This window comes from Apus apus, chromosome 2 (genome assembly GCF_020740795.1).
Source record: "Apus apus isolate bApuApu2 chromosome 2, bApuApu2.pri.cur, whole genome shotgun sequence".
Classification (NCBI taxonomy): domain Eukaryota; kingdom Metazoa; phylum Chordata; class Aves; order Apodiformes; family Apodidae; genus Apus; species Apus apus.
This window is the reverse complement of record NC_067283.1, coordinates 26,840,639-27,128,996: the sequence shown is the minus strand read 5'-3', so window position 1 is coordinate 27,128,996 and position 288,358 is coordinate 26,840,639. Positions and strand designations below refer to the sequence as shown.

The 288,358-nt window shown below is 37.7% G+C and overlaps 1 protein-coding gene across 2 annotated transcripts; it reads right to left on the bottom strand.

The window, feature by feature from the left end:
• Positions 1-141,273: 141,273 nt before the first annotated feature.
• On the bottom strand, positions 141,274-282,835 carry NXPH1 (neurexophilin 1). Of its 2 annotated transcripts, none has more exons than XM_051612386.1 (3): positions 282,736-282,835; positions 281,879-282,040; positions 141,274-143,218 (listed from the first exon to the last, which is right to left on the bottom strand). In XM_051612386.1, exons 2-3 carry the CDS (start codon positions 281,930-281,932, stop codon positions 142,460-142,462), a joined length of 813 nt encoding a protein of 270 aa, XP_051468346.1. In that variant the 5' UTR covers positions 281,933-282,040; positions 282,736-282,835; the 3' UTR covers positions 141,274-142,459. The 2 variants fall into 2 exon arrangements, with proteins under 2 accessions (XP_051468346.1, XP_051468345.1); XM_051612385.1 differs by lacking the exon at positions 282,736-282,835 and adding an exon at positions 275,493-275,730 and having other exon boundaries at positions 281,879-281,918.
• Between the last annotated feature and the right edge of the window lie 5,523 nt (positions 282,836-288,358).

The following is a 288,358-nucleotide window of genomic DNA, read 5'->3' as shown; positions in this document are numbered from 1 at the left end:
ATTAAGTTGATATGATTTTGATATTATTCCTTTTGATATTCCCTCAAGATACATATTTCTTGAAACAAGGTAGCTGCCACATTTCTCATACTGACATTGGTCAGATCCCACTCTTCTCTGTTTCCTGCTACGTTATTTCTCAAGTAATCATGTTAAACATGCAAGTATTTATAGATACAAATATAAATGTAAGTTCTCAGAAAGGGCTCCTTGGTGAACTTATTTGTAGAACCGTCTGGCTTTTCAAAAGTGCTTGTATTAAATGCCAGTTTCAAAGAACTGAGCATTTAATAGGACAAAGTTCAGAGGATTTAGATGCATACATTTTTCATGTAAATAATCTACTATAGATATTTTTACTTTGTTTGCATAGTTTGATCTCCAGAAAAAAAAAAAAAAAAGAAAAAGGAAAAAAAAAATATAAAAAGAGGAAGTTATATCACCTATTGTTAGTTAATCTGTCCACATGCATTTCATAAGGAAGACATTTTTCCTGCTGCAATCGTCCCCTGCAATACATGTGGCCTCTTCTCCCTAGTGACTAGCGATAGGACAAGAGGAAATGGGGTCAAGTTGCACCAGGGGAGCTTCAGATTGGATGTTAGGAAAAATTTATTCACAGAAACAATGGTGAGGCATTGGAACAGAATATCCAGGGAGGTGGTAGAGGCACTGTTCCTGGATGTGTTCAAAAAACGGGTAGACATCGTTTTTTTGGGAGATGGCTTAGTGGTTAGGGTTTGTAGGGCAGACAGTTTGATTTAGTGATCTTGAAGGTCTTTTCCAACCTGGATGATTCTGTGATTCTGTGCTTTCTTTAGTATTCCCAGATACTCTAAAATTACAGTACTATTTAACCCTTCCTCTGAAGCTACCCTTTCACCGTCAATTTAGGAGACATTTAGATGACCATATGGTGCTACAGATCAAAACTTGACTCCTTTAAGTAAGTGAGAAAGGGAAATATGCTAGCTTGGTGCTGTTTGCAACTGATGTTCAACAGTAACTGAAGTTCACAGGAGTGGTGTCTTGTTTATTTCCTTCTATGATTTCTACAAAAAATGGTCCAAGTGAAATGCTCTTCTTCTTTGGCACATTGCTCGTTCATATATTTCATTTCAGCAGAATAAAGCTAGTAACATAAAGGTTGTATAAATAGCCGGTATTCTTGAGTTTCAGAACCAAAAAAAACCCAACCCAACAAAAAAAAATCACTTCACCTTAGATTTAATTTTAATTCGTATTTATGAAACAGCCATCTTCCTCACCTAGAACATTTGAGTCAATAAAATTTCCTTCAGTAAAAAACCCCTTCATTTTCAGCAACAATAAAAAATAACTGAATGGATACACCACTGCAATCCTGAGGCATCAGAAGACTCATGGAAGAAGACTAGGTTCTATTCTGTGTGACTGAGATATTTTCCTTCCATATCTAAAACAATCCTGCTACCAGTGGTAGTAATTCCTGGTGAGATGCAAATTAACCCAGAAAACCTGGATGCAAATATCATACCTAGGAAAACAAAATTTTAATCCAGATCTTCAAGATAAAACAACAGCGCTGGCTTCTTTTTTTTTTTTTTTTTTTTTTTTAATGTACTTTCAAATAAAATGCATAAATCTATTTAAATAAGGTTATTTGATTAAAAAAGGTAATCTTGACTTCTCTCTTGGTAGAAAATGGCACATTCTCTTTGGCTGGCATAACATCTTTCTAATCTCGTAAGAATTCAATGTTTTGAAAGCAAAGGTCATCCCAGAAATTTAATACCTGACTAGAAAAGATCTCTTCATCAGTTTTTCCTCCTTTGATCATTTAATTGTCTGTATTCTCATAAATATGCCTAAAGAAAAACAGAATGGATCAGTCAAGCTCAATTTAGGTTTTTGGCCAAGATCTGAGCAATTAAAAGCATGTGTGCTATTTATAACACCTTCTGATACTAGCATTTGCCAGTTTAGAAAGTCCGTGTCTTCTCATTTCAGATAATGAAAAAGCCCCTGTGCAGTTCTGTGCATCTGCTTGAATTAGATGACTTAGTTATTTCTACCTGCATGCACACTGGAAGGATCACAGAACAAATCTTGGTCTAGTAGACTGTAGTTAAGGAAATTAAGCATACATCCTCCTCTATTAGCAGTAATCTGCTTAGAAGTCTCTCTGGCTGCCTCATGCTATACCGTAGATAAGCTAAGTAAAAGTAGGATCTGTTCTTACTCATTCCCATCTTTGGCCATCAAGTAAATGGCTACTCATTCCACATTGTGTTAGCTACAAAACTGAAATGTATTATATTAAAAACCTGTGTGCATATTGCTTTAATAACTACTTTCAAGTAAGGAAAGAAAACATAGTTTCATGCACAGCTTTTTATGACCTTTTAATATACACTGTGAGAACATAGCCTTTAGTTACAATGATAAGCAGAATTTCCATCCTGATAGAGTTCAGAGGATAGAGTTATACCTACTTTGTTTTGTTTTATTACTGATACGGAAGATGCACACCATCAATGATACTTGAGTTCCACTTGAGGTATTCCATTTCTACATCTGGCATTATAATAAACCTGTTTTGAGGAAAAAAAAAAAAAAAAAAAAAAAAAGTGTCAGCAATGTGTAATAGTCATCTTAAAGATTTCCTAAGCTGTACCACCACATCAGCACTATATCAGCCTTCGCTTTATCCCCTTTTTTCCAGATTCCATATTGTCTCTGAATATTATTTTTTAATCTTATAAACACCTAAATACCTCTACTTCACAAGTCCATGGGTTAGCAGTTGACCTCATTCGAACATCAAGCAGCTCAGAAGTGTTCATATGCATTCATTTTTTCTGAATCAAAATCGTAACTTGACATACTACATAGCAGACACCTTTCTTCTAATACTGCCATCTGTTGCAACCATTTCTACAAGTGATGAAAGAACAGTTTGTTATCATCCTGCATTTGTTTCCACTTGAGAAGCATAGACTGTTGTTTATCACCCCCCAACTAAAAGAAAAAAATAAAAAGCTTGCCTATTATTTTATTACTGTATCAAATCTACTTTTTCAAACATGAGGATGGCTGTTTTGTCTGTGTCTCCAAGTACAGTGCTCAAAAGGAAGCATTCACTCCTTTCTACAAATTATCTTCTTTCTAATTGTGCACATCAGAAGTATCTGGTCCTAGAAAGTAATGTGGAGACTTTTTAAAATTGAGCTGTCCAGAAAGGATCTTTGGTGTAATTCTGTATATATGTTTTTCACATGTATTTATTTAATTACCCATTTATTTAACAATTCTATGCATAAGAAGTATATAACTTAATGTATATACCTTCAAACCTAGTTATTCATATGGGGCTTTGGAATTGAATGAGAATTTGAGGACAGGTGTGTAAACTTCTGAAGAGGAAACTTTTGTTTTCACTTCACCTTGATAGCATAAGGACAATATTATTTTTTTTTATTTCAATAAGCACAGATATGCCTCTCTTTCAGGATTTGTCTGTTTGTGGAAAAGACAGACTGCTTTTTGCAGTTGCATAATTCCCACAGAAATTTGAGTACCTTGGTTTTTATTTCTCACTATGACAGGATTTCTGTTGACTAGTAAGCATCAAGAAAATACAAGTTGCAGATGTGTGATGGGAAAGGGGGAGTAGGTAACATTAATCACAGTAATTTTCCTCTCACTTTGGATTTTGGTAAAATCACTGTCAGTTCCTCAGCATCTTTCCTGTATTTATGAGGTGGGGTTAAAATTGTTAGTCAATTAGAGACATATAAGGGCAAGAGAAAATTGCCAAAATGTTCTTTGCCACACTTCATATTTTTAAAACATGTCTTTTATACCAAACAAGGTATTACTTCCTGAGAAAATGCAGGGAACATTGCTAGATATATAACAGTCTTGCCAAAAGAGTAAGTAATCTTTGCTCGTCCTAAGACTATGTAATAAGATTCGTTTCCTTTTTATTTGTCTATATTTGAATTAAGGTAATTTCAATTATTTTTCTATGCCTGGAAAAATTTCCAATAAAACCAAATAATTCTAATTAATAAATATTTTTTGTGTTAGTTATATCTGAAATACTTAGACAAAAAAAAAACTACAAAAACACAACAAAACAAAAACACACACAAAAAAAACCAAACCAAAAAAGCAATACAATTACAAAAATAATTAAATCCCTTAATTACATACCATCAGAACAAACTGTCCTGCCATTGATTTATAAAAAGTTAAACTAATAGCATCAAAAAAGAAGAAAACATCCTTTGTAAGGGACCAGCCTGTAATGTGTCTTAAGCAAAAGACAAGAGCAAGTAACATCAATTTGATTCTGTTGTAGAGAGAAGAGTTCAAAAGACGACTCACAAACATTGAATCTCACCCTATACAAATAAATAATTAAACAAACAAACAAATAAATAAAAAAACCCACAAACTCAAGAGAACTCCCCTCCCTATCATGCTTCAGGAATCAGACACCAAATCCAATTTCTTTTGCTCAGGTGAGTAGTTTCTCACTTGAGTGGTAGGTCAGTTTAGGACAAGTAGACTTGCAATTCAAAGGAATTGAATCTAAAATGGATGTAATTGGGTAGTAAGGGTAGTTAATGACTCAGGATAGCAAATTACTTATTTTGCTAATGAAATTCCAATGGCTGACTTTATGGCAGTTGTGTTAGTCTGTCCATTTATTTGATGAAATCTGCAAATCATTATGCAGAAGAGAGCTGGTTGAAAATAAACACCAGACTGATTCAAGCACTTAAAAAAAAAAAAAAAAAGAGACCAAAAAAAAAGGACAAACAAACAAAAAAACCACTTCTGAAAACTTTGGGGTTTGTTTTACTCTATCTAAAGCAGAGTATTAGAATTAAACTGTGTGTACCAGCTTTATTCCTCTCCTATTACAGAGACTTTAGAGTATGTAATGTAGGAAGATAAATAAACATTTTTGCAACCTCCTGTTCCTAAAGTACAAGTCCTAGACCAAAATATCTCAAACACCAGACAAAGATATTGCTTTTCCTCACTACTTCGCTTTTTTATTAGCAATCACGTCACAACTAAAACATGTGATCATACAATTCATAACCTAGATTCAGGGTTAGAGTTTTGATTTCTAAGAGGTAGACCAAGTGCTTAGACTTTAATACTGAAGCCAGGACATCCATTTCTGGATGAGTGCTCCAGTGAATAAGTTATCGTTGAAAAGGCGGGCAGCAGCACCGGTCCAGGAGCAGTGTCAATGTTCCTGAACTATAATTCCTATTGAAAACCATACCATTATGCAAAAAGAAAAAAAGTGTGTTGAGACACTGGAGAGTCTGTAAGTTCAGATATTAGGGGCATCACCCAGCTTTTATGCTTGTAGTGCGGATTACCCTTTAACAGGCAATGACCAATCTGCATTCAACAGACAGCTGGTAGGGAACTGATGTCGTAAGACATTTGGAATTAATATTACAATTGTGAGGACATTATAGTTGCAGTTTCGGTATAGCTTGGTAACAAGGTTGTGCTTGCAGACATAAGCGACACAGTTACTCACTAGTTTCCTGTGTGATCTAGGAATCCATTGGACTGATTTGAGGAAAACAGGCTAACCTGAATCAAAGTGGCTGACCTCATTCCTAGTCGAATTCACAACAAAGTATTTGGCCAATTTTTACAATACTCCAGGTGAGAGTTTCAGACAGACCCAGAGCTTCCCTCAGGCAGCTTCTGTAGGCAGCAACTGTAGTTCTACTGCTGGGCACTATTTTCATGTTTAAATATAATTATTAATGTCCTGAGTGGAGACATTGGACATTCCAGAAACTCCTCCAGACAGTTTGAGCCATAAACTGACTAAACTGTACATGAAGAATTTACTTTTAATAAGTCAGCAGGAACTTCCCCTGAAGATGAAGAATTTATCACATAGGACAACCCTTTGCACATATCTAGGATAGTTAGGAGATAGTTTGTACATTGTTTAGGTGAATCAATAGCAATGGATTGTGCATGTGCTGGTGTGATCACCTGGGACCACAGGCCAGTTTGGGGCAAGAATTCAGAAAAAAAAGTTATCCAGGGAGTCTCAGTATATCACAAAATCATCAGTTGGAAGGGACCTCTAGAGATCATTTAGTCCAAGCCCCCTGCTAAAGCAGGATCCTCTAGAGCACATTACACAGGTCTGCAGCCAGGTGGGTCTTGAGTGTCTCCAGAGAAGGAGACTCCACAACCACTCGGGGCAGCCTGTTCGAGTGCTTCGTCACCCTCATGGTAAAGAAATTTTCCCTCATGTTCAGATGCAACTTCCTGTATTCTGGCTGTATTACCCCTTGCCTGTCACTGAGCATTACTGGAAAGAGTCTGGCTCTATCCTCCTTACACCCACCCTTCAGATACTTATAGCATTGATAAGGTCTCCTCTGTCTCTCCTCTCCAGGTTAAACAATCCCAGTTCTCTCAATCTTTCTTCATAAGAGAGATGCTCCAGTCCCTTAATCATCTTTGTTGCCCTCCACTGGACTCTCTCCAGCAGTTCCTTTTTTCTCTTGAACTGGGGAGTCCAGAATTGAATACAGTATTCCAGATGTGGCCTTACTAGGGCAGAACAGAGGGGGAGGACCACCTCCCTCGACCTAGTGGCCAAATTCTTCCTAATGCACCCCAGGATACCATTGGCCTTCTTGGCCACAAGGGCACATTGCTGACTCATGGTTAACTTACTGTCTACCAGGACTCCAAGATCCTTCTTCTTAGAGCTGCTTTCCAACAGGTCAGCCCCTAACCTATACTAATGCATGAGGTTGTTCCACCCCAGGTGCAGGACCTTACATTTGCCCTTGTTGAACCTCATCAGGTTCCTCTCTGCCCAACTCTCCAGCCTCTCCAGGTCATGCTGGAATCCAAATGTCTGTCAATGTCACAGTGAAGACAGTGATTAGCACTCTCAGGACAGCCCCTAACCATCATGTTCAAAAGATTCACGTCTCCATGTGAGCATTATCCTAGGCGAGAGATGTCAATAACCTAACATTTTAGCAAACACTTTCAGCCAATGGTAATTCAAACATTTTTAATTACAATAAAGAGAAAAAGTAGAGGACTAAGGCTCTAAGTATTTAACAAGTAGACAGGCACATTTTATATTACTCATAAATAAGTCAGAAGTTTTTTTCTTTTCATATGCATTCACAGCTGCTCCAGCGAGTAATTTTAAATAGTCACATGACTGTGTGCAGATATTAGACTTAACAAAGACTTAGAGGCTCTTTTTCTGTGAGGGTTTTATTTCAGGAACAGTATTTATGGTTTCTTATTTCAACTTGGATGCAACAAAGAAAACAGAAATGAAACAAAGAGACTAAATTTTTATGCCTTGCTAGTTTAGTCTCCTGAAGTGAAAAATGGCTCTTGAGTCAGACAATATTCCAAGCTTTCAGTACTGGCTTTTAGATTATTGCTAAGTGGGAAAAAATAATTTAACTAGAGGTATACACTTAAAAGGAAATTTGGTATTTCAGCTGTCTGTTACAGAGGTTTCTAGTATTATAAACTGCTGCAATCAACTGACTAAGCAGATGTGAAAATACAACCATATTATAATTATGGAGAGGGGCCTGCTACAGTGACCTCTGTAAATTTAGTAACAGCCCAGGGAACCTTAAGCTTGAAGTGTAATGTTCATCCCAAAATAATTCAGTAGCAGCCCATGAAGAATGGTGTGGTTTTGGCCTGGTTTTGCCCCAAGATCCTAAATACTTCTCCCTCAGTGGCTGTCCTAACTGTCCCCTACTGATGCACTAAAAGCATACAGAATGTGTCGGTTTAGATGTCTCTACCTGCCTAAGACTCTCTGCAAGGCTTTCTAGTCTACTGCTCTTTCTTTTCATAGATTTTCTAGCTTTCACTCTTTTTATATAAACCAAAGGTATTTCCTTTGATTTTTGACACTAACGTGATTAATTACATTGCACAATCTGTTTGGTGCCTGTTTCTGTATATGCTAGGATACCACATCCCAGAACACCACACAGCCACTTGTGCTATTGGCCATTTTGGGTCCAAACCAGCAAAACCCAACTAGTTCCTTCCAGTCTCACAAATGGGCCTACAAACAATGCTTCTGTGCACAGAGGGATGAGAGTTTTGTTATTACTGAAGGGCAAGTATATAGTTTCAATTTAAAGTCTCCCAATACTGCTTGTCACTAGGTATATTATAATTTACTATGAGATTTCCTTGCAAATGGAGAACTTTATTTACAGTTCAATATGGCAAGATTACTCAGACCTAGAAGAGTCTTGTAACTGGATATTAACAAGTACTTTCTGCTTACCAATGAGGGCAATACCCATTGTCTTCATCTGCCACTGTTCCTGGACACCTCCTGGGAAAATATTAATACACTTTTCCAAAGAAGTAAAGGGACCAAGAGTCCAGACGGTGTATATACTTTGGTTTCCATTCTGACAATAAAAACATGAGCACTAAACCAACAAAGAAACACACACTTTAGAATTTCTAGTTGTGACACTCACCTTAAATACCCTACCCAATCTGTTGCTTATCTTATATCACTAGTCACATGATATTTACTGCTAATTTCTCTTTGTTTGAATCTCAGAATAACCAGGAGCTTTTAACACTGCCATATGACTATCTCAAGGGTGAATTGTACTGCAGATAGTTATTAGCTTGAGAGATTACAATGCCACCATAAACACAGATTTGCTTGCATGAATGTTTGCAGTGTGTGAATAATATATGTTGTGAATCAAAGTGAATGTGATGTTTTTCTTCAAAGTAACATTTGCAAACACTTTCAGCATTATTTATTCAACTTTCCCTATAACAGCTGGTAAATGTTGACTTGTTAACATGAAACTACTGTAAATATTGAATCTGTCTCAGCTTCTTTAATGGTTTAAATTTGCAAGGTAATGAGTCAAGTTGCATGGTTAACCTGATAATTTGGTCTTGATCTTAAATTTTCTTTTCTTATTTTTCTCTTGAAGATGCTATTACTGAGAATGAAGCTGTTCTAAAGCAGTGGCACTACTTGTCTCAGTATTTGCTGCCATGTTTTATGTTCTCTGTCCCTCTAAAGAAAAAAAAAACAACCAAAACTAAATTAAAAAGTGTTTAATAAGAATAAAAATTTCATCACTTCTCTTTTGGTACATTCATTTTCTGTATTTCTGGTCTTTAAGAAAATAAATGTTTCCTGAACGAGCTTTATGGTAGTGTTTGTCTGCAAATTGCCAAGAATATTGTTTTTAAAAGAGATTCTAGTTTCTTCTCTATAACAAAAAGTTGGTTAAGTGTTATCCAGTCTTCTTTCCTGGCAGCTGCAGCTGACCAATAAGGTGTCCTTCCATCCTCCCCTACTCCTGCACACACAAACAGGCCAGTATGTCTGAATTTGTTACTGAGGTATTACTGACGACATGGGCTACATAAAATAATTTTTGTGCTCTCTCTTACTGTTATGTTTTTCCCTAAATTCTCCTTTGAGAATACATGATTTAACCCCCAACCTACCTAGCACCTCATGATTTGTACTCACGCCTCACTTTTTGATTATGCTAATTTCACTGATAGCATCAGCACAATAATTAATAGCAGGTTTTGTCAATTTTCTGCTTGACAAAATCCTCCGCAAGCCTTACCTACATCTTACCACATTGCACAGGATTACGTTTCTTTCCTTCTCCTTTTAACTTCCTTTCACTTTTCATGTCTGTATGTGCATATCTTGAGCTTTATTTCCAACGGCACCTACTTTCTTCATGTTAAAGTGAAATAAAAGGAGTTTTCAGGGCTCCAAGGTTTCTGCTTTCTCATTTTCAGTGCTTTCACATTACCAGCAAATCCTTCTCAAAACAAATTAAGGATACCCTGAAATAGTTTGCTTTTCAGCTGCACCTGGAAACAGCCAGTGCACAAGAGGTTAAACAAAGCTATTGACAATTTCAATTTACAACTGGCAATAGAGAAATCATTAATAGAGAAAAACAGGAAATATCCACAGCAAGACCGCCATTATCTAACAATTTATTTGCTTTCAAAATATATTAAAATCATGCAGATCTTAGCAGGACTGTCTGTAGCACAACACTTACCTGCCTCCTGGCAACACAGTTACAAAGGCGAAGTGTGTCTCATTCCACTTGTGATTTTATAACGAGATGTGAGCCTACATTAAAGAGTAACATGTTTGTTTTCTGAGTGAAATTCCCCAGATATTCCAGGATGCCAGGCAGCCTTTCTCTCTGTCTGTTCTATTGTTAGCAGGTTTCATAAATCTAACTCAAATGCAGCTGAATCTTTTCCACTGCAAAGCATCAGGTTTTGAAGCTAGGCAGACATCCCATGTATAAAATGGTTAATTATGCTGTGGCTTTCAAAGGCAATCTTAGTCTAAATAATTTGCTGCTCTGTGAGAGAAGGGTCACCTATACACCATAACTACAAAGGGAAGAAGGCATTTCTGCTGTCTGTTCTGTCTCCATTTTGAGTGCAGGCTGCCTGCTGATTATTCTGCATTCACTTCTCTAAAAAGCTTATTAATGTGGTCTAGAGGGAGACTGTCAGAAATGGCAGACTGAATCAAGGGATTTTCCTTCAACATCCAAATGACATGCTGCAGCAAGAGAATTAAACAGATGACTAACCAGTGCCCTTTTGTCTGCAGATGAAGATGGGATTGCCAACTTGTAAACCAGCGACTGACATTTGGGTGGATTAAATCGTCTTGTTATTGTGCTGCCAGTTTCTAATCACTGGTGCTTTCTTGATCTCAAGTATCTCAGCTGAAAGTCCTCTCAGTTCTCTGAGACTTGTTTGCTGAAACCCTCAGAAGCTTTTGCTGTAAACATTTATCCATAGAGAAGTACTGCTCTGACACTGGCTGAGGAGAATAGTTGGCTTCTAGGTATTTAATTAAAACATTAAGCAGAAAAAGCTTTAGTGTCAACACTCACAAGTGCTTTACTATAGCTGTGGGTTGTTATAATTGAGTTTTCCTGCAAATGTTTTTTTATCCCACTTCCTTCTCTAAGAGCTGGAATAGCTTGAGGTTCGCTTTGCCTCACGCTGTTAGTTGTGGCTTTGAGACTGTGCCCCATGCTGTCATTCTCTGGATTCTTTCAATCTGGTTGTTAGCTTTAATTTCTAAAATGAAGATGGGATGGCAACAAGGGGCTCTAATGAAAAGTGGGGGGGAAAAAGTCATTTGTTAAACAGCACTAAGGATTCTTACATACAACAGCATATAATGTGGTCAAGCTGCTTGTTTTCTGATTTTGTAAACTATGAGGTGTTTTTTTACCTTGGAATTAATATTAAAAGGAAGAACACACTATTCAGAAACAAAAGGTAGCAACTATAGAAGTTCTGTCCAGGTTTCTGTTCATCACCATGCTGGTGTTCGTAATTTTTAAAAAATGTAGACTGCATTATTCCATTAACACTGTCAGTAGAATTTGCATTTACAAAGCAGAGGGCTTACACAATTATTTGTTGGAAGTCAGTTCCTCAAGTTAGAACTTACAAGAGTCCTGCTTTACACAAAATAAAAGAAACCTGTACCTGCTAGCTTGGAACTAATAGAAAAGTATCAGGTAATGCCCCTTCACAGCACTTCACTGAATGAGATCCGTAAAAAAACATGCTTTTCTTTCAACTCTCTGGGAAATCTCACTTCTACTACCTCAAAAGTTCCATGCTTATTACATCTTCAACATAATGAGTCAAATAAGAAGCTATTGTCCCCCGAAGAAGGCAGGCAGGTAAAGATTTCGGGTACCATATTAAGTCATGGAAGCAAATTTTCCTAGGAAAGAAAAATCCGCAAACTGCCTTTTCCAGATTGCCTCTGGCATTTTGAACGCAGAAGCATAGAAAATGCTAGCTACCTAAATGACAGAAGATTTGTAAAGACACATTTTGAGTCCTCTACATCTGTAGTTATTACTGGTTTATATTTTAAACCTCACTTGCCTTTGATAAACAGGTGTTAAAGGGAGCAGTTCTGGTAGGGTATATTTTAATATAGTCATCTACCTGCTTACAGGCCTCTTAAAAGTGATTTATAGTATTTTTCCCCACTTTGCATGCCTCACTTAGAAAGGAAGTTCAGGTTTAGGCTAGTAAAAAGCTGCTTGTGTTGAGGAGAGGTCTAGAGCTCTTGGTTCCTTAAGCCTTGGCCTTTCCTTCCCATCTGTCAGCCTGTGATGGAGAGCTGCACTCAAGCAGCTCAGGCACTACAGTTAGTAACAAATATTCCTTGCTCCTGCCAGGTGATTTTCCCCTCCGGTTCTTGACACAGGGAGGCAAAGGGTTTGTTCTTCTTTCCAAAGTACCTACAAATGCCCTGGAACACAGAGAATTGGTCTACTAAGCAAAGCAGGGTTGTTTTATAGACATGGCGAGAATGAGCTTGACTCTAGCTCAATTCCATGTGACCCTGAACACTTCGCCATTTCGCTGCAGTTGCAAGGGTTGACAAATATAAGAAGAGCAACAACTCTGCTACACCCACCTAAGCTGAGAGGTTACCCCTATCCTGCTGTACAGTCATAACATCTACCATTCAAAATCAATAGCAGTGAATACTTTTTTCTTGCTACTCTATTAACAGTGGGAATAACCATACTGTTTCCCCAGAAGCCCATTTGCATACCTATGCAAGCAACATTGCAGATATTTCTTGAACCTTTTAAGTAAGCTTTTGAAGTATTATTAGGAGATGAAAGAGTCACATGAAAAGCTTAAACAAGAGCTAGTAGTACTGCTTCAATCTGTAGAAAAAGAAAACTAGATGCTAATATAGGAATAGCTTGAGAGAAAAATCTCAGAAACCTTTGAAAAGTTTTCTTTAGAAGGTGAAAAAATCTCAATATAAACAAGCTTAATTGTAAAAGCCATATTCATTCTATTTAATTCTTATTTTTCTCCTCTATGTACACACACACATGCACACAGACTTTATGTATATGTTGCATTTTCCACAAAACTCATATCCTTTTGTGCATCAAGGTATGACCTAGCTTATTAAGACTACAATAGCTGAAGAAACATTTGTTTCTCCCTTCCTGCATGTTCCAAGAAGCATTGATTTATTTTTTTTTTCAAAGATCTCAGAGGAAAAATACATAATATTTTAGCTGAAGACTGCTTTTTGACTTTTTAATTTTTGTTGTTACTGACATGTTCATATATTTTTTAGCAAAAGCAAAAGTATTTCACCTGAGTGTTATTTACTAAAAAATTTCTCCAAGAAACACATGAAGAAAAAATTCTGAACAAACTCCATTCATATTACCAAAAAAATGTGCTATTTATTTTGTTATTTATGCATTAAAATAACTAGAAGTAACAATGCATCAAGTATTCTTAACATATTTTTTTTAAAATATATAAATTAAAAAATTTTGAGAAGGTGAATTATTGTTTGATGAAAAGTTTTGAACTTACACACCAGTGACTAGTTTAATTAGGAAAGACACTTTAATTAGGAAGAATATTGTTTTGATGTCGTGTTGTCACAGTTGTCATTACAAGGTCCTGCCTAAACTGTGGAAAAGCTTTTAAAAATCTGTTAAAAGAAATGGATGCAATCTCTTTAAAATCTGTGTTAGTAAACTGGGGAAGTCATTAGTATACAGCTGTAACCCTAAGAGTGGAGACTTGAAAGAACTGTTTATTTTCTGCCTTGCAGCTGTGTGTAAAACCCACTGAGAGAAACTTGTTACCAATTACTGGTTTAGAGGATTCAAGTAAAGACAGCAGGTACCAAGAGAGTAAAACTGTCTAGCTCACAAATAACTATACAACACTGAAATTCCTTAAGAGCAGCTGTTAAAGGAAAGGAGAGAAAATATAACTGCTGAGGAAAGGAAGTACAGCAAAGAAAAGCAAAATGTAGTGATAAAAAAAAAAAAAAAAAGAGTTAGTGGAGACAGGGAAGGAAAGTTTTGCACCCCAAGCTTCCAGTGACAAAGATCAGATTGATCGTGCTGTCCAATAAACTAATATATTTCAGTGTCTGAGTACTTGTAATATCCAATAGGAAAGTCAGTTCTATACTACATAACATACATTGAAGAAGACAGTGCGAAAGGAAAGGACAGTTTATAAGTGTAAAGGAAAACATAACATGAGTCGTTGCGAGTGAGAAATTAATCTCTGACTTCTGAAATACTTTCATAGAATCATAGAATCGTTAAGGTTGGAAGGCACTTTAAAGATCATCACATTCCAACTTCACTGCTATGAGCAAGGACACCTCCCACTAGGCCAGGCTGCACAAAGCCTCATCCAACCTGCCTTTGAACACCTCCACGAGGGGGCACCCACAACCTTCCTGGGCAACCTATTCCAGCACTTTACTACCCTCATGGTGAAGTCCAGCTCATTGTGCATTATGTTTCGGTAACGTTTTTCATCAGACAAGCTCAAAGTGCTGAACAAATATAAATCCTGTAATACCCCTTGGAAAAAAAAAAAAAAAAAAAAAGAGCCGGTGGGAAAGGTGGCTTTTTGGTATTTCTGCCTGATCCAAACTTAGACAAGGAAAGAAGTTTAAAGATAAAGCCTAATTCATAGAGGTCCTAAGGAGAAAGTATGAAGAATTAGAACTAATAAAAATCTTAATATTCTCTAAGGTAGGTACTAGAATGTCCCTTCTTCAGTTTAGAATTTCTGAATTTCTTAAAGTAGAATCTGCAAAGGACAGTTATACACTTTACTTTGCCTTACATTGTATAAGAAAATTACTTACATCAAAAGAATGATCCCCAAAACCTGCACATTGAGCAGTAAGCTTCCTAGAGGAAACAGTAAGTGCATGATTTAAAAATACAGCCAACTATGCCTTGCCTAATAACCTGGCTGTGGTGGGACAATCTGACATGTATGTCCACGAACTAAGGAAAGAACCCTGAGTTTCCTAATCCTGATTTCCTAATGTCTGTACATCTGTGCTATTCACTGGGCTGGTATATAGTGAAAAAACTCAGACTGTGATTGGCACAGTCAAGACAAAGGAGACAACTGAGAGGCGTGTCAGATACACTCATAACACATTAAATCAGAATTTAATCAGACCCTTCAAATGAGATAGGCAAACATGGGGTATGATATTAAAGCACAATGCTACAGTAATGGTTCTGGACATGGCAAAGGGCTTCAAAACACAAACAGTTTCTAAAATCTTGTGTCTACTGAAGTCAGCAGCTAGGTATTCTCAGTCAAAACCAGCTGAAGGAAACGGAAAAAACACCCCTCCTTTTGGCAGCTTGCATCAAGTCCATGAAATGAAAATGTGACACACTACTAAGCATTTGTGTTCCTACCAGTACAGCACAGTATTAATCGCGTGTTTTTCTAGAGCATTTATTTTTTTTTAACTCATAAGTAAAAATTGAAAGTTATTTTAATATATAATCCATTGAGAGCAAAAATTAGGCAATTACAGATTGCAAAATGAAAGTTCTCATTGCACGTGCTATTTAAATATGGGTCACTGGTTACGGTATATCTAAGCACACACACTTTGTCTTAACATGAGCTAATACTAATCTGACAGAGGAATATTACACCTGATTGTGCATTGTAATGATTGTGAGAGTAATTGAGTTGTTTTCAATTTTAAAGCAGTTTTGTCAAGATGGCTGTTGCTTACTCTAAATGTTTTTAGCATGTTTTTCTTTAAAGTGACAATTGTGACTACATTGGTTTTAAATGCACACTAAAATTCTAGTGAAAATTCCTTGTTTACTTGAGAGAAGCAGCTTAAATGTTTAATGACATTAGCTCCTTGCAAACGGCATTCATTTCCTGTATATGCAAATTTTCTTAATGTGAAACCCCCATAACAGGTAGAATGTAGAAAGTTAATGAAGCCATGTAATTACAATCACTATAGTGACTGCAGTCCCTGGAGAACAATAATGTGATAATATACATGGGTTTTGACTTTCTTTGGAAACAACAGCTTATAATTTGAAAATAGATAGTAAAATATTTTCATTATCTTCTGCTGTCTCCTAAGGCAAATGGCAGGTACAAATAGATTATGCTTTTATTAACTTCAAAAATGGGAGATAATGCAATTAGGCAACATTTAATTGTTTTTCATTTTCCACAGCTGGCACTGGACTAGGTTTAAACCCTTCTTCCAGCCACAGTGTAAAGCCAGGGTCAATCTGATTTCAGCCTGGAAATCTTATTTTTTTTCTATCTTCTGTTATGTTTCTCTTCTGTTATGTTTATCTTATGTTTGTTTTGTAACACTGGAAATGACCAAGTATATGTCATTAAGCACTTTAAAGTACATAAAAAAAAAGAAATAAAAAACTAATTAGAAGATTTGAGTGTCATTTAAAGACAAGATTTCAAAAGATCTGTTCTGAATTTTGAAGATTTCAGTGCAATTTTAAAAGTCTTTTGGCAAATATTTGAAAAATAAATAAATAAATAAATAAATAAATAAAAAATGCTATTCCTACAGGCTTGTCGTGGTTCCTTGTCTCTCCTGTCTGGCTCGCCAATAATGTGGTTGTGGTTTGGGCCCAACACGACAACAAAGGAAAGCCACATGGCCTCACTCAATTCCCCCCCACCCAGACACACACACACACACACTCTGGGATGAGGACAAAACTCATGGCTCAAGACAAAGGACAAGGAGGGCTCTTCACTGATTAAGGTCCTGGGCAAAACAGACTCAACTTGTGGAAAAAAAAAAATATTAATTTCACACTAATCAAACACACACAGGACACAAACACAAAGAGCAGGGCTTTCATATGTTATCCCACCCCTCCCTTCTTCCCAGGCCCAAATCTCTGTTCCCAGTTTCTCTCCCTCCTTCCCCCCAGAGGCACAGAGGGACAGGGGATGGGGTTTAGAGTCAGTTCACAGGCTGGTGGTTCCTGCTGCTCGTTCCTCCTCGGGCAGCAAGATTCCTTACAATCCTTCCCTGCTTCCCCACAGGGTCACTCCCATGAGAGAGAGTCCTCCACCAGCCTCTCCTTCATGAGTCTTTCCCACGAGGTCCGGAGCTGCTCCAGCCTGGGCTTCCCTGAGAGTCACGAGCAGGAACAGCCAACACCCCTTGCCCCAAGGTCTTCCAAAGCTGTGCAATCAGAGTCCATTGGCAGCAAATCCACTGGCCTCAAAATCCAAGTCCAGTGGCCAAGTTCACCCTTTCCGGTGCCTTCAGGGAATGTGCCACCCATTCAGCCCCCTCATGAGTGCAGGGGGACAGCCTGCCATCTCACTATGGGTTGCAAGGAAACTTCTGCTAGGGGATCTTCTTCCCCTTCTTCCTCACCAACCACTGGCAACATTCTGCATCTCCAGCTCAGCTCTTCTCCTTACAGTGCTCTTCTGCTCAGGTGTTATATCAGTTATTTCATATGTTAATCACAGAGATGCATCTATTGTCCCTCTAGTGGCTCCTTGGCTGGGTTTGGAGCAGGGGGAGCTTCTCAGCTTCTTACCGGAGCCACTCGTGGGGCCCCTCCCCCACTAACAAAAAACCCACCAAACCAAACCAGAAATCATGTCTCTGGCAGCTCTGGGCAAATCCAAACTGGATGACAGGGAATCTTTCTACTGTCTCACCTCTTACCCAAGAGAAGCAGCTAACTGAGGAACCTGGTCATCTGAGATCTCTGAAGGGTGAGCAAAAAGAAATAAATGATGCAAACTGTCTACTGGCAATATGCAAAATTTATCTTAAAAGTGCCTGATTTTTCCATTGAGTGGACCTTTAACTTAGACATCTCAGATAGATAGCCGACTTTGCTAGGATCCTTATTTATTTATTTTCCTTTTGCAACTAATTCACCCCAATGCTGTGGAGAAACCACAAGATTTACTTGCCTGTATTCATTTTCTGCTATCAAGCAGGCTTGTTTCTCAGCATGGAAATTTTATTATATTTGGCTATTACAGAAGATGCACTTTTAAACGGAGAATATACTTTTCTCTGTCACAGAGTGGACAACTCTTCCTTAAGTCATGAAATGCTTTCTTTAACAAAAATCACACAGCAGTATGATAGTACTAAAGGTTCCTGCAAAATATTCCCATTTCTCACAATGTAATTTTGTGACAAGTAGCACAGAAGTTCTTATGACAAATTTATGATTTGGCACGTACCCTTCCTACTTTACTCCATGTACAGATTACCTGCTGTTGAAAGTGTTCTAATAAAAATATTCACTTTATTCTATCAGCAGTGAGTTATCTCTTTGGGTTTTCTTTTTTCTGACATTCACATTTAAAATAGTGCCAAGCAAGCTGGGCTAGATTTTCTCAAAGTAGATCAAGCAGCTATAAATGACATGGGTCACTGTCAGCTTGGCTGTCATGCAGTGCCCCACGAGTAAGAAACAGCAGTTCAAGTCATATTAGCAACAGTAGTAGCTGGAATTGCAGGCTGATGTAACATGGTCAGCTCATCTTAATGATGAGGCTACAAATACTGAATGACAGCTAGAGCAGCCACACATTTTCCATTAATATTAAAACTGAGAGCTGTGAAATTGTGTGCTGCTCATTGTATTTTGACTGTCACTGGGCTGAGCACTATGACGTGTTCTGGGTGCAAGTCTCCCAGTTATGCACATCCAAGACCAATGGAAAGTTTGTCACCATTCCAATCCAGACGACAAGCCCAGGTTTCCTCCACAAAACCAACCTTGAAAGAGATGCTGCTATATAGCCAAGTCACTGTCGATTAATATAGAGACAGGACTTGTACAGGTTATACCTCAGAGGCCTGGAATTGTTGCTGGTTCAACAGCAGTGCAAACTGGACAGCTGGTTTCTTGAAGCTTCTATGTCAAACTCAGCCACATTCAGCATTTTGCAAGAAAAGCATTGATTGAATTACATTTGCATAAAATGTTAACACAATTGTTGTGAAGTACAAAATATGTCAGTAAAAATCCTTGTCTGTTCCTAAACACTTCAGACTCAGGGAAATAACTATATTCCCTAGATAAACTAATTGTTGTGAATTCTTCATCCACCTTAATTTATCACCCACCTCGTTGTGAGGATTAATTAATGTCAGGAAAGCAATTATGAAGATGAAAAGTGCTCTAAATATTTAGAAAATATACATATCTGTTCTGAATAGGAAATGAATTACATTGAAATGCCATCTCAGAATTACTCTAGTTTCATATGTATTCCAGCTTTTTGTGAACTATGGCTAGTTTTTTCTACTAGAGTTGCTCTTCATATATCTTAATTAGTGTACAGATCCCTAATGGTACTATTGTGACAGGATTTCGGTTGATTCTGGACTCCTGAACTTCTTTGGGAACTCAAGGTTAGGTTTACAGGTATTAATGGGCTTCAGACCATCTCTGGGTTTGATGCACAGCCAGTGACTGTGAATAAAAGGAAGCAAAGGCTCTGGTGTGCAGAACCAAATCACACTTTTTTGAGAAAGAACTTTAGAGAGAAGATGCAAGTTTATAATGAGTGCCTATGTACTCTTTCTTAAACATAGTTTTTGACAGCGGTTTACTTCACACTGCTACTAATATTCTGAATTAAATTAATTTGAAAGGTAAAGGCATGCACTCCGAGCAAAGGTGTTATGTGCTGAAGAATTCTTTTGAGAGGACTTCCTACACTGAATTTTTTTCCAGGTGTCCTCTATATTTAGAGATAATATTGTGCTTCTTTGTTCTTTTGTTGAAGAGAGAGAACAAAAATAGACAAACTGTTTCCAGCAATTAGCAGACTAAAAACCTGCAACAATTTATCTTAAGCTATTCAGAAATCTGAATTTGCATAAAGATAGCATCAAATTCTATTGCAGGTGTTGTTTCTAAAAACTGAGCAGTTCCATATTCCAAAGCTGTATCTCAGAGGAAAGCGTACTTACCAGACAATCCATGACTTCTAACATGATTATGACCAAATTGTATTTATAACAGTTCCCAAGTATATAAAAAAATACCCCTCACCTAGCCATGACAGGTGAAACCAAAGTCCCCTGAAGGTATCAGAGGCATTCCCATGAATATTAGTGGGATTTAGATTTGGATTTTTGTGAATGTATTTTTTGTTACCTTTCACATCTATTCATGCACGCTACACTGTATGCCTGGAAAATATATAGTGATTCATCAGTACATAGTAATGTATGCATCATTCATTATGTTAAAATGGGAAAGCAAGGTCTCTGTGTTTGCATAATTAGGAGGTAGCCACAATTTAGAAATGTGTCATTTCAGATTTGCAATGATATACCCTTGCATCTCCACAGCAAGAGAGAATGCAGATTTACCTTGACCTTTGAAACACATTTTAATTACATGTAAAGATAATACACGTTATGCTAACTTTTTCAACCCCTATAGACAGATCTACATGAGGTTTGGATTTCACTTTGGAGACTGGCACCAAAAAGTTAGGTAGCATCAGACTTTAATGACATCACATCTTGTGTTTGGCTATCCATCTGAAACCTGCAAAAGAGTCAAAATAGCAGTGTGAAAATCAGAAAAAAGAGTCAAGAGCAAAAAAGACAAAATGGTATCTATCTAAATCTAAACCACCTATGAAAATTTTCTTAAAATTGTATGGACTTAGTTTGCAATTATATGAGGATGGTATGTCCCATGCTAAGAATCTTACAAAAAGGAAATATAACAAAAGATAACATTTGTGGCAGAGCATTTTTTGGTCAATACAGTCAGAAATACATGTTTTATTTCAGCAGTTTATTATTTTAAAATACAATCTGCAGAATACAAGTGATTGTCTACATCATTACTCTCCAATTTCACATGGTTATGGGACAGATAGAAGGCAAAGTCTGTTTGCAGTACCTTGACTCAACAGTAACACAATGGACTCTTATCTGTGAGTAATGCTGGTAGGAATGAAATTGTGAACTCCCTCAGTACAGACAATTATTAAAAAATATCTTTAGTATTTTGCTACTTCCATGGAATGGTTCCTGTTTTATATGTAGAGTAAACAAGCTAAGGATTGAGACCTTGTGCAACCTGATCTAGTGGGAGGTGTCCCTGCTCACAGTAGGGAGGGTGGAACCTGGTGATCTTTAAGGTCCTTTTCAACCTTAAACATTCTATGATTCTAGGATTCTAAGATAACCATTGAAAACTAACATTCTATTTACTAAAAGAGGGTTAATATCCAGTGAGTTTCTACATTTTTTCTGTGTTTTTAAAACATGGGGTTTTTTAACCAGTTTATTGCCTTTTTTTAAGTGAAAGAAAACTGGGGAATGTCACATTGGAAAAGGATGGAGAATAATCCTGAGTTTTATTCTGTTTTAAGGAAGTGAGTATTAGTTTATGTTAATCTATATACAGTGCATGACAAATCATATGCTAGATATTCAGACAACCTGGTAATATTCTCCTAGAACTGCAGTATAGACAGTAAGCTCATATCTCAGCAGTCCTCATTTTCTGTGCTAGGCTTAAATGGATTCCAGTGGGCAGTGAAGGGTTTACTGTTTCCAGATGCTCTTTCTGCTTTGTCCTTGGGCAGCTCACTTAAATTTTTTTCTCTTCAGGCTTTTATTTTGTGGACTGACCCTAGTAATTTTTCCTTCTTAGGAAACATCTGAAGCTTCGTAACTAGTGTTTGAACAATATTTCAAGAAATGAGTGCTGTCAGTATTGACGGAGCAACAAATTTAATAATAATAAACACATGACTGGTAATCTGAGTTTTTCAGTTGTGTGAAGCAAATTAAAGGATTCTAGTCACCAGATTTTTATTTCCTAATTGTTCCTGAAAAGATTCAACTTGCGCACTTAAAGCAAATATTTTAGCTGACAATTTTTTTTTTTTTTTCCTGAAATAATAAAGTTACACTAAGTCTCCATAACAAGAAAGTATATAACAAAAATTTATACGTGCTGAGCTGGCTATGTTTTGTAAATTTTAATCTGTATTTCCAGTGGTCTGTGTTAATAAATGCAGAAGAATGTTAAGAGTGCTGCCTGTACAAGTACTCCTGTACATTAGATATACCTTGGTGGGAAAAAATTACGAAGAGCAAAGGATAACAAAATATAGTATGCTGATAATATGCTAGAAAATTGCATTTATATATTAAGTGTAACATGAAACTTCAGGAATGTTTAGAGCAGCCAGTGTGAACTTTCACAGCAAGATTTAATAAAATTGCAAAATAAGAATATACAAACTACTGGAAGAGTCATTACTTTCATTAAGTATATTACAGTGAATAAATTAACCTAAAGCAATAAAACCTGAGCAGCAGATATATGTAAGTCATTTACATCTCATAGTGGACTCATTTGGTGTAAGAAAGAGTGAATATATTATGGTAGAGGTTTCATTAGCACTTGCATTTCAATTGACTTAGAAGCACACTATAAGAATACAAAAGCAATAAATATCATCTATAAACAAGAATACTGTAAAAAGCTTTTTTTTTTAAACAAGATGTTCTGTGCCATTACACTTTAATAGTCGTCTTGCATTTTCAGTAAGTAAAAAAAAAAAAAAAAAAAAAAAAAGCTAAAGAATCCTGTAATGGTGGTCAATGAAATCAATGTTCATACTTTATATGACTGTATTACATAGCTCTGCGTTAACCCTATAGATGTGTTGTCATGTGATGAGACAAGCTGAAGATCTTAGAGAACAGATTTTACTATATTCTGTTAAAGTCACAGTAAAATGTACCTTTCAGAGAAATTTTACCCCTGTTTGCTAAGCATTTTACACAGTTTAACTGAAATAGCCCAGGGAGACAAAATTGTTTTTGAACACTGTTATTCACTGACACCAAGAGACATTTTAGCATGTTTTCATTATCATTTTGTTAGTACCATGGAAAAAGAGTATGGGAAGTCTCTTGATCTCATTCTCTACAGGACAAGAAGACTAAAAAGATTTGCTGACACCTGGCCAGGTGGCTGAACTCTTACACACTGTCATTTCTAGGAATAAAATTCAATATAGACTGAGCTATCGGTTTGAATGACTTGTATCTTATCCTGCATCAAAGATGACTGAGGAACCAGGATTACACTCTGCCTGTGGCTGATGCTTATCACCTGTGTTCTATTGCTCTTTCTATGACTATGCCTGGCATTCTATGCATCACAACAATGCATGATGGACTGTTTCTAAATCAGAAATATACATGGTGCCATAACAAAGAAACACAAAACCCCAACGAGTGGCTAACCAGTTCAATTACTGCACAAATATCTTTACCTTTTCATACTAACAAAAAAAGGCATTAAAACATCTGTTGCAAGTCAAAACAGTCATCCTTTTAGCCCAGGAGATAGTAACAATTGCTAAAGATGAAGTGTGTAAAAAAAGTGTAATAACCTCAGTACGATAATTCCTTAGATATACCCATCCACTTTCCCGACATTATAAGTAAGAGTATCTTTGTTGCTACTTGTAATACTCCCTGATTGGTCCTTATTTCCCTTTAATACATTTATTCTTGTTACATCCAAACAGCCTTCTGTAAAGTATTAAAAGTTTAATGAAGTATTTCATTACAAGTATTCTGTTAAATACCCTTCCCCATCATCTCTCTTTTCCAAGCTGATTTCTAATCTGTTTTATCACTCCTTATACCAAAATCATCCATTAAGTATTCAGGTTTGGCTTCCCTGTAACCTATCAAATCCAATTATATTGGTCCTCAGAGGGGATCGACTGAAATGGTGCATAATATTCACAGTAGTAGTTCAACACTAATTTTCTTGTATATAAAAACTCCTGTTCCATTCTCTGTGATTTTATTTATAAACTCTAAATATATATAATTCTTTCATATATAATTGGAGGAACAATCCAGACATACTTAAGATTTCTTTAGCAACAAAGAAGGTAACAGTCAACCATCATTTTTGTTTTGCCTTGTAATTGTTCACATCTGTCTTCTCAATTCAATTTGATTTTTGCTAGCCACAACTTCTGCTTGTACGTTTTGTAAACTCCTGCACTTTTTTATAATCCACCATGGCATTGGATCTGAGACAGACAGAGCTAGACAGACAGACAAGCATACACACTTGCACACACATACACATTCTTGACTGAAAGAGAATAAGTACTGTGATCTTAGACAAAATACATGCTCTCCGTGTTTATTTTATTTTTTGACTGGTTTTGGGTGTTATTTTTTAATTGTGTGACATGTTGTCACAATGTCATCTGAATTTCAGGATAAAGGGACTGAAACTGTAAAAAAATCACTTCAAAGACTTGTCTTATAGACTCAGTTGTTAAGAGTTTTGAAATGTAGATATTTTATTTAGCACTGTACATGATTTTGAAAGAAACTTTGTCAGACAGCATAAACCAGAGCACTTGAGCATAGCATTAAGAAAGTTATTGCAGAACATCATACCTTACTTACCTTTTTGTAAACTGATGCTACTATTCTTAAGGGATAAACTTTAAGTGCTTATAATGATATTATTCCGTTCCAATCAAAAACTAGGTACTGTCGACCACTGTCTTTCAGGCAATCAGATGCCACTTAAGGAGTCGATAAGGAAAAATATACACCTTTCCTCTTAGAGAAAAGATAGACACACCAAATTTGTCATGGACATACAGCTTTTACTTTTACTTGTCTGCTGAAAGTTATTCTAATTTATCAAAGCTCCTGTTTTTGAAACATGTTACCTACAGAGTGAAATTGTAATTAGCAGCTTGGCAGTGCTCTACTTTTACAAACGTGTATGCCTGAAAGAAAAATATATGTACAGTATATATGCTTTCTGTGGAAAAGAAAGCAGGATATATTCCGCAGAATCATAGAATGGTTTGGGTTGGAAGAGACCATGATGGCTATCTGTGCTGAATGAAGAAGATAAGCTTGGTAAAAAAAAAATCCTTCATTGATTTTAATAAGGGTCATTTTCAGAGTGTGTAGAGTCTCAGAATTAAGCATAGCCATGACAATATCAAAAGATCATTCACAGTAGGACCCAAAGAACTTCTTACCATAGATGGTCAGCATGTTCTCATGCATTTCCCCACAACATTTCACACTCTGGTCCACTTACAAATACCACTTTTTCCTGCAATAAAACTGCCTGCTGCTCAGTGTGAGGGCAACTGTCTCTACCCACTCTATCTAAGGAAGATTTGTGGGCTCAGTTTAAACGCAGGATGACAGATTCAGTATATCTACTATTCATGGGTGCCAGTTAATGAAAAAATGTGTTACAACAGATGTAGTCATGGATATTATTCATAGATACATGAGTATAGTTCCTATTTCTTCCTACTTACTGTAGAGGGAAATATGATTTAGCAGTCCCAGATGGTAAACAGTCAAAATCACTGATAAGTCTCATAAGCTTACACTCTGTTGTACTGTTATATCTACCACACTTGACGCCACAAAATTAAGTTGGAACACAGATCTACAGCTACGTCACTTAGAAAAATCTTCAGATATTTGTGCATTTGGGGTTTTTTGGGTTGGTTTTGGTTTGCGATTTTTAACATTGGACCATTAGAACAGATTAAAAAACTAGTAACATTTAGGGAAAATTTTGGGTAGTTCTCTGTTTCACCTCATCTATCCATACCTGCATTGTTACATCTCCAGACATCTAGACTTTTGTCTGTTTCACTCCCTTTCCAGCAGAGGTAAAAGAAATTAATTTAAAAACATACAGTTATTATAAAATTATTATTCTCTAGGACTAGTTTTTTATAGCTCCAAAGTATTTTAAAATTTTAAGTGTATATAGGCATATCTCCATCTACTATGGTGTATAATATACAAATACATAGAGTGAGAGAATGATAACTGCATCCCTTTTACCAATAGATTTGAGAAAGATCTGATGGTCTGGTGTCAGTCCAGATACCACGTAACCACCCAGTCATACTCTCTCAGCTCTAGTGTGTGCTGAAAATTCTTCAATTAAAAAGGAAGTACAGAAAATGGATAACATGATCTGGTAGAGATAAGGGTAATCAGCCTGTAAGTCATTCATCCTGAAACTAAGAACCAGCCCAGGGATAATAGGGAAAGGTCATTAAACTGTGAATGTGTAAGTGAAGTCAATTGAAGAGCATTTGGCAACTTAAATTCACGGAAAAGTCTCTTTGATTTGTCATAGAAGACAAAGGCAAGAATCCTAGCTAGTAAATCCATGGATGGGAAGGATATGTATTTTATTTCATACATCCCATCAGTTGTTAAATACTTATGAGTGTTGTCTAGGTTTACCTCTGCTAGAATTAGAAAGTATGATATGATGAAATGAGATATCAAGCTTCCAGAAAGTGAAAATAAACTGCAAAGCTGTAACTCAGCTTTAAATCAGTTAATGAGACTCCTTCTAAATTCAATAAATGGGCTCATATAAAGTACAGATTTAAATTAAATTAAATTTAGAAAACTATTTTCTTTGCATTCATGATTTCTCCTCCTCATACAAAATAGGGGAGTCCACAAAGTGTAATAACTGTTAAAATCCGAAAGCTCTCGTTTATTTTAATTTCTTGGGCAGTCTGGGGCACGTACTTTCCAGAATGAGAAAGCTGAATTATCATCTGGCCTGGGTCTCATCATCTGGGGTGACTCAATGTCTTATGAGTTCTGCAGAGGATGGATACAAAAGCCAGATCCACAGCGTAAAGAGACTCCAGTTCTTCCATTGTTTTACACTGTGACATAAGAATCAAATTTATCAGCCTTTTTTACTATTTTTTACATAGTTTTACTCTGTTGTTACATTACACTATGTCTCACTTTCTGTTGGCCAGGGTAGCCAAAGCCTATGTAGTTTGGATGTTTCATGTTTTTTAGTAAATAAAATAACTTCTTCATCTACCTTATAAATTTATTCTCATCTTGTGTGTTCAAGAGTTAATTTCAAAAAGCTTTTGCAGATACTACATCTAGTAGTCAGGGGTTTATGATTGTCATCAAACAATTTCACAACTAAGATGCAAGGAAGGCATGCCATGAATTTTGAATCAAATAGCAGAGATAAATCAAGTGGTAAAAAATATCAACTGAAAATCTTCAGCTGAAAATCATCCAGCCTTGGTGGATCTGGTATTAGAGCTGCATATGCTTTTCTCAAAATATTAGAGTATTTTTATTAACAAGGCAAGTATAAAACCATATCTATTTTTAAATGTACACTATAATTAAACACTGGTTATTTTTTTCCATTACAAGCTAAGTATTTGGGATAAAGTTTATGGAAGTCATTTTCAAGGAGGCTTGGTTTCTCCCTAAAATAAATTCATATTCATTTATGGATTCACTATTTGTGTTATTTACTGTGCTGCATTTTTGACTGTTTCACTTTCCATGCTTCAGCCGATTCAAAATGCAAATTAAAAGCAGGAAAAAGATTATAAACTTTCAAAAAGAAGATTTTGATAGATTTTGAATGAATTGAAACCTGCTGGACCTCCTATTGATGGTAAAATTTTTGCCTTGGATTTGATTTCCGCTGGCTTCTTAAGACAACAAGTTTGCTTTTGCAAAAGTTTTATCTAATCTTGTCAGTAAGATTCCTATTTATAGAGAATATTAATGCAATGTTATCTCATGAAAAGTATTACATTATAAATATTTATATATTTCTCATAGCCTAGCATAATTTTACTGATCAAAACACATGGTAGAAAACAGATTTCTGACTCAGTGATACAGAATGTCTTAAGACAGAACCCTTTGAAAGACTCCCATTAACTTCAGGAGAGTCCTTTAAAAGATTCAGTACATATTTTTTACCTTCATGTCTGCTGTCAGTAAATATGTACTAAACTTGAAAAGCCATCTAAAGAGCAACCAGATATACTGCCTGGATCAAAGGAACACATTTCACCCTGCAACCAGTTCCACAGAACCCTTCTATTTCCCCATGAACTGTTGGGACTAGAGAACATCATTTTTTTGTGCCTTGTACTACTCTTCATTTTTTGTGACTTTGCCCATCGAGTAGGTGCTTTTAAAAGTCTCCAGAGCAGAAGTCTCAAGTCACTTACCTGACTGAAGATAGCATGTACACTGGACAAATACCTGGTGTTCCTAGCCTTCTGGTAGGCTTTTATCTGAAGCCCAGGTGGCTTCATAGGGGAGGAATAACAACATAAGTATGAAGCTGGGAAATTTGCTTTGTCTGAGTTCCCTCCCAGGTGACACAGCTATCAGTGCACCCTTATGAACTTTCTTCCCCTGTCTGATCCTGCAACCCACACTGGACGGTGGGAGCTGGATGAGGCAGTTACCCATTATAAGAATCTTACAGTCAGTGCATGAGATGTAACCAGCTTTCATTGGACTGAGTTAGATACTAAGGGATATTTTGAAATGCTTTTTATTGCTCGGACTTCAGAGACTGAAAAACAGGACATTTTTTTCAAGACTGTTGTTTCCCTCCTTACAGAAATACTGGAAATCTACTGCTACTGCTACTGCTGTCTTTTCAATGGCCTGCTGCAATTTGCTATTTGTGACAAAGTTCAATAAATAGAAAGTGTAAAGTGCATCGGAATTATGTTTAAGGATCCTCTTCATCTGCAGAAGACCTTATTAGCTGTATTGCACATTTAGCTCCAAGGGTTCTGATTATAATCAATAACTAATCAGAAAGTAACTTACACAAATGAAGCCCTGAATAATATACAACTGAGTCATAACTTCCCTGAGAACATAAATACTAACCCTGTTATTGAAAAAATATGCAGTTAGCACTTTTTTCTCTTTTTATTTTGGCATCTATTTCAGAAACAAATTTTAGAAGAGAATTTTCAGCAGCAGCCTCTGCTTTCAAGAGCTCTGTATCTACAGTAGTGAATCCACTTTAATCAGAAAAGTTGGATGAGCGCCCTGTCAAAGGCAGGGTGCAGGGAGAATATGTGGATGGAGCTGATTGGAATGGAGGATCCAGGGGTAGAAAGCCCTTCTTAATAGGCAACCTCTCTGAAGTGGACAAAAACAAAGCAGAAATCCATCTGCAAAACATGCAAACTAACAGTTGTCTCAGCTCTGCAACATAACTCAAATGCTGCGGTAGAAATTGAGGTGAATAGTTATTTATGGATATCCAGGGATGAAAGCTTTGACTATAAAGAAAAACCCACAGACACTCCAGTGAGGTAAGTACCAACAGTGTAATAAGATTTAATGTGACCATCAAAAGAGAAATAAAATGGAAAACTTTTTGATCACACTTTCTATAGTGAGGACAAACGGCAGGAGTGACCTTTACTGCTAATGCCAAAACATTGAGCCAAATTTACTCCTGGTGTGGCAGTGCTGAATTCCAGTAAATTATACGAGGGATGACCTTGGTCCATTCTGTTTATGCATCTTAGCTATAAGCACCCGAGAGTAGCCAGAGTGTATTGTGTTTGAAGCAATACATTTAACAATCCAGAGGTGAATTAAAAAAAAAAAAACAACAAAAAAACAACACAAAACTGCCAATTTTACTGACAACTGAATTCAACTATAGTTTAACTGAAATGGCAACAATAAACTGGAATTAATTCATGCTCAGAAAATGGCTTCACTGCCCACCCAAAACATAATAGCAAGAATCAAGCATTTCACTACCGGAAAACAAAGCAAACCAGAATCTTTCTCATTTCTTATGAGTAAAACCCTAGTACCTAACTGAAAGCTGCCTTCTTTATGTTTGTAACTCTTCCATGAACAGTTTTTATACCATCTATTGGCAATGTGCTAGCATTAGGCAATACTATTTATAAAAAGACAAATGAGTAGTATTAGGACCTTTTTTAACAGTCCTGGGATATTCTGGGCTTCCCAGCTAACTCTAGGAAGTGAAATAATCAACATAGAAGACTACTTTATATGAGCTGAGGCTTAAAGTTATGTGCATGATATCCACCCTGCACAGTCAGAAGAGTCTGCATTGCACATGCAGCAACACTGGACTGCAAAGGTTTTGTTAATCCACTATGTCAGAGCTGCCATGCACATTCTGCTTACTCTGTACTAGGTCTGAAACATCCAAACCTAGCTTACAGTCAGCTTCAGGTCTCCTTTTTAATTTGGAGTCATTAAAAACAGTCTAATCAATACCCAGAACAAAAAGCAATTAAACATCAGCCAATTAAAAAAAAAAAAAATCAAATTATTCAAAGTGTCATTCTTTTCCCCTTACAATAGGAGAAACATTAACCCTCAAATAATGGAAAAATCCTCTTTTTTAATTGCTACTTATCTTTTTTTTTTTCATTGCACTTTCAGTTGGATACATCTTTTTGCTCACCATTCTGATTTTACAGAGCTTCTGTGAGATTTTATGTTGTTATGTTTCACCTACATACAGAGCAGGAGCAACTCCTTGTATGAAGTTGGGGAGCCATCACAAAAGGAAGTAATGTCAGTCCCTCGAGATTCCCTAAAGTCTTCTGTGTTGTCATCAGTCTGTGCCTCTTACATGGCACAGAGCTTTTGTGTTTTATCAACAGCCATTATGGTAGGAGAAATGAAAAGCTGCAGTCATTCACCAAAATATCAAGAAAGCAAAGAAGGATTAGCTCGTGTGCTTCAAACTAATAATAAAGTCATGGCAGCACTGCACGTCTGGTAACTACTCAGCCATTCTTCCTTTACATTGACCCAAAAAATCAAAGGGTGTCTGCAAGAGACAACAGGAGAAGAGACTGTACTTTGCATAAGTATGCAACAGAGATTTACAGGGTTATTCCCAGGCTGAGTTGTTTCACCAAAGACAGATAATTGCTTCAGTAATAGCAGCATATGACTTGGGGCAGCACCAAATTAAAAACAAAATAGCTACAGTCATGGACAGAGTTGATCAGAATATCACATTTTCATTTTAGAAAAGGTTCCAACTTTTCAAACAAAACTTTCACTTCCAGTGAGAATGAAAACTTAGTTTGATGGCTTTCTATTCAAAGTGAACAGATTATTATTTCTTTTAATTCAGAGAAAAATTTTCTGTTTTATTTTTTCCTCAAAACAAAAAGCCTGGGCCACTGAATGGGCCACGATCTCTGATTCTTCAGCAGTTAAAATAGTCTCCGGGTGTTGTGGGAATTCTGTGGGGAGTCATGGGACGTAGCAGCAGCTCACAGTACTCTCACCCAGAAAGACCTGCTGGGACCTCAATAGTAGGGCAAAGTGCTGGACAGCAGCTCAAACCACTGCTCTCTGGGACTCAGCGTCTACAAAGCAGAAGTCAGAGAGCCTGGAGGCCCCAAACACCCCTGTCTCAAACTGCCCAAAATTCCCAGTCCTTTATTCAGCAGGTCTCAGGTTCTTGTTCTGTAGGCACTAAGACATGAAAGGCAGCCTACCCAGTAAGGCCACTCCAACCCTGCATGCTGGATGCCACTGGGAACAGGAAAATCAGGAAATAAACCTGCAGGATACTGCCAAGATTGGCCTATGTCTCACTGAGATTTCATTAAATATATACTGTCTTACTTCAGAAGAGGACTTTTTCAATGTTTCATTAGAGAAAAATCCAGTAAGTGTGTCAAATCACTGATAGCAAAGGAATGTATTCCTCAGAAATCTGCCTTGATCCAATTTGGGTAAAAGAAATCCCCAATAGGGCTGTTTTTTTAACAAAGTTCAAGCTTAGTAGTGTTCATTACACTTATGGCACTGGATCCTTTGGTCCCATTATCTTATGCAGGTGCCTCCTCCTCATCTAAGAAACACCCCAGAGTAAAATAACAGTTCTGTATTTATCCTACCCTTGTTACACTATTATAATTCTTAAAAGATTAAGAAGAAATAGTATATCCATAATTTGTACAACCAGAAGAGAGGGATTATGAGCTTCTAAACACCTTTGGTTTATATTTTCATTGAAAAGATTTTTTTTTAACTATCTCTAGTGCTCTGGTTTTCATTCACAGCACACCAGTCTCAGCCTGTGATCCTACTTCTTGCACATCATGATGCGAAGTCTTGTCACCAACTGAACAGCACACAGATCAAAAGAATCCTCAAGAAACAGCACATGTGAGGAATTGTGTGAAGCAGATGTATGTAATAGAATGGAAAATTGGTATTTCTGAAAGTGTTTTTCTGGATACTGAGTTTACTGAGATGTAAATCACAGAAGCTTTGGAAAGGACAACACAAACTCTGTTCCCTACTGTTTTATTTAATTTCACAGAGATATGTATCTGAAAAACCTCAGTAGGTTATTAGACTTTCTAGTGAGAATGTAACAAAGATGCATTGGAGTTGATTACAATAGCAATGTCTATGATAAAAGCAAACATCCACCAATAAAGAGGTCAAAACTAATTATAAAGAAAAAATCAAATCTTTTAATGTTTTTTATCTTTTCAAACAAGAACAAGGATTAAAAAGCTACCAAGTAGAATAGCAAAACAAGGTTGAATAATACAAAATGCCCCATTCAGCTCAGGAAGGAGTTAACACTGAAAGCTGGAGGCAATGATATTATTGTTAATTTTTCTCTTGTTAACTGGTTCAGTCACTGTTCCATTGTCAAATGCTTCTCACTGATAATATCAGTATTTCATAAATACTAACACTGCTTCAATACTAATAGAACAATACTAATACTGTCTCATTTTAAAAAACTCTCTGCCACTTCTCTTTTTTGTCATATACCCCAATATTTGCCCCACAATAAATTCTGTCTCTTGGAACATGGAGTCAGCCCTGGCCTTCACAGTTTCTAGGCTAAGCTTATCTAGCACTGGGACAAAAAATTAGTTATGTCGAAAACTGAAAATGTAAGTCACAGAGTCAAGTTAATTGGCTGCTGCAAGACAAATACAGCAAGACTACTTTTTTGCATGTTTTCATATTTAAATCTTCAGAGCCATCCAATGTGAAATTAAAAGAAGTTATCAACAAATGTTAAGGTGCTGGAAAAAATTAACACATAATAGAGGAGTCATGTCAATGGCCATAAGGTTTTCTTTATACTCTATTCCCAAATGGTTCATACTCTTATTTTCTTCATACTCTATTCAAATGGTTTCTGAAACATTTAGAACCATGATTTGGATTAGAGCTTCTCTTGCCTCAAAAATCACATGATTAATGTTTATACTTGAATTTTTCAGTGGGGCAATTTCAGTCAATTACATGGGAACCAAAAGTTTCATATAAAAAAAAAAGAACTCCCATAAAAGGAGGTCTAATAAAGGATGGTACTATGCAGAGTTTCTCACCTAAAGGATTAAGAATATGCTGTCCACTCCTGCGAATTGGTAAAGGAGGAAAAGTCACCTTCAGAACAGTGATTAGCAAAGAATTAGAGAGACGCATGATAAGAAAATAGAAAGGATGTTAAACAATTACTTAAGCGCAGCCTGTACAAATGAAATCAATGAACTTTTACCTACATCAGAAATTAGATTTACCAGGACAGAGAAGAAATTCCAAAGTATCTTGATAACTGACTTAATGATTATTAAAAGGGATGAAACTGCACAAGGCTAACATTCTAAGATCAGGGTGTATACATTCAAGTCCAAGACCACTAAAAGAGCTAGAAAACAAATTAGAGTAATTTAGTGGATATTTTTATGAGTTTGTTAAGCCTGAGAGAAAACATTAAAGGCTGGAACACATCCAAACCATTACTTAAAGAAAACTGGCAATACACTAGGAATTTTCTCATATCTTAGCCCTAGACAAATATATTGGAACAGATCACGTAAAATAACTTCAGTTTATGTAATTTCATTTCATAAGGAAGTCTAAGTATTCAGTGTGGTAAGAAACAGGAAAATGTGCCCTCCTGAGGGAGCTACTCCCTGCTGATACGTGGGGCTACAAATAGCTTGTCCTATCAATGACCAGTCAGCAGCATTTTCAGCATCTCTACCTAGCAAACTACAGAAATCTGAACTAGATATTCACAGGCTTACTCAGACAAGCAGAAGCAGAGTGGCTGCAACTGCATAGAGTTCAGTTGAAGCGAAGCCTAATCTACTGAAAACCTGCCTGAGAAGGATAATTCAGCCTCTGTGGTGCTCCCTGCTACAATGCCTAGACAGCTCCCAGTGCCATGCTAATTAACTCTGAAATGGCTCTCTAGAGGTATCTCTAAAATACATTTTTCAGGAGCAGTATACCAGTAGTAATATGCAAAAACACTTTGCTAAATAAAAGTGGACATACACAGTCACTGGATATAGTCTTGTACTTCTGCTAATGAGCATCCTAAAAAAAGGACAACTCATACATCTTTCCTGGTGTGAATTCCAGCTAGACATTAAAGCAAGTTTAAAAAAAGACTTTAGGTAAAACATTACCATGTTTAAAATTAATATGCATGCCAAGAGATTAATTTGTTACGAGCAATGTCACTGTATGTAGACAGAAACACACAATTTTTCCTATATATTCTGCTTTTTTCACTTGTGAAAGTCAAGAGAAATCTGCAGACAAATTTTCTATAGCAATGCCTGTTATACTTGTAGATGGTTTTTTCCCTAGTGAAATACAGTCTGTTACCACAGATTAGAAACAGCAAACAGGAATGATATAAAATGGACTAGAAACCTATGGAAGACTGGCTCTACAATTGATGCGACAGAGTAGAGATTAAACTTGAAAGCCATTTTCTACTCCAGTGCCCAAAATACAAAAAGCAGAAGAAGGATACTTCCTCAAAATATTGGAAGCAATATGAGCTCTCATACAAAGGAGAAAAGAGGTGTAGGAGAATTAAACTTAGTTTTAGGAAAATTACATATGGCAGAAAAAAATCTGAAATACGTGGCAAGCAGCTGTGTTTGGAATAAATACTCATTCCAAATATATGTGCTAAAGACTAGTACATTTCTTCTTGAAACATATCTTACTCATGCTGATTTATTTGCTGGTTTGCTGCTTGTTCTGTTTAGCCATGTCAAGTACCTAGGCATGGAAATAAAATGCATTGTGATAATGGTGATACTATTGTAAATAAATTACTTTAAAGACATTAAAAATTAATCTTTAATCAAAGCAAAATACCTGACCATGTGTAATGCTAATGCTTTCTATATCTACATGTTTAAGTGATTTCCTGAGTTTTCTTGAGTGATTATCAAGTGTTCCCTGATTTTGCAGATTCTTAACCTTTTTTTCTGAATTTTGCTGCTAAACTTCACACAAATATAAAGTATTACAGAAAAAAATTTGAGGAAGTTTTATTTGCAAATAATTGATATGAGCTATCGAAAGATTCGGGCTCTGTCAAAGTGAGACTGGAATATAAATACTATATTTAGGTTTTGATTATTGAATACTTACATTACACAGAACTCATTGTGTAAAATATATTTGGTTAGGCAGCTAGATTAAGTAGACAAAAACACCTTACTTTCTGTACATGTATAGTAATTGAACTATTTTAAACGAGAAAAATATAATTTAACATATTCTGGCATATATGAACACACAGGAAATTAAATATGAAGTCTCTAATGATGTGAAAAAGATGGTATTAATTGGAAGAAGGGACAAGAACCCATGCAGAAGGGGCTAGGGGAACAAAGCTAGGTTATTTTTTGTCCTGTATAAGGTCTAGTATAGTTGATTTTTCAAGATAGTCTGCCCATGAAGAAGAACAATAACTAATGAGGATGGATGTATCAGCTAAGTGTATTAGAAATGGCTGCAGCAAGAAAAGAATTGTGATGCATGTGGAGGATTCTTTTTTTGTTCAGCTCCCTCTTATATGACTGGCTTTGTAAATGGGGAAAAGTGCTGTGTGTCTACATTTTAAATTTGCTAAAATCACATTACAGCAACAAATGTTGACCAGATTTAAATACTTCTAGTTTAAGTTTCAGTTTTAGTTTTAGTTTTTATATATTGGGTTTTTTGCAAAGGAAATATTTAAAATGTCATTCCATTAATACTGGCAGAGAATAAATCCTTTAGAAGAGTGAATTAGGTTTAGATGTGATGAAGATGAGCTAACAAAGATAAGAAAATTATTTTATAAAGGAAAAGATTTACTTACAAAGTGATTTAGGCAGCGGTGTTAGGGACATTGATGGTCTAAGTGTACGTGTTGCTATGAGTAAGAGATGAGAAAAAGTAATCCGTATAAGAAAATAATATAATTGTGTCCTTTGGAGAAAGCAAAAAATACTGTTTTAATATTGAGTGTTCTCAGTGCTGTTTCTATGCACTCAACAACAAAAAAGAATATACATTTTGGCACCTGTTACAGGTGTTCAGTTAAAAATAAACATCCTGAAGAAGCTTGCATTTTTATCTGGGAAGAGCAAAATTGAACAGGATTGGAAAGCTAACCATTTCTAAGTGTTTCAGGGCAGCAGAAAGAGGTTTATCATTTAGAGGGTTTCTCATTTAGAAAATTTGTTTATTCGGTTTAATGATGTAAACAAACCTTCCTGTTGGAAAGAAAATGCAAAAAGGGTAAATACATGAAATAAGAGTTATATAGATTGCTATACTCTTAAATAACAGGAAATAAAATCTATCTATATATTATTACATTCAAATACTAGAAGAATAGGCTTTTATAAAAGCAGCTTAGAACCTGAAAAGTATTTATCTCCTGAAACTATGTAGCCAGACTGCTAGTCTGTCAATCACTTCTGGAGGGAATGAGAGGGCACATCTCCTTGGATAAAGGTACCTGCTGCAGCAGAGCCCTGCACACATGAAAGGACTGAACAGGGGTTGATCTGTACCTCCAGGAACCACCTTGAGCTAGTGATTATGCATGTGGCTACAAAAATTACAATAAAGACATCAATTCAGAAGAAACACTGGGTGCCATTGTGGCACAAACACATCTCTGTGCCATAAGTCATTCCCTGCCAATCCCTTTTGTTGTACTTTGCTGGTGGCCAGCTTTGGCAGTAAATGGGCTACAGTATATATGCCATCTCAGTTGTTCATGCTGTCACATGCAGAGGGTGAAGAAAAGCTTTTTTCATATATTCTCAGGTTTTCATCACCCACTCTGTGATGAAGTTTTGCATCTACTCACTGCTAAACCCAGGCCAAAGATTCAAACAGTTTGTAGAAAGGCCAAAGGCAATAGAAAGAAGTGTAAAATTTAGTGCATGAGAATATTACCCAAATACTAGTGTGGCATTCAGGGTAACTTTTAAAAGATCCAGAGTAATTAATTTCACAGATAACTTGTAGTTCTGATTTTTATATAAGTGGTTCTTTTTTGTCATTGACCTTCAAAACTGAAGAAGAAAAGATCTTAATAGATAGGGTTTTAATATAGGCTATGCTAGGCAAATAGGTAACTTTTCAGATCAAAGTGTGGTAAGGTTTTTTTTGTCACAAGGCTGTCTGTTTGCAATAAAAGATGTTATATGTTTGCAAACAATTCTAAGTTTCAAGATGGCATCTCCTATCATGGAGAACCAGGCTCTCTCTACATTCTAGTTCACCACGTAGCTTGAACACTCAGTTTCCTTTTGAGCCACGAGTCCCAACCTCTGCATTGCTGGATAATAAGCATATTTAATAGACTTTGTCAATGTCAGTTAATTAATTCAAAACCATTGAAGGTTACATCCATAAGTGAGAACAAAACTGGATCAAACTATTGAAAGTATAAAAACAAATTGTACTTGCTGTTATCAGACTGGAATGCCACCAAAACTAGCCTTTGTCTATGTGCTTCTCAGTGTAAAAAGATTAAACAACTCTCCTGCAGTCCTAGAGGAAGTTTTGAATCATGCTCTAGCAGTTACAGATTGCCTTGTGTAATTATAAATACAGTATGTTCTAGACAATTGTAATTATGGTTTTAAGGCACAGCCCCAAATCTTTCTTTCCTTCACTCTTTAAATCTGATGCTTTTCTAAAATAAACTACACAGCATAATTAGATTTTAAGTCCACAATCATCATCAAATCACCTCAAATACCTTAGAATGGCAGATGTGGCTGCTCCATGCAATCACTTAATAGCTTATGAAGCTTCTCTTACCCATAGGTCAACACTCACCTGTGTCTTCAGTTACTGTTTGCAAGATAATACAGTATTTTCTTAAAATCATACAATTGTTTGTGTTGGAAAGGACCATAAAGATCACCTCTTTCTAGCTCCCCTGCCATGGGCAGGAACACCTTCCACTAGATCATTTTCACTGCTAAAGGCCTCAATAACAAAGTTAGCTTTATATAAACGTATCATCTGACAGCAAACTCTGCTTAGCCACAAGAAGTGTTTAAGTGGAGCCTGACATAACCAGCTCTATCAAAACCAGTGTTAATAGCCACATAAATGAATTACATTAAAAAATTCAACTAGAAATATTCTTTTAGGCTAAAACCTTAAAGTTCAGCTGTTCTAAGGGCTATTCTAAGGACTTCCACTCTTGTATCTAAACAATATTATTAATATAAAAATTGGTCTTGATATAGTTATAATCAAAATTGTTGATACATATAAAACTTGATTAAAACAGGGTGACAAAACTAATGTGACAGTGAAGGGTGTAATATAACTTTTTAAATTTCAGAGGTCCTCATGATCGAAGAGATTACAAAAATGCAAACTTTCAGCACCTGGATTTTGTCATTCAACACTGTCAAAGAAGCTAAGTTATACTTGTTCAGTCTATGATGCACAGGAATCATTTTTGCATTCAGAATACTATTAGTGCTGAGTCAATGTATTTAGTGCAAAAGAACTCTACTTATTCATTTTGAAGTGCTGTAGAAAAAGAAACTATGATACTATACTTAGAAAGATAAATGCATAGCAAAAAATGGAAGGGAAGGCTCAAATGCACAACTACTCATGTTTGCTTATTTGGTTGGTTTGGTTGGTTTTATTGTTTGTTTTTAATGGCTAGGGTTGGAAGGGACCTAAAAGATCCCCTAGTTCCAATCCCGGCATAGTCAGGGACACTTTTCCACTAGACCAGGTTGCTCAAAGCCCCACCCAACCTGGCCTTGAACACTTCCAGGGAGGGGGCATCCACAACCACCCTGGACAGCCTGTTCCAGTGTCTCACCACCTTTACACTAAAAAATTTATTCCTAATCTACCCTCTTCCATCTTAAAACCATTATCCCTCATCCTATCACTACACACCCTGGTAAAAAGTCCCTCCCTGGCTTTTCTGCAGGCCCCTTCAGGTACCGGGAGGAGATTTTCTAGAGATTTAAACCTGGAGTTTCATGAGAAAGCTATTCCAGTAACCTTATCTACTGCTTTCATGTGCCTATCCTAAATACATCAGAGTCTTTTTATTCCAGAGAATTTTCAGGAAACAAGAACAGATCAGCATCTTTGCTAAAGGCCAGAGTATACATAATCCCTGTGGGAAAATCAGAGGTACAAAAAAAGTGCCAATTTCCACCCACGCTTTGTAATAGATTACTGTTTTCATCATCTGATGTGTGTTGGCATTGCATTGTTTGTTTACCAGTGATAGAGCAGAGTGAACACAGTTTTTATATCTCATTAGCAAAATAAAACACTGTCCTTAGACCTTATGTATCCAAATGGATTGATCACTAATGTACGATTCAGAGACACCTTACCTTTTGTAGTTTGGTATTTTGTGCTGTGCTTAGGCATCAGAGTGATAGTTGATTTGTAACAGACCAAAATTAATAGCTCATCTTAATCACATTTTGTTTCGTTACCATTTCTTTTAATGCAACATCTCACTTCAAGACTCCTGTATTTACAGTTAGTAACTGTTATTCTCACATATTCAAAATTACTATATGTATCATAGAATCATAGAATGGTTTGGGCATGAAGGGACTTTAAAGATCATCTCGTTCCAAACCCCTGCATGGGCAGGGACACCTTCCACCCGACCAGGTTGCTGAAAGCCCCATCTAACCTGGCCTTGAACACTTCCAGGAAGGGGGCGTTCACAGCTTCCCTGGACAACCTTTTCCACTGCCTCACCAGCCTCACAGTAAAGAATTTCATCACAATATCTAATCTAAATCTTCCCTCTTTCAGCTTCAAACTTTTCTCCCCTTGCCTTATCACTACATGTCCTTCTAAAAAGTCCCTCTCCATCTTTTTTGTACACCTCCTTCAGGTACTGGAAAGCCTAAGTTCTCCCTGAAGCCTTCTCTTCATCCAGCTGGACAACCCCAGCTCTCTCAGTCTATCTTCATAGAGGAGCTGCTCCAGCTCTCAGATCATTGTCATGGCCCTAATGTACATTTAATGCCTGAAAATAACAGCCATCATAAGTTATCGGCATTTAAGAGATGCCATCATAAAAACATCTCTGTGAAAAAGGTGACAAGTTTTAGTCTGTTTAACTGAAGATTTTAAATTTTTCTGTCCCATTTCTCAGTTCCTTTATCCTTGTACAATTATTTTCCTTCAAACTTAACACTGTTCTCGGCAACTATTTCCCCTCCTAAATCATCCTCCTTCACAACATGTACTTGAGCTTTACATGAGGACAAAGGATGAGACTGAAATCTGCCTATGATCAAAACCTGAGACATTTGGAATCATAAGAGTTTTCCATATATGATGCAGTGACTGATTGTCTCTGCTTCTTTCACCATTGAATTAATCTCCTGCTTTTCTTTCTGACTCAAGGTCTGTCTTGATCTGGCTGGAAACAACCCTGAAAAATATTTTCTTGGTTTATTTTTTGTCAGAACTTTATCACATCAGCCCAATAGCATGGGCCTGGATAACAAAATACCTGTTCTCAAATTACAAGTTACCTAATGAAAAGAGCTGGCCCAGAACACATCACCTTTGTTTCCAAGGAAGCCACATGAACCGTGATCTTCAAAATTAGTCAAGACTATGGAAAATTTTGAGTCCAATCCTTCAATTAATAATAATGACAGAAAGGGATAAAAGAAAGGAGAAAAAAAAATCAGGAGATCAGCTTCCATAAGTTACAATACAGAAGACACATATACTTCTTTCTGTATTTTCTGTTAAGGTACTATTAATCTTGTGTTTTGGACAGAGACCATTTATTCTATATATTCTTTAAAGTGTTTAGCACAATGAAGCTTCATTTCTTTTTGTTCTAGGCCATCACTGCTATAAACTGAATTAATTAAAATAATATGTGAATAGTAGTCAAGAACGTAAAATATGTGGGTTTTTTTTGTTTTGGTTTGGTTCATCCTCACTAGTCCATTCTTTATGGCCATTATCTGCAAGTAATTTTTCTCATAAAGGAACGGCCTACAGTTGAAAATTATTTGGATGCCAATTGTGAAAAATTAATTCATAGTCTATAATTATGATGATAATGACACCATCAGTAATCATAAATCATTATTATGAATGCATGATCTCTGATTATTGAAGCACTGGGCTTTTGTTTAGTACCCAGTAATATTTTAGGACCTACACTGCAAAATGAAAGCACTGGCAAAGTAAACTTCACTGCTGTTAGGCTGCTAATTTACAGCATAATATTTCTTAAAATATTGTAGTTAGTTGTTTATCTGTTTTCCTATTAAAGTATAGTCAAACAGGCTGCTTGTGAATAATTCACTCTAAATTATTCAAATGTGATAGCATCATACATTCTAAGACAGAACTAATTACAAGAATGGACTGGAGTTTTCTATAATCTGGAATATTGTTTTTTAATCTAATTCTGCCTCTGAGATAATTACTCAGAATCAATCACTGTCAGGATTATAGCAATAATCAGATTGGAGTTAGAAGCTGTTGATAATATCTCAGAGTCCAATTTCTTCCTACGATAAGGAGATCAAATAAATTCAGCAACTGAGAATTACATTAGGATTATTCTAAATATAGTTTGTGTGCATCATTTCACTTGTTTTTCATTATTTATTTGTCTTGGGTTTATGTTAACTTTATTTTGAATAAATATATCCACATCAAACTTTAGACAGCTTTCTAAAAACAAACCCAACAAGTCTCAATTTACCTTAACAATGTCTTTCACTGCAAGAACTAGTTTTCTTTCCACTTCAAGTACCGATTTAAGATTCAAATGGAAGACAACAAAATGGGTCCTGAATGTTTCCCTTTGAGTCCTGAAAGAAAAAAAAAACAATAAATTTGTCTGTTCAACCAATGTTTTGCATATATTTGATAATCCACTGTTATAGAAGCTGTAACACCTTTATATTTAGTTATTTTCATTTAAAAACAGCAATTACTGTTCTGTCTCCAAGTGATATAAAAAACATTGTATTCAGCTTTGAATTTACACAAAAGGGAAGATTTGGACTGTATTTTCCAATGAGAATGACAATTTAAGTATATATTTGGAAGTCTAATCTTTTCAGGAGAAAAATAATTAAACCTTTTAAATAGAATTGTATTAATGACATCACCTTACTGAAACAGGCTTCAAAATCAGCTTCACTTCTTTTTCTCTATTTTATTGATAATTACTTGCATTTGTTTACTGGATTTAGAAGTTATTTCTTCAATCACGTTGTATATTCTTTCAATTATTTTTTATCTTCCGTTACCCTATTCTCATACAAGACTTAAATTAGCAGCTCACTGCTGCATTAAATATGGTCTTGAGAAATCAAAAAGGTACATGGCCAATTGCAAACCTGCTTGAATATTACTGGTTTATTTATTTGTCTGGGTACATTATTATTGGCAATTTTGCCAGCCTTTACCTAACTGAGTCATTACTATATATCTCCTATGCCTACTATATTATATATCTCCTCAGCAAATATAGCATGGTGTTTTCCTTCCACATAGGAAAGAGAAGATTAAAAAAAAAAAAAAAATGACTGGGAAGGAAAAGAGAAAACAAACAAAATACATAGATGTTTCAAGCAAGAGAAAAGTGATTAGAATATGTAGTAGCAGCTAAGAAGTTGATAAATGTGAGACATAAAGATCAATTTTAGTAAAATGCTAAAAGATGTCTGTCAAATACAGAAGCTAATAGACTCTGTGTTGTGCCAATACTTGCAACCCTCTATACAGTTGGTAGTACGTGTGGTAGCACCATTATGCACTTGAAAATCTTGCCAGGCATTTGTCTCCCTTTTCTGAATTGTAATACTTTAAAAATCCTGTCTGGTATCTTAATACACTACTGGAAAATTTTACCTTCAGGAAGTCATGGAAAATTGCAAAATTATTTGGTCCATATGGTAGCCCTACACTCTATTAAATTCTGCTGACTGATTTCCATCCACTCAGTGTATTTTAAAACTGAATGTTAACATATTTATGTAAGTAACTTTTATCAACCTAATTAAAGATACTAATTTGTCCTGGTTTCCATTTATTCAAAAGAAAGCATTGTATTTCTGTCAAACAAAATATTTTATTCATCTTAAAATGACCTTTTCCATTTTTATTGTCCAGAAAAAATGTTGCACTCATTACAGTACCTACAAGTGACTTCTCCCATACATGCCAGCAAAAAAAATATGTAATGACATATGTAAATGAATATATAAATATTACTATTATTATTACCCTGACTTTAATTTATACTGTAAGATTCTGGAGCAATTCCTATTCCACTGTATGCCATTCTTACACTGTTAAGGAACATTGAAGTGGAAATAAATTACATTACATTCACCTCATTTTGATGCTACGTTATATGGGCAGAGACACTTAAAGGGAGAAATAGAGCTTCAATATAAAGAGATTTTGACTTTTAATATCTTCCTAGTTATAAACCCTAGATCTATTTGAAAGTCTGAGATTATGGAAAGTGAGAAGATAGAATAACTTAGACAAAAATTGTTAGACTTTGAGCTTTCTAGCTTGTCTTATGGCATTCATTAATTATTAGATCATATCACATTTATGAGAGAAATTTCATATCCCATATAAAACCATTACACATCTTTTCTCAAGGCAAGAAGACTTTCACAGACAGAAAGCCGAATGAATACACAAACAGTAGATGAATTCTGAGGGTTCTTTTTAAAAAGTATGTTTCTAACGATGGCAAATGTAAAACCTCCAAAATTAAATGGGAAAATATTATGAGGCTGAAGACCAGTATTTATGTTATGGACAATACTCAAACTACCCGAGAGAAACTGTGTTTAACTCTAATTTCTCTGATGGCTAGTGTAAGCTACATGCAAACCAAATTCCCAGCTGAAATCAATGTGAATTTTGCTGTAAGCATCATGAGAACAAGAAACTGTGATGTTTCTTTTATCTTTTTTTTTTCAAAATTGGAAGTACTTGGTTTTCTTTTTCACTTTGTATGTAAACAAGGATTACTGGTAAAAGTCCCCCAATGCATACAATTTATTTTTCAGGCAGGCTATAACCGGGACTTTTCCTCTGGGCCTGGGCGAGATCATTCTGGCTGGCATGAGCCACACTGATCAAGAACAGAAGCAGAACCAGAAGACTCAGGTGCTTGTCCTGCTGCATCATGACAGCAGCAGTTCCAAGTGTTACAGCTCTGGCAGCTGTTTTAATATATTTTTTTTCAAAAAGCTTTGTGGGGTTTTTTCCATTAAAAATCATGTTCTGATCTTCCAGATCCAGAGGCCAGACTTCAGGAAGCTTACTCATATGTATGAAGCATTCAGAAAGGAGTTTAAAATCTCCTAAATTGAGTGGGTTGAAGAAAAATCAACAACACACAATGTGCATGGGCAGTTAGCAATACTGAGGTAGCATGTGAAAGAGAAATATATTCCCTTCTCCCTGCAGTGCTAACCCCCTGTTACCCTACCGTATCCACTCAAGGCACAGGCCATCTGAAGTCACTGGAACATAGAAGGTTCTGATGACACTGTCACAATGAATTGTCAAACCCAGTTTCACATGCTTTGTGCAAGGGTAAACTGATGCCTTAACTCGTCCCTGTGTCATCTTGATCTGCCTTTCTTCCCCCACTAACAACACCAGGGAGCCTTCAGCAGCAGATATGCAGCCTAGTTGTGAGTCTGCATCTGCTGTGGCTGTACGCCAGGGTCTGAACCCTGACCAGTCAGCGCTTTTTACCTGGAGTGAGCTCCATTCCCTGAAACTCCAACTCCCTTGGTAGCTGGCAATCACCTCAGGGTGACTGCAGTCTCCCGGAGTGTGCTGTGAAGCAGCATGCTATCAGGAGGCTGTATTAGCCTTCCTATGCTGCGCACTCACAGGCTTCTTACAAACCAGAAAAGGAGGGCAAAGAACTATCAGAGCCTGGTTTAACCTCGTTTTCTGTCCCAGGAGGTTTACTGAAGTACACCTGGGAAGGCAGAGAGGCAAAAACTACTGCTTGGCTCGGTGGGTCTAATTGCCTGCCCCAGGGAGTAAGGTTGAAACAGGAAGACAAAAGTTACTCAGTTCCCACATGCCAAGTTTAAGTGTCATCATCTTGTGCCTTAATGCTCAGAAAATCGGCATTGCTACTGAGCAAAAACAGAAATTCATCACATATTTAAAGCAACAGCAGCCAAAATGTCAGTTTCCAAGTTAAAAGATGTTTCCTTATTCTTTTTTTTAAACATGTCACCCCAACCATTTTTTATAACTCAGATGACACTGAAGAGGTTTTATATCAGTTCAACTGAAATAAACAACTCTCTGATGACGCCGTACATTTGAAATATAGCTTTATCTTATGAAGCCAGAGTGAAGTTGGAGCTATATCCAAACTAGGAGCATTTTGAAGATAAGAGGATGAGATATATCAAATACGTATATGGATATACATTCTGAGAATTTGCCAAGTAGATATTAATGAGGCAAGTATTTCTCTTCTCCTTGCCTTTAAAAATGTTATGTATGCCCTCCAAGTTACAGGAAACACTGTAGTTATCTAACTATGATGACTACCATCCCACAAATCACAGCCCAGGGCCCAGTTTCTGCAGTGGGTAGTACTTAATCAGGCAGATGCTTTTGCTGACATCACGTGTTGCTCAGAATGTGTGGGGTTGGTTACACATGGCTAAGTACAAATTACAAAGATGGGAGGGAAAGTACTGGTTCCACAATTACTGTTCCCTTAGAGCATTCATTTACTCCTTGAGTAGCAGAGCAGGTCAAACAGAATTTCTCTTAAATAATTTGGTCTAGTTATCTCCCCAAATTGGGGTAAAATAAAAAAAAATGGCAAATTACTACTGCTATAAGTATCCCAAAATATATTCACCTCAAACAAATTCTATTTCAGTAAGGCTCTAACATTCTCATTGAGTTCATCTTTTCATTTTCTGTTATACTGTAGCTGACATTAGAAAAAAAATCACAGCAGAACTGTCAAGTAATAAACAACTATAATTGCTCTGGCTACATTAAAACAATACATTTTAATTATTTTCTGAAAAAAAAAAAAAAAGATAATTAAATTGATGCAGAGGTGTTGATTTTATTGAATACATGAATTGTTTCCCAATGTAAAGTTGTTCCAGTTGAGGACTTTCTTTCAGTTGTTAAAAAAAAACACTCCCTGGAAACAAAAGTACTACTATCTGTGTAGCTACTCCTAGTCCAAAGTACGGGTTATATTTCAAATCTTGGTGATATGGTCTTAACTTATTATAGGTTAAAATGCAAATAATTCCTTAGAACTGACAATTTTAAAATGTGTAACACAGCAGCTCTGCCATTTACCTATATTTGTATCTGATTTTCAGTATTGATAACAATAACTGAACACCGGAAGCACTGGGTGGCTGGAGTGCGTAAAGGAACTTTGCAACAGGTCAACACTGCACATGCAGCACAGTGCAAAAGGTGCTGCACACCTAAGGGAGTATCAGAATAACCAGTAAGTTTACACAGCCAACGTGTTTTCACACTGTCACATTTCAGGGAAAAAAACCCTTTCGGTCAATTATTAATTTGAGCACAGGATCACTGCTTGTGGGCCCAGGCTGGCTAGCATTTCATTTCCAAAGCAAGGGTGTCTCTGCTCTTCACTCATCATAATTCCTTTTCTGGGGTCTGCATGGTCATGGTGTAGATATGTCCTCTGCCAATTAATTTCCCTTTGATTTTGGATACCTGAGTTGTTGCTACCCAGGAACTCAAAAGCCAGTCAGGCTTGGCAATCTGCACATTTGTGATTGACACTTTCTTACTTTAATCTTCTGCATGTAGGAATGAAACCAACTTTTCAAAGATGCTGGAGGCTCTGAATGCAGTGGACCATCTGTGCAAGCCATGAAAGTTGCCAGCAACAGAGTACCCCTCCTGTGCTCTGGTTTTTAAAGCTCCCTGGGGAATAGCAGCTGAGATTCAGTGTCTCAAAGCAGTCTGCGAATCAAAAGAAATGCAATGCCCAATGGTGTGATGTCAAATCCCTCAGGCTTTGGTGTTAGGTAGAATGAAGATTATGGTGATGGTCACAATACACTAATGAGGACTATGATGCTGTAGGCTAAGTAAGTTACCTAGAATTCCTTAATTAGAGATATCCAAGGCATACAACCAGCTTGTCTTGTCTAATTTACTTTCTGATAGTTAATATGTGGGTATTTATCCTTCTAAGACCCTGTCCCTAACCTTACTGACACTCTTGAAAATACATATTAAGTTTAATCTTAGCTCAAAATCATTTTATGTCCACATTTTTACCAGCCTGGTCCTTCCTTCTTACAACAAAAGTTTAACATTTGCAGATTAAACTAAAATGTCTTTCAACTTTCAGTCAATTTGGGTGTAAATCTCATATTTTTAAATAAAACATTCTTTGGAACTCGTGAATCTCAGAGCTTGAGAAAAAATATGATGCATTTGTAACTGTTCTGGTTTGGTTTGGTGGGTTTTTTGGTAGCAGGGGAGGGGGCCCACGAGGGACTCCAGTAAGAAGCTGAGAAGCTCCCCCTGCTCCAGACCCAACCACGGAGCTATTAGAGGCACAATAGATGCACCTCTGTGATTAACATACAGAAGAACTGATATAACATCTGAGCAGAGGAGCACTTAAAGAAGAAGAGCTGTTCTGGAGAAGAGCTGTGCTGAGGAAGGAGAGCAGTGCTGGTGGTTGGTGGGGAAGAAGGTGCCCTAGCAGAAGTTTCACTGCAACCCATGGCAAGATGGCAGGTTGTCCCCCTGCACTCGTGGAGGAACGTGGTGGAACATTTCCTGAAGGCACCAGGAGAGGTGAACTTGGCCAGTGGACTTGGATTTTGTGGCCAGAGCATTTGCTGCCAGTGAACTCTGCACAGCTTTGGAAGACCCCGGTGCCAGGGGAGTTGGCTGTTCCTGAAGCAGCCCATGACTCTGTGAGAAGCCCAGGCTGGAGCAGCAGACAAGTTGAGTCTGTTTTGCCTGGGACCTTAATAGGTGAAGAACCCTCCTTGTCCTTTGTCTCAACCCATGAGCTTTGTCCTCCTCATCCCAGAGTGTGTGTGTGTTTCTGGGTGGGGGCAGTCGAGTGAGGCCATGTGGCTGTTCCTTTGTTGTTGTGTTGGGCCCAAACCATGACATTAACATCCTAAATTTGTAGTTTTTCATGGATGGCATGTAAACCAAAGAAATCCAGGAGTTCTGGCATAATTTTACTGGGACAAGAGAAAACTCAAATTTAAATTAGCAGATGTAATTCTAAGTGTATCAAAGCCAAATAAAATGTTCTTATGACCCCCTGCAAAGCAAAAATACTAAGCTTCACATCATTTTAAAGCAACACAGTTTGCTGTAAAGACAACCACAGTTAATACTTTCAAATTTCCAAAACCCATATTACCATATGTTCCAAGATATATTCATTCTCTCCAAATAGTTTTACACTTTCAAAGGACATGGGAGGATATTTTCCACTAAGTAATGGCAAAACTATACTGTTTCTGCCAGATGAAAGAAACATATTCTGAGGAATATAAGAAAAAAAAAAAAAAAAAAAAAGGCCTAACAAATAAGCCTATATGAACCTCTTTGTGTTTCCATGTTGTTGTTTGGTTTTTTTTTTGTCAGTAATAACTCAGATCTCACTGTCACTGTAGTATCATTAGCAAAACTTCCATTTGCATCAGTAAAAATATGGCCACTCTCCTTCTGTTAGCAAATGCTATACTGAATCTCAGTGTCAGTATGACAGGCAATATTGTGGGTATCTACCACTTTCCACTCAGAATCTGTTTACTTTATTGACAGGATACAGCCTTGGGTATTATCGCAAGGGTTTTTGTCACTATGGAGGTTTGTGTAAAAGCCTTTCATTTGGCAGTGTCAGCTCTAATAGGGGAAATGAGTGATCAGCACATCTGACAGAAGTCTCTTCTTCGAAATTGCATTGTACTAAAAGTGTCAGGTTCAAACACTGTGACAACCTCTTCCCTTATGCACTGAATTGCAAATAAGGACTCCCATGATTATGCAAGTGTAGTCAAACTTCTATGTTTAAACAGAAGTATTAAGCTTATATTTTTTTCACATTCCAAATACATGCACAACAAGACACCATAATACAAATTAAAGTTGCAGACCTGGAACAAGCTCTGCTGAGAGGAACCTCTCTGATTTCAGTTATGTCCTCATGAATCCCCTGATCAGAATTCAATGTTTGATCTATAGTTTAACAGATCACAATTGTTTCTTCCTCTTTTTTGTTGGGGACAATGTTAATATGAGGGAAAATTCTGTCTGCTCCCTTCCCTCTTTGTTTTTCCTCTAGAAAACATTAATCATAGTTGAATGTCTAAAAATACTGATTTTGTATTTATGCAATCTTTTATTTCTATATTGTCAAAATATATCTGTCATGTTATCACGTATCAGACAATTGAGATACAAACCTCTAATGCCTGATTATTAGCAGTGGGACTTAGATGACCTTAGCTGTTAATATTTAAAATTTGGATACACAAACCTTCCAGTTACCTCTGAATTACTCCTATATTATTTATGTTTCTCCAGACCACTATATGTCAAAGTGCTTCGGAACTGTCAAGGTGCAAGACTCAAAATTATTCCTTAATGGTACTGACAGGCTAAGCATTCCTAACCTATATCCTCTAATGTACATGTATACTGAAGAATCTTGTTCTCTGCATGATCATCTCAACTTTATCCTATCTAGCTTACTTACCGTGCTATCTTTTAAAATATCTTTTAAGTTTGTGCTTCTAAAAATACTCTTTGAAATCTCTTGTACTTATAAATTGCCAGTACTCTAGCAATTACAAATGCAGTTCAGGACTGGAACGGATACTGGCAATTTCATAGTTCCCTCTCATGGTGTTCACTTGAGCTGTTTGACATTCTGTCTTGCCCTATCAAAAACAGTCATGCAAAAGGATGATCTGGCATCACCACAACAGTTCCCCTTATCCTTCTCTTTCCCCTTCCAAGTAAGTGCCAGATCGTGCTACTCTTTTTTTTTTTTTTTCATTCAAGCAACTAATCTCTGTTTTGAAGTTTTGTTAACCCGTGTATCTGATTCCCAGTGAAGAATATTGTGCCTGTAACTGAAGAGGATGAAGGGCATGCAGCAACAAAGAAGTGGAAATAAGTCATTAAAAAAAAAAAAAAAAAAAAAAAAGACAATTCATGCAGATATTCAGACACATCCATATCTTAATGGAGTTGTTAATTAGAATTGTAGTTTTTTTCTTATATCTCCTATTCAGAGATTATATGATGGAATGACTTTTGAGGACAGCTTTGAAATAGGAACAAGAAATGCCTTCACATCATTTTATCTGGGTTTTGTTGGGGTCTTTTTTTTTTGTTGTTAAAACAACTAGTATATTGGGTTGAATAAAAAAATTTTCAGTAAACCAAGACTAATGAAAAAATGCCACTAAAAAAAGCTTGCTTTGTACATAAAAATAATTCCTGTCATATTACAAATACTTTCCATGAATTCACCAGCTTCATTAAGTTTGGAAGCAATTTAGATTCCTTCACTGCTTTGTAATCCTTTCCAAATCTTCTTTTTTTTTTTTTATTAGAAAACTATTTATAATTTCTAGTTTAAATATATACATTTCTATCCGTTTTTTTTTCTGTAAGTACTGTCCTTCAGTATTTATGCCTTTGCTTTTATTCCCTGAATGTATTTAGGAAAAATACTTCAGTCTTTCTCAGCTTTTATTTTGCCAGGCTGAACAAACCAATTCCCTTTAATCTCTTTATATATGATAAGTCTATTTCCTCTAGTTATACAAGTAGTCTTCCTATGCTCCTATTCCAGTCTCAGTGGATTTTGTAAGTTTGTTTTAAATAAAGATTGCTTAACACAGTATTAGTGTATTCTAACTTTACTCCTACTAATATCTTTTAAAGCAACTATACAGGGCTATATTTCATTTTATATACTGGAAAGGTGCCATGTTTCTCCACAGTTGATGCTTAACCACCGTTTTGCTCATTTAAGTTTGTTTTTCTTGCATCACAGTAAATTGATGAACCACTTTTGTTTAAAACAAATCTTAGGTTGTCTGATCTATCTCATTGCTATTATTCCATCCCTTGAAGATATATCATATGATAATCTCGTCTTTCCCCAAACTGGTAGTAAGGCTTGGATTGGTATCACCTCTACTGTTTTACATCATCAAGCCCATGAAAGAAAATATTAAAGAGGCTATAAAAACAACAGCACTCAAGGAAACTAACAAGTGATCGATTCTCTTTCTTTCTTTTTAGTGTCAATGAATTATAATGTCTCCCTTAGCAAGCTTTTTATTCACCATACAATAAACTGCATGCATCCCATTATCTCCATCTCAATGATTACTTTGTAGGCATTGAATCCAATGCTTTTTCTTAAACACAGATATGTAAAGTTCCTGAATTTACCATTTTTTAAATAAATCTGTCCACTTAAAGGGGATTAAGTTAATTCTATAGACATTACCTTTCCTTAAACCATTGTAAATTCTGCTTTACTTTACATTTATTCCTGCATCCTTCATATAGCATTCTCAGACTCCAATGAGCATGTATTTCCTGGACTACCTCCCTGTCACACTCCCTTTTTTAAAAGTAGATACTGTGGTTGGTATTTAATTTGTAGCTTTCAATGTCCTAAATTCAAGCCCTTACCAATAAAGTAACTGAAATCATTGTTACTGGATTTGAAAAGTAATTGTTTATTATTTCAAAAAGTGGTTACATTTTAACCAATTAGTAGCCCAAGTACTGTTTTCATCACAGATTTGGCAGTGTGCCATTTCATAAATGCCATTTCATACAACTACCCAGATACACAATGCTGTCCAGATCAAAACTATAAATAAAATCTTCGTTTACTCTCTGGTTCACACACTTTCTTTGCTTTATTTGCATCCTTGGTATTTGGAATGTGTTGCACAGGCCTTATCTTTTTTTTTTTTCTTTTTTTTTTTTTTTAATGGCTGAAAGCTCTCCTATTCTTTTTATTTTCCTTTACAAGGTGAAGAACTCTGTTTTTAGCTATTTTCATTCTATTCCTTAATTCCCTTAATTTCAAGAATAAGCTTTTTTGTTCACGATTCTTTTTCCCACTTGTTGGCTGGACCTTTCATCTGAATACCTGTGTGAATTGTTTGTTCTTTATTCATTATTTAACCTTTGTCAGTTTGCTGTCTTCTGTCTGAGATAAAAACTAGAAAATATGTGCATTTGCTTAAAGTACAGTACAGTAAAGTAAAGTAAGTTATGGACATCCTCCATATTAAAATTACTTGAATCGTCTCCTCAGTAAATCACATTAACAAGTTTCTTCCATTTCTCAGGCTTTGCTTTCTTACAGATTTACTTTTCTGAAATTTATATTTTAAGAAGTACTGAAGCAGGTCAGAATTGTTCACTCCCAATTTTTTTTTTTTCCATGATCTGTTCTCAGTAAGATCTATACCCCCATTAATTAAAAAAACTTAATTGAGTAATTGCAATTTTGAACCTCAGTGAGGATTTTGTAGAAGAATTTGCTGTGTCTTCACTAAATATTTGAGTCTATGACAGGAAGAAAGAAGGATAGGATTGTGGGGGGGGGGGGGAAGTGTGAAAGATTTAGAAATGTGGACAGGACAATGGAGGAGAGGAGAGGAGAGGAGAGGAGAGGAGAGGAGAGGAGAGGAGAGGAGAGGACAGGACAGGACAGGACAGGACAGGACAGGACAGGACAGGACAGGACAGGACAGGAGAGGACAGGACAGGACAGGAGAGGAGAGGAGAGGAGAGGACAGGAGAAGAAGAAAGAATTCAGACTAATACAATTAGATGGGGACAAAATAGCAGAAACCATAAATTTTCCAGGGAGAAAGAAACCTAGACAGTCAAGACAGGAATTATAGTGGAAAGCAATTTAGACAGCAGTATGAAATACTGCAGCAAAAGCAAGCCAGTGCAATTTCAGTCTGTCTATACATTGATATCATAACATAATGCAGCATGCTATCATCTGGAAAAAGGAAAAGTAACTCAAGAGTTTAAGGATGTTTCTATTGTGCACCTTATATGAGGGAAAGCGATTGTATCTTATACTACAACCATCACAGAATCTTCTTCCTAACTATATCTGGGAAATAGCAGGCTCAGAATGCATTCAATTGTCTAAATGCTCACTTTGGTGATATATTATTTTTAGATGCACAATATGGATTCCATGCTGGCTGCAATATTTCTGGCTGCATTAGTCACAACTGGGGAAACTGAAGAAGAGTGTAGTGCAGAGGTTCAGTCCTTATTAAAATTTCTATTAAAACACTAAAACAAATTACAAGCATTTCTCTCCCTGGACCTCTAAATTCAGCCCAGGAAGGCATTGTCTACCTTAGACCTACAGACAGTGTAAATACTTCAGCATTAGATCAACACATTCCAGCTCTGCTATACAAAATTCAGCCTAATTTCAGTATACGCAAATCAGTTCTCCTTCCTGTTTCCTCAGATTCCACAGTGTTACCACCTGTGCTGACCTTTTTCGATATCTCATCACTACTCAGCCCTCCCCACCACAACCTGTTGCCTTAACTAATCAGGCAGTAAAAAGTAAGCACAGTTTCTGTAGAGTTTCAAAGTGTTTATTGTTACCATGTAGCAAAAATCTAGTCTTTTTGGATGCACAAGGCAATGAGGTTTAACACTTTAATGATTACTAAAAAGAGCTGACAGTGCTGAACACAGAATCCTTAGTGTTCCCTAAGAAAGCAATGTAATGCTGTGTAACCCCAAAATCCTCCTCTCAGCTTCTCAGATGTTTTCCGTTTTCCTCTGAATGACTATTGCTCCTTTGCTGGCCGCAGAATGCCTCAGCAGTTTGTTAGCTGAACAACCTAAGACAGCAAATGTGGCATATAGAGTGACTTTGAAGCAGAACACTAAGACCACTTATCAGCTATTTGTAAATCATTCTGTAAATACCCGCCACTTGTTTCATTTGCATGTTCTCATTTTCAAGTAAGCCTGTGCTTGAGAGGCCATTTCAGTAGGGAAATCCTTAGAGCTCTGATCCAAGTTACATGTGCAATGTAAGCATATCCCAGAGCAGCAAAGAGTGAGATACTGTGCTGCCCTAGCCACTGCAGTGCTGAGCCCTTCTCAATGAGATCTCGTGGTGTACTGTGCTAGACATGAAATCTTTTATGAAATAGACAGGAAAATTGCAATTTGGCTGTCAACCTTTTATGACAGTGGTAGTACACACAAGATCTAGGAAAAAAATACATTTTGCATCAATGTACAGCTAGAAGAAGTGCTTTGGGTTTCATAATTTAGTGGATTCAACTGGCCTTTCTTGAGATCTGAAGAAGGTATTTTGAGTTTGTTTTAAATTATGGATGAGAATGTGAATGGGCCTTTTATTTTAGATAACAGAAATTATAGGGTGTATCTATTTGCTGGTCCTCATTTGCAAATCCTGAACTAATTCCTGAGCCCATGTATTCTTACTTTTGGAATGGAGATCTTTTGTATCAGTTATCTGCCTATGAATTTAGTTCTATACATAGGCAGCTAAGGCACCATATTTCTCTGTTCTATATCTCCCTCCCCTATCATTTGTGTCATCAGCCAATTTTAGTCATTTTGCAAAATGTATTTTATTTCAGTAACTATCTTCCTGCAGCTACGCCCTACATGTTCAGTTTCCAGATCAGTCTTGAGTGGGATATCTTGTGAATTCTAATATCTGAAGCCATATTTTTATCTACACACAAACTCTGCTTCTAAATTCATATCAAAGTCAATCTTAGACCCACCTGTTTTAAGGATTAATTTTCAAAGGCCGTACTCGCATTTATAGTTTCAGTTCACATATTACTGAAGGATTTGATATACAGAGAGATACAAAGGTTTAGTAACTTAAATCATCATCTGACCTGTACTTCAGTTTTGATTCCCACATCTACTATGTCTATAATCTTTAAAGCAAACATGGATTACAGCAAGCTTGGATGAAAATTGATATTATAGAGTATATTGTCAGCGGAACTATTTCACCAGCTCATTGGATTTTCAAGAAGTCTGACAGCTTTAAAGACATCCCTGTTTGTCTTAATCTAAAGTCAACAGAATTTTACCTCAGAAATTAATATTTATAACCCTTTGTCTAAGTAAAATCATAAACTGAGTAAGAACTTTTATTTTCCTGTGCTTTGAATCAACTCCATTTATTATACAACAAGTAGTTTTCATGAAGGTGGTCACTTTCCCTTAATTTCTAGGAAATGTATTCTTTACCCTGCTAGGAAACTGAAGTATTACCAGACAGCACATTCTTTGTGTTCCTTATATTCCTATACAAAGCCATGTGAATTTGTGTAGAGATTGTATTTTACCTTCTGTACCTACAAGATGGAAACAATTAACATTTTCCTGCTAATTATGAAGTTTGCAATATTGAATCAATTAACGCTTCAGCAAGCTCTGTGATCTTAATCTAAAGCACAGCTTTGAGAGGCAATTGAAAGTGTAAGTACTTTAACGTGCATTTCCTATAATGACTGTGATGAAAGTGATTACACTCTCCTCCTGATGGTGCAGGACTCAGAGCCTTCTTCTGTTTTCACTGCCAAATCTGAAAGCTAAATGAATACCTAAACATTTAGAGTGGCCTGCAGGTAGGAGGCTTGTCTGTGTTCTTCCTGCTGAACAGCGTTCAAGTTCTGCAGGTTACAATGGATTGGAAGCTTAGTGAGACAAAAACTGTAGCATTGTTTTTAGAATAAATTCTGCTACCAAAGAGATGAAGTAATTTACTCTGGTTGGTAGAAAAGCCAGAAATATTGCATATAGTAAGGGCTCTGAATCTGATTCTTTGTTTCCTAGACTATTCAGCACCAAAAGAAATTATTCTGGGAAGAATATAGCTATTCACATAAGCTACATTCAGCTGTTAGCAATGTAATAATATGAGTAAAAGAACAGAAGTAATTGCTTTTGAAATATATTTCATAGTAAAGTTTAGAAAGTCATTAAATCATCCTCTGTTATTTTATAATTTTGTTTCTAAAGACTTAGAAACATTAGGAGATTAGAATAAATTATTAATTTCAAACTCACTTTCACTCTCCGATAGCTATTAAGTGATGATTTGCACCCACTCTTAAATCAGAAATTGTATCTTTAGAAACTGCCCATACTTAAAGCTCTGCTTTGGACATATTTATTGTTTTCAGGATTTGTGTACTTTTTATACTCCTGTAGTGAAGCAACATATTGCCTTAATTAAAATAAGTCACATGAGTTTATGAATCTCTGGTTGGAATTTGTCAAATAGTGATTAAGGTGTAATAGAAAGATGCAATCATAGCTACCAGAAATTCAGTAGTTGTCTCACAGTGAGAATCTCTTGACCTTACAACTCATTTACTCTTCAGCTTGGCCTAGTAATCTCCAAAAGGAAATGATGTGGAACACATGAAGATTCAGGTCAGAACCCCGTTAGAATCGGTGTGAAAGAGTAAAAGATTATTAGGACACTCAATAAATTATGACTGAAAATTATTTCAAGGGACAATTCTGCTAGGATGCAAAAGGAGCAAGGATAAAAAATATTAAATAATATGTTTTTATTCCACTGAAACCGTATCAAGCCTGATGTATATTGACATTATTCAAAATGTCTACTTAGGAAAACACTGATTTCCTGTTATATTATAAATATTTCTGTTTTGTGAAGCTTCTTGCTGTTTCTGATAATGGATGCCAAAAAACATAAACAGTTCTATTACATATTTGTAGCTTTTTTCTTATTTGTTTCATTTCTTACACTGATAAAGTCTTGTAGGAACAATCTGCAAAAGTATTTGGAAAATTAACAGTCAGGTTGTTTCATTACAAGCAAAGTCTCTCTCAAAACACCATAAATCTCCCTTTGTTCTCACATTCAGATACTGTGCTCATTAACAGTCCTCTTTACTGAATGAGTACCAATACTTGGAAGTTTGTATCTAAATTGGAGGCAGAACAAGATGTCCAAAAAGTTTTTTCAGTCCAAAATCATAGCTGCTAATAGCTAAAGAAGCTATGCTTTTTAGCAAGCTGCAGTGGGGTGTTTTTCTTTCTGTAAGTTTGCTAATGCTTCTTGCCTGGGAGTGGTTAAATATCGTTTAGCATCATCCTTTTGTTATTTTCCCACTGCTCAGCTTCTGCGTTGAGTCCAGACCTTACCTAAACTCTCTCAGATGGGAAGTGATGTCCCACACAGACATATCATATCTGTCTTACTGCCATCCCAAACCTCTAACCTTGATGGTGAGCTCCTTGCTTCCCCTCCAGGTTTCTCACAACCTCTCTACTAGACGAAGAATACCTATTCTGCTTACATTGACTGTTATAATCTAGCCATGGTCTATCAATCTCTTTCTCTAAGTACTGATTAGTGACAGCCCACCCTCTTCAATGTCAAGATCTCAATCTTCCCCAAGGGGCTGAAAGGCCACTAAAAATTTCAACTGATGATTATACTTTTACTTGGTGAGTATCTCAAACTGACAGCCTATCTATACAAAAAGGGACTTTCAGTGGCTTGTTGGCTTCATGATGTTCCTAAAGACTAGAAATGTGGCTGTCTTATCCAACATCAACAAAGAAGATAATTTATAACAGAAAGCGTCCCTTCTTTTTTGAAGACATTTTCTGATAAGAAACACTTTCTGGAAAACATAGTGCACACTTATTCAAGTGAGTAAGTAAATGTGAATATAAGGGAAGTGAACCTAAGCAGGCATGTAAACACCTGGCAATATCTTATCAAAAGACAAGGTCTCCATAAAATGAAGCAGAAAAATAGTAAGCAGTAGGTGGGAAAAAATACTTCCGTTTTATAATAAAAATAGGACTTGTCAGAAAAGTGTGTTCTTTCAGACAGTAGTAAATATGTGATTTTGATATTGCTACCAAGTACTTAACACAGTGAGAAAGGAGAAAAATTCTCAACTAACAAGAACTAGAACTTTTCAATGCATAGTTTCAAAAATGTATTCTGGGATGAGTTAGTAGATTATATTCTTACATGTCTAGTGAAACACATATCACCTTGGGAAGCCAGTAAAATGCCTGCATCAACGTTTGTACTTGGTGCAATCCTTAAAAATAATATCATTACATCAAATTGTCATTAAGAATTCTTTCTCAAACTACTTGCAGGAAACCATCAGGTGGCAACTAAAAATGCAGCTCTTCATCATTACCTGAGGTTGTATAATATTCTGTTCATCTGTCTTCAGACCTAGCTTCCTGGTGGCCTCAAAGGGCAGACAACTTAGAGTCGATGAAAGGAATGCATTTATCACCTTGTGCAGCTTACACCTGCTTGCTACCCAAAATTGTAAAACAGCTGCAAGCGACTTTAAAGTGCATAGATCTGTTCATAATGTCATACTCTGCTATGAAATTTATTCCAGATCTTCTCCTTTGCCCTCAGCCTAGCAACATGTACAGTCTCTGAATGCTGCAAAGAGATAAATCTGATATTTTACTCTTGAAATTCTAAGGCACCTACCAGCACAGTGACTGGGAGCAACTTGTATTATAACTTGGAGCTGGAGTCCAACTGATATGAGCGTTGGAGTGCATAAGCAGCAGAAGAAAATCAAAGTAATAAAGTTAAAAAGGCTGGTGACAGAAGTGAGAAAGTTTTTCTATTATAATAATGTACATATTTATGTACATTATGTACTCTGTCTCATTCTTGCTTTAGTCACAAAACAGTAGCTGTGTATCAAATGAATAAGAAACTTCTTGTAGCCAGTGTGTCAGCTTCACTGGGTTTATTATTTTCTTTTTTATATCTGCTTCATTAATTTGTTTTATATGACCTGTGAAACTTCTGGGAACATATTTTGCTGCTACATAAGTTATGTGGACAGTAATTATAAGAGGATATTCATCCTGCAGCTGAATATGTGTACATGTTATAATTCGCTCTTTCAGATACCAATAGCTAATTACAAAATGCCCATAGTTCTTGAATGTTGTAGCTGGACTAGCTTTGCAGCTTCCATTGTTAGTGGCACTCACAGATGCTTATGTTGCAGTGAGTTCCCCGGGCCTTGCTCAAAAGAACATGCTTGCCTTACTTGCATCGTGTACATTGAGTATTTGGATATGTAAACTACTGGTTAGAAGAATTAAATGAACCTTTATGACCAGACTCTTCCATTTATATCAGAAAAAGTAAAGCAGATGCATGGAACAGAGTCTTTTGATGCATTCAGGAGCTAATCTTTCTTCTTTTACTCTGTGGCGCTTAGCTCTGTAGAGTGCCCTCTGCTTGGAGAAAGACATTTCCTAGGTACTCAAATGGGAAGCTAAGGTATGTTAAGGAAAACTTAATTTTGTTCATCAAAATATATCTGTGTTCTAAATCCCACTGCAAACATGAATTTCAAGGACTTTTTGTCCTTGGTGGTGCATAACCAGGATGAATTATTCTTGGATGACAGAGTAGCTCAAATTATTAGGCTATTCAAAAACATTTGGAAAAACACTTCAGTTCTGTCACCCTCACATGGCCAAGCATACAGCAAATTTTTATGTCAGTTCCACGTTGGCAATTGCATATATACCGTTTGTTTAAAAAAGCTACAGGGGATTTGAGCATCAAGGTACCTGTAGATATGACTGCAAAATCTGCAATCATAAATAAATTCTTTCATCAATGTAATCCATTAATTAGGCTTAGAAGCAGGGAATTACAAGCTATCAAAGCTTCTAAGCATCTCCATGCTATTAACCACTTGCAAGTATTGGAGAAATAGTAAGTGTGGGTATAAAACACTTTACTCATAGTAATTGTAAATGCTTAGAATTGAGTACTTATTCTCCTCTATTTAGTAGCAGCTCAGAGCACGTAGGATCCATGCTGCTATAATATTTTGCACAGAAAAAACTTATAGTGTAGAAGTTATCGAAAGATCTATCCAATGGAAATTAATGCTTTCTTCTGTTATCAGTAATTTCTGCAAAACAAGTTATCTGCTTCTGACCAAATGCTCAGAATTTACATGACTCTTCTTTCTTTAAATTACTCTTTTTCTTTAAATCTTTTTCATCTGATGGCTGGATGAACATGAGTGCTTTTTATTCCTAAAAATATTTCCCTTTGTTTTGCAAAGTAATGGAGCTACCATAGTGATTTACATTAAAACTGGGATTCAATTCTCTTGATTACAGTTGACTAAACTTTCTGATATCTAATTTAAACCAGTTATCTGGATATTGTGTACTCATTGAAGAGGCAAGTACCTCCAAACAACAGTTCATCCAGATCTCGTGAAATAATTGTTCTCTGGAGATGTGTGTTCCTTGCCATTGACTAGAGAAGGAGCCAAGATTACATAGACCCTTAGATTTTAGAAAACTTAATTTCAATGGGAGAAGCCCCATACAAGTGGAATGACATCAGCATGTAGCTTTCCTGCTGCAAACTTCAGATCTTTCTCTTTTGTCTTTATGTGCTGCCCAGAGCATGGTCAGCTTTTCTTTATCCTGGTTCTTTCTACAATTTCCCTCTCTTGGCTTGACTCCTTGTGAGGTATTTCCCCTGCACTACCAGCCTTGATGACTGTTCCATTAATATTTTTCCCTTGAGGAGGAAATACTGCGTATTTTGAAATAAAGTTAAGTGGTTTTAGTTTTTGTGTTTGTTTTTCAGGGGAGTAAAGAAATTTGGGGGGGTTGGTCGTTTTTTGTTATCTTGAAACAGGTATTTCCTTATATTCTGAACTCATTTATCAAGAAAAAAGTAGGAATTCTTGTCAATTATCTGTTGATTAAAATGACAATGGATACTTAAAGCTCAGTGAAATAAACCAATTGTCTTTCATTCATGTTTTTTCAGTTCCAATCTATTACGACCAAGGATATTACTTATCACCATAAGAATTTTGCTGTAAAAATAAAGTAATAGCAAATGTAAAATTAACACTGTCAAATATATTAGAAATGCTGAAGAAACACCAGAACTTGAATTTAACTTTTCATTAAAGATAATTAAGTTTTGCAAGTTGCCTTGTAATGAATAGGAAGCAGACTACTATTTTACCAAAGAACTAGAATCTGTACACTAATTGTATCAAACAACAAATATTTAATATTAGAAAAATTAAACATGGAATTAACTGCAAGTGTAACTTGAAAAAGGATACAGTATTTTTTTTTTAAATTAAAAATTCACCTGATCTCACATCCAATTAATCATGCAAGTCTATATTATTTATGAGTTGGGCATAACCATAGTTTTCAAAAAAGAGTTTATATACAGTGTATTAAGTATTTTCTTGATTGTCATATCCGATTAGAGTGCCTTTTTGGTGGTGGTGGTGTTTTTCTCCTTAACCTAATACGTGCACTGAGATGTGTTAAAAAATAATTGAGAACTTACATGAAAGAGAAAAGATTAATATTTTGTCCAAAGCGTTGGAAGCAAGCCACTAGTGTATTAGAACACATCTCAGAGCAATTTACTCCATTTGCAGATTAGCTTTCTGACAAATACTCCTTTAAATATATAATTTTAAAAATTAATGTGTAGTAGTCTGAAAAATAGTTACAACATATTCCTATCTTCCAGCCAACTCTATTTATCCGTAACAGAGAAGACTGTTCAAATTAGTTTGAATTTGATTTTGTTCTGGTAAGTCTAAACTCTGAAGATGTTCTTCTTCATGGTGAGTGGAATTTGAGTTCTCTGTTTTTCAGCACCTTTTCAAAAAATACTTGGAGGTGGGACTGGGACTTAAGCTTAAAGTACAGAAAGTGTTGTTCCACACTAGAAGGTTTGATAAACAGGTATATTATCTCAGGGACACCATTGGAATTACAGTGCTTCCAGGAAGTTTTTGCTCTTAATTCTCAGTACTCCTCTAGGTACTCCAGCGTAGCTTACCCACCTCTTCTAGCCAGCTTCACCCAAGGTGTGTAAAGTTGCAAAGGAACAAAGTAATTTCCCATTTTCTTCAAGCATCCTTGAACAGCAGCGTTATGGTTGTCCTCAGATCCTTACAGTGCTACGTAAGGTGCCTTATAAACTAACTTAGGTAGAGGGACCATAGATAAATCTAATGCTTTGTATTCTTAAACGGTTCTAGCTCTCAGTGTTCTGCAGGTGTTTGCTACTATGTATCTGAGTATATTCAGTTGTCTGGATTTCATACTGAACATTCTGTAGTCCCTATCATATGAAAATTATACTATATTACATATGAGTATGTAGTATATGTTTACATGATACATAATGTTTAATATATATTATATAATACATTAATATTCTGAGCCTTGTCTTATACCAAGTGTTAATCTATTTGGCCCTGATGATAAAAGTGTGCCTCAAGTGAAAATATTTCTTTCTAATTTTTATATGTTACATGTAATGAACATGCCCATTACAATTTAATGGGATTTGAGCTTTTTAAGTGCTGGTACAAGACCACATGTAAAACAGTCTGTGATATAAGCTATTGCTTCATAAATGCACTAGAAATGTACTGAGAAATTCAAAACAAAGAAATAAAAATTAATATCTGTATTCTTTAAAGCTCTTGTTGAAAATTCCATTTTGTGTAAATATTTTGCCAATTAGATTTCACTTACTATAAGTTTCATTACATAAATAATGGGAGAAGACATTTTAATCTGCATCACATATTTCCTACAAAATCAGACCATATTCCAACTTATATCTCTTTAATAAATGTGAATTATCAGTAAAAATTAAAATATGAAGCATTAGAAATAAATGTTGTGTATGTTTTTCTCAAACTGTTCACCAGAAAATCCAGACTTTTCAAAACTCCTACTTGAGCACAGCCTTCTACAGGTCTTTTAGCAAGTCATCCAGCTTTCAGCTGAACTACTAACTTTGAAAGCCTGTTTGCTTTCATGTTGATGTATGAGACATACGAACAACAGCAAGAGCAAATATAAACTTCTGACAACAGTCTTCTTCTCCTAACCCATTATTCTGGGGAAAAAGCCATCATCTTCTTCAGTGCATTCTACACAATGCTATATAGACTAGGCAATCTGCCAACATCTCCAGTCTTTGTAACATTATGTCAGTTTGAAAAAAATCAATTTAAAAGAGAACACCTCCATCAATGATGGTGTCAAGCTACTTAACCAAAATACCAAACTATTTAAAAATTTGGAACATACCCCAAAGCTGAATTTAAAGACTGGAAAAACAAAAGGAGGAGGTGGTGAGGAGGGAATGTTATAATTTCCATACTGTTCCTTCCAGTCTGACTTTCCTCTGAGCAGGGCAATGGGAAATACAGTAATTTCAAAGCCGCAGACTCTCCCACTTAAATTATTTTCCTTCCAAAGAAGCAAAGTGACATCCATCAGCATGTGCCACAAATTCCAGGAGCTAACAATCATTAAGAAGCATTAGTGCTTGGTGTGATGTAAGAAAAATATTTTAATAAGTAACTCAGGTATGCTCACCCCAAAAAGCAGACAAGTTATTAAATTAGTGTAGCTAGACCAAAAATTCATTTAAAGATATTTATGGAAAAATAATGTTTTGCTGATTAGGCCTACTTGTTCATCCAGATCTTGACATAAGGATAACTATGAGCACAATTTTGTGCTTCCAATTGTTTTATATTTTTTATTCTTAATTTCTGTGTTTGCTTATACTATTTATAAGAGCTTTTCCATGTGCGGTCTCACATAACAGAGAGGCAAAGACACATTTATGTCTCTCCATAAGTGTATGTGTTTACATCAAAAAGTCTTGTGTCTACATTTTCACTGTGGTATGGCAGGCAGTTCCTCTAAAACATGATTGTGTCATCAAAGACAAGAGGATTTCACGGCATTTTCATGTAGGCAGTTTTCAGTTTATGGTCTATTTATGAGCTTCATTGTACTTTGACACCAAGAATAGTTAGCAACCAGATGTCCACTTGGTGAATCTGAAATCTCTGGATGTGTCAGTGAACAGTCCAAAATCCAGACTCTACAGGTCAAGTCTACTAATGCCCACTGCTATGGCTTCCAAGGTGTTTTGAGATAAGGACTTTTTAAAATAATGCTGATAGTAAAGCAGTAGATGGCATGCCCAGAGAGGTTGTGAAATCTCTATCTTTGGAGAATTTGAAAACTTGGCCATATAAGCTATCCCTATTTTGTGCAGTGTTCAGTAAGTCACAGTCCTCTGCAGGACTCTCCACTCCCCACTAAGTGGATCATCCAACCCAAATGTCTCTATGACTCAAGAGAAAGCACAAGAGTTTGAGTAGTGCCTGTTACTTCTCACATTGATAAAGTGGCAGCTAAGGGTCACTCTGGACATTCACCTCCAGAGGGACTGTGGGAGGCTAAGCTGTCATGTCTTTCCATCAGACAATACTGTGGACCTGTCATGCATTCATTTCTGTGTTGTTTCACTCTCAGAACTTCTGATTCCTCAGATCCACATCATAATCCTTTCTTACCTCTCACCTTCTGTCCTGCTTTCCTGTTGTTCCTTTCCTTCTTCTGTGTTGACCTATGGATTCACAATGAAATCAAAGCATAGTAACCTAAGATGATCTTACAGCTTGACATCTCATTAAAGGAAACAGCAAAAAGGTATGGTGCCAAGGCAGTAACCATCTTCTGTGCTATTATTAGACTCCCCTACTCAACAGGCTGCCCAAAGTATGGCATCCCACCTTTCAAATCAAAGGGAGATCTAGAGGTGAGAGCTAACAAAGCTCCATGTTCCAAACTATCCATTGTCTATGAACACACAAGTATGAAGAATGAACCCATTGCTGTCTCCAGCAGCTTGAGGACACTCCAGAACCACTTGCTAAAGTGAGGCAGCACTTTGACTTCTTTAGGGTGTAGCACACTGAGGTTGTTGATTCCTTACATAGGGTTGTTGCAAACTCACAATATATTTGAATCTTTATATATTTGTTACTATTCTTATCCCTCTGATATTCATTCATTTTGAGAGAAAAATGAACATGACAATGCAATGTGAGAATTTTTCAAAGAAATATATTTTAAATAACACAAACTCCAATTACAACTCCCACTCACTATAAGCTTAACTAAAACTCCCACTGACTTAGTAGTTTTGATTGAGTAAGTACTTAATTGGCCTGGTGTCAGTAAACTCACAAATGCAAAAAAATTAATAAGAAATAGCAAAGTGCCAAAGAAATTATTTTAGGATGCTCAGTTCCAAAATGTCGGTTCTGAAAGGTTGTGTTTCCCAGCCCTGAAAAATACTGATTCAGGCATGCTTCTGGGTTAACTCCTAGTTCAAGATGAAGCAAAGGCTGTACTGAGGTGTATATGTAAACAAACACTTGAAACAATATAAATAAAAATAATTATAAGAAATATGAACATTAACAAGGTTATTTTAATCCTGTAATTTGAGGACCCTTCTCAAGCAAGACTTTAATATGTCCATTGCATTACTGAAAGGACAAACACATGAGGTCATGTGAAGAAAAGAGGAAAGAAATATAATAGGATTTAGACAGAAAATATACTTCAATCCATTCAAAACACATTACTGAAAACATTACCTATGAGACAAATGTAAAAGTCTTTCTGACTGTTAACTGGGCTGTGTAAACCTTAAGAGATATCTAGCTCTTCTAATGACAGATGAGTCAAACACAATGGTTTGGTTTTGGCAACAATGCACTAATTGAAACTTACTCATCTGAAGAATGCCTTCCCAGGATGTCCTAGCTGCAGTTTTGAGAAAAATCCAATAGTGCACTTTCTCTTTCAGCAATCAAGATGGTGAAAACGTCATTAATACAGAGTTATAAGGTAGTCCTAAAAGCCTGGCTTAAAATAAGGCTATGAGTTTACTGAAGGATTATGAGGTTGTGGAAATGCCTTTGTGATTACAGAAGGTGTTCAGGACCTGGGTGTAACACTTCACACCTAATGCAGAAGTCACACCAAGATGTATCAGGCAGGAGGAGTGCTCTGTCCTCTACCCAGTGTTGCTCTGTGGTGCCACATGGGGCTGTGGTGTGTGAGTTCACGTGTATGCAAAAAGACAGGAAAAAAATAAAAATATTAAAATTGGCTACATAGTTCCTATCAACTTAGACAATGTTGCATGAAGAAGCTAAGAGCTAAAAGGAGATGAATGTGTAGCATAGGTGAGTTCATTATTGCATGCATTTGTTGGGCCTGAAGGACTGGAGCCCAATTGATGTATCCTCCTGAAATATCTGTGAGGTAAGAAGCATTATTGTCCCCGTTTCTGAGCAGGGAATTGAAGCACTGGAGGTTAAGTGACCTGCCCAACGTGATACAGGTAGTCGGGAATAAATCCTAGTCTTCTGACACCAATTCAGTGCATTAGTAAACCTCTCAGTTACAGTTGCTATAAGAAAACAAGTCTGATCCCTTGTAAAAGTTACCTAGACCTTCAAATGTGTAATCCTGCTTGAATGCATAATATCTGCTTCATTGGCTGGAGAACTGAAAGCCAGCTTTCCATATGTATAACACAGTAACACTGCTCACAACCATTCTGGATAGTACTGACATTCTGCTATTGCTGCCCTGTGTGGCCACAGTAATGTCATGTCAGAATCAGCAGAGATGGAAAGTTATTGATTCTTCTTGTATCAAAATATTAAATAATGGTTTGGAAATTTCATGTGTGTACAACAGATTGTATTTGTACATATACCAAACCTTGTACTTAGTTTTTTTAAAATATTCTGAAATAACTACTTATTGCACCTTGAAATACTGTCTTAATTTATCAATGATGAAAGCTTGCACATTGGTCTGAAGTTCTAGCAGGTCACAGATAAGACAACAAGAAGCAAAAAAAATATTCAGCTTTACATAACTAAAATGTAAGTATTATCATTACCAGTTTCAGGGCACTAGTTAGTTATTGCTAAAATATGCTAATGTGAAACTCTGTTATTCAGGTTTGAAGTACACAATTGCCTGAGCAGACAATGCTCAAAATTCATTCAGATCATGCTAGCAGACACCACAAAAGTATTAATGGAGGTAAAATCAACAGAAGTAGAATTTGCAAAGCATACCCAGAAAAGAAATACCAACTAGATAAGATTCAGCTAATACAAATGGGTCAGTTCACACATTTTGAAAGCAGTGACAAAAGGGCAAAAGACCACAAATATGAAAAGACTTTAAAGTCTTTAAACTCAGGTTTAATGTTCACATATAGTATTCAGTGGTAGTGTTAGTTATTTGATCTCTAAGCTTTGCTAAATGGTTCAAATTTAACCAGGTAGGTTAGATCTTCAGTGGTTCAGAAAGGTTAACTCTGCAGTATACTGTGACAGGATATTTTACCACATATTAATGAACTCTCACTGTGTGCTTCCTCTTTTATCTAGCATTTTCATTTTAAATCCCAAAAGTTTCTTTGTTTTTCCTTTATCTTCTCTCTGATTTACTCTGGATTTTTCCCCCAGTCTCAGGTAGTGCTTTAAAACTCCTGTTTTGTCTCCTAGCACATGTCAAAGCATCTTTACTTGTCCTTCCTCCACAATTTATTAATTCAGATAAAATATTGGAAATTCACACAGTACAAAAGCTTTTCTCATTATCAATATGGGCTGCAAGGGTCTAGATGCTTTTTATTCTGTACCATTTTTTCTGCTCTTACACTTAATCTCAACACCCATTTTGTCCCAGAGCTCACCACCAAAAGCTGAGTCCTTTTTGTGTCCTTTTTACCAATGCTTCCTCCTCATACCTTGTCATCAAAGTCACAATTGAACAAAGATGACCAGTCCCAGCTTCTCCAGTGTGCCCATGACCACCTCATTACAAGCAGAAACCAATAAACCTTGAAGATTCAGTTGTGGCTTTATCTTCTCTGGAAGGATCAGTCACCTTGCCCAGAACTGCTCATATATAATGAAAACAGATCAGATACATGAAAAGGGGAAATGAAGTAAAGAGAATATAAAGCAAGGAAAAATTAAGGCTAAATAAACAGTAAAAATAATGATGTTTTGGATGCCAACAAAGGCTAACATGAAAAATATAAAAGTTGTATTTAACTATGCATGTAAAAAAATTTGAAATTCAATAGCAATTGAAATTTACCTGAAGTTTGTCTGGAAAGTTTTAATTGTGATCTATTTCTCTAGCAGTGACACCAAGGGGTGTAATACCTACCTTTTTTTGGTTACATTTTTAGAATTCCCTTTAAGGATTTCTTATAAAACCAAACCTTTGGAATAATAGAAATCTCTACCCTGGACCATGCTAGAAAACCTAAGTGCTGGAAATATCTTGGATGGATAGAGAGCAAAAGAAATGACATCATGTAAGAATGTAGTGTTGTAACATGCAGATAATCAGCATCAGCAGAAGGAACATATTAGCCATCTTCATTGAAAACCTCACTAAAAGTACCCCCAGTCTGAAATTAAGATGTTAAATACCATTCTTGCAATATGCAGATCAATATGATTTGCAAAGTGATGAAGGACTCGTTTCTGTGGGACAGATAATTCCGAAGAATCCCAGCATTTCATTTAATAAGGTATTTTAATGGTCAATTACATTTTTGTCAGGTCCCACTCTAATGAAACTTACCCTGGGCACATGACAGCTTTAGGTACAGGCAAGCAAGCATGTAATAAGGACAAGGAGGTGGCCAGGAGATCGTAAAACTGAGGGAGAATGACAGACCAGCTTTGCAGGATTCAGTGCAACAGCCACAACTCTTGACTTAGCCTGATCTTCTCAGCAGCATTTTCCCTGAGTATGATGACCATAAAAAGTCCAAGTCCTGTTCACAGGAGGCCAGTGATGACCTGTTGGCCCTGCATCTCCCTATTCCCACAGCTGGGAGCGTGACCATAAAGACAGGTATGCACTTGCTGCATGGAAGGCTGCAATGTCCCTTCCCTCCTGGGTACCCTGCTTGCAGGCAGGCTTTAGCTGGGCTGCATGAGGCAAAGGCTGCAGCTGTTCCCTCTAAAATAAAAACTACTATGTTTTATTCCCTCCAAACCCAAAAATGATACTTAATTCTGTGAAAATGAGAGTATTACTTTTTTTTTACTTTTTTTGTTGTTTTTTTTTAAAGCAATGCAAAGTGATGCCTGGATTTTGGAGCAGTTGTGTATTTATGCAAAGTAAAGTGTGGCACAGAAACATGACTTATTAGCACATACTTGCACACTCTTTAGCATACTGCTGCCCGTATAGGTTTGTATTTCTCTTGTCTGCCCAAATTGGAAGTGCTTCAAGGCAAAGGGTGACTGCATATCTTTATACTGTGCCTGTACCAGCATCAGCATTTAACAGTACAAATATTTCTAAGGAAAAATAGTAGGAGTTTTGAATATTAAGCTTTTCCACAAAAGGGAAATATCAAAATGCATTGAAAAATTTGGGACAGGAAATCATTATCTGAAGATCAAGTAGGTTGGCATTAGCCTTTTAATGACAAACTTCTTATCTTGTATTCTGCTGAGACGTAATTCTTCTGGAATGTGTTTAAAGGAAGAGTAGAATTGTTTTGCCACTGGAAACAGAAAATTTTCAGAGACTAGGATTAACGAATTTAAACTAAAGGAATTACATTCCTGTGAGAAGTGACTGAAAAATAACAAACAAAATACTCTGCTGTGATATGTTATCTTGCACCCCACCTGAGGAGAAACAAGAACAGGAATGCAACAGTTGAACAACTGATTTTTTTTCTGTGGAAAGAGAGATGGTTATCAAGAGCAACTGCTTGAAAACAACAGGTTGAATTTTTTTCAACAGCCATTCTTCCTGGAGAAAATACTATTTTTTCCTAAAATGAAACTTTTAAAATTAACACAGCAGGAATTAAATTTGCATTGGAAAATTTCTTTAGGTACATGCTGTATTTTTATCACAACAAAAGAAAAGAGGCCTGTGTCATTTGCCTGACTCAGATGAGGACATTTTTTACATCCCAACTGAGTATCCCAGCTATGGAAAGAGGATCTATCACACCATTTCTTTTGCACTGTGACATTCTGCATAAATAAACCATTCAGCCAGCTACTTAAAGACTGACCCAGTGTTTATTGTATTCCCTTGGGAAGGAAGAAACAGAGCAAGAAACTCTGTTATCAGTTATCCATTGTGATATGGCTCAAATAAGACAGCTTGGAAGAAGACACTTCATTCTGGCAGCTACTGCTCATAACTAGTCAGTAGGAAAGTCCTTGATTATCTTGCTCCATCTAAAACTATATGCCAAAGGAAGTAGAGCATTGTAATAGACAGGTTTCCATTCTAGCACACTGCTTTGATCAATATAAAGGCTAGAGAAGCTCATATGGAAAATAAGAGAGAAAGTTTTAGGTAGACCTGTTTATTGATGACATTGATGGATTTTTCACCAATGATTGTTTTTTAAATCAAGATATAGTCCAAGTTCAGGCAGTTATTGTTCAGGGAAATTTCATGGCCAAGCCTGTCAGGAGGGCTGAGGACAATTATTTCCCTGGGCCCTGTAAGCTCAGAATTTATGAAGACAATACAGCACAAGAAGGTAAGTCAGCAGACAAGGACAATTAAGTATTTGTTTTTAGCTTTGTGTGAGGGACCTACTGAGCTTATTGCAGTGCTATATTCTTTGATCTGAAAGACACAGGAAAAGCATTCAGACAGTGGACAAAATTCCTTCAAGTCTGAGGATTAATTTATTAGTCTGAAGGACCATATGAGATTATGGATGGAAAGGGATCCTATGGGTCTCCACAGCAGAAATCAATTATTTTCTTCCAGTGCTGTTTGCTCTTTTGGCAGCCAGAGCTGTGATAAAAAAGTACTACTCATCTGTGAAGTTCCCTTCTAACCTGAGTATTCTTCTTGTATTCAATTGTCTTTGAGACACCAAATTCACTAGTATTTCAACCAGATTTCATAGTACTGAAGAACAGCAGAGGGCATGAAATTCTTATTCTAGACGTCTGCCATCTAGCTTGTCTACAACAGACTTACTGTCTGGACTCTGTTATAGTCTTGGAGAGATAATCAATACAGTTAATGGAGTTTAAAGAAAATTCATCTGACCAAATTTAGGACAAGACGAAGTGCTCCCTAGATGCCATTGACTATATTGGCTCTATGTCCATTGACTATAATGGATCTTACACAATTAATTTAAACATGTGCAGATGCATTACATATAACCATAGTAAGATGAATCGTAACCAAAGCCTCTCCATTATGTGGATAATGAGAACGCCCACAGTTACATTACACAGTGTATATTGTATGTCTGCAGAAGAACTTTTTTTGTTTAAATTACTTTGTTTCACCTGAAATTGAACTGAAGCCCTCAGCCTTCATCATGGCTAAGAATTTGAGAGCAACCAAACGTGCTGCTAATAATACCATTCCTTGTGTGACATGGCATTAAAGAACAGCTGTATCTTAGCAGTGCTACACTGGCAGATCATCTACATTTGAGCAGATTACTGATTTTGATATGTGTGTGAATATTTATATATATGCATCCCTGGAAATCAAACTGTACTTTTTTCTGCCTATAATAATTTACTCAAACCATTAATACAAGGGATAAGTGGACTTCAGTCCTGAAATTTTCAAATATTGACTGTCCTACCTTAAATTGATTGGAAAGGAGAACATAGTATCTTCAGTATCACACTATTACTTGCCTTAGATCTTAAAATGTGCATAGCTGTGTGTGACATAGTGACTTTAACATTAATTTGAATCACAGTAGAAAAATCTAAATACCAAATACAGAGAAATAAAAATACTATGGATGTTTCAGAATGAGCTATAAACCACAAGGTTTTAAAGAATGTTAGAAGGTTCAAAGATTTTTGTACTCATAAAGTATATGCAAATGTTCACTGTGACCCAAAAAAAAATTTTTAAAAATTATTATCTTTTTTTACCCTGAAACCATGTTTGGCTCAACCTTATCTCATTACAAACTTTGTGCTGAAATCATATCTGCCAGATGGAATTATTATTGTAGGCCCAAGGAGCATGGATTAGTTCCTTCAGGTGAAATGTTTTCAGCCAGGATGTATCAGTAGTGGTCTCCTGTTACCTTTAGAGTTTGTTTAAAAGAGACCAATAGTTTGTTTAAAAATACAGCTATAGAGTTCAGACTACTTGCAATACTTTAACTAATAGGAATGTAGCTTCCAATGACCAGCTGGGACATTCTATTTTATGCTTCCTATCTGAATCAATAACAAGTGAGTAATTAGTGAGTTTTTTCTTGGAAGTTCAGTAATACTGAACAACTCTTTTCTAGAGCATTATAGGTTTCATGGATACTTTAGATTTGGTATTACAATTAAATTACTTTGGTTTCATTATTGTTAATATTTATTTAAGTTTCATTATTGCTAATATTTGTTTAAGTTCCTGATTTTAAATCATTCTATTCCCTTCTGTATGTATATTATTTACTGGTAAAAGTAAGCAATGGGACATTGTTTCTCCAAATCTATCAGATAACCTTCAATTCATGTATGAAATGGCAGCAAGGGCATTATTTGTAGTTTTGCAGCTGAACACGTGGAACTTGCAGACCATTAGGTATATAATTTTGAAAAGGGATTCATGTCATTCTGAGGATATTGTTATCCACAAGAAGAAATGCATTTGGTCAGTATGCAAACAAGAAGAAAAAGAGTAAAAAAACTCTGTCTGAGCTTTCAAAACCACAGGGAGCTAAAAAAGGCATATCAAGCTATTAAAAATAAGCATTATACATAAATATAGACCTTAAGAATTTTTTCCTCTTTGACGTCAAATGATACAAAACCACGCTGGGCCAAAGTGGATTACATTGGCTGCCCTGAGGAGTGAAATTACAGGAAAGAGCAAGCAAGTAAGTAAGTAAACAAATAAATAAATAAATAAGGTAAAAATGGGAGTTAGGGAGAAAAGAAGAGCTTCCAAAAAGCCTTGTATGATCCACAGCTACAGTCCTGTTACCTCAAGCTTACTCTCTTGCACTTGAGCTTCTGCCCAAAGACATGAACACTGAAAACAGCTCCATGCAAATATAAGGAAAGACTGAATACATTTTTCTGGATGTCGTGTGGGAGCCATGCCAGAGAGCTGAGCATGTTAGCTTTTAACTAAAAGTTATCAAACCCCTGTTTGTGCAAAGTAGATGTTTCAGTATGACAGCAGGGCAGCAGAATACTTATTGAAAGTATAGCCACCCTGAGTGTCTCTTCCAAGATTTGGACTTTCAAGCAGTATTTGGAAAGAGCTGTTTATCAGCAAGCACCCAATTTAAGTCAGCAAAATTACATATTTTTTGTCAATTACCTGGTTCTCGGACAGAACAATAGTGCTCAGAGACAACCTTTACAGATTCCCTCCCTTTTACCTCAAACAGAGAGACCCTGTAACTTGACCTGGACTGAAACCACAAATTAAATTTAACTGTCAAGAGGGTATGCAAACACTTCTAGGTAAAAGATGCTGAGTTTCAGTGGACCTCCAGAGGATGAAAAACTGACCACAGTTAATTCCTTCAGGTCTTGTAACGAATTATAGCCTATATTAGGTACAGGAATTATGACCTTTCTGACCATAATCATTACTATAAAGGTGTATCAGCATCTTAAGTATTGCAGCTCCACTAGATAATACTGTGCTGCTACCCACAGACTTATTCATTTAATATAGATATAACCTCAACATTTCAGAAATAGTAAAATAGACTTGCAGATGTTCTTTATTTGCTCTTTTTTTTTTTTCCAAGTTGTCTGTCTTTGTGTGTTTACGCACTCTGCTGATACTCAGTTTCATTCATCAAGCTTTATGAGCAACACAAAGTAACCAGAAGTGATAGTCAGCAAACAACAGGGAAATGTTTTCCAAGCAGGAGGAACAGAGAAAGTGTTTGTGATCATCTGTTTGACCTGTCCCAGTGACCCTGTTGAGCACAGCACAAAACTTCATGAAAGAAAATACTTGTTTAAAAAGGTCTCTGATTCCCAGGATGCTGTAACAAAAATTATACATTGTTGTGGTTTTTTTTACAATAAGCCTCTTTAGGATGTTAGCCATATCCAAGGCATAAAGTCTAGTCTTGGATGCTACCAGCGCTTTGTACTGATCTTAAGTAGTACAGTCATTTTATTGCCTTGCAGACCCTACCTAGAAAAATTTGTTTTTCAGCACAGTCACACAACTTTGAGTCGGCTTAGCATATGGGCCCACATTTAGGTTAACTATGTTTCTTTAATACTAACATTACATATTACAAACATTACAAATACTAACATATTACCTTAACAAGAAGTGCTGTGCCTTTCTAAATGTTAACTCTCTGAAGTTGTAAACACCAAAATAATCAACTCTATCTGCAGATTAGAATAGTGGTATTATATCACAGTAACCCTTCTGCTTTGATGTACAGCTTTGTTATCCAGCAATAACAATCACCCTAGTAGGGAAGACAGTAACAGTAGATCTTCTGATGCACACAGATTTCAGCCACAATCTCTAAGTTTTAGCAAAAAGATCAACCCTTAATTCTCTGAAGCCAAATTAGAGCATAAGACAAACTAGTTTTGTTTCAAGCTGCAGCTTCCTGAGATTTTTCTCAGTTTTCTTAACAGCACTTACAGGCTCAGCCTGCCTGTGTTTAAGACCTTTCAATTCCATAATCCTCCCTCTTGCTGTATGCTCTGTAACCTCTGAATGCAAATAGAGGACCTCAGCTGGTGATTCTACCTGGCTGCTAAACAGTCTTCTCACGCTCCTGTTAAAGTCCCCTTGTGTTACACAGAAAATACCTCCCGATTCTCTTATAGCTACCTTAAACTCTAGAAAAGAGCACGGTGCAAAGAATTTGAACCAAACCCCTTCTGATTTGTATATTTCTGTGAAGATGTTTAGGTTTTAATTAATTCGTAACAATTTCATACATGATGAAGAGCATAGATTCAAGCCTGGAGGAATCCCACAGGGCTTTGGATCTGATTTATAACAGTTCATCTAACAGGCCAGAGAACACCTTGATGTCTGTCACTCACTCCTGACCCAGAATATGAGCATAGTCTAGCTGTAAATTTGGAGGGTATTTCTTAATTTTATTTAAAATTATTAGATTTGGTTAATTTTCAACAAACAAGCATAAATCCTCTTCAATATCAGTTTATAATGAGAGAGACCCAAGTAGAAATAACATTCAACAGCTCAGAAAACAGTTAATGGAATTTGTCTACACTGTAGGAGAATTTTTTTGTAAGAAAAATCTGCATTCAGTTAACCCTGTTTCCCATATTTCCCCTTCGTTGCGTAAACTCACAAATCCCATCCCAAGGGCAGCAAAAAAGGCTGAATAACATCAGCAACCTGAGGACCCACAAGCCATTTGGGAATAACTCTCAGAAGACTAGGAACAAGCAATATCTACATCACATCGTAAGATGGACCGTGGTCAGGGTTATTGACACAGACCTTACTTTCTAGAGGTAATCTGTTCCAGTCTGAGTTTCCTGCTGCAAACACTGAATGCTTTACTCAGCTGTTTATTGCAGTCAGGACATAACAAGCCCTTTGTAGATTACACAATTATTTAATTTTTTTTTTAGCTTATCCTGGTGTCACATCTCTGCAGAATAGATCTCCAGAAATCACTGATGACTGGTCACATGCACTGTTAGAAAATCAGTGAAAAAATTTCAGCTGAATACAGATACCATGGGGTTTTTATCTTCCAGTTTCTGTAAGAGCCATGAATTTGGCTTTCATGTTGAAGGGAACGGTTGAGTCCGTTTCATTCCCAGCGCAAACAATGAAGCAGACAGAGGTTCCTCTCTGAAAAAAAAGAAAAACCTTTTTTTTTGGACAGTTAGAGGAAGTAAAAATTATACATTTGTCATGTGAAATGTAGCTTTTTTGATGGATATTTGGCTACCAAATAAATTTATACTAAAAAATCAATATCTCTTGGTTTTGAAAATTATTACATGCTGCCTGTGGCGAAGTCTACTTTGCAGGCTTCTGACCTGCAGTTGGGGAAAAGAGATGATGCTACACAGGGCTCCTTGGTCTGTTGTCCCTGAATAATGGTGTTCAGATGAAGCTCCAACATGTATATCGCAGAGTCCTTATAAAATATCAGGAGCATTTCAGCTTTAGGCTTGATTTCCTGAAATATTTTCATGGGAGAAAGAATAATGGTCCCCAAAACAACTTCACTAAGTTTCTTACTTTCAGCCTGTTCTATAGTAACTGACTTTCACTCTGGTTTTCTTAGGCAGCAAAGTAGTTAGTTTCCATGAACCTAAATGTCTTCAAAAAGTGTCTGAAAGGGGCTAAAGTACTCAGAAGTTATATATGGGAACTGATAGGCAAATTATGTCACAGGCACACATTTACACACTTCACATACAGATGTAGAGTGTGGCCACCTGGATCTCATTTCTCTCACAAAACCAGACTGAAATACATTCATAGAAAATGTGTGGAAACATTTTTTTAGGGACTGGTAAGCAGAGTATTTTGATCTGGCTCATGCAGTCAGTAGGGCACACTAATTATGTAGACTGACATTCTTCACAGGCAATGAAAAAAGAGCCATCAACAGTTTACATACATATGAGATGTCTACTTTGTACTAATTTGTTTGTAGCAGGACTAAAAGGACATGGAAGTAAAAAGGTATTTTGCAAGATTAAACTGAGGTTTCCAGTTTCCAATCAGTATCTGCTTATGATATTAAAAATACAAAGAAAATAGACCCAGTCTTGATGTTTTCCTGTATCATCAAATAACCCATTATCCTTTCTTTTCTTCCACTGCCTATAATCCAAAAAATCTCCTTTCCTAGACAGTAAAAGAAGTATGAATTACACTATGTTTAAATATGAAGGAAGATGGGGAAGTTATGGAACATTAAAAATTCCCTGTGTAAATGTGGCAGCAGTAGAATCAAGGAGAGGGTTAATTTCTCTATGCTGTCAGCAGGCTTGCTTCACCCCACAGTGAAAATTCCAGAACAGAACAGTAAGATCCAAATAACAAGGCAAATCATAATAATGATAACAAATAAATAACAATATTGAGACATTTTTTAGTCATCTTTTCTGCCCTTTATTTTGCCACAGGCATTCTACTTTTTCCTATTAAAATAAAAGAAATATGAAGCAGCAACATTCCCTGCTTTGAAAATATTATTTTTTTAAAAAATGGATCTTTCTCAGCAAATTTATTAAAATAAAGTTGAGTATCTTCTGCTTTTAAAAGTGGAAATGATTCTGTGCTTTTAATTTCTTTCTGAAGTAACAAATTGCACAGCACCAAAATGCTGCTTACCATTACTGGTCCTGGCCTTAGGGAATGTTACTTTATTACCTTTCCAAACCATACTTCAGAGGAATTAATTAATTGATGCTCTTAGCAACCTCATCCTGACAAAAACATATGATACTCAAATGTTAAACATGGAAGCTAAGATGAAACTGTCAGGAAAAGGCTGAAAGTGGTTATTAATATGGGTTTTGATAAATATCTTCTCAGGCTCACACTGTGCCTCGTCTACTTTCATCTTGGAAAGTAGTTAATCTGATTGATGAAGATCCTGTTTCAGATTGTCTCCATGCTGAGTTTAATAACTGCTCTTTTTTTCTTTTTTCTTTTTCCTTTTTTTTTTCAAAAATAAAAAGTCCCCACTTGCAAGGCAAAAAAGGTTTGCACTGGCTCATTTCATGATCGTATAAGAAGCCTAACAGTCAAACCCTTGGGTTTTTTTGCTATCTCCATGCTCAAACAGAGTTGCTTAATTACCACACCATCCCATACATGACAGCATCCAGTCCACTTCCTCCCTGCATGCTTTGCAAAGCAGATTCTGATAAGAAAATTGCCACATGCTGTTAATGTTAAGGCCTTAGGCTTAAAAGAGCAAGCTCATCATGGCATCCTATCAGGCCTCCAGCACAAAGGGGCAACACAGCAAGCCAGTTCTGTGTCATTACTAACATTCCAGTGTTAAAAACGAGCAAGTTGATTTGTTGTTATTACATAAATTCTTCCATTATTGTTTTACACATATAGTCACAGTTATGGTTGCTGAGTTGAATAAAAAGGTGTATTTCTGTCACAGAGTAGCATCTGTAGAGATGTATGGCCATAGAATATGCAATTATTCGTGTTAGTGAGCACAAAACTTCAAAATGCAGTATACATAAATTAGATAGAAGAGAACTTCAAATACACAGTGTTATTGTGTGGACATATTAAAGACAGAAAATGGGGTTGTTGCTAATTAGTAAATCAGCTTTGGTTATAGATGTCATTGTAATGTGTCTACAGAAGATTCTTCTGTTAATTTGAAGCTAAATATTTTCTCCATGAATGTCCTGAGTTACAGTAAAAGGGTATATTGCCAAGGCTCTTTCTGTAATCATGACAACGCAGTTCTTCCTGCAGTGTGTTTCCTACCCACTCTGCTACGTTAAAATGACTTCCTCAGGCCATCACTTTAACTATAGCACCTCTCTTTTATAATTCCACCACTAACTCCCCCTTCTCCATAATATTTAAAGTGAATTATCTCCTTTGTGTTCTTTATGGCCCTACAAAGCAGGCTGCAAAATCAACTCCAGCCTCCTGGTTAGTCTATCCTTTCCATATCCTCCTAGTGTGGCAGAATTCCAGAAACAGGGAATGGTTGAGGCTGGAAGAGACCTCTGGAGGTCATCTTGTCCAAGCTCTCCTGCTCAAGGAGGGCCATCTAGAGTCAGGTTTTTTACTATGTCCAAGGACGGCCACTCTGCAGCTTCACTGGACATTCTGTGCCAGTGCTCAGTCACCCTCACACTAAAAAAAAAAGTGTTTCCTGATGTTCACATGGAACCTCCTGCGTTTGTGACTATTGCCTCCAGTCTTGTCACTGGATAGCACATAAGATTTTCTCTACTCCTGTGCCAAATGCTTAGGTCACTGCCCACTCTTAAACATCTCCTTCACTGAAATATCTGGAAAAAATTGACAACCATTAGGTTGCTGCAGGGTGGAGGCTGTTGTCTGCCACACCTGCCTGTGTCATCCCGCTGTCACTCTGAACTCCCCTGACTGACTCACATCTGTACAGACCTGGGTAGTGACCACTTTATCTTTTTGGGAAACAAGGTCTTGCAGTTGGATTGCTGAAATTAGAATATATTCAAAACCTGCAAGAAAACTCCCATTAGAAGAATTTCTGAGTCTTTAATCCTACAACTAAACTTAACACTGAAGGTTGATGTGTGGGTTGAAGCTAAAAGGCAGTGTGGTACCAAGGAGCTGGTATTTCATTGCATCCACAGTCTAGCCAAGTCTACAGCCCTTTAGAAAATTGACTGGAAAGTGCTATTTTGTGTGAAAGTACTGACTCATCAGAAAATACATGTAGAAAAGTTCCGTTTCAACTGCTTTTATGTTCCAAAAACTAAGAAAAAAAGCTATTTTTGTGCATTTTTATCTGAAAGAGCTCTTTATTTTAGATTTTAATTGCTTTTTCTAATTAAAAAATGAAGTAGAAATATTTCAATGCAAGTAAAAAAGTTTGGTTTAATTCACTGAATCTTTAGTTATGTACTCAAACCATGTAAATATTTTTGAGAGGGCAGTAAAAATGTTTTCAATCTGTAAAGAATCACAGTACGTTAGGGAAGAGCCCCCTGAAGTCTTCTCTCAGCAGTGCAGATAAACTCAGTTTTGTTCCTGCAAGACCAAGGGGTCTACTGAGGCCAAGCTGCTCCTTTTTCTGGCAGCTGGAGCCATAGCAGACATCTGGGGGGATAGAGAAGATGCCAATCTGTGAACACTGGAGGGAAAGGACCCAAAGAGCCAGGTTTGGCATTCTTTGTAGAGGTAGGGAAAAGGTTAGTCTTGGGGTATAAACTTATAATCTGTCAGACCAGTGCTGAAGACCCTTTTTTTTTTTTTTAATTAGTGCATTCCATCAAAAGAGCTTTTTCTTCTCTTGAGAAAAATCAATTGGCTCATCACCTGACACGTACCTGAGAGCACTGTAACCATCTATTTTGTTTCTTTGCTAATCCTACATGTAATATATAGAAAACAATCTGTCTTTGGGAAAAATGAGAGCTGAGGTCTAGCTTATTTTGGAGGAGAGAGATGAAAAGTCCACACCATCACATAGTAGCTTTTAAAAAATAGTAAAAAAACATGGTAGCTTTTAATTTAAAAAGTACAATTTACAGTTGGAAAATTATTATTAAGAATGCAATTTTAAGAATACAAATAAGTATCCAAATTAGCTGCAGCTTTGAGAAGCTGTAAGGATGCACATTAGTTGCTTTAACAGCTGTGTAAGAAACTGTAGGCCTAAGTGTCTTACTTTTGTTTGTATCGGTCTCTGTGACTGTTGAAGAGATAAGTAGGTCTGACAAGTTTCATTTCAAAGAAACCTCTTTGTGACTAACAATGAGTTGATTTCATTACCTGCTTCTTGTATAAGTCTGGTGAAAAGAGTAAATCTGAAGTTCAATTTGTCAGTCTTCCTTCTTAATCACTCTAGGACAAAAAAAAAAAAAAAAAAAAAGGCTTTAAACTAATTCAGAAGAGGAAAAAAAATATTTTAAAAAAAGAGGAAAACTAGATTTTCTTATCTTTTGAAATCCGGGCTCTAGCCAGAAGCTACCTTTTTTATTAAAATAGCTTTCATAAGCCTAAGAATTAACTAGTCTAGAAAGAACATTAATCAAAACTGCAGTTAGTCTCTGAAAAGCATTTAGGTCTGAGTGAAATGAAATTACATAAGAAAATTCAGTGCAACTGTGGGATGTTCCCAAAAGCAGTGAATGGGGAAAAGAATATAAAAGTGTCAGTGCACGTTAAGCAGTTCAGCACATACCACACAGAACAAGTCATTACATAATTGTAACTGAAGTTGCTTTCGTGTTTTCCTACAGTATTGTTGCCAAAGGCCAAGAATCTAGAACCGTTCAATCATATATGTGAGTTTTATTCACTGAGACTCATCACCTTCAGGTTTACAGGCATCCACAATACTATTAGTCAAAGCAAAAAATACTGTCCTAGTTGGCCACTATGTCTGTTATAGTACCCCACTTTGCATGGTATGACCATTTACAGAATGTATTGGCTGGCATTAAGTCTTCCTCTATAAAACTAATTTTGAAGAATTCTAGTTGCCTCAAAGATTGAGAGCAAATAAGAAAGTATGACTCTCAATGTTCTCAAGTAGTAGAAAACACAGTGATCAGCAAAATAATAACCCAAAGGAGTCAAAGAATGAGAAACAGGGCAAGATGGAGTGACAGTGGACAAGTTAGAAAGAAAAGGTAATTTATTACACCAGGTGAAAGAACACTGAAATCCAGGAGTCAGTAAGGAGCACTTAAAGACACTCAGAGGCAAGAAAGCACATGAAATGGGAGGAGACTTAAGGTGTCTAAGTGCAAGAAGTCTGCCAAGAAGTATTAAAGAGTTGAAGGTGAGATTAAGCAAACACCTTGAGATAGAAAACTCAACATTCAGTACAAAAATATTATTTCTAGTGTTAAAAAATATTTTTTTAATAGTTCAAAGTTCAGGTATTTGTTTAAAATAAACAAATATTTATTATCCCTACTTACTTTATTGGGTATATGACATGTTTGAGTCAAATATTTCAGCTTTATTTCACAATCTTGAGTCACAGAAGAGGCTTTTCAGAATTGAAAGCTGAAATGCTCGTTTTATAATAATTCAAAGGAACATGCCAGTATTTCAATTTTAGCAAAAAAATGTAAAAAATAATCTGTAATTACCTTGACAATTACAAGAAGAAATGCAAGTAGAAGTGAGTAAAAATTGCATACAACAAAAGGAAAATCTGTACTGGGTGTGAGGGATGTGCTACCTATGGCACCGAGCAGCACCTCTCTGCCTCCTGGCATTGGCATTGTCCTAGCTGGGACTGTGTAACACAGGGTTTAATTTGATACATTTCTGCAGTACAGCTGGCTCTCTCACATTGCCTTGAGCAAACCATGCTTTCAGTTCATGCTGTCCCATCACTTCACAGCCCATGCTTGACTAAGCAAGCAAATTTGTCCGCTGGTACTGGCATATATCACTGGGGATCACTACTGGATCCCTTCTTTCCTGCCCTGCTTCGTCACTTCCTCCCCGTTTTCTGTGTTGCATCCCAAGACCTACTTGACAAAACGTTACTAGGCAATTTCATCTGGATGCCTAATGATATTTTCTTCCATGAGCTTCTTTTTTTTGCCAAACTACATCTCTCATAACTGATGAAGTTTATTGGCTTTCTAGTTCATTCCTTGAAACAAGGTAAGGATGAGGCTGGGATACATTAAGAGGAGTGTGGCCCATACAAAGAACATGAGTCACAAGGCAGACTAGAAATGGGAAGCTTGAATATTTTGTTTCAATAATGTAGTGATTGTGGTCCCAAAAAAATAAAATTTCTTCATTGAATTTAAAATTGAATATATATCTTTTGATGTTCCTAAACTGAAAAAAGTAGCTCAGCCAGTCCCCTATCTTCACACTGACAGTATCTTTTCTTGTTGCAACTATATTTCAGAGCATATTTTGACAGAAAACTGCCAGTAAATGCTACCTGTGAGGAGAGAAATAAAAAAAGTCTGTGAAAAAAACCCAGAAGAATATAGATGGGAAAAGGGTTTAAATGTCTATTTTCACAATTCTACTGAATTTGGGGGGGGTCAAAGACATCTTGGTTGACAAAGACCTGTGGAGTTCACTTAGTCCAGGAGAAGTAGGCTGTCAATACTTTCTTTTTCCTGTACTTGGGACTGTGTCTCGTTTTCCAGCACACTCTCTTGTGCTCTTTCTCCATTGATCTTCAATTCCACATTACATGCAAACTTAATGATACCCAGAATACCAAAGATAGTCCGAGTAGTTGTTTTTTGCTCTCCTTTTATCCTTAAAACTGCTTTTTCTTTGTTTCCAAGGCTATATTGCATTAAATTTCCATTGCTTTATAGAGCTGGAGTCTTCAGTATCATCTCCTGCTATATATCAGGCAGTGTCTGTTTTCCTTCTGCTGCATCCTGTGTGTATCTTAGAAGGTATTTATCTTCAGTACCTAGATTCTTGCTATTTAGTCATAACTGCTGTTTTTATTTTTATTGTCAATTTTTTTTCCAATAATATTTATAAATCATTTTCCTGAGAGCTGTAAACCTTCATCTTTTACTAGCTTTCCTCCACAACTTAAAATTCTGGATGCTGGTGTTTCTTTTCCTAGGAAAAAAAAAAAAAAAAAGAAATATTAAAAAGGATTTCTTCAGTATTAGATCAGTATCCTGATTTGAGAGAACAGGGAGGCTGACTCGTGATTTCTGAATGCTGAACTCCTGAGATTGGCCATAGTGATGATTAGGAGAAATGTTCCTCAGAGGCAAGAGCAAAGAAGAAAAAAAAAATATTGTATGTGGATAATATACAAGTAGCAGAATGAAACAAAGATGCAGATGGTGAAGAAATATAAGGGCAGGAGAAACTGGATGAACATCAATGTTTACCGTAATGGTAATGAGGGAGAAAAAAACAAGGGCGATAACGGTAAGCGAGGGACATTGTCTGTGGCAGTCAATACTCAATGTGAGAAGTGTTCAATCAATATGCAGGAAGGACCTGAAGTGGCTATGGCACAACACTCAGTGAAGAAGTTAAAATGGCTGCAGCACACACAGTGCGCATTTGTTAATCAACAAACAGTTAAAGTTGTGCCATCTACTGTGACAAGAAGAAGCATGAGGCAGGGGGCTGGCAAACAAAGGTTAAGTGAATAAAATGTGATTGATTATTAACAAGGCCACCAAGCAGGTGAGAAGCAAAGGCAGTTAAGACTGAAGAATGAAAAACACAGTTCTTTGTAAAGACTGAAGAAAACACCAATCACACACCTGCAGCCCTGCTCTGCTCAGGGCACCTCCAGCCTCGCACTCACTGGAGGAACTGCAGAGCAGCTCAGGCAGGCTGTACATCTCCCACACAGTACTGCATCCTTCTGGCCATGGCTCTCTAACTGCTAAGAAGAATTCCCTCATGCAGCTTCTCTATTCTTCCAGGAATATCCTCAATACTCACGCAATCCCTCCCTTTTTAATCCTATATTGAAGTAGTAAGTAGAAACTATCACGACCTTTACATGCTTTGCAGCTATCAGTGATGTCCACTCTACTCTTTCAGATCTTCTTCCTATATGGTTGTTTGTTATTTCTTGGGCCTGTTCCCTGTCTAGATCTTTACTTTTTTTGTTACTTCCATTTGTGGAATTTATTTTTGTTGCAACAGATGACCAAAAAACTGCAACTTGTCATTGAAATGGAGAAGGGCACTATGGAGAAAGCACATTGCAAACAGCCTAGAAAGGCAAAGAGTAGAAACATTTTGCTAGAGTCCTTGGAGAAGAGAAGGACAGCCATTGCAAGGCTTCCTCCAGTGACAGTTTTCTCTTCTGGTTTGTATTTTTTGGTGTCTTGTGAAGGGGGCATATGGTGGGTTTTTTTCAGGTTTTGAGTAAATTTACATGATTCCCAAAGGATATATATTATGAAAGGAAGGTGAAAAAGTACAATCAATTGCATCAGTGTTCTACAGGACCTATAAAGAGGTTTGTGACCCACAAGTTATATACCTCATTTGTTTATCAAGACTGGCAAGGGTGACTGATCAACTATGTTTTCTCAGCATAATCAGGAATCTGAATATTACCCTCCTAGTAGCTGATCAAGCTTCACACAGGTGTGTTTACATCTAATGATTTTTGGGAGTCCTCAGTAACGATTTTCAAATTTATTTGCTAATCTCACCCACACTAGTCAGAACATAAGGATCTCCAAAATAACTGACAGAAGAGAAAAATAGCATTGGTGAATAGTGACAGAAGGACAAGGGTTACTTTGGTGTTCAGCTGTTGCTGCTCATTGGGATTTTGTTCAGCTGTGAGACATTACAAGCTTCACAGCTGTAGGAAGGCTACAGTTTCCATTTTCACCTTATTAAACATCACAGAATCCCACAAAACCCAAAGGAAATTCAAATTGATTATTCCCATTTACTGAGCACATTTTCAGAAGAGATCACTGCTCTTTATTTATTAACATGATTATGGATTTTTGCAACCTGAGCAGAAGTAACCTCTTGACTATTATGGTACTACCAGTAGGGACTTTATGATGCCATGTGGAGTTGAAGAGCTCTAGATAAGAGGCCAGTGTTTTTCAGGACACTGTGCTGCTAAGGGGAGCTTTCCTTGAGGGAAATATTGGTGGACAAATACTCAGAGAACTACAAACAGGCTTGTCATTGTAACTCTCTTCAGGTGAGTTCACAAGTGAAGGAGGAATGTAACACAGTCAGCCTCTATGAGAAACCTTTATCTACACAATGAAATGTGCTGATTACTAGAGGAACACTAACTTATGCTTCTGCATGCCCACAGACTGATAGTTATAAACTTTATCTTACAGGTCTATTACTCAACTGCTGTGGCATGGATTAAAATACTAGGGTGTAAGTGTCTAGACTTTATCCAATGTTGGTCCGTTGTGTTTTGACAGGACAGAAGTACTTCAAAACAGAAGAGGGAAAAGTCAGTTTCATTTCAGCTGATAGGATAGAAAGGATGAGAAGGTGCTGTTTACAATAAATCTTGTTTTGTGTATATACATCTCGTCTGCGATCTCACCTCATTCAGGACACATGGAAATGCCATGTATCTCAGGAAAAATACGAATGCTGTCTGTCATAATGTCAATTATTGTAACGTAGAAAACATGGGACTCACCATGGAGAGGACTTGGACACTATAGGATGTGCACGCAGGCTTGGCAAATTCTCTCAAGTATTGGGGTGTATAGAAGCAGGTCCTGCCAAAGCACTCCTCAAAAGAGTGCTCTGATTTTTGAGTCTAGGTGGAAGCTACCTCTGTATCTCTCTATCAGTTTCAGAAACTTAAAATTGTCTCCTCTTCCCCACATTCACCTTTCTTAAAATGAAAATGCTTTGTAAATGTGTTTTAATGGAAAAACACTTTCTGAACAACTAAAATCCCAATTTCTATTTCCTGAATATTTTTTTTCAACCTCATTCTCTTGCAGGCGTAAAGCATATACATGTTAACAATTATTACAAAGATGGGACTATATCATTTCCTCAGACTCTAAAGGAAATTATTATTTATCCCGAAAGCAGTAATATTTGGTTTGGGAAGGTATGGTTACTTGCCATTTTTTATTCCCTTGGGCAAGATGTCCACATAAACCAGGTAGGATTTTCTATGAGGATCATACTAATGTGTGGTATGTGGGCACCTAAGGAGGAGTGTGATTCATAAAGAGGTTTATAAATCCACCAATTTAATGCTGGATTGAAATAATAAAATGTAAGCTGAAAAACAAAATTTGAAAATGAATCTCTCAAGGTATTTAAAGACTGAAGTCTGAACTGAAGTGGATTTAGAAGTACACACCACATGGAAAATCAGTGGACCTTCTGTTCCTATATTATTTATGAGTTCAAGAAAATTCCACCTTTAGCAACAGTCACTTTTTGATTTTAACAAAAATTGTAAGTGTGCCCATTCTAGATATAATTGCAACCTCAACAAATGTTTTAATGGTCTTAGGAGGAAAATACCACACAGACATTTCTGTTTGTTACCACTTGTTTTGCTGTATTAGAAAACAACTAGGCATATAGCACCATTCCTCTGGTCATGTAGGGGCACTGGTTGCCAAACACAGTTTGACAAAGTCAGTGAGTTGACTGGACTGTTTCAGCGTTCTTTGATGGCTGCTACCCGAGTCAGTGTCTATAGTTGCTGTGATAAATTATTAGTCCAACAAAGACAAATTTAATGTTAATGTCCCAGAGTTCTTTTGCAAAGTAAAATGAGTAAAGAGCCCTATGTATGTTTGGATCCAATTTGAAATGTAATTAGTGACATTTTCCAACAAAAGTTGCAATTAGTGTCGTGGACATTGCTGTCATTGCATTGCAAATTCTTTGGTTCTTGTCTGTCAAAATCAGAGAGGCTGTCACCATTTAACTAAATTGAAAGGAAATGTAATTAGAAATTCCTACTTTATAAAATTTCCAGTATACTTTAGCTAAAGTCAAAGTATTAATTATACAGATTTCAGTCAGAAATGCAGTCTTTAAACCTTTTAATAGAAAATATTGCCTTTTCTGCTTTTCTGAATGCCTGGTGTTATTATGAACAGTGGAAGTTAGCTGAGACTAAATTATTACTGTATATCCCCTGTATTAGAAAGTAATACTGTGTACTTTTTTTAAAAAATCATGTATTTATGACATATAATCCTCTATCTCTTACGTCTTATATATGTATGAAGTTGAGGCCTGTACCATAAAAGCAATAAAATGTATTTAACATGTTAAAGAGGAATTCAGAAGCAAAAAATGAATTTGCATCATAGTTTTTCAGGCGCTCAGAGAGACAGATTCCACAAGTTCTTGTTAGTAAAAAACAGTGAATGATCCAGAAAACTACCTGATGCAGCTACAGCCCCCACAAAACTGTTGGTTTGGGGCAGAATTATGAGGGACAATTAGTTTTAAATCTTTCATCCAAGCCATAGCTCTCCAACAGGGGGCTGTTATAGTGATATTACACATTTTCTAAAAAGGTTTGCAGATGAGCCTGGCTTAATTCTTTTATTAAGAGGTATTTTTCAATTGTTCTAAATGTAAGGTAACCTGTACAACAATGAGACTTACTTAATCCTTCAAAAGAATATGTTTTTCAATAAATTCCTTGAGATTTTTTGCACAAACTTTGTAAATATTTCTGCTTCTCAAAAAAACCCCCAACAAAACAAAACCTTCTTAAAACTTTAGCTTTATTCATTAGTGGAGACATTCAGACAACTGCTTATTGCAATTTGCTTTTCTCTTCCCAAGAACTCACCACTCATCACTCTTACAGATTAACAAATAGATGCAGCAAAATATTAACAGTTGGAGTTCTGTGCCAAAGGTAGTTGAATAATAAGAGATTTGTTATTCATGAACAGACAGAAATGTTTACATTTGTTGAATAAATTATTTGCTGTTAATCATTCTTGTATTTCCAGGTATCCTTCATTTGTTTCCCATTTGAATGCCCATATCATCTTTTTCAATTAATTTGCTGTCTCCTTTTATACAAAAGCCCATACTTTCAGAGCTAGACATCTGAAGTAAAATCACACTGAGGCATCCAAATAAGTGACCTGATTTTTAGAAATGTTAAGACTCAGCTCCCAGTGTGATCAATATATATTGATTTCACATACTGCATTCTCTTTATGCAGTTAAAAACACACCAATATTGCTATCCAGTATTTCATCGAGAAGCTATAAAAAATTCTTAGATATCTGTGTTATTGACAATCTAAAAGTGAGTGTCAGACTGTAATTCCAGTGGTGTATAGTGTTAGTAACACTCAACATTGATTTGTAGAGTTTGAATTAGAGAACTTATTTATGTATTATCTGAAATGCAACAAATGTTTTCAAACTGAATGCAAATTGAATAGATAAGGGCCTAAAACTTGTCTTTGACCTCTCAGATTGTTCATTTGAAATCTTTTTTCTTAGAGATGTATTTATTAACAGTACATATTTATATCCTACATTTTGTGTAAGAATAGTTTCTCTGTGAAGCCAAGCTACTGATCCTGAAAGGTTTATGTTTTGTTTGTATCATTCTTAGCATCCTGAAAATGCCATAACTTCCCTCACCTTAGGGCTCTTACTGGGTTATAAACTGGAAAAATCGACATCCTATCTCTGTTAACCTTTGGCAAAGCTCGAGGAACTACTCCTTGCTCATGAAAAAGCCATCTAATTGCTAATCTATAATCCTTTTAATATGTTCTACGTTTTGGATTGATCTATTGCCAGCTAACCCAGGGGTGCCCATGGCTATATTAATCCTATTATTCACATGTTCTAATGGAATTCTTTAATAAAGTCTGAAAGGCTTGCATACTACTGATATTCAAGATGGTTACACTTGTATTGCACCTAATTAAGGAACATTCTATTGTATCACCTAATTGTGCAAATTACATTTTTTCCCAAGGCATTATTTATTTTGATTCCAAGCTTTATCATATTGTTTTCATCTGTGTTCTTTTCCATTGGGGGGGTATGTCTTTTTTACAGATTCAGTGCCATGGTTTTAATATACTAGTAAACATTACATCTCTTGACCAGACTGAAAACAAAATTAGCAAGGTAAAAAATGATGTTTTGAAAAATATGAGTAGCAAATAGTAATAGTACATTATATGTTTTTAATTTAACCTGAGGATTTAAAAATACCCTAAAAATTTATAAATTTCTATGCCTTCAAATCTACTTTTAGGAAAGAATGTTCAAAAATATTATAATTTTGTAGAGAAAGAAATTAATGAAGCATGTTAATAACAAAGACACTGTACCATCATCTGCCACAGTTCTTCAGTCTTGACTTTTTGTCATTCTTTCTTGCAGAGAATACAGGAACAGTAAGTTTTGCATTGACTTTTCCTTGAAGAGTTTGAAGCAGCTCACAACTGTTGAGACTGATGTAATCACTTTCATTGTCTCTTGTCACTCTGTGCATTGCACAGCAAGTAAAAGATATCATCTATAAGTACTGCATCAGAAAAAAGTTTCTAATCCAGCCATCTGTAATCCACTGCAACTTGAAAAATAAAGGCCCTTATTCCCTACACTGATGCCCTTCGCTGAGTCTCATTATGGCTTGGGTCATGTATCTCCACAAAACCTGCCCTGCAGTTACAAGAGAAATCACTTACCCTTCATGATGCCATAAGAAAAATAATAGCCTGCCTTGTCGAAAAATCACTCAAACTGACTGTCACCTGTTATTCTGTCAACCATCCCAAGAAATAAGAGCATCAAGAACAGAATCTGTGTTTTCTAAACTGTGTGTCTACACCTTATGTTACTTGACAGTAGCTTCCTTTGTATTGAAAATTAACATTGTATTATTAACCCTTAAAAGTTAAAGAAGATTAAAGATGTTGTAATGTTTCAGCTGCTGAGCAATTAACAGAATACGTATGCTCCTCATTGGCAGAAAAATAAATACCAAAGCCTCAGCTGAACTTTCTCTCTTAGATCTATTTCCACATACTGAATCTATACCATAAAATATAGCCTTAGAAAAGTACTGTCACAATGGAGTATTGATTACTCTCTTCATCTTACTAGGTCTTACGTATTTATCCTAGAATCATAGAATGGTTTGAGTTGGAAGGGACATTAAAATACCTAGTTACAACCCCTTCGGGTGAGGGGGCATCTCCCACCTGACCGGGTTCCTCAGAGCCCCAACTAACCTGCCTGTGAACATTTCCAGTGATGGGGCCTCCACAGCTTCTCTCAACAACCTGTTCCAGTGTCTCACCACCTTCATAGTGAAGAATTTTTTCCTAATGTCTGACCTAAATCTCTCCTCTTCCAATTTAAAGCCATGCTGTTGTAAAAAGCCCCTCTCCAGCTTTTTTTTATCTATTCACAACATATACTTAAAATAGCCTGCTTATATTACACAATATTGTGCAACTGACTTTTTATTTGTGCTTCCTGAATAGTAGAGAAAATGAAGATATATGCATGTCGTCTATGAAATACTTCAGGAAGGTTTTCTAATTGGTATGCTATTTAATTATCCTGACAACAGTTACGCTACTTATAAGCAAGAGTCACATGTCTAGTTCAGTATAAATTATTAAAATCTGCTACACTGGTAGCTTTGGGGGTCACAATTGTAGATAAACCAACGCAGTAACAGCTCCACATTAGTCGACATGTATGTGCTTTCTTGACAAAACCCAGTCTCTCAAAAATCTCTAGGAAGAATGACTCACTTTCACAAACAATGGTTTTCACTTTGATTTTGTTTTTTTTTACAAGTCAGTTGCTTTCCCTGGACACTCTGCTCAGTCCCTCCATGGGACTTTCCATAGAGAATCCTTCTCTCTGCACATGCATCTGATTTTCCTTACAAAGCAAATCAGACAGATTGATTAATTCAGTCTGTCTCTTCATAGCATCAGGAATGCAGGATTTATCTCAGAGGACCTGTGTCCTACAGCACAGACCCAGGAAACATTTTCCACAACTGAGAGGCCAGGAGCAACTCCAAGCTAATTTCTCATGTTATGCGTTTACTGTCAGGGTGAGAGAGCACTGGAACAGACTGACCAGAGTTTGTGGAGTCTCCTTCTCCGGATGTTTTCAAGACCCATCAGGATGTGTTTCTGCATGACCTGCCCTAGATTCTGTGGTGGTCCTGCTCTGGCAGGGGGATTGGACTCGATGCTGTCCAGAGGTCCCTTTCAACCCCTGACATTCTGTGATTCTGTGATTTTGCCTCTCTTCCCTGTGTAGTAGGAGGTAACTATGCAACCCTGCTGAAGCATTTCCCACACTATAGGAATCACCTAGAAGTGAGAGCTATGATGCTTAAAGAGACTTGATAAGCCAGAATTGGAGCCTGAATATTCACCTAGAGCTGCACTGCAATTCAGCTACCCACTCTGAACAAACCTTCATCTTACCAGTAACCTCATTGTGATTCCAAGGAACAACTCTCTCAATCAGTTGAGTTTCAGCATGTGCAAAAGTGTAACAAATAAGGACACACAGTTGGTAAGTGGAAAAATAAGTAGTTCAACTAAGGGAAATCAATAGATTATTCAACCCTTGGCAGTACATGTTATTAACATAAATGTGCTCATTAGTCTGCTAATAGACTTACCAGCCAAAAGCATTTTTCCCTTTAGGAACATGAACATCACAGAATGTGAGAGAGTCTCTGTGTCATTGTATCATCTTAAAATAGGAGAACTGTGTCAATGTTGGATGTATTTCCTTTGATCAGTATTAGCAAACACACACACACAAAAACCACCAAGAAACAAACAAACAAACAACAACAACAAAACAAAACCAACAAGCCCAAAACAAACAAACAAACAAAAAGAAACACAAACCAAACAAACAACTGGCCATGCAGGACATCAGCATTGCTCAGCTGATAATTTATTTGAAAATTGCCTGACTAACTGCAAACAGTAAACTGCTAAAACAGCCATTAGGAGGGTTGAGAACCAAGTTAGGACATTTATAAATCATGTAGGCTGAGGTGCAGGATACTCTTGTATTGAATATGAAAATAGAAAGTACCTAAGGAAATATATGTAGAGGTTGGTTTATTTTTTACTATACCAGATTCCTGAGATCCTGACCAAATCCTTTATGTTCTCCATTATTAACATCTCAATTTCTTATCAGCCAAGACATTAGTTTTGGAGCAAAGGAAAAGAAGAGAGAAGAAATTATTCAAGTCATCTTTGATTTTGACTTACTGATACTGATTGTCACTATCAGTCTATTTCTACAGTATTTCTAACATATTTATGATAGTTAGCGTCTCTATTTGTGTAAAACTGATCTCATCTTTTCTCTGGGATTTGCTGAAGTAAATTGGCACAGATTTACTTGCAGCTTAATGTCTTTTTTTCTTTGTCTTTTTTTTTCAATCCCTTTTAAACTACTTTTAATTGCTCTCAAGAAATCCTTATTTACTTCAATAAGGAATAGTAATAGTTGATCCATTTTTTTAAGTTAAAAATAAAATTGTCTTTTCTTTTTGGAAATTAATGAATTTTTAGCTCTGCAGGTCATTTGCATGCTGTTTAACTAGGTTTGAGCATCTCAGCAAGAAAGTTTTATAACATTTCTGTTATTTATGACATAGTTAGAGAATCTGAAAAAGATAAAAAGATTCAGATACTTCTGCTGCTACATGTATGAGCATGTTAGACATAATATGACTTCAGGCTAACTTTACTCCAGGAGTTGGCTTGTAGAGTTCACAGTAGACGTTAGTATCTGACCTTCTCCCTTGCAGTCATTTTGAAATTTTGAACATTTCCATTACATGTAAACCTAGTAAATAATTTCTCTGTTGTTTGCTAAATTCTGCTATTTACTTTCACAGAAATATATATTACAATTTGCATATCACCAGCTCATTGCAAAGTTCAATTATTGATTCATTGTAATTTGCAAGTGCAATATGTACTACTTCTCCATATAAAGTACAGCACAAACTTTAATTAAATTTACCCAAATTAAACTGATTACCCACTGTATCATTTTTCTAGTGCAATACTCTATTGCTAATTTCTACCACAATACCAGAGCAAGCCAATATTTAAAAAATAAGTGACAGTAAATTCACAATTTAAGCACCTATTATAAAGAACATATTCACTATATTTAAAAGTAAAAAGTAAAAGTTAATTATAAATTGTCATAACTATCTGATTTGGGAGCTGATCAATCAAACAAACTAAACCACCAATATATTTCATAAAATAGTGATAACCTAGCAGCAAAGCCGTCAAACAGAAATAGCAATATTAATCAAAAATGTCTCACTTCAATAAGTGAGATTTTAATAAGTATGAATGTACTGAAGCAAAATATTTACTTAACCCTACATGCTCTGCTGAATCAGCAGACTCTACCATAGGTTGTTCTATTAAAGCATGCCTGTGTTATAAAATGAAGAAATAAATTCCTGTGGTGTCAGGAATTTAATTGTTTCTATTGTTGAAAAAAAATTAGTACCAAAAAAGAGAAAGACGGTGATTTATAGTTCATTTGCAGCAGATTAAAAAAGTATTTATGCTAAGTCCAATGGAAAATACTATTACCTGAAGGATAAATTCACACTGTTTTAGGAAAATCTATTTTTCTAACAACCTGACTAAAAAATATGTTCTGGGTAAATGTTGCCAAAAAAAAGTGAAAAACATTCTTTTTTTTCCTCCATATTTTCATGTGTTTGATTTCTACTGAAGCATATATGTTACATATGCATTATATATATATATATATATATATATATAAAATATTTTTTTTATTCCCAGAAAAATTGTAGAGAACATCTCTAAACAATCAAGTTATTTTGAAACACAGCTAATGCTCTCAGTGGGCTCTGAGTTCCACTGTGTAAAGTCTAACCAGGAGGACAAAAGTTCACAAGGGGAAGAAAAAAATCAACCTCTATAAAATAAGTCCATTTGGAATGTATTTTACTTTAAGACATCAAACTGGAGGGTTGGACTAGATGGTCTTTTGAGTTTACTTCCAACCCCTAACAATCTGTGATTCTGTAACTGAGTGAGCTTTTTCTTTTCCTCCTTTTGGTAACATTTAAACTCAATTTCAATATTATAAAGAAAAAATACAGTATAATGGGGAAAAAAAAAAAAAAGTGGGGTTTTTTTTCCCCCTTGTGATAGAAATGGATAACTTAACTTGAATCTTAAGAATAATTCTTTCCGTAATTGAGATAAACTTAATAAAGTCTGTATGCAGTCCAGTCTGCATGCACCATGAACCAGCCAGGAGCCATTGTATACAGCAAATCCAGTCCTTGAAATCTCTGCAAGTCTTCTTAAAAAACCCTGCAGTTGAATAATTGGGCTAAGATTATGAAAGTATCTGCAAGAACACAGAAATATGGATAATACATAACATTCTACTCAGGCTGAACACTGGATCTGAAAGTTTATTATTCTATCCAGGGAAACCTTAGGAACCAAGGAACTGTGTAGAGTGTGTGCTGTGGAGGAAAGGGACACAGTTTCTTCACCTTCTAGACTTCTGAACTAGAAACTAGAAGACTTTTAAGCATGCACCATCCAAAAACAATGTATTTCAATCAGTTGAGAATAGTTAATCCTCAACTGAATCCTTGGTCACCTCCCACTTCGAAGTATCTATCCATCACACCAGTTTCATGCTATCATTGTGGAATCTGCTGCTGCTGTCAAATGAACCTTTTGGCACAGGAAATACTTGCATCTCATATTTACCCATACACTTTGAACTGCTGGAAAAGGGACTTTGCCTTTCTCAGTGGCACCAGCTTTTTTAGGAAAAAGATGCATTGACTCAAGAAGTAATAAAACAAAGAATGCAGTTGTTTCCTCCTCTTTTCCCTTAGTCTTCCACACTAGGATCATATTAAAATCTTCAAAATATTTCAAAGCCAAATTATGCGAATAAAGTCAAAACTTTAATTATTGGAACAAACATTTGAATGCTGGGAGACATAAATTCAAGCCATTTCTGGATTCAGACCAGGAACTTGGATATCTTTCTTCATGTTATAAAACAGTACTCTGACAAGTTGCCTACTGACTAGTCTCCAACAAATGTTTCTTGATATTTCTTTCTCAGTTTCGAATTGTTAATGGTACAAAATAACTTTGAGTACTGTAAAAACTCTACATAACAAGTAAATGGTACGTAAGATTTTTAGAAGGAAGTAATATCATTTAGTGCATCAGATGAAATAGCTGCAAATTGAAGTAGCTGGAAATAGAAGACATGCTTTAAAACTCCATTACTTCCCAATGTTTTGTGAAATAGCAGCAAGTTCGAAATAAATCACAGTTCGAAGCAACAGATTTAAGTTAAACCATTATACTGAATGATTTGTAAGGACAAGCTAGTTAGCAGGTAAAAAAGAATGGAGTATGAATGAGAAAAGACAACAGAAGAGACTGGAATGTGTCTGAAAATCAGTATCACAATTAGGTCCATAAATAGCAGTTTATTTCAGAGTTAGAATTTTAAAGACATTGTTTGGTGTTTGTTTCTTTAGTTGTTTTGTTGGGATTCTTTTAGTTCTTTGTTGAGCATCCGGACTATAGATCAGGAAACAGAAGTTTGTTAAAAATATTCTCCTGCTGACTGTTAGTAGTCCAAGCAAATCCCTTTTAACACACAGTGATTGCTTTGCTTCACCTGCATAGTTTCAATGTGGCACTAGGCACAGAAGTACCACTGGGAGGAAGCATATGTTGTATTCGTGAATTTTGATGTTCCCTTTGGGACAGGGGTAGAAGGGACTGACTGTGCTGGCTTCAGTGGACAGGTTTGCCAACTGTTGCTCTGATGAGGTCTGATTCCACACGAGGTTGACTTGGTGGATGTTTGGCTCTTGTGATGGGTTCAGCAGGCTCAAGGTGGTACAAAAATTAGTAGAAATTTCTTTTTGAGAGGAAGAACTGAAGGATAAGTGAAGAAAGTATTCCAGTATCAGTTGTTATCACTTAATTTTTGCATATAATTAGTTTATTTTGTACCATATGAAAACTAGAACTGTAGAGTTTGTGGGTTTTGGGACTTGTTTGGTTTCTATTTCCTGCTTTAAATTTGAACTTGGTATTAAGGCATTGAGAAACTAAAAACTATATACATTAAAGTTGTTAGTTAGTGTGAAGCTTTGTGTTTTATGATTAAATTCTTAATTGTTTGATCTCACACTACATTGAAAAAGTATGGTAATTTGGGATATTTTTTCACCACATGTGTGAATTCTATGTGTTTGTAACTGCATATTAATTTACCAGTATTTGTAAACGCTGCTGTATACTTTTAAGGCAGTCACTTGATTCATCATAAGACTTGCTCATACATGGAAAATAAAGCCTTATGTTTCTGCCAGATACTATTTGCAGGCTGTTAAAACAACAACATCAAAAAAAAGGACTAAAATATCAATACTAGCATTTAACTTTCTTCAGTTTGGTATGTATTTTGACGGATTTTGTAACATTTTGTACATTTCCAAAGCTGGTACAATAAAACTAAACTTAAAAACAAAACAAAACAAAAACACCACAACAAAACAAACAAATAAAAAAAAACAAACCACAAAATAAATAAATAAATAAATAACCCCACAAAACCAAAAAACCTCAAAACACTTTGAAGTACTATTTCAAAATATCATAAATACTTTCTCTTCAGCATTTTCCTGCCTTTAAAATCACATCAACTTGCAAAGCCACAGCTATCTGTATAAACTTTGTGAAAGGAAGGTGCTTAGTGGCAAGATACAAATTTTAGCTTGGCATGGAAAGCAACATTAAATATAGACAGAATATTGATTGCTCATAATGTAGCATATAGTTTGGCAACTGAAACCAGTGTAAGAGCTAGTACACTGATTATTGGTTTCTCTGTGTTTTGAATATTTAAAATAAATTAAAAAACACATTATTTTGTAACTGCACCTTATGTTTTTAAAGAAGGCTTGTTTGAAACTTCTATTTAGAAAAAGCCAATTATTCAGTGAGTATTTTCCAATATAAAAATTATTGAGAAAAATGAAAATAAATAGAAAATACCATTTAAACTTTAAAATATTCTTAGATAGAAAAAACCCACAACTTTTTCTATTTTAAAATATTTCTAATTTTCCTGCTAAACATTATCCACCTTCTTTAATGCAGAATTCAATTTCTAGTACATAAGAGATAAAACACTGATAATGGTAATGGATATTAATCTGAAATGGAATGAAGAAAAAATAAAAGCATGTATTAAAATATGTTAATGTTATTACTTGCATAATATCATAATATATTTTTAATATATTTAGGCAAACTGGAAACAACTGACATTAATAGCAGATAATAAATCCCTTTACTTTGAATGTCCAGATAAAATTTACATGCTGAGATCATTGTGTTTCTTGCCACACATTTGCAAAGAAAATACAAACGAAATAAATTTATCTGGTACTACTGAAGTGGGAACTGCAATACAATTTCTCAGTGGTTTTGAGCCTAAAAATTGCCCAAAATATCCAGATAGCTACAAACAGGACACACAGTATCATTTATACTAGCTTACACCAGAGAGTTCTCTTAACACATGGCAACACTGCCAATGTGTCCTTGGAAAATATATTATACAAGTCGATAACAAACGCTATCAGCTTAATGAAACAGATGTTCAGGATTCCAAGTGGATTGAATGACACTGATAACTTAATTCACAAGTAATAGTCAATATAAAATATTATTTTCTTAATAGACTAGAGCACAGTATTGATAATTAAATAAACTTTTAATAATGAATCTGTCACAGAGCAAGAAGTGCTATGAATCATTCATAGTTACATGCTTGAGGCAAAAAGTGAAAAATGGCAGATTTTTTTTCACGTTTTTCTGCCAGATTTGTTCTACCAACTGGCTGAATAATGAGGTCAAACTTTTGACAGGGTTAAAACATGGGCTAGGGTTAATAAAAATTAAATTATTTAAATAATAAGGCTGCATAGACTTAATACTCGGTAAATTATTCAAGATTTTAAAAATAAGAAACTTTGATGGAGTTTATAGAAGTGTTCTGTTGCAAAGCAGGAGTAAATAACATCTGTTCCAAATATTTCACTGTATCTGTTTTCTCAGAATATATGTTCCTTTCTTAGTTCAGTCTCACAGTGTCAAGTGGGTAAGAACCGAAACACAGGGTAATGCTCTTGTAATCTGTCCACAGCATTTAGAGTCAGGGATTTAAACACAGAACTAGGTAACACATGTTCCAACAAAAATAGTCATTCTTGATTTAGCAGGAAAACCCTAAGATTTCCGAGAAGATGGCCCTCTAAGACACCTCCACCAGACACCTCATACACTGCCATGCAAGAAACAGACCTTCTCTGAATTAATTTACTCAAAGAGAGAGGATCAGAGGAAGAAAAAAATAGGTGACAAATTTCCAGATTGCACCACATTAGGGGAGACAGTCAACAGGCTGAGGAAAGGGCTGCCATTCAAAGGGACCTGTGTAGGCTGGAGGAATGAGCCAGAGAGGCCTGATGACATCCATCAAGGACAAATGCTGAGTCCCACACATGGGAATGGAGACTACCTTGTAATGATATCAGCTGGGGAGCAGCACTGCTTAAGGGTCTGGAGGGGTGGGCAGACAGTGAGCTGAGCATCAGCCCACAGTGAGCCCTTGTAGCAAAGCAGTACAGCAGTGCTCGCATGTTCCTTCTCTACTCAGTATTTGTTACACCACATCTGGATGCTGTGACCAGCTTTGTTCTCCTAGTACAAGACATTGATAAACTGGACCAATTTACAGGAAAGCCACCAAGATGGTCAAGTGCTAGAGCACTTGTCCTGTGAGGAGAGACTGCAGAAGATGCACATGTTCATCCTGGAGAAGAGGCAACTTCGGAGGACCTAATAACAGCACATTAGACCCTACAAAGCAATAACCAAGAAGGGAGAGACATGCTTTTCCCAGCAGTGCTTGGTGGCTGAAATAAAAACAGGCATAATTTGAAACAGGTAAAGTTCAACCAGGGTACACTGACAAACTTTCTCACCATAAGGTCAGTCCTGCAGTAGAGCAGATTTTTCAAAGAGGCTGTGCTAGCACCGTTCCTGGAGGTTTTCAAGGACTGACCAGGCCCTGAGCTACCAGGTCTGACCTCATAGGTGACTCCACTTTGAGCTGGAGGTTGGACTGTAGTTTTCCTCAGGTTGTTTCCAAAATGAATTTTCCTATGAGAAATTCATTCAAAATAAAATTGAGAAGTTAATCCATCTCTTGAATCCACAGCTACATCTTCACTCCATCTTGAATCTTATTCACTGACTTCACTGTCTCTATCCTGCCTGGATTCCTTACCTCTATAGAACCATAATGAATGAGGATCATCTGCTTTATTGGTAAGAACACAACTCTTATACTGGATGAATTAAGAGTCTTCCAAACTGCTTCTTGATTCTTTGGGTTGTCATCCCCCATAACTACATTACACAAGCTGGTTTACATCTGAATTTGAAGAATTTTCAATTTATCAAAGGTCATGGTTATTATGTTAGCAATTGATACTGTAAGGTTATAAAAGAGCCCTAGTACTTTATTGTCTTGACTGACTCTGCTGAGTTCTGCTTAGATAAAAACAGATAGGGCAGGATAGAGACTACCTAGTCAAATAGCCAGTGAAGACTGAAACAGTGGTGGAGACCTTCTTGGAGGAGTCATTACTCCAAAGGAGCTTGAGTGCTCCAGACTCTACTTTTTATTTAATTTTCAAGGCATACATCACCACTAACTGATGCTGGGTTTTTTTCTTATTTTTCTATATAATGAGTCAAATAGTTTTTCAGGTTTTATTATCACTTTTTAATTGCATTTATTTATATTTTAATTCTCACCTAGTAATGTGTTGGTTTATGTTTTCTCCTGTATTTCTGTTTTAGCACTTTTCTTGCCCTTGTTTATTTTTGTTTATGCACATTACATCTTACTTTTCTATAGTTTCATCCAAATATTCTAGAACAACTAAAAGTTTTCTTTTTTCTTTCAACTGAAAATTAACCATTTTACCATGGGCTTTGCTAGAAAAGATAAAGATGTTCATCATCCATTTGTACACATTCTTTAAAGCATGTTCTGTATATTAACTAACAGATACAGTAAGGCACAGTAGTTGCTAGGAGAATTTTTCACTAAAATAACAGAAAGAATAGTGATTTGTCTGAATATAATTTATAGCTACCCTGAGGCTGCAGTAAATTATGCATCTTCTTTTATTCACAGAATGCTTTACAAATGTCTACTGAAGATACCCTTTTTCCACTTGTTTTCTCCTTCAATGCTTCATATTTTTAGTATAGAATAGTAACGTGCTCATAGGAAAAAATAACACACTTCATTTTTTTCTATAAGCTAAGATCCACAATATGTAGCATAACCTCATAAGTACACTCTGTAAAGTAGCCAGCTTCTAATCACATATAACAATTACAAATGTCTAATCATTGCTTATCTTCATGGTAGTAATGTAGGATTTCCATCCTTCTTCCTTGTCACCATGGGCATTAAGGACATCTTATAAGCAACTGAGGTATTTAGGAGAATGAGTGTGAAGTTTTCAGAGTTTTTGCTTCTAACCTCCTTGGGTATTTTTAAAACCTGCACTGAGAGAAGAAAGGTTAAACTTGAGTAAATTTTCATTTTTTAAATTAAATTCATTTCACAGAGAATAATTGTACAAAACTCCCTGGATAGAGAACTCTAACTAATTTTATGTTGTTTGTTTTGGTCCTAAAGTGGAGCACCAGAGACTGTCACTTGCTCATTCACTCTCACCTGTAGTGGTGAGGACTGATAACATTATCCTAGACCTCCACTGAAATTTCTGGAAAACTTAATATCCTTCAGTTTGCAGAATGCAAAATTATTTGCAGAATGTAGTTATCATGTTTCCAATTGAATCAATTTAAGCAGATAGGAACTGTAAATTATCAGAATTTAAAATTAAAATCTTGCATGAGTCATAGACATGGCTTCCAGTAAGTCTGGTGTTCTAAAACTGAGAAAGCATTGAAAAAACAAACTTACAAGTAAAGAACTGAAACTTTGACCTCTCCAGAGCATAATGTGTGCAGTGCCCAGGAGTTAAAAGTAGTTAAGTTCTTTGCAGGATTAATTTATTTGTAATTATAGTTTATTTTCAATGTATTAATGGTAGAGATTCAAGTATTTGCATTCAATGAAAATGTAACTGCATTTTATACACTGAGACAAAGAGGGGACTGAAGACAGTGGTATTTTTGATGGATGTAGACTATTGTGTCTAAGGTGTTTAGTGTCCAGACTGATACTCTAAGAACTGTGATAAAAACTTCCAGTAAGAAAATGCCTGAGTTACTGAAATGATCAAAGAATCTCTCATTTAGGGAAAAATGCACTTTTGACCACATACAAGTGTACATTCTCCTCAAACTCATGGCAAGACATACAAGGCTGGACACAAAAAAGCTTATCTGAATAAAATGGTTGATTTCTGTCAAAGAGCAAACAAAGGAGAGAGCTTAAGAACCTCACTCCTATTTTTGGATGGCAAAATGATCTTAAACTTGCTCAGCAAAATTAGGAGAAAATCCATAACCATCCTGTGTAGGTTGGCTAGATAATTCCAGGATAGAAATATGCATTGCGACAGAATGGTTTAAACTCTTCAAGAGAAAAACCACTTCATCTGCCTCTATATGGAAAAGCAAATCCTCATCTATGTTTTCAGGACTAGCTTCACCGCTTAGGCATGTGGTATTGGTTCTGAAATCCAAGAATGCTTCAACTGACTGGGAGTTTAGACTTGCTATGAAAGATGCTTGTAAATATTAGCTAGTGTTTAAGGAAAAGTTCTGGTAAATACCACTCAAAGGCATGAGTGCTGGAAAACTGGGTAGGAATTTACTATCTTGGCCTGTGATGACTCTGCATCAAGCCAAAACTAAGACTTCTGAAGGTTTTTTAAGGAAAAGATAGAGAGCCTCTCCTCAGAAGAGGTGTTAGCTAAGTGCCAGTCTCCTGGGATACAAGAGTTGCAAGTTCAAGTCCTTCTTTCCAAACGAATCACTGCAAAGACATGAGGTCTGTTTTTTCATACTTCCATTGCATGGCTGTCTGTTGCAATGACAGGGCTGCTTTTTATAATTTCCACAGAAATTAAACCTCAAATAAGAAAAAGTCTTTCCTAATTCAAACAAACAAACAAACAAACAAACCCCAAAAATAAAACCAACAGGTACACTCATGCTGAAAGTTCCTTTTCAATTCCTCACCATTTTCTGCCAAAAAACTCCAATTTTCCAGTACATTTTATAAGCTATGACTTTGTTCCTGGGATTTTTGGATCAATAAAATTTGTCATAGTACATTATAAAGTTCTTCCTTAATAGAAATCCTTAACAAGAAAATAAATAAATAAATATAAAACCAAAAGAGGTAGCAATAAAAGACACTTTGACTACATTTTATTACATAAAAGTAAAATAAATAATGACTCCCGGTCTTCTACATCTGCAAACCAAACCATTACATGGGTTCAATGGTATCATTAACTTTAGCTTTTACTAAGCAAATCTGCCTGGTCTCTAGTTCTTCTGTATTTCTGGGTTGTAGCCAGTCTTTCTCAACTCCTGAGTCTTGTGACAATACTGTGTTGTATTGTGTAGTGTCTATCCTCTACTGTATCCTGGAATTAATTTTCTGTACAGTAACTTATGTTTTACATACTCAAGAAAATTAGCAGTCTCAGAAGAGCTTATGGTTGAACAATAGAATATGTTGCACAACATAGAACATGTTTTATTGCAGTTTTTCCCTACTTGAAATACAGGACCTTACTGTGCAAGTTCCCAGGTGATCCAAAGGAAAAATTTTCAGGCACTTTCAAGTGTTTTCTAGTTTAGTGGCTGACGTGCCTCAGTACACAGGAAAGTTTTAAACATAGGCTTCACCTTCATCTCTGACACAAGAAGAAAATGGGAAAGGGTTTGGCTGTCAGCTGCTGAGGAATGTAAATGAAGATTGCTGTTTTATTGTTAACTTGATTGATATATCCTAGGTAAAAGCACTCTGGAGCACTCCTGTTAGGTAGTGATATTGGGTGAAATAGCTGCTTTGCATCTCTCCAGTTATCATTATGTTAATTAAGTTAATAAAGTTACAGCCTCTAGCTGTAATCATATTCCCATGTGTGTATCTTACTTGCTTGAGGTGTTTGAATCAACCCCCTGGTCTTATCAAGTCTGACAAAATACATATTTTGTTACATAATTACCAGTTTAAAAGGAAGATTTTTGGGTTTAGGATGTATTGAGTTACTAGTACATTAAAACTTATTCATTTTTAGGAAATATACCAAAGGGATATGTACATAACTTTCAAAGCACAACTGCAGACTCCACATACAAACTCATGTTACACTAATGAAGATATTTTACTGAGCCCAGGGTAGTGTTGACAATCATAATTCTTTTTAAACAGTATTTTACAGGTCATTAAGTCAAATGGATTCACTTCTACTTAGTTAAATTAGATTATCTTTTTCTCTAAGCTGGTGAGAATTTGCAAAATATCCCAAAATTTCTCCACAGAATTTTCAGAACAATTTTTTACTATATAATGAAGAGGGCGTTTTTGTTGTTGTTGTTGTTGTTTGTTTGTTTGTTTTTATTATTCTGAATAATTATAGTTCAACTGTATTTGAAATTAAAATGTGAGAGCAGAAAATTCACTTAAAACTGAGACAAAAAAAAACTTTTCTGAATAAGCTTATGCAATTCAAAAGGTATTATTGAATAAAACAGGTTAATCACATTAGAAGACAGCAACAAGCAGACAAGCAAAATACACACTATTCAATCTGTAAGCTTGTACTCCCCTGTGGAAAGCCACACAGAACTTTTATTGTGAAAGAGCCTGGAAAAATCAACATGGAGGTCTGAGGCAGAAAAAAGGATGGAAAGGGGATCGTGGGTGAAAGAAAAATCACTTTAATAAGTTGAGGAGAATAAACAATGTTAAGTACTTCATGACAGGAATGAAAAGTGAAAATTCAGAAACCAAAAGACAAACATGGAAAAAATGAATTCATTAAAAATAAATACTGACATTAATTTGAAACTCATCTTGGAAGATAACTCACTCATGAATCTCTGGTTTGGAAATATAGTCTGGTTTGGGTTTTTTTTCCAAATATCCAGTAGAATTTCCATGGTAGTATTCAATGAAGCTCCTCCATGTTTATATATGAACTACTGAACACAACAGAACAATCAGCTAATAGACTCTGAGTTGCAATGGGACCATTACTCTGTTATTAACACAGTTATAAATAAAAGCTTCTCTTACAATGGAAACCAATAAAGTCAACAGAAAGCTTACTTAATCTCCTTTAAATATTTTGCATTCTAATAATAAATCTCAGACCTGATCTGAGATCTGCTAAGATCAATGGAAAGGCTTCCAACAGTTAAGGTGGAGTTTTGATCAGGTTTATATGAATTTTTTCAATGAAAGAGAAATTACATCGTGTTTTCCTCTGAAATGAGCTTGTTGCAGGTAATAGTTACACTGGACTTGATGTACTCAAAACTTTGACAATGTTTTTTCTCAGCTAGTGCCCTTCTTCTCCATTCTGCAACTGCAGCCAGCTGTGTTTTAACTATATTCTAAAATTTAAAGCTTAAGCTAAACTTCTATATCATCCACATTTTGCCCTGTAATTTCATTCTCAAAACAAATCTGTTATGCTCTGATATATGACTATCTGATCAAATGGGACCTGTTGAATTTTAACCAGCAATGCTAACATGTCAGGAAAGATCAACTCAATCCAAACCATTTTCAAAACTATCATTGACTCATGAGTTCTTTGTTGGTTTGGCACAAAGAGCATGAAGTCAATGGAAAGTTTCATTTAAATGGCAGTTGGGGCAGACACTGGGTACATGGTGATTGTATCAGCTGTTCCATAGTGTAGTCTATTCCAGTTTTACTGTAAATGTCCCTTCCTGCAGTAAGCAACACAAATGTTTGTTATAGTCTATTTGTATAGGTGGGATATAGATATTACAGACTATTAGTATAAGGGGATCTTGACAGGCTTGAGAGGTGGGCCCATACCAACCTCATGAAGTTCAACAAGGCCAAGTGAAAGGTCTTGCACATGGGTTGGGGCAATTCCAAGCACAAATACAGGCTGGGGGGAGAATGGATTGAGAACAGCCTTGAAGAGAAGGACCTGGGGGTGTTGGTCAATGGAAAGCTCAACATGAGCTGACAATTTGCGCTTGCAGCTCAGAAAGCCAACCGTGTCCTGGGCTGCATCAAAAGAAGTGTGACCAGCAGGTCAAGGGAGGTGATTCTTCCCCTCTACTCTGCACTGATGAGACCCCACCTGGAGTACTCTGTCCAGTTCTGGAGCCCCCAACATAAGAAGGACATGAACCTCATGAAGAGAGTCCATAAAAGTCCACAAAGATGATTTGAGCACTGGAGCACTTCTCCAATGAGAGCAGGCTGAGGGGGTTGGGGCTGTTGAGCTTGGAGAAGAGAAGGCTGAGAGGAGACCTTATAGCAGCCTTCCAGTACCTGAATGGGACCTACAGGAAAGCTGGGGAGGTACTTTTTACCAGGGTCTGTAGTAATAGGTTGAGGAATAATGGTTTTAAGCTGCAAGAGGATTTAGATTAGGAAGAGATTTAGGTTAGACATTAGGAAGAAATTCTTTAGTGTGAGGATCGTGCAACATTGGAACAGTTTGCCCAGGAAGGTTGTGGATGCCCCCTCTCTGGAATTGTTCAAGGGCAGGTTGGATGGGGCTTTGAGCAACCTGGTCTAGTGGGAGGTGTCCCTGCCCATGCAAGAGGTTGGAACTAGATGATCTTTAGGATCCCTTCCAACCCTAGCTATTCAATAATTCTATGGTTCTATAGTCATATTTTGACAAACTCATCAAGGATATGAATTTATAGATGTTCTTATCCTCAGATTCAGAGAACATAATTATGGTATGACTGTGATGTTTAGGTTTAGTTTTCACTTTGCTTTTTCTTTGGATTTGTGGCTTTTGAGATTAGTTCTTTTTCCAGTTCCTTCTAGTTCAGCCAAATTAACAATGCTAGTTCTGGTACAAATCACAAAGTTTTGATATTGATTTCACAGACACCTCAAACAATATTTTGAAAAGGAAAATGTATTAGGAAACTTAATCATTTGTAGTAAAATTGTTAGCTACTACTTGGCAAGAGTGCTTTAGAACTAAGGCTTTGAAGCCTGTTACAGGTCTTAAAAATAAAATTGCTTGAGTAGTTGAGGAGAACTGTATTAAAATGCAAATTTCCAGCTGTTAAAATTTCTTCAAAAGCCAATAATCCCTCAAGGCCACCAATATGTCACATACTTAATGGAAAAATATCCCTTAGGCAGAATGGCCTTTCTAAGTTGACTTTTGATTAAACTTAAAATACTATATAGCAAAGGAAAAAAAAAAAAGTTAAACTGAAAATCGAAAAGAGGATATAAATATAGTGCTAGACTAAAATGTCATAGAGAATGCAATCGGAGGGGCAAATTTAAGGTAGCTAATTTTAAAGTAATTTTCTACCTTTTTTGAGGATTAGCCAAGGAAATAATTGCTAATATATGGTATATCCTTTAGCACATAACTGCAAATGGGCCTTGGAGGAACAGAATCTAACACTTTTTTGAAGTACTAGAGATGTAAACATAAAGTTGGAATACAGTCAATGCACACAGCACAGAAGTCAGTCTTCACTTCCAAGCAGTTTTGCTTCAATTCTGCTGTACAAAATCTGGAACATGAGATTCAAAATTATCAAGTGAGAATACAACAGATCTTAATTTCCCTGGCTACCCAATTCCAAGTCTCTATGTATCTCTGTCAAACAAAAGAGTCAGATTTCCTTTGAAAAGAATGACTGAATCAAAAGCATAACCCTGTTAGCACAGAAAGTAGTGACAAAACATCAATGTAAGGAAGAGTGAGATCAAAGTTTGCCCAAGTTGTGGTACATTAGTGACTGAGTGACTGAGTACATAAAAGTTTTGAGGAAATTAAATTGTCATGTAAACATCAAATCAATCCCCAAACCAACAGCTGCTAGCATCTTGAATTACATAATTCCTAAATGCCATCCTATGAAAAAGATTTCTGGAAAAAAGAGTTATCAGAATGGCTCTTACTGACATAATCTGTGACATCTATGCTGCTGTAATATCACTTTTACAATAAAAACTTTGTGGCAGCAAGGTAAAAAAACATGACAGATCCGCACTGCTTGTAGTGTCAATGAGTAAAAAATGTCTTTAGTAGCAAGAAAAGGCAACTCCAGGTGTCTGAAGTATAATCCAGTTTCTGTTAATCTCTAATATAGCACATAGGTTTTTTTAATAGGAATTAGACAAGAGTTTTGGTCAGATAAGAAAATCCTATGTGATCATGAGGAAACAGCAGTTGGATTCTCAGCTGATATTAAACAGAATAGTACTGTTGATACATCTTGAAGATATGAAGATCTACATCAGTTAAGGACATGACATGACTTTGGAACTTCAGAAAATTTGGAATGATGTTTCTAATCTGTAATATAATTCCAAAGAACAAATTTTCATTACTAAAGCTATCTTAATGTCCTTCAAAATATAATAATCTGTATAGCTTCATTTTAACTTTTGAGGCTTCAGTCACCAATGCATTACTCTTGTGAATGTGGACCATCTAACAGCAACTAAATTACCCTGGGGGGAAAAGTATGAGGCAGGAACAATATCAGGCTCCTGTTTTTAAATAGGAGTGGTAAAATCTGTAGTTTGAACAGCTAGAGGAAAATGTCAAACAGACACTTCTGTGCTGAAATCTGAGGAGAAAATTAAAGTTACTGGTGATATTTTACCTGAAATATTGAAAAGACTGGGGTTGTTTCAGCTCTAAAGCATTCTAGATTCCATCAACATAGTCACGAACCACAGGACTCAGGCACAGGTACACCTGGGTGAAATCTGAGTTTCGTAGAAATTTAGGACAAGTTTTCTCTGATATCTTAACTTCTGGACATCAGCTCTTGCTTGTTAAGGACCTTTGGCAGATTCCAGGTTCCAAAAGAGATGTTAAACCTAAGCAGGACATACGGCAACTTAAGTATACAACTCCAGTCACATCTGCAAATTCAAAACTAAAACTCCCAAAACTGATTGAGGAAAAGAAAGAGGAGAGGATGAATAAGTTATAACAGAATGTATGGAAAAAAGGTAAGATATAAGCACCAATCCTTAGGAGAGGATTCCAGGGTATACATTTCAGATCGTTATGGCCTCTAGTTCTCAGCACCCCTGATCCATAACCTCTCTGAAGAGCTGCAGATATACCCTAAATTCTGCATTCCTCCCAACAAGCTCTTGGCAGTTAAGAAACTTACCTGCCTTAGGTCTCATTTGAAGGTGTACGATCATCTTCCCATATAATCCGAGTTCCTGATGCTGAATCCTGGATTTTAAACTCTGTGTTTAAAGAAAACGATGTATTTCCACTCAGTAGCTAATAATTTAATTTAGTTACCTCGAAAGACACTTCAAAGAAGGACCCATCCTTTTGAAAACCCAAAGATTTAGTTCCTGGTGAGCATCTAAAGCAGATAAAATAGAATCATACAAGGACACTCCATGTTATCATCAGGTTTCCAGCTTGTTGAGTGCAAAGTTCTTTTCTGAAAAAAGAAACTGAAGCCTAAAGAAACAAGAAATTATACTGCAGTTTTCTGATGTCCTTCTCTGGTTTTGTAGTCACAAAGAGGTCACTTACTGAGTGTTGAGGACACCATATTAAAGACAATGATCAGTTTTCATTATGACCAATGATCATATTCAAATCTTGGCTATTACCAATGATCAATATGTTCTTCCTGACATATGTCAGCATTTCTCAGAGCATCAAAATAACTCCACAAAAATTTTCCTCCATCTGGATGATGAATAGTGGCACTTCTGCATTTTCAGTTTGACAAATATATGGCTAGGAAAGGGTAGAAAATGAAAACAAAGTATAGTTAGAATGTCAATAAAGAAAGATTACTTCACTTACAGTATTTAGCATGACCTTTAAATGCAAAATCTTTCAAGTGCATTTCAAACTAATTCCCTGAACTTGTCTTTCAAATTAATTTTACCAGTTCGTGCTGAATCTCAACTGTATTTGTAGTCAACAAAGGCATATAAATACAGTCGTATTGTTACCCCAGCTTTTAATGGTATTTAACAATGCTTTGTTAAAAACTAATTATTTGTTACTTGTGAGTCAGACTTAGCAGCAAAAAGTAGTTGTGGTGAGCATTGCAAAGCTAAAGATGGAAGCAGGCTGTGCTCTGTCCTCAGCTCAGGGAGCTTTACACCCCTTGCTTTCTATAAGTTCACAGAAGGAAAGCAAGCATCTTTCAGTCCTCCCCAGATTCAGAATTCAGTGCTGTCACACTTTCATTTATTTAACAATTTTAGATTGTCTTGTTAGCAATTTAAGCTCATGAAAAGTCTACCTCTGTAGTAGACTTATAGTTTTGTTTTACCATTGCAGTTATTTTGCCTTTGTTTTTCTGGCAGAAGTTCTCCCAATCTTTTTAAAGTTAGATGCCTTGCCCTTTTATTTGACATGGGGCCCATTAGGAGTTGAATTTCTGTTTCAAATGAATCCAGACACCCTTATCTCTTTATTCTCCCAATAATTTTTTATGGTTTTGTGGGGATTTTTTAGTTTAATTATTTTAAGGGGCTTTTTTACATCCAAGTGGACAACAGAGAAGGCATTCTTTTTTCTTGTTTACCTTTAATCTTTGAAAGATGAATTTTGTCTTTTTTTAGTTTGGTAAGGAAGTTCCTTGAGTATTGCCAGATTACTAATCAATTCCCCAAATGATAATGTCATTTGGGGTTCACTTTTTTGGGCTCTGTTTGGGATTTTTTTTTTTTTTTTCATTTAAATGGCTTTTTAATTTTTTATCCAGTTATAGCATCGGATGACCTTGTTATATTTTAGGTAATTTTTTTACCATTCACACAGCGAGGGAATCAGGAAGGTATTATGCAGTGGTTTACATCTAGACCTATGGTATTTTTAAGTAGAAATTTCAAAAGACCCTTATCTTAAATAATTGAGAAACAATTAAAGTTTCCATCAGAGAATGAACATGAATAAGTTAAAAATAATAAGTTTCTGTAAAACATAACCCAGCCATCAGTGTTGTCTAAAATTTAAATCCTTTGGCATTCTTATAAAAATTACCTAAATGGATAATTTTATTATGTTGTAAAATGAGTTTTTATCATCAAGGAAAGACAACAGTAAGAAAGAAAAGCCTGATAACTGATGTGGATTTAGTATCCAATAATAATACTATGAATATTCTCCTTGATTTATTGTCAATAATTTTTCTTGGAATTTTTCTTTCATGGTCTGTTGAGTCATTTTTGTTTTGTTGTGTAAGTAAGATAATACCTTTCTGTGAGAAAAACTAGTCTCTTAAAAGTTGAATAATTTTCTTTAGTAAGAGTTTATAATTTGCTTGTCTTTTGACCAAACTTGTAAATAGATTTTTAACCTTTCATTTCCAACTACAGTGGTTTGGCCTTGGCCAGATGTCAAATCCTCCCTCCTCTCACATGTCCTCTGCTGGGAAAAAATTAAAAAATAAAAAGCTTGCAGGTTGAGATAAAGGTAGTGACATCATTTACCAACTACCGTTGTGGGCAAAACACATTGGACTTTGGGGAAATTAATTTAATTTCTTGGCAATTGCAAGTGATTTGGATAGCGAGAAATAAAGACAAAACACCACCTTCCTTCCATCCCTCCTTATTCCTGAGCTCAACTTAACTCCTTCATTCCCAGATTGACAGGATGAGGGAGTTGGGGCTATTCAGCCTGGAGAAGAGAAGGCTTTGGGGCAGCCTTCCAGCATCTGAAGGGGCCCTACAGGAAAGCTGAGGAGGGGCTTTTCACCAGAGGGGTTAGGGATAGGACAAGGGGTAATGGTTTTAAACTGAAAGAGGGGAGATTTAGGTTAGACATCACGAAGAAATTCTTCACCATGAGGGTAGTAATAGGTTGCCCAGGGAGGTTATGGAAGTCCACTCTCTGCAGGTGTTTAAGGCCAGGTTGGATGAGGTTTTGTGCAGCCTGGTCTAGTGTGTGGTGTCCTTGTTTGTGGCAGGGAGGTTGGAACCTGATGATCTTTAAGGTTCCTTCCAACCTTAACCATTCTGTGATTCTATGATTCTATGAAATTCTGGATTTCCTCCCTGCCCCAAGGAGTCCAGGAGGATGAGGAATCTGGGGGTTACAGTCAGTATATACAATTTCTTGTCAGCTGCTCCTTCATCCTCACACTTTTCTCCTGCTTCAAAATGGGGTCTCTACATGGGCTACAGTCCTTTGGGGTAAACCTGCTCCAGCACGTGCTCCTCATGAACCACACTTCCTTCAGGAGATATCCACATGCTCTCATGTGGAGACCTCCAGGCAATGTGGTTATCTGCTTCAGCATGGTCTTCTCATGGGCTACAGCCTCGGCCCACAGAGGCCACCCCTGCAATCACACCACCCACCACCAGATACTTCTGATAAGTATTTAATGCAAATTAAAGTTCCTACCAATTTTTCCAAAACACAGCTAAGATTTTTAGAAGAGTAAATCAGGAAAGGATTTCTAAGATGTGTTTAAAATCTGTGGAAATATATGCACATTTAGTAAAAAATGTTCTTTAATAACAAAGTACTATCTTCCCTTATATGTTCTTTATTTCATGGATGGCAGGTAGTATGAGTCTTTCTGCATGCCCTTATTTAGACTGCAGATCTCCATAGATTGGCAGACAAGCACAGCCCAATCATACTCATATATCATGATATCCATGTGCTTGAATTATATTATGTAAAACTAAATGTTTCTTCAAGTGAGAAAGTACACAAGCAAGAGTTAAATAACACAAATTTCCCCAAAATAATTTTGAATTATTTTATTGATAAGTCTTTTTGCATCTCTATTAAAATTTACTTGCTGTAATGGTTTTTCACAAACATGCTGTAGCAACCAGCAGCTTCTTGCTGTTAATGAAAATTGAGGCAATGATACTGTATGGTTGAGGTGACAAAGGGTCTTATCAACCATAAACAGTAGTATCAGAAGAAATTTGGTTGATTTTCCACTTGCTTGCAAATGTATAAGGCCCTTTCATTCAATTTGCAGCCAAAACACTGGCCATAAAACTGCACTCTGTACATGCATTTTACATATGTGAGCAATGTGACACCAAAGGGGCAAAGATGTGTGCGGTTGAGTGGAGGAGTGATCCAGGTATCAAGAAATTGTAGGTATAAAACAAAATAAGCACTATGGACTGTTAATAGACAGTATATAATGCCAAACACTCAAGAAGGATACTCAGCTCATTTACAAAATCTTTGTTACAGACTAGCTGTTGTGTAGATGCAGTGATAATAACTAAGAATTTGTAAAAAGGAACCATTGACATAGAATGTGTTGGGTTTAATGAATGAAATTGGTAATGTTTTATTTTAAAGCCCAGAACTGTACCATTTTACAATCATCCTAAATACTCCCATCATATCAACCTTCACTTCTCCTGATTTTACCTACATCTAAGTGTAGGTAACTTCACTTGTAATAAACTCCATGGAATCTCTCTGTCAGCACTTTTTAACACGAAACTTTCAAATTTTAACATGCAATCATTCCTAAAAATGCCAAATAATCACCTAGACATCACTGTACAAGCTAATAACAATTCTGAAAACTATGGGGGGGAAAAAAAAAAAAAAAAAGATTGCTTCCATGTCTTCTTAACGGCCTTGCCAAGAAGAGCACCCTTCATTTAAAGAAGAGTGGTGGTTTTTTTAATCTCTTTACGCTAGCAGGGTGTTACCACCTGCACTACCAAATCCCGGTCCCCCAGAGGGAGAGAAATGAGATAGCCAGTCCCTTCAGTGTTTCTTCTGGGTTACTAGAAGCACTGTAGTCTGCAGAGAAGAAAATTCAGACATACAGAACACAAAGCCACAAAGTATAAAAAATCTGAGGCATGACACTGACAACAGGAAATCTCTTTTAGGATGGACAATGCGATAAAGGCACAGTCCTCAGCATTGTGCATCCAGATCTCTCTTCTGCTAACTGAAGGGCCCATATTCAGAGGCCTTCTTGCAAGTGTCTGCAAGAAACATCTATGCCAGAAAATTAAACTCAGTCCCACTGATCGACTTTCAACTACCAAGATCACAGTAGTAGTTTCTAATGGTGACAGAATTTCTGCATTGCATGTTTGCAGCCTGGAGCAGGGAGTGAGGATGCAGTTCTGGTAATCAAAAAGTCTCTGCATGTGTTCTTCACAAAGAACATTCCATAGAAAACATATCCAAACCATTCCCAAGGTCTTCTTGGTAGAGTCTGTCCTCTCTGAAAATAATAATTAAAAAAAAAAAAAAAATAAAAAAGGGAAACTACATAATGAGCAACTTCCTAATGTAATGAGTTTTGGTTAACATGCAGGACAGGAATCCTGATGCATCCTGGATCTTGGGATTTATGCGTAGCAGGTGCATCAGCTATTCATCACTTCATAAAGCAATCCCAACAGTAAGAGACTTTTTTACTATTATCCTGAAATCTAATGCACAGGCAGTTTTGTTGTTCTGGTATGTAGTATTTGGGAAGAAAAAAATGGGCAGTGTAAGAATATATTTCTACAGTATGTAACAAAATGTAAGAAAATGCTGTTACCTTGATTTCCTTTCAGAACACCTTACATTTTGATTTGCTATTTCTTCAAGTGACTTAAGTTTCTTCTGAGAGCAGGTTTTAATAGAAAAAAAAAAAAAGTGTGAAAAAAGAAGAAAAAGGAAGCTAACGAGTATGATGTTTAGTATGCTGTCAGCCATTTAAGGCTTATGCTGCCACAACTCCAGTTAGCTGAGCACAGCAGTAGTTATGAAGAGTAATGAGTTTGCCAGACATTTTGATATTCTCTCCTGCTGTGTGCTGTCAATTGAAAAAGAGGAGACAGTGATGGCCAACAATTTAAACACAATGGATTGACCATAGCTGGCACCTAAAGAACAATAAAGGAAAGGCCAAATACCAGGATCTGGTCAACAAGCTTGTAAGTTCCTTGAATATGACAAAGATTGTTGAATTTTAAATTTTGTTTGAAAAGTAAACTGCAGCTATAGATTTAGTAGCCAGCAAACATTTAATTAGAAATAACCATATTCTATTGAAAAAGCAAGATAATTTATTACAGAATTATGAGTATTAAAGATGGTTACACATTTTTTTAATTCTTTTTGCTGGCTAATTTAAAACAAAGAGGTGTTTCTTGATAATTTTTATTATCTATAATAGATAAGAAAAAGACACATGCCAAATAAATTTGTTCAGTTTTAGTAATGTTCCTGTGAGAGACCAGAGATTACTCTCCTTCTGCATCTGTTCCCTCAGAAAGATTAAAATCTGGATTGTTAAACTAAATTAATCTTCACAGCTGCCACCATTCTGTATAGCTCAAGCATTCATTATATTCTGGTAAAAGAGAGATTGGACATCGATTTCCCACCTCAAAAAATAAGTTCCTTCTATTTGAAATTAATTAGATCAAATCTATATGAAAAATCTATTCTGTTATAATTTTATTTTCAAAGTAATATATTAGGGTTACCTAAAACCAACAAAAAATAAAAAACAAACAAACAAAAAAATCCCTTTACAAATGTTCTTTTTTCTTCCTCTCCAGTAAGTAAGATTAAATACAATGCTTCAGCATTATGTAACTGAGCCAAATCAACCTCATTTAAGGTCAGTTCTACTGTTTATCAAGAACAAGTGAACCTGGAGAGGACAATGAAGTTATTCGTTTCTCAGGGTATCAACTAGAGGATTCATCAGTGTGGAGGATTTTTCTCTCCTTACTAGGAAATCCAAAATTTAATTTCTGAGGCTGAGCTAGTCACCCCAAGATCCTATTATATGCAATGGAGATAGAAAAGACAACTCCAGACAATCACTTCTCTCCCTAAAATGGGCATATATGGATCAGACTAATTATTACTTTTTTTTTGTCTATATTTTCTACAAAGGGGGTCTCTTAATTCTGACTTAAGCATCAAGTTTTTTGATGTCTAAACATTGTGCAATTTTTTTTCCATAAATGCAACTCAAAAGTGTATTTTTCTATAAATATTCACAATTATTTTTCAAATAATAATGTGTGACAAACACAATAAGGAGAAACAGATTTACTATAATCTTTCACAAAAATATTTCAAACTTTTTTTTCATACAAAGGGAATTATCTACTTCACAGCTTTCTTCTACCGCTTAGGGAATAGCATCTCCTATTAAACAAGAGAATTCAGGGTATTTCCAGCTGCTATAAGCAACCTCTTTGAACTTAAGCACAACTGAGTCCTTGAAGAAACAGTTTTCTCTTTCTGTAACAATATGAAACACCAGGTGTAAGGAAGCATGACCTAATGCTCCAGTTTTTGAAAGCAAACATTTAAGAAACTAGTTAGGAATTCCTTAGTTAAATAAATTTTATGTCCATATCCACATAAAAATCAGTGTTATTATGAACTAGTTTATTCCATGCTGAGGACACATTCACTCCTCTATTATTAACTTTTATCATATTTTGAAGACAGTAAAGCTTAGGTCTTCAGAGATGCCTGAAGTACTGTGATCTTGACCTTATTCTGGTATGTAAGACAATGCAACCCACTTGTCGCCTGTGTTGCCATGGTCTGTCCGGATTCTAACAGCTTCAGGGAAATTCTTTTAATTACATATAAATGCAGAAAGGGATTCCAAATTGCTATGCTTTTGGGGAGTGTACAAAGCTTAGAGCACACCGACAATACTCAGAAGTCTAATGACATTCATCTAATCTGAATCCTTCAGTTTCATCCATGAGAATTTCTTGCTATGGTACTGAAATATCTACACACAATAAAAAGTATCAATTAAAAAAATATTTATCTCTAAAATTGAATAACAATAATTTTATTGTCTGGATCAGGCTGTTATCTTCCTCTCTAAATCAGACATAAATGCAGAGTTCTGAAAGATGTATACCCCTGTCACAAGATGCAAGACAGAAAATCCAGAAAAAGAGTATAAATGATTCATATCTGAAGAAGTAAGCAGGAGACTTAGCAGTCAGTTTCTTGCTCTGCCACTGACTGTCTTTATGTCCTTAGACATACCAATTAGATTTTCTTTTTCTGTGTTGGTCTTCCCTGAAGGCTTAATAATGTTATTTCCCTGTCTCACAATGTTTGACAGATAATCCACATGAGACACCGAAGCGTTTGGATATAAGGCTACCAGTAGCAGTCTGTGAAAGAGCATTTGACAGAAGCTGAGCACCAGACTCCTGTTATGGGCTCCATTCGGCAGTGTCTTACTCGTAGCTTTTAATTTACATCAACCCAATCCTCACACCACACAGCTGCACAAAGTGCAGCCACCCAATGATCAAGATCTTTAGAACCAGCTTCCAGACTTCAGTTCATACAATCTGCTAGACCAGTGTTGAAAGCTTTTAAGATTTTTTTGGTGTCAAATTCCTCATATAGTTTTGCTTCTTTTCTCTCCTGTTCCTCCTCCTACCTTTCTTTCCTATTTCTGATCCTGAATCATACTGAGTTACCTCTTGTAACACAGGCTTCTTAGTCCTCTCCTAATTGGCAAAACCCTCCTGGGAGGATGACTTCTTAGCATTTCAACATCTTACATTATTGCTGTGATCTTTTCTGCATAAGAGCTGCCAGACACAAATGATTCACGTTCAGTTTGCCAAATGAGGTGACTAATGGGAATGGACAATGGGTCTGTAGAGGAAACTTTTCATCTCATTCTACCCCATACATGTACAGACATAGCACTATTTAGTTGACTGACATTTTGTGGGGATGGTTGGAGTTATTTGTAACATTTTTACATATCCAAACTAGAAAATAATCCTCCTATTTTCAAAACTTATCTCTCAAAGAATGCATATCCTCAAAGTCATAATAAATCTTAGTGTAGAGTATAAAGCCTTTTTCTAATTAATTCAATTTGATTATGCAGATTTGGTTCTGTCTACATATTTTTTTCACATAGCATTTTTAATACTACATCTTCTACAAAGAGATTAGACTTCAGAAATTTAAATAAAAATCCATGTGAAAAATAGGATGACAATGGTCTGGCTTTAACCCTAGCATCTACTTCTGTAAGCTAACGGCTGCTGAGCAGACTGAAGTTCTTAAGTTGAAATGTGACTGCATAAATCATGCAAAACAATTCAAAGTTTCTAGACATCAAGAGGCTTGCAGACTTGAGGTGTGATTGTAGAGTAATAATGTACTTTTGTCAGTGTCTTAGCCTGGTTCTGAAAAATAGACTAGCTGATTGAAGGACCTGACCTAATGATCTCATTCTTTTGTCTCTACTCTGTCCTTGTTTCCAGTCCACTCTAGATATTTGTTCTCCGTTTCTTAGAGGAGGAAAATTTTCCCTCAATTCCGCTTATGTAAATGAATTTCACTGAGCCTGTCAGTTTTGGTGAGATCACTTTTCATGGTACCTTTACTATTTTCAGCTTATGTTACAGACCTAGCTACAGGTAATACAAATGCTTTTGGCAAAGACATAGCAGGAATTTTTTTCTAGAAAATTCCAAATTAATTTAATACAAATCTGTTTGACTAGATTAATAGTACTTTAGGCAGTACAGGCAATATTCCAGGAAAAAAAAAAAAATCATTTATATAAGCAAAAAATAGTGTCTCAAACACCAAAAGGTTGAAAAAATAAACCTACTTAAATATTGCTATTTAGATTTATCTTGATTACATAATGTGATAGACAGTTTATTGTGCTTCATATGTCTCAAGTAAGTCCCCATCTAGAAATTATGGTTATGAGTTTACCAGGACTTTTTTTCCAGACCCTATCAATAATTTTACAAATAATCACTGTTATTATCTAAAATCCTTGCTAAAGGTGTCCCTGAGATTTCTGTTCCTGACCTGGACCATGTTGTACTCAGTTTGTTCCCACTCAGAAAAAAAAATCTGAGCCTGACACCTGAAACAATTTTCTTCATTTCACCAAACACTGTGTATATTTCCAATGCAGGTAAAGAACACTTAACATCCTAATATACACTGTGAATAAAAAGTAATTTTAAGAAATCAAAAATACAAAAAACTTTTCTAATATCTTTTGTAAGTTGCCTTATCCATAGTTGTTATTTTTGTCATCAGGATATTCTGATTTTAATGAAATGTATGTGAATGACATTATAATGATTCACAGTTGATACCAGATTTTTGTTTTCTTGAAGCAAATGCAGTGTTTAATTTTTTAATTGCTAACATGGAAATTAGTGAAGACGTATTATTTCATTAGATACTACTAAAAATGGCTGATAACTTTCAAAAATGCATTTCCTCTGAGCTGTTCCATCACAGAAAATGAGATCACTTTACAATATCTTTTCATTTTCTGCATTATCAATCATTTACCATATGCCTTAGTTTAAAAATAAGAACAAAATCATTGAATGACTTTGCTAAAGATAATGCTGCTTGAAATTAAAGGAATAGTTTTTCTTTATGTTGTCATTTTCAGAATGCAACAAACAACTGATTTATTTTAATATGCATTTATTAAGTACTGCTGTAATTTTTAAAATTTTATTTCTCTGACTTACATCAATATTATAACTGTGTTACTTCCCACACAAGAAGACATCCATAAGGAAAAAAAACACCAAACACCACCTTATCTTGCTTATTTTTATAGTTGATTTATTGTTTCTAGGGATTTAATCAAAGTTACCCCTCAGAAGCCTGATTTTTTAAACCAATTTACATCTTACTAGCTAATCTAAAATACAAATAATCAGAAGAAGACCCATTCTTATATTTAATTTTTTTAATGAGAGGAGGATTTTGAAAGGAGAAATTAATCCAGTACCAAAAGGTCTATAAAATTTCTGCACTTGTTATTTAAGCACTCTATTCAGGCTGTAAGTTAAACTCTCAGTGGTGCTTGCTCAGGAGACTTTAACCCAATTAAAAAGCCCTTGACAAAGTAGGCTACTGCACTTCAGGCTCAGTTAGCCTCAGGAGAAAACATCAGGAGTAGGGACATGACAACATGGTCAATTAGTATGACTTCAGATGTGCTAGCTTGGCTCAACTATGACATTAACTAAAATTAAGTGAACTAATGCAATTAAACAGAAGACCTTCTTTACCCATCCAAATGCACCCCAAAGACTAAGAAGGATGACCCAGTGTCTGTCAGATCTTACCAGGGAAGAGACAGAAAAGCTCCATCTGGAGTGCCATTGCATTCTTAGTTATAGCCATGTAGTCAGGTCGAACCTGAAATCAGTCCTTTATAAAACGTACTACGGAGATTATCAGCAAGTCAGTAGTTTGCTTCATAACTATTGTTCTACATAAAGTAAAATATTTGTAGTTCTGCAATTGATTTTTATGGATTTATTTTATGATTGCAACAGAAATTTTTGTGTTACGTATTATGTATTTAGTCCATTTCTGAAGATCATATTTAGCTATATAAACCTGAATTCAGACTTTTCCTGTAGGCTTTTTTTTCCATTTTTAAGCTACCAGTACAAGACAGTTTTTGCATCTTTGACCTGCAGATGTTAAGGTTCCAATGAGATTTTTCTATCCAGATTGCATCCAGACTTTAACGTTCGCATACAACTGCTTTTGTTTATTTTATTATTATTACTGAATCATCTTCTTTGCCTGACTCTCCTAGAAGATCCTTATTACTTATCAAAACGAAACATCATGCCCTTTCGGGGCGATTTATTATGAGTAGGTTAAGAAAACAATAGCAAATTTTTAAAAAATTACAGGTCCTACTACCTTTAACAGCACTTATTCTCCAATCTATATCTGGGAATTTAAAGTTTCCTAGTGTTCCCATTGAAGGCTCTACTCTCAGCCTATTTTGAGCCCAGTTATTTATTTGAAACTTGGAATGCTATTGCCTCCCTTCTTTTTGTGTCTTTTGTCCCCTAGAAATTTTGGAAAGCATGTTTTAATAGGACTTTTATGTTACTTTTGAGTTGAACTGTGAGCACAGGAACTGTCATTGAGAGTTTGGAGTGCCTATCGTAGAGTCTTTCATCTTCTTTAATTGTACACTTTCAGCTGTCTGGCACAGGGTAGGATTAACATGTAAAACAAAAATGTCAGCATATTCTCTGAGAGTTTCTTTGACAACAATTGGTGATTCTACAAACAGGTCTTTGAAAGTCTGGATTTTCAAGCAAAAGGGGAGTATTCCCCCTAAATGTATTGACAAATTGAAAGTACCAAACTAATCGAATGCACTTTGAATGGAAAATCCTCACTCATTGTATAGATCTTAGAGAATAAACCCTAGCAAATTTTAAATAAAGAACAGAGACAAACACCACAACTGCATTGAGCTGTGGGTTTGTAGAGTGTGATACTGACAACATTACAAAGTTGTCCAGTCTAACAGCTGGCTGGAATAATGCACATGGAAAGAGAAAAATCTAAGTACTTTAACAGCATTAAGTAAATTCTACAACTTACACCAGATATTAACACAGAGAACCTTTGCAGGGCTTCATTTAATCAAATGTTTTATCAACCTAGCAAGTGAAAAAAAAACTGTAGCCACCCATTGCATGTGAGGAAACACCTTTATCAACAAAAGAAATCCAGAACCAGTGGACTGACATGAAACACTTTTCCCTTCAGCCACTTCTTTACATACTAATATTAATCTCATAGCAATCGGGCATACACAGGCTCAACAAAACCAGACTTTTTGGTCAAATAATAAGAAAAATATTTGCAAAAGGTTTCTGTACAAGAATATAATTACTAATGTCATGCAAATTCTGTTTATTGTCACAGAAGGAACTAGACTTGTTCAGCTTGGAGAAGAGATGGCTTTGGGGGGAACGTGAAACATCAAAGGAGAGCATCAAAAAGGGCTCTTCACAGAGGTGCATGGTGGAAGGAAGACATAGACCTAAGCTGAAATAACAGAGGTGCAATCCAGATATAAGAAAAAAAACTTCACACCATGAGGGCAGCTAAACAATGGAACAGTTTGCCCAGAGAGGTTGGGCAGTCTCTGTCCTTCAAGATTTTGAAGAACCAACTAGTTTAAGCACTCAGTATCCTGTGTTGAGCTCATAGTTAACCATGAGCAGAAGGCTTTTTCCATCCTGATTTTTTTCAATAGTCCTTTAATCCTATATCTAGCAGAAATATGGGACATTATCTTGAGATTTGTGTGTTTGTGTTGCACTTGTAAGTCTGTGTAGGTACACTGAACATATATTCCTCTTTTTATCCGTGGAGAAACATCACTGACAGTATATGGGCAGAAGAAAGTTCTTCAGCTGATTTGCACTCCACCTAGTACAGCAAGGGACCTGGGCTAGGAGAGTAAAGTGTTCAAGTAGTACATATAGGAATTATGATATTAAGCATACAGCACCAAGTATTTAAGCATTTTGACTTATTTGCAATAAGATATGACATTTAATAATTGGATATGTGCTGCTAATCAAAGAGAATTTCACCATGTACTTACACATATCTCCTTATATCTCATATACCTATACATACACTAGTACACAGCATATGACAAAGACAAAATAATTCAAGCAACATACAAAAAAGTGACTTACCAAGATACAGTCACAGGAATATAAAACTAAACATACAATTACCATTACTTATAAACAGATATTTCAATCAGTCAGTGACTTCATTGGAGAGATTTAGCATAAACACCATCTGCAGAAATTGTCAGTAATGTTCAGTTACTTTGTAAAACTGGCAATCCCTTTTTGGAAGGCTGCAGAGGAAAAGTTCTTTATCTTCCTCGTATGCACTTATCCAAGTAGCCAAGTTTTAGTGAACAAAAAAGTACCACCCCTTTTTGTGAGTGTGTGTAAATTATTTATATAGTATCTAAGTGTATACAAGTATAAATAATAACTGGAAAACATGAGGTTGAAGGGATTAAAAGGGCGTGTGGTTACATAGCATGTGAAAGCATCCCAAGAACTGGTATGTTCCAGGGACCAGAGGTCCTGTTGAATCTGTAAGAAATTTCAAACTGAGAGCGGCAAGAGTTGCCCAGATCTGTGCATGGCCACCAGCATGTGCTGGGACCAGCAGCAGACTGTGTATCTTAAACCAAAACCAGAAAGGAGATGACTGCAAAGACTACAGAACTGTGCAAATAACTCATAAAATAAGGGTCCTTGAGACACTTTCCAAACACCTACTAATAATCCTCTGGTCTAACAGAGTTCAATATTTTTAAATAGCTGGAGCCTGGGAGTCTAGTCTACTGCCTTGCAGAAAATGCAGCAGAAGGCTAAGATAAGTGTACTTGCATAATCTCAAATAAAAGCTGCAATGCAATTTAAATATCTTAGATCCACCATAATTGGTTATCCTTAAGAAAACCTGTAAGGAAATGCTGCTTTTGTTCAGATTTTCTTCATAGATTTATTAAGTCTAATCACACCCACAAAGAAGGAAAACATTTTTCTAAATCATGACATTTAATGTCATTTTGTCTTGTCCTCTATGTCTCACTTTATTTACTGTTTCTATAGACAGTAGATGACCTCTCCTGTCAGTCAGAGACAAGTTACAACTTTTAAGGTCCAAGATAGACACAAATTGCCATTTAGTTTTACTCTGATTTTATATTACTGCTTTGATTTGTAATGTACTACAATTTCATTTGCAGTTTGTACTGTCTTTCTAGGGAGATCAATTAAAGATAAATGGACAAATTCTGTATTATATTAAGAGAGTCAATTTTAATATTACTTACAAGAGGGTATTGTAATCTTATCAAAGATGTAATCTCCAGTTTTGCTTTCACTTACTGTGAGGTTTAAGTGGTGTAATTCAAACCAATGTGATATGGAATATAAGCAAAGTCCAATTTATCGGTGTTCTATCATATAAGCTAAATAAATAACAGCGTAATGAAGAAAAATCAAAGCTGAAAAAATATTTCCATTAAGCTGCCCAGAAATGCAATGAAATTTCTGATGGTGTATTCTAAGAGGCAGCGAATCCCAAAGCCAATGCAGAGATTGAGAGAGGAATTAAAATAATACCCATTTCAGAGGAAAATACAATATCTTGCTGGATTTAGAATGACTTTGTATTGTCTTTATACTCTAAAGATAACATGGTAGTATTGGAAGAGAACAATAAGATAGCTTGAGTCCTCTAAATGCTGTCCTCATTAGATATAGAAACGTCAGGTACTTTCTTTTTTGTACAACATATGAGTGGTTAGTAACAGTAACCTGCAACACTGGTCACAAGGTCAGAGTGAGACTCTTGCCTTACTGAAAATCAGATTTCATATCAGATTTTATAATTTTAGATAGCTAACTTGATACTTTGGCAAATAAACTGTTGAGATACATAGACTCTATTTCAATTTCTATAATCTTGCATACGTATCTTGGGGCATTGACAATCCAAAATTTTTGCTATTGAAGAGATGTAGTCATTTTGCATCTGCTGAAATGTGTCATATTCTGCTGCAACCACAACATATTGGGGTTTAAATAGGATTTAGATAAACACTGAGCAACTTTCAAAATGCATTCCTAGTCATTATTTACACACAGAGGATAAAGAGAGCTGAGAGAGGATGGAGTAATTTCCTGTAGTCTGAAGGCCTTACCCATACAAGGTTGGTCCCACTGAAGTAATTAGAACTCCCCTGACATGTAAAGGTACATCAGAGTGTAATAAAGTCTGAGGTTCAACACAGCTTTTATTTTGTTCTTCACTGAATGCAAGACAAAAGTCACCTTGCTTGAAATAAAAAAAATATATGCATAAAAATATTTAATTATTTAGGTTTGAAAGAGTAGGTGAGGAATAAAAAAAAAAAAATAAAAAAAAAAACAACTCAGCATTTTGGGTACTTCTAGTTACATTTTTGTAGGAACATAAGTGACTGCAGCTAAGAAGGCTAACTGTCCTGGCCTTCGTTAGGAGGAGTGTTGCCAGTAGGTCAAAGGATGTGATCTTTCCCCTCTGTTCAGCACTGATGAAGCCACACCTGCAGTACTAGATCCAGTTCTGAGTTCCCCAGTACAAGAGACATATGTACATGTTGGAGACAGTCCATTGAAGGGCCACAGAGATGATTAAGGAACTGGAGCTCATACAAGTAGAGCTGGGACTACAGAGACTGAAAGAGGCTCATAGGCAAGCTCATCAAAATGCATAAATATATGAATGGAGACTGTAGAGAAGAGGAAGCCAGGCTGTATTCAGTGGTGCCCAGTGACAGAATAAGAGGTAATGGGCACAGACTGAAACACAAGTGGCTCTCTGTGGACATCAGGAAACACTCTTACCATGAGGATGTTGGAACACTGTCACAGATTTCACAAAGAAGTTGTGTACTCTACATCCTTGAAGATACTCAAAAGCCATCTGGGCCTGGTCTTGTTTAATCTGCTCTAGGTGACCCTTCTTTATCAGGGTTTGACAAGATGACTTCCAGATCCCTTCAACCTCAACCATTCGGTGATTCTGATGCTGTGACTCACTTATCTCACATTCGTTGTGGAAAGTATCTGAAGCATATCAGGGCTTCCAAAACCAGTTTTGGCAAATATGGGCTTATGAAACCAGAGGATTGGAAGGAATGACAAAGAGGGAGACACAAGGAACTGGACTTGCAGCTCAGTAGCACCATCCTTTCTTGGGCCTGCAATGACCAAGTTCAGCTACATCCCACTTCACAGGTATAACTTGGCCTCTTGGGACTTCATGATGTAACAAGGTTTGAAACAGCTGAGCACCACTTCCATGAGCTACCTGAAAGCCTAGTATGTGCTACAAGCTACAGACAATATCACACACCCCAAAAGACATCCACAGGACCAAGTAAGGGCATGTTCATCTGTGGCAGCACAATCTTTTATACAAGCCTTTGGGCCCCATTTTTAAAAAGATTTAGGGGTGCTATAGCTGATCAAACACCTTCCCAGTGGTCCTAGGAAGATTCGACTAAGCTTCTGTATACGCATCTAGGAACCACCACACAGAGGTCATGGTATCAGTGAAAGGAAGGACTAAGGACCTGGTTTGGACAGCATCAAGACAGATAATTCGTCCCACTGTGGATCTCACATGAAATTATGCTTCTCAATCTCTTTTCTCATTTACAGTACCTCTTTCAAACACAGCTGGTGCCACTTGGCTGTTGTTTATGCAGATGTTCCAGCCATTAGGGACTTCAATCTGGCCCTTCTGCCACAGAGTCTACAGGATAGAAAGCATTAGGCACTTTATGTGAATTGAATATAATTCACAAACTATGTTCCCAGCTTCTGTAATAGTCCATCTTAAAGGCCTCAAGGCTGCAGCTAGTGCTCTGAGCAGCTAATCAGCAGGGAACATTGCAGCAGTGCTTTGGTTGCTTTGAAGCAGCCAGCTGCAAGAAACTATAGACATAACTGAATTGGACACCTGGGAGGTTAGGTTGTAGTTATGGCTGTGAAAACAGCAGCAGTGCCAATACAATGAATCTAAGCACCAATCTGTTGTTTAGGGAGCCTGAATTATTTTGAAAGCCTGTCAAGGAGACTTAGGGCTACAGCTATAGCTTCTGCTGGGATGTTTCACAGAGGTCCTGAGGTGAAAATCAGGTCCACTCCAATAGGTATACTTACCCTCTCAGAATGGGGTGGTTTCTTGGACTAAGAACCCTGGTGAAACGGACATAGCTGCTGAATGGGAGAAACTTCAAACAAGAAAGAGAGCTGTCTTTTCTGCCCACAGCTGTGCAGGGTAGATACCCCAAAACTCCTGCATCTCTCAGTGACTTATGAAAACTGGACTTCAGGTTTCCAAGTCATTTTAGAGTGGCATTTCACTTCACTTTCTCAATGTCTACAACAAAAATAGTTACTATTTCACCAGTAAAGGGTAGATGTCAAACGGCTGAGTTAAATATGGTACATACAAGGCTTATGTTCCCGTGAGACATCTGTGTCATGGCAAGACTGTGAGTCTCTCACTTCTCCAAGCAACAAATCCAGAAACATCTTGTTTAAAGCAACACGGCTGAAAAAACAGTTTTCTCATTAGATAGACTGTCAAATACTACCTTCTTATCTTCCACATGTTCGTCCTGTTTGTAGTAAAGCTCCAAGAAGCAGAACCTCAGTATAAAATTTTAAAGTTGAAGCAGTATTTAATGAAAAAATAGTCTAAATTTTTCCTAACCTACAATAAAAAGTTTTGCCTATTTGCTTTCCATTTAGAATATGGCATTTTAAACTAGCCTTGAGATAACACTAAATGCCCCATATTTATACAGTAGTGTTAAATAAAATTTGCCACTCAGCAGGACTAGCTACAAAACATAAGGCTTACTGACACTTTTTTTCTTCTTAAAATGAGACTTGTAATTCAATTATGTACTCATAGGGGGAGAAAATGGTGCACGTTCCAGCCAGCAGCTCCCATTGCCCACATGTGCATTCTCAGATCAAACAGATCTAATAATTCCTTGTTAAAGTCATCATTTCCCATTAGATGAGCAACTGTGGCTGGTAAAAGGTAATAGTTACAGTGTGTTACACAATTAACACAGTGTGAAATGAACTGAAATATGTTTTCTAAAGATGATTTTCAATGAAAATGGAGTATTTAGACTCTGTGTATCAAAAATACAGATTGAAATGTGGGCTGTACTGAATGTTTTTACAAAACTGACAGTGTGCTCACTCACAGCAGCTCTTCTACTACACATTAAAATTAGTATGTTGTCAAAAGCATCACAAGCATACTTGGAGCTACGAAAGAGGAAACTTGCATAAGAAAATCACTTGAAGTTGTCTAGATATAAATGATGGAAATGTTTTCAGGCTTGGTAATGCTTTCTACCACAAAATGTACTAAAAATTCAGATAATCACAAAGTCTGCAATGGATTATTGACAGGAAGTTTAGTGCAAGTAGAATGAACTCAGAATAGAAAGTTACGTTGCTCTGAAAAGAAAAACAAACTAGAAAAACTGTGAGTGAGCAGTTTACTGTGTATTCTATAAGATATGGGACAAATTACACCGGTATAACTCAAGTAATCAGTGAAATAAAATATCCAGCAGTTCATAGGCAGAGAAGTTGCTTATCAAATCATGCAGCTTCTGTCTGTCATCAAAGAGGGTAGGTCTGATAACAGATATCTGATCTGAAAAAAAAATATTCCATGTAGTAGAGCTTTTTTACTACCTATAGGCTAAATGAAACTCCATAGAATTCAAAGCAATAAGACTCTTTAGTGTCTCACCTGTATAACTACACATTCTATTCTGTTAATTAACCATACAAAACAGTAGGGGAAACTTTTTAGGATTTATGGCCAGTCTCCATGGGCAGGTGGTGACTGTTATACACCAGCTCCACGCATGCTCCAAGCCAGAGTCATCAATGCTAGCTGAGACTCTAGAGCCATTTAGACAGGTCTGCAAGTAACTGTGTCCCTACTAACAATCCTTGCTTCTCAAATGGATTTACTGGTATGAACCAGTCTGACCAGCTCAGACCACTAAGAAGGGTCATGTGAAAGTGGTAACCTCTGACCATTTAGACAATTCCTGAGGTACTGTTGTGCTCAATAGAGAAAATATCTAACCTTGGAGAGGCCTTTAGGGATCTTTGGTGGCATGAAGCCTCATGTTAGCTTGGTGCAAAGATGTGGTTAAGCATCTCAGAGAAAGATTTCAGAAGACTTCTATATAGTGTGGTAGGGAGAATGAGTCTGAATCTGAAATATGGGCAGTAGTGCTCTGCAGGATCCCTTACTGCAACAAAACTTAGTTCAGTGTCCAGTTAGGATGAGATCAGGCCATTTAGTAATTAAGTTACAACAAAAAATAAATGTGACATGCTCAGATGTATCATCCTCTTGGGACAGGAAGACCTGTCATAGAATGGTTTGGGTTGGAAGGGATCAGAAATACCATCTAGTTCCAACCCCCCTGTATGGGCAGGAACATCTTCCACTAGACCAAGTTGCTCAGAGCCCCGTTCAACCTGGCCTTGAACACTTCAAGGGATGGGGCTTCCACAACTTCCTTGGGTAACCTGTTCCAGTGTCTCACCACCCTCACACTAAAGACTTTCCTCTTAATGTCTAACCTAAATCTCCCCTCTTCCAGTTTTGATCCATTCACCCTTGTCCTCTCACTACAAGACTTTGCAAAAAGTCCCTCCCCAGCTTTCCTGTAGGCCCCCTTCAGATACTGGAAGGCTACTATAAGGGTCTTCCTGGAGCCTTCTCTTCTCCAAGCTGAAAAGCTCCAACTCTCTCAGCCTGTGGAGTGGTGCTCCAGCCCTTGAATCATCTTTGTGGCCCTTCTCTGGACTTGCTTCATGAGGTCCATATCCTTCTTATGTTGGAGGTTCCATAACTGGACACAGTATTCCAGCTGTGGTCTCAGAGGAGTTGAGTAAAGGGAGAGAATCACTTCCCTTGGCCTGCTGGCCACACTTCTTTTGATGCAGCCCAGGACACGGTTGGCTTTCTGAGTTGCAAACGCACATTGCTGGCTCATGCTGAGCTTCTCATCCACCATCACCCCCGAGTCCTTCTCCTCCAGACTGTTTTTGGGAATACAGAAAATAGATGTGCAAACAAAAAGAGGCTTAAAGCCAAGGGTCTACCTGCACTATATAATGGAGCACAGTACAAAAATTCCCACTGTAGCTACTGAAATACAATGGCAGGTTTTATTGTCTGTTTTTCTATCTTGTTTTCATGCTGGATTTATTTTTCACAATTATTCTGCTGCTATTCTCTTGGGTCTTGTTTTATTGTATACCCCTATGCTGCTTGTCCTTTATGCTTTCATTTTACAAGCCTACAAGTTATCAGGTGTTTAATGAGATGAGCTTGGAACATATTTACAAGATAAATATTTTGTCTTAGCAATAGAGTTCAGCAACATTTAGATAGTTTTGAGAGACTAGTCAGTATCTCCATATTTTCCTTTCCTCTGTTTCCTCCCCAGCCTTCCTTTTCATCATCCATAATGCACATTTTCAAGCTCCCATCTCTGTTTAGCTAGTTTTTGGGACAGGGATTGTCTGTGTTTGTGTCTGCACAGATCCCATTTTGTAAGTGGTAAGTAACAAATAGTAAGCAATAAATACATAACCACACAAAAAATGTCAAAAAAAAATTGTTCTGTTCCTCTTTCTGCAGTGGTCTGTAGGGAGACAGAACCTTTTGTAGGACTGTTTCTGTTGCAATAACAAGACAACACTCTTTATATTCCCTAGGAGTGGGATGAAGACATGTTTAGTTTTGAAGATGAGGAAGATAAGGCATGAAGTATTGTGTCCACTGACTATATTTTGCCCCTCAAAAACAGAGTTAAGAAGGATTGATTCAGCTGTCTTGTCCATCTCATGGAGAATATTCAGCAAGGTTAGTTTATGAGATAATTATACTTTTACATAGCCTGTGCTGTCTTTGGGTTTTGGTAGTACTCACTAGAATTCTAGCAGAAAATTCAGTGACTCCAATTTAAATCTTGTCACAGATTTCCATGGGCCTGAATTTAGGTATCACATGAGCAGTCAGATATGCATTTGAGACTGCTTCAAAGCTGAGTGCTCAGAATCATGTCAGTGTTTTTATTTAAGCAAAGAGCAACAGGAAATATAGACCAAAAACTGACCCACTGTGGATACTTAGAAGTCTTGAATCCTTCAGAGTGTACATTTGACCTTGTAACTGTGATGCAATGTGGCTTGCCTGAACAGTGAAATACTAGAACATGATATCTCATTCAATAGTTGAAAATAAACACAAAATAAAATATCAGCACTTAAATCAAGCACACTGTACTCATTTTCAGATTATCTCCAGTAAGGTTACTTTGAATGATTGGCAGACAGAGAGAGTTGACAGTCAAATATCTTATAACCAGCAATTTATTTTCAGTCCACAGACCTTCCAAATGACTCTCTGTGATTCAGATTGTATGTACATGATTTTTTCAATACACTAAAGGGCATTTGATAGTTCAAACTTACAAAGAAAAGACTGGCAATAATGATGCTGTTCAATAGCTCTTTTCAGAAACTTCAAAACAATGACCTGCAATTGTCAATGAAGACATGTTGTCATCTCTCAGCAGAATGGCTTTCTTCAAGTGGAATATGTGCAATAAAGGCCCTTACATGATTGTCTAGAGTAGTGGTGAAGGGGACAGAGTGAAGTCTGAGGTTCTTCACACAGGACCATGCAGAAATGGCCATGGGTAGAAAAAGGATGCAGATCTATCTTCCTTGAACAGGAAGAAGCAGCATGAGTGAGAAGAGACTATATAGATGCATGAGCTGATGTGATGCCACACAGAAGAGCCACTCAGCAGTCATTGTCTCCTCCCAGTGGCATAGTCCTTGGACAGTTGAGGTTCTACTCTGTACCCTAATTAAGCTGATGTTTACCAGGACTAATATCAACAGAAATAGGAAAAACTGGAGAATGAAAAGACCCATGTCTGACAGAATGTTTGAAGGAAATGAGCCAGTTTATAGTGGTCAGACATGAGTTAACTGAGTATAATTGGTATTTTAATTCTAATAGTGAACAACACTGCAAATAAACTCTGAGCATGTTGACTAATCAGTGAACAGGTAAACAGAGAGACACTGCCCTCCATTGCGATGTAAATGCTCTTTCCTCTGTTTAATTAAGCTGCAGAGGTTAGGTTAGTAGGACAACAAATATGCCTTGAAGCCCATCAAGTTTGTCCTTATGTCCAAAATTTCACAAAGTTCTTGCTTAGCTGGTGACTGGCCATACAGTCACCTTGAATAACGAGACCCCCTTCCCCAAAAGACTTGAGGCCAAAATTGCCCTTGTTCTGCTGTTGTCTGTCAGGAGAGGAAGCAAAATCTACACTTCACACAATTTTTAACAATAAAACTCCAGGACACTTGAAGTGCTGCTTAAGTACTGACCTGCAATGAACATTTTAATATCTAACAAATGCTTAAGCCTGAGACATTTATTTTATTGAACCCTTGGAAACATTTTATTTGGTAGGCTTTTTTAGAGCATACAGAATAGAAAAGAATAGGACCCTAGCCTTAGAAAATGCAGCTGCAGCGGGGAATTTGACTGAGACCTGAATTCACATCTTCCACTTTTTAGGCAAGGGTTGTAACTAGATAGTTCTCATATGAATGGTGAGGATGACCCCTGTATATTTTAAATGGGAAATATTTTTTTCAGTTCTTTGAAGGAAAGAGAAGCCTGAGGGCTGATTGAACTTATACTGCAGCTGTCATGAGTTGAGATTCAGAGAAAAAAATAAGACTGAGTGGTTGGAGACAATAGGCCAGGAGAAGAAGAAATAGAAAACTTCTTTGACCAACAGTCTTCAGAAAGGAGACCAATGTTATATGAAATCACCTTTTCAATTCCAGACCAGGCTCCACAAATTTGTTCATGTATTTTTTTACAGCAAAGCTTGAACTGTCTTCTCCTATCCTGTCAACTTACCTCTCTCTGGCCCAAAAGCTGTGCAACTGTGTCACCTGAGTGAGGTTCTCACATTTAAACCCTGTCAGCATAAGTCCCAAAAATACTACAAATATCCTTCTCTGGAGAATTATTTCACTCATTAATATCAGAAGGAATAAGGCCTTTATTAATAGTTGCTAGGTCCCAGAGAAATCCTTTTCTGCCTTGACTGTAAAGTCTCCTGTGCAGACTTTACACACAAAAATCTACTTAAGGTTCAAAGTTTATCACCTTCCTTCCTCCCAAAAGCAGATAAATTATAAAAGTATCTAATTCCCTAAATACATGAAAGTCATCTCTTATGGTGAAAAATCGGGCGAGTTTTTTGTTTAACTGCCAAGTAATTTCCTCAAACTTGTGTGATCATAGTCTAAAAACTCTAACAGTGAAAATGCCATCTTGGTTATTCTGGCAATCTGCCACCACCTGTGCCACCTTGCAATGATTTACAGTATCATTAAAGCTATGAAGAGCTGATGTACCTTTGAAAGGGAAAATGGAGTAAGAGGGAGACATTCCTGAACACCAAAATAATAAATGGGGGAAATAGTCTGAAATCATTAAGAGGAAATTCAGTAGAGCCAAGTGCAGACTATTACACTAGGGGATTGCCTACAGGTGCATGTTAGTACAGCAAAATAAAGCTTGAATCTACAGTACACTTGCTGCTGCATACTAACTTTTCATGCTGACATCCTTGCTCAGCAGTAAGTATAGCTCTGTGTGATGTCGTCTACTCCACATGCTGCACAGAGCTGGCATTAGTGCAGGCTAAAAGTATTCACAGGGGAAGCTGGCATATAGAAGTTGGTGTGCTGTAAATTTGTATCCTATCTTATTGCAATTTAGCAGTGCAAATGCTCCCTTAGGAGGAAAAATTCAAACGCACAAATAGAAAATGTGGAATTATAGGTTAGACAGAATTACAGCATAAGTAAGTTGGAGTCAGCATAAACAACATAGTCAGTGATAAATTATTATAAATATCTATAATATTGGTATTACATATAACTCCGTTACTAGTATTTTTTAAAAAATAAAATAGAAGAGAATTATTCATATTCTGCTCTGCTGACTGTTGGTAGGACATCAGCCAGATTAGTCTGTTTTCTTTGGGGTTCCACAAGTGAAAGGTGGACAAGTTTTAAAGCAGTCACAGGAATACAGTCAAATGTGCTATAAGAACTGGGACTGCCTGGTCTGGAAAAACTGCAGCTGAGGGCTGAGTCTGGTAACAGCCTTCAAAGAATGCTATAAAAGAATTCCTGTTTATTCTTTCAGTATCCTAGCAGAACTGGAAGGAACTAATTGTGTGATATGCAATGCTGATTTTCAATACTAGCATTTTGGAAATGCTGAAGTGTACAATCCTGAGGAGTACAAGATAACGTCAATAATGGGTGCAAGTTCTAGGAGCAAAAGCAAGAAAACAAAGGAGAAGAAGGAGAAGAAGGGGAAGGAGGAGAAGGAGAAGGAGAAGAAGGGGAAGGAGGAGAAGGAGAAGGAGAAGGAGAAGGAGAAGGAGAAGGAGAAGGAGAAGGAGAAGGAGAAGGAGAAGGAGAAGGAGAAAGGAGAAAAGAGAAAGGACAAAGGAGGAGGACGAGGAGAAGGAGAAGGAGAAGGAAAAAGGGAAAAAGAGGAAAAGAGGAAAAGGGAAAGTGAGAGACTTCAACAGTAGCTTCTCTCAGAGAAAGGGCACAAGAATATGTGGTTTGAGAAATACTGGCTGAGTTTTGGAATAGATTACCTTGAAAGAACAAGGAATCAAGCACATTGGAGAGTCCTAAAACAATCCATAGTTTACACAAACATCTTTAGTGTGATCTAAGCATTCTTGAAATTTCTCTGAGCAGGAGCTCAGACTACTTTACAACTCCCTTTCATTTATCGCTTTAAATCCATCGCAATACAGACCTTTTAGTGACCTGTACTTGGCTCAAACATATTCTTTGCAACTAGCTGCAGTGCAGTAACATCTATTGATTGAAGTCTGAGGGCAAGTTGCTGGGACTCCGATTTTATGTCTGATAATTTACCACCCAGTTTTCAGCATCTTATCTAAATTACCTTCCTTGTATTCTCTATATGTAAAAAAATGCTATAACACTACACTTAGCATTGACAATAATAATAAATAAATATGATTCTTATAAGTAAAATCATGCTCACATTTTTATCTGTAGCTTTAATATTCACTTGCACTTAATTAATTAATTGGTTTTCTATATGCCTTCTTGTTATCCATAAATTATTTATATAATTGAAAATGTTCTATACTGAGTTCACAACTTATGTATCTCTGTACTGAGTTCACAGCTTACACATTATAATGGGTTCCATGCATCTTATTAGGACCCAGATAATCTATAAAAAAAGAAGTCTTTGAGTTGCCCGCATTTCTCTTCCATAAAGACAGCAGGTAGAAATTATCCAAAATTGGGAGACAAAAAAATCAATAACTGCTTGGGAAAGAGTGGAGATGAAGTTTAAAGTATGTCAACTGGGTAAACTATAAATTCTGGAAATTTGCAAGTTCAAAATGTGAAAGGGACAAGTATTATAACAAAAAGCAATTGTCTTCTGTCAGCAACTATCTATCGGATGTTCTAAGTCATGTAAGAGTAGCAAAGGGAACACAGTGTAAAGCTTTTTAAAAAGTGTTAATAATATCTCGGGTGGAATGAGAGGAAGTGGAAAGAATATAAGAAGCCTGCAGGCTGGCAATTACAACTGTATACTAACCTGCTACTTAGAAACATACAAGAAATAGCAGGAAACTAAATGGAAATAGTGTTTATTTACTAGAAATGGTGTGTAATTCTATTGTTGATTTGTTCTACCTTCCAGCAAACTTTGACTTTCAGCAGTATTTATACAGTTACAGGCAAGAACTTTCTTTACATCAGTTCCCAGCTCTGTGAATAAAGTACGTATTTTTTTATGGCATACTTAAATCTTTACTTGAGGATTATTTTTAGATCCCACTACCAGTTTTTTACTTAGCATTTATAAATTATTTAGTGTGATCATCTCATCAGCTCAATTTTAGTAAAATATGTAATTATGTCACTTGTCTGCTCCTATGTGTAGAACACATTAGTGTGAAATAGTACTCATCTGTAATCTGAAACATGCAAAAGAACTTCAAACAAAACATAAAGTAAGCAAGAAAACATCAAACAGGGAAGAGTGCATGCCAGAAATCAGTCAGAAAAGAATAATAAATAATTGCTTATGCATGATATCACAGCAACTATCTAGAAGTAGTTCTAAGTAATTTCCTACTGGAGCTCATAAATGATTCCTACATCTATGAGGTTAGAAGTGTATTAAAAATGGACCTAAAGAGGTAGAGCTTCAGAAAATAGTGCTGTAGGAAAGCTGCTACTGAGATATCTGAAGACTGCTACTTCAAAATTCAAATGGTGTATGAGAAAAAGCACTGCAAAGTAGCACAACTAAGGCCTGTCATTTCTATTAGAAGAAATAAGGGAGTGCTCATTAGAAGTAAATTTTTTGCAGTTTGAGACCTGAGAGAGACCATTGGAAATATGAACATGGAGGAATTTCCTTAGAGAAAGGTAATGAGACCCTTTATCATTGGGATTCCACATAAAATATTGCATTCATTTGTGGTTATTAACTGCAACAGAGACTGAGGAAGTAGGGGTCATTCTGAAAACACCAACACAGTTCTTCTGGAGTGGTTAATGAAAAGCAACTGTACAGGTAATACTTGTGCCATCAACAAAATTATCTAAATAGAGAAAATGCATAAGATTCCCTTGAATAAATGAGGGGAATTTTTTTACCTCAATAGGAGGAAAAACCTTTTTTCAGGGGTCTACATTCAATAAGGGTACAGTCTGAGGGGGGAAGAAAAGAAAAAGTAGAAACTTATTTAGCACATGTAGAACAATTGCAGAAGAATTTTGAGAAAATAATCTTCATAGAAAAAGGGAGAGATTACATAATAAAATGTTTCTTACTGTAATAGCGATCCATTGGGATCCTTGTTCAATTCTTATTGACACATGAGCTATATTGCTACCAACTGCCCAAATTCTTAACTGGGAGTGACCTACAGGTAATTAGAAGTATAAACACTAGTGCCCTTAACATCACACGTATACATATTAATCAGTCCCTTTCATACAGTTATGGGGGGAACTTCACACTTGGAGGGTTAAAATTAATATTCACTATGTAAATGCCTTTCCTATACCTCTAGATTTAAACAACAAAAAAAAATAACCCAACCAAATAAAACTGTCATGAATGCAAGATCACCATGATTCCTGCCAGTCAAGTCCTATTGCTTCTGTTTGATTCATCATCAGCAATAACAGATCTGGATTCCGAATGTAGCCAGTAGAATAGAATCCAAAATATTTGCCACTGGAGAGAGTATTTTGCAATTGCTGAAACTTCCTTATAAAAAATTCCAGCTTTATTCTCTAGACCTCCCTTCTCTACAACTAATCAGAATAATCTCCTTCCACCCACGAAATTCAAAGATGCTTTATAACTATGGCATATGTTTCACTACAACTGTATCTATGAATACTGCAAGAATTTATTCAACTTTATATTCATGCTTCATAAGTGACCTCATTTTTCTTCAGGTTACCTGTTCCTAAGTAGGCTTTTTCATCTCATTTTCTATTTACTGTGATGTAAATAAGGAATTGAAGGTCTCATTTATGCCTCTATCTACTCTGATTTTACTTATTTTCCATTACATACAGTTCTGCAAGCACACTGGGCTTTTCCCAGAAACTCAGTAGCCCTCCCATAAAATACTGGACAAAGTAAATTGTTAATTTCCACATCTTCACTGATGTATAGGAGCACTTTCAAACTTATATTTTTTTTGTCTCTCTAGTTTCCTGTTGACAACAGGTTGAAGTTAATTTCACAGACCACTAAAGACTTCCCTCATAGCAACACCTCTACTTGCAAAATGCCTGAGGAACACTTTGAACTAGGAACAAACCTCCACCTTCTAAAATCCTATCTTTGACAATAAGACTAAAACTCTTTTAGAAATAAAGTTCAGGTGAGTCACTGGTTTCCTTTTGATATAAAGCACCTACAAAAACTACATTTGTTCGCGTTTTTTTTCCAAAAAAATAAAGTGATTTAAAATAATGTATACCATGCACAGCTTGTCAGTCCAAACTGAAGCGGAGATCCACCAGCTGTGCCTTTTGAACAGAATAAAAAAAATTGTATAGGCATATTCCATTGAGAAAATAAACTCCAATACAGAACAAAATTATCTCCTTGTCAGTCTGGGTAATGACAATACTTCAACTAATTAGCAGGAAGTATAGAAAACAATGAAAATATTTTCTTTTTAGCTATAGGATATATCAACCCTTTTGGAGGGGTCGTGCTAAGTGTATTAGTTCATATTGTCAAGTGTGTACTACCCAAGGAAACACAATATTCTCACAGTCCTGCAATTTACTGTATCTTTAAAAATGACACTTTAATTTTAATGACGTCTCCTTTCACAAACAGCAAAAAAATGTTAACCTTGTCCATAGATACTGATCTTGTCAAATTTATCCAGAAAATTAACTAAACAGTGGATTTTAGCATAATTTCAGTAAGCTATCGCCCGTTCTTGGGGGGGGCCGGGATGGGGGGAAAGACTAATCAGACAAGAGTTTGTGCTTTCACTGTCAGATTTTTTAAAAAATAGTAGTCATATGCATGCATTAAAGCAATAACTCATTTAAAAACTTTAGTATACATAATCATCAAGGTTTTCATTTTTTAATATATGCACCAATGGAATCAGTTGCTTCACTTCTCATAAATTCTAGACTGACAGAGTGGAATCAGAAGTTTTGCAAAAGGTCAGGAATGCTTGTATTTCATTGATGTATGCAGAAGTATTGGAAAATAGTACTTTTTGAGAAATCTTAATATTTTTTGTTTAAACTTATAAACAATATGCCTCAAAATTACACTCTCACAATTTACAAGAACTCTATAGTACATTGATTTGAAAATTAGGAGCTCTTGGCATCAAACCTGTTTCTGAACAGGTGTCATATACACACCTGTATCTGTCTATTACACAGCTCCTAGCACAACAGTCTTGATGCAGCCATTTGAGGTCTTTGACAATGTTAGACAAACAGTTAGTACAGATCACTTAGAGACAAGATTGACTTCCATTTCTAGATGTAATAAAATATAATTTGACCACCTCTGTCACAGAAGGATATGGAGGGCTCATACAATACCAAGACTGCAGTTCAGTGTCATCTGGTGAAGACTCATTCTTCAGCTCAGATGCCTAAGCATAAGGTCAGACTGTATGTATAAGCGGCAGATACTTTGTAATCTCTGTTTTCTTCCACAGTTCTCTAACACATCATTTTCAGAAAAGTTTATGATATTCCTACAGGGTTCCAAGTTGCAACATATGGCTCAGAATGCATGAGGATGTAATGATTCAATCACAGTAAAGCTACTCTGTCTAAAACCCTTGGATAGTAATATTGGGTTGGCATGCACCAGAACACTACAAGGCTCCATTCTGTTCTTCTATAAATGGAGTTTGACTATTTCTTCATTCATTGTAAATAGATACAGTAAATTTCCGTAGTTCTTGATATAATACTTTTTAACTAAGGGAAACATTGAAAGACAAGTTTGCTTATTATCTATGCAAACTCAGGAAAAGGGGAGAAAGGGATAAAACTTTACTAATGACTTCATAAGGAGGGAAGAAAATATACTTTTCTGTCCCATGCTGAAGAATTTTGATAAAACTAATAAATTAGCCTTCCAGCATTCCATCCTTGTTTAGAACTTTTATCAGTGATTTTTGCAATGTAAAACCACCTGATTCTTATATACTGGAGTCTTTTTCTCAAAAGCACAGAAGCTGACACACAAGTTCTATCACCAACCCATCCAAGGCATGTTTAATAAATTGATCTTTGCTCAAGTGCATAATTCATATATTTTTGTAACAGGATTAATTTTTTGAATTAAAATATATCTGTAATAATATACTATAGGAAGCATGCTTTAATATTTTTAAATGAACAAAACAAGTCTCTTCATTTCTTAAAAATAAAGAATGCAGCCTTCTTTAATCCTAAAAATATGCCTTTGAGATACACATCTTTATTACATCTAGAATTAGTGAGTTATAATGAGGCAATATTTGCCTGGCCTAGCACTCTATTAAGGCAGTACTGATGTGCAAGACCCAGATACCCATACATACATTGTTTAGCTGAATAAACACACTCATACTCATTAAATTCCTTTTCAAATGCCCAAACAAAAACATTCTGTAACAAAGTTAGCAAACATATTTCCCAAAGAGACTGAATGAAATGCAGTGTCTGAGCACCTAAGTAACATATTATATTCTTTGATATTAGATCACTGTTTCAGAACCAGATCACCAAAAGAACTCTTCCAAGTTCAAACTCAAGAATGCTTGTGAAGATTAGCAAGGCTTAAGACTAAAAAATATTACTGTGACAGAGAAAGATAAAATATCAACTACAACAATTAAAAGGATCAAAACCATTGCGTGATGAATACTTCATTTTTGTATCGATGTTACTAAAAGAGTTGATAAATATATCTATATATGTGTGTATGAACAGAATGTATATATTTCATGTATTTATGGGAAGTTAAAAAAAAAATCAAAACAAAAAACTGTACCAGCAATAGTATTTCACATCCATTTCAGAAAGACAAATGAAAACATAAAACATGTAATGATCAATCATAATATAGATTAATAATAATATTTAACACTGACTTTCAACATACCATTAAATAGAAATTTGCATTGAACTCAATAGCAAAATTCCTAGTGACTTCAATAGAGCCAAGATTCTACTCTTGATCATAACACAGATTCATTTATGGTTTATATTCAGAACAGTTACTATCCACAAATGAGGAAACACATATCAGTACAATCACAATTCCTGTAAAAAAAAAAAAAAAAAAAAAAAAAAAAGTATCTCAGCATACTCCTGATTGAGTTCAGAGTCTGGACTCTATGGCTTGGACAATCTCTTTCTCCAAATCTACAAAGGGTCCAGGGTCACAAGGCTGTCCTGGGAAATGTCATATAGAATGAAGAATTTCCCAGAAGCATATCTGTTCAAAGGAGCCAATGCAATAATAATATGCAAGTTTCCTCTCCTACTCTTACATCAAAGGGAAAATATTTACTTGTCAATAATGGTATCCATTTGCTTTCATTCTCAGTCTGCACATATCAGCAACAGAGTTCCATAACTGAAAATTGTTTCAAACTTCTCACTTCTTGAAATGCTATTGAAGTGTTTATTGGGAATTTGGAGAAGCTGCTCATGATGCTGTGCATATTTGGAGGCTGCCCCATATCTGCATTCACAGCTCCAACACAAGATCATAAAACCTGGGGGTGAGGGTGGGAGGGGTAAGGAAGCATATAACTCCGAAAGATACAAGATGAAATACTGAGTTCTTCTTTGGGCAGCCTTCTTTGAGGCATGGATTCATTATAGTTGCTGGTTGTCTGGATGCTAAGGGTAAAGTATGCCACTATACACTACTCAAGTTCCCTTGTACCATAAAAAGGGATCTCTTCATTCCATAAGGAGAGATCAGTGCATCAGAGGAGGCTAGAATTAAGGCAAAGGCAGGCCTGTGTACACAGAGATTGGTTCCATGTTTCCCCACTTCTAAATTATAAGGAAATCTTACTCCTGTAGCTTCTTGTGAGAGTGAGGGCTTCTACTTCAGCTAGTAACACCCTTAAAAAATGAGATCTGCTTGCTAGGAATAGGGCCCAAGACTTTTTTATGTATTTTACATATATGTCTATATGAATTTGCACACACACACACACACGTAGAGATACACTCACAAACATGCACGCACAACGATTTATAAATATATGTATATATATATATATGTACATATGCAAAGAGACACGACTGAAAAGCATGTCAGACTTGGAATGTAATCCACTTGTCAGAATCATTTGAACTACTATCTACACAGTACATATTGAAACTCAATTTTAAGATTTTTTATTTTTATGTACAGATAATTTTTTCTCTGGAAATAAAATATCTAAATACAGACAGACTGTAATGTTTTATATGTATAGCTTTTAACAATACTTTAGCTGAATAAATGCTTTGTACATAGTTATGTCTTTTAATGGAGTTTACAGCTACATTGATAAAATGGATTCCTCATTTCCTTGATTGTTTTTAACCAATAACAAGCAGAGAGACAGTTACAAGTTAATATTAATAAGCAGCTCAAATAACACTAGTTAAATTATGTACAATACAAACCATTCATACAAATGAAGACTAGGATATTGAATTTGTTACAATATTTGTAATAAAGATAAGACAGCCACTTATAACTTACATGTTCTCTGCCTGGCATTTTCCTTCTTTGAGATCAGTTGGAGAGTTTTAAGCAGCTTAGTTGGCCTAAAATCAACCAGGTTTAAAGAATCAGAGCTTAAAGAGTCAGAGAAACAAGAAATCAGAATGTCTGCCCACATGTAAATTCCAAATGTTTGCCCATCTTTACTAGTAACAGGCTCGCTCCACGGAAAAAGAGCCACCTAGCACCACCTCGAATGTGCCTACTGTATGCTGGAAAAAAGTCATGATGCTTTGCTGTGTTCATGTGATAAGGAATACTGAACTCTAGACACACATTTTTCCCATTTTAACAAGTATTTACTCCTACAGTATTATTTACCAGTACAGCTACTCCAAGCAGTAGAATGCATGAATGGGGGTTATTGATTCACGTGTACTTAAAGGACTTTCAAAGAGATTTCCATAACAGTCTGCGTTAGAAACCATGCTGTCTAGTTAATCCATTTTGCTTGACGATAGGTTATCCTGAAACCTTAGAGATCAGACAATGAAAGCTCTCTTAACAGGAATCTCAATAGATGCGAGCTGAAAAGAGTGTATGTCTCTGTGTATGGGTATGGGTTTATTTCAAATCCATAGTGATTTGCAACTAGATTGATACATGGAGCTGACTGGGCAAAAATTACATTAGATTGTTTTCCACTAACGTATTTGCAGCCATTTGACAGCAGCAGCAGCAAGTAGACACATTCCAGGCAATAGATGTGGCCTTCCTCCTTGAGGTTACAGCCCTGTCATACGACCTCTTTTATTCCCCAGGCTTCAGTCTCAGACACGTGCTGGTCCTCACCCTGATGGGAAGTAGGGTGTGTCACTGTGGTAGTTGTAATCAGGACACACCTTCTGTACTAGTTTATAATCTGTACTATAAAAGGAAATGTAAATACAGATTACTTTAAAGGGCTTGGAGCAGAGCCATGACACATGGCTCTGGGTCTGCTCCTGGTAACAGGTTTTTGAAGGGTCATAGTTGCAGAGTGTGTTCTTGGTAGCCTTGTCAACCTTTTCATACTCGATTCGACAGTTAAAGGACTTGGAATCTTTGGCATCAATCACTGTCTGTTGTGCCAAGTCAAATTCCACTATTTTTGTAGGGGGCACTAGGCTCACAGATACGTTCCCTTGACCAGTGGAGTTATGCCTGAAGTAAACACTAAACGTCCCATTACCATGGTCAACGATTTTCCCTGTTATTAACAGATTTAGCTTCACAGTCTTGATGTTGGAATGAAAATCGCCCCAGCCGAACATTTTCTTAAATTTCCCAGTCTTGACAATGGGCCGCCTCTTTGCTCTGGGCCGAGGCTCTTGCAGGTCTGTGGAGTTCCTCAGCCAGTCCCAGAGATCTTGTTCAGAATAAGTTTCCGGGGCATCGTATCGCAGGTCCAAATCTGTATCATTTTCCTTTCCACGAAAAGTCTGTGACAGCAGTCGGCTGATGGACAAGTCTTTGCTACTTTCTGTCCATATGTGCTTTAGTGTGGATTTGGAGCTTCCTGATTTTAGTTCCGTTTTTCCTCCATTTGTTAAATTTGCACAGGTAATCTGAAGAAGAAAGAAAGAAAAAAATAAAAAAGAAAGTATATTTGAGATTTGTAACAGAAATCCCATCATTCCCACATCAGACCAAAATGATTAGACTTCAAAATCTTAGGGATTTTTTTAATTATTTATTTTTTTTTAAAAGAAATTACATTATATCTCTGTACTTAGAAAAACAAAACAGAAATGTCTATTTGCCTCTTCTTTCCAAGTAGTTACTTAATTCTCCACTGCCAGTCTGTTACACTGGCCTTCAAATCTAGTCCCAGCCATTCACTTTAGTCTTCAGCCCGAAGGCTACTTCTGTTACGAAGCCTGTAAGCAATGAGTATGTAATGAAGTACTGCAAAGACTAACGAACACAGCGATGTCATCCTTCGGTTTGCATTTGGCTCGCACTGGTCATTTCCCATCTCAGAGTGAAGTACTCTTGCTTGAATGTTCTCTCTGCAAAATGACTGTGTCTTCCACCATCAGACACATTCATTTATCTTTTGCTGCCCCTGGAGTTCACTGTCACGGTGCTGTCTTGGTGGTGCCAGCCTGACCATGCTGAAAGTCCATGTCATTGTAAATTTAATAATAGTAATATAATTTCCCTACTTCTTTTATGAGTACACATTAATCTGTGTTCTTGACTGGGACCTTCAGTCACAACTATAGTATAAATAATAGAATAATGAAAATTCTAATGTGTTTTGCGTTGACAGCTGTACATACTGTGTGCTGTGCCTCAATTAATGCAGGAGGAACCACAGCCTTGTCTACTAGTCCCTTGCGCATTAGCTGCTGAGGTGCCCTGTCTTATACATTTATCCTTCCTTACTTCACTGCTTTTTTCACAACTTTCTCCCCAAACCAGAAAGTGACCTGTGCAAGACAGGAAGCCATTTGTGTATTTACAAGAAAGATAGGGCCACCTATTATTAGCTATTAAAAACTGGTACTAAAAAAACCCCAGCAAATTCACAGTTTAAAATAAAAGAAATCTTGCACCAAGCTCCTACAAAATCATTAACTTTGGATGTAGTTCTTCATAGAATTCAGTGTCAGAGCAATTTGTCGTATTTATATTTTTTCTCTTTGCCTTAATTGTGTGGAAAACAGAGAACAGATGCAGCCTCACAGCTGTCTAACATGCAGCATTGATAGCAAGCTCTGACAGAGCATAGCAGGGAGGGCTGGAATTGGCAGGAGGCAGCACATGGATAGGAAGGGATCAGCAGCAGCCTTAGTCCCATTCCCCCTAAAAATTTGCACCAGACATAGTGCCACGTTTTGTAATGTTTGGACTGCTCTGAAGAGACCATCAGGCTTCTTATTTCCCTTTTCAGGGCTACACAGGAGATTCTGAATATGCCTCTTTTATCCTTCTTTGTTCTGGCACTGATGTATATGCTCATATCATGTTTACAGTTGTATCTTTTTCTTCACTTAAAAATGAATTTAGTATATTCCCAACCCAGGAAACCCATCGGAAACCAGCTAGTATTTAAATTATGGCCCCTCCCTACTGGTACAACTGGAGGTATATGTCACAGAGGATATCTATCACAGCATGGCCTTTTCATTTCCTAGCAATCATGTAATTGAAGCGTGCTTTCATTAACTTCAGTACTTTTTCAAGGTCAGTTGAAAGCACATACATAAAATCAGTCTAAATTGTCTTAATACACTGATCACAGAGGACATATGCACCCAGCCTTTTACAGTAAACAAATAGGTAAATAAAGCTGTCACATTCCACACTATACCTCCCCTGTGCATTTTTAGGTTGGTGGGCCAGTAAGGGTAATAGGTAAAATATGGGGTTTATTTAGGATTTTGCCAAAGAGGTGACTTCCTTATATTTTGAACAGAAGGATTAAAACACAGACTAGCATTTTGATAGCCAGTTTGTAGCTGCATCTTAGCACCAACACAGTGAGTCAGGAGAGAGGCTGTAATGAAATGCAGTGATGGTGCACTGGTTAATGAAGCAGCAATGAAGATGTCACAGGGAGAGAGAAAAAGTCTCAAAATATAATTTTGCCACGGCATATGGGGAAGGAGTGCAAAATAAGAAGAGAAATGTGGTTAAAAGGAAAAATATGCCTGTCTAGCATGAATCTGTCAATCTGCTATGAATCTAAGCAGTTAGCTAGCAGAGCTAGTATACCTGCAATCTGCAGGTAGGATACAGATTGCTTACCATTATATTTTTCTTTGCTCAAAGCTTGTTTTTTCTTTGTTTTCCTCTCTGCATCCAATGATTTACAATTCACAGGATTACACTACACGTTTATGTAACAACATGTAACAGTATAAAAATCTTTTAAAGATAAGGTCTCTTTTTTCAGATGTATGATACTGAACTCCCAGGAAAGGAAAGAAGCATTTTCTGAAATAGTTACTGACTGATGCAATGCATGTGGTTTTTTGAAAGCCAGTATATTTCATGGAAATGGATGATTTGGCTCCAATGCATGCTAGCCTGCTTCATACTTGATCTAACAAATACAATTGATTGCTACTGTCATCGATTTTGTAATATACCTGAAAGACTTCTGGTCATGCAGTTAGCCCTGAGACCCCTGTTTGTGATTTTCAGTGCCAGTAATTGGTTGCATTCATGATTAAAGGCCTGAACCTGCACTCCCTAGCCAAGCATTTGTGTAAACACTAGAAAAAATAGCCCACAGGGTTAATAAAAAAACTCTAGAATTCATTGTTCTTCACTAACATTTTCCAGCCAATTGCTCTTTCATATACTATTAGTAAACTATGTGCTATATAAAGTAGCTTTATGTATCCTCAGAGATTTGCACCCAATAATACAGAACATTGCTGTGTAATAGAACTTCTGCAATACAGGAGTTATTCTCACATTATCTAATCCACAATTTTCTATGTCTCTCTTCTTTTCAGTTCACGAGGCTGCAGTAATATAGGAACGATCATGCAAATCCCTGAGATTTTGCACTTAATAGTCTGAAAATTATCTTGCTGAAACATAGACCAGTTTTAGAAGTGTATGAAAAAAGAGCGGATTTAAAAGAGTTACTGATGATCTAGAATACTGAGAAGAATTCTGTGGTGGCTTTTTTGTCCTCTTCCTTGAGTACATTTGCAGACAATTCAGAAACTTGCGTATTCTACCTTAACAATTAGTTCAGCTTAACCAGGGTTGCCTTCTTTTCCACAGCCAAGTACCACTCCTAGGTTGAGATGTACTGTTTGAGATTATTATTTACCTTGTTTCCTGTAACAGCACAATCACTGGGACTGTTCAAGTCTATACAGGATTGTAACGAATATGGGTTATTTTCTTAATATGTAGATTGTACAAACTTAGAGATAGCAAGTAACATGATTAATGTCTGTTTCATTGTACATCAAAGAGTGCTATTTCAGTTTTGTTTGGCTAAAGCCTTCAGGGTCCAGCCTTGTTTTTACAGTGTATGTATAAAGCTGCTCTGGTAGACTTCCATTCTTCACTCATAGCTTTAAACTTTAATGAAGCAACAGCAGTAAAAGGTAGATGAAACACTGAAAAGTTAGGCCCGGGTGTACCGGGCTTGTCCAGGGTAGAGTTAATTTTCATAACAGCTTCTCCTAAGGTGTCGTGATTTAGATTTTTTACCCAAACACTGATAAAAACACTAACATCCTGTCTCTTGCTGAACAGTGTTTGCACAGCATCAAGCCTTCTCTGTTTCTCTCTCGGCCCCCCAACTTAATAGCTTGGAGGTGGTGCAAAAGGTTGGGACACAACTGACCAGATGGCCTGAGCTAACCGAAGAGATATTCCATACCGTATAACACTGTCCTCAGGAATTTAAGGAAAAAGAGGGGGCTTTCAGGGGTGGTTAGCCCTCTTCTGCTTAGGAACTGGCTATCCGTGGGAGGTGGTGAGTGTTACCTTCTCATCATTTTTTTTGTCTTGCTTTCTCCTCTCTTCTTCCACCTATGCTACACTTACTAAATATTTATTTGTTTGTTTGTTTGTTTTAGCTTGACCCTCAAGTTATCTTTCTTTTATTCCTTCTTTCCTCTTCCTTCATGCCACTGGGGAAGTGAAGGGAGTGAGCAAGCAGCTGTGTGGTCCTTAGCTGCCCACCAGGGTTAACCCACAACACTACTACAGTGCAATGTATCAACATTGCAAAAGGGCTGAGGAGGGAGATTTCCTCCATGGCCACATGGCTAGTATTAGTTTTGAATGATTATGATGTCAGCGTTGTCTACATACAACAATACTAAGGAGCAAAAAAGATTTAGAAATGCTTATTCAGTGTTACAAATGTCAGTGGAAGAGCAGTCAGTAAGCACAGCAGATTGACCTTTGGTTCTGGTCTTGTAATAGAAAGTACAAATTTTCAGTACCTAGTAAAGTTTACTGATATCAAAAAGGTACAAGAAGCTGGCTGCCTGGGAACTCTTTTCCAATGAATAATGAATTCATAATGAATTGTTATTCAGTTTCTTCTTGTGCTTCCAGGAAGGAGCAGAGACAGTGGTTTCACTGGGCACAATATGCCAAACCATCATTAAAAAAGACACAGAAATTGATCTGAAATTCAGTTTTTACTCCATTAAAATAGAATACACCATTCATTCTGTAACCTCCTTTTTGAGGGTTAAGAAAATTTTATTATTAATTTTAACATCTTTATATGTATTTTAATGAATATGTGTAGTTAGTTTAGGACTTCCCAAAGGATAAGAAATTTGTTTGTCTCAGAAATTTTTTGCTTCTCTTTCAAGATACCAAGCCCTGAATGCTTTGTCAGGTCAAACCAGAACATTTGGAGCAGAGAAAACACAGTTGGAAAGGGATCTCAGGAAGCCAGGAAAGCCTCAATGGACGATTTAGGCCCTCTTCTCAGAGCAAAATCAACCATTTGTATATTAACACTTATTTAAGACTGATCAATTTGAGACTGCCTCTTGATTTCTCACTCTTTTCATTCTAGTTCTATTACAGTTCATTATCTATAATTACAGCACTGGTTTAGAAATTATGTATTTATTCTTCTGAATATATGACTAATCGAGGGCGAATGAAAATGTAAACAAACAATCTAAATACTCAAGGTAGGAAATCTCTCTCTTCAGGTAAATAACTAATCAAAACCAAGATATTTTTTTTTTTGCTGGCATACTGCTGTAAGAATTTCACAGCACTGTTTTGGTATATGCTCTGTATACAAAAATTTAGAATTGTCTTTCCTTGGTCAGATATCTTAGATACAGTACAGGTACAGGTGGACCTAAGTATAAACTGAACATTAAGGCAGTACAGCATTCAGAAATTTTAGCTGGATCCAGTTTCCTCACATTAGTCCTGTTTATGTAATGGGTGGAGGAAAATCTGGACCTAGGTTACTATGCTGCTTTGATCAATTTTTCTTTCTATACCTGCATACACTGTACAAAGTTACTGGTGACATGGAAATATTTTTTTCAGTAAATAATTTCCAGGCAAGTCAAAGCCAATATTCCACAGAAATTTGACTATGAACAAAGAAACTGAGAATTAAAGTCGATGGAGACATGATTATAAAAGCTGAGAGTAAAACTGAGAAAACACATACCTGTTACAAATGAATACTTTGGAAAGAGAGGGCAAAAATGAACAACAACACACATTAATATTTCACATAAACTGGTTTTAACTTACTTTTTACTACATGACATGGAAAGAATAAGCATGTGGATTGGTCGATAAAAAAGTGCAAACCCAGATGAATCTCACAAATGGAACAGTAAATCCTGATCTGCTGTGCCGAATGAGAACACAAAAGTGCCTATCCAAGAATAGGCCAAAGATTAATTTAGAAAAATTACCTGACTCCAGTAGCAGCTATGAGAGGTACCTGAAGAAGATTTCTTCCCAGCTGTCAAATATTTCTAACTTCTGCTAGATATGATTTCTGTATATGTTTCCCATTTCAGTAACTCTCAGGAGAGTGCTCTTCTGTGCATTTGTCCACTGTTTCCTGACTCTTTGTAAGCTTTTAACCTCCATAACATCCTTGAGCAATGAGTTCCAGAGCTCTATTCCCTCTTACTTTTTGCTTTGGACCTGACTCCTGCTCCCTTCTTTGGAGAAGCCTCTGTTCTCCCAACGGAAAATTTGGTCTTTCTCCATATTTCCCATGCTACACTTTGCGTAATTATTCTACAAATACCAATGAGTGGAACATTTTATGTTTTCTAGCTACAAAAAGATGCCTACTTCTAGGCTATCAAGGACAAGCCTCAGCTATATCTATTCACAGTGGTAAAAAAATACTTATCACTTCTCCTGCCTTAAGTACCTGCCTGCTGTGTCACACAAATAATTCCTTGCATGGAAGCCATTGCACACACTGAATTTGTTTGTTTCCTTCTCTGAGCCTCCTCAGTTCTACTCTCAGTTCTGTCTTTAAGATGAGGAGAAATAGAATGGCACACAATACTCAAGATGTGGCAGAACCATGATCTTTTAGGGTGGCAAATAGCCTTCCATTATTTGTTCACTCTTTTTTCTCTGCTAATTCATAATATTTTACTTGACTTTGATCACTAATGAGCACTGAACTGATGTTTGCATGGAACCGTCATAATCCCAGAATCTCAATCATTTATTTATAATGCTGGGATTCATTTTTTTCCCCCATGTGTAACTTTATTACCCTTATTACCACAGAATTCCATTCCTTAATTTATTGCTTATTTACCAATCCTGAATAGATCTTTCTGACATTTGTCACTGTTGGGTCTTATCTTTTCTACTCTGAAATACTTAGTGTCATCAACAAACTTTCTCACTCACCTTTCCCAGGTCATTTACAAATATATGGAACAGCAAAGGTCCTTGTGAAGAATTACACACAAAATACTTGTGGTAATTTCCTTCCATAGAAAAAGAAACATCCAAAGTTTTCAACAATATTTTGTAAAATAATCACTTGTGATCATTCACTTTAGCATTAAAAAAATGAATATTTTTTTTCTGTCTTAAAGTTAGGAAATGGAACTTAATAATTTTTAATTCAATTTTGGTATAGATCTGCATTAGGATTCATAAAGATCAGCTTAATACTATCAACTGGCCTCTGCTTAGCTTTAAATTCTGTATTTTTCTTGTTTCAACCTATAAGCTATTGTGCTTTTTCCAAATGGCCTTTTCTGAAAGAAAATGGGGCTACCTAAGCTTTTTTCATCATTAACACAACTGAGGTTATGCAAGACCAGAAGCTGATAAAAATTCAGCTGACACCAGCAGATATAAATTCAGTGAAATTTAACATCTTTGAAATTAGAGTGCCTATATCAATTGATATCTATTTGAGATCTGACTAAGAATCAAAGACTAATTAGAAAATTCATACCCGCAGAAAGATGAAGGCACTAATAAAACAGTAGAGACACCACTTTGTTTAGAGACATTATAATTCTTAACACTTGCTGATCATAAAATACTATAATACTGCAGTGGACTGTTCTACAAAAGAAAAATAGATAGCACAAGTTACAGTTTTATAGTGCTCTTCTACACACTCTAAGTTGCCTGTTATAAACAAGTCTGAAAACTAGCAAGTCTCAAATCATTTTCATCAAATGCAAAGGTGATAAAACACCTTCAAAGATTGGCTTCCAATAAGGATGCTTAAGAATTTTCATGACAAGTTTTGCTTAGAGTCTCCTCTCCCTTGCACTCAGGTTGACTGTGGGCTAATCTGTGACACTGCCACAAGTCCTGTGAATGGTGAGTTACAGACTGATGAAAGAAAATCATGGCCTACCACATTTTAGGAAAGAGTCAGATCTTGTTCTGTGTCAGCCCAGTCCATGAGGTAGTGTGGGAATCATCTCAGTGATCACCTCACTCACCTGTAATGTAGGTCTTAGCTCTAAACTATTCATCAAGGCTTATTCCATAATCTATACATAGAGAGAAACAGAACAAACTACCTCCTCTATCTCCATTAGCTATTGATTAGCACTCAGGATTGAATAAGTGGCCTTCATCTAGATGCCTAAGGATAAGCAAGAAAAATCTGACCTATGGTGCCTAGTTTGCCCCGGGGAGTTACCTTTTGGGCTGGATTTAGTAAAACAAATAATTTTCACTAGTATTAAGAAACTGAAAAACAAGTCTGCTTGGGCAGTTTGTTCACTGGTGAATACAAAAAAAAAGTGTAGTAAGCAAACTTTTTAAAAAAGTATTTAGTCATCTAAAGATACAGATATGCACTTGAAAACGATTAGACTTAGACTATAACTATGGAAATATTTCTTCAGGAAGCAATGCCCACCTGATGTTGTTCTCTTTCTCCTTTTCACTGCTTCATTTGCCAGTGCTGCCCTCTCAGCTGTAAGAACGTATGCCTTCCTTTTTCCTTTCACAATCTTTCAGAATGGAAATCAGACTCAGAATTTAACATCGACACTCTTCTAAGTGCCTGGGAACTTCAAACCAGGAAGCAAAACCACTGATCCACAGCTGGAAGCCATGAAAAGTCAGCCCTGTGAAACTTTCTAGTCTTTTCTGGAAATCAGGGGTGAACACAGGCACTGCTGTCACTCTTGTTTTTCAAAGAAGGAATCTCATTGGTTTTCCTTCAAGAAGATAGCTCTGGGAGAAAAAGGAAGTGGTTGTGATTGACAATTTAATTTAAGAGCTTGTGAACATCAACAAGTCAAACCAGAAGTCCATCTAGTCCTGTTCAAGGTTTACAACAATGGCTAAAAGTTTATTTTTGTCAAAGCATCCAAAATCAGGGAAAGAATATACTACTTCTACCAGAAAATCTTTCCCATCTTCAAACCTTTTGCAAATCAAGGACATCTTAAGCTGGATTTGTGACTATGAATTTAATAACTTTCAACAACTATCACTTACAGGAACATGCCTGAATCTCTCAGAAACTTCTAGCATCTGAATCACTCTTAAACCAGTAGTTTCACGTCTTAACTTCAGATTTTCTGAGGAACCCTCTCCTCCTGTTAGTTTGAACAAGTCACCTAGTTTCATCTGATGCTACCTAAATTCTTATCCAGCAGTCCACAACAAAATCTAGCAAAGCAACTGCATTTTCTTGTGTGGTTCAAGCAGAAACTTGGTGCCTGGTGCTCAGGCCAGGCAGAACTGTAAAAGTTTATAGATGGCAGCTTCCAGGTCAAAAAGAGGAGGTGGTGCCTGAGTTAGAGGTACTTCCAGAACTAGACAGCTACAAAGTTGGTAGTCAAGGGGCAGCATAAAACAGTGTTTCTGGAATACAAAGGAATTACATGAATCCTCTTGGTTCAATTTGTGGGCCAAATCCTGACTCACAACTAAAGTTAACTGGTAAAATCCTAGAGGAGAAGAAAGGTGAACATAGTGTGGTGTTATGTAGTTTGTTTTCGTTTTCTTGCCTAAGGCAGAAGGGAAGGTGTTTGGTTTGTAAAATACCATTTCTCTTTCAATTTAGAAAACATCATACTATCCCATGCAATAGCTTGTGAACGGAAGGATCAAATTATTTATAATACACTGTGAAAAATCTTCATATTACAATTTTACAGCTTTCTGCTTTTTGCTTTACAAGGCCAGGAATTCAGCCCAAATATTTCTAATAGTGGAGATGCAAGTGAATTTATAAAGATTTGGAAAGGATTTAAATATAACTGGATGAAATATCCCATTAATTCTTGCCCTACGTTTTACATTTTTAGAAAGAATTTAAACTCTGGAAGCCTGCTGCCTATGTTGTCAGTAAAGATTTTTTACTTCAGTGGATTATGACTTTTGAAAATTCACCTCATCTCCATTCAGCAAGGGATTAAGCTTCCAAGGAATAAATTAAAATGGGTTAAAAATGTCTAACAGAGGTTTAAGATCCCTGTATTATGCCGGTATTACAGTGTGCTGCTAACTTTGAAATGAAAGTCTAGCTAGGTAAATAAATTTTGTCAAGGATCTATTGTTCATGTTCCACATTCCTTTAAGCCTTCTTTTATTAATATTGGCTTGCCATTTTCTGCATACATGTAGAAAGCAATATTAAATAAAATCAGATTTTATATGAAAGGCCACAAAGCAACATTTTAATCAAAATTTGCAGTGTATTTTGCATTATATATAACACACTGAAGAAAATGTCCATTTCCATATGGCTAGACATATCTTCTTCAGAAGGTGAAAAAGACTATAATATGTTCTGCACTGCTTAAATGGATGATAGCCTGATACTATTTAATGGACAAATGCACCCTTCACTATTAACATGCTCTACTAATATTACTAATTTTCTACATATAGTTTCAAATCATTCACCATTAATGTAAAAGCTTAATAAGATTATCATGCTCCTGCATTTTACCTGAATATTTTGTTGCTGCTGGCCGATACCATATTTTTTTCCAAAGAAAAGCATTAGAAAGCCAATACAGCTAACTTTCAACATAGATATTCACGGGTGCATTCTAGAAACCTGAATTTGAACAAAGATGTCTTTTCAGGAGATTTAACTCCCACTGATGTTGACAGAGTGTACATTTCACACAAAGAAACTGTTTATCTGTATGAGATACTCATGAAATACAAAAAAGAGACTTCTTAAGTATATGGAAATCTAATGCCTTAAGAACATATTCCTTTCATAAAAATGGCCTGTTGTTCACTATGAGAATTATCTGTTTATTATGAACTGCTGAATACTTCAGGAAAGGCATTTTAAAAGCACAGAGGAAGCCATTGCAAGGTTCAATGAGAGTCTGGCATATCCCTCCTAACTTTATGCCTTGTTCTTCACCTTATGACCTTCCCAGATACACACACTGACTTCTCAGAAGTCTTCTGTGATCACAGAGGCAACAAGGTTTTCATCTATCTGAATTTTAACCAGAAGCAGCACTACATACTTCCTTTCTAACTGTGTTTGTTTAATAGATATTAATCATTCATTCATTCATTAGGTCAATTGATATCACAATCTTCTAAAATCCATCTCTTTAATGTTTCTTTAATGTTCTGGTAAGGAAGGAGAAGGTGGAATAGCTATTCTATTGCAAGGGTACTCAATTATTTCTTTACTGAGATTTTCTTAGTGGTTTTTGTTGTTTGTCCATTATTTCTTACAGGGATCTGCTCAGCGTTGAGCAGCATGTGAGCACCAGCTTTGCTGGGCAAGTCAAGCCCTGTACATTGCTTTCCTGGCTAGGATGTACACAAACGTGTCACAATGCTCCCAAAGTGCAGAGAAATACAGGTTGTCCTATTGGAAACTAGGAAAAAGTAACATGTTACCTATTTACAAGATCCAGGCAAAATTATTTTTTTATTCAAATCTGAGGAGGACTCTTCTGTCAGTGTACACTTGAGATGGAGGGAGACCAAATAACCTCAGAAAAGGTACTACCCACTTTTGCTTACATAGATGGTCTTTCTGTGACTCTGGACCCACGTATCACAGGACACCTATTATGCTGTTAAAAGGAATAAAGTTACAGAGTACTAGAAGGGGACACTGTACACCAACTTCTCTACCTTTTGTAAATTAGTAATACTGATTAAGTACAGTACTTATTTGCAGTGATTATTCCTTAACTTGCACAGACCAGTTTTTAGGTCTGTGGTACCTTTCTGGTGATCCAAACAGAAACTCTGTGGGAATCTGGCACAGTCAAGCAAAATAGAATAGAGTGCCCAATCAAAAATTAGCATTGTCTGTGCCTGATAGCAGACCTGCATTTTCTTCCTGCAACAGTATCATATCTAATTAAAAGTGAAAATTAATAGCCAGCAGGATTAATCAAATTCCATATGCAAATATCTGGCTCATGAGAGCCATGGTCCAATTGCTAGTACTATCACTAAGGTCATTAATTTAAATTGAGATGAGTTAAGAGGCCTTTGGGCATTGACACATAAGTTGAAGGAAGTTATTCATCGCTCAAACTGAAACAAAAAACTGAGGAAGAAAATATATGAACACTGCTTCAGCAAACTGATTACTAGGATAATGAGCAGTGCTGTGAGCTTGTCTGTGGTGGATGATGAGTCCTCTCCGGTAACATACTGTAGTTCTGATATATTGTTTTAAATTCACAGTAAGATGTACTGAAGCAAGTTGACTACAAGGCAGTTCAAGGTCTAGTAAATTAACATCTCTGGAATTATTTTACGCCTGGTGATTTTTAAAGAGCACCTTCAAATTACAGAAAGACTTCTCTTTTTTAACCAAAATTTGAGTACAGGTTTCATAAACCTTTCAGAGACTTTTCCAGTCTTAAGAAAAGGCTCAAACAGTTCCACTTAGCAAGAAACATAAACTCATAAAAAGAAATACTGGAGCCCTAAAGTATTGGTTACACTAATGCAAATATAGTGTGTTCACAGTTTACCATCTCTTCAGTTCACCTGAGAACTAACTCCATTGTCTTGATCCATAACTGCATTTCTAGGCAGGGTGCTCAAGAAATGCAGTCTTTAAAGGCCAATTACAATGGAGTGCCCTACACCTATGAACTTTCTGCAGATGTTGATGGCTGAAGTATTTTAAGTTGCATAGTAATGGAATAACTGCAGAGTAATAAAGTAGTGATGGTATTATATTACTTTTCCTACATAAAGAATAAAAACATAAAATTTATTAGTCTGACCTTGTAACACAAGGACTTCTCAGGTATTTAAAAAAAGTCAACTGATCTATCAAAATGGACTTACACTAAAGGTAATCTTGCAGTGTGCAGTTTCCAGAAGTTTTTTGAGATTTAAAACACTAGAGTCCAAAAATTTAAGCTGGAATCCTCAAAAGTTTGGTCATTAGCATTTACTCAACAGCTTTCATATTCTTAAAGTATAAAAAATTCAGGGTTCAGGGAGAATCAGGAGGCATCATTGGTCCCAAATCTGCATGAGTTAGGAAATTAACTGATACTAGGAACAGAAAGAGAGGCAGGAACTTTTGATACCAAGCTCCACAGAGATTTCATCTTTTTTGACTGACTTGTAGTCCATTCAGCTTTGACCTCAGACTGTTCTGAACATCACCACCTTGACCACACTGAATTATTTGAGCTGATTCTGTCTGCAGTTACATTTGTACAGCCTCCTGCATGAACAGGAGTTCAGTGGAGTGATTCAGACAGGAATTAAGTTCTTTACCTTTCAGAGAACAAATATTTCTTCAAAGACAGGTCAAGATCACCGCTTATTAATATATTCCTCTGTCTGTCCAAAAAATGCACATAATTTTCTTCCATTGTCTCATCCTCTATATCTGTGTGACTGAGCAGCACCACAAAACAGTTTAACCTTAGTAAGCAAATTTCATTTGTTATCTGCCAAACTCTGATACGAAAGATAACTGTGAAAAAGCAATAAAATCCCATTCTAAGGCAATAGGCAACATGTCTTTGCTATAATATACTTGCTAAATAACATTCAATGAACTCATAAAAGCATTTAATTTAAATACAAATGCTTAGCAGTTCCATTCTTCAGGGAGTAAATTACACCTTTGCTTGTGTTTCTTTGAAATGCATTTGCAGAACAGACATCCTTTCCAAACCCACTGTTAGTGTTAGGTATTACTCGTATTACTGCAATGCTCAAGGACCACCCTGTCATCAGTGTGAAGGTGTACTAGAAACTAAACATTGTCACAGGCCTGGAGAAATTTATCATTGAAACAGATTTGGCAAAGACAAAGCTAAATGAAGTATTATTGGTGGTGTCCTAACTCAGTTCAAGAGCTAAGAGTTAGGGCAAATCTCCGGACTTCTCTTTCCGATGCCATACCCAGGACGTCCCAAGAACAGGTTGATTTGAACAACTGATTCAGATACAAAATGCCACTAGCTCTTTCGAAAAGGGTGCAAGCTCATGGAAAGAAAGTTGAGTCAGAAGTGAGTTGTGTTATTGAACTCACTAAGTTCGTGTCATCAAGAAGCATGAAAACCATTTGCAAAGCATTAAGAGGTCTCATTTTTTTTCCAGGAGCAGTGACAGCTGCCCTGCATAGTAAGAAATGTTTGACTTTTTCCTCTGATAAATATAATAGTGAAAATACAAATATAATGTCCTCCAAAATGTGAAACCTTCATTTCTTCCTTTATCCTTCAGCTCTCAGCCAACAGCAGCTCCAGGTAGCTCATAAGCTAACAAGAATATTTTAATTTTTTTAATTTACTAAGACAAGGGACTGTAGGGTAGTAAGGAAGGTCCAGCTGGTATTTGTTAGAAGATTCTTTAAGCATTTGATCCACCTACTGAAATTTTTTTGTGCATTCATCTTACAGATTTTGCTGCTAAAATATTGAAGTATTTTCATTTAGCAGAATCCAATAATATCCTAAATGAACTAATAAAATAAATTTTCGGATAATATCAGATCAGATTTTTCCATGTAGAACAGTATATAGATGGATTTGGTCTGATAGACATAATGTTTACAAGAACGACATTCCATCACTCTACCAGTTGCAAGGTAGTATGAGAAAATCAAGCTTTGGAATTTTCAGTTTTGCTGTTGTAGTCATTGTAGTAACCCCAACCAAATGTCTGAAGTCTAACCCTCAGCCTGAAACTCTGACTCCTCATTCTACGCACCTAGTATTCAAACTCTCACTTAACCCTAATTCTAACTAGTTTGGTGCCCAAGAAGGAGAAGAAGGGCAAGGGTTGAATGTATAATGCACATAATTTGCTATGGTATACTTTCTCTAGAAGTATTTGTGCATTTTTCAGTATGATCATGCAGTTTGAGTAATGCAAAATCAGATCTTTTGCCAGCTTCATTGACTACCACTTAATTAATTTTTCAGCAGATGCATGTCAGATTCACCCAGCTGGGGAGTGACTACATATACTTAAAATTAAGAAAAAGGTGTCCGTTTTAAATTGCAGGTTCTTCTGCATTCAGAGCATTTAAAATAATCTTCAGGTATGTTTGTGGTCCAAAGAAAGATTTCATATCACTCAGGATGAAAGACTTCCAAATATATCAACATAACAAAAAAAACTCAGGCAGAGAGACTGTAATTTTCCAGCTTGTCCTTCATTCTGAGAATGACACTACTTTTTGTTGTGGGGTATGGCAGTAAGGACTGCATGGCAGTCTCTGTGCCTGTTCAATTACTGTTCATTCTAATCAGATTGCCAGCAAGGGATCATTATGAGTTTGGTTTTTATGATGTAAAATATCTACTAGGAATTGGATTTTGATCATAACTTCATTTTACATCTGTTTCCAGCTAACCAATGGAACAAAAGAGCATTAATCACTCTTGACCTTTCCTGGATTTGAACTAGGAACTTAATTGCTAATCCCTATTGAGGGATTCCGAAGTACACTATAGAGCCCTGAAGGCAGGCAGCTTGACCCCCTCTGTTCAACATTGGTTTTAACCAACAACATCATCAAGAATATACCCAGACTTGACAATGTTAATTACAGTTTTTGCCACAGTTTCCCGATGAAGTAGAGATGAAACTGTCTAACTAGAAACATTAAAAATATCTGCTAAGCTCTAGGTGATTCTACATGAATAGAAAAACATCTTCAGCCAAGATCTTGCAGCCAAGAAGATCTTGCAGACTCAGGCTACTCCACTGCCAGTTTGCTGCTAAGAGGTGCCCAGCTCCTGGCAATTAGAATTCTCAAGGGGCTGGGTGAAAATCTGTTCGTTTTGGCTTGTTTCAAAATATTCCCCCAGATGGTAACATAATTCCAAACCAGCTGAGATTCATTTTGTGTTGAATTTCATTTTTAAAAAGGATCATAAGGTGAAGAGATTAGCAAAAGGTTTTCCTTTCCTCAAAGCATGAAGATTATTTTATTTGAGTTTTTATTCTGAGTATGTTTAGCTTGTTCTAAGTTACTTATCTCCAGATCTAATCTTTTTCCTTGGTTATTTTCAAATTTATATTCATTTATACTTCAGACTAACATTTACTAGCTGAGACAGAAGAAACATAGAGGCAATATTGTCTACCATGCACTCAGGTCTTACTGAAAAGTTAACATTGGAAGAACATGGGGCTCTGCTTGCACAATTTCTGCTAAATTACAATGGCATTAAACTGATACTCATTTTCCTGTAAATGTCAGTGTCTAGTACTGTTGCATTTGGCACAAAGGTTCAAGTTTCTTACATACGTATGTCACTATATATTACTTTTTTTAGAAAATTTAAGATCATACTAGTAACTCAGCTTAGAACCACACTTCTGCTTTAAACCTGCCTGTTGAAAACTTCTCACTCTGGGTTATATTTACTTTTCTGTAATATTTAAATCTCATCATCATTGCAAACTGGAATGCGGAGCCTACTGCCCTGAGATTGTACACCTTAATATCTCAGAATCCTCAAATCAGGCAAACTGTGTGGTCATGATGCTGCACAGAAGCTAAGTAGACCCGCCTGTTAGCAGAGCTTATTAACCTGAGGATTGGGCTGAGCTGATGCAGCTCTGGGTTTTCTGGTTCAGGAGATAGCTTGTACAGTTATAGCTCAGAGATCTGCACTGTATTTTTTGCACTAATGTCTCTTAAGCACTCCAAAGAACTAGTAAAACACAGCAAGAGCCATGAAACGACTCTGGACTTTTGAACCATTCCCAGCCTTCCCACTGCTGCTGCAGCTCCTCCAGGAAGGCAGCTTGCCAGCTTCCACAGACAAATCCCCTCCACAAGGGGACTGAGGTATTGGATCGAGTCACTCAACAGGAACTTGTGTCCAGTATGCCAGGCCACCTGTTCTAGGGGAGATCGAGCCATGGAGAGGGGTTGAATTCAATTTCCTAAACAATTCTCTTTACACAGCTTCTCAGCATATATTGAGTCTCTGCCACCTGGAGAAACTCTCTTTGGGCTTAGCAGAGTGAAGGAACAATGGAGCAGAACATGTGTTTCTCCACCCCAAAACCAGACTGACTGAGGAAACCCCTTAGGAGCTTCTACAAGTGTGACGATGGAAAGTTTTTCTGGAACTATGAAATAACTTCTGGCAGATTAAAAAAAATAGGCTTCTTGTCTTTTGTTGGTTTTTTTTTTTCCAAAAAATGATGAAAACTTTAGGGGACTGAAATACTGAAACAATTACAGCTACTCCAGGGGGAAATTTCTATTTGTTGTTCTCTCATGCTATTTACCACATTAAGACCCAGATGTTTGCAGGAACTTAAAACTATTCACCAGCAAACCCTCCTCTTCTTAGCTGTTAATGTAGCCAAAAGACAATATTCTCAACAACTTATCAACAGCAAATTGTGCCACAGACAAGCATGTATAAAAATCACTTTTTTCCCCTACTTTGTAATATAGAAACCAATAAATATGTCTTTCATTATTTGGGAAAAAATATTTAAATAATTCATTGCTAGTATTGACCATTTATAAAATGAAACATGAAAAATATTTACTGACATTAATTTGATTATACTGTGGGAACACAATATAAAAATAATACCCTGTTCAAATAGAGTGTTTTTCCTTAAATTCATCGAAAAACTTTACCATAGAATCAGGTCTGCCTACTACATAAGGATTATACTAAATCATTAAAAGTTACAAATAGTAAAACCAAAGTGTTGAAAGTTACCCAGCTTCCTTAAGGGAACTCAAAATTTCTCTGAATGCCACTTCGACTGAAGACCTGTAACATCACCAAAAATCAATCCGAGAAGAATCAAGGACAGTTACGTTGCAATTTTTTGTGAGAGTATTAATGCAAATGTGGCCCTAGCAGAAAAGAACAAGCAACGGAATCTAAGTGGAATCAATCTTAAGATAATAAATATCTGCTTTAATGAGAAATTCAGAAAATAATAACAGGATTAAAAATAGAAAGTACAAATAACTAATAACATATTTTTACAGGAAATGTGTACATTGAAATCCAAATGATGCCATTTTTTTTCCCCCCAATAAACTACTTGAATTGGGAATAATGGAAAAGAGACAAGACAGACACAAATACAAAGCTTCCCAGTGCTCGTCCATCATTGGCAAAGTCACAGAAATGAAAGTTTATAGTCACTGTGGACCCATGTGACACTTTCTGGAGAAGCAAGCTTTTTATTCAGAAAAGGAACAGATGTTTTGGCAGATAGCATAGAAAGAATCCTGTCAGAGACTATAAACTAGGTTTGAAGGAAAGAAAAAAAGGAGTGTGGAAAAAATGTGAAGTATAAAACAAAAGAACCAAAATGACATGGATAAAATAGAAATTCAGAAAAAAAGACAAGGGCTTTGTTAAAATTGAAAAGAGAAAGTAAATGTGCTAAACTCCTTGTAACTTTGGAAGAAGTTTTAAGGCAAAAAAAATAAAACTTATCTCTCCTCCACTGACACAGCTCATTGCAGCATAAGGCTGGGAGATTAATTTTAAAACTGCAGACAGAAATCAAATAAAAGGAAGAGTCAATGTCCTTTTTAAGCATCAGTAGAGAATGAGCACAAGCACACAGCCAACATTAAAATGTAGTCAAAGTTTATGGCCAACATTTAGGTAGACTTGTACTAGAAGAACAAAAAATAACCAACTGTGCAAATGGAGACAAGTAAACTACCATCACCTGCCCCTGCACCTCAAAGTTTTCTCTTTCATTTGTCCACAATAAAGAAGCTCCTTCTGAATCAAACAAACATGTTTAAGAAAATTTTAAACTCAAACTCACCAAGCCATTTTCTGCAAATACTCTTAGTCTTAATAAAGTAAAGCTTTGTCAAAAAATTCCCAGTTCACCCCATTCTGGAATCTGTTGCTGCACCTTTAATGATCTTTACAAAATGTGAAGAAAGCTGGTATCAGGATAGGAAGCCAGTTAACAAGGGCTCATTCTTGCCATCTGCTAAGAGCAAAGTACCAGTTGAAGACACTATGGCAGACCTTGGTATGAGTGTCTAAGTTTCACTGAAGTATAGCCAGGTGCAAGATTCACTGCCAGCTGTGAATCTACTGTGATCACACTGATACTTAAACAAACAGTCATAAGGGATTCAGATACTGTATGTTGGCTGCTCCATAATATGAGACTACATGACTGTCCTTAGCATGTAGTAAATTCAAGATACGTCAAAGCCACTTGAGCATAAACATCAACAAAAGTTTATCACAGGGGAAAAGCAAAAGCATAGACTTTTATTACAGAATGTCCAAGATCACACCTGAACTTCCACTGCAATAAGCTTCCTACATCTTAAAATAACAGTAGCTGACCAGTAGGGATGCATCTCAAGGTACCATTCCTGAAGATACCTTAAAATCAAAGACTCAATTTAGTGTTTATATATCCTTAATAGCTGTTTCTATGAGAGACCCATACAGTAACACTGACTAGATAAAGAATTAGAAATGTAATATTACAATGAAGATGTTACACAATTTGGGGTTTTGAATGTTAACCCCTATAGTAAGTTATTAAACAGGTGCCTTTTTTTACACAGCAATAAATGGAATATGCCTATAAAGACAAGAAATGCTGAGAAAATTTACAACAAGAAGAATGTGTAAAGAAGAGCAACAAGGAAATAAATGCCAGTAAAGCTGACAGGAGGAATTTAGAAAGTTCACCTGGATAGAAAATGGACCATACAAACATTTTTTCATATTCCATGTGTATTTCCACCAGTGGATTCCATTTAAAATGTTCTCAGTCTTCAGTCAAAACCAGATTTTCCTGTCTGGTGGACTTAAAAGCTCAAATTCACACCTGCAAATTAACTATGTTCTTTCTGCTTCATACATCAACTATTATGTGCAATGTTATTTCTGGAATTGGGTCTCAGCTTACAATTTTATGATTATGATACATCAGGGAAAAGAAAATGCACCTTGCTCTGCCACAGCTACCTTTGTATTGACTCCATAGTACTGAATAGGGAAATCTCTTTTTTGTCAGTAAAATAAGTGATTTGGAATCTTTTAATGATGCAGATTTGGCATCAGTGATCAGTTAATGTTTGCAATGACAACAGGATGGCAAAAAGTATCTGCTTATTTTGGGAAGGTACTGGAACTATTTAGTAGTAGAAATGTTTACAAGAGAAACTTACAGGGGTGGAAGAGCAGCAGACTTTTACCAGGTTTTTCTCAGGGAGGAATGTGCCTCTTCATGAATAGGGAGATTTTCTGCACTCTCATCACCAAACCATCACAGCATTTCCAGGCTGTTATTCATCACTAAGTAACAATACAAACTAGTCTCTCCAGTGGTTCCCACTCACTCTAGCTTTCAGGTTTTGTGACATATGATCAGTCCTCCCTGGGAAGGTCTATAGCCTTCTAGTTTAGTCCTTCAAATTCCAGAGCCATGAAACAGAAAATGATGCAAGATCTTTCAGTTGCTCTCTCACAAATTCTCAGAAGCATTCAGCAAAGGTCTTTCCTCCTCCTCCCCTAGACTCCTCAAAATCTTCTTTGAGTCTGAAAACTAGGTTTGTATCTTCTGAGAAACAAATACTTCACTGGTGAAGTCTGATTAAAAGTAAATCTCCCTTGTTCTGCAAAGACAGAACAACTGAAATTGTTCCTTACCGAATGGAAAAGTCACAAGTCCAAAATGCCAGAGGACAGATGGATTGATCAAAAAGACAACAAATTATTTCCATTAACTTTGATAGACTTTGGTCTTAAGACATCAGTCATTACTGTTAGGAACTATGAGTCTTGTAGAGAGGTTTTGTACTAGAAAAACAGAGGCAAAAATACAATTTTGATACTTCCTCTAGAGAAAAAAAACTCAGGGGATGTAGTTACAGCCATACGACAGTTGCTAGATTATATCTAGTTTTATGCTTAAATAGAGCAGGTCATTGACAAATTAAATATGGAACAAATGGTGTTTTGTTCATCACTAAGTTTTTTGAGTGATTGTTGTCCCAAATGACAGCAAACCTATTTTTATTTTAATTTTATAAGTAAATATTACAGCTACAATAAACACAGACCTCTATGATTTCCATTGCAGAATTATTAGCCCATTATTTTTATATGGATATTCCCAATGTATCAAGATATTAACAGAAGATTTAAGATGACCAAAAAAAATGGAGACTTTTGTATCTGAGATTTCTTTATTTTGCTGTATTTACGTATCCTCTATGTTGCTTGCTTTTTTTGCTGTTATTGCACATTACTTAGAAAAATTAGTTATATGCCTACCATTCTTTAATCTAGATCATCCTCCTGATTCACGTTGATATGCATGTGACTTTGGAGATTAGTGTTCTGGGTTTTTTTTCTCTTCTGACTCCTACAGTCCTATTATATTTTTCTACCTGGTATGTACAAATCAGTTTGCTGAACCACCTCCCAGAGGTATCCCAGTTCAGTGTGAATCATTGTGCTTATTTGTGTTATAATGCCAGATTCTTTACAGTTGAAAATCTTTACTTCTCAGCATTTTACTCACCTATGCTTCTTCTTTGTGTTGCTCTAGTAAGTGAAAATTATTATTATTATTGTTATTGTTGTTTTTGTTGTTGTTGATATTATGGGGATTCTCACAAAATGGTTGAAGACTTTTGCCTTCCTTTGTGTTTGTCATTACCTGTTAAATCCAGGATACTTTCATATCCTGAAGCTAATTATTTTCTCTTATTCAACAAAGCTGAACTCTTCAGTGGTTGCTGCAGTTGACACAGATCTCATTCATCCCAAAAGGGCACCAACTGTACCATGGGTCTGATGGGTGCAGAGCCTTCTTTGTGCCACCAAACCCTCATAACATATTGCAAGGAAACACCAGCTCTGAAAAGGAGGTCCCAGGGACATATGCATGTAAAGATATGTTGGCTGGCTACAAAACCTTTTAAAAGTCTGGTCTGTCTTCTAGACTGTGCTATAGATAAAGCTTTTTAAAATCATCAGCACTTTCTCTAGCTAACTTTTCATCTAATTGAAGTAGACCACCACTTAAAACAATTAAATGTCTTACTTTCCTGAATGAGTTGTGGCTGTAGCCAAATAATGCCTTTCTTAGAGTGAATATTTAGCTGTCAGTATCCCCAAGAGCTGAAGTGATGGTTAAATATCAGTAATTTCCTCTCCCCAAGTTTCTAGTCACCTCTTTTAAGTTCAACAACCTCCTCCCTCTATTATAATATGATTTCACCTATACCTGCTCAGGTTCTTGTGTTTCTCATCTCCAGGACAGACTCCATCCGCCCCTGGAGCTTTGGTAGTCTTTAGACATTCTAATATCCTGATCATCTGTTCAGGTATGGTCTTGATTACCCTCAGTATTTCCTCTTCCTCTCCTAGGAAATTTATATCCATTTCCAGCATCGGTCACCCTCTCTCTTGTGAATGTTATGACAAATCATTAATTTACTGTCTAGAAGTTCCATCCATTAATTATGCTAGTTTCTTACTTCTGATACCTTTAAGGACTTCTCGTGCAAATTACTTTAAAATTACTTCATAAAACAGCTCAGCATCTCTTCTCCTGTGTTGACTCTTTCTATAGGCCTAGGTTTCCCACAAAGAACACATTGTTGCCTTCTGCTTTTATAAAAGCTGAATAATAAATCTATTGTGTGCTCTAGTTTTACTAAAATCTCCCATTAACTACCTAGTCTCAACTGTGGCACATAGTGATTGCCTTGGTCATCCGTACTAAATCCTTACTTTTCAGGGAACCTAACATTTTTTGCATGCATTTTAACATAGTTGTTCTTGCAACAGAAGTTTTAATGGTGAGGATTATTTAAAATCCTAAATAACCAGCAAAAGCTTCTGAAAAAAATCAATGGGGCCTAAGCATCTGTCCAACAAAAATGGACAGAAGTGAGTTTTTATTACTACAACTGCTCACACTGTATTTTTGCATGCAAGGCCATGCATTTGTACATATGTGTATTCTTTTTAACTTATTTTATTGCCTTTATCCAGACAAAAGATTCTTAGTTTTCCTCATTGGAAAAAAGGGACATACTGTACAACTCCCCCTTGACACTAGCTAAAGCTTCCCTTTTGCCCATAAAAACTTGTCTCATATGCCTCTAGAAATTAGGATCACAGAATCTGCTCTGTAAACAATTCAATGTCCTATGTGATACATTTCAGTCTAAATTCTGAAGAGGTTCCTGCATAACATCTTTAATGAATGCCTATTCATATTCACCCACAAAGCCATAGGTCTTGTCCAGTTTGTCATAATCCACCTCAAATTTCCACTATCATGACATCTGTTCCTTTGGTGAACTCTCATTCCTTCACACTGAATCCAATGGAACAAAAGCAACAGCCTCTTTGACCAATGCTTGTTTATGATTTTCTGAAGAATCAGATATAAGATGTTTGCTTTCATCTTCAAATTCCTTCTCGTTTTTGTCCTACCTATCATCTCTAGTGAGCTCTATCTCCAGTTAGACCATAATGTTGGCTTCTATCACCCATTTGTCAGATATTTTTAAACAAGCTCCTCTGTGATTTTTTTTTTCAAGCATCTGCCACACAACCTCATTATCTTCCTTCAGTTCCCTCATTAAAACTCTCTTGCTGTGATGCCTACAAAAAAACATGAGAAAATGTTTAAGCTAATAATGCACTGAGATGCTTTCTCTCCTACTGACCAACATTGCCTCATTGTTTCCTTGTGTTCTGTTAGCTGCCTGGATCATTTTATATTTGTATCACAGCCTCACCATGTGTTCCTAGTTTATGACTTAGAGCTTTTCAGTGCTGATAATATAAATAATAATCAGAAAAAAAGGCTTTTCCTTCTCATTATACTTTGTAGCTCCTGAAAATATGTTCACACTTCCCTTTTGTGTTAGTTTCTAACAAGTAATTATAGAAATCACTACAATATAATCTCAAAGACCTCTCTCCCTTTTCAGAAGGGAACACAAAAGTGAAGGACCGATTCATCCTCTATTTAGAAAAAATATTTGAAAAGGAGAACTATGAGAAAGAGGAAAAAGCTCATGTTTCAGCATATTTTTTTCCATAGAGAATGGAGAAGTTCAAAGCCATTTTCTCTCCATCTTGTTCCTGCCCCTTAGGAAAGAATAAATAAGGTTCTCTTCAAGGAAAGGATGAGGTCTTTTCTGTGGAATAGCGATTTCCTTTCTTCCTTCCCTGACTGCCACTGCCTGCAGGGTACAGTCCAAGTCCTGCTGCTTTTGAAGGCACACACTCCTGATATGATACTGCCCATGGAAGGGGAAGTGTTTTCCTTCAGGTGGGGAAAGAAAAATTTTTCCACTGATGACCACACACTTCACAGCCTCTCAGCTCAGCATTATTTCTATGCTCAGTTCTTAAAGTTATTTGTAATCCTCCATAATAAACACAACCAAAGTAGTTCTGCACCTGTATTAAAAGGAGTCCTGGTTATGAATGAACCTCCTCTGCATGGATCTCAGATTGACAGTGAAGGCTGGTGTTTCCAATCTGGCTTTTAATCCCCTACATAAATAATATGTCCTTAGCCACTCTATTTCCCTTTTTCCACTTTGTCTCTTTTTTCCCTTTGTGCCAGACTTCATCAAACACTCAGGTGTTGCTCAAGAAACCACCCGTATTCACAAGGCAGGTAGTTATTTCTCAAGTCTGACACATTATTGCTGTGGATACTACACAGAGATGTAGAAACTACCTTAGATGGAAGTACAGTTAATTAGTGTGTTTAGCTGATAATTGTCTATTATCTGGAGAAAAGCTTTAACACCTTTCTAACAAGAGATATAAAGTGTTCAAAGAGAGAGAAATTTTCCACCCATGAGAATAATATATAAACTCATACACCCATCAAAATACCCACAGACACCAATAAATCATATAACAATTATTCATTTTCGCATATATGCAGCCTGTTTTGACATCTGTATGTTCTGCACAGGTGAAAACACATGAAGTCATGAACTTTGTGTTGCTTAAGTGAAGTAGGTCTTTGGGAAAACATTACTAAATTTCTTCCCTGTGTTTCCATTTTAAAAACAAAGAACATTAATAATGCAAGCTGACAATTTATATCAGCTATATTAATGAAAGACTAAACTGAATCCTATCCTTTTAATCACTCTGAATTAAAGGAAAATTGTTTAATTATGGGAATTTAACCAGTCATAAAGACTTAGTAGTTCATTAATCCCATAGTATACCCATGGGAGGTAAGGCAGGAACTGCAACTCAAGTACTAGTCAGAGTCAGAGGCTATTCCAGCACAGAAGCAGTTTGGAGACAACATGGAGCAGGTGTAAACTTAACCTTTTCAAGAAGCATTTCAGACTTGCAATTGTGGAGCAGCAGAATGTCTATTTGTGCTCCTAGGGGAGTGAGGCAGCTCCACGCTGTTGGCAAAATCTCACTCTGCGAAGACAACAAATGCGAATGTACTGTCCCCCCTTTGGTTTCATTTTGACAACATTGTGTCAAGCCTGATCAACCAGTTTCCATGCAATTGTAACTTCTTATCTCAAGAGAAATTAAACTCTTTGCACAACTTTCACATCAGAAACATATTGGAAAAATAATACTGAATAACATGGCCCAAAATGAGGGTCCATTTCCTATAGGCAGCACCTTCTAATGTCTTACTAGCAGTTACACAAATCCGGTAAATACAGGTTGCAAAATCTTGGACTGTCACCCCAGGCAACATATACAAAAATGTTTGTATGTTGTAAACAGGGCAGAAGCACAGCTTTGACAACTCATAGTGTAAGGACTTTCTTTTCACTCAAATATTGCTAGCAAACATTTCTACTTGGTCCATGTAGTTTCAGAAAGCTACCCAAAGTGACCAGTTCCATCTTAAATTGTTGAGCCACCTTAAGAAGAAATTAAAACACTCTTGCAGAAAATAAAGAGAAAGAAAGAGAGAAAGAAGAGAGAAAGAGAGAGAAAAAGAGAGAAAGGGAAAGGGAAAGGGAAAGGAGAAGGGGAAGGGGAAGGGGAAGGGGAAAGAGAAAGAGAAAGAAGAAACCAAACAAGCCATAATCTTCCAGAAATTCTTCTTTAACTTTTTCTCATTTTCTTCAGTGGATTTTGATCACTTTCCTAGTATCACTTTCAAAGTGCCTTATATCAATATCAATTATATTCTCCATCTGAATTCAAGCAGACATCTTCAGCTGAAATGGTTCTGATTTAGCAAGAAATGACCTTGCAACACAGCATGAAGGGTAATTTGAGTGAGCTGAAGACATGTAAGTTAACAAGAGATTAAGATGTTAGACCTTTTTTTCTTATTATTTGTACCAATACCAAAACCAATCCCAAACTTAACAAAAAAATGAAAAGCAATACCAGGATCATGTAACAAAGTTAGAGGAGAATCAATTACCTGATCTACAGTCTATGGACCCAATTTAAAGTTATGCACCATTTACAAAGATCTTTTGAATAATTTGCTCAGGGAAAAAAAGTTCAAAAAATGCTGTCCAATAAAGCACAAAGCTTTACAGTTCATTTAAGCTATGCTTCTTTATGCACAAGTGGCCATATCTCCATTATGCATCCAAGGGTGCACAATCACACAACAAGGTGGACTGTGACAGAAAGGGACATGACCTGTTCCAGTACACAAAATATATGCATTACCAGCGCTCATTTTGTAAAATGAGTGAGGAAAAGTAAAATAGGTGTAAAATGTCAGACTACTTGATGTAGCTGTAACTTAAAATAATGCTCAAACCTTTGAGGATTTTATTCTGAGCTTTGCTGCAGCGGAAATAAAGGATGAAGAGAAGAAGAAAGAAATTTAACCACTTTAATAAATTGCCCAAGACAAGATATTTACACTAAACCTGCAGGTTTTGTGGCCTCATATTGTTTACAAACATCTGTCTCTGACCTGCAAGGTAACACAAATCATCTCTGATAAAGGCTTTTTGATTACTCAGATTTTGAAGGAAGTAATAGGTAGCAGACTTACAAATAACTAGAAAATACAAATCAACAGGAACAGCTTAATAAATTGTGCAAAAGTAAGTGAAGTGGTTCTGAAGCCCAAGTAAAGATTTGAATTTTATGAACAAAGAATTGTCGGAATCTTATGTCACACCATGTGGAACTACTGGGTAGGGAGGAGACTGAATAAGCTGAAAGATCCCATCATCATGACATCTTTAGCTATTTTCAAGGAAGAGGAAATTTCAAGGAAATGTATACCAATACTATCTTGTACATTTGGTAATGGCCTGAGCACTGCCAGAACATACTGTCCCAATCTGCTGTCTTCATTTCAAGATAAATGTTGATAAACTGCATTCAGTTCACAGAAAAGCCCTGAGCATGCTTAGCGGATCAGAAGATCTGTTCATAGCTAAATACTACAAGAACTCAGTAGTTTTTCAGAAGATTAGGAATTATTTGATCTACAGCTTAAAATAAAGTATATGGGAAAAAGAAATGTAATAATTGTCTCTTTGATCTACAGCAGAGCTCAATTTTAAGGAGACGTCCTAAAAAACTTCAGAAGAAAGCAGATAATAGTATGAAAAAAAGACACCAGCTTTGGAAAATACTAAGAGTTAGAAATGTGAATTATCTGATCTTACATAGACAAAAAGTTTCTCAAACTGATATAGCACAACCAAAGGAGAGTTGTGCACATGTCACTCTGCCTTCTGAGATAAGATGTAGAGAAACACAGAAGAACCTACATTCAAAATACAGGAAAGACTATAAGATGTGAAATGGGGACAGTTAAATATCTTACCAACAGAGATACCCTTGAGGTCATTAGTGGACAAACATGCAATTAAGATTAAAAGGAGATAGCTTGGTAGGGACGTCACCAATATATCTACTTTCACTGAAGAAAAACAAAGATTACTAGGTCGTGACTGCCCTGAATATCTTTAGTAGCTGTAGGATATCTTACCATTTCTATAGTTTTAGCACAAGAAATTAAGTAAAAAATAAACTGAAAGAATAACAGTGTTTCATGATAGTGGGACTGGATTAATTCTAACAGACTTAGTAAAGGGCCTTTACAGAGTACCGTGTGTTTTCTGTTATGTCTGCTCACTAACATCCATGAACAGCACAGATGGCGTCACTATCAGCTAGACTGATCTCACACTTACTAAGACAGAACTCTTTGTCTCTTAGCCTCAAAAATCTAAAGGAAGGCAACTGTAACTCATGTGACTGTCTTGTAAGAGAAATGTAAGAAAAAATAGTGATGTAGAGAAAATACAAAATGCATTAGTAGACATAAGACATTGTCTTTAGAAAATCCAAATTGTGCACACAAATGTGAAGTATTAATTCTGAAAAAAATCTGGAGTCTGCTATATTAAATTACAGATGTCTTGATATCAAAAAGAAACAGATCAGAAAAGTAAAGAGCACTTCAAAAGCACAGCTACCAGAAATATATCCATGTACTCAAGACTGTAAATGAATAACTTTGAACTATCGTGCAACATGGACAGTATGCTGGTGTAAAGAGCCTAACACTGAGGAATGCAAAGAGGTTGAAAGAGAAGCTGCAAGTCTGCAAAGACAATACAAAACTTCAGAGAGAGAATTTATCAGAATAAATCTACTAAAAAACATGAGTAGCCTTTTTTGACCTCAGTAAATAGCTAACTATGTGTAGAATAGTACGTCCGTTCTTGGGTGCCTTGGTATGGGAGAGACATCAGGAAACTGGAGGTAATCCAGTGGACTGCCATGAAGATGGTTAAGGTGCTACAGCATATGACATGTGAGGCTGAAGAAGCTGGGTTCAGTCTGGAGAAAAGACTAAGGAAGGACCTAATTGCAAGATTTCTACTACCTGAAGGAGACATATAGAGAGAATGGTGAGAGGCTTTTCTAGGAAATTTTGTGTAAAGACAAGGAACAACAATCATAGATAAATTCCTGTTGAACATGAGAAAAAATTCTTCATCACAAGAGCAGTCAAACGTGGACACGAGCTTAAGAGACTGTAACACCTTCATTTACAATACTGGACTAAATGCAGCCCTGATCAACCTGATTAACTTCAAAGTTAGTTCTGCTATGAGCAGTTGGGGTAAATGACCTCCAGAAGTCAAAACCAAAGGACCGAATGGTGATTATACAAACCCTCTTGCAGATCAGAAATAGGAGTAACAGATTGCAAGTTAAATACAAGTTGGAAACAATTATTTCTATTAAAAGCCAGCTACAAAATCTGAGAAGGAAGAGTTAACAGATACTGAGGAACAGGAGAATTTTAGTAAGACTATAGGTGATGATCCGAGAGGTAGATGTAATTATTATCTGATTATTAGCTAAAGAATACAAGAAAGTTGGTGTATAAAGGGTGATCATTAATGTTCCATGAAATCTGTAGCTATAATAGCTTTTTGGTGTCCAATGGCATAAAAAATTTTGCTTCCCAAACTTTTCTTTGAAAGCTGTTTCATAGACTTCCTTTGAGCACCAGGCCTGAAAGACCAGAGAGGAAAGGTTTATTTTGTGTGTAGCCCCCCACTGGAGAGTGGATGTTTATGTCCATTATTGATTTTCTGTAGAGGTCAATTCAAGTGTAGATTTGTTACTCAATTTTACCAATTCCCCTCCCCGGGTTCCATAAGGGCATTTGGTGTGCTAGGTGAAATACATTCTGAGAAACTCAAATATACAATTCAGAGCTTTTGGTGGTTCCTTTGGAGGAGATGCTTACTATGGTGTGACGGTGAGCATTGGCAAAGTGTACATTTGCTCCTCAGGCAAGTGTGGGCCTATTCAGAGGATTATAATTTGCAGAGAATTAGCTTCTGATTATTCATTTTAGGGAGGTTGAGACTGTGCAAAAATTTAATGAGGGTATCAATGCATGAAAGAAAAAATATTAAAAAAAAAGAGAAAGTCTGATAAAAGATAAAAATGGAAGTAATTTATTACAAGGAATGCAACTACACAAATATGGTAGAAGTACTTAGATGAGCTCCATAAAGACAATGAAAAGGCTAACAACAAATGGCCATTTTTCCGGCAGCTGAGCCAAATTTTAAAGAGATTCAAGAGGCAATCAGAACTCTTAGGAATAACAAGCACCAGGTGTCAACAGTGTTGCTGCTGAAATGTTAAAAACAATAAGCTGTAATCTTAGAGACTTCATTCAATAATTTATTTGATGTGGAGGTCTGTGAAAATGCTGAGGGAACTGAAGAAAGTGGGCATATTTCTAATTTCAAAAGGAAGTCAAAATGTTAAGAGACAGTCTGCTTTCTCTACTCTATTAGGATTCATAGAATCCTAGCTTTAAGACTTTTATATAGATTTTGCCCTTACAGGCAACAAACAATAGAAGAATGCAAATGTTTCCAGGCATATATAACATTTCATAAATCTCATCTCTATGTATCAGACATTTTCAATGCTTCAGTGACAAAGAAAAATTGTAGTATGATCAGCATACATATTTTAAATAGATTTGAAGAACTGTGTGATAGCATTTTCCAGCACGGCTTTTGTACTGCAGTGAAAGAGCTGCCTAATAAAATTATTAGGGCAGTGCAATTGTGGGTATATGATTGAAAAGTAGACTATAGCATGTGAAATTCCTATGAAATCTTCCAGCAATATGGGATTATAAAAGGTTAAGCTGTGTGTGGAAAAGGTCTGGTAGGTACGCGTATGAGGTTTGTGACAGATGCAGGGCAGAAAAAAAGTAGTAAGGTCTCAAGCAAGTTCATTAGGAAAGCAAGGAAAGCATGCAGTCAGAATTCTGAAAAGGCATGCCAGTTACAAATCTCTTGGAAATCCATTCTATACTGCTATTGCATAACCACATAAAATGTTTACAAAGCAGGAGGCAGGAAAATATGGAAAGTCCTGCTCAATTTCTCTACTGTCAAGGTGATGAAAGAGGAGAAATGGAAATATGAGCTTGATTCATCACAAGGATACTCAAGTGTTATAACAGTTGGCCTTCATTGAAATTGATAGTTTCATGAGTATAATTTCAATAGTGACTCAGGCTGAGTATAAACTCAGTAGTGATTTGTGTTTATTCATTGAGCTATAGCTTCTTTTGTTATGGTTGTTATTTATAGCCTGCCCTTGGAATCATACCTTGTCTGAGGTACATTTCTGAATAATTGTCAGACTTTACTTGATGCCGTACTTCATTACAGTTACATTTTGCTGATGGATGGTTTTAATATTAATATGCATGATGCAACTCTATTTATTCTTTATACTGTTTTGATTTAATTAAAATTAGCTACCTGGATAATTTTTGCCTTTCCTTTTGCTTTCAATGACCATTTAATGCCCTTCTTCTTTATCTAGTAATTATCGCTCTAGGCAGTTGTTAGATCAAGTTAGATTGAGTTCTTTTGTTACTAGTTTTGATTTGACGAGTCGTAGTGTTATTTCAAAATCAGCAGAAGAGTCACCTGACAGTTATTGGAGATTAGCACATCTTGCTACAGACAATTTCCTAATCTTGTTCCTTTTTATCAAACAACTTTCAATAGGAAGAAAGTTGCAAATTGACATATCTGAGTCAAAAGAAGGTAAATGGTCATTGACCTCGGAAAAGGTAGAAATGCAGAAAATTTAGAAAATAGGGCTATCGTGTAGCATTTAATTATTATAAGAGTCAAAGTTTGCCCCTGCTCTCCTTTCACACATCATCAATAGCTTTTTAATCCAGAAAAATTAGCATAAGATAGTGTAATTTATCTGAGGCTCCATAATGATCTTTACTAGTGTTTCCTGAATACAGAGTCATAAGCTCTCTGTGCTTTTTTATTTATTTGCTATTTCTGCCTACCTTAATGTCTGGCTACTGTGTTATGAAAATTACAGCTGGATATTAGAGATGAAGAAAGAACTGAGGTGTCGTTTGAAATAACAGAAAAAACCTTCAATTTTTCTAGTCCTTTCTTAAAAGAGATACTGAATGTATGGATCAATGTACAGAATTCCATGAAGTTCAACAAATTTAGTTTTTGCTGGGACAAGAGGAAAAAAAAACAGAACCCTATTTTCTACCTGTAAGATATTTCTAATCCTTCAATACTTAAACCAGAAAATACTCAAACAAATATCTTCCTTTAAAATTGTACATTTTCAAAACTATTGGTTTAAATACACATCTTAAAACATAGGCTTTATTATACAGACAAAAAAACTACTATACATGCAAATGAACAGTGTCATTTATGAACAAGGATTAAATGTATTTCTAGAGAGAATCAGCTCAGTGGAAACAGGAAATTCTGTTCAAATGAGCTACTTCTTAATAAGCCAAAAAAAGTGATGTGACTTACAACGTACTTGTTCAAATTGTCAGAGTATAGTGATGATGCTAAGATCAAAGGAGCTTGATGCCTTAAACAAAATCCAAGGACTTTTGTTTTGACTTAAAAAGTAAAAATTTCCCTCTACCCAAAGTCTAGAAATTCAAAAGTGTAATCCAAATCTATAAACAAACACAATATAAATTATATAGATGTATTTTTAGATCACCTAAACAAATAGGACCATCACTGCACTATTATTTTAATCTGAATTTTAGGAAAGGCTACTGATTTTTCACAGCATCTGGCAACATCGAGCATTGAATTTAAAAAAAAAACAACAAACAACATACTGATACTATAATACATGTAGAATCCTTACATGTACCTTTATGACACCACCTTCTATTGTTTCTATGTTGTAACTATGTAATATCACCATATTGTCAAATATTTGTTCTTGGGTAGTAGCTCTAGTTGTGCCTAAGGACAACTGAAGCTGAACTGTGAAGAGCAGCCCCTTGTTTGTTTTTTTAGCTCATCCTATGTACTTCACATGTAGATTCTGACTACCTCTTAGTAATCTTTTGTATTCTTTCTTTATACCTACTTTTTACCTCACGTCTTCACATCCTAGAATAAGATCACCTGGAGCTATGACTTCCCCAGAGAGACAGAAACAGATTATCTCATGAATATACTTACACAAGAGTGTACACACACCTACATATATGCAAACCAAATGAAATAAATATAATGCACAATCTTGTTTCTGAATCAGTATTGCACCTAATGTCAAAGTCACCCAAAGAGAAATAATATCATTGGTTTGGTAACTACACATAACAGGCTGTGCATTTAGGGAGACTGCAAAATTGAAAAAGGCTGACCTGCTTCAGAAAGGTTCCAAACTTTGTTTAATTTAGTTTGTCACCAAAGAGTCAGCTGAACTTCAAATGAAACATTCTTCCCAGTTCCAAATTCTTTGCAAGATTCCTTGGACTGACAAAAGAATGACACAGCACATTCTTCTGCAGAGACTGACCAGTTTTGCAGACCACTGTAACATTCAGATGTCCTGGAGTTTCTGTATTGGTTTAGCATGTCAGGGGAGAAGTGTCTGGACTCCCTCGAGCACGATTTATGGCTATGGCTGCCATAGAGGACATTGGAATTAAAAAAGAAAACTTGAGATCATTTCCTGATTCCCTGGTAAGGGCTGTTTACAATATGGTCCTTAGACTTCCACTAAAATAATGGAAAACCTACTTATGATTGGTTTCCATACCCCCTACTGTTTTCAGCTTGGTTTTCACTCTGAAAACCAAGGGGTAGGGGTTTGGACAGTGAGATTCAGCTTCAGGTTTGAAAGCTATCACATGAGGCAAATGCTTGCAGGAATCAGAAGAAAGAGAAACCACAAAATGCTGAAGGTCCAATTCTTAATAACTGACAGTGCCTTCTCAAATCCTGAAATGGAACACATTCAAGCTTCCTATATAAAACTTAGCACTTCACTATGCAGTTGTTTATTAGGGCACAGCTTTTTTCTACTTCTTAATCTGATATAGAGGATAAAATTGTTGTGTGTCAAATATAACTGTGTGATAAGGTCCTATGGGTAGTTGTATATTACTGATTGCAGCTATACCATTCTAACATCGATGTCTCTGCTGCACATTGCAAAAACTCAAAATCTTTAGTGGATTTCAATTAACAATGCCTCTGAGAGATACAAAGTGTTCTTGCTTGTCTTTTACAGCTGGGAATGAAAGGCCAAGTTTGTCAAGCAGTTGAAGCATCTAAAGAATTAGATTATGTCTTTGTACAAAAGTGTGAAGAAGGTGTATACCCAGAAAGTTAAAGGAAATACCTACACATCTGAGAAACCCACTGTACTTAACTATATCTTTAAGCCCATAAAAGCCTTTGTCTTTTTAGTCCAAAGTCATTTTTTCAAAACTTCACGGAAGAAAATGCTCACTAAACAAAACAGAGAAGATGGAATATCTTGTATGTCTGGTGGTTGTACTTTTCCTGAGATATCTGTCTTTCACAGAGCTTGGAAATGCACAGTTTACTTATGCAAAGGCATGCTCACTCAGAAACTATGAAGCAAGGAATTTGGAGCTAACTGAAGGTTGCCAAATGTATTTGAAACACTGCAAAATTGTCTAAGAGATACACTATATGTTCAAACATAGCCATCTAGTGCCATTTTAGATACCCTAAATTATCCAAGATATCAGATAACCTAAGGCAAGAAAAATTACTCTATGCAACTCAATTTAGATAGAATCATAGAATAGTTGGGGTTGGAAGGGACCTTAAAGATCATCTAATTCAAATCCCCCTGCCATGGGCAGGGACACCTCTCACTGGATCAGGTTGCTCAGAGCCCCATTTAACCTGCCCTTGAACACTTCCAGGTGCTGGAATACATAAACCTTTCTCAGGATGACTACCTGCACGACAAGCTCCACTTATCCCAAACTTGGTCCTGCTGATGCATTTCATCTAACTAAAGCTACCTGGGCTGTGTTTCACCTAAAGCATAACAATTTTGAAAATCATCACCAATAACTATGAGGTTTTAAGGTTTTCTGTCCTGTCTCTTGTGATTCTTATTTCTTCAAATTCTGTTTGTCTTAATTTGGCTTCTGATCTTACAATTAACTTCGCCAGACTGTGCTTCCATTCCTGTGAAGTGCAGCAGCTCTGCACCAGTCACAGACCTGGTCTCTCAGGACCAGATACAAGTCATTTTGGGTTAGGAACAGACAACACTTCTGGCTCTTCAGATATAACACATGACAAATCAACTGACCAAAGGGTCTCAGGATTTAGAATTGCAGCCTATGCAGATGGGAAAGCCAATTGCCATAGCAATAGCTGAAGTAAAGATAAATTTCACATAGATGTATAAGTTAAGAGGAAACGGTGGAGAAAATGCAGATGATTCATGTTATGATAAGGCCACTGTCTCCAGAACTCTCCTCCCCCACCCTGTTTCACTGCCTTCCAAGTGACATTTACACAAGATTAAGTGACTCCCTGCAAAACACTGCACTTGAGGTCCCCATGCAGGCTTTCTGCACCTACTTGCTTCTGCCCAAAATCACTTCACTGGTTCAGCTTCCTGGAGCAGTCATTTCTGAAAGTCCTTTTTCATTTGGGGCATACATAAGAAACAGAATGTGGAGAACACCATCCAGAACACAGGTGTTCACATGGATTTGCCTCCTGCTTGGGTTTACTAACTTGCTGGCTATTCAGTGTCCTTTCCTGCTCAGACAGCAAAGATCAGTGACAAAAAAGGACAGACAATATAATTTACTCTTCTAATGGGCAATTTGTAGTGTTTTTTCTGGAAAACACTGGCAAAGAACAAACTTACCTGACACAATTCCCCGTACATTTATATAGGGTTAAGAACAGCAGAGCAGATGGATAATGAGACCAGTCTGCAGAAGAACAGGGTTCAGGCCAGATACAGTGGCAAATGTGGTGGAAGAAGGAGGTTTAAAGAGAGATCAGAAGAACTGAGAAGTATCAAGGAATCTAAAGATGAGGGACTGAGTAAGGCCTTGATGGTAGCTATCAGAGCTTGGTTGTTTCACTCAGGGATAGGTTAGAAGTCAAAGGGGACAGGATGAGACAGGGGGGTACCTGCTTCAATAGGTAAAGCTCCAGGAGGGCTTTAAAGAGATATACCTGATCACAGTCCCAGCTCTGCTGCTAATCTGGTGCCTTCAGGCAATTAATTCATATATTTGCAAATTTGTTTCCCTTCCTGTCTTGCCTGCCATCTCTTTTGGACTGTTTGCTGTTTAGATTAGCAGCTGTTCGTTATACAGTTCCTAGAACAATGGAGATCTGATCTCACAGGAGTCTTCTAGACACTCCTAGAATACAAATAATAAAAAATTTTAATTTAGCAAATATTTATTGAGTTCTCTCAGGTATTATAACTAATTACTGCCATTTTCCCTTAAAGAAATAATCCATCTTGCTGATGATGATAAAAGAGCTTTTCAAACAATAGATTTTTAAATCTATCTATTCAGAGAAATAATTTGTTCTTATTTCTTTCCTATTGCTTTATGCAAATTTTTTGCTTCCTTATGGGAGAACTCTAAACTCTCTAAATAATGTGAACTAAACACATATTGAGCAGGTTCAGATTCTGTACAATACAAAGATGCAGAGATATATTTTCTGTTTCTAAAGATGTTTTGTACATGCAGTCTACCTTCCACTTGTAAGTCATTAATAAAAGAGCTGAAACATGCAGGCTATGACTATCTAACCACCTAATTTGACAATGATGCATTAACAGATAAAATTTTCAATTTCTTAACTTGTGATTACACTCCAGTAATTCTATGTAGTATATTTCTACCTAATCTGTTTTTCAGCAGTGTACCACATAACTTGAGACTTTTGTAAGCAAATGCACATTTTTAAGAGTAGTTGCTCATTTATTTCAAATTGATCAGTTTGAGAACATAAATTCAGATTTTCAATAACTTATTTTTCAAATTCAAATGAGAGCTCACAATCCACTCTCAAGGAAGAGCCAGACATTTCAGAAGCTTGGCACCCTACATGAGAGGTTTGCCTACCTAGAGACTGTTTACTTCACTAGTTAGGAAGGGCTTGTTCTAGTTATCTCTGGAAAGGTTCCCACTAATTTCAGCAGTGCTCATCACATAGAGATGGTAAAAAAAGTAGAAATTCTCCTATCTACAAGAAATAATAAGCTAAGTAAAGAGAAAAGTTTTCCCTCTTGTCTACATATATCAAACATGAGATGCATCAATACAGAAAAACAGAAATTTTAAGTTTTAGATCTACAAGCAGAATTCCATGTGATGTGGCTGAAAAGGAAATGTTAGACATAAATTATTTCATTATTTAATTTTTTAAAAAGTTTTAAATCCCATTTTATCTGGATGCAGCAATTTGAAACTGTAACTGGAATGAAAATTGTGGTTGTTTTTAATTATTAAAAATTAATGTAGGTTGAAAGTTTCAGGAAAATACCTTAGTGTAACTAAGGCTGATGGCAATTCTAGTTGGATTTTATAAATGTTTTCCATCTGTTCTAGACAGCCCTGTAATAGTCCCAGATGGTAAAGCAGATCATCCTACACAGGATCTTAAAAGGAGATATATTGATAAAATAATTGAAGTAATTCTTCATTTACCCTATTCCACAGGTGTCGTTAGTCTCAGGGACCATAACTGGATACTAATCTAATGGCAGGTACAGTGGTGAGAGTGAGCACAGGGACAACATCTGCAGTTCAGGTGATATGTGGTTTCAATGACTATTTTGGTCCCTATACTATGAACATGTAGTCTCTAAAAATACATCCACTCACCCCACATAAGAGTATTTTTGGTGTGCAAGGCAACATGTAGCAGCAGACTGAATTTTAGGTATTAGGAAACTAATTTCAATTTGGCTGCTCTGAGGGTTATAACCATTCGTTGTATGGCTGGCTTTCCCTTTTTGCCTTTATGCTCTCTAGACTTCATGCTCAGTTGTGGCAGGTATTGTCTCTTAGTCTTTACGTACACAGCTCCTAGTACAACATGAAACCCCTGGGCACTTCTAAAACTAAAGCCATACAGAATCAGTACCTCCATAAAAGCAACTCACAATACCACCAGAGGCACATTAGCTGTACTCAGACCTGGGCACCCCATCCACTTCTCAAGTTCATATGGAGATGAAACCCCATAAAAGTGCTGAAACCCCATCCAGTCACTGGAAGAAGCATATGGTTCAGTAACAACTTTTTGTCACCACTGAAGTCCACACGAAGAGGACTGAAGGGGGAAAAAAAGGAATAAGAAAAGAAAGAAAATGGACATCGGGACTGGAGAGGCAGGTCAGTGAGGGTCCAGGGCTATGGGCAGTGGAAGAGTGGGACAGGATTGTTCCTGATAAACCAGTTCACACAACACCATCAAAATAGCAGGGCCATCATGCTGCTGATGCAACATTTTCTTTGGCTTCATAAGATGACTGACAGCCCAGACTGCTACACTTTAAACTTGCCTTAGGGAGATGATGCACAGCCTCAGTATTAGTTTGTTTTCAACTGATCAGTTTTTGAAGTAAGCTTACAATCAAATTGCTGCAAATTTACCAGTTCCACTGCAGTGCTCCAGTCTCCTGAACTTCCTATTGCAGCACCAAAACAGGACTTGGAGCTTCTAATTACCTTTGAGAATCTAAGCCGATTCTTCTGGATTAATTCAGCATAGTTCCCACACACTCCCTCTGCTCAAAAATGTTATTTTTGTCCTATTCAACAACAAAAATTAAATGGATAGAGGCAGGTTTGCACTTTCAGCCATTGGTTTCCGGTATTAACATTACAATTACTCTTGCTTTTAATGTTGTGCCTGCTATTACAGAAAGCAAATCTGCAACAATGTCAATCTATTAGAAATTAGAATGAAAGGTCAGCAGGTTTTCCATGACAACAGTATTATTAAAGTTTGTATAGATTCATAATTCTATGGATCTTTCCAAGTAGTACAAAAACATTCCGTTTAACAGAGACAATAACTGATTGCAGTAGATATATTCTTAATGGCTTAATGACCATTTTTATTTTGTATTGGACTTGTACAAAAAAGCTGTGCTTCTAAAGTGATGCAAGACTAGCAGAGTAGGAAACAAGCAAACAAAAAAAAAAACCAACAAAAATAAGCCCTACCATTAGGGGATGAAGTTTACTTAAAATATCTTGTTTTCTCATTTGTACAAAAGCCGTCACCAGATGGAATGTTTTCCTGACTGCAATGCTCAAAGGTACTCATTAACTCCAGAATAAAAAAAAGAGTTCAGATGAAATCTGTTCATAACCTTTGCCCACAACACTTCTGAGGTTTAGATCTATTCAGACAAAATGGGGGGAGGGCCTGTTAGAATAGCTGGCTGGTGGGTTTTTGGCTGTGCTACTCTGTCAGGTTGGATGGCTGGCTGTTTATCTAACAGAGACCACAGCGCCTCAGTAATCAAGCAATTTACAATCATTCATCTTCAGAATATTTTAAAACTAAGGGAGCATCACTTATCCTACTGGTCAGCTGGGGATATGCATGACTTGACTCTGATGTGTTCAGTATAGACTTACAATTTAGCTTCTGTCATTGAGTGCAGCATCTCGGAACACCATCACTGGGACCACCCAGACTGCGTAAAGGTGGCATAACTGCATCCAGATTTATTAACATTGAAATTCGGAATGCAGAGCTCCACGCTGTTTTGAAGACAGGAAGACATGTTTAAAGATGTCTTTTAAAGACATCTTTTTCAGCAACATGGACAGTGGAATTGAGTGCACCCTCAGCAAGTTTGCTGATGACACCAAGCTATGTGGTGTGGCCAGCATGTTGGAGGGAAGAGATGCCATTCAGAGGCACCCTGACAGGCTTAAGAGGTGGGCCCATGCCTACCTCATGAAGTTCAGTAAGGCCAAGTGCAAGGTTCTGCACCTGGGCCAGGGCAATCCCAAGCACAAATACAGGCTGGGCAGAGAATGGATTGAGAAAGCCCTGAAGGGAAGGACTTGGGGGTAGTGGTGGACAAGAAGCTCAACATGAGCCAGCAATGTGTGCTGCAGCCCAGAACACCAAGTGTCCTGGGCTGCATCAAAGAAGGGTGGCCAGCAGGTCAAGAGAGGTGATTCTCCATCTCTACACCGCTCTCATGAGACCCCAGTGGGAGTACTGCATTCAGTTCTGGAGCCCCTAACACAAGAAGGACATGGAGGTGTTGGAGTGAGTCCAGAGGAGGGCCAAGAAGACGATCCAAGGGCTGGTGCAACTCTCCTATGAAAAGAGGCTGAGAGAGTTGGGGCTGCTCAGCCTGGAGAAGAAATAACACTGGAGAGACCTTATAGTAGTCTTCGAGTACCTGTAGAGGGCCTCCAAGAAAGCTGAGGAGGGACTTTTATAATTGTGTGTAGTGAAAGGACAAGGGGTAATGGTTTTAAATTGGAAGCATGTATATTTAGGTTAGACATTATGAGGAAATTCTTCACTATGAGGGTGGTGAGACATTGGAACTTGCTGCCCAGAGAAACTGTGGATACCCCATCCCTGGAAGTGTTCAGGGACAGGTTGGACGGAGCTTTGAGCAACCTGGTCTAGTGGAAGGTGCCCCTGCCCATGCAGGGGGGTTGGAAAAATATGATTTTTGTGGTCCCTTCTGATCCAAACCATCCGATGATGATGATGATGAAGAGACATCCTTCCTCACAACCTTGAGTAAACTGCTTCAAATAAGCAGTTAAAGCCCACTCATTAATATCCATTCAGACCTGTGTTAATTTGGTCGTTGTAGCTCTGTTCTGCAACAGTTATCCTAATTTTGCCATCAGCAAAAATTTTGCCTCTCTATCCTTGGAGCAGGCAAGATGTTGGACAGGGACTGAGAGAAGTGTCTCAGAGATATTCCAGGATTCATGCAAGTACTTAAAATTACAATCTAGAGCAAAATTACTTTCTTCAGCATACATGGGACATCTCAGAAACAAATGCCAAATTCCTGAGTCCGGATCCTATACCTTTGGCTCTGCTTTCATCTCTTCTGATTGGTTCTAAATCAGTTTGAAAGGCTGGTCTCAGACGATGTCCTGCTTAATTCTGTGGAGGGCTTGAAATTAAAGGGATTTTATCTCAGATGCACTGAAAACTCTGGGGAGTGATTTCTCAAAGATATCAGTGGCCTTGATATTGTAGAGTGAGTATGCACACACAGTCTGCTTGCAAAAATCAGAAAATCCTTTCCAAATGCTCCTGCTCCTAGATCTCTCAAGGCTGTAGAATTAAAAGGAAAAGACAAAACAAAAACCAAAACAAACACCAGCCTTTCATTTTATTAGGAGATTTGTAAATGCCTTGTTATAATTTCAATTTCCTGTTCAGGTTGATTTATGGATTTCCCCTCTTGTTTATGGTTTTTGTAATGCTTCCCTTTATAGAAGCCATGAATACATCAAGATTTGCACCAAGCACCTCATGTAAGTAGCTCAACATCAGCTGGCAAAACAGCAGTCTGAGTTTTTCTGCAGATTCTCTCAAACTGTCTTGCAACAATTACAGAAGAAAGGGTCAGAAAGAAGGCTTAACCTAGAATTTCTCAGAGAGGATTTACCAATGTTTTGTTCAGAATGGTTTTCTTGATCCCTGTTATGTTGTTAGCCCAGCACAGGGAACAGTTTAAAGCATGTCACAACAGGAGCTGTCTTAATATTATGTGTTAGACCACTGATGGCAGATGTGAAATATTCCAGCTGTGTTGCAGTCTTTGAAAGCTTGCACATAATTGTTAAATAAAGCAACATGATTTTATTATCTTATTCTTTTTTTAAAAAGTAAAATTAACATGAAGGGATGACTGCATGCCCTTGTTAACACACATTGAGTCAAAGCCTGTGAATGTATCATGATTGTAGATGCTTAATTAATAGCTCATAAAAAGGCCTGCTTTTTGGACTTTTTTTGTAATTGGGTCATAGTAGGTCACTCCTAAATCTCCAGGCAGTCAACAAGAAATATTTTCACACAGATGCAAAGTAGTAATATGAATATTCAAATATGAGCTAATGAATTTTCTAAAACCCAATGTCTTTTTATGCCAGAGCACAGATTATCATAATTTTATCCATCAAATTTGAAAGGGAAAGATCATAAAAATTTAAATCATTAACAAAAAAACAAACCTTCAAATTATGAAATGGAAGTCCCCTATAAAGATAATAACAAACAGTTCACAGGCTTCTTAAACTAAAGGAACCAAAAAAAAACTTTAACCTTGTAAAACTTTGAAGTATAAGCATCTGATTATTTTTTCCATAAACTCATATCATTTTTATTATGACCATTCAGATTAGATTATGATCTATTTTTTAAATTCTTTAAGCTGCCACGGCAAATCTTTTCTGGTTTTCAGCATTTTGATCTCCATGTTGAAAAATTTGCAAATTAATATATGTCACTATATATGTGGTAATAGTACACAGACATGCCAATAATATAGAACAATTTCCGTACATAAAACAGATGCCATTTTATATGTTTTGTTCTTGGGTACTACTGAAGGGAAAAATGCCAGCCTTGCGTATAACAGCAAGCCATGTGGCTTCTAGTCCTCAGCAGTAAATATACCTGGAATATGAACAGAAGTGGCACTCAGCCTGAACATCCATCACCATTTTGATAGTTTGAAGTGCATCTGGTCCTTTCGAGTATATTTTCTATGATTACCCAGTTCAATTCTTTTCCAACTATTGTATGTGTCATAAAATGACAGTAATGAAAATAACTGCAGCCATTATTATAGGGCTTAGGACTTTGCCATCTGTTGAATATTAGCCTTTTCTTTCCCCCAACTGGCATGTTGTTGAGCCAAAATCAAAACATAAGCAGTGTCACCAAACCATACTTGTATACATTTGTATAGCGTTTTTTTTTTTTCCATATATCCCAATAAATTCCACAAAACAGTGTTAATAGAGCCAGTAATCACCAAGAAAACAGGCCAAAAAGAATAAATGAAGTTCAGACACTAACTCTCAAACGCCATGGAGTTCCAGAGCTGGGAACTGTAGTTGATATTCACAAGATATGCACACACTTAAAAAGCTGATGCAAAAGTTTAAAGAGTATGTTAACTTCTGCTGGTCTCAAACACAGATACTCACAGATTTTCTACTTTACAATCAATATCAATAAACAGTCTTAGGTCAAGGTAATGTAAGGTACTAGCATAATACACTGTAAGACAATTAAATAGTGTATTCACAGAAGTACTCTCATAAAATAGCAGTATTTTACCTCATAAACAACAAAGCATCTGAAGTGTTTCAGCCTCCAAATGCCAGAAATTACATGCCAGACCTCAGATCGTAAAAATGTCTTTTGTTTTCTGAAGACTCAAGTCCCTTTGAAGAAAAAAAGGGATAAAACTATTCTGATACCAAAAACTCCCTGAACCTATAGAGGCCATCCATCACAAGACTGACAGAGCAGCCTGTATTGTACATAGCAATATGCACATTCCCACTGCACCTGCCATGTGGAATGTCATTCTAAATAAAATCCTCATGGATGCATTATCACTTGCTACATCACAGATGATTAAGAGGATTTTGTAGAATACACATGGTACTTACTGGTAAATAGTAGCTTTTAATGGTGACTTCTTCAAAGACAGTTTGTGACCATCAGTTAATAAATAAATATATACAAAAATAAATTTTAAAAGGCAGGAAAAAGCACTGCACTGAATACTTTCAACAGGAAATCCAGTTAGCAGAAAAGAATCAGATATAACCAAGCACCAAAGAATGTGTGGATGTTCATTGCCTGGTTTGGATTGACTGGGAACAGAAGACGAGATCAAGATTGTTATATGAGGACGACAAGGTCTTTGGGAAGATTCACACTAATAATTTCCTGCTGAATTTTATGTATGGAATGTGTCACCTGCATTACATTCATTTTTCAGAGATTATCGTTTTGTAAAAGTTGTGGTACTGTGGTTTCATTCTCCAGTTTGTAAAAAAATGCTGAATGGAAGATAATGTCTCCATCTATCATCTTCAGCCAAGGAAGCCATCTTAAGTTAGGGTGTCACAGTAGTGAATTTGATTAAATAGCAAATATAGCCAAGTGTGAAGGAGATTCTAACAACATTTTTAATAGCAAAAGCTCTCCTTTCTCACTTCTGAAAAGTCATGTGAGCCATGAACACATGTAGCAAAAAAGTACCACCTGCAACCACAAACAATACTGAGGAAAGCAAACACTTCCACAACCTCCAGGCAGACTGCAGGACACCAAATGCAGCCTGCTGTTTTCTGACAAACTGCCTCCAGTTCTGTCCTCAACTAGTCTCAGAGCTGTTAGTGTTATATTAAAATAAAACTGTAGTAGCTTACAATTCATAACTCTAACTAGAATCTACTATTACTGGAACTTTCAGAAAAAGCAAAATAATATGATACTCCAGTAAGCACTCTAACTATTAAACACTTAATAGAAACAAACCAAAGCTTACTACTTCTGCTGCTATTTTCAGCTGTAGAATAGAGGTACTATGAACCGCAACCTTGTTTTTTGAGACTGCTGATCTAGCAGCATATTGACTGCTCAGATAGACAAGTGGTTTAGAGCAACAGAAATCAGCTTCTGCAAATCTAACTCAGTTTGCTTAATTCTAGACTCTAGATTACTCTTCTGTCATCTTTATAGCCCTAAATTCTCAAATTACATAAACTGAGCAGCAGAGTAAATACGCATTCAAACATGTTTGGAACCATGGCCAGGATTTTCTTTTGATTTTCCTTCCAGTTCCCTCTCAGCTTGCCAATATATCTCCACATTTCATTGATATTTTCCCTATTATCATTATCCAAGTTTCTCATTTTTAAATTAGATTAAAAGTGTAGAAATTGGGAGAGAGTAGCCTGCTTATTTCAGCCCCACAATTTTTGGAGTAAATGATTTTCCAAAATAAGGGAAGTGATTCCTCTGCTAGAAAGGTTATAAAAGAAAACATATGAGCACAGAACATCCAGAAGAGCTGATATTTTGAAGAATAAAGTGACCATCTGTCAATATGGTGTAGATTTATTTTCAGTACCTTTTCATACTCTCCCCCCTATGAAATAGTAGCTCTCTCTCCATCTAACTTTTTAATCAGAAGTTCAATCCTAGAAAAAAGACATCTCAATTAGCCTTACTAAAATGTTTACATTACTGTGAAAAGTTTGGACTTCAATAAATTGGTATGTTTTTTAAGACATATCATTTCACTAAAATATGCCTGAGTAGTGTAATTTCTCAGAATCAGCTGGATCAGAAAAAATGTAGGATAAAATCAGACCCCGTAATGGATGCAGGGCTACATGCAACTCACACTTCACCATAGCTCTGTGGGAACTGTAATCAGGCTAAGTGCTGTAAAATGTAGCTGCAATTATTTGCAAATGAAAAATTCCTGCTACAGTTATTTCTTGAATTAAAACTGAGGATGAAGAATTAGAGGTCACTCTGTTAAACTAAGAGCATTTTAGTGTAATGTTTGTCAAGGCTGTATTGCTCATGGTTTTTTGAAGTTCCTTTTATACAATAGGGTAAAAATAAATTCTAATATTCTGCACAACTTCTTCATATTCAAATGCAAAGCCATGGACTATTCAAAATGCTGCCAAGCAAAATAATGCTACATGTCATCTTCACTGATAGAAGCACAGCTGGAATGAGAACCTTCACTGAGATCTCCCCTAGAGCATGGGAGTACAAAGACTGGAGAAATGGCCATATAAATGTGCAATGGGCAATCTGCTGTGATTTCGAAGGATACAAAATTGGACCAAATTAGAGAAAATTATAAATTCAGAGTATTCAGCCATCTGTGGAGTCAAAACGCAAAGAACTGGATTAGACAAAAAGTCTAATAGTTTCATTAGAGGTTGAAGTTGATTCACGGTTCACTATTTCCCTATCCATCTGGGAATAACCTGGAGACAAAAGCCTTTATCTCATGTGGAAGGACACTAGACTATATTATCCACAGCTCTAAGTACAGAGAGCATGTTAGGTGAAGGGGAAATGTGGTAGAAACTATAAAGAAGATAACAAGTCATCTAGAGGGAAGTCTGTCTGGGGAATACATGGGGGGCAGGGGGGAGACACGTACTCCACATTTTTTTGAGTATTGCATAAACATATATACAAAATTCAGCCTAGTATTTGGTTCAACTGTCTCAGCTGGCTACTAGCTATAAGATTAATCCCCTATTACCGATACAGACTTTCTAAAGACCACAAAATAGCTCCTGGTAACTGTTGACATCCAGAGCCTTGTTCTGAGTTGATACTGAAATATATGTTTCCTCATTTCATACCACAATCAATTTTGCAAACATAAAAAATATAAAACATTGACTTGACCATTACTTCCTGAAACAGAATTAAAGCATCTATCAAAAGCATTACAGTGATCTGCATCTGTTAAAAGCTAGGCAAAGGCCTATAAAACAAGCTGCATCCAACATATATGCCATACAGTAGGACAATGTAACAGGAAAAAGCCTGAAAAGCTTATTAGCACAGATTCAATGGCCATGAAAGGTGACTTAAAAACCAACATTCCTGCAGGAACAGTCACAAAAATTATTCTGAATTACTTAGTAAATGCAGAGTTTTGTGGGGTTTTTTTCTAAAAAAAAGGAAAAAATATAAAACCATATAAGCATATTGCTTTCTTAACTCTGTGAAAGATCTGTAAGCCTTAATAGGCACAATGAATCAATCAACTCAACTATACAATCAGGAAGCATGGTAGTTATTAGTCATTCATTATGATGTAGCATTCTCTAAAGCCAAATTAAGCGAACAGGAGTGAGTTATTAAGAAAGGGCTGGTTAGAAGATTGACACATGCCATTGTGCTGTATTACATGAATTAAACCATCCAGACTGCCCTTTGAGGTTAAATGGGTAGGGCCTCAAAGAAAATATCTGCACAATCTGATGAAGACATAGAAAGAGCAATTCATCATTGCCTTCAATATGAACGGTAATAAAGAGTGAGTGACCGATGTTCCATACAAAGTCAGCAACTGCAGAGTAATGCAGAAGATAAGACACTAATTCTTTCCAGTAATGAATGAAAAATTGCAAAGCCACACTGCATGTTTATAGAAATACTCCTTTGAAAAGAAATCTCCTGCAGTTAGAATCGCCAAGACCTATTCTACCAAACTGAGCCCTGAGCACACACCCTTGCCACAAATAGGTTATAAGTGAAGTTACATTTTGCCAACAAAATCCTTGTAGTTATTACTTACTACAAGTCACTTTTTGGTTAGAAAGGGATGTTTTCAAGAACAAGAACCATGGAACCACTGAAAGTGGCCAGATAGAGTGAGTAACAGGCATCACTTACCAACTTCTAAAAGCTGCTGGAAGTTTACAGAATTTAAAGTATTCTCAGGTTCACACTGATTACACAAATATTTCTCAAGAGTCATTCAACCAATCATGCCAACTGAACCACTCTTGAATTGTTTCATCATGTCACATCCACTCCTTTCTCAACCCTGACTGTGCTCTAAAACAGTGACTTGTGCATCTCTCCAGAGACAAAAAATGATTCAGAGGGGATCACAAGGTCTGAAGGGATCATTTAATTAATGTTTAAGCCCTGCTGTCAAAAAGAATGATCTCGCTTCCATGGTCTCAGATTGCCATTTCCTCCTCTTCATCAGCTCTAACACTAAATGGAGCCATGTAACAAGTCACATCAGTTTACTGACACAAAGGAAAACTTCTGGGTTTTGGAGGCCTGTTTTTCAGTGTAAGCCATCACACAATCACAGGTTCACTGGTGCCAGCACAATAAGCAGGAAAGGCTGGATGGAAGGGCATGACCACCCTTTTCTTCATAGAATAGCATAAAGTGAGCATGTTGCTACTGCCTTACAAGAAACACTGTTATTTAGCAGCAGTTCAGTTCTCCCCAGAGCAGGGAAGTGAAAAGCTACTGTTAATTAGTAGCTGCAAGTGTTCACTTTAGCCATGGGACTGCTAAACCCTTGTAATTTCTTGCAGAAGCTCAGATCCTCCAGGAGGAAGAACACATTTAAAACATCAGCCAATGATTAGAATTGATTGTCATTCTCCACTCTTGAGGGTCAGAGCTGCTGCCAAATGCCCAGTTCACACAGGTGTAGGGGAGCCAAGAAGGGTCTCACAGCTTCGGAAAGCTTCAAATAAGGGTTCTTCCATCAGACCAAGAATAGTGTCTTTCCAGGGATGAGGATCCAGAAGAAGGCAGAAGGTGAGTGCTCCTGCAGGTTGAGAAACATCAATGATTTTCCATCCCTGAGTAGTTCTGGCAAAAGATGCAAATATTTTGCATGTGAAGGTTTGTTGGTGTTTCAGCAGGCAGTGCCAGTCACCTCACAGGAAAACGTACAAACTCCAGTAACACCCAGAGCAATCAAGAGTATTTTGTAAAATAGAGACTATTGCTCTTTCTGGTAGGGGAAGCTATTTAGTCCCTGTGGGGCACAAATCACCTCTGCAATTGGAGTACAAGTACCCTGGCTCACAATAAGCTGTTCCACTTCTTTGCACAGCTACAGACTCAGGTTTTCCAGGTAAAACCGCAGGGCTTGAAGGAAAATGAGGAGCACAGGTGTGACAAGCAATAAGATTTTTGTACGTTTCATTGAAGATGGCAAAATCCCAAGTCTTGACTATGAAAACTGCTGGAACTAAGTCATGGAGGGAGTCAAACTAAATATCCAAAATTAGTGAATGCCTGCACACCTCCACTTGAACACCCCCAAGCCAATGTTAAGAAAGCTTTCAGTGCATCAGTGCTGGGGTTTTCTCATTTAGGCAAAATATCAGCATCTTCCAAAACAAACTCTCCTTCTCCTTGCAAAAGAACATGAAAGTGTTTCCCTTCCCTTAATTATCCTAGCAATTAAAATGTAGAATATTGAAATTAACTAGAGAACATTTTGTGCTTTCTCTATTCCCAAATATTTCCTTGCATCTCACTTGTTCAGCTCCTTTTTCACAGGCATGTAAGCTAATCTTTCAAAGGTACTCATCAGCAAAGACTCTTTTAAATGCCAATGTTTTCAAAATCTCATTTCTCAGAAACTTTATAGGCATCCATCTTGACACTGGCCAATATCTTCTTAGATGTGAATTTTGATGAAGATGGACCTTAATATTTAAATTAAGGTGTTGATTTTAGTCTACAAAGCAGTCTGCAACAGCTGGGACTTACCAGAGGGGATGCTTTTTTTTCTAGCTAAGCCAGCAGCTGATATTGCCATATTCCAGATTTCTCCTAACTGTGCATGGTGGTGGCAGAATGACAGTCTAATTGTGCTGATATGGTCAACATGGAATGCAAAAGGGGAGTCAGCCTGAGTCACCCCAAGCAATTAGAGTGTTGCATTTTCTGAATTTACTCATTGGTTAAATGTAAATTGATCAGACTTTTTTCTCTCCCTTCCCCCCCCCCAAACCAGATTGCTACTAATATGCTTAAGGAAGGTCCGTCTAGACTCTGTAGTTTGCCTGTTGATCATTATAACAACAGTGGCAATGTGAAAATCAGGATTTTCATTATATTAAATCTCACTGCAGAATAATTTTTTTGCTTTGGAGTCAGAATTTTTGATCAATTGGTTATTATTTTCAGCATCTGTCAGGAAGATTCAGTCACTTCACTTGTCTTTTCTCTTTTTCCCCGTATCATACAACTAACATTCTCTTATTCTCTGGCAGAAGTGGTTCTTGAGTTCTAAATTGTTGGAGAGTGGAGTTGTGTTCTGGGAAGGCACCACTTTATGCTTGTTTTAAATATTTCTAGGCATCTGATTAGTGTCTACATGCACAGATGCTACAGAGCCAGAGATACTTTTAGATGTGGCACAGTATGACACAGGCTGGACATCATTTGATTCACACTATCTGCCCTTTGCAGCAACATGAGCTGCACCATAACTGAAAGATCACAAACAGAATTATTTCAGTAGTAGAAGAAAATAAGTAACAGTCCCATAAGCAGCTGATCTTTGGTAGGAACTGCCAGTAGACGTACACAGGTTTAGTGTCCTTTGTGTATCTCTAATGCCACATTGAGGGTTAATCTTAATTTTTGCACCAAAATATGACATTATCTCAAGCTGAAGACTTTTACAAAGTTGTTTCTCAGCTTACATTTTTTTCTCACCACATTTACAGCATGATAGCAATTAAAAATGCCTTACTTTCAGAATTTGAATATATTTAATTAGGAAAACTAAATTTTAGTTTGTTGCAGAGCTATGAGACAACAGTGCAATTTAAAACAAACAACCAACCACAAAAACAAAAACAGAAACAAAAAATCCCACAACAAACAGGAATTAGAGTTCAGGCTCAAAGATGACAGACATCAGGTCATCTATGGCCACAGTTAGAAGTAAAGATCCTGTGGTCAACACAACCATTGAGAAGTACTGCAGGAACAGCATCCTCAGAGATAAAAAGTCAGCTATACAGAAGCTGTGTTCACATTTACTGGCCTGTAAGGGGAAGACTTTCCCATGTCCCCAGTCTGAAGAATTTCTCAACAAAGCCTGCTTTCTTATGCTTTACACTGGGATAACTAAAACTTATTTTTATTTCTATTCACCATCAGTTGACTTCAAAGGTATTTTATAAAAGAGAAGTTTCTGACAGTCAAAGCATCTTTTTCCTTTATGATCTGCTTTTATTTGCTGCAAGATGTTATTATGAGAACCCTATTGCAAGATTTTCTTACATGCCAAATTTTGTAAATGTGAAAAGAAGAGCAATATTAATAAACACAATATTAATAAAGTCCTAGTTCTGTCTTTAATGTGAAAGAGAATTTTTTAATTTGATATATGTGACAAAGGATTATGTCTAAAAGAGTCATATTTGCATCTGAGAAGCAGATTTGAGAAATGCCTAATGATGCCACTTCTTCCTGAAAAGCCAAGAAAGCACCTTTGCATGGAACATTTCCATTATTTTCAGTAATTTACTCAAGTATTAATTTTCCAGGGTAGACAGTAAATATACAATGAGTATAACAGTTTCAGCTACATTGTTGTAAGTATTGTTCTACCATAAATTAGGTCACCAACCAGTCAGCAACACATGAGAATGCAGAAAATATTAAATGCAAACAACAACAAAGGTGATTTTCTATACCCCCCTCAGCAGAGCATATGAGAACAACAACCTGCCTTCACTTGTGATGTTCAACAGCTCTAGTAGGGGTATATAACAGTGCATCAATATTTCATTACCTCTTTTTGGCTTCATTCTGGGGAAAAAGAAAAAAAACACCTGCATGGTTTGCCCTGTATTTTATTGTTCCATACATACTTTTCTTTCCCTTTGCTTGGTTATATAAGATCAAGATGTCCTCCTTTGGGGAAGGAGAAGCCAGCTTATTAAAGCAGAATATGACTGGATGGACCATTCATCTTGCACCTTTGAAGTTCCCTGACAAACAACAGTGTCCAATAACACCAGAGAAACTGTTCCCAAGAATGTGGTGGCCTAACTTCCCTAGAGACATTACACAACACTTTCTCCCTGCAGCACATTATTGTGAGCTCTGTAGTCCACTTCTATTTCGGTTTCTTCATTGAGACTAATGTCCTGGTGAGCAAAGAAAGGGCTTGCTTCTCTCCAAGTTCAGCTGGTAGCTTGCTACCACCATATTGATTAGTGAAGAAAGAAATCATGTTTGGTATCAGTAGAAACCTGCTGCTGGCTTCTTTTAGGGGAAGAGTGCATTAGTACTAATGTGCTAATCTCTTTTGGACAGGAAACAGAAGTGCCTTCTCCCAAGGAGAAAACATTGAAAAGGTCATACTTTTATAGCAAACTGAAGAGCAAATATTTTGTGCCAAATCCTATTTTGAGCACTTCTTTGTTACTTTTCTGAAGCAAAAATATCATCTAAGCAGATTTTTTGTTGGTTTTGAGCTCAGTCCACTGCTTACCACCTTTCATGATGAATAAAGTAAAATGTGGCTGGTCTTCAATAAAAATTGCCTTTTGTACCTTAAAGAAAATGTCCTTGTCATTTTTTTGCATACTGCTTAATCCGAAAGGAGTCACCTGGCAAGCTTCAAATGCTGCATGTATATAGTCAAAGGGGAAGACTTCATACTTCACTGAGTTTGGAAGTACTAGATAGGAAATAAATGCACTAACACATAAAAACAACACATTCTACAACGTAAATCATGGCCACATCTATGAATCTATGTGGAACGTGATATTTATAACAGTCCTGATTTAATGCTCCAATGTAAAAGGACTACAAGTATGCTTAAGGTACCAGAAAGTTCAAGCTTTGAATACTGATCCAGTTCTATGAAGTCAACATGAAGTCTCGGTATTGAGCAACCTGATCTTGTGGGAGGTGTCCCAACCCATGCAGGGGGCATTGGAGCTAGATGATCCTTGAAGCATCCTGGGAAGTGATGAAATGTGTTTACAATCAAAAAAATTGCCTTGTCTTTTCAGCACTTCTGGTCAAACTACCATTACTCAAACATGGGTGTGGTTAGGTCACTGGCCACACAGTCAATTAGTTGTTAAAAAAATCCAGCACCATGCCATTTTCTCTAAAATGCCTTTCTTCATAACACGTTTTACTTTTTTAGCTTTTTGCATTTTTACATTTGTAAGGAATGAAAGCACTCTCTAAAAAAAATTAAAAGTCCCCTTTAAATTAATATTTTTGTTTACTTTAGGTTTAGAAATTCACACTCACCAAATCATCAAGAAATTCAAAGCTATGGTTCCTGTGGCAAATGCAACACCTACACTGCATGTATGCCCGAAAATAGCTGCCAAAGGAAGTGTTAGAAAATCCTCTGCAAAGTAAAAGAGGACTAAGTTAACATTCCTGTGACAGTCATCACTTTGAATTCTTTGACTTCTCTGTGCATGTACATTCTTATCATGACATTGTACAGACACACTTTTTTGCATTTCATACTACACTTCCACTACATTTTTAACACCAGAATATTTCACTGTGAATGTTAAGCACTGTGATTCTAATACCTCGTTCTTATGGAAAAGGCTTACCAGCGCAGAAGCTGAGCTGTATTAATTTACTGTCATGATGAAGGGGATAGTGAGAATCAGAACTGACACCAACTCTTTCTGTTTTCTCTGCTACTTTTTGATTGCAATCATTCCAGCCTCTGTGGATGTCATACCCAGAACAGGCACACCAGCATCTGAAGCAGTTTACTGAGGCTGGAAAGCAATTCTGATAAAAATGTGCTGCTGCCAGAACTTGGCATATTAGAGTGTCTGAAAAGATTGCCGAGGCTGGCATTTTGCCTGTGTTGCCCAGGGCCACAGAAGATTGACATGAACTAAAAATAGTTGAAAAGATCAAATGTGTTTGTTTTTATGAGGCACTTTTCTCCCCTTTTAAAACACAACTTGCTTGTCAGACCACAAGCACCTAATATGACAAGGTGCTGATGACTTCAGGAGTGGTCCTAGGTTTTGTATGGTTTGAAAACATGTTGCGGAACTGGACCCATAGCACATGTTGATATGTAAAATGTTATGTACAAGATGGAATATTAAAAATAGCCAAAGGCGTCAGTAAAGCAAATCTCAGTGAAAATCATACAAATCATCTTGAACCTGATAGAGAAAACTGAAAACAGTTAAGGGATTAATAACTGATCAAAAACTTGATCAAATACAATGTACTGTAGCCTTCTTATGCCCAAAGAAAATTCAAACCCAGAAGCATGCACAATCTGAGTAATAGTACATAGTACACAATCCTCCCTGGTTTTGCAAAGACCCTCTTTAGACTTTTGAAAAGTTGAAATTGGTTTTGCCCCACGTCTCACAGAACTGGTTGGATGCAGACAAACATAGAAAATAATTTATTTCCCTTCAGTTTTTTTAATCATTTTGCTTCTAGTTTTTTGTGCTTTCCTTCTGTAAGTCATCATGTACCAAAGTTGTACAGGCAAAAACATGTGCACAATGCCAATTCCCAAATCAATCACAACTGCCTAATCGGTCAGATGTAATAGACTTGCAACCCATATCAAACTCCTACAGAGGATTGTTCAGAATGCAAAGATTACATTTTTAATTGATTATTCTAGGATGTGAAGGCAAGATAAACATGGGACAGCATTCTACCGAATATTTTATAAATAGAAAAAGATGTTCACTCTGAGTTCAAATTAGTACCAATTGTGAACTATTTACAAACTTTAGAACTTAATGCAGTATTGGAGAAGAAAGAACATAGACCATACACAGAAAGCAATAGGTTGAGCAAGCTTCCAACATTTACCTCCTCTGCCAGTTTCCTGGCCAGATCTTTATCTAAATTCCTCTGAATCAGAACAACTTTGTAATTTGCAAATTTGTATTACATAATTGCAGAAACTCAAGGGAATTTTAGGATCGTTCTAGTGGATTTTCATAAAGCTACCAGAAGTTCCTTTCTGATGTTGTAGATACAGATGGTGTAATTGCTTCAAACTAAAATCTGAAGATCTCTGGCACCTGGAGGAACTAAAAGGCAACCTTCCCATTACTTCAAAGAGGAAGAACAAAGACCAAATTTTCTTCAATTCCAAATAAATTTTATGCGGAATTAATACAAAATTATGTCTGTAAACTAAATAATCTGCCAGTGTGGAAGGATATTTTATGTTTGAGAAGCAAGAAAGTATTCTCACTAAAAAGCTGTTCCTAGTAACCAGCTACAGCAGGAGCAGGACTGAATCTGAGGGACATTATGATTTTTAAAACTACAGCTGTGGAATATTGTGGGTTCATTACAATTTTTTTTCTCTCATACAGTTGAAGTACTGAGTTTTCAAGAGAAGTAAATAAGAAAACTATTTTGGCAAGATGGCTCTTTCTGAAGAGCCAGTAAAACTTCATTTCACAAACTTCTCTTAAATGCTGATCCATGCATTTCTAGTTACTGGTTGTTGGGCAGCTGCCGAGTCATCACAGTGAATGACATCTTTTTCCTTTCCCCATATACTTTTGACTTTAAAAAATGCTTATTTGCTGCATCACTAGCAGTTTTCAAGACACTGGTTACTGTGCCCTGCAGACCTCTGAGTGGAATTAGACTCTCCTGGCCCATAGAGGCAGATTCTCCATTTATTGTACCTTTTATTTATTGCAGTATTGGCTCTCCCTCTTCCAGAACAGTAATGGGGTAGATGCTAAAAGCACAGACCCCACTGAACTTTTACTCTTACAGCTCAGTTCCCTGCTACTTGCAGATATTGTGGCATAGAGCAATAATAAATAATGCCTTTTAATGCTGTAGTACAAATAGCTCTCCAAAACTCTTCATTCAGTTAACCTTCTCTCTTTTTTCCTTCCTCTCAGAAAAAAAAAAAAATGTGTTCTTCTAAGGAACATATTTGTTTTGACCATCAGGTTCTCTTCATTATGCTAGAAATATTGTAGCTTGTCTCTATTTGTGTTTGTGATTGTATCTGCATGGTATTGGCCTATTACTTATTGAGACTGTTGGCATATGTGGATAACTTTTAGTACTAAAAGTTTCATAGTGAAAGTTGGCTGTATAGAAAATAACTGTGATTACTGAGAGAGAGGTTAAATATATCAATGCCATTTTGTTGCCTCCATTGAGGGATTCATGGATTGTGAATTACCTTTTTTGTGTTTCAGTGTCTACATAGCTAGAAATATATGTTAACAGAGCAGCTGTCGCCAGTCTCATGCACTCACAGACATCCTGATCCAATTAGGTTGTCACTGATGGGTTTGTGTTTGGTCCCAAATTTGTACTCTGGACAAAAAAAACCTAATTCCTACTTTCTCTAGTCCTGCTTGTCATTTCACCAAACCTTCATAAACAAAAACATGGAAGTACAATAAACACAAGCTATTAGTCAAACCAAGGACACAGTAGTACTTCTAACTTCTTCTACAACACAGCTGCCACTAAAACAATAGGAAAGCTGTTTCACAGGACATTTTCATTTTCTATGTGCTAAGGTGTTATTAAAATGTTCTTTATCATGAAAATTTGTAGTAGATCTGATTTTATGCCCTCTCTTTAAAAGTAATAAAGAGTTTTTCTACCAAATCAGGTGTTCTGTTCATAGGGTGACTCAGAACAAAATTTGTTTCATGCCGTGTTCATGAACAGCACTTAACACAGAAGTTTCTGGAGTCTCTACTTTCTGTGAAAATACAAATATTAATACATAGTGCATCTTTTTAGCAGTAAGACGTTTATAAATATTTTCCAGTTTCAAGCACATTTTCACAAACAACAGACTTTACCTACCTACTCTTACACAAGACTCAAGTGTGATATCTACCTTTGAGTCAACTACTAAAACTTACTGAAGCAGAGGCCTCAAACCTGAGACCTAAATGCTACAGAAGCTTCATAAAGTTAAAAACTATCGCCTGATTCATCATAACACTCCACGTACACATTCTGAGACTACCTCAGATCCAACATTATAACACTTAGCTTTGACTTTCCTTTGGGTTTTAATGTAAATCCCGTTACCTTGCGATGGGGGTAGGTTAAGAACATACATACCAGCTGTGTCTGTTGATCAAATGACTTCTACAACTTTTGATCACTGAAGCATATAAGATCAGGACCAGGCTCCCAGAACTCAGTACAAAACCTGTAGATAACTGTTGGATAACTTACATAGGACCTAAGTGAGTAAGTATAATTAAGTACAAAGTTCATTATATAGTTATTCAAATGAAAATATTTCTGCTGCCTTGTTTTGTCACATCAAAAGCCCACCAGCTGAGTTTATTAACACAAAAGTAAAGGCTATACCCTTCTAACCTTTCAGCCCTTCAAATTCACCCTCGGACCAAAAAGATTCATAGTGTGCATCTTACTCACAAATTACCCAGAATCAGATGTTACATGCTAAGATTCCTGCTACATCTTGCTTTGCTGAACTTTGTCTCTAACACTTGCAAGGTAAAGGGCTGGGTGCTCTTTCCTCTCCATTACACCATGCCTTCAAGTAAGTTCTCTGAGATATCGCTCTCATATGCTGGAAAAAGGAATTTTTAATGCCTTTTGGGAATGTTTGATACCTTCACAGAAAAGATATCCTAGTGTTGTTGGCAAATTTAATGTGTTCTCCTGCAGCTGCAGGCACTGAAGGTGAAACTTGGTCTGAAGAGCGAAGCAATCAAGTATGTCTATTAAAACAGATTTTGCTGAATTCAGCATGAATAAAGCAGTCAGCTTGTCTCCTGAGAGAAGTTCTTTGTTCTCTTGAGAAAGGGCTGGTTTACAGAGCTACTTTTCAGTCCAAGTGTCGAGAAATGCAACTGTTCCTCCCTCTAACTTGTTGCTAGTCCTTAATTCTTTGCTTTTGTAAACAATGAATATGGGCATGCACTAGTGCTCTGCTTAACTGAGCTCTTTGTAAATCTCTATTATTTAATACAAAAAGAAGAAAATATGAGAGCACTTTATGCTGGTTTATTGTGGCCCTTTAATGGTGGTGATCCCATTATTTGCTGTAGGATGGCTTCATAAAAAAGAAGGAAGGAAGGAAGGAAGGAAGGAAGGAAGGAAGGAAGGAAGGAAGGAAGGAAGGAAGGAAGGAAGGAAGGAAGGAAGGAAGGAAGGAAGGAAGGAAGGAAGGAAGGAAGGAAGGAAGGAAGGAAGGAAGGAAGGAAGGAAGGAAGGAAGGAAGGAAGGAAGGAAGGAAGGAAGGAAGGAAGGAAGGAAGGAATTCCTGTAAAGGCATTAACCTCTGCAAAAAATTGCAGATGGTTGTAATGACAACTTGCATACCTTATTAGGCAATGTATAAAGTGCCTGATCCAGCATACAATATCCATAGTCTTATGGACCATGTGAGCTCTGGATGCTGGTTCCATAGCAGATGAGTTGACACATTCAGATGTAAGGTACAACTGCAGCAGAAAGCAAATATCAAAAATACCTCAAGTATGAGTTGTGAATGGACTCCCTACACCCATTTGCCACCATCCCTGGTCTCTAGACAGCATGCTCACCAAGCACAATGTGAATTGCAAAACTTCCATTTCCCTGCTCCTCACCTCTCTCATTCCTTTCTTCTGTTCCTCAGATCTGTGAACAATAATGTTGCTCCTTCACAGCTTATCTTCGCTACTATCATCTGTTTCCTTGCTCCTTAAATATGCATAGTCAGCAATAAACAAAACTATTGGAAAAGTAATGACCTGGGTTTCAAAGCCAAATTACCAACTCAGGATAATTCGTGTTGATTCCTCTTGGTGCCTGAAAATAACTGAGTATTTCTCCATAACAAATAAGTTTTAAATGTCTGGACTTTTTATTATCATTATTCAGGTAATCAGATCAATTTTGTCTAACAGATCACTTAAACTATTCTGCAAGACAACTGACACAACCTTTATCCTTGTATCACCTGTCCTGTATAGTACATATACCAGCACCACATTTATATTTAGTAGTAAAAAGCAGGAAAACTTTTAAAAGGTTTGAGAGTGGTTCATGCATGCTCACAGAAGTGACCATCATCTACAGGCTGATCGGGTGTGTGTATGAACAATCCAAACCTACAGTTTCTACAAAAGTGGAATAAAAAATGAGGTTCAGGGCAAATTATCCTTTCAGGTGGATTAGAATGATTTTTAAAATTGTGCCTTTTGTGTGGTATTTTCCCATTTCTGCTCTGTCCTAGGTGGAAAAAAAAAATTAAAAAGGCAGCAAAAAGTAAAGAAACACAAAGCACAACTCATGGGAAATATTAAATATTTGCCCTAAGTTCAGTTGCAATTTTTGGTGGAAGTTGGTTCATATCTAGCTCTGTTTGTCAAAGCCTGATTCTTTCAGGAAGGATTTCTTAAAATAGATGCAAGAAAATATTACCTTTCCTTTCTCTAAATGCACACAACCATTTAATTTACATGTTCTAACTAGCTACTGTGCATGCACATGCCTCGTTATTGCAACCAATCATATACATACAGGTAACATTAAAAATCTGGTCATGTACAGGGAATGCTTTAAATCAGACAATTACTTTTAGGAGTGGGGTCCTTTTTCTGAGATGAAAGGAAATATTTAAGTTAGTCAAGATATCTTATTACTTCTCCATAATACACAGAGCTTTAGGGAAAGATTAGGTTTATTAAGTCAGACTCACAATGCAGGCTTTCAACACTGCCATTTCCAATAAGCACACATTTGTTTAATATTAAAGTTCCCTTTCAAAACAAAGTAGTTAAGCCTACCCTCACATTTATACAGCTGCAGTTTGTTTGATAACTTACAACATAATTACAGGCTGTCCTCCCACTAAATGCTGTATTCAGACTTATGAAACAAGGTGGTAAAATATGCACTGGAGTCTGAGTACTAAGCCCATAATTTACCACAAGCACTAGGAAGAAAAGAAATGGAGGGGAACCCTGCTATTTAAACTGCTCAGTTATCACGTTTCCCTCCCCCACACATACAGTAGCATATAAGCCATTCATATTTCAATTTTACATTTCCCAAACTGTCATCTTCTCATGTTTCAAGTTCATTTGAAATGCAATATCTTTATCAGAGTAGCAGTGAATGCTTTTGCAGCTCAAGAGAGAGATTCCTCTCCCCACTAACAAATAGGTCTGTGGCAAAAGGGTTGCTGAAATAAAGCAGACATTGTGGGGTTAAGAAAAGTGCCCAGAGAGCTGTGGAGAGGAGAGGTGTTCAGCCCCTTTCTTACCTCCCGTGTTCAAGCAGTCAGACTGTATCCTCCCTCTCTGTTGGAGATGCAGCTAAAATATTGAAGTAAATTCCCAGGTAGAACTGGAACATGTAGAAAATGAGAGACTGACCTCATTTCAGCCATTCAGTCATGGTGCTTTAAGGCAATCACATTCTCTTTCTATTTTCTTTTTCTTTTTTTATTCATCCATTTTACTATTCCATCATACTTTACTTACACAGATTCTGAACTGTGATTTCCTGTGATATGTATATATAAAGCTTGCCTAGCAGCACAACTCCAGCCTTTAAATACAGCACTTCACTTGGTGCTTCTCCAGACGATATTTGCCTCAGTCACTACCAAAAACTGTAGAAAATTATCCAAGTTTTAGATTTTAAAAAATGAAAGTCACATCTTCACATATACTAAACACATCCTGTACTATAAAAAAATAATTACTCTTAAAGGCATACTTATTTTTCACTATGTTTTTTCCACCTTCTTTGCTGCCCCCTAAATCTGCACCATAAATATCAATGAAAACACAGTCACTTTTGATTCCATATTAAAATCTCTAAGCTACATTTGGCAGGTTGCAAAGAAGAAAGAAGACTTCATCTGCTGTGAGAAAATAGGTAACACTGGAGTAATATCTTCTATGTCTTTCATAACTGTAGCAGATTCATCAAGGATAGGAGGGAGAAAACATAATGAAAAAGCTGGGTGCTTTAGTGTCCTTTGTTAAAGCGTGTCCATAAAGTGAGCCTAAGAAACCTAGGTCAACTCTGTATACATTCCAGGGTATCATGAAATACCAAGAAAACTAGAACAGCATATTCCAACCTATTTGCTCACTAAGCTCCCTCTTAGTTCTCAAACTGCTTTAGTCAAGAATATACACCTGAAATTTTGTCTGGGTTTTTAAAGGCAAAGAAAGGATGTTTTTCTCATGTGAGAAGCCAGACTGGTTTTGTCAACATGCTAGACAAGAAGAAAAAAATGGTGAAGACACAAACTTCCAAGAAGCTATTGAAACCTGTTGAAATTTTGTCTCCTCCAATTATATGCAAAGTTGCAGCCTTACTGAAAATCTACCTTCTGTGTGAGCTAAGTCAAAGCAGTATCTGACAATGTATGAAATAGCATATGAACCTTTAAAGCACAATTTTAAAAGGTAAGACCTTCTCTGCTCTTACCTCCATGGATGCATAAGATGTCGCTAGGACATGAGGCTCCTGATAGGTGCCCATATTTCATTACAGTCCTTTTAGCTGAGCCAGGATTTGTGTAGAACATTCAAGTCCTACCATGTCCTCCAGAAAAGGATTAAAAGGTGTTAACGGAAGTGACGGATACAAAATACAGACAGAGAAAGGGAGAAAACAAGAGAAGTCTGTGCTACTCTTTTTCTTCAGGTATTTTTTGCAAGCTCTTTTTCAAACTGTGTTGAAGAGCTGAGAAATTCACTGCAAGTGTTGCAATATCAGCAGAAAAATATGGCACTACTGTAAAAGAAAGGATGTGGGAGAGCCTGTCAAAATGCTTGATTCTTAAAAAATAAATCAGACTTATTTTTGAAATAAAGTTCCTATATAAAACACACTACAATTTACATGTGTACCTCACTGTTATGTCTCAAAGCTGGCCACTTTATATCCGAGTGCCTATATAACCTTAATCATAGCAGGTATGATTTATGCTTCTTTCTCTAAAAATTTCCCCAGAAAAATGTCTTCTCAGGCATATTGTCCAATACTGCAGCTGCCCTTCTTTTCTTTCTCCATCGATCAACTACCCAGATAATATTCTTCAATACAGTGATGAAAAATGAATTCTTATATATTAACCCTACCTAGAAGAAAGATGTTCTATGACGACAGTTCTGTATTTTGGCACCTAATTTATTTAGGGTTTGTGTCATTGCCTAAGTAACATCTGCCTACGGTTCAATCAAAGCAAGAATGTGATGACATCCCGAAAAGGCAAGGAGCCAGATTATAAGTAACTTCTGAAAAGACATTTCACATCTGTGAACTGAGCCACCTGAGGAAGGCACACACAACACTGTATGTCATGGTCTGCCTAATTAGTCAACTGCACCTTTTGTCCCATGCAATTAAGTCTGCTAAGAGGGAGGGAATGATGCTTACAGATAGATTCACTAGAAGTTTTACTGAACAGTGTGTTTTGATGACGGGCAGTGTTTTTATTTTTTCTTGATTCCTGCCAGTAATGGGAATCAGCTGCTGACAGATGTAGTGTGATTCAGAGTTACATTGCTAGATGGCTGGGCAACACATAGCCTATTGCATCTTCGAAGTTCAACACCAATAATCTTTGGCAGCAGACCTCTCTCATTTCCAGAACTAATGCACTGATTCGGGATTTACTCACTCTACTCTGTTTTGTGACGGCATCTTAAGTGCTCCATCACAGTGAGCTTCATGAAAAAAATGTGATATTACAACAAAAATGCAGTTAAATTCCCTTTGCAGTTCTTTGATCTGAGGGGATGAAATGAAAAGTCTGGTCCTGCACTCCTCACAGCTCCCAGGCTGAAGCACCCGTTGTAGCAGCAAGCCATTAGCTGGGCTTCGGTCACATCCCTTCTCTGCACACACAGTTTATTCAGAGGGGTGGCACAAGAGCTCCTACAAACTGAAGGTATTATTTAATTTTTTACATCTAACAAGCAAGGGTGGATGCTGTGTCCACAGAACAGTACTGTGTAAGGCAGAAGAGGCCAACAAATGCTGCTGTGAAGACTGGTAGTGGGAACACTTGGTTACCTCTCAGCACCCTGGGACCACCCCTTGACCAAGAGTAGGCTGGGAAACCAAGGTCTTATGTGGCCTCTGAGGTAAGGAAAGGGTGCTGCATTGCTGGGGAAAGAAAGGGATTAAAATCCTACAAAGTCAAGGTTCAGAAACTTAGTCACCTGCTAACACTTTGGCAAACATGATTCAAACATAGGGAGACCCCAGTGCCAGGGAATCATATCCCTTGTCCTATTTCAAGCCCCCACTTTTGCCATTAGAAAAGATTTCTTCCTTTAATGTTATTATTATAAATAAACCTATAGTTCAGGCAAAGTGGGAGCATGTTTATGAAAGTAATATTTTTGCATTGTCAGAACACAACTGCACTAGAATAGAGATCCTGTAAGTTATATATTCACACTAATAAAAAGCCAAATTTTCCATGCCACCTACTGACTTGCCTGCTTCTTTTGTGTAGCTGATAAAGAATTAACTTGGGTTAAGAAACTCGTCATATTCAAGAGTGAGTTTTCAATAATTTCAGGCTCCATCTGTTGCAGTAGAAGCTTGAACACACCGTTAAACCTACAAAAATAAATTCACAGGCTACATGCAGTACTACTGATGTTTTCCACTCATCATTAAATAAGTTATGAATGAGGACTAAGTGTGCTGAAGTGCTGTTAGGGAAGGCAACACTACTGCAAAGTTTTCATATTCAAAGCAGCCTTTAAAATGGATAGCAACAAGTGTGTAAGACAGTAGAACATAGCTGTCAAGAATAAAGACAGTAATCTACACCCTAAATGTGCCTTCAAAACAAGGCTAATCAGACATTGCTAATACTTAACAACCAAACTATCTCAGACAGTGTCAGCTTCCCAGACAGTCACTAATGCTGACTGACATGTAAAGTGATTGTGGAAATATCAAAAAATAGTCCAGTTCCTGAGGTCCTTACTCATACATTTAACTCAGATGTTACTAGGGCAATATTTTCTTTATTGAAGTCAATCCATTCTGACACCCTGCTGTGAACGCTTGTTGGACTCAGCAATAATAATTCTTTCTGCTTCTTTTCATGTGTTATCCCTTCAGCCTTGATCCTTTCATCTGTGTCCCCTGTAGGAATGATGTGAAAACCCTACACTATTTCCAATTATTGAGACATCTGGAGATGGCAGTGAAGAGTCCTGACAACCCAAATATAACAAAGGACCCTACATTTAAAATGCAAATTGACCTAATAATTTCAGAGATAAGAGATTGCTATGATTATAAAGATATAATCTGCTAATCTGCTGGTTCTCACCACCTGAAGTATGTTTAATTCAGTTTAATGCAATATCTTTTCACTTGCAGGCATTTTGGATTTGAGTAATAAGATTTAAATATTGCTAGAAAGTCAGGATATTTTTTTGTGAAGACACCTCCACCACTTGAAAAAGGAGTAAATAAAAGTCCCAGGTCTATATCAAACTGCTTCTGCACAAAATTTCCATAAATTTGGAATTTTAGTCAAGTAATTATGGGGTACAAAACGTAGAAGGACTAACTCTAGGACTCTTTTTTTTCAAAGAAAGATTATAGATTATTGTTTTTAATCTCATATATAAACAACCCATGCAGTGTGATTGAAAGAAACAAGCAGGAAAATATTGGATTATATTTAAATCCAGGATGATAGAGAAATATTGACAACAAACATTTTAGTACTGTTGTCACAGGTCATGGTGAAAGCTACAGTCCCAGCAGCTCTGCAGAACACTTATGTTCTGAGCTTAACAGGGGAAGATCAAGCATGTTTCATCAAGCCCCTGAGGCAAATTCTGTAAATCAGTGCACAAGCCAGATTGATAGAATACCAGCAGAACAAAATATCCTGAGTGTTTAAGGTTTTTCTGTAGCCCACTGTAACTTCCTTTTCTCCAGCCCAGTGGGTCTCACTCTACCACCACATGCTGTAACGTCAGTGTTCTGCTCCACCACTTGTCAGTCGCAGCCTCACAGGCATGCAAGGTATCCTGCCTAAATTCTCAGCAATCAAATCCTTTCAGAGTGAGTGATTTGAAGGCTCCTGGAAGGAGGGAGGAAAGTCTGTGTTATAAGTCCGTATCGTGCAGCGTGACCAGCTCACAGCTTTTTGTCATGCAAACCTTAATCTATTCACAACCTGTCCAGTTGCATCTCCGTCTGCTCTGAATATCATTGCTCTGCTGAGGGATCTGGATTTCTCATGATCTGATCATATCTCAATACAAGTGATTTCCCCTGCATCTTTATCATAGAGGCCTACTTCATAATGTCAGCTAAAAACAATGTGACCATATCAGCAAGAGGTTTTTCTTTACCAAATGCAAGCAAACTAGCCTGTTGGGCATTCTAGCAAAATGGCACAGTCTTTTTTTCTAATCGTTAATCCTAACGTTTGCCTTTTCAATGTGGCTGGTTGCTTTCTCCCTGCTAATCTTTTGAACCAGAGAGTAGCAGTATGTTTTTATAGTATACTGCATTTCTGTAGCTTGTGCAAGCTGAAAACTTGCTTCTGTGTTAAATCTTTTTTTCTGTCATTGACTGCTATAAATGTAAGCCTTCATCCACTGATATTCACAAAGCATTTTTTGTGAACATCCTTGAATATACTTTCAAAAGCAATCATTCCCTCTTGCACAGAAATATAAAGGCCTTTCAAGTATCTTACAACCAAAAGAGCACATATCCTTGGGCTCTGTGTGTGGTTCTTTCTTTCCATTTCACTGTGTTTTATTTGAATGCTTTATTGACTTTTTTCCAAAACCATAAAAAAGAGGAAAAAACATCTACTTGCAATTGACAGGAAAGAAAAAGGGCAGCAAGAGCCCATAACAAAGTCTGAAAGTAGAAGGAAGGATCCCGACGAAACAACACAATGCAGCTCTGTGTATGAGGGGCAGTAAAGAGGAGAAAGCCTTCCTCATATTTGACCCCACTAGTAGGAGGAAGAACAAGAGCAGCAAAGCTTGGTATCCCCAGGGAGCAGAAAGCCAGAGGGAAGGAGAGTCAACCAAACCAAAGCAGGCACGTGACTTGGAGCAAGCTGTCCCCTGAAGAAAAGAAGACACTCCTCCTTTCCCCAGAATGGGAGGGAAGAGGGTGAGATACTGCGCTAAGGTCTGCTGGAGGAGGGGGGGTGCAGCCGTGCAATGATTACTCAGACGTTTCAAAGTATTAGCTTCAGTAACACATTACTGTGAACACTGTATAGCACAGCTATCAACCTATCACAACCATTTACAACCAGGTTGGCTGAGTACTTCATACATCACTCTATCTAGGGCTTCACCTTTAAATCCTCTTATTTCACTACCTCAAAGGCACCTCAGTGTGTCCTAGTCGAACTGGCTGCACCATTTATCAATAACAGCAGCAGCTGCTGCTATGTCTTGCAGTTACTTGGAACTGTAGCAATCCACCTGTAAGGAGACAGTGAAAAAAATCACAAGATCATCTCAGACCTCCACAGCTAACAAAGGCAGAGCACTGGTTTAGCAAAGCTGATAGCATGCTCCAATATGGGAAATTTAAATGAATGTGACATTGATTTCTCCTATAACTCTTTTCTATAATTAAAGTTATAACTGAAGGCTCTTTTTCTTCTTTTGTCTCAGGCAGATTCTCTCTGCAGTCAGAGAAATCTATCCATTGAAAGCCTAGGGAAACCTGAGTAGCAGCCCAAAGATTTAACCCTACTTGCTTTATTTCTAATCACTCTGTTTTAGAAGGGTAATTAAAGCCACTTGACGTGTGAGGTGCTGTATACATGCTTTGACCTAGTATGAGAAAGAAACAAGACAACCTTCTCTGTTAGAAAATAAAAATTGTGAACCAGAAGCCATGATCTCATCTTGGCTACTGCAGCATGCCCTGATTAAAAAGGAAAGCTTTCTTCCGCCTACCCAATGAGACAAATGAAATCTACAGCACAGCATTCAGAGCCCAAAAGTCACAGGGATGCAGTGTGCAAGGCTGGTACAGACAGACCCTATGCCCAGACCTGCCCATCCTCTCCCAGAATCACCCACCTCCCCACCCACACAGCCCTCCCTGCCCTCCCCAGCTGCCCTCACTGCCCCCTCCCCATTTGCCCACCTACACATGGACAGACGTTTCCTACACCACTGGGAACTGGATTGTTGCCCTGATTTATTTGATTCCCTTTATTCTAAGAACTGTGGAAGACTGCATGGGGTTGTCTCTGCCACATCGTTACTGCTGCCTTTTATAATTACAGGACACTGGTCTCCCTGGGTGTTTTCAAATGTAGTTTAGGGATTAATGCTGTTACGTATCCCTTTTTTTCAGACAGAGTCAGATGGTTTTCTCCACACTGTTACACATTTACAACAATCTCTGAAATTTCCACTGTGGAAGGTACACTACCATCAAAAGAAATTATCATTTATAGTGTTTTTATCCTGCAATATTAAAGTGTCTTTAAAATAATGATAAAACCTTAATGTTTAAATCTTCTTTTTTTTTAATAAACATTCAGAGGTCATTTAACACAATTTAAACATAATGGAATAGATCATTCTAGAGGCAAAATAGTTTCAGAAGTTATCTGTCTATACAGAAAAATGTTAATGCCCTTTGAAATACAAAGGCAAGGGAGTTGTTCTGTCTATTGTCTAATGTTTTGTACATTTTCAGACCCAGGTCCAGAAGTATTTATCTTTCATCTCAAAATCTGATTGCTGTGCTAATGCTATTTAAAACTAAATGGAAGAAAATTATATTCTCCACAAGTATTCAATTGATTCCTTTCTTTGCATAGAAAAAGAAATAATAGTCATTTTTATTCACACAAAGTCCTGTATAGAAACCTCTGTGTGTAAATCACATTGGTCCTCTGTAATTTGTTATTAGCTATTGGTTATAGCTGGGATAAATGCATGGGAACATTATTTATGTAATTGTAAGCAATGTCACATTTGGATTTGGGACTCAGACCTCCTGTAGCTTTCCACAAATCATTACTCTTTCTCCATTTTGCTTTTAGAGTTTAAGCCTGTTCTCAGTCACAGGAAGAGTCTAATTCTTGGAGTGGGAAAAAAAAGGGGAACTCACTATGCAGCTATATAAACCTTGTACACAATGCCTAAAGTGGCATTTGAGGAATTAAATGGGCTGGAATATTCAAGAATTAGTCAAGTATTCAGTGACCCATGTGATGCCTGGGTCAACATGAAGCATCTTGATGGAGAGGTCCAGTGTGTTTTCCTGACTTCTGGTAAGTAGCAGTCCAAAAGAGAGAGTTTAATGCCACACACCACATTCATTCTCATTTTTTCCCATATGCTGTCTTGTGATCTTCCCTACCATGTTGTTAGTATGCATGCACAACATAAGGCAGGACAATAAAATCAACCTACTGATTCAAAACTACAGAGGAATTAATCTGAAAATGTCAAGAGTTTTGTGTGATGTTTACGTGTCACCTTCCCATATGAGAAAGAGGGATGTGGACAAGCTTGAGAAGTGGGCCTGTGTGAACCTCATGAGGTTCAACAAGGCCAAGTGCAAGGTCCTGCACCTGGGTTGGGGCAATCCCTGGTATCAGTGCAGTCTAGGGGATGAAGGCATTGAGAATAGTCCTGCAGAGAAGGACTTGGGGTACTGGTGGGTGAAAAGCTGGACAGAAGTCAGCAATGTGTACTTGCAGCCCAGAGAGTCAGCTGTATACTGGGCTGCATCAAAAGAGTGACCAGCAGATAAAGGGAGGAGATTCTGTACCTCTACTCCACTCTGGTGAGACCCCACCAGGAGCACAGTGTCCGGTTCTCAGCACGATAAGGACACGGACCTGTTGGAGCAGGCCACAAAAATGATCAGAGGGCTGGATAACCTCTCCTACAAAGACAGGCTGAGAGATCTGGGGTTGTTCAGCCTGGAAAAGGCTCCATACTAAAAAAGCCTTGACTTCTTGTTTACAAATCTGATCTTTATTGGATTTTCCCTCAATAACAGATTCCCAAAGCACCACAGCCACTGTATTGCAAGTGTTTTCTTTCCCTTCCTAACCTTTAACTTTTATCACAGCTTACCTGGGGCAAATACATTGTTTACTATCTCAAAGCATGGTGCCGCTCTACCTAATCTTTCTATTTGCAAAAGATCCAGAATCATTCTGTAGATCTCCCAGTTGTCTCTAGCAAGGAGCAGTCCCCTCACGCAGAAGAAACCAGAGCCTGCACTCATGCCCAGGGTCTGTAAACTATGACATGTATGCCAAGATAGGTTCCTTGCTCCCTCACCTCCTGAATACATGTGCAAATACCAGACACAATGCAAGCTGCAATGCAAGGTGCAGTAATTTTTTTCAAAGCGAAAGAAATCGCTGACTGAATCTGGACTGTGACACAGACTTCAAGGTTTCCTCACCCAAAAGCATACCATGCCTCTCTGGACTTGTTACTTCACGTATGCATTCAGATTTGGGACTCCAGAACTAAGAATACCAAACTGTCCTACATATTTTTCCAGCTTATGATGTATGCTACAGTCCACAAGGAAAGGATCTGAAATAATTATATTTCATTCATCTCATGTCAGACAACAAGTTAGCTTAGCACAATTTAATGGAGTGGTGCACAGTGGCTCTTTCACTTAATGAGACCACATTTTGATGAGAAACTCCAGTGGATCAAGGGATCATAACCATAGTGAAATCCAAGGTTTGGGTTTTTGGTTCATTAGTCAACAAGGATAGCTCTTCAGAATACTTGCTTCCAAAAAGAAACGCAGATGCCAAGATTTTATATCCCTCTGGAGAGCTTTTTAGGTGAACTGTCATTACTGAAAAAATGTACTAGGAGAGAGAGGAAAGGAAGGAGGGATTAAAGAATTCAGCTGTGCCACAACACATGTATCCATCAAAACAGGATAAAAAGTTGACTTCTCAATTGTGGAAAGAAAATGTAGTTCATGAATTAGTTTTTATAATCTTACACTAGATGAAGACTAGTTTCCATTTCCAGAATACTGGTTGTCTTGCATGTATTCAAGGTGTGCATGCCAGTTGACAGGATGTGCATTCCCTTCTACCAAGTATACAAAAAATACAAGCACAAGATACCTCACAAGCACAGCATGCACATCGCCAACCTCTAACAGATGTTTTCCTAGAATAAATTAGTACTGTGCCTGCACTAGAAGCAGAGAGCAAGAAAAAGGAGATAAATTATCAAATTTGCACTATAGGATCCCACAGAAACTGCATGTTCACCTCATAAAGAAAATATGATCAAGAAAAATGTGAAGGATACTTGTGGGACTTTCAACGTATCTGGATAGCAATTCTCACTATTACAATTTGCATAAACTAGCAACCATCCTGGTAACAGAGAGGATGGAAAGGTTATGGATTATCTTGACCAGAGATAGTCCCTCTGGGAAGGTAAGTCAAAAAGCTGTACAATTTTGAAAAAGCTTGCAGCAAACCAAACAAAGGCAGGAGTTCATCCTCTGGTGCACTTGTATCCATGCTTTTCCCAGGAGCTAAGCCTTATGCTTGAAGTACCAAGAAACTGTGCTCATTTTAAGTAGCACAGAAGAAGAAAGAAGAGTTTGAGTACTGCAAAATAAACAGTATTCCTTCCATTAGCAGAAAGGGAACATTATTAAATCAGAATGGAGAGCTGGAAATCCTGGAGATTTTTTAACTACAAAAAAGTGTAAAATGTTTGAACCTGGAGTCTGTAAGATGCTTTCTGGGAGCTCTCTTCCTTCTTACATGTTCATGTCATGGACCACACAAAATCTCACAGAAAATAATATGATAATGCTTTCTATTTATGAAGTATAAAAAAGGCAGTAAAATGGATGTAGTGAAAGCATTCATTTCGAAGGTTAACATGCCAACTGTACTAGTCCTCAAAGGCATAATTACTGAGCAGAAATGGTGATTAAAAGTCATAATACATACTTTTTTTCAAATCCCACACTTGACTTTGATCAGAGTATCAGATGACAAGACAAGAATCAACAATATGTAATTAAATTGCATCAAAGAATGATGACCTTTTGGTGTAATCTTTGGGGTAAAATTCATAGTACACAAACATGCTTTAATCTGTGTGAAACATTTATCATGCACAAAGAAAGGTAACTTTTTTACATCAACATAATTAGCCCCAATGTATTTACTCTGTATGTCAGTCCTTGGCTGTGAGCTAACCTGTGTGAGATCTTGACATAATCATGTTAAGTGCTGCCAGTTTGCATAGCTGCCATGGATTAAACAAGAAAAATGGTATCAACAGTGTAGGTGTATGTTCTCTGCCGCATGTTAATGAAGCCATTTGCACTAAAATTGTTGATATTTAGAATTTGCTTTGTTTTAATTATTAAAACAATCAATATTATAGAGTCTTTGCACTTTTTTAAATAGGCCGTTAATTAACCTATTGATTATTGTAGAAAGTGAGAGAAATATTCTTCCTGAAAATGTATTCACTTTTTCAAGGTCTTCTCTATCCCTTTTAGACTGCTGTGATCTGCTGACAACATAATGTTGCCTTTTTTACCATATGAATAAATAGCCATAATAGCCACAGTATAATTTACAGATTTCAGTTCTCCTTGAACCAAGGTCTGAAGGCTGCTAAAGCCACCTGATAAAAGAAACTTGCCATTCCATGAAGTTTGGATTTATAGCCACAGAAAACACTGGATTTCATTTCTTCCAACTTTATCTGAAAGTTGCATGCTGACAGCAGGGAACTCTGAAGAGTTTGCAAATTTCCTGCTTCCCATATTTTAATTTGTCCAGCAATCACCTGAGATCTTAGAGCAGTACCATTTCCCCTAGCAAGGGGAGATAAGAGGATGTACTTTGCACATTCCTTAAACTTCGTAACACTAAAATACAATATCTTGACATCAGTAGAAACTTCATTGCAAGTGTAACTCTGTGGTTCCTAATACATGCAAGGTTACAACTATCCAATTTTGATTTTATTTTTTTTAAATTAGTCTAGATAACATAGAGTTAATGCTTATTTCAGCATATGCCTTGGAGTTTTGATGATCTGGGGCAAGGCAGTGAATTTTAGCACATGTAATAAGCAATCATGAGACCACAGTTTAAGGTACTGACTAAGACAGTTTCAAAATTCTCTATTTATATCATACACAGAGTGAAGCTTGACTGCTGAATGTAATGTCATAATCACAAGCTACAACCTCAGCATCAGCAACATCAATTAAAAAAAAAAACCTCAGCATTACCCTTTATTGTTAAAAAATACACTTATAAATGTTGATCATTATAAAATTATGTAGAATTAAGAATAGGCCAGCTCCAGAATTTTACATGTGCTCGCATCCCAGTGCATTGCAGAGAGACTAGCTTTGAATGCCTAGAACTGAACCTACTCTAGGGTCCTAAATCAAGTGCCAACTTGAACATGAATTAGTCTTCCTTCTGTTTAGGGCCTCATTAGAGTGAAACAATGGTTTTGCCAAGGTTTAAGGACAAGAGAATACCAAATGCCATAAGAACAGCTGCTTCTTAGTGTTTCCACCATGTAAAAAAATCAGGTTCTGAATCCCTTGCAGCAGGTGTGTGCTGCTAATCCAAACCTGGCTCTAGCCCTGATACTAACAGAACCTGCACTGATTTGGCTACTGACCTCATCTGGAGCTGAATTCTGTCACAGTGGTCACGGTCTTCTGAGTCCTTTTTTACATGGACTTAGACACCGTGTCTTTATAAAGTCCTTTTGCTGTTACATTAATTTTCTTCCTTTAAAAAAAGATCTGGCAAAGATAATCCTTTTTAAAAGAAGGGGAGCATCTGTATAACATGGTTCTGATCTGTAACAGGTAAAAGGGGGAGAATTGTGTAGCTACCTAATAGAAAATATTTTTTAGTGTACTTGCTAGCATCTTGTTCTGATCTCCACAGATAAAACAATATTCATTTGCCTAAAAATAGGTATTTACTGCCATTGGGACAGCCTTGGACTACCTGCCTTGCATCCAGCTGCCACTCCAGAAGGACACTGGTGTACTGTAGGTCCTGTGCCATCTCTGCCAAAGCCATACTGATACCACAGATGCCAACAGGCACTAGACATCTTGATGTCAGCAACCAAACTCAGCCAATAAGCACTGTTCCTGTCACACAGGGTAGGATTCCGTATGAGATTAAAACACTTGTTTTAAGGTATCTACATGCAAACTAGACATCCCGACTCCTATTGTAGTCAATGGAGTGCTAGGGAATCTAGGTGGGGAAGCGCAAACATCTTCTAGCTGATCAGTTGGATTCTGGCTGATCAGCTGGACTGCAGGGTCCAGTACCCATACTTGCTGCAGGCTCAATTCAATTGCCTAAAAGTGATGCTTTTGCCTATCCAGATGCACAAGTGTGACGTAAGACACACAGCAAATACAAACACTTCTGAACCAACAGCTTGCAGCAGAGAAGTCTGAGTGCCAAACGGCACTAGATAACTACATTTAAGCATCTGAATCAAGCACTGCTGATTATACAGGGAACTTAGAGTCCCTGCTGAAAAAATGCAGCTACTTACTTTTAGGTATCTAATCTCATACTATATCAGAAAAGGGTGTCCAATGGCAAATTGCTCCTCTAGAGTCTGGTTTTCCTGTGACTCCCACTAGTTTAAATGTGAAGGAGCACAAAATGTAAATTAAACTATTTTGATATACAGCTCAGAGGAGAATCACCTGTTTGGCTTATTTTTTTATTACAGTCCAATAATAGTATAGATTTCACAATTCTGCAAATCATAGGCTTAGTCTTGCTGCTCTGAGCATCAAATCAAACCTAATTCCAGATTAAGACTTGAACATCAAAGATGTACTTCCACTACTCCTCCTCCTTCCTGCACAGAATCTTGCTTTGCTATTTAGGGCATTTTCTGCACAGTCCACATACACTGAACCAAGTAACTGCAGTGAAATATTTCTGTTCTGCTTCTTCTACTTATCCAGCTTCCATTTGTTCCTTAGCAGGAATGAACCTTTCCAAAGGAGCTGTTGATTCCCCTTCCTATTTTGTATTAAGTTTATAAAAAGCACTTCACAAACTATCTTCACAGTACCAATATTCAGTGAAATGGATTTCTTTTACTTTTTGCATTACTACACAGGTTATCAGTTCTGGGAACTAAATTGAATTTATTGCCAAGTATCTCAGGCATTTCATACATTACTTTAGTATCCCTTTCTCTCATCATGCATACTAGTTGTATTTATACATACAGGACTCATGATACATCTTGGACATAAAGAACAGGTATTTTTTCTGCTGCATATAAAAAATCTAACGCTCAAAAAAAAAATCCACTTTGCAAATATTTCTTCATCTTCTATGCACAGATGTTGATTTTAAGATCATGCACTTAAGTATAAATATATATTGACAGTTTTCTCTGGGGATCTGTATCTGTTTCTGGCTACATTTAGTACACAAACAGCCTTAGATTCTCTGACAGGACATGTATGTATGTAATCCTTTGCTCTTCCCTCTTTGGGATTTCAAGGAGTCCTAGATAACATAAATAGCTGGCACCAAACAACAGATACAGGTATCAAAAACAAGGCTAAGCAATCCACTCATTTTTTCTGGCACTATATTTTGAGACAGCACAAAAGGTGTCACTACCGAGCAGATGCTTGTAATTCCTCTTGAACAACCAACTCCCCAGAAAAGTCATCAGAGATGTTTTACTAAAATGTGCAGTATGGGATTCCTATAACTCAGAATTTCTCAGGCAAATGGTATCTTACCCAATCCTCTTCTTTCCCAGTTTCTTTGCTTAGTCAGAAAACGCTGAACGTTCAAGAAAATTCCAGGTCTCCTCTGTGTTAACCCCATTTTTCCTTATGTCTTTGATCTGTACTAAAAACAGTATCAACACTGGGAACAATATTCCAGATCAGTACACAGTCTGTGTCACTATATCTGTCTTCAAAACACTCATCAATTGCTGATTCCTTCCTCCCTACCATAACTTAAGCTCCTTTTTTTTTTTCTTTTTCTTTTTTTTTTAATCTTACTTAACACTTCCTAAATATTTTTTACCTGTGTTTTGTTACCTTCCAGTCATTTTTAATTTCTGCTGCTTCTCTTCAAACATGGAGAAATTTACAACTCAAAATGTAACTTCCTAGAAATATCATCTGTACTCTGGACACCAGTTAGCCTTGTTTCTGGGAAATCACGGTGAATTTTGGCCGTACAGTAGTTCTTAGGAACCTTAGAAAAGTTTTAAACATTCTATCCCTGTCATAGCTTGCCAGTGGAGGCAGGTCGTTTCGTGTCTGAAGCTCAGTCACTGATTTCATTAAGATCACAGTTTTTCCGCAAAACCCAGTATTTGGTGTTTGGTCAAAGACATTGATTAACCAGAGATGTATGTGCCAAAATGCATTCACTTCAAATTTTCCAGCTTTTTTCTGATCACAGTTATATATAAACTCCATTAATATCTGGAACCCTGTACCTACTCATTCTACTAAATCAATCTTAAATCCAATTTTTCTCTAAGTATGTTTATATATGTAGACTTTATGATCTTTGTAATAATGCAGAATCTACCACAACCTGAATGAAATTTGCCAAAATTTCTTGCCTCGTATACCTTCCCAACCCAACTTCTCCAATGCAATATGTTTCATTTCAACTCCAGCATGCAAACTATATATTGTGATATTACAGATTAGCTTATTTCTGATACACCATCAAATGCTTATCAGAAATGCAGCTAAACAGTATGTATGGCTTTATCTATTGATTCAGTAATTCACTGGAGAAGCCAGGCAAACATGTCAGCTATTCTGTTTATTACTGTTTCTAACAACATCTGTTACACTAAATTCTTCCAAAAATTTCACCTTGCTTTCACCATGCCTGCTGTACTCTTTTGGAGGTTTATGATTAAATCTTGCATAGCAACTGCTCCCTATATACTCACTTACTGACAGGAGGTTAACTGGTAGATCTGCATTCTCCACATTTTCTCCCAGTCCCTGAAGCCCTCATTCCCTCTGCAATAATAAACAGACACCTTAAGAGCAATACTCTAAGTACACAAGACTGTAACTTCCATCTCTGCATGAGTTTTCTCTTGACTATTCCCTAACCACTACATGGAGCAAAGCCACATACAGTTTGCTGTTATTCAGGCACTGTATGCCTGCTGAGGGGATGGAAATGCCTGGGTCTTCTTTATAATAGTTATTGTCAGAGAAAAGCCCGCTGGACAAAGCACAATAATTTCACCTTATAAAGAATAAACACTGCTATTCACGTAGAGGAAGAAAACGCAGCTAAGCCCTGAAAGTCTTTGGTGGTCAAAATTCATAGCAATCCTTGTACTAAAACTTTGTATCAAGTCTGAAATTTCTTGTAACTAACTCTGGTTTTATGAGGATTTCAGCCATCCATCACGACCTTCAGAAAATTAGAGTTTACCTATACTTATTTTTAGACATGAAGGAAAAGAGGATTTCCTTTTAACAAGCTTTAGAGAAAACCTTGTGAAGTCAAAAATAGTTCCCAGTAATAACATGCTGAAACTTCAAAAAACTCTATGCTAAATCCTCAAAATTCTAGATGGCAAGTTTTATCATTTTAATGACATACAGGGCTTATATTTGCATGAGTCCTGGATGGTCTTCATAAGCACATCTCTGCAAAATTCATTTTCAAACTTAATAATAAAATGTCACAATGAGAAGCTCTTCATTACTGTATATGTGAAATTTGTTTACTACTTTATCTATAAATCACTATTACTAGAGAGCATATTTTAACAACTCCAGCACCTGAAGTTAATTTGCTTCATTATTCTGGTGGGCAGTAAAGACAGATAGATACTAATACCTTCACGCACAGAAGATATTCTCATCTTCATTCTCTTTTTCAGTTACTTATATGTTTGAAAATGCTTTCTTATAAATACTTTTTACATTTCAAAAATATTTTCTTTTACTCTAAAAGTTTTAAAACTGAGTGTCATTAATTTTGACAGTCTCTAGGCCCACAGACAGCTTTTGTAACCACTGAGATGACCCTGAAGGTGACTCCAGACTATATGTAACCTAAACGGCATTTTAATATGTGGTGAGCTCATTTTAAATTTTGAATTATCCTTTTTCTTTGAACATGACTTATTTTGCCATCTCAATAAAATTTAAAGTAATTGCAAACTGAAGACTGTCTACAGCATATCAGTATATTCTACCACAGTTTATTGAAACATATTACAAAGTCTGAAGGTCTTCAGAAGTATACGCACAATCTGATATTTCCTACTGGTCTGAAGGGTTGATTTTTCAAGATTAATAATCCTTGATAAACATCATTTCTCCAGAATGCATGAAGAGAAATCCCCTTTACACCAATAGCTTTTATCCTCCATAGCAAGATTGATATGCATTCTTCTAAAGCAGTATCTTGTTTCACTCTCATAAACTAATGTTTGTCTTCTAAATAATATATGATTAGTAGATATTATGCCAAGAATAAATGTACTGCATGATACTATAATAAATCTGTGCACTTCAATCCCTGCACACTACTCTGCCAAAATACCTTGTGGCAATCAATAATACATTTCACACTATCAATGAATAGCATAACACAGTGAAAGATGCATGGAGGTCTTTGTTATACTCAATAAATTATGCGTCAGAGCCAAATATTGTTTGTAGAATAGGCTGCATCACAAACAGCTCCTGGGAACTGTAAGTTCAGGATCATTTCTATAATATCTGCAGATATATTTATGTCAAATCTGGAACATAAGGTTCCAAACTGATTTGATACCCAAACAAATTGGAACAAATGCTATATCAAGGGCATTTTCTTCCTTTTCAATAAACCTGACATACAGCATGCTACCGAGTTATGCTAACAAATATATTTTCTAGGATGATCCTAACTGCAGGTAATAGAACAGATCTTGAATGTAAATGTTTTTATGCAGTGGCAACAGCAAGCTTAAAGCACACTCTATGATATTTATACTCTCTATCTGAGGTATATATAACTTTTCCCAAACTTTCCCTGACTACTAGTGTCAAGGTTTCTTTACAGCACAAGTTAACACAATGCTTATCTCAAGTATTCATACAGTATCTAAATCACCATGCCTCCCTCTCTTAAGAAGTAGTAAAACATTCCTGTAATAAAATCCTGTTAATTTTTTTAGGCTGTTTTGCACTGCTTCCAGACAGCAGAGCAATAATCTAGTGACAACAGTTTAAAAAACATGGGGGTGGGTGGGCGGGTGGGCAGGAGGGAGCTGTTTCATGGAGGAAAGCAAGCCTCCACACTTCCACATGCACGGACTGTAGACCAAGCCACATGTTGAGAACTTCTGTTCCAGGTACTAATACTCTGCTAAGATTTCAGGTCTACAAAAGGAAATAACCCTGAGTCTAAGCATCTGCCTACTTTGTTGTCTGTTCTACCACCATCCAAAGGAACACAGACTCCACACACAGTGCAATATGGGCACCTCGAAATACAATGTATAAAACCAGCATCAGGATCAACAACAGAGGAGACACTGAAGACAAAACTTCTGCAACAGATTCTTTCTGAAGATGTGAAGGATGCGTGTTTGAGGAAGGACAGTAGATAAGGTTCTGAACCTGATTCTCATGGTCTGTGTAAGTTCCATTGACGCTGAATGAACCCATAAGAGGGTCCTGTTTTGAAGGAAATAAGACATATCTGTGATGTTCACTCTTCACAGCTTATCATATTACAGCCTTTCAGATAAAATAAGGATGTCTTTTCCACTGGCCCCAGCTGTCGGTACGAGCTCTGTATTTAGTATTCATTTGGATTAGGGCTCAAACATGCAGGTCCAAAAGCAGCTTTAATTGCCTTAGAGACTGAGGTGTCATCTCTTGGATCTAGGGAAAAGCTGAGGGAAGGGAAAGAAGAAGAGAGGATTTCAACAAAAAAATGTCCAAGTAATCCTGTGAACCCTATCTCTCAATATACAGGGGTGTCAATTCTCAAATTACTGTAGGAGGCCAAATAAGAGTGTGATAAAATTAATGGAAATTTCCATTGGAAACGGACAACCTCTATTATATATAATTAAGTTGTAAAAGTGTAAGATTACAAAGATAATGAACTTCAAGCATCTGTCTTCTTCAACCACCAGTAAATTCTCACCAGTTTTGCTCAATACTATACTGGTATTGTATACCACTGAAGAGAAAAAAAAAAACATATGTAAACAGTATCTGCTAGTTATTGCAATAAGTCAGAGCAAATGAAATAGAAGAAAGCAACACATGCACCAAAATAAGAAAAAAAGTTACTAACCTGGTTATCACTTTTGAAATACAAGAGACATATAAAAAGGGATAGTCCTGCATCACTTTATACTCACTTGCAGGTGAAAACCACAGAAAACCAACAAGAAACAGGACACAAAACCTATCTTGATAAGCTAAAATCAGGTCCCTTTAAATGGACATGAAAGAAATTGTTAAAAAATAACTGATGAAACACAAGCAATGTAAAATATGTTTCCTGCTGTTTGTAATGCTAACCGATGGAATCTGTTCCAAAATATGAACTTCACTTTCAGTACTTAATATGATTTACTCTCTTATGAGGCATTGATGGAAAATGGGCTGAATTCCTTTGAACCCAAAATACAACACAGATAACATTTAAGTTACTAAAATCAGAAAAGCAATTAAAGAAAACTCTGCATAATCCACATAGGTTTCAGGGGAAAGCCTCTCTGTTCATTATAGTTGTATTACTGGGGAAACTCAGGAATCTTTCTCTGAACTGAGCTGACTGCCTAGATAAGTCACCTCTCACTAACAATTAAGAAAGATGCACTCATGTCCAAGACCTCAGAGGAGCCTAAATTTCTAGCCATAATCCAACCAAACTTAATACATTCAGTTTGCTTTAAGTTTTGTGAAAAGCCATGGCAGTTGATGGTACTTGCTTCTTACATTGTGGTTGAGTGTTGGAAGCTGTTGCCTCAAAAACTGGAGCCCAGCTTCAACTGAAAGGGCACAGAAAACTTCTATCCCAAAAGCTGGTGCTGAAGGCACTACCTAGTATGCAAAATCCAAGAAGGTAATGCAAGTGAGAGCTCTCATGACTCCATAACAATGTAGGAATACTACACTCTTTATTAGGTACCACCCTGCAAATGAGAGGTCAGTCTTGTGTCAGAGAGAAATAAATGTACACAGCAATTCCAGACTCTGATTCCTGGCTTTTGGAGGAGTGTAACTTGTGACACCCCTCTTTTTAGGCATAACCTACCAAGTGACTTCACTACCCTTGAAGCATGTGAGCTTTTGTGACTCACAGACTAAGTACCAAACCTGCCTCACTCTGTGTGTGGGGAATTTTTGTATTATGAATGCAACTAGCTCAGCAAAGATCAAGTACCAAGGGGTGTAGAAGCTAGGGCTTGGATGACAAAGCTGTTGTACATGGCTAGAAAGCTTTTATAGTCCCAGAATCACTTGGGGCATGTAACCTATATATTGGTTTGTTCCTAGACTGTTGAATGGAGAAAATACATTCACTGAGAAAAGGGAATAGCTGATAAAGGAGTTACTTTGCATGCTTGCTTCTATCCTGAAAAGTATGATTAGTCTGAGCATATTTATTGTACACTAAATTCCTCATTTGTTTGCACTTCACAGATACTGCTTACCAGCACAGATGTCCTATGTTGAAAAACATGACAAATTTGAAATTAAATTACTCAGCATATATAATGTCAACAGATGTTTTGGAAATATGTCACATTTCCACACTCAGCAGGCTTCTGCTATTTTCTCCCACAAAAAGTCTGATGTAGTAGAAGTCTCATGAGGCTAATGGTTTTGGAACAGCCATCAGCCATCTTGAAGAATGGTTGGTTGTGAATTGCTATGGTGGTCTCAAACATGTTCAGAGGAAATCCCTTTAACAACAAGGATGCCCATACCGATATCAAACCAGGCTGTCAATGCCAATATCATGACTGATTTAAGCCACTCTTTAATAAAAACTACTCTGCCATGATGGCTACAAGAATGTGTGTCAGCTAAAACCTATTTAACCACCTACCTATGTAAGTCTGACTCATTTACATGAAGCATTTTTACTTTAGCAGTGTAGAGCAGTCATAAAATGGATGCAAATGCAAAAAAAAATCCTCCTTCATGCTGTATCCATGTCATCTCTGAAAACCTCCCTAGCCTTAGTGTTCTGGTCTTCATTCCACTGCTTTTTTGTCTCTCTTAGAGTACTGTGTGCAAAAGTAAACTACTAGCTTTTTAAAGCAAGGGCATGTAATGGTTGATATTGAAAGCATTCAGATAATGTATATTAAAATGTATTCTTAAGAAAAATACTCTGCTAAGGACTAACTGAGAATTTCCTCTCATTCCCAGTGCCTGGGAAAATCTTAGCTGCTATATCTCCACTATAGTGTTGCCTAAGAGTCACAGTTGCCTTTCTAATCCTTCCTCAATCCCTAGGATGAAAGCTGTCAGAGGATGCAGATTACTTCCTCCCCTCTCCTCCTCCCCATACACATCTCCTGTCAGTTACATTTGGTGAACTGATTCTCTCTGAGGAAGAACTAAGGCTTCCCTCCCTCCAGGTTGTTCCAGGTAGTGGCCCCCAGTGCTTCCACTCCCCTATACCTGAGTTGAGCATGGTACTTCCCTGGTCCTCTGAGTGTCCTCACAGAGTCAAATGATGACCTACACTGATGTGATTTTAAAGTGCCTTACCTGTGATCTCTGAAATCAGTTTCCAGAGTGTGAACCAAATCTGAAAGAGCAGTTGTTAAAATATATTTTGTTTATCTATGAAAATGGCAATCCGGTTCTGGGTGTGGAAAAATCAGTATGGTCTTTTAAAAAAATCCAAATCATTAAAAATGCATTCTTAACCATAAATGTCATTAAGAGATATGCAAATAAGCCATAGCCAGCAGGTAATCTGAAAAGACATTACCAGGGAATTCATCACGGGCCACAAAAGCAGAGTAGTTAGAGCGTCCTGGTGTTGTGCTTGTAACAAATCGACTTTCTTATGGACTTCTGCTGTAATCTCTCCTGCCTTTCCCTCAACACACAGTTCCCCAGCCTGTCTATATGAGTGCAGCCGAGGTCACAGGAATGGGGAATTCAAGGACAGACAGATAAGATACTAATCACATCACCTTCTTGCATCTTATTGGTATGCTTCAACTGCGCCGTCCCTGCAAACCATCCGTAACAGCAGCCACAACCTCAAAACCTGAAACAATGCTCAGATTCAGGGAAGACAGTTCAGGGCCATCACTTCTTTCTTTTCCGTGTTGGCATATTTCCCAAAGATATCACAAAACGTATATATGATTTTCCCTTTGCATTCCATTCCTAAGCATAGGAATAATGAAAACGGACATGAACCAACTAGAATCTACTCTTACTGTCCCTTACTTTTAGACAGAAAATTATTTTCTATTTTTAAGTAAATAAAATGCTACAAAAGATTATGCTATCTCACACATAGAAGTTTAGAAGGGCTTTAAAAATACTCTGTCTTTAAATTTGGAATCTGAGATTGCAGAGAGCATCTGGCAAGCCAAAGTACTTACTGCAACTTTTGCAGAGAGTATTTTTGCACCTAACTTTTCACCTCTTTTCTAAAACCAATGACCCACAGATACTCCAGTAATGTAGACAGCATCCAGTGCATGACAGAAAGTAAAAGACAAAAGTCACACATGGCATTTTTTTAAACAATCTGCCCACAGAGGAAACTTTTCCCCAGCTAAGCAAGCACACTGACATCTGAGGGCTTAGGCCTCTGTTTTTTTGTTGTTGTTGTTGTTTCCTATTTAATGCACTGTGGATGTTTGCACTGTCTGCATAAATGCCACAGATTGATTAAGTATTATCTTTAAATGTATTTCCTTTTATCAGTTTTAATTGCAGAGGCTCACAGTTTCAAACTGAAGTCCCTTTTTGATGAAATCTTTAGAAAGTAAACAGAAGCTTCAGATTTAGCTTCTTATTAATATTCGTTAGCTTGTGTATCTTCATTGTGTCACTTTTCTGAAATTCGTTACTTCACCTCTTTCCTCAGATTAAAATTGCTTCATGCTTCTATTTGTTTTTCAGGGTATTTATTGGCCTCTTCTTGCTTATATGTATATGGTTTTAGCTAGAGCGTAGAATTAATAACGTGATGGTATTATATCTTCCGATTTCTTCTATGTTATATTATTTCTCTTTGCTGATTACTGTGGGGATTTGTAGTGAGCTGTCCAAAGTAGTCTCTAATACGGTGCTTTCAACTCCACGGTCACTTAATAAATTTGCCTTAATTATGTCAATGTCACATTTGGCACCTCAGCTGTTTCCAATTGGACTGTCTCATAGGTTACAAAAAGTGTGTGTTTTATTCTTTGGAGTTTAGAGTCAGATACTCAAAGCACCCCTTTTTTGGTCTTTAACCAGCTGATCTCTTAGCTATCTCCTTTGTTTTTTTTCATAAAAAAATAACTTGGTCAGGATGTTGGTAATGTAATTAATGTGATAATTTGTGAGACAAAGCTGGTATTTCAGTAGGAGTTTCCAAGTATTAAGAAAGTGTACCTCCCTGGTGAATGTAGAACACTTCAGGTGTGGCATTACTCAGACATTCCATGACTTAATCTACTCATTATGAATAGTGAAATCCAGATTTTTAAACATTTTATTCTACTTTTCATTCCTCCATGTTTCAGGAGTCTCCTTACCCCACGGCCAAGTAATCTAGTGCACATTCTTAGCCTTCTCAGCTGTGCGCATATATATATATACATTTTCTTTGACCTTTTGGCTCTTTTATTTAACTTTGTGTTCTGACATACCATTAACTTTCCAGGATACTCCTTGGTGAGCAGCACCTGTTCCTCCCATAGTTCAATTGTAATTTTCCTTATCTCATATGACTGATGTCTTTGGCACATGTCTTTGTCTGACCTGAATACTCTTTAGCACCTGTCAGCCTTCTCCTGCTCCTGCTTTATCTAAACTCCCTAAGTACCGTCAGTTCTCTACAGTAGCACTTCAGTCCTATTAGGCAAAGAGGAATCATCACTTTTCATAGATTTTTTTTGCTCATCAAAACTTGCTACAGTTCTGAGTACATTTGAATCCCTTATCTTTACATCAGTTCTCTGACTACAATTCTGAGTTTTGAATATTCCCCTGTGCTTCACTTGTTGCTAAAATAGGATACATTTAATGAAACTTGCTTAGATGTGCATCTCTTTCTTGGTAATTTAATTTTAATTTCTAAAATACTAATTTCACTTCCAAATCCATAGGTAAAAGTTTGGACTCTGGCCAGAAGAGTCTCCCAGGCTTTGTCAGCACTTTACTGACATCTAGGAAATAACCCATCTTGATACCTGTTGCACATCCTTCCCCAACCATCACACTACCCAATAACTGATTTATTCAGACTAATAACCTAATTTCCCACTGCCAACCCCGTCTCCTGATGTTACACGAGTAAGAATTTTGCCACATATAGACGGTTTATTATAAACTGCTGAGACAATTGAAATTTTCCACAGAAAACAAATTACAAAGAATGAGCAAACAAAATGTGCAAATTATCTTTCCAAATTCTTTCTTTTAGGAAGCCCCAGTTTACTATGACTAATGTGGATTGCACATTTTAACATTTGTTGCATATTTAAATCGTTTTGTATTCTTCGAAAACACCGCAGACAAGGGACTGAATTTTAAGTAGTAGTGGCACAGTTCTCCATTTACATCCATTTTTCATATAATTTTCCCTTGTGGCAGTTTCCCTCAGGCTAGAGCACAGGCAACTAATCGTTACAGGAAAAAACTTCAGATTAAAAGGTTTCCAAGTCCATGACAGAAGTCCTAATGCAATCGTTTACTTTCAAAGTCACATCTAGCAATCAAACACAGTTCCCAGTCAGGCTGTAGTCAGTCTTAAAAGTAAGCCAAGGACTGACTTTAGACTATAAAGCAAATATTCTGCAATAGAATTCTACACACTGAAAGTTCAGTTTCTCCAGTTACAAGCTCTAGCTAAAAGCTTGCTACTCAAGATCATATCTCACAGCCTCTCATGCATATTCACAGTGACTGTTTGGGAACACCTTTAAACAAGCAGTAAAATGGTCAAGAAAACTTCTTCTGGAATCGCAGACACCATTAAATATAGACAAAATTGGTTCACTATTCCCACAGGCTAGGCTGACATTTTAAATTGTAATTTGGAAAAATGAAGGAAGAGGTACCATTGACAGGAAAAGGGATGAGGGGGACTGAAGAGGAAAGAGTGAAGTGAAGCTGGGGTAAAAAGGCTGTGAAAGGCAAAATGAACAAATTTCCCTTTTACCAGTAATCTTCTAATATATAAATCACTGGACTGTTTCTCCTGTAGAGATAATCCAGAATTTTCCTGTGTAAAAGCCATATAAAAGTTCAATAAAAGCATCTCTCAGGCAAACTCTAAGTTCTTTTCTTTACAGGTCACCTTTTTAAATGTTTTGTTTCTGATTCTTTCTATTTTCTGTAGGAGGTAAATAGAAATAGACCATATCTTAGCTGTTATAAATATCATAGGCTGCAGAGAGTATCATCAGTACAACCTAGTTAAAGGAAAGTACCCTTGGATATCCCACTGATGTCATTCATATGTTCTTACACTGTTTTTTGATACTGCAGCAGAAATAAACTTGTCCTTGCGTACGCTCTGAGAAGCTCACTCTAACTCCACAATTAGATCCTGATGTTGCAAAGAACTGAGGACCTTCTGCAGTCCACATGAATTCAGAGTTTTCAACACCATGAGGGACTGGTATTTTTATTTATCAAAGCTAGAGTCCTCGGGCAACATCCTAACTCGGAGCTTTTATTTCCAGCAGTTCTTCTGATGAAGTATAAGCAAGCAGCTCTGTAGTCTTCTGAACTGTGGGAAATTTAGAAGTAGTTTCACTGCAAATTATTTCCTACAAGCAAAAAGACACCAATAAACACAAAACTGTGATTTTCGATTTTCAGAAATGACCTAATGAACTGAGACAGTGAAGCTAATGTGCCCCAATTATGTTGGGGATGAGAGAGGGGAGGAAGAAGAAGTGAAAAAATGATAAAGAACTTGGATTGTAAATTATTCAGATTTCACCCTTCTGAACACTTTTTAACTCACAGTGAACTAGCCAACAACTGAAAACAGACTGCAATTTTCTAGCCACTGAGCTAGTGAGTTTTAAAGGTGCATGGGGGGAGCATGCTTTAAAAGCAGTGTGGAAGAACACCACAGCAAATGTTCCTGAAGGCAGCATCCCTGGAGCAAGAAAAAAATACAGTTGCATCATCATCCTCTTCCAATCTACAGGATGTGTTTCTTCTGTGAAGAGCCTGCTGTATTATGCCAGACATGTCACTCAGCATGGAACACAGCTTCAAAGGTGCCATGTCTTCTCTTAGCACTTTGCCAAACAGTGCTCACACACTGTTTGAGATGCACACTGTTTGAGATACACACCCTCATGCCCACACAAAGACTTGATAAAACACGTCTAAGTACTATCTCCCCTTTCCATGCCTCTGCATGCTGCTCTCCTGGTTTACTTCCTTAAAGACAAATTCTAGAGTGAGTACAGCTAGAGATGTGTTACTTGACAGAGAAAAAGTGGGAAGCTCTTGACAGACAGATAATGTTACACAGATTAAGCTGGACCTTCTTGGTTTGTCTTTGTCTGACTCTTGTCTAAAGTCTCCTTCTAGAGTCTCCTCCCTTTTTCTTCATTCCCTCTCTGTTGCCCTTAGCATTCTCAGACCCCTTCATTTTGCTTCACTTCAGTGTACCCTTCCCCTACATTTTTGCATTTCATTTCTCTCATCAACCCCTGACTAAGCCCTTCCCTAGAAAGTGTCAAAAAAATATCATTTGCCACCTTCCCATTATGTCTTAAGGCCTTTGCTTCTGTTCCTGCTTTCTTCTGTTTAGGTTACTTAGCAGGGCAGGAATAATTTACAGATTCATTGCAGTATCTAAAACAAGGGCCCTTCTGCTGAGGAACAGGAGTGAATGTTTCTTCCACTCCTACTTCAAGACTATAAGCACTGGAACGAAAAATTATATGTGAAGCATTAGAAAACACTTCCTAACAGTAGGATAAACTAGTCTTGCCTTCTGGTTCTACTGTACCAAAAGATTATTAGCTCTTCTTAGTCCAAAAGCATGGACTCAAGCCAGCAGAGATGCAGTTATTGTGCCTTGCCACCCCATAGGAATACAAAAGAAAAACAGTCTGTGAGTCTTTCCTGTCTCCTGTGTTACCATGATGAACTATGCACAGACAGGCTCTGAGGTAGGAGACCTCATTTTTCACTATTAAAAACAACCTGACAATTTGAAGAACTGGTCTGAAATCAATAGGATGCAATTCAGTAAGGACAAGTGAAAGTGCTACATTTATGTAGAAGTAATCAACTGTACAAATAGAAGGTGGGAAACGAGTCAGTAGGAAATAGTTTGTGGTCTATGGGGGATCACAAACTGAACAGAAATAAACAACCATTTTGCCTCCCTGCAAAAACTGTTGCAGAGGTTGTATAGGCAGTACCATGCACAAGATCTGTCTGTAGATACTCCAGAATTAACAAGCAGCTAATGCACTTTGTGCACCTTTAGGCACTTTGCTTTAAGAATGATGTAAACTTCTTGCAGTAGTCCAGGGAGAGCAACAAGGTGGATTAGAGGGCTGGAAAAAAAGTGATCTGCAAGTACAGACTGAACAAAATCAGAGTCGTTCAGTCTCTGAAATGAAACACTTCAGAGGCAATGTCATAATAGACTTCAACAGCATCCTGCTGATGAATTGGAATCGCTCTCCATGGCCACGGGGATTAGAACAAGAAATAATGGAATGTGGAAACTTCAGATTAGGCATTAGAAAAACTTTCTAACATGAAGAGAGGAAAGAATCAGAACATACTGCCTGGCAAGACTGTAAAATCCATATCATTGGATTTTTTAAAAATAGGTTCCAGACATGTTTTATCAGATTCTGTGATAACAGTTGCAATAACAACATCTTATTCTTCTCTCGTGTGTTTTATAACAAAGAACCCCAGGGTGCAACTCCCCTCTAAGTAAAACATGCAGACAGGGAAAATTTACACTCCACTTTTTCAAGCAATGAGAACAATGTCTCTAAATACAGTCTCTCCCTTCCTGAATTGTAGGCGAGCCCTAAGAAAAGGATTGTGCTAGTAATTTGGTATCTCAGCTCCAGGCTTCCATCAAGCCATAAAGACTCTATTGAGTGTGTCTCACCTGACCTACCTACAGATGTCTTCAAAGTAAACATGTATCACTGAGCTTGTCACGGTGGGCTCTCTTTGTAGTCAATGGAGAGAAGCAGATATGCTTAGGCAGTCAATCACCTGGTTTGCTAAGGTATAAAAACATAAGCTGTATTGCATTCTCTTGTGGAATGGGAGTGAATGATCCACCAATTAGGAATCTCAGCTTTCTGACTGCTCACTTTGTAACCCAAGATTTGAAATAAAGGACTCCGGAGTGACAGTTTGGAATATAAAAAAGTATGGTTGTAAATTGTCCATCCTTGGTGCTTGGTTGAGGTTACTATGGAGTAGATTCTATATTTAGGATCAGAAGCAGGACACATTTCCTGTCTACACTGATTTTAACATGTTAAGATGATGGCTCAGTTGATAGAAAATGAACTACCTGACAAAGAACATATGATAGATGAAAAGGGTCATAGGAATATGGTCTGTTCAGCACTCATGTGATTCTGTAATTTGCCACATGGTCTATCCTGCATGTATAAAGTAGAAAGGGTCTTTTCAGATGTACTAGAATAAAAGTCAATTCTAGTAACAGCTTTCATATTGCCTTTCCCCCAGAAATCAATCTCCTTTCACACTAGATTTGTTTCTCAAATATGAAATCATTCTCCTGGTCTGGTCTCTCCAGACTGTTTTTGTTTGGGGGTTTTTCTTACTTCAAAAACATAATCTAAACTTCAAACTGTCTTCTTGTCTTTCTATCCATTTTTTTTCCCTCATTCCTAACATGATGTCTCACCCTTAACTGTATCAAAGGGTTTTAGAGAGACCTGACTGAACCTAAGAAAGGATGGTTTGTTTTGGTGGCAGAGACAATCTTCCCCTTGGGACAGCCGTACAACAATTTAGGAGTTTTATTAGCTGAGCATGTGACCAGAGGTGTTCAGAAGGAGGACAGAGGTCTCTGCCCCTGATCTCCCAAGGCACTGTGAGGAGGTCAGTCTGCAGCCACAGGGCCAAAGGCTGCCAGGTCAGCTGACCAAAGGGAAGTTAGAAAGAATTAGCAGTGTTTAATACAAACTCCAGGGAGGTGCAGAGCTTGTCACAGTTTGCTTCTAAATACCTGCCACCTTACACTGTGCAATAACAAATGAACTCTGGTAGAGGGGTGATCCATCTAGCCAGTGGCCAGCTGCCTCACAGTCCAGGCTGAGTTGCCACTTTGAAGACTGTCTTGCTTCATAGATGATGAGATTTAGCGGAGGGAGTGGTATCTATTTTTTTCTTTTACCATTTTCCTAGACTGGGATGGAGTCAGGAAAAGCAGGAGGAAGCTCCTATTTTGTCCTTACGTTTAATCTCAGGCTCTCCAGGATGTGCAGAGGCAGTAAAAGAGAATGTCTGGATTAGGATTCTGCTATCAGTGCTTCCAAAAGCACCAGTACAATCACAATACTCATTTGGCTTTGTTTTAGTCCTCTAGTTGGAGAATTGCCAGGACTGGTCCCTTTGGATACTTTCTGTCTTCTCCTGCAAAAAAAGCCAACTAGTTTGGCCACTCAGAGGTCTAGTTTGGCAGCTGTTAAATTCCAGATTATACTTCTTGAGCACTGACATCTGCATCTGTGACCAGCCCTTTCTCTAGCCTCTGCCCTGGCTTTGTTCCCAGCAGCACAACAGCCCTTAGGCTGATGCAAGGCCAGCCTGCTGCTGGACTCCCTTCACATCCTGGTGGCTGCTTTCCTTTGAGTCAACCTTGATAAGAGAAAATATACTTCATAGTAGCTGCTACACTTGCAAACAAACCCAGTGGGCTGCATCTTGTAGTCAATCACAGTCGCAATGCTCTTTGAAACATGCCTGGAAACTGTTGCCTGCCACAGGGTGTCTGGAAGATGTACAAACCATTTGTATTTGTGCTGCTGAGCCTTTTCTTCAGAAGCAAGGAAAAATTTTTATACCTCCCTTGTTTTCTGATCCATTTTCCACAGGAGATTGCTAGTATACATTCACACAATTGAAAGTAATAAAATTAAGATTCTGGCAAGTTATCACCCATCAGCAGATGTACAGCAACTGACAGACTATATCACTACCCCAAGTCTGGATGAATCAAAGCAGCATACTAACCTAAATTGCCATTACATGAATACAGACCAAAATCACAACCTCCCATTGTTAAAATCCACCAAAAAATTCTCTAAGTGCAGATTTTGCACTTGAAATGGGAGATAGAAACTGACAGGACATATATTAATATGAATAAGAAGTAGGTAGGAGAAGATCTTTTAAAACAAAACAAAAACAAACAAACAAACAAAAATAAACCAACCAAACAAACAAACAAAACCAAGAAATCTTATAAAAGACTACATTTCATGTCATATATACAGTTTATGGAATTTAAAAAATAAATGCTCAAAGCAGGTGCCAAGTGCTTTCTAGGTCACAAAGCTATATCCTGTCTGAGGTTGATTTCACACTAATTAGCCTTACTATGCTTGTATAACCAAAGTCTAACTCTCAAAACATACATGTGGAAGTGCAACTTTGCCAGTGACACCAAGATAGGTGATGCAGTCAATATGCCAGAAAGATCCAGGCAAGCTGGAGAACTGGGTCCAAGTGAACCTTGTGAAGTTCAACAAGGTCAAGTGCAGGGCAACCAGAGATATCAGTACAGGCTGGGTCAAGACACGCTAGAGAGCAGCTCTGTGGAAAAAGACCTGGGGATACTAGTGGATGAAAAGCTGGACATGAGCCACCAATCTGCAATTGCAGTCCAGAAAGCCAACTGTATCCTTGGCTGCACCAAGAGAAGTGCAGCCAGCAGATTGAGAGAGGTGATTCTGCCCCTCTTCTCTGCCCTGGTGAGACCTCACCTGTAGAACTGTGTCCAGTTCTGGTGTGTCCCCCCCGCACACGAAGGATGTGGACCTGCTGGAGCATGTCCATCGGAGGGCCACAAAAATGATCAGAGGGCTGGAGCACCTCTCTTATGAAGACAGGCTGAGGGAGTTGGCTTGTTCAGCCTGGAGAAGAGAAGATTCCAGGGGGACCTTATAGAGACTTTCCAATACCTGAAAGGGGCCTATAAGAAGGCTGGGGAAGACCTGTTCACAAGGGCATATAGCAACAGGACAAGGGGTAGATTTAGGTTAGACATTAGGAAAAAGTTCTTTAATATGAAGGTGGGGGATCACTGGAACAGGTTGCCTAGAGAGGTGGTGGAGGCCCCATCCTTGGAGATATTCAGGGTCAGGCTCGATGGGGCTCTGAGCAACCTGTTCCAGCTGGAGATGTCCCTTCTTTTTTGTAGGGGGGTTGAACTGGATGACCTTTAAAGGTCCCTTCCAACCCAATATATTCTATGATTCTATAACTTCCAACCTAGAAACAGGCAGTATAGACTCTGTATATTTCACCTGTATGTAATATTTGGCGTGTAAATGCAGGGCTAACGTGCTTTGAGGTACATTCAAGCTGCAAAATGCATGCAAAGCCCCCCAAGAATTCCCTTATGCCTACATAATTCCTATGCACAAGGTGGGAATAATGACAGATACCATACTGGCAGAGGCTGCTCCCCTCTCTCCGACGACAGTTCCCAGCTCCACCACAAAAATACTTTGCCAGAATGTAACACAATAGTCAAGAAATTGGAAATGGAAAGATAGAGGGACCATGACAGACATTTGTCTATTCTGTCCTGGGACACTCAGGCTGGATCAAATTGTTTTGGTATCATGGAGACACTGGCAGTAGCTGATAGCCACAGAACTCAGATATAGATGAATGAAAGCTTAGAGAGCAAACTTGTGAGGAAAATAAAGGGTGTTCAGCATTTATAGTGTAATAAGAGATAATAATAGATACTTTTTATTATTATTTACCAAACTAGAATATACATGGGGAAGTACAGTTAGTTTGATCTCATTCCAGCTGCCTGATAATTCTTCCATTATTAGAAAATCTCCAAACAGAATAGTATTGCATTTTCTCCACTATAACCTCTCCTGCATTCCTTGGGCACTGTGCGTAGTAAGTAAAAAGACTGTTGAAGGGATATAGCCGCATTTTGTCAAGGTCTGGTTCATCTCATGTTCTCTGGAGAGATTTTAGTTTTAGGCTGTTCTGGCTGAATTTCTGGCATCAGAAAGAACACAGATAACTTCCTGACCCTCTCTTAGGCCTTCACCAAGCAGAGTGAGTTCAAATGAGTCTGCTAGCCCTGGCTGTAATAAAGATTTTTTTTTTTTTTCATTTTCTCTTGCCTCTGCAAAGCATCATTTACATTTTAGATGAAGTGCTACTGTACTTATATGGTTATGCAGTCAAACTGAAGACAGCAGGATTACCTCAATTTCAATGGGTGGGTTTAGTTCATCAGAGTCTTTAACTATGCCTTTTTGGACACTGATGAGCCACTACAGGTACCACATCCTCTTCACAGGTATCATATCATGTCCTTCAGAAACTGATCAAAATCCATCTTAAACTGATTAAGGTCTTCATTTAGCTCTTTCAACTGGCCAGATGCTCCAGACTCCACTTCTGTAATGGCTAGATGACTTCTAGACTGAATTTACTCTTGGATAATTGCAAGGCATTCATTCTTATGGCAATGTTGTTGTTCAGCTGAAGAAACTGCCTTCTTCTTGCTCTTTACTTTCCCCAGGAGCATTTATACAAAGCAGACATAGCCTCTCTCTGCCAGGTTTAACAAGCCATTTTTTAGTGCCCTCTCAAAGAAAAGCCTGGCATTTCCCATTCATTTATTTCTTCCTTGAATATGAATTATTATAATTGTATAATTTTCCATATAAAGAACCACTAATATAATTTCCCATCTCACTAGAAGCACCTCACCTCACTGGCCTCAGGAACATTTGACCTTTTCCATAGTTAAATTGTATTGACAGTTGTTGGTCAATCTGTGAGCATTTGATTCAATCAAGCTTTCTATCCCTCAGCAATTTCCAAAATATTATTTCTCTAGCTTATAAAATAAAATCTTGTTATTAGTTCCTAAATTCAGTGGCTGGGTTCTAAAAATGTTCACTTTACTATCCTTCTTTTCTGTTTTTCATATGAAAAGTCAAGCTTACTCATGATGTAAGAACTTTCCAGAAAGCCCTGCATGGATGGAACTTCCACTCCATCCTTGGGCTGGACTACTGCTCTGTATAGGATATTTACTCAGTCCTTTTATTCATATCATCTCAATATTATAAAGCCACTTTTTCTTACTAGAGTGGACAAACCTTTATAAAACACATTGCAAGAAGAAAATATTAAATCAGCAAATAAACTACACTCGTTCATTTGCTTTCAACTGTAGTAACTCTTTCATCTCTTATTAAATGCACAGCCAAGCTTCATAGTTTCAACAGATTTTTTTTTTTTTTTCCAAGCAATTTTGTCGTTTATCTTCAAGCAAAGATGTAAAACATCACAGCTCTCATGAGACCCCACCTAGAGCACTGTGTCTCATTCTGGAGCCCCTAATATAAGTAGGACATGGAGTAAGTTCAGAGGAGGGTCACAGAGATGATGAAAGGGCTGGAGCATTTGTCTTATGAAGACAGGCTGAGGGAGCTGGGGCTGTTTGAGAAGGTTCTGAGAAGAGAAGGTTCTGAGAAGGACTTATAGCAGTCTTCCAGTATCTGAAGGGGGCCTACAGGAGAGTGGGGGAAGGACTTTTGACAAGGGCTTTTAGATAGAGGACAAAGGGTAAAACTGGAAGAGGGCGGATTTAGGTTAGACGTTAGGAAGAAATTCTTTACTGTGAGGATGGTGAGGCACTGTAACAAGTTGCCTAGGGAAGTTGTGGATGCCCCCTCCCTGGAAGTGTTCAAGGCCAGATTGGATGGGGCTCTGAGCAACCTGATCTAGTGAGAGGTGTCTCTGCCCATACATGGGGGTTGAATCTAGATGATCTTTAAGGTCCCTTCCAACTCAAACCATTCTATGATTATTTGATTCTATGATAGATGAGGAAGCTGAGGCAGGAAAACCTGAGAATGCTTTGGCCAAGCAAGCAGCAGTGCTGGCTGTAGAAACTGAAGCTGTAATCCTTGCTCAGAGAAATGAATAGACCAGCATAGACTTCACTGAGACTAGGTTTTCAAAATAATATTAGCAAAACAAAAGACATTTTAAAATAAAATTTAGCTTCTGGTTTTATTTTCTCAGCCTAGTGCTTTGGGTGTTCATTTGGGGGTTTTTCTGTGTGTGTAGTGGGGCTATTGTGTTTCAGTTTGCTTTTTATTCAGTTTCTACTCAAGCACCAATTTTAGATTTCCAGAACTGATGAGATAAGCTTATGCTTTGTTGAAAACCTCACCAATAAATAGATAGAAAGTGTCCCTTATTAAGCGTATTTCTACTACTTTGAATTAGTACAGGCCAATTTGGGCCTAAAATATATTGCTGCTACTCCTTTAACAGTCTGTTTTTTCTCCTTTTCAATAAGTATTATTTTGCCATGCCCCACTATGGCATTCATCAACTACAGTGCAATCACAATAGGCAATTAATTTCTCTCAAATCCCAAAACAGGGCATTTATGTCAGAACAAGGTTGAACTATTTACTTTAATCATAAAATAGAGAAGCTTACCCAGGTCTCTGCCCAAAGCGAATTAAACTCTCCTGAACTCTCATTCTATGAATACACAGGGCTTTTTCACATAGAACAGCAAATTGCTAACATTCTCTCAGCACCTCAAGGAATGTGAACTCTGAAATGAAAATTGTCAGGTCAGAGACACCACTCAACAATTCTTTATTTGAGGAATTTACCTGAGACAAGGTGCTGAGACAACAATCTCTGAGTAACAGAGATTTACTCTTGCAGAAGGGGTTTATTCTCATGACTTTGCTGTGCAAGTATTACCCAACACCAGAATGCTGAACAGTTTGGCATAAAATCCACCCATTTTCTGCTTTATATCTCTCTTGAGGGATTTTCCTGGCATTTCATATGTTAGATTGCAGGTCTCAAAACCATGACTTAAACTCAAGTGATGGAGTTTTACCCTGCATTTTGGAGAATTCTTGCTAGACTATTTATTCAGAATTGCTTTTTCTTTCAATACACAGCAGCAAACTAAGAACCGAATCCCATCACAGAATGGGTGCAGGCTGTGCTGGGCAACCATCACTTTCAGGATTAGCTAAGATTGCCAGTCATTAAAAAAAAAAGTAACTAAATCTGCCAGGTAATTTTAGCATTCTCCTAGGGCTCCTTTGGTGTGGATCACAGAGAGCACAGTGAGCCTGAGGGACAGCAAGGTTGGGTGGGCTTCTGAAGGAGATCAGCAGAGGCAATATTCAAAGGTAAAAGGTTCAGTCACAGAAAACAGAGCAGTAAGGAGCAGAGTTCAAGAAATAGGTCATTATTAATCAAATAATAGATCAGACCCAATAACCACATATTTCCCTGAGCTTGCATTCAACAGCTCTTTTGTAAGATATTCGCAGAGTAGGATCAATACCTCTCTGGAGGTAACTGGCATAAATTATGTCTCAACATATACACCACAGGAGTTTTACTGTGTGTTGTATACAGTAATTGCATTTTATAGATGACCGTGGAAGGCTTCAGCTTTCATTGATTTTTATCATAAACTAAAAGGTGGCAAGAAGAAAAGAACAGCACTTTATATGAAGAAGCCAGTCAGCTGAAGCTGCAAAAGAAAATGAAAATTTGGCGTAGTACCTGTGATCAATCCATGTTTCATGCAGAAATGAATACAGATATTTGAGCCTTTCCATTCAGAGTAGCAAAAATCTTGAAAACTGCCACAGAAATCGCTGTTCATCTAATAGCAGTCAATTGTGCTATCCATCAGCAGGGTTCAAGACTATAGGAAGTCTTTCTAATTACAGCACTTTTAACACTTCTTATACCATGAATGCATCTGAATCATTTATGAAACAAAGTAACAGGTTGTGTTTTCATTATCACACATAATGTGACCACATTCACATTCAAATTGAGTTGAAGGATATAATTTAAGATCATAATCATATCTAACATTTCTAACTTTCAAAAGTGTATTTTTAAAACATTCCTTTTCTGATTTCTTTCTTTTTTCATGTCCTTCACAGCAAGCAATTCAGAAGAGATGTTAATGCAGCATAACAACTCTTTACCCTTTTCCAAGGCCAATTTTGCAATATGGGCAAAATGATTGGAAATGTAGTCCTGAAAAAGCTTAAACCATCTGTCAGGGACTCAGTTAAGAAGATCCACACTGTTTCACAGCCAAAGATGTGAATAAATTATGCCTGGCTAGAAATGTCCAAGGCATGTGGGTTACCATTCAAGCTTATTAGGATGAATTACAAATTTTTTATTGTTCATTACCCTAGTAAGATAATCTTTTCAAATTATAATATGCAATAAGCCATGCAGACTGGAAAGCAAGCAAGTGGTAAACACTGGTAATAATGATTTTAAAAGCTCTATATCCTGATAAATCAAAGAGCCATGTATGCATATTTACTCAAATGCTTATTTGTTAGCCTCTATTGACACGTCATTGTCTGTATTTTTGTGCTCTATACATAATTATTTATATTACTGCTCGTTTAATCACATGCCATGAATGACTTGTCTATTTTATTCCTGACATGCATTTACTAAAAAAAATAAATGCCAAGAATGAGAGGTCAGAGTAAGCTGCTCCACAGAGCCTAGCAGACAAAAAAACAGTCTGAATGCTATGCTGTTGTTTTAATACTGTCACTGTTTCTATAGACAGCTCTTATCCCAACAGTTTTAAACAAGGATTGTTCAAAAGTATTTATAAACAATTCCAGTCTAAAATTCTTTAAAGCCCATAAATATTGCATGAAGCTTTTATCTGAAATATGAAATTGTTTATTAGTTGAGGAAAGGTCTCTGGGCAATACACAAAATCAAAATAAATCACTTTTTCCCATTTAAATTACTATGCTATGATTTTAAAAACCCCTACAGTCACTGTAAATGCTAAAAGGTATATGAAGCTCTATGCTTATTATATATGTGAAAGTTATGAGAATTATTTTATAAGCAATAGTTATTGTGGGCACAAAAGGCCGTGACTACTGCTCAGCTACCTGAGATTTTCTATGATATTTCACTCCACAACTATTAAAAATGTTTACAAGTCCTAAAAGTCATCCCTTACATCCTTCAGCAATTAGCACTAATTCCACCTGGGAAAGTAAATGATCTGTTAACAAAGCCTGTCCAAGTAAATTTAACAGAACCCTAAAGATCTTGACTTTTACATTTTTTTGTATTTTTTTCTGTTTAGTCTCTTATGGGTCAAAATAATATAAAATTTTATTTTCTCACACTATTTTAACTGTCCAGGAGTGGGAAGCACTCAGATATCCAAGGCGGACCATTAAGAAGGTGAAAGCAAAAACAAAAACAAAAACAAAAACAAAAACAAAAAAAAAAAAAAAAAAAAAACAAAAACAAAAACAAAAAAAAAAAAAAACAAACAAAAAAAAAAAACAACAAAATTATCTGAAATGTTGATATAATTAAAAACACAAACCTCCCTCCTTCTCTCACCTTATTGTTAAAAATTTCAGCATGTTTGAAATCAGGTCTTCTTTGGAAAGGAAGAGTGCAAAAACAGGCATAGAATGATTCTTTAGGATGGTGGCAGCAATTCTGCTCTGCGCCTGCTGTAAACCAAAGTGGTGTGCAGCACACAGGCACTCTTACCTACAGTGGATCCCTAGTGTCCACCCAAAGCAGTAAACAGGCCATGTATTTTCTACAGGTGTAATCAAGTGAAAACATACAAAGATCACCTATTCAAAAAACAGATGCTCTGCATCCAAATTTCTCCACAAAACCACCTTGGCATCCACATATCCTGAATGGTCTTTATCATATTTTCACTGGATAATAAAAGTGTTGTAAAATCCATTAATACAGCAAGAAACAAACAAAACAAAACAAAGCAGCAGCTGGCACATTAGGTGCTGTTCAGGTGCCAACACAGCAGTCTGCATCAAACAAGATTATTTTGTGTTTGTTTGGCTGATTATATTCAGTGGAAAATAGATTGCAAGCAGGAGCAGCTTTATCAGTGGGGCTGACTGGAGACTCCATTAGGCTTTCTGCAAAAAGTCATCTGAGCTGTTTTTCACTCATATCACTCTGTTTTCTGTCAGTGTCTCCACTTCTGTACCAGCAAAGCAAAGATAATGTTGCACATCCACTTATGGTTGCTGTGTATCTGACAGTACCTCTAGTCAAGCGTGTCTAATTTGCAGAAGATTGGGCCAAGTGACATCTTGGGCTGAATTTGAACCAATGACCTAGATAATGGAAAATCAAATGACTTTACAGTAATGTGGTAGCTAGGGCATGGGTTAGTTTCAGACACTGCAAAAAAAAGAAGGAAAAATGTGGTGCCCTTTCCTGATTTTATTTATTTGAGCAAATGTGTGCGTCCCTGAAAGGTTATCCTGTTACATTTTCAGGCTCCTTCCTCCACTACAGTCATGAGCTATCTTTTATCACACAGGGCTGATTGTCACAGCCTTGGATGACTGTTCAGGGAAACAGAGGGAAGTCCTTACACAACCATAGGTCCTTGCCTGGCTTTGCTCAGAATATGCATTTCTCTGTTGTGAAAAGGGCAAGTAGGCTTCACCTAAGTAACTGGGAAAGGGGGATCAAGAAATGTACAACCCATCCCCAGTCTTACCAGAGAGATATGAGGAATAAATTGGTTAGTAAAACATTGTGAAGAATCTTATCCTCCATTAAAAAAGTAAGTAGAGACAGAATAGCAAAGATGGAAATCTAATTTGCAACATGTCAACATCCTAACATACATGTCAACATGCACTCCACCATATTAACCCCAGGCTCAGATTGTCCTTTGATTAGTTCTTGGAGTAGGGCAAGTACAGCTGTTCTACGTATTTTCCACCATTCTGTGGCAGACTGTAAAGCCACAATCTAGAATAAATAAGGTTCTTTTCCTTCAGCCCTCACTGAAGCCTGAATAGTGTATCTTGTCTGTAAAATTACTAGATGCAAACACTACCATGGAAGCCCTATAAAATGCCTTGAAATGGACAGGAAAGCTGTATTTGGGGTCAGTTACCTCAGCTCTGGTTTTCTGTGGCCCAGCACAAGTCTTATTTGCCCAAAGTCAAGGATGTTTAAAGTAACAGCTTCTTGAACAATCCACCTCTAATCCTGTTTCCTGCCCAACATCTGTTCTGTTTTCTACTCTCCAGTAACTGCTATTTTCTGCAGATGTTTGGGGTTATTTCTGGTTGTTTGTTTGCTTGTAAATAAATAAATAAATAAATAAATACAAGATTAGACAACAGAACTTAACATTCAGATACCATCAAATGAAAGACTGAAAATACCTAGTGAGAGAATAATTGTTAGAGGATGCTGGGGGAAGAAGAAAAAAAAAAAAGCAGCTCATTTTTATTGAGTCTTTTATATAGCTGGCAGTATTTAAATGTTGACTGGTTTATGATCTCATGTTTTGAAGTTCAAAACAAATCCTGAATGCAATGCAAATGAGCTCATTATCTCACCTCTGATCTTTATGTATTTAATTTCTTGATGACCTGTTTTACTTTTCCTCTGTCTTAAAAGCAAGGAATAAATCCAAGACAGGAATATTTTTACATTTGTTTCATCTCTTTTAGCCAGATCTGATTACTAATCACAATGAATAAATGATACTTAAATGAATACTGGATAGACACAAAAGACTGACTAGTCAGTGAAACTCAAAGCAACAAGGTATTACTACATGGCATAGAAAAATAAAGTAGCCCTCTAGTAAGTTTTGAGATGTTAGTAAAGATAAAAATCTCTAGAATTTAAATGATACTTTCTTAGTTCACCTGACAAAAGGACAAATGACAAAAAGTTAATCAAAATAACCTTTAGTTTCATCTATATAGAAAGTTAGTAAAAGGCTTGTTCAAAGCACTGAATTATGAACTTCAAAAGTCTGCATCAATGTGAATGGATCAGTCTACTGCTTCTCACTAAATCCTGGTCACAGTACCTGTGTTCATCTCCTCATCGTGTGGGGATTTACAAATGGAACTTTACTACTCAAAAGCACTTATCCGTCGTTTTTGTCAATAATTGAAGTATGCTGAAGGTGAAAGAAGCTGACCATGAAACATCAAAAATATTGAAGTAGCAACCATGTTGCCAGGATCTAAATGTGAAGATCTTGAATTACACACACTTACAAACTGCCATGGGTAAAAAAGCCTACAGGAAAGCTGGGGAGGGACTTTTCACCAGAGAGGGTAGTGATACGACAGGGGTAAAGGTTTTAAACTCAAAGAGGGTAGATTCAGGTTAGACATCAGGAAGAAATTCTTCTCCATGAAGGTAGTGAGGTGCTGGAATATGTTCCCTAGGGATGCTGTTGATACCCCCTCCCTGGAGGTCTTCAAGGCCACGCTGGATGAGATTTTGTGCAGCCCGGTCTAGAGTAAAGTGTCCCTGATCATAGCAGGGAGGTTGGAACATGATGATCTTTAAGGTCCCTTCCAATCTTAACCACTCTATGATTCTATGATTCTAAAAATCTTTTTAATTAGTTTTCTTGGTGAAGGATGGAACAGAGTGTAGATAGGGAACTAGGCACCGCTCCTCAATTCTTTGCTTTGGCCCTGATGTAATTCATGCAAAGCCTGTATTTGTGATAGCTTTGCACTGCTTCTGTAGAACTGTGTAACTCTACCTAGTTTGAAGTACTAGCCAATATCTTTTGTAACTGCTTCTTTATGCATCATGAATTAAAAAATACATCATTTAGATACTGAAACTATTATTTTGATGGATAAATTAACATTCTGTCTTTTAAACAACAGACTAAAACAAGAAACTGATGTCAGTAAAGGACATTTTGCTAAAAAGTACTCTAATACTGAAGATAAACTGAATGCCTTTGGAAATGTATCAGCTGACCTTTTTGATATTCAGTGTTAGATATAATTTGGCTCCCTGCACCTTAATTTACCTATAAGTTTCATCTCTGAAAAGCCACTTAAAGTGATGTTTTATGACATAAGGGATATATTTCAGGGATCTCTCTGTGGTTCTTCACATCCCAGAAACAATCACACCATCTGGCACAGTAACCTCTGCACATGTAGTCAAAGCACACAACTTTGCAGCAGCTGAGCAGAATGGTATGGGAAAGGTTGCCTGACAATTTCTCTAAGCAGAGCTCAAAATAAGAACATCAGTTTCTCACATTCAGGAGCACATCATTAAAATGAGTAATTGGGAATGAAATAAAAGGAGAAACCCAAGCCACATGACAACATCACCACTACAACGTATGAAAATACATTTCCTTTTTAATTGGACTTTTACTGTCAAATTGAATTGTGGATATGTGATCCAAAATAGTCACAGCATGCCTACGTGAATTGGCTAATGAGATGTCCACTGACTGCTGAGCCCATCAATTAATCAAATAGCTGAATACATTCAAGGTAGCTAAATATTCTTCTCTCTGGTAATATGCTAAAACCCAACATTATCTCAGACATTTTCAACAGAGACTAAAATCTGAGTTCATGTCAGGATAGCCTTCAAACAAAAAATGACACTCATTTACTGATTCGAACATCTGCTTAATTATTTTTATTACCCTGCTACATCTTAGGAGTAATATACTGAGAATTTGACTTACAAAATAAATTACCTTTAAGACAAAGAATGGCAGATTAGATCTGTGGTTAGGACACCTGGGAGAGAAATGGGTTTAAAACCCAGCTCTACCATTCTTTTCTATTTGCCCTTGGCTGTGACATTTAGCTTTCTAACCTCATTTTCCATATCTATTCAACAGAAATCTCTGGTGTCACAGGGGAGGGTAAAAAAAAAAAAAAAAAAAAAAAAAAAGTGGTACAGATTTCTCTTCCAGGAAATGTAAGGTTCCTAAAATGATGTCTAGCCCCTCCATTTCTACAGAAAGTTATCAGCCATGGAATCCCTGTAAGCGCAGTGCTATAAAATGATGAGCTAAAGACACTAGGTACTTCAGAAGTGCATGATGACAAGCTACTATAAAGAAGCAACTTCCCAGTGTTCCTGCATAAAAATATTCCTTCACATATGGAGGAACTGTTCAGGGAACTTTCCAGCTTCTCTGTCATAAGGAAAAGGACTACTACTGAGTATATTAATATTTTCGTCTCTTCTTGGTTTTTTTCAGATATTTATGTTTGCCCGTTAACGTCCAAGTCTAGCCTCACTCTGTAAGGTGTCAGCAAAAAGAGACCATCTCTTCACATACCTTTTCTTTTCAATCTTACTGAAGCACTAAACCAGCTTCTAGAAACAACTGCAAATGAGTGGCTCCTACCATTACCATAATAACAGTGATCTCTGCAAATTCTAGTGATCAAAATAGTAAAGGGAAAGGCAGAAGCATATTTTTTCTTCAAAGATATCATTAGCTACACTCTGTATTCACTTGCAGTTTGCTCCATATGTCTCATAAAACTTCAGCATTTCTCCAGCATGCTGCTAGACTTGTGCTGTGGATCATTTCCTGGACAATGCCTCTCTTAGGCAAATCAAAATCTTATAGCTGATGGATCTCAGTTTCCAGCATTTGAGGCCCCTTGTCTCCTAATCCTTCTCTTCAGCATTATTTGTGATTGAGGAAGTCACCTGCCACAGCATATCCAAGCTAAAAAACAGCACATCCAAGCTAAAAAACAGCACTTAACAACAAAAAAAAAAGTTAAAAATAAAATTAAAATAATAGTGCTCAAACTCCATTCAAGATTTACCAGCCATCATGTACTGATCAGCAATGAAGAGCTGATGAGAATTTGTGGTGGGTTGACCTCATCAGGTAGCTAAGTCCTCACCTGGTCAGTCACTACTCATTCTCCCACCATAAGGATGGAGGTCAGAATCAGAGGGTAAAAGCAAGAAAACCTCATGAGTCGCAAGAGAGACAGTTTGTTAACTGAAGAAGAAAAGAAAATTTAAAAAAAATTTCAAAAGCAACAAAACCAAGTGATGCAAATCCAATCACTCATCACCTCCTCTGAGCAACAAATACTTTGGAAAAAATATCCTCCAGTTCTATTGCTGAGCATCACTTTATAGAGCATGGAGTATTCCTCACATGGTATGGAATATCCCTTAGGTCAGTTAGGGTCCACTGCTTCAGCTGCATCTTCTCCCAAAATTTTTCCCACCTCCAGCCTATTCAATGAGGTACAGAGTGAGAAACATAGATGACCATGACACTGTGAAAGCACAGTTTAGCAACAGCTAAAAAAATGTTGTTATCAATACTTTTTTCATCACAAATCTAAAACATGGCACCATATAGGTTGCCTTGAAGAAAATCAACTCCATCCCAACCAGATCCAGCACAGAAATTAAGCATTCTCATGTTTTGGGGAGAGCTAATCTGTTGTTCTTCTAGAAAATTATATTCTGTCAAAGAAACAGGATTTTGTTATTTTTTTAAACTCATCTGTGACATTCTCCACAGCCCTACAAAAGCCACATCTTGTTTTTAGTCATACAAAACAAACTCTTCATTATATTCCTCAGCACAGTTTTCAACTAAGGAACATGGATATTTGCCACATATACTTGAGTAATACATGATTTCCAAAGTAATATCATCTCCTTAAATAAATTAGTGGAAAAGTGCCTTTGTTTCAATGGGGTAGCAAATAAGCAAACTCCAGCACCCTTTCAGCAAGGAAATTTAAGATTCCTAAAAGAAAATTTATTCCAGGCTAAGGGCTGAACATCCTCCAGGTCCAGTTCTCACACATTTTTTAACTACAATAATGATGAGACTTGCTGAAAATCTTGCTATCCCCCTGTGTCAGTTTGTCAGCAAGTAAGAAGCAGTACTGCTCAGTCAACCTAATTAAGTCAATATTTTTCAGCCGGAAAACTAGCCTTATCTGATTTTGCCTGATGTCATAGTGAGGTGGACATGAAATATTGTATCGTTTGGTCTTCTGGTGTGAGGTCACATCCAAAAAAACCCTCCCCAGATATTCACCTTGCCTAATTGCCTAGAGGAAATCACCAACAGGTAACAAAACAAGAAAAGCTTTCTTCCTATACCAGCAAAATTAGGTGACATAACATTTACAGGAATCTTTTAGGATGAGGATGATATTGAGCTAATTTTAGGTGGCTACATGTAGGTCTGTGCATGTGAGACAAGCATCAAAGATTTCATTGTGGCTTATGACGAATTAGCCTAGGATCAGTGAAACTTCAGGAAACCCTTCCTAAACTGAAATACACACCTACAATTAGTCCAGTTGCTTTAGCCAAAACTCTAGAAAACAAAACCCTGATATTTCCTACCCCAAGCAGACACATTATGTTAGAATATTTTAGGTTGCCAAAATGAGAAAAGACGTTGTGCCTCTGCCTCCAGATGATACCAGACATGAGGTAGAGCTGCTGTACTGCATGGGCCACTCTGCAACAGTGTGGGGAACACATGGACAATGGAGTCTTGAAGGATGTTTGGGAGAGTGGCTAGTGAAAAGGCAGACAAAACATGTTCAGTAATACAACTTGTGGTTCAGCTCCATTTTATGAGGTAAGTGGCTCTCCCAGTTTGTCTAGTTCATCTGTTTCCTACCAGTTTGTTTCCTCTAGAACTGTTAATAATATTAAAGTCTTCTCCTGCAGTGCTGTTTCTGAACTTGCCAGTTTTTCCCTTTAAATTCCACACCCTGGCAGAAAGGGCTATTGGCTTGATCTCCTTTGAAGACAGATTTGCTTGTTGTCACTGCTGATTTAGAGATTCCCATGACATTTCATTTCCCTCTTGTTTCCCATATTGCAGATGAGCAAGGCTTTCCCTTCAGAGACGCTGACAGGTAGAGCTAATTTGCAGTTCCCTGCAACTGACTATTTCTTAAAGACTAATGATGCAGTTCACACCTAACAGCCTTGCAAAAAATGCACAAGAGTAAAGCAAATCAGAAGAATGTGTATTTCAAACCTCATTAAAGGGTTTTCATCAGCAATTCTTCCTAAAGCTTGAAAAATGTCTCACTCTCCTCTGTGTTAATGCAATTTGTAAACCTAAATAATTGGATCAAGCTAATCCTATTTTTTCTATGGACCAATAGCTATAAATTATTAAAAAGTGATTTTATTAAACAGAATAAACATTCCAACCCATATCTATGTGTATTCCTTCTCTCATCAATCCAATGGCAGAAATCTATTACTTGTACTCTCAAAATACATGGACTGTCGTAGAAAAAATTGTTTTATTGTGTTCAGTGATAGCAATATGTTGCTTTTCTGCAATTTTCCATACACCTGTAATGAAATCTGGGACAAAAGCCATAGACAATAGAATGAGATATAAGACTAAGAAAGTGGGAGTAAAAGAAATAGACTGGAAATGGTTACACAGTATCAGAAAACCAAGATAAATACAGAGGTATGAAATAGAAACACTAAGAAAAAGAGAGTCAAAATAAACCTTGAAGAGAGAAATAGTAGCAAAAAAATATAAAATAAGGAAAAAAGGTCTTGAGAAAGCATTGCAGGGAAGAAAATGAGATTGGAGAAGAAAGAAATAAGATATATTAGCCTAACAAAACATGAAACACTGGTAAAATCCCTTGGGAAAAAAATATAGTCAAATTCCAAATGAAGATGAGTGAAGCAAAAGAGAAACAAGCAAACAAAGCCGTAACAGTAACATGTTATCTTACTGATTTCTAATCTGTAAGAGGCTCATGCCATCAATCACTGTTGGCTTGTTTCACAGAAATTCATGAGCACACACCTTCTATACGATATGCTGTTGGTTTTTGTAACACTTGTGGCTGTGTGGGTACACAAAGATATTAGCAACACTGAAGTTCCAATATCCCTCTTGTATTTGATGGTCTGTATTCATGTGGAAACATCATTTTCAGTGATGCAATTGTTCTAGTCTTTTCTTACCCAGCCCCACCCAAAATTCTCAACACATGTGATCCAGCCTATATTTCTGTGACACCCGTCACTCCACACCAAAGTCTCATCATCTTCTGCAAGCCTTCTTGATGATGAGTCTGTCTGAATTACATGGAAAACATTTCGTTCATCTGTATTTATCAAACAAAGCCAGGTATACAGTCACAACATGCTGCTTCATCTGCATATAGATTTTTAGCTTGCTCCAACTAACTTTCTAGCAGCAATTTCAAAATGCAGACACCAAGAGTTTATTTTTGTCAGCAGCCATATAGGTATACCATTTACTCATTACTACCTTCAGACTACTTATTTCTCTTTTCCAAGGAGTGAAAAGACTTTATGTTAGTAGATGGAGAGTTCTCACATCTTTCAAAGTTTTACACAAAGAAAGCACACTAACTAGGTATGTATTGCTCATAACTTGGGGGGTTGGACTAGATGATCTTTCGAGGTCCCTTCCAACCCCTAGGATTCTATGATATGAAAATTGTTAGTGACATTGACTTCAGGGTAATCACATGACACGTGTTAATGTTAAATATAACACCATGTTTTCCCTTATAGAAGTGTTTTCCTTCTGTATCTGTCACAAGAGAAAGTTCTGAAATGGAAATATCTCAGTCATAGGGGGCTTAATGTATAACATGCAAAAAATTAGACACCATCTATCTTTGTGTCAACATCATTGCAGGTGGCTACAGTACAAGTTCTGCCCCTCCCCTCCCCCCCCATCTACTGAAGAATTACACCATGAACTATAAGAAGATAATAACAAGTAAGCAGCCTTCTTTATGAAAATTAATTCTCCAGGAAAGAGTTGTTTCAGACATCTCCTCAGCAGAGACAAGAACCAGCAGAAATGCCACAGCTGCTGAACACTGGACACTTGATATAATTCCAGCAGAGAATCATCTAAAATACGTTTCAAAGCATTCTAAAATTAAAAGGCAAATACTTTCGATACCAAGTACTGAGTCGTTTAATGCTCTATGATTTATTTATGAGGATTTTCACTGTAGTAAGAAAAAAACTTTGTTGAAAAATGACGAAAACCAGCATGACATTAATATGACCAGAGAGAACCTCTTGTGCTTGCCTTTGGGACATGATCAAAGGACTCACTTCTGTGGGTATAATTCTGAAAAATAATCATGTCTGGCAGTTAGCGTATGGCCCAAATCCTTCGTTGTATTTGAGCAGCATTTGCCACACCATCGTTGCAAAGCACACCTAATGGCAACACAGTCTTCTCTTGCAGCAGCTATTCAAAATGGAGAACTTTCAGAAACACAAAGAAGAACATCTAGTCTATCCCCTAGCCTGAGTAAAGGAAGTGAGTGGGATAAAGACCAGGACAAAAGGCCATCCTTAAACTAAATAATGGATTTTGGGACCTTGTGGAGTTGAAGAAGAAAGTCAAGGGAATATGCAACCTCTAAAACCACAGGAGATTAGAAGTGCTTAAAACAACCTCCCTTTCCTGTTGAATTATATTGTTAATGCCAACAACACAGCTGAAAAGCAAGGTCTTCCACCCAAAGACTATACAAAGACTGCAATGAATGCCCTCCAGGATGTGGCTTCTAGGCTCTGTTCATAATTAGTCAGTTAGTGACATACCCAAAGCTGATTAAAGTTCACCTAAATCTCATATGCCTTTTCTCCAAGGAAAGTGAAGGCATAGAAATGGAGATGAAGAATAAAATTGGTGCAATGTAAATCAGAAAATGTCCAGGTCATGCACACGAATCCAGAAACTTGGGAGTCATTCTTAAGCTCCACAGATTTGATACAGCTTATATGAGAAGGAAATTGTGACAAACATGATGAACTTCCATTTGCCCTTCTTCAGCAAGTAATTTTGTCACATGCATAATTCTTGACACACCCTTGTATCAATGCACTCAGCAATCAGGTCATTATAAAGATTTGAAGGTCTCTGATGCAATGCGCCCTCTTCAAAAGTCATATTCACTGTATATGCCAGAATGTACAGTTGGATGCCACACATTCAAGAAAAATCACTTGCTTTTCCCTTCCAGAGCTCATCATCAGTGTAAACAATCCCTTTCACAACCCCGCTGATCATCAGAAGCTACACCTCCCTCTCCCTTCCAGTTGCTCCCTCTTCCAATTGCTGCAATGAGAACTGGTCTCCTTCCAATTATTAACAAAAAGAAATGGCTAGATTTGGCCCCAAAATTCACAACTGTGTTTCCAACACCCTGTGAAAACATCAGGACTATGAATTGTTGTCACTGGTGACAAAGATGCAGTTATGCTGTTGAACAATTCAGTTAATTCTGTGTTTTATTACTCAAGATCTGTGATTCACCCCAACAGAGTTAGATTAATGGAGTATAAATAGATTTGTCATATTTTCAATTATTTTTGTGAAGTGTTTTGACTTAAATTTGTGAAAATATAATTTATACACATGATAAAAATCAGTATACTGCTTCTCATACCTTTTCATTTACATAGAGAGAGACAAAGAATAAGAGAAAGGAGAGGAGTCTTTTCTACTTCAGTTTCTTCAACTGGGGTGATGAAAGAGGAAAAATTTAACTGAGGAACCCAACACTGAAAACACAGAAATTCTTCTATACTCTTGTGCACATGAATACTGGGGTCACTCAACATGTCCTGGTATCAACTTTTAAGCATTTTACAGATACACTGTTCATGTTTTTATATTTCCCTTTAATAAGCAGAAGTGAAGGAAGAAAAAATTTATCAAACAGCTGCAATTGATACTTATATTCATAAATTGTGAATACTGCCAAAAAAATCACATCCTAATATTTCATTCTGTTTGTGTTTACAGGGTTTGCTTTCCTTATTATTTTCAACATCTTTCCCAGTGCAGATCTTTAAATGCATAGGAATTCAAATACATGTTGCATGTGAAAGTGCCATATCCACATGCAGAAAAGATTGTTCCTGAAATCTAACACTTGACTTATTTGTGTTCTTGATATGTTCAAAAATAACAGTATACAAAACCAACTTGAATTCCATACTCTGAAAAGCAAGCTTTTTTTCTTTTTTAAATCAGAAAATGACCTATACATCTATCTTTTATTTGCAAGGAGAACAAAAATACCAGAATACACTGTAAAGTTAGACATCTCCAGAGAGCTCTAGACTTAAAAAGGTACTTAGATAAATTATTTTCTTTTCAAAAGCACTAAACATCCTTAAGTATCTATTGTAGAAAATAGGACATGCTGAATTCTCACCACCTCTTGCAATTTGAACTGTTTAAACACAGACTGAGGAATCTCATTTTAGGCTCAATCATGATGACCAGCTGTTCCTTAGTCTTCCATTTGCAAGATAAGCACTGACCTTGATTTATCATTCTGTGCTTCAGAGAGTTGTTTATGCGTATATAAAGTTAGTGTAATACAGTGGTGGTTTTTTAATCATTGTTCTAGTCAACAAAGGGATAAGTCAGCATTGATGTTAAACAGTAAAATATCAGATCTGTCTATTTTAATGTAATTAAAGACACATTTCAAAGACAACTGAATAGAAATAATTTTTAAATAGGTATATTTTCTACTTCTTTTTTTTTTCCTCTATGATATGTCACCCTCTGAACATGGAAACAAGGAAACAGTCATGAATACAATTACACACTAGAACTTCTTTGTAGAGAAAGTCAGCTGAAACTTTGATTCAAGCTTTGAAATACAGATGCTATCTTATGAATTTATTTTTAATGGAACTTTGTGTATTTCAGTATAGCTACCTTGATTTTAGAAAGTCACAGAGGTTATAAGTACCATGTAGATCTGTTAGATGAACAACAGAACTAGAAGTATGAAAACAGAGGACATAATTTTGAGTCAGTGAATATTCAGCAATACACATTTTTTAAAACATTTTTAAGGAAAGGAAGCTGACTGAAGAGCAAAAGAACAAGGTAAATTAGAATTAAGTCCCAAAGAGCTTCTCATTTTTCAGGTGGCCAATCTCAAGCTCAAGTTTGTCATAGAAAAATGTTAATTTTTTAGAGCTTGCCAATTTTATTTTCTATCAGCTGAACCAGAATATTTAATCTCAGGAGTAGAGACAGATGTCTCTTAGATAAGACACCTGCTCCCTTTAAGTTGGAAAATATAGTCAAATTGCATTAGATTATCCACCTGCATGAGCGTATTTTAGCTGCAGAGAAGATAATTGTCTGCGAAGAGTTGGTTTACTTAACTTGCAACAGCTCAGATGCTTGTTACTGCTTCAAGGGATGGATGCAGACATCAGAAGATTCAGATCCAGTAGCTGTACTCTGTTTTGGGATGTGGCACAGAAAACCATTTGCCTTCCTCCATCAGCCAGAGGAGACTAACAATAGGTGATGCAAATTCACCACCATTCACATGAACACACAAGAACAAGCATATAGGTGAGACCGCAGGTGTACCTACAACAGCAGTAAACAAAAGGTGCTTAGGAAAGAGCAGAAGAACAAGGTAAATCTAATGACATTTCGTGAGAGTATCCTCCAGCCTCTAACCACTTTTGGCTCCAAGATCTTCTTGAGCCAGAACATACTCTTTTTATAAGACACTGCCTATTCTCTCAGTTCAGACAATTTCAGCTACAGAAAACCAACAGCTGTATTTGCTTCGTAAAAATCGTGAATGGGTTCATGTGTGTCTTAAATACACCAGCCTTGACAACAAGTGGAACAAAAATCATAAATGCATGTGATTTCAAGAAGGCATAAGGGGCCAAAACATCCTTTGCTTTCCACTGGTATAAGTCATGGGTTACTCTATGCATGTTGCATCCTTCTAAAATGACTATGGAAAGCATATCAGGTGTAGCTGCCAACCTGTCTCAGCAGTCTCTGCAGGGGACAAGGAGAGTCCAGGGCCCATCCTCTCCTTTTGCCGTTATGGAGTAGCCAGTGTTTATGCATAGCCAGTCACAGGTTTCCTAGAAATCTCTCCTTTGTAAACCTTGTACTTCACTCCATAACCCTCCTCCACAGGACTAGGGACAGCTGAGCAATCCTTCTATATGCAGTAAGTCGAGAATGCTGGTTGCTTCTGTTCCATGCACCACATAACATTAGTATTAAAAAGCATAACAGACTTTGTGTTCCCTGGGCACAGAGGATGTGCACTTTTTGTGCCATAACACAACAGATGCACTCCAAAAGTCTACAAAATAAATAATGTGACATTTTAATAATAAAGATACCAAATATACTCCCTCGACCCTCTCAACAGTCAGAGGAAATAGTGACTGTTGATAAGAAGGTAATTTCCTCTTGATTCCTCTTCATAAACTCCTTATGAATGTCAATACTGTAGGCCTTGCAAGCAATTGAAATTAAGATTTATGTCTGGCAATACTTCCATCCCTGTAAAGTTCAGCCTGCAAAGACTTCTACATTGTTAAAACTGTTAGCATAAGAAGAGAAGCTTGGCTTTATTGTGAGCCATGGCAGCCTGGTAGGCATATAAACCTTTAACCTAGACTTATGTGTTAACTCTTTTGTAGCTCTGATCTCTCTGTTCATTTACTTTCTAAATAGCAGAGAGAAAAATATAGATCAGATACAAAATGGATGTAACTGCAAATTATGCATCTATCATGCTTACTGCCTAGTGGCAATCTCCCTTTGACTTTCAAAAGAGATGGGGCCTTCCAGCTTTTCAAAATGTAGGAATGTAAAATACAAGTTCTGCTTAAAGTGTAGGTATTGTGACATGATTATTATTAAAACTAGGTGTTTTGTTGTAGTTGAAATATATTATCTAATTAATTGGACTTCCATGAATCAAAGGCCAAATCCTGAGCAGATAAACACAGAAACATTTCATAAACAAAGGTCAGAGTATTGATGTGATTCCTGTTAAAAAGAGTATAGCAGGATGTGTTTCCAACGGGCATTAAGCTCCTCCATCAATAAGATGCAAATGAAGTACCTTTATATTTCATATTGACACACTGGCTGTAGTGAAGTACAAAACCCATTAAAATCAGTAGCCCATGGCCTTGGAACTGAACATTATGATGCCATTTACATCACTTGCTTAGGTTACTTCCACCAATGGTAACCCATACTACAGCCCTGTAGGCAGCTGTCCACATTCCTGACCAACCTCACACTATGCGTGTCCTGACATTCCTTGAGGCCTTCAGCATCCTCCAGCAAGTCCCTGCCTACAGTTCTCTGTGCCTTTGACAACTGCATCATGGAACCAACCACATGACTTAACTTCCCTGCCTGAGTCGCAGCACATGATTAACTTGTAGCCAAAGGAAAAGGAGACAAGCAACTGGACTTGGCTATCAGCCTTTCATTGGGCATATATGCACATTGTAGCTGGCCACCCAAGAAGGATGAGTAGCAAACAACCACCTCAACCACCTGTTTTCCCAAGGACCCACACCAGAGCACTCCAGTAAGCACTATGACCTCCTTACATTATCTTCCTGGGTATAACTTGTGCTGGGACATGCTGGAGCAGTTTTACCTAATGAGAAGATCCTAAGACACCAGAGATCACCAAGATTTTAAAAAATATTTTTTTTAAAAACCCAAAACTACCAGGACAGAGGACAGACTACACAAGAAAAGACTGGATGCAAATTTCTTGGGTCTACATAAAGAGGTAGGGAAGCAGTAGGAGAACAGATACTACCAAGGCCAAGGCTCTTTTCCCAAGTCATATATGCAGGAGATGAGCCACATGCAAACAAGTCACACAATTTTTATTCTTCCAAAAACCTTTATTGTTGTCCAAGACAAAAGACCTTATTCACCTCACTCCACACTTTGCTCTCTTCACAAAGAATGAATTCTGACAGCCCTGCCTCAAGGAGCAGAACACTGAGTGCTTCTCTGTGTTCTTGGTTCATCTGGAAGGCAAGCATGGCACTTGTTTCAAGGATCCTGTCCTTAGCCCACTCTATAATATTTGAAACACAGAGTTTCATAGGGAGCCACATCTTAGTTGTCCAAGCACCAACCTGAAGGTTCTGGCAAAGAAAGGCAAAGCTAACAGTATGCTCCTGATATGGACTGTCACAAAAGTAGGACAAGTTAATTGTCACTTCTACACATACATATATTTATATGTATTCATATGTGTGCATGTATTTATTCTTTACATTTAATTTTGAACCAAAGAAGCACAGATCTTTACTGACAGAAGGCTACTCTGTCTTGTCCTTCCTGGCAGATCTCTGAATCAAAACTGGTTACCAACTGACATTATGCACAGTAATCTGGAGAAAACATACAAGGCAACCCACTTCCCTAATAGCAAAATTCCCAATGGAAAACAGCACATGATAACAGTGATTAAATATACAACCTTTATTACCAGCCTTTGCATTTGCCCGCCACATCCTGTCAACACTCAGCCCTTGAGCCATTTCAGGTCTGGTCCTGTGTTTGATTCACCTCCACAGGTAGTCCTTTTCTCACATAGCTGTTCCCAGGACAGTGATCACCTGACTTGGTAGGATTCCTTTGGATGGAATAAGTTGTGAGCAGGGTTCTTTCTCTCCCATGCAATAACAAAAGAGGTAACAAATCTAAGACATCCCAAAGCAAGGACAGTAGCCACATAGAGTAAAAATAGGTGTTCTCCAAGAGAAGCAGGAGAGAATGCGAGAGAGCAGAACCCAGAACAGGGGAATAATAAGGCCAAACCAAATACGTGCACACCTGATATTCTTTCACAACTTACACTTGATTTTTTAGTCCCTTCAGCTGTGGGATGCATAGTCATATGCCAGGATGCTGATCCAGAGTAAGGGAGACCAAGATAATCAGAGAAGCAAAGATGTGGCACTCATCATCACAATTAACTTTCTGTATAAAAAGGAAAACCATATCTGCTAGACCAAGTAGGTTATATATGTTTCTAGGTGTCATTCATATTTTGCCTTCTGCATGAACATTTATGCTAAAGCAAACAGATTAATACAGGAATTTGTACAAACATGCATAGGTGAAGCACTCCCTACACAAGTGTTCTTTACTGTACCAAAATAAAACAGTTTGTACACATATTCCTGAAAGCCCCAGGAAGGGAGGAGAAGAGCCATGTGGAGGGAGCTGGGGAGGCTTCACAGCATGGACATGCAGCCGAGCTTCTGACTGATTTTTCTTTACGTAAGCGTGAGTACACATTGGCAATGGACAGCACTGGTTCCTGAATATATAATGCTAGGACTGTTTCCTCTGGTTGACATAGGAGGTAAGCAGAGACAGGACAAACCAGAAGCAGTCAAAGACCTGTGTGGTACCTATGGGAAGATAAAATGATGCATGCACACTTATGCATGTTGTGCTAACCACCAAAAGCCACTGTTATCTGTCTGTCGAGGATTCAAAATAGAGCTGGTGGGCAAATCTGGGGTACATTTTTCTCAACACTTGGCCAGCATCATCAGCAAGAGCATGCAATGCAAAAATATGTTTTCTGTCTAAACCAAGAACCCCAGACACATCTTGTCCAACTGTATAGATGAGATAGGCTCTAGCTGCAGCAGATAGTCTCTGATAAGATTCTGGGTGATGTAACCAAGGAGTCTCCTCAGAAACTCCTACCAAGTGGTAGACAACCAGCTTTCTCAAGCACCTAGCAGTGTTATTTTGTAATATGCACCACAATTTACACTAAAAAAAACAACAGCCAAGAAGAACTCTGACTAAAAAGCAAGTGAAATAGACCTCTTACTTTCACCAGTGCGTAATGCAAGGTCATTCCACCATTTTCTCTGCTATTTCAGTAGCTTAAAACTTACAATACGCTTAGCATTAAAACTCTATTACAGCTGCTTTTACTGATACCAGAAAAATGTTTACTTCCAATCACCTGAGGGCTGAATTATTTCTCAGTATTCAGCACAAGTGAAGACTAGATAGAATGCAAACCCCTAATCATTCATTCATACTACTTAAAACTTACTTTGAATTTTATTTTTATTATATTTTATTTTTATATGTTATTATATTTCTGTGTTTTTTATATTTTTTATTATTATTATTTAATTATTATTACCTAAATGTTCTGTGGGCCTTGCTAACGGACAAAGATCCTCAGCTTTTGTACCATCCAAAATCATCGTTATCCCTTATTGATCAGATACACATCAGTAAGTTAGGTTAAAAAGTCACAATATAAAATAGTAAGCAGTTATCTTTGTTAGTTCTACTAACTGATATAACTCCTCAGGCTATTCCCTGAAGAGTAGTGCACAATTTAAGCAGTAGTTTGTTATGCAAACTTTGTCACTCCTTAGAAGTTTAGGTTTTAACTTACAGTAGAGAAAACCAAAGCAGTTTTATTTAAGAACCATATTACAATTAATCTTTCAGATAGAAAATTGTAATTAATTTTAATATTTATTCATTTACAGTACAAGTATTTAGCCTTAAGTGCACTTTTAAAGTACTCAGAGGTGCTCCTGTAGGATGTTTACCTCAATCCAGCAGAGGATACAAGCGTTTACACACATGAAGAACCTCTCTGCAACCTGTGTTGCATATTCAAAGTTCAGCACATACTGGCGTGTTTTGCTTAACTGGCATTAAGTGGGTTTCAGAAAAAAAAAAAAAAGTTGTATCAAGCAATTCCTCTTCGTCATAATAGCAAACAATTTAATAATTACCAGTGAACTGGATTTCTTTCCAATGACACAATGGACATATGTGCAAAGAGTCTTTGATTTATGTGTTATTATATACAAAATAATATATAAAGAATCTAAGTGATATGTAAAGACTTGCAGAGAGCTCAGCCCAGCTATTCAAGCTAGGTCAGGTACAAAAAAACCTTTTGTCATCTAAAGATTATGGCACAGTACTGCTAATACCAAGAAGGGAAAATTTTCACCATTGCTCTGCTAGGCCTCTGTCAATGATGATGAGATATGAATAGTTTTCTAAGACATCATGAGGAGTTCGGTTTTGTTCAGTGTGTTTAAATCCTTTTTGAGTCATGCTTCTCTGTTCTGGGGCTTTTATTAGAGATTAGTTGGTTGTAAAAACACATAATATCTCAAAACATCAATCTGAGGGCGTAATGAGAGCAGGATTAATGTGGTTTTGTTTTGGTTTAAATCTATTACTGACAAATCAATATATTTTTCTGCTATTTCTCTCTCACTTTTTCATAAGATCTGCAACTTTAATTACAGAAAAGACCTTCAAGATCAAGTCCAACCATTAACCTAGCACACTGCCAAGTCAACTGCTAAACCATGGCCCTAAGCACCACATCTACATGTCTTTTAAATACCTTCTCAGATGGTGACTCTACCCCTTCCCCAGGCAGCCTGTTCGAGTGCCTGAAATTTTTGCTAATATCGAATCTAAACCTCCCTGACACAGCTTGAGGCCATTTCCTCTCATCCTACTTCTTGTTATTTGGGAGAAGAGACTGACTCCCACTGCCCTACAACCTCCTTTCAGCTAGCTGTAGAGAGCAATAAGGTCTCCTTTTAGCCTCCTTTTCTCTAGAGTGAACAACCCCAATTCCTTCAGATGCTCCTCATAAGGCTTGTACTCTAGACCCTTCACCAGTTTTGTTGCCCTTCTCTGGACACGCTCCAGCACCTCAATGTCCTTCTTGCAGTGAGGGGCCCAGAAATGAACACAGTGCTCAAGGTGAGACCTCACCCGTGTCGAGTACCGGGGGATAATCACTTCCCTACTCCTGCTGGCCACACTATTTCTGATACAAGCCAGGATTCTATTGGCCTTCTTGGCCACCTGGACAAACTGCTAGCTCATATCAGCCGTACATCAACCAACACCTCAGTTCCTTTTGCTCTGGGCAGCTTTCCAGCCACTTTTCCCCAAGCCTCTAGCATTGCATGAGGTTGCTTTGTCCCACGTGAAGACCTGGCACTTATTGAACCTCATCCAATTTGCCTCAGCCCATTGATCCAGCCTGTCCAGATCCCTCTGTGGAGCCTTCCTACCCTCAGGAAGATAAGCACTCACACCCAATTTAGTGTCATCTGCAGACTTACTGAGGGTGTACTCAATGCTCTCATCGAGATCATTGACAAAGATAATAAAGAGAACTGGCCCCAGAACTGAGCTCTGGAAAACATCATTTGTGGCTGGTCACAAAACATATTTAACTCCATTCACCACATTCTTTGAATTAATGTCATTGTTTATGGCAGATAGGACAATTGCCTCATGCAGAGACATTGCAGGCGTAGTAGGATAGTTCTATTCAGTATCCAGCATTATTATTTACATTGAGTGCCTGTGATTAGAAAGAATGTGTCTTGAAGAGATCTGCTTTCCACCTCCAAATTCACCACCAATGTCCTTGTGAATAGTCAGTCAAACAAGTGACATAGCTCCTTGGAACTGAACACCTAAAACTAGAGGTGACCAAAAGGGGTAGCACCTTTTACTCCCTTGCATTTCTGATTTGTTTGGTTGTTGTGAGGTTTTTTGTTGGGGGTGGGGAGGGTAGTGGGTTTTTATAAAGCTCCAAATTCTCTGGATAGAAGACTTTGTTGAACTTGTCTGGAGGCAGTGGGAAAAATGCCCAGTTATTTCATTGATGGGTGTTAGATCAGACTGTGTCTAGCATGGGCAACTACTTTTCTTGCCACACTTACTGCTTTTAATAATATGTTGAGAGTACAGTTTATAACCCTAAGGCTTTCCTCTGCTTGTACTTTTCTTCAAAGTGCTGACATTAAAAGGCAAAAGAAAAAGATCAAAACAAGGTTTACTTCTCCAAACCATGTAGTAATCTTGGTTATACTCAGTACATATTCTTAGATCTCATTGAGTTTAACGGGAGACTCCTTTTAAACACATCCATTCTGAAAAAATATTCCCTCTTTGTTAATAAACACAAGAACTATTTCCTTTGGACTCCTGGGCTTGCTTTCACATATTCTCCTTCAAGAAGACACTTACTCTGAATACTAAAAAAAATATATATATATATATATAAACACCTCATATTCCTTGCTTTGTAAGCAAAGATGAAGAAATTTACAAGAAGAAGGATGTGACCATTTCAGGAAGATGTATCTTCTACTCCTGTGTCTCAGATACAATATTCATCTTCTTCATTTATCCTGAGGTTTGGGACAGAACTGACTAAGAATGTGCCTTTTAAGAACAAGATATTGTTCACATTCCAGTGAAAGGCATTTCTGTTCTTTGTACTGAGCAAATGCAGAATCAGTTACAGGTAAGGAAAGTGTCGTGCTAGCATTTCACATTAAAGGGTTTGTTTCTCTCGCAAAGCATGACAGCTTACACATTTTCAGAACAATTGGTCTGCTAGCCAAGAAAGGAAGCAACAGCAGAAAGTATGTATAGTCACATATGGCCAGATCAAGGGAACCATCCTGACTTAATACTGGGTAAAGGTCTGGCTGACAAATGTTCCAAATATCCAAAGAGAAATCTGCAGGCACCTGGGTAGTCTGCACTGTGCAAACTAACCTCAAATTTATTCCCAGGTCTTGTGTTGCCAAAAGTAAAAGAATCCCATTTATGCCATATCATCTAAATTCAAACTGGTTTTATCGATCCGTACCTCTGAACAGCAGGCACAGTGGCTTTTGGTTGTTTTCAATTTTAGAAGAACACAATTTATGCCAAAGTAAAAGTAAAGCTAATGTAAAGCCCTTGAACTCTTTTGCTACTCAGTCATCCTATCTTTTATAGTACTCAGACCTGTCATTTTTGCAAGTAAACCTGTAATACAAGATGTCCTGCCATTCTAAAAAACTCCTCAATTTGATACACAGTTATTCTGTAAATAAATCTGCAAGGAAGTGCTTAAAGGTTTATTTCTTGCTTTTTGGCAACTAGGCATAAAGCATTGGGCTATTAAATGCTTACAAATTAGATTACTGGAAGTGAGTAAAAAACATTGCTATCTACTGAACCAATGATGGGTCAAATGGCAGTTTGAATTCTTGTGGTGAATACGACTGTGGCCTTCACATATACCACTGGCAGAAAGCAATTTTATTTACATTTTTAAATCCACATAAAGGTGAAAGATTGTGCCACTACAAAATGAAACATTACATTTTTTTTTAGTCCTAAAGCATAAATGAGCTTTCCCAAGGTCATCTGTAGCCTAGAACGGAACAAGACTTTCTTAATCATGCTACCAGTACATTTCAGCCAGATCTGGTGACACTGGTGATCTGTTTTCATTTACCATTTGAAAAATATCCTTATTATAAAATGGAGAAATAAGAAATAATAAGACACTGTTTCTTTTATCCTTTAGTTGTTTCTGCACAAACTGATCACTAATTACATTTGAGCTGCTATAACAAGCTACTTGTTTTGCTGTACAGATCAAGAAGGCCTACCTGTACTGAGATGGCAGGGTGAAAAAGCTGTATTCAGAAAGAAATATGTTGCATTCCTCAGGACCAACAGCACTATAATGTCTACGCTTTAATTAGAGCTATTTATAATTTCATCCAATCTGCACATTTAAGTATGTAAATAACAGTATTTTCAGTCTGTGCATACAAAATGTAGCTATCTGCCACTCTTAATTTGAAAAAAAAATATATTAGAAATTGATACTTTATATCCTGGCATTTCCCCTGTCCTTTCTGAGCACCTCATAATCAAAAAGTTATTACTGAAAGTCTGGTCTGTAATGGCTATACAGTAGGCAGTGTTATAAAGAAATTATAAATACTAACAATAACTGCATTCTTCTAACCATTCCATGTAACACTTCAAGCTACTCCAAAGTACAATGTTAAAAAAAGGCAAAAGGTATTTATAGGATAACATCATTTTGGACAGCACAGTAACACAGAGCACCTAGGAGAGTACATGTGTCTGTAAATTATAGGTAGTTCTGGTAGCAATTGTTATGATTAAGGTTGCCTGAAACTCCCCATAATAAGACCTTTTTCCAGTTGCTTGAAAGTTTGCTGAACTCATACCGTTTGGAGTAAAATTTTCCTTGCAAGGTATATGCCTCAATATTTGTTCAGTCTTTTTGGAAAGTTTAACACAAAATGGTTTAGAGAAAAAGATTACAGGAAAATATACCTTGCTTTGAAAAAACAGTTCTTATTTGAGCAGTCTTAATGTTGCCTTTTAGAAGAAAGAAAAACCTTTGAAATGTGGTAGGGCATGGCGTTTTGTCAGGTATATAATTTTTACAATTCCTGAAATGCCCATTCAAAGCCCATCTAGTTTGTTGGGTGTTTTTAAGCTCAAGTCTTAACCACTTCTTCTCAGAAGCATGACAGCCTTTACAGCTAAAAAATCACTAATATTCTTTACATTTCAACTCTCAGAGCTATTTGCGTGGAATAACCTACCTGCAGAGTTTCAGCTCTGCAAAACAAAGGGCTAGATGCACCAAGCTAGAATGTCCCAGCAATCCTAGCTCCTGATGTCCTAGACAGGTAAATTAAGATACTGGACACAAATTGTCTTGTCCTTCTAGTGACAGATCCTGCTGGTGCACTGAGGATGGAGAGGCAGCTAGACTCAGGGAGAACATGCAGTAGTTTGTTGATCAATTTTTATGCGAGTGATACATACAAATCATTAACCAAAGCAAATTACAAGCTTAAAAATAATGGATGGGGAGTGAGGGCAGTGGCCTGCAAATTGCTAACTTGTTTCAAATTAATAATATATACCCACAGCTAAGTGTGAGTATTGCTCTTGATGATAATAAAAGCCTTCAGGACCTTGGGCACACAGACAGCTTTCTAGAAGTAATTAACTAACTGTGCTATGACAGACTGGTAGGGTTTTTGATTTGAAATATAGGGACAAGAATTGGAGTTGAGTATAGCTGTGAAAATAATGGAGACCAGTCTGGCAAGCAGATTAAAAATAGGAAAGCACAAGACTGCTTATGCTTACTATTAGCAATTTTGTAAGATCCTCCAGGATAGATCCAGAGGGTGCCTGTAATCACCACAATGAAGTGTCCACTGTCTGTCACAGGGACCTGTTAGAGCTCATAACCTGGAATTAGATACCCACAGATCCCTGCTGAGAAAAAATTTCCGAAAGCAGAATTCAGAGAAGCTACTAAGCAGTCCAAAACAAGCACTTAAAGGAAGACAAAGAATTAACTTAAACACTTTCAGTCATTTCCTAGCTATGAACTGCTCCTAGTATTAGGCACCATATTCCACAGTTGCTAATATGCCCAATGAATAGAGTTGGCAAGGCAACATAATTTCAACTTTCTGGTTCAAGAATTTATTCCACATGAGGATAAAGCTTTTTTTATGTAGGGCTCTCAAAATTTGAAGTGCTTCCACTATGAATGAACTCGTGTACATAGGACCAAAGAGTAAGAGAGAAAGACTTTATACCACAAATATCTCAGAACTTACCTACAAAGAGATCCTGTTTCCAGGGTAAAGGAGTACCTGAGTGTATTAAAACCAGCAGAATAAAATGAACAAGTAAAATCAAGAATATTCCTCAGATTATTCCACAGGCAGTGGTAAAGCAATTACCTCAGAATTGTGAGTTTTGAGTTCACAATTCCTGAAGCAGAGAAAGAAAACAAATCTTTTAAATCCATAACAAGGGCTTCAGCCACTGGGCTGATGAAAAAAATATGGATGGATTATGAAGGAAATGGAGAGTGGAGAAGTCCTGTGACCTTATCATACCTTTAATAAGTCTGAGGTGCTACAGGGCCAGATGGAACTAGTTCCCAATAGAAACTTGGCCCTATTCTTTGTTTTCATGTGCCTCTATGAGTCAAGAGTATGATAACTAGAGAAGTCACAGTATTTTAGTCTGTAGTGACAGGATTTCAGATCAAAAATAACCCAGAAGTCTAACTATCACAGCTGACAATAATTCTGCTGTTAGTGATAGTTGAATGTGAGGTGCATTTATTTACCTGGGAGCAAAGTGTAGTTGCATGTTGTTAGTGTCACCGTTCGACTCAGGTTCGACAACAATGCTCTCCATCCCCTCCCCCTCCCACCCAGGTAGGGAAGGAGAGAGAGAAAAAGAGAGAGACTTTGCTGGATTGAAAACTAAACTACACAGCTTTAATTAAACACTAATGATAAAAGAAAATATACGCAATTATATACAAATGTGTTCAGAAAATATACAGAACCGCTATTGCGTCCCCCTACCCCAAGCAACTCCCACAGCATCTCCTGAGCTGTGAACAGTCCCAAAAAATCCCAGAGCGGCTGGACAGAGTGCAGAGGGATGAGGAGTTGATGGTGATGGATGGAGTCTTCCCTGGATGCCGGCCATGGATGGAAGAGAAGGGAAGAAGAAACAGGAAGGAAGTTGTCTTCTGTGATCTCTGACCTTCCTCTGAGCTTACGTAGATATATGGAATGGAATATCTCTGGCTAATTTTGCTGTCTGTCTAATTCAGTCTCCTACGGGGGGATCATAGATCTCCCCGTAGTGTCTGAGCCAGCAGAGTAAAGATGTGACCTTGGAGACCCAGCAGTTAGGAAAACATTCCAGCTGTTACCAGTCTTAGCTGGAACACTCTGTTGCTAGTTAAAAGAAAGTTACTGAAGGAAAAAAATAGTCAATAAAAGGAAAAATAGCTTCATACTGGCTCAAACCAGGACGGTTAGTTCTTACAACTAAAAAGAAGCCAGAATGTGTGACTAAAGCTGACAGCTGAGCCCGGGATGATCAAAACAAGATTGCTATGCTCTGACTTATATCAGCCATGGAAAAGGCACTATATGGTGAGAACATACACAATGAAAAATGTCCAAAGACCATATTCAGAGTGTCATGAGCTGAAAACACCACACTAAGGAAAGCGAGAGCTTGAGCACATGGTTGATGTGAAGCAATTATGAAGTAATTGAATATGAAGTAGTTAACCAATTAAATCTAGAAGCTGTGATAGAGGACAACAAAGATGAAAAATAAATAATATTGCATGTAAGAGAAACTTTCTGCACAGTTATTTCATTGGACATTTGCAATGATTCTTTGCTGTACTCAATGGCAGTAATACTGTATGAGCCAGAAAAAACCCTAAGTGAAGGACTCAGTCTTGAACCAAGCCTGTGACTGAAGTCAGAGTCCTAGGTTTGTGGGTCACACTGACTCAGTCACTAATGATGCCAAATGCTGTGTAAGTGATCCTTAAGTAGCCAGCAAGGAAAAGAGGTCCAGGCTTAGAGGAGACAGGCTTGTCTAGAAATAGACATCAAAGGAGAAAAGAGTCAGAAGGCTAAGATATTGGAACAGGATGAATCTTTATTGAGATCCTGCTGTTCTCTTTGAGATTTTGTCTTCATTTCTGAGAAGGAATTTGTGCTAGGGTTGCCTTTTGATTACTGTACTTATACGTACATAACTTCAGTGACTCTGAAGGCATTGGAAACTAAGAATAATTACTAATGTAATTTCAGCTGGTTAGATTTTTCAGTCCCCACCAGGCATATTTATTGGAGTCTGACTGTAGCTGGTGACATTACTAATAGCAAACCACTTATTTTATTCATTTACCCTACATTTCTGTTCATAAAATGGCCTTTCCCATCTTTATTTCTGTTTGTTGGGGGGGTTTTAGTTCTGAGCAATAAGTGAATGTTTTCAGCATATTTTAGTCAGGAGTTTGTTTGGGACGTCTTTTCTTCAATGACTATTTCTTTAGTGGACATGGTGTGACTTGAAATCTTCACTTAATATGGTCCTTGTTTCCCTAATTGACTTTACCACTGTAAATGTAGTATCAGGAGTACTTCTGATATGATTAGTGGACATCTAGTATTGTATTTGAATCACTGACTTGGCAAGGGATGCACAAATCCATATGGAAACAACCCTTCTCTAAAAAATCCTCAGACAAAATGAGTTTACACAGGTGTATGTTGAAAAATTAACATAAAAGGGTGAGAATTCAGGAGAATTGAAAGCTTCTGAGGAACAATAACTTTTTAATAGGTGTATCCTCATGCTATTACCCCAACCCATTTCAAGCTTTTGCTTCCTGAAATGCCTGTACACCAATGCACGCAGCATGGGGAATAAACAGGAAGAGATAGAGGTCTGTGTGTGGTCTAAGGGTTATGATCTGGTAGCAATAACAGAGACATGGTGGGACAGCTCACACGACTGGAATGTGGCCATGGATGGCTATGTGCTTTTTAGGAAAGATCGGTCGGTGAAGCGAGGTGGTGGAGTTGCTCTTTATGTGAGAGAGCAGCTAGAATGTATCGAGTTTTGTGCAGGGGCTGATGAGGGGCAAGTTGAAAGTCTGTGGGTAAGAATTAAAGAGCAGGGTGGTATGGGTGATACAGTTGTGGGGGTCTACTACAGACCTCCTGATCAAGATGAGGAAGTTGATGAGGCTTTCTACAGGCAGCTGAAAGCAGCCTCACAATTACAGTCCTTGGTCCTCATGGGAGATTTTAACTACCCTGATATCTGCTGGAAGACTTATACAGACAGCCTTTCACAGTCTAGGAGGTTCCTCCAGTGCATTGATGACAACTTCTTAATGTAAATGGTGGATAAGCCAACTAGAAGAGGAGCGCTGCTGGATCTTTTGCTCACCAACAAGGAGGGCCTTGTTGAAGCAGTGGTGGTCAATGGCAGCCTTGGCTGCAGTGATCACGAGATGGTGGAGTTCAGGATCCTGTGTGGGAGGAACAGAATACCCAGCAGGACCAGAACCCTGGACTTCCACAGAGCAAACTTCAGCCTCCTCAATCAATTGTTAAGGGAAGTCCCATGGGACAGAGTGCTAGAAGGTAAAGGGGCTCAAGATAGCTGGACAACATTCAAGGACCACTTCTTGCAAGCACAAGATCAGTGTGTCCCAATGGGTAGAAAATCTAGTAAGGGAGCTAGGAGACCAGCGTGGTTAAAAAAGGAATTGCTGGGCAAACTCAAATGGAAAAGGAAAATCTATAGATCATGGAAGGAGGGGCTGGTTACTTGGGAGGAATATAGGACTGTTGTCAGAGAATGTAGGGAGGCAACTAGGAAAGCTGAGGCCTCCTTGGAACTTAACCTTGCAAGTCGGGTTAAGGACAATAGAAAGGGCTTTTTCAAATACATAGCCAACAAAACTAATACCAGAGGCAATATAGGCCCACTGCTGAATGAGGCGGGTGCCCTGGTGACAGAGGATTTAAAGAAGGCAGAGGTGCTGAATGCCTTCTTTGCCTCTGTCTTTACTCCTGCAGGCTTTCCCCATGAGCCCCAGTTTCATATAGCCCCAGAAGATGTCAAGATAAAGGAGGAGTTTGCCCAGGTAGATGAGGATTGGGTTAGGGATCAGTTGTGTAATCTGGACATCCATAAATCGATGGGTCCGGATGAAATGCATCCAAGGGTGCTGAGGGAGCTGGCAGGGGTCATTGCTAGGCCACTCTCCATCATCTTCGGTAAGTCATGGGAAACAGGAGAGGTGCCTGAGGACTGGAGGATAGCAAATGTCACTCCAGTCTACAAGAAGGGCAAGAAGGAGGACCCGGGTAACTATAGACCGGTCAGCCTCACCTCCATCCCTGGAAAGGTGATGGAACAACTTATTCTTGTCTCTATCTCTAGGCATATCAAGGAGATGGGGGTCATCAAGAGCAGTCAACATGGTTTTACCAAGGGTAAGTCATGTTTGACTAACCTCATAGCCTTCTATGAGGAAATTACTAGGTGGATAGATGATGGTAGAGCGGTGGATGTGGTCTATCTTGATTTCAGTAAAGCATTTGACACCGTCTCCCACAGCATCCTTGTAGATAAGTTGATCAAGTATGGGTTTGATGATCAGGCAGTGAGGTGGATCAAGAACTGGTTGAAAGGAAGAAGTCAGAGAGTTGTAGTCAATGGGGCAAAATCTAGTTGGAGGCCTGTGACTAGTGGAGTCCCTCAGGGGTCGGTACTGGGACCGGTGTTGTTCAACATCTTCATCAACGATCTGGATGAGGGTACCGAATGTACCCTCAGCAAGTTTGCTGATGACACCAAGCTGGGAGGAGTGGCTGACACACCAGAAGGCTGTGCTGCCATTCAGAGAGACTTAGACAGGCTGGAGAGTTGGGCGGGGAAAAACCTGATGAAGTTTAACAAGGGCAAGTGTGGAGTTTTGCATTTGGGGAAGAAAAATGTCATGCACCAGTACAGGTTGGGGGCTGACCTGCTGGAGAGCAGTGTAGGTGAAAGGGATCTGGGGGTCCTGGTAGACAGGAGGATGACCATGAGCCAGCAATGTGCCCTTGTGGCTAATAAGGCCAATGGCATCCTGGGGTGCATTAGAAAGGGTGTGGTTAGTAGGTCAAGAGAGGTTCTCCTCCCCCTCTATTCTGCATTGGTGAGGCTGCATCTGGAGTATTGTGTCCAGTTCTGGGCCCCTCAGTTCAAGAAGGACAGGGAAGTGCTTGAAAGAGTCCAGCGCAGAGCCACAAGGATGATTAAGGGAGTGGAACATCTCCCTTATGAGGAAAGGCTGAGGGAGCTGGGTCTCTTTAGTTTGGAGAAAAGGAGACTGAGGGGTGACCTCATCAATGTTTACAAATATGTAAAGGGTGAGTGTCAAGAAGATGGAGTTAAGCTTTTTTCAGTGATGACCAGTGATAAGACAAGGAGTAATGGATACAAATTGGAGCATAGGAGGTTTAAGGTCAATATCAGAATTTTTTTTTTTACTGTGAGAGTGACAGAGCACTGGAACAGGCTGCCCAGAGAGGTTGTGGAGTCTCCTTCTCTGGAGACATTCAAAACCCGCCTGGACACCTTCCTGTGTGATGTGCTCTAGGTGACCCTGCTCTGGCAGGGGTCGTTGGACTAGATGATCTTTCGAGGTCCCTTCCAACCCCTATGATTCTATGATTCTATGATAAGCCACTCCCCTGGTCTTGTGTGGTATGTTTTCCTAACACAGGATGATCTTTCATCCATTACTCCAATGACCACATGATCAGCTGGAAACAAAACAAGGAAAAAAGGGCAACATGGCCCAGAGGAGATGTATATAGTCTATGGAAATAGAATTACGGCATGTATGAGCAAGGAGTTCACTGGTTTTACATGTTATTAACACACATTCATTGTAATTAGCCTTTTCTCAACGTGTTGAGGAGAGGATTATTCCAAACCTTTCTACAGTCTTTGAGGTCCTAACAAAAATGCAGGGCACATGAAATTCCTAGAATTCAGGGACTAATCTTAAATCAGTCACACAAGGTGGACCACACCCAAAGAGGACTAAGTGGAAATACTGTCCTCAGTCTAGTTTCTCCATTAATTGTAGATTAACTCTTTGTAGAAATTGTAGAAAACTCTTCCATAGTGGCCCCCTAGAGCCATCATATACCCACCAATTAACAACTTTTCCTGATAAATGCATGAGCACATATGCCTCTTATTATCTGAAGTGTTTTACAGGTGAGGAGGTTAAAAACTTCCCATGAGCAATGAAAATGTAGGTGTAATTTTAGGAAATATAGAATACATGAGCAAAATTGAGTCAGGGACCTCTCTAGCTAGCTGAATTTTCAACAGGCTAGCGAGGTCACAGCTCCACCTGTTGAGCTAAAATAAATCATCTACCCATAATGGCCGGCAGCACAGATTCATTTTTTTTGCCAGACATAGAACACTAACAGTGTGTCATTAGGATAAAACAAAGCACAAAAGTTTAGGGACAAATTATGTAGTCATTACTCTTAGTGAAGGACTACTGTAGCTGTGGATCCATCATGACAGAGACCAAAAGGTCTTGGATCAAAAGGAAGGGTCTCATGGCAGACCAAAAACAGGACAACATTCTTATCATTAAATTTACTAAAGCATGTCACAATGACAGAAACAATGCTAGAAATGAAAGCACATAGAACCCACTCAGCTCTTTGTATCTTCACAGTAGACCAACTTGCTAGGACCAAAGGCTATGAATACCACACAGTCGTACACACATACTCTTTCACATTTATTAGCAATGCTCACTTCTGCCTTCCAGTGCTAGCTGTGGACAGCCAATTCACACAAAGCAACTTGAGTTAAAACTTAAGTATCATTCTCAACCACCTTATAAAAACAGAAATATTTATCAAGCTAAGGACACCATTTTATGACCAGAGAAATCAACAGTAAAGTTGTCAGGAGTCCAAATGGTCTTGAATGAACATGTAACTTTTTGTGGAAGAAAACCTTACATGGTCATCAGTCAAGTACATATTTCTTCTGAAAGAAAACAAAACAAAACAAAACAAAACAAACAAAAAAAACCCCCACCTGCAGTGGTTTGCAAAAAAGGTACATCAGTAGCAGGTAGACTTCAACCCTACAGCACAGATATAATACTGCACACAGCTTTCTCACGTATGTTGCCATTTGAATTTCTTTGCAATTCTAGAAAACAGTAAGTAATTATGCCTGAATATTTTAAAAAACATGCTAGTCAAAGAAAAAAAAAAAAAGGCAAATGAATTATCTATTTCCAAAGTTTCACTTGGATTTCATTTCAAAAATAAAGACATTTTGCAGACTATTACATTAGAAGCTGAATTAGTATACAGAATAAATCACCAATCATTATTCCAAAGATTGAGAATTGAGGAAAAAAAAAATATAACTATTAACCAATAATTAATGGATAATTTTGTTATCCAATAATAAAAAGTAAAATATGTTTGGGACAAGGGATAGCAGGTAATGTAATACTGTGTTATAAGCATAGCACTGTGATAGAACCTAAGTATTCCAGAGATAAATTCCACGAGTTCTTAGCAAAAATATTACTTCATAGCATTTATAAATACACAAATGTGTGATCTTCTGTAGCATGGAAGAAGAAAATTTTATATCCCAAAAACTGAAATGCAAAAACCATGCTGCATTCAGTTTCTTATGGTCCTAGCTCAGTAAAGCACTGAAGCATATGTGAGTGTGTCTCCTGACTTCAGTTAAGGTTGTGTTTTGAGCCTAAAAAGTAGTTACAAACCATTGGCATCTATTCTGAAGTGTCTGTTACAACCCCACAATTTCAGAATTTCCTATAAATTGTGAAGAATAAAAGCAGCACCACACCTCCTTTAATGTACTTAGTCATACATTTCCATATTCATTCAGATTGCATTACACTGAAAGACTGAACCATATCATTACAATCTGCTAATCCACCCAATAACTTTTCCAAGACTCCTAGTCTGCTCTAGCCAGCAAATATTCTGCACATTTAAGATGCGAACACAAGCTACATTCTGACATATTTATAATACTGTGGGATAGTATCTTATTCCAATGACTAGTGCCAGTAGAGCGAGCAGAGGTGCTCACAGAGTAAGGAGGTACACAGCAAGAGGTACCACCATTTGGTTCAGCAGAAAGAAGCTGAAGATACAGCAGATGATTCACAGAGAGCACTGTCTTATCAAGGGTCAGATTATATTGTTCCTTGCTCACTTTAGAATTCAGATATTAGACAGTAGTATTACTAAAAAGTCATGCCCTCACAACTCTGTTTCCAAAAGGTACTACACTACCTTCTACTACAAGCAAGCCAATTAAGCAAATAGGATTGTTTGTGGAAGCAGGGAGAAGAAATAAGTAGGCATATAAAATTGTGGACCTTGCTAAGGTAATATCCATTATAGATGAACGCAGCAGGATGGATTCCATCTTTTTTAATGCTGAAGGTTTTGATGTACTATTTATTATGCACATCTTTCATGTCACATCCCTGTATTTGTACTGCTTCTTATTTCCCTGCTCTTTACAGCTCTGTTCACTCAGCAACAGTCCTCAATAAAGCTAGACTATTATTGCTATGTTTTACCTAGCAATATTGCTTACAAATCCTCCTCAAGGTGTAAAGCATTACCCACATAAATGTTAAGAAACAACTCTGTATGTAATAGAGTAGCTTCAGAATGTGACAACAGAAATTACTCTAAATTAGAGTCAAATTACAGTCTAACATCCTGATTTTAAACACACAAATATTTTACAATATTGCTATTGACTATGTAACAACCATGAAGGCACAGCTTTAACATTACTCCTATTTTAAGTCCTTACCTTCTTTTGCAAGACCTCAAATGCTATGGATAAGATTGTAAACATAAAAAGCAGTCCATTAATTTTACATAAGTAGTTTTATGTACCTGAAGGCCTATGACAACATTTCTTGACAAAATAGCCTAGCAGAAGAATTGTTCTTCTAAAGTTCAATCAAGAATGGCTTATAAAAATGAGTGTGCAGATAAATATTATGGTACAGGTGATCTGAACTATCCATAACAGAAATGCCAAGAGTTAAATGATTTTAAGAGCTGTCAATTACACTTTCAATTTGAAGTGGCATCTGAATAATGACAAGCAATCCTCAGTGATAGAAATGGTCTACTTAATCTTCAACAGTAGACAGAATCTGTCCTTCTTGCACAAGTAAACCATTGATTTGCAGAGGAATCCTATATTGTATAACACTGCCCTTTGTTTTTCAGTAGTGCTCTCAATATATGGCTAGAATGTGTGTCCTTTTTGTCTTTTTCTTTTTACCTAGTGGCTCATATGCACCTTCTAAGACAAATGCAGGAAATACTGTGCCAGTGAAAAGTCACTCCCACAGAATGCAGGGGCTGACATGGCAAGGGGGGTGGGGAGGGGGAGGTGGGGGACAGCAGGAGAGTAGAACATGCTACTCAGTAATAATTTGTAGTGTTACTTATGTTATTTCTGACATAGGAATGTAGTAGCAGGCAGAACTGCTATACCCAAAGGACCAGAAAGCTTTTGTTATCAGAAAGCAAAAAGGCCTAATCTCTCCCCCTACAGCAATCTATAGTTGTGGAAAGAGCAGATTATCTTCCCATGCACTGGTCAACCTGTCATCAAAGTGATGAAACAGAATAACAGGTGAGGTGATACCACAGAGGGCACTGCCAAAACTAACACATAAACAGACAGCACAGAGACCAACTAGTGGAGAAATCATTTCACAGCAGACACGGAGGGCAAAGAAAAAAATATTACTAAACCACTCCTTGGAGAAGAAAAGACAAGGCACTTGGAGAGATGGATGCAGCGTGCAAGGCAGATGAACGTCCCTAAGACATTTGTCACTAGTTGGACCGCAAGACACTGACATTAATGAGGGTGGCATTTGGAAGATAAAAGCAGTAGCCCTGAAGCAGACAATACAGTTTCCAGGCACCACACATGGGGACACGGTGTAATCAAAAGGGACTGGAAAATGTTCACGTCTAGCAAAAGCACCACAGTCACTACTGATATTAATGGGAGAATATGGATCAGGAATAAACAACTTATGGTTTTGTCTGGAGGGCTGGTAGGGATTGTGGGTTGTTTTCCTCTCAGCCCAGTCAATGCCCATCACATTTCTTTACTGAAGGACTCTTCATCAGTCATTCACTTACACCTGCCTTGTCAAAAGTCTGTTTCATTGACAAGTGCTTTTCAGGCAGCAGGCCTCTAGAGGACAGCTCTGTCAGTACTGAGTGGGAATTTACAGCGGTGGAGGCACTTGCCTACGATTATCTCCCCTTGAAATCAGGCATGGAGATGGGATATACCCAGAGCCCAGGTTGTCAGGACAAAAGCTAGTAGAGGGAGTGAGACCCAGGTTCCCCTCACCCGTGTCTCAAAAGGCCACTCCACCAAAAATTATATCAACTGTGTCTGAGAGCCACTCCTGCAATGACCCAGGGGTGGAAAGTGTCATTATTATTTAATCAGTCCCTGCTTTCAAGCCTCAGAGTCAGCAGTGTCCTAAAACCCATTTTAACTCCAACACTGTCGGATGTCTTTGGTCTCTCCAAAGGGAGAGGATGCTGTCATCCTGAGATGAAATGAGACAATCCCAGGCATCCCAGAAAAGCTTTCCTGATCCCCAGACTCATCCTGCTGGGTATCTTAGATTTCTAAATCCAAGTTCCCATCCCTGTTCCCTTCCACATTCACGTATTGCCCCTCTGGTCAGATTTCCCCCAGAAAATAAAGCATCTTCTTTGCCATGACAAGAAAGCCAGTCTGCAGTAACAGTAAATACATCGATCTACTTGTCTGCCCGTCTACTTCAGGAAAAATAGCGCAAGCAGCCAAACTCCAAGTCCAGAGCGGGTTTCGGGCGAGGTCTGCACAGCCACGGCCTGAAACACTGGCTAGCCCGGGCCAGGACGCCTACGGCAGGCACTCCCGCAGCCGGTGCGGTGCCGGGCAGCGCGCAGCCGGGGGCGGGAGCGGGGCAGTAACCGGGGCGGGGAAGGGGCGGGCGCTGCCCGCGGTGCTGGCGCCGCGGCCCGTCCGTCCTGGGAACTCTCCAAGGTGCTGCACGGCCCCGGAGCGGGGCCGGCCGGAGGAGGGGGCGGAACGGGGAGAGGCAGCCCCGGGCGGCTGGGCGCGGGGCAGGGCACCGCACAGCCACCGGCCCTCTGCAAGCCTTTGTCCGCTTCCCTTGCAGAGCTTGCACTAGCCTTCCGAGGCTGGAAACATGCAGCATCTCCGACAGAGGGGGGAAAAAAAACACACTTAAAAAATAAATAAATAGATAGATAGATAGATAGATAGATAGATAGATAGATAGATAGATAGATAGATAGATAGATAGATAGATAGATAGATAGATAAATAAATCCCGTGGACTAATCGTGCGCTGAAGAAAGTTTTAGACGCGGATCCAGAAACGAACAGGAAAATGGGAACCCACACTAACCCGACATGTGATACGGACAAGATCTTTCTGCTTCCTCTGTAATGCTTCATGCATGCAGGGAGAGCAGCTCCACGTGTGAAGGTGCCCATGTCCCCGTCCCGCTGCAGAGTACCGAGCACCTCCCTGTTGTTCTTCAATACCTTCTCTTTCTCTCTCCTCTTCGATTTCAAAATTGAAAGAAAAGGTGGAAGTGGTAGAAGAAAGCTGACTGAATCCCTCAAGCCCAGCAAGATGCATTCTGGGAAAAAAAAAAGAAAGCTGTATTCCTAAACAGCGAGAGGTGTCAAAGTAGTTAAAATAGAACACAAAGCCTCTCACAAAGTCAATTCTTATGTAGATGAGGCGACATAAGAGCTTTTCTTTCTCTTCGCTGGCTTAGTGAATTTCTAATTTGCCCGAAGAAGCCCCAAAGGAATGAGGAAGAGAGGGCGGGAATACAGGGATTGCTAGTCATGACAAATATTATTGTGTTCTGGATTGTCGCCTAGAAATACTCTGCAAATCAAGGGATCCAACGCCATTGTCTCAACCGAGTTATTTCCCCTGACCTTCGGCTTTGTCCATCCAGGCTGAGCAAACTTCCTGCAGTGAGCGTCACCCTTACTCTCTGCCAGACACACAACTTTGGTCTCTCTAGGTCAGTGAAAGGGAAAGAAGATGAGGAGCGGTTTTCCCTCCAAAAGAAGGGCACTAGTTTAAACAACTGCCAGAAAAAACCAAAAACGTAAGGTTAAAGGATAAACTAGGAAATACGCTGTCCTGTTTAGCAGAGAGCAGTTTCCACAGCATTGAGAACCCGCCAATATATATCATATCAATAAAAAGGAGCTCTTCGAAAGCTTGCATAGTAATTGAGATTGGAGATCTTTTCTGATATGGGTTGGCATTTCCTCATATCAATCTGACAGAGCCAACTCAGGAAATTGCTGGTAATATTCATCTGGGGAGCACTTTCATTAAACGTAATTCATTCGACTTTCACAATAAATTGAGTGACATCCTTACAGCAGAACCTTTTTATCCTTGATGAAGTGCTTGCCAGCCTTTGGTTTTCCACTTTATTGTCACATTTCTTAAAGCAAAATCGTCAACATGTCAATCTGCTGCATGAAAAAAATGCTAAAGCTGTATTTACAAAGCACCCAGGAGATGGTTTAATGCTGACTTACAAGAATAGCGAGTTGGGAATTAAACTATCTGATAAATCACAGCATAAGTTCACCCAAGTCCAACCGGGAGAACAGAAGGCAATCCTAGGGAGGGAAGGATGGCTCACACATTCATTTTCTCCAAGTGCTGGCTATTCTGTGCAATTTGTTTCTTAACCTGCTTCACTGCACTTTCCAAGACTACTGGGAAATTGGCTTTTTGTTAATTAAAATGGCGGGTTAGAGATGCAGGGAAATATTAAGGAGCTTAAAACGAATACCTGTCGGTACAGACTTGGAAGATCTGGCTAGACAAAGAGAGGAGAGGATACAGGGTTATATTTAGTTGCCTGCCTAAAAGGTGAAATCTGTTCCAGACTGCTTTCTCCAGCGATTTAGGAAGTTAAATTAGTGTGCACTAAACACCGGAAGAAAGAAATTTCAGTGCGGTGAAAGGTGAAACAGCTTTCTAAACTCCTAGCACAGGTCCCTGGTGGTTAGGAAGGAAGGAAGCCCAGAGAAGATTGCACCATCCTCCTCTTAGGGAAAAAAAAAAAAAAAAAAAAAAAAAAGCTATAGCGAAAATAAGTTTGTCCGCCTACACGAGACCCGAGTCCGGTTGCTAATCCCGTGCCTTTCCTTCAGAAAGGGTAATTATTCCCCCTACACCACCGCGACACCGCCTCTCAAACTCTTTTAGAAAGAGGGAGAGGGATCGTCTCAAGGCTATATAAACTATAAACTCTCCCGCACAAAAAAAAAAAGTCACTTCCCTCCCTCCGCGTCAAGCGCTCTGCCCCTCTCTCCGCCTTCGACGTCAAACTGAAAACTGAAAAAAACGGGTTATTTTGAGGGCAAAAAAGCGATACCGAATGCTTTCAGTACCAAATGCCTCTGAGAAAATACTGTGGGTGGTGATTATGATAGGACAATGCATTCTCTCTCTTTTGTTTTTTTGTTTTCTTTTATCTTCTCTGCCTATAGAGAGGTTTGTTGTGGGTTTTTTTTTTTTTCCTTCCTAAGACAAAGTAGGACACTATCAGCAAATATCTTTTAAAAATGAAGAAGAAAAAAATATTAACTTATCTTCGCTGGCACGTGATATGTGTTCACGTTCTTCATAGCTTTCATTAACCAGGGTGAAATGACCGCAAACAGTGCGACAGAGAGCGAAATTAAATGTACACAAACTTTGGAACCACTAACCCCCTGTTTATCTCCTCAGCAAACACCGTACCCATAGTGTCACCGCTGAGGGCAATTTAAACCTCTATTATTCACGATATTTTTGCAGGAAAGCTCCGCTCAGCTGTCAGAAGGCCTCCAAACTGCAGCGACGGTGTGAAAGCGACTTTAAAATCCTAGCTCGGCACGTGGAGGAGGTTAGCAGGCTGTTTTCCAGATCCTCTGCCACAGCCACCGCCCCGTAAAACAAGGTGCCCCGGCAACCCCGCAGCTGTGGTTGGACAAAGTGCGGCGCGGAGAAGCTTCCCCCGCAAAACCCTCTGCTCGCAGCCCTCGTCGCGGCAGGGGAGGAGGCTGAAAAATCCCTTCTTCGTTTGTTTTTGCCCTACTTCAGATCTGCGCAGAGTTAAAACTCTCTGCCTGACGGTCCTGGTGTATAACCTAATTTACAAACCCGTGGGGGGGGTGGAGCTGAGAAGGATCCTTACCTAGGGATCCTTACATAGAGATCCTTACCTAGGGATCCTTACCCCTAGCAGCATGCAACGTAAAATTCCGACTGGTTTTAGTTCCCTACCCGCTACTCCGGGTAAGGAGTACCTAAATCGTGAGCCGAAGTCTCTTCAAGCGGGAGTCATCCCGGCAAAACAAGCGCGTGCTATCATTCCTTGCTTGTACCGTGCGGGAACTTTCCCCTAGAGCCTGCGAAGGCAGAGCCTGTGTAAAATCCTGCACTCTGCAAGGCGTTTTTCGTCCGGCTCCCTGGGTTTGCCGGAGGGGTGGGCAGGATCTGGAGGGAGGCCGGCGAGCGGCAGGACGGGGCGAGCGGCCGTGGCAGCAGCCCGCCGGTCCCCACCCGCACGAAGGGACTCCCGAGCAGCCGGTACGGAAGCGATCTGCCTCCTCCTTTGGGCCATCCTTGACCTGTCCCGCTGAGAAAAAAGTAGTTATGGTCCTTGTCTTTGCAAGCAGCCCGCGCGTTTTCTAGTCGCTTCTACAGCATGTTGCTTCCACCCAAGAAAAAAAAATATTAAAATTTAAAAAAATAAAATAAAACCCCAGACCCAACACCCTGGTGTTTCTTTGTTCTGCGGTGTCGGGCTGGAAATCCACCGGCAACTAGGCTGGAGTTAAACAAGGTTTCCATTAAGAGAATGGTGTCAAACCTAAAAGACTCTATGGTTTCCGGCTGTTTGGGTTTTTTTTCTTTCTTAACATTTACATGCTTCCTTTATGACGACTTTGAGGTCGGCAGAGCACTGCTAGTTAAGAAAACACTATCCAGTAGAATAGGACTAAGATGCATTTGAAAGAACGGCGGTGAAGTGGCGTCTCGTGGGTAAATAAGACCGAGTGTAGCTGTTCGAGGACTTTCTGCAGCTCTCTAAATCTGATGAAACAAAGTAACGGCAAGCCTTTAAAGGTTAACTCCTAATTCTACCAAATAAGTACTAAATTATCCTTTTAGGCCAAAGGAAATGCACTTCCACAGCAAATCAAATACAACTTTTTCAATGCATTGCACAGCTCGAAACAAGGAGAGTAACCATGCCTCGCAGAGGCTAACTAATGTTCTTATCAATAAAGATAATACGGGAAACCATCTTTACTCCAGCAAAATTCCTGCTTTTTCTGGTCGGCCGTGACCTCTATAAATTTCAGGCAATAAGGCTGGATGGCATATGGCTCTATTAAAAGGGGACAAGGGGAAAGGGGGCGGGAGGGTGCAGCAGAAGCATTTTCCCAGTGTTTCATTAGGAAAGGGCATAACGGTGGTGAGAGAAAAAAAAGGAAAAAAAGAAAAAGAAAAAAAAAAAAACAACACAACAGTGGTTTGCTGGGTGAAGAGAAATTACAAGCCAGCCAGTGTCTGTAAATGAGTAACTTGGAGGCAGCCCAGCCTGGCTGCTGATGTTCACTGTCGCTGAAGACCGAGCGCCTGGTTCAGAAGAAGGGGAAACATCCACTGTTTTCCCTCTCGCCTCTATTATTAACCCCTCTCAATAAAAGTTTGTTGTGTTATGTTTCGGTTTGTTTTGGTTTGTTTTGTTGTGGTTTGTTGTTGTTTAACAAACTCGATAGGCAGCTAGTGGTGCTGCTATTTCATTTAGCCTTCCTAACAGGTTGGGTAGTGAAAATTTAATTCCTAATTGCAACCGCTCTAGTACACCCAGAGCGACGTGCGCACACAGACAGGCACAACAAAGTGCTGCACCTTACTGGTTTGTGGCACAGCATTAAAGCTTTAATCAAAACTTCATGCTTCGATGCTAATAAACAGTTTATTATCACGGGATGGCCTAACGCAAACTTTCACAGTCACTGCCGGAATACAGAGAACGGGTAGAGCTTGATATAAACGTGGAACGATGGACTCAGAAAGAAGAAACGACTTAAACAGGGAAATCCTTTGGATCCCTCCCCGAGTGTTTTGGCAGAAGACACAGCCCAGACAAAGAGCACGTCCCCACCTTCTAGCTTGTTTCTTATTCCCGGTTTTTCTTTAAATCGTATTTCACATTGTTTCGAGGGACACTGGAAAACCATCTCCTGCACTCTGTAACGCCAAGCCCAAGGAAAGTAGAAAAAAAAAAAAAAAGCACTCAGGTAATGAAGTCTGTAACTAAACGGTAATTGAATCAGCATAATTTGCACACTGAATGGTTTTCAAATGCTCCCAGTTTACAATTAAAGGAGAATTAATGCGCTTGTTGTTGAGACTGCAGCGCATTAGAATAAATCCAGCTCTGTTGTTGCAATGAGTCGAGAGCAGTTTAACTGCCAGCAAACACATTTAAAATTTAACACGACGTATCGATCTCGCTCCGGCTTTTTTGACAGATTATTTGCCACGCACTTTTTCCCCCGCTTCTCCCCACCCACCCACCCCCGGCTATAAAATTCGCGGGGAGAAGAGCCCCCCGCGGCAGAGCTGGCACCGCCCGGCGAGGGCAGGGCCCCCCGGGGGGAGCCACGCCGGGCAGGACGGCCCGGGCGCGGCCCGTGGCGCTGCGCGGCCGCGGGAGTCGCGCGCTGCGCGGCCGCGGGAGTCGCGCGCCGCCCGCCCCGCACCCCCGCGCGCTCCTCCCGCCCCGCCCCGGCCCGCGCCCGCGCGGGATTGGCTGCCCCGCGCTCGGCCGCGCGCCGCCCCGCCGCGCCGCCCCGCAGCGCCCCCAGGCGGCAGCCTCGCGCTAGTGCACGAGAGGCGGAGCAGGCGGCGGCCGCGGGGCCGGAGCCGGAGCGTGAACCGGAGCCGGAGCCCAGCGGTCTGCTCCCCCGACACGGGCCCCGGGGGTGCTTCTCTCTGCAGCCCTCATGGAAAAACAGCTTTTCCCTCCCCGGCCGCCAAGGAGACGAGCTCCTTCCAAGCGTTTGACTGCCCAACGCATCGCAGGCGAGGGAGAGTAGGGGCTGCAGAGGGGCAGCCTGCCGTGGTTTTTGTGCCTTGCGATCGCAGAGGGAATAAAGCGTGTTTTATAGGAGATAACGCCGCTGTTTACTCGTGTTTCCCCGGTAATCCTAAAGGAGATTTGCTACGAAAGTCAATGACACTTCACGCGGAAAATGCTGGCTGTGCTAGTCCCCGCACGCCTGTGCCGCGCCGCCCGCAGTGGCACACGGGGGTGGAGGTCCTCCTCTCGAGGGGCTCCCACCCTCGGGAGGGAGCAGAGGGCAAGAAGTCGCCTTCAACCCACAGCCTGGGCGGGCGCTCCCTCAGCGGTGCTCCGGTACCTCCGCAGGCACAGAGGGACACGGCCCGGGAGGTATCACCTGGGGACTCGGCCCGGGAGCCTCCGACCCTACTCTGGCCCGGCGGCAAGCCCCTTCCCCGCGGAGAAGTTACGGGTCTGCTCCCCCGCGCCCCTCCGAGAACTCCCGGCCGAGCCCCGCGCCTGCTGCACTGGCCCCTGCCCGACCCCGGCAGGACAGGGCAGCGCTGGCTGAGGGGCGCCGGCAGTTGCCGTGAGTTTGTTCGTTCTCTGACAGGCAGGTGCCATCCTCCCTGCCGAGCTCCCCCCTTCCCGGCCCGTGCAACGCACCGGGGGCACTCACCAGGTAGAGGGTGGGCTGCAGCAGAAGGACCGCGTACCAGTACACAGCCTGCATCCTCGTTGCTCAAACTTCCCCCGCGCTGCCTTCGCTGCCTCTTTGTTCCTTCCAGAACATAGATCCACCTGACATCCACTTTACAGAACAAGCAGAGCTCTCACCAGCCTAGACAAAAATGAAATTATAGACCCCATGACCACAAGACAAGGTTAGGCTTGAGACAAGGGGGGAAGAGAGGTGTGTAGGGATGGGGGGGGCGGGAGAGAAGGAGGAGATGGGGAGTGTGGATGGGGGTGGGGGAAACAAAAACCGATTAAAATCGAGTTAATCCAGCATCAGAGCAAAAGTGATTGCATGGTCCAGCTGGCTGCAGAGCGCCTGTAGGCAACGCTCCGCTGCGCTCAATCCTTTTACTGGGCAGGAGAGCCCCGTGGTGTGGGCTGGGACGGGACGGGGGTGCCACCGCCAGCCCTGCCCTGTCCGCCTGCCTGCGCGCCCTCGGCGGGGACCGGGCAGCAGCTGCGCGGCAGCTGGGAGAGGAGCCCCGGCAGCGCGCTGAAGAGCGGAGAGGGGAAAAGGAGCAGGAGACGCTGGGACAGGGGCTGCGTGTGTTCCTTGGCACTAAAAGCCGGGGCGAAGATCTTCGCCTCCGGGACTCCCGAGTAGGGTCTGTCTACCCCCCCCCACCCCCACCCCCCCCGCAAGTTCCCACCTCCCTCCGCCGCTCCTTCGGCGCTCCGTGCCTTGCCCGGGCGGGAGCCGTGCCCCGGGGCGCCCCGAAGGGCGCGGACCCCTACGCCCGGCCCCAGCCCTCCTCAGCCCCCGCGCCGCCGCGGGGGGGCCACGGCGGGGATACGTACGGAGTGGGGGGTCCGACGACGGCCGGGGCTCCGTGGGGGGCTCCATGGGCGAGCCTAGAGTGGCTGAGCTCCGCGGCGCATCCCGCCGCCCCTGCGCATCTCCTCGCCGCACTCCGCACCGGGGTGTCCCGCGGCCGCTGTGCATCCGGCGCAGGCACTGTCAGGGCGGCGGGGCGACTGGCAGGCTCTCCCCCCCTCGCCTCCCCTTCTCCGCACACGGCCGCGCTCCGGCTCCACCGAGCAGGACACTTACGAGAGGCGGGAGCTGCCCGGGCTGCCCGCTCGCCTTCGGCGGGGGGCGCGGGCAGGAGCGGCGGCACCGGCGCTCCGGAGCGTCCAGGGCGATTTGTCTCTATTAAAAATGACTTATTGGCGAGGGAACGGCGAGCGCCTGCTATTTAACTTCAGATAAAATCTATCTGCAAAGACCTTGGCCGATCATCTTAAAATAGAGCGCTGGAGCCGAGCACTGTCCGAGCCTCACTGCTTGGGGAGAGAGAAAGAGCAGCGGAGGGGGGAGGAGAGAGGGGGCTTACTTGGCGAGGGGGGAAGGGAGGAGGGAGAAAGGGGAGTTTAGCGGCGTCCCATCCGCTCCTCTGAGCTGGGTGATGAATCAGAACCCTCCCCGGGCGGCACGAGCTGCCTTGCGCTGCCTGCCTTGCCCGCCCTGCCCGCCCTGCCCGCGCTGCCTTTGTGCTGTCTTCCGTGCCCGGGCTGCCTGCGCTACCCGCACTGTCTGCCCTGCCGGGGCTGCTTGTCCTGCCCGCCCTGCCCGCGCTGCTGCCTGTCTTTGCAGGGGTGCTGGCGCTGCCCGCAATGCCAGCCCTGCTGCCCGCGCTGCCTCCTGGGGCACAGCCTCTTTCCCTCTCCGCCGGGTGTCTGCCCAGAGCCTGGAAGGAGCCTAGGAGAGCATCTCTTTCCTCTTTCCCTCCTCTCATTTTAGTTTTTCCACCTCCCTCGGGGGTGTCCCGTGCACCGGCAGCGCTGCTCAGCCTGTGGGGACAGCGGGCGCCCTCCAGCCAGGCACTGAGGTGGCGGGATCTTGGAGTAGAGCTGGGCGACGGCTGCTGGAGCCAAACTCTGGGATTAAGGGGTTGCTTCTCCCCTGCAAGCAGGAACCTGTAGCTGGGCAGCTCCTCGGAGCGAAGCTGGAAAGCTCATCCCTGCCTGATGCTGTGGTTAATCCCGCCAGCTCTCACGCAAAGGGAAAGGTCTGCAACGACCTTGTTTTCTTTGCAAGGAGTCCTACGGGTTGTTTTTTTTCCCCTACTCTTTTCCATCCCCAAATCGTATCATTAACAGTGTGACACTGGGACAGGGTGCACGGTGAGGATACCAACAGCACAGGGTAGCCTTACTAGATGCCCAGCCTCAATACTAAAGCTCAGATTTATCACCTCCCAGATAGGAACCAAGCAGCAAGCCAACATGCCGTACAGTGTGGGAAACAGAGAGAAAAAGAGGACTTCAGTTGTCCTGCCAAATCCTTGCTTCCCTCAGAGAACGTCCTGGTAATTAATACCTGCAACCGGAGGCTTGGGTATCAAGCTGTAAAATACTGTTTTCATTTGGGGGTCTGAGTTTGGAACACTGCAATAAAAGGGGAGCAGGGAAAGGAGAGAAAGGTAATGAGTACTCTTTGAAAGAGCTGCAGCAGAGCCTCCCCCGTGGCCATTTCTGCTCCAAACACCTGGAAAATGGACACTTCCATATGTCTCCAGACCCAACACTTGGCTAAACATGTGCGATGCTCACGTCACAACTTTGAACAGAAGCATGCAGCCGTGAGGAAACACACTGTCATCTTGCCCCTCCAGACAGCCTCTGCATAACAGTGTGGGCTAAAGCTGCCTAGGGACTTCTTGTTTCAAGTGGGTAAATAAAAACAATCACAGATGACTTTCTTTTTTCAACTCCCTCCTTCCTGTCTATTCCTATCTTACTTCCTCTAAGTAAGGGGCTTTGTCCACAATTAGTGGACATCTTCTCAAGAGAGAAGATGGATGGATGGATGGATGGATGGATGGATGGATGGATGGATGGATGTTGCTTTCTTCCCATAGAACAAACTTGGCTTGTGGAGCATACTACTGATCTTTGCAGTAAGCTGCTGTTACAAATATAGACTCAGCATGGTTATTCTTACCTTAGATATGAGATTGCCAGGGTAGTACGGAGCATGAAAAACAAATGCAGGCTGCCAGAATTCAGTGGGTCATGTTCCTGAGGAAGACATAATTCCTTGAAGGAACAACCTACACTCCAAGAATGAATTATTCAACTCTACAGTCAGTGTAACTTCATTTAGCATCTCCAAGGTCTGATCATTCATGTCTTCATATTAGAGGTGACAAGGAAGTAGTCCTTGGAGACAAATTATTTCTTCAGCTGGTCAGATAGAAGGTCCTCCAGTATTTCTCATCCAGATCCTTATAGCTTGTTTAGGGGACCAGTGTGGAGCAAGTCCTGCCTCCATTTGAATCACAAACATGGCTACTCTTTACTTCAGCCCACTAAAATTTCCTCCCTCTGTAAGTTCAGCAAGGTCTTCTATGAACTGCTCAGTCCACATGGTATCTACTTGAGTTGTCAGCAGGCTCTTGAGGCAAAGTTCTTAAGGATTAACCTGTTTTCTGTCAGGTTAGGAATGATCCAAGGTTCCATTGGCTTCATTGAGGTCTTCCTTGTTCTTCAGCTGTCATCCTCAGACAAAGGCCACTGGAACAAATTCATAAACTACAGTCGACATGAGCTTTTGAGCTTTCTTTCAGAAATGCTGTTTGGACTGCTCCTTCCCTTCATTGTCACTCCAGAAGAAAGAAGCAAGGAGCAAATGGGAGCCTGGACTGATACAAAAGTAGGAGCCAAAGTATTCCAGCTGTGAACATGTGATACTTTTTCAAAGAGAATGCAATGCTTATGAAAATCTGACATTTAGAATTTCTGGACACAGTCTTTTGACTTTTATCTGATTCTGTAATATTGGTACAGCAGCTTAAGTGGAATATTAGATATTTTTTTTTAAGTGAATTTTAATTTCAATCATTTTGCTGCTGTTTGTAATCCTAGCAATAAGGTCTCGAGTAAGGAAGTGTCAGCTAGCGAGATATTAAGAATCACAAATTCTGGGTTTACTAATGGGCTTTTTAAAAGTCCAATTAGACTGCAATTGGACTACTTTTAAAGCTTAGAAATACACTCTAACCTTTAGACATCTTCCCTGTTACTGCCAACAGAGCTTCCTGGCTTGTAGAACTGAGAGGGTCACAAGCAGAAAATCCGAGACAATGGCAAGTGATTAATAATTGCTACAGGTTCCAACGGAAGATGGGCGCATGGTTTAATTGCTTGAGGGACTAGAAGAAAATACAGTGCTGTAATGATAAATATCAAACGATTGCACTAAACTTACTGCACAGTGCAGCTAATCTGCCTAAACATGGGCAATTATATATGAAATATAAATAGTAAATAGATTCTAATTATATCGTTCATATAGACTGTGTGTCTTATTTTAGAAATAGTGCTTGGATAAAAAACAAGTATAGCAAAGAAGGCAAAGGTGGGTCAGAGTATTAAGGGCTGAAGCAAGCCTACAAAGGTAAAAATAACAAGACAAGTTAACCACCATTTTTCAGTTTGCTCTTAATTTTTTTCTCAGTGTTTCAGAGTTACAGTCAATGCCTCGGTTGGGAATTCTGATTCTGTTTAAGTCAATGGAAGTTTTGTCCCCTGTCTCTAAAAGATATATTAAAACATTAACAATGGCTGTCTTAAAATAAAACATCAGCCTGTGCTATAAGCAAATATAATCTTATCTATATGCATGTTGAAGTACTATTGAATTCAACTGGAGCTGCATATGCTCTACAGTGACAGATTATGGCCTCCACATCTTTTCTATATTTGTACTATACAGTGTACAGGCCAGATGCGTCATATCACTCATGTAAATAATCTTACTTAAATGATCTTCATATTGCCAAGCATTAATTCATCAGACCTTCTCTTCTTATTCCTTCCCCTCTTCACATTTTAAATAGAATGCTTTTGTTTCAAGGAAATCTTCATGTTTGTACAGAGTATTTTTATGGTTAGCATAAATGCTACAGAGTCCCTTGTCACATTTTATTCCCATTCTTTCAAGGTCAGAATATGACTGTATGTACCATTCATATTTCTAAATATAAAAATACCTCTGTGAGACTTTTATTTTTATTACATTGATTTCTGCCTACTTACAGTCAAAGACATAGCACAAAGTGGTGTTACTTTGTATTCCATGTGGAAAAATAGAGGAATACTACAACTACTTCAAGAGAAATGTCTTGAATTAATGGTGTTTTTAATTATTTCTCCAGTTGCTATGTCATGAGGACTCACACAGTGAGTGGAGTGAGATGTGATGATGTTCAGCATCAAAGAAGACTGAAGGGTAATGTACAAACAGCAGTGTCTGGATTGCTCAGCGCTTCTGTGATGTAAATGTGAACAAGCCTACAGGCTTCACTAGACTCATTTCAGGTGACACTCAGTGTGCACATATATACTCAGGATTTTTCCCAAAATACTTGAGATGAGGTGAGACATAAATTATTGAGTGTATGAATAAAATTTACAGCCAAGTTTATCTATAGGATTTTCTCATTAATAATGCCTTTAAACCCAAGGGTGAAGGAAAATCTCAAGATCATGAATATAATAAGTAAAAAAAGCTTTCTAATCTTCTTTGTATAGGCAGCTTATTTTCTAACATAAGGTGTACAATAGAGATTTGTGTTTGCATTCCACATTTATTTCACCCATTAGATCTTGACAATTTTCTGCGGTGGCAATACAGGAAATAGAAGAGTTTTAATAATAGCCATAAGAGAAGAAAAAAAAATAGAAAAAAAAAATTAAACTAACGGAAGGAGTTTGTACATTGTCCAGAAAATACCACAACTTGGGTGAGTTTCCTGAAGACATAATTAGAATTCAAAAACAGTGTAGGACTAAGTGAATTTCTTAATTAAAATCCAATTATTGGAATATTTCACAATGGCCACTCTAGGGATTATTAGCTGACAGCAACACTTGTTGAAATAATAAAACTTGATAACAAAACTTTTATTAAAATCTCTATGTGTATGTGTATGGGTTTTAATTGCAAAATAGCACAGTATATGTCAGCTGGGAAGGCTTTCTACAAGAGAGTTAAAATATGAGAGTTCAAATGTCTTGAAGAAGGAACTGATGTGGGAGAGAGTCTACATAGCCAGTTGTCTTTATTTTCTTTGTGATGGGTAGGAAGAAAGCAGGGAAGTCTCTGAAGGTTTCCTGGACTGCCTGCAGAGTCACAGGAAAAGGGGATGCTCATGGTCCAGGGCACCGCTGAAGCAGCTGCTCTTGGGCTCCTGGGAACACAACTGTCTTCAGGATTAGGCCAGAAAGCAGCAAAAACCCCAGTGTTCAGGGCAGAAGTCTACTCCATGGAGAATGAGGAAGAATGGCAAATCTTCTTCCTGAAAGCCTGGCAGGGTAGAACATACTGGCTCTACATCACCTGTACCAAAACAACACCATGTAACTGCATCTTCTGAAGCAGCATGGTCAGCTGTTCTCCATCCACCCTATTGTAAAC

Excerpts from the sequence above, each read along its gene's own strand:
- NXPH1 (XM_051612385.1), bottom strand. The coding sequence starts at position 275,729 with ATGCATCTTGCTGGGCTTGAGGGATTCAGTCAGCTTTCTTCTACCACT. Across the intron at positions 143,219-275,492 it reads TTGTCCGTATCACATGTCGG|ATTACCTGTGCAAATTTAAC; the intron begins GTTAGTGTGGGT and ends TTTCTTCTTCAG.